This window comes from Lynx rufus, unplaced genomic scaffold (genome assembly GCF_022079265.1).
Source record: "Lynx rufus isolate CCGP_SWC_20201006 ecotype Redwood Valley unplaced genomic scaffold, mLynRuf1.p SCAF_1, whole genome shotgun sequence".
NCBI classification, from domain to species: Eukaryota; Metazoa; Chordata; class Mammalia; order Carnivora; family Felidae; genus Lynx; species Lynx rufus.
The window spans coordinates 205,064,640-205,352,997 of NW_025814823.1; the positions used below are offsets into that span (position 1 = coordinate 205,064,640).

The window sequence follows — 288,358 nt, forward strand, 5'->3', positions numbered from 1 at the left end:
CTAAGAATGTGACTTTCTTAATTTCTTAAGTTGATTTGTATATTGAGATCCACAAAATGGAGACTGCCCTAGTGGCCCAGCCCATGTCACAAATCTAAACCTAAGTCAGCCTGCTCTTACAAGAAGTATCTGTCAAGGAAATCTAACCACAGGTCTCCAACTCAGCTTTAGCTAGCTTACCTTACTCTAGAAAATGGGACCTGCTGGTCTTCAAAAGGAAATCCCTGACCTAGCCAATCCTGCTTTGCTTCCCTGTTGCTTTTTCTAAGCTCTATAAAACTTGAGCTTGCCTAAAATCCCTTGGGAAAAGTGCTTCACTGCTTAGGAGACATTGTATTCCCCCAATCCATGGCTTTTTTTTTTTTTTAAATGAAGGACATCAAGGTCATTAATAAATTGGTTTTGTTTTGTCACTTGACACTTCTTCACTTTTTACTGTGTGTGTGAAGGCTCATCACATAGCATGGTAGATTAAAAATGGCCAAAGATTCACTATAGCTCCTGCCCTCAGAGGGGGTTCTGTTTCTTCATCCCTTTTAATTTAGATTGGCCTTGTGACATTCCCGAAGAAGGGATGTTGTGAGATTTTGAGCCTAGTCCTCAGGAGGCTTTGCACATGAATCACCCTGTTTTAGAGGCCATATGGAAGAGCCTCTCTAGTGGATAGCTCACCCAATGCCCAACAGGTGTGTCCACCCTAGACCATCCAGCCTCAGCCAAGCCATCAGCCGACAATTGAGTGAATGAGCTTGGCTGAGATAAGCAGAAAAATTGTCCAGCTGGGCCCAGCCCCAGTGGCCAACACACCAACTTGCAAGCTAATAAATTATCGTTGTTTTAAGCCACTAAGTTTTGGAGTGGTATTTAAGGCATCAAAGGCTGAGGATATTGCTCTTACTTGAAACGTGAGAGAGTGTAACATATCTGCAATTGAGAGTGCAATTGAGAGTGTAACAAATCTGGCAATTGTTTTTCATTTACTGCCATTTTCCAGAAATGACCATTTTCAAATTAGATGAAAGGTAGCTTTCCTAATCTGATGCAAACTGGCAGACAATTTAGGAGATTAACGCATGAGATAATCAGAGCCTGGACCAAGGTAGTGGAAGTGAGGATACTAATAAGAGGATGCATTAATGGGTATTTCAGAGACTTTCAAGTCACATTCCTGAGCAGGGCTATGGATGACATTTTCATTTTACAAATATTTCCTCTGTCATGAATAATTATAGATTTGTGTGCCAATGATTGTCCTGAGCAATCCCAATAATTGAAATTGCTGGAAAAATCCTAAGTTCTGCAATAATTTGGGTTTTCCCCTTCAAAGCACTGGTCATATGAGTGAAGACAATATTTCAAATAGGTCTGTGCATATAAAATTTCAAAGAAAGTTAAAATAATAGGAACAACAAAATATGAAAACCTCATTTGAGAAAAAAACCACAGACTAGAACTCTTAAGTTCATTTCTCTGCATTTTGACTTTTGAGAGAAAGAGGTATATGGTAGGAATTTCAGTAGAAAATTGAAAACATGTTATATATTATTTTATGACCCTAAAATAATAAATATTAATTATAGACAATGCAGGAAATTATATTGAAGTAAAAACAAGAAAAATTTAAACACCCATCTTCCTACTTGCCAGAGATAACCATTATTAACATTTTGATGTATATACCATAAATCTTCCATCTAACATATACATACATACAAGTACTTGTGTACATGTATATGTGCATATTATATCAAATTTAGACCATACTGATTATATTGCTTTATATCCTCCATTATTCTCTTATTATGAACATTTCTTATCCCTTAAGAATATGAATTTTAGTAGTTGGGTATATTAAAATATATCTAAGTAATGTTGGGTAATAATGTTCTAACTTTTACAAAATACATGTGATAGACTTTTAGGTTCATCATTCTTTGTAGACTCTTTAAGACTAATTTTTCTGATTAGTCTTATAATTAAATTCGTAGAAGTGCAAATACTGGGTAAAGTTTACGAATGTTGTCAAGGTTCAAGATACATATTGCCAAACACCTATCTAGAAAAGTTGCACCAATTTGGACTTGCACCATAGCCACTAAGTATTGTCATAAATGACAATAATTTATAAGACTTTCAGGATACATATGATCAGTAGATCACTTACATCTATATACATAGGGCAACATAATTTGAATTGAAATCCAGGGTAATGACCTTGATACTTAAAAAAATTTTTTTAACATTTGTTTATTTTTGAGAGACAGAGAATGAGCAGGGGAAGAACAGAGTGAGGGAGACACAGAATCTGAAGCAGGCTCCAGGATCAGAGCTGTAAGCACCGAGTCCAATGCGGGGCTCAAACCCACGAACCGTGAGATCATGACCTGAGCCTGAGCTGAAGTCAGTTGCTTAACCAACTGAGCCACCCAGGCGCCCCTAATGACCTTGATACTTTATGAGAGACTAGAGAAGTGGACTCAGATACTTAGTAACATTTGACAGAAAGTATAATGAAGCATTCTTCAAATTGGGCATTCTAGTTAACCAAGGGTTTACCCTTCTGCCATCTCATTTTTATAGTAAAACTGAAATCATCTAGGGACTGGTGTTCTGGTAACTATAAGCGTCTTTCACCACTCTGAATATAGGCAGAATGAAGACAAGGAAAATAAAGTGTCTCTCTTGGTGAAAAAGAAACTTAGAGCAGAGAACAATCATGAAAACACCCAAGAGCCAGAGGTAGCTTTCCTGACAATTACATACCATACCTCTGATCAGTTATGTCCTGAACAGAAGGAACCCTACTGGTCTGACTCTGTCTTTAAAGTTCAGATTTTTTGAATGAGATTCAAGGCTGCTGTAGAATAAGCAAAGAAAGAGAAAAAATAGGAGTAGATGTAAAGTAGAGGGAAGACAAGTTTAAAACTGCTTGGGTGATCCTGGCTTCAAGGATATAGAGGAGAAAAGAAGTAGGAATATAAATGTCATATCAACGGTGTGGTAGCAGTCAAACCACAGAGGGAGGAGGAGGGGAGAGAGATAATGTTAATAGGCTTGCTCTTTTTATAGAGAGAAGGAAAAGTGGAAGGGATGGGGTCAAAAAGACCCTGGATAGAAGTTTGGGTTGAATAAAGCGATAGGAATTGTTTGTAATTTTGAAGTCAGAGTCACGTTTTCAGCACTTTCAGTTCTTTTCATTGATTCATTTCTATCTTTTCTCAAAAATAGCTGGTAATGCATTCCCGGGGAACACGTATCTGACCAGGATTCCTGAAAATAACTTATTTCATTTTTTTAACAGTTTTACTGAAATATAACTGACATATAAAAATTATATATATTTAAGACATAGTACTTGATGTTTTAATATAGTATACCTTGTGGAATGATCACCACAATCAAGCTACTTAACATATCTATTAGCTCTGAATAGTTACCATTTTGTATGTGGGAGTGGGAGGGTAGAGATTTAATTCAGGATATATCCTCTTAGCAAATGACAAGTATACAATACAGTATTATTAACTATTATCACTATGTGGTACATTAGACCTCCAGAAAGTATTCCTCTTACAAAACTGAACCTTTGTACCCTTTGACCTATATCACCCTGTTTCTCCCTCTCCCTAACCTCTTAGCCTCTGTGCTTTTGTGAGTTTGACTATTTTAGATTGCATATATAAGTGAGATCATGCAGTAGTTCTCTTTCTGTGTCTTATTTTGCTTAGTGTAATTTCTTCTAGCTCTATCCATGTTGATACAAATAGCAGGTTTTCTTTGTTTTTAAGGCTGAACAATATTCCTCTGTGTGTGTGTGCACGCGTGTGTGTGTCTGACATTTTCTTTAGCCATTCATCCATCAGCGGACACTTTGGTTGTTTTCCTATCTTGGTTACTGTGAATAATGCTGCGATGAACATGGGAGTGCTGGTCTCTCCCTGTGATCCTGTTTTCATCTTTTCAATTCTAGAAGTGGAACTGCTGGATCATACGGCAGTTCTATTTTTTTTTTAAGTTTATTTATTTTGGGAGACATCATGAGTGGGGGAGGGGCAGAGAAAGAGGGAGAGAGAGAATCCCAGGCAGACTCCGTGCTGTCAGCTGGAACTCATGAACCGTGAGATCATGACCTGAGCCGAAACCAAGAGTCAGAGGCTAACCAACCGAGCCACCCAGGTGCCCCGGCAGTTCTATTTTTAATATTGTTTTCCATAGTGGCTGCATCAATTTACATTCCCACCAACAAAGAACAAAGGTTTCTTTTCTCCACAACACTTGTCCTTTGTCTAATCGCCATCCTAGCAGGCAATAATCGCCATCCTAGCAGGTATGAGGTGGTATCTCATTGTGGTTTTGATTTTCATTTCCCTGATTATGGGATGATGAGAGTTTTTGTAAATACCTGTTAGCTATTTGAATTTCTTCTTTTGAGAAGTATCTATTTAGGATTTTTGCTCATGTTTTTCTCCCACCAAATTTAGTAAGTGTTTGTATGGGGAATCCACATAGTGGATGAAATTCCCCCTTTACCAATGTTTTAATTGGGTTATTAGTATTTTTGTTATTGAGTTGTATGAGTTCCTTATATATTTAGAGTATTAACTCCTTATTGGCTATATGGGTTGCAAATATTTATTCCCATTCTATAGGTTGCCCTTTCATTTTGTTGATCTTTTTCTTTGCTGTGCAGAAGCTTTTAATTTTGATACAATCCCATTTGTCTATTTCTGCTTTTGTTGCATGTGCTTTTGGTGTCCTACTCAAAAAATTATTGCCAAGACCAATGTCAGGAAGGTTTTTCTTATGTTTTCTTCCAGGAGTCTTAATGATTAGAGTTTTAATAATTAAAATTGTTATAAAACCCAGAATGAATATTTGAAATGGGCAGTAAAATAGATAAACATCTGATGAGTTCAATGATGAAAAAGGAGAAAGAAAACACAAATATCAAATAAATAAGAAAGTATATATAACTGTAGCTGAATAAATTTGATAAAATTCATGACCAATTTCAAGATTTAGATAAAGTGCTGGAAAAGCATAGACAATAGACATTGACTAAGAGTTCAACAAAGTACAAGAAATTGAAAAATTTGTTAGCAATCTATTTCCATAAGTGCAATAGATCAAGGTCTATCAAAACTTTAAAGAAGTCCTTTGTTATTTAAATTATTCCAGAGAATAAAATAAAATTTCCCAATTTATTTTATCGATCAGCGTTATTTTAGGAACAGCATTCCTAAGATGTAGAATATTCTGCTTAGAAAGAAAAGCAATGAAGACCTATATATTTTATTCCTCCAGCTGAAACCAGAACAGAGATCAAACGTTCCAGACAATGTTATCATGCTTATATTTAGACTGATGCTTTTTAATATACATAACTGTAATTCAATTAATATAGGTTGGTATCTCTTTTTGAAATTAATAATTCATTTAGAAATTTCATATTTTTGTGTATACATTCACATTTGATTATTGTTATTGATAGGATAGTTGTAATTTTTCCAGTCTCAGTCTGAACAAATCCATACAATTTATTTAATTTTTAAAAATTTTTAGGTTTTATTTATTTATTTTGAGAGAGAGAGAGAGAGAGAGAGAGCGAGCATGAGCAGGGGAGGGGCAGAGAGAGAGAATCCCAAGCAGGCTCCTTGCTATCACTGTGGAGCCCGATGCAGGGCTTGAACTCACGAACCATGAGATCATGGCCTGAGATGAAATCAAGAGTTGGATGCTTAACTGACGGAGCCACCCAGGCACCCGAAGTCCACACAGTTTAAATGAGGAAAGAACACAGAACATTTAGTGCAAAGGCATGGATACAGTATCAGACACTCTGGTTATGTGGCTCTAGGCAAGTTCATTAATTCTCTGTCTCAACTCCGATAGGAGTGTAATTCCTCTTTTATCTACCTCATAAGCAAGTAGAGAATTAACTTTGTGTGAAGACACTTGGCTAAAGTGAGTAAACAAGTGCAATTAATGTCTATGTGTAAGGTGCTGTCATCTTAGCTTTGCCTTAATATTTGGTTGTTTTAAAAATTTACACTTTTAGTCTATAAAATCCTGTATACTTTTAGGACTATAACATTCAGTCATCTTGAAATCACTTGAAATATTCAAGTTAGTAATTACAAGACATGTATTGATCTATGCTGTCATCTCATTGCAATAAGAACTTACAAGTATAAAAATACAGGCAAAATATCATAAAAATATTCCCATTTACTGTAGTCCAGGAGTTCTTGCCTCTAGCACTGAATTACCTGGGATCAGCCATTGCTTTGGGTATTCACAGATACAAACTGTCCAGATTTGGCAGTGTGGCCAAGATATGTTGGTCATTCCATGGGCCAGATTAAGCTTTTCATCCTCCTCATCTATGATTACATCTTACCTCTCAAATATATCAACGATGAAATGACAGAAAGCATTTGAAATTCAAAAGCATCAAAAGCATTTGAAAAGAATCAAAAGCATTTGATTCAAAAGCATCCAAATTCCCTCACATACACCCAAACTATCAAAATATTTATTTTCTTCACAATATTTAGCTGGGTCACCAACTTTTCTTTGATTTTTGTCACAAGCTGATTTCGTAAGAGTTATAATTCCTTCTGAAACTCTTTCTTCTTGCTAAGTAGTGATGTGGGACACTTGGTAGGTGAAGAATTTACTGTGGTAAATTCAACCACATAAATTAAGATTATTCTTAAGAATTTAACTTCTGGAAAGTTAATCAGAAGAAACATTTTATCATGTGCTTCAGTCAACTAAAATTGAACAGATGTAAACAACAAAAATACTCTTTGATCAATGCCCTTTGGCTGCCACCACCAGAGAAAACTGGCTGGATTCTGTTTTCTTCTAGACTGGTGGTCCGGGACCAGTAGCCCAAACTTGGCAAGTGGCGAATTCCTCTTTCCATATGTTGACCCTAGTAATCATTTGCTCTTCCAAAAATGAATTCCTTCTGTAAATTTCAAAAGGTCAATTCAGAATGTAGTAAACTTTAAAGAAGTTGGGCATAGATGTTTGTTTAATACCAAAAGGCAATGAGGAAAATAAAGAAAAAACTGAAAATCTAGAATGAAAGATTCCCTTTTTCACTGAGGGAAAAGAATTCTAGTAGATAGTTTTGTCAAATGTCAACCCAGCCTATTTTCTCTGGAAATTTCAGCATCCCTGATTATGAAAAAAAACGAACCCTACACATTAACACAGGGATGAATATGGAGATCTCACCCAGACTGGGCCAAGTTCATTTTCTTCCTGATACTTAAAATGGAAATTCAAACGTCATCAGTTATTCTTTTGAGTGGTTGGAAATGTGCTATCAGCTGCGGAGCTGTGTGGAGGCTGCCTTCTTCTAATTGCATTGGGGAACAGAAAATCAAGTTTTCAGGGGAGTGGGGAGAGAGAGACAGAGAGCGAGCGAGCGCTGAGACTGAAACCAAAGGGTGGAACGAAGTTTCTTTCAGGACATTGACACCTTTCCAATTTCTCATTTCGATTCATCATGAGGCTCTTCATTCCTGTGCTTGGCTTTTATGAGACACCACTATGACTTCAGAGAGAAATCTTTTTAGCCAGCCTTTTAAGTTTATTTATTTATTTTTGAGAGAGAGAGAGAGAAAGCATACGCTTGCATGCACAGGGTGGGGGAGAGGCAGAGAGCAAGGGAGAGAGAGAGAATATCCCAGGCAAACTCCATGCTGTCAGCCAAGAGCCCAACGTGAGGCTCAAACTCATGAAACATGAGATCATGACCCAAGCCAAAACTAACAGTTGGAAGCTTAATGGACAGAGCCACCCGGGCATTCCTGATTTCTGTTACTTGTAGCCAAGAGTCTTAACTACAACAAAGGACCAATGAGGTAAGATAAGCGGCAAGGAAGTAAAAGATAATATGAAGACATCAAATATTAATTCGTGGCGTCAAGAAGGCAGAGAACAGTCTCAGGACTAAAATGTGTGTTAGAAAAAGGCCCTTTGCTTCTTCCCTGCTCCACATCACTCTGTGTTGTTCTTTAGCCTGGATGGTCTAAGAATATAAGAGATGGTTGATTTTGGGGGTTCAGTGGTCTGCGATATGTCCAACTATCCCTTTCAAAATTTAAAACTAGCTATTGCACCTTGAACCGTGACCACTAAAAATGCTTGATGGGATTCTTTGGATTTTGGAGACAACATACATTACGTTTGAGTGTGCTCTTCTGAAACATTTATTTAGTACCCCAGAAGGCTGCTGGGTTTCAGTGGGCCCAGAGTAAGAAAAGGCACTTCAGCAATTCCAGGATGTAGTACAAACAGCCCTCCCACTGGGAGTTATGAGACAGCAAATGCAACAACACTCAAAGTTTCTGTGGCAAATGGAGATGCTGAATGAAGTTTCTGAATAGTGCCAATAGGAGAAGCACTGATTAGATCTTTAGGGTTTGGGGGTAAACTGTGTCCTCCGTTGTCCTCTATTTTTTGAGAAATAGTTCCTGGTTTGATACTGGATCTCGGCAGAGTCTGAATCCTGACTATGGGACAACAAATGGCTGTGGAACTAGACTGCCAGTCACGAACCAGGTGTTAACTAGCTCATCATGTTTTAAGGTTGGGAGTGTGTGGGGGGGTGCCTGGATGCCTCAGTTGGTTAGGCATCTGACTCGATTTCAGCTCAGGTCATGATCTCACAGTGGTGAGATCGAGCCCTGCATCAGGCTCTGTGTTGAGTGTGGAGCCTGCTTAAGATTGTCTCTCTCCCTCTGTATCTGCCCCTCCTCCACTCTTGTAACCTCTCTCTCAAAAATAAAAATGGTTTGGGGGTGTGCAGCAGCAATCCATCATCAAGTGGAAGTGGTCTAAAAGAGACTGGGTTCAGGCAGGCAAGTAATTTGGTTCAAACTTGTACAACTTCTCTTCCTGCATGCTTCCTGTCTCTCAGGCTCTCAGACTTCACGCACACTCTACTCTCATGGCAATTTCTTATAGCCAGTTGACAAAGGAGGGGAGAATTCAGGTTTGGTGCAAATGGTTTTGCATGATATGCTAGCACTAACCACATTTATAGTCATAATCTGGAACGTCCTAGGAAGACAATACTGGAGGAAAAATCCTTCCAATAGGCAGAAATGTGAGCAGTACATATGGCTGCCCTGTGTTTTCTTGAGCCTACACCAAAAACTTCTTCAAATTCCCCAGGCAGATTATTTCCTTCCTTGTGCTTTCGTTATGTTCTCTGTATAGCACTAATACTGATTTATCACTGTGTCACAGCCATCTATCTGTTTGACCCCCATCTCAAGTATGATCTTGAGGGCAGAACCTGTTTGCACTTATATCCTCTTCATCTAGAAAATCCTTGGTGCACCGTAGGTGCTCAGTAACTTTCCTCAAAACCTCTTTATGGTGTTGGCTCCTCGATGATTATCTGTGGCTATGCTTGTTCCTGGGGTCAGGGAGGCCTGACAGAAGCATTGTGGTTTAGTGAGAAGGCTGGCTCCGGAGACAGAGGGGCCGTCCTTCTTCTGCCTCTCACTGGCACTGTGACCTTTCGCACACCGAGGAAGCTCCTGAAGCTCAATGTCTTTACCTTTCAACTATGAAGGAAGATAACACTGACCCTGCACGGCCTCAGGAATTATTAGGGGTGGAGGTGGGGGTATGAGACAAACCAACCTTTGTGGTAGTAGGGCAAGGATTTTCTAAAAAAGGGAGATAATCACCCTTCGATGGTTTGAAGAAGGTTGGTTTGGAGGTTCCTTAGGAAGGAAGAGGTTGGGGATGTTCACGAGAGGTACCCTATTAAGTAACATGAGAGTAACCCTGTTTACTGTTTTCACATGTGTTCACACGCGCCATAAAATAAAATTTTCTTGGTAATGTTATAATTCTGTCTAGTTAATCACAACCTTTAACATTTTTTAATACTATATTTTATTTCCCCCAGTATATCTAAAATATTATCATCTCAACATGTAATCAAAATATAAATTTATTAATGAGATATTTTAAGTTCTTCCTTATGTGGCTGTTTGTACTAAGTCTTAGAAATGCAGTGTGTATTTTATACTTCTAAGACACACGTGGCTACTATACTAAACAGCACACCTCTGGATTATCTTCCCAGAACATTCGTTTAACAAACGGGAAAAGCAAGGTTCAGAGGGGGCAATGACGGGCTCCAGGGAATGCAGGCTGTTGTCTTTATCCCACATTACTCTGCTGTGTAAAGTGTCCTCGGTCCTGTGCCACCTGCGGTGACTCCCAGAATGGCGCCAAACCCCGGCCTCCTAAGGAGAGGTGTTGCCCACACGTGGATCGGGCTTGAGGTGCACAGCCTCTTATTTAACCCACCAGCTTGTGATCATCTTCTGAGGGACTGTCAGCTGGAAGCACTGAGCTCACGGGCAGGGAGGGAATGCCTGGGGTCCGCTTCTTCTCTCACTCCCCCGCATTCGGTGACTGAAAGGGAACCATGAATCACACCTTTCTGCACAGCCTAGTTTGGGAGTGCTTTTGGTAAATAAAGGGAGCAGAGAGTTTCAAGAAATTTGACCTTCCCCAATTCACTGCATCACTAGTACAAGGAAGGTCTATGGTCTGGTTCTGTTCAGTGGCCAGCAGCAAACTTGGAGCAAAGGGGAACGGCACAAGATGAAGTCACCATGGTCATACAGAAGACTCAGAAGCAGCATTTGCCAATCTCTGTTTTTCCCAGATATGAATCTAGATGATTATCCCTGAGGGCCCGGGAGGACGATGCTGTGTTATGTAAAGATTAGCAATACTGAATGTGAACTATTTGCTTGGATTCTCAAGTGCTCAGTAGTTGGCTGACTTTTGTTTCATTATGTACATCCAATCTGGACACAATTAGCATCTGGAAATTGGCGGGCACTGAATTTAGAGCATAGGCTCTGGAGCTAGAGTGCATGTGTTTGCATCCTGGTTCTAATATTTCTTAATTTTGTGACTTAGGTCAAATTCATTAAACTATGTCTGCCTCAGTTTCTACATCAGTACACTGGGAATAACAGAATTTACCTCATTGGATTGTTGTAAGGATTAAACTAAATTCATGGATGTAAAGTGCTTAGAACGGTGCCTGGCACATGATAAGTGCTTAATGATTGTTAGCTAGAAATGTGGTCTACTCATTATTAAAACTGTCATCCATTAGATGGAATTAATTATAAAATTGTGTGGACTCAGTGGCCTACTGGAGCCAGTTCACGCAGTCTCATGAGAGCCTATTGTACAACCTCTTCCCAATTTTGTGTTCAGTGATGAAACTGATAGCTTAAAATCAGCCACATTGGGAGTATTTACACAATGGAAACTGGCAAATGTTACACCTCTGACCTCCCCTCTCTCCCCCAGAGGGATTGTTAAACATTTATTAACATGCTGCTGGTTATGGTTATCAGAAAAAGAACATTTTATCTTTAGCAGGTGGTTCTTTGGATCCATGGAGATTATAAAACTATTTTCCATTTTCTCCAGACTATGAATAGGATCAGAAACTCCCTCATCCCTCATCAAGAAATGTTATCACCTCCCCTTTTTTAGAATACTGCACTAGTCAGAAGTTCTGTATTTTTGTCCTGGCTCTATCTCTTAGTAGTTAGTTAACTCTGGGAAAATCTATTAGGTTTTCTGAGCCTTGGTCTTCTCTCCTGCAAAATGTTAAAAGTAATGTTTTGGGTTGTCTGCAACACATATTTGTTATGTTTAAATGAAATATTACATATGGAAGTGCTTTATGAAATAAAAATCCTATGCAAATAATTTTTATCATTTGGTACCATTTAAAAAAAAAAGCTAACAATACAAATCTTTCTACTTTGGCTTTCCCAATGGTGCTATAATAAAAAATCCAAAGTGCATGCAAGTTCCTGACAAATTATTTCATGCTTACAGAAAATATTGGTAAAATCTCTTAATGCCCACAGAACAATCATGTATAGATTCTTTTAAAAAAATCAATAGAAAATTGCTTTTCTATATACCCTGCAAAGACTGTTTCCTGGGCCTATTGTGCAAAAGTTTATTATGTTTGAAGTTCCATCTGGGTATTTTTTTCAAAACTCAGCAGATGGCAGTAAGGAATGAATTATTTTTGTTCAGGTAGTAACAGATACATATTGTTCTGGAGCTTTACAGAAGCAAAATATGCTCCTTTTCATGAAGAGTGATATAAGCATTTCTGTGTTATAAACCTTAGTTGAGAGAAAACGAGGTGCACTGAGACTAAGAGTTTTGTTGATGTTGGTAAGTCTCACGTGTTAAGCATTCTCCTCCAGTCTTCCAGCCGAAGAGGTAGGAAATTCAATGTCTGTTTCCTCAAGGAGATAGAAAGTCCTTGGTACAGAGAGGACAACAAATGCTCTAAGACCTCCAAGCTCTTAGAAAATGTCATTCCATATATGAAAACAAGTAATGTATCTGAATTGTGAAAAATCTGTGGTTATTTTTTTTTTTTTCATTTTTTTTTCAACGTTTATTTTTTTTGGGACAGAGAGAGACAGAGCATGAACGGGTGAGGGGCAGAGAGAGAGGGAGACACAGAATCGGAAACAGGCTCCAGGCTCTGAGCCATCAGCCCAGAGCCTGACGCGGGGCTCGAACTCACGGACCGCGAGATCGCGACCTGGCTGAAGTCGGACGCTTAACCGACTGCGCCACCCAGGCGCCCCAAATCTGTGGTTATTTTAAAGGTGTAGCTGCTTTGCCTTTTATATGAGAAGTGTTGCTGAGAAAGCAAGCTTAATGGCATCACATAAAGATGCTTTGTTCAGATTCACATTCATCTGAAATTTATTATAACTTCATTTTGTGTTAGGCCTGTGAATTCTCAGAGCAGCTCTTCCCAAGTGTTAATAGATATAATAATGGGTGCTCTTTCGCCATTATATTTTTGGCTGTTAAATAAAGTAGGAAATGATGTGTTGAGTTTAAACAGGTGCGTGTGTGTGCATGCAAGGTGTTTTGTAGAAGCTTTAAAATGTCAATAGGCACACTGGCTCTCCCAGAGGGAAGTGTAGTGTGAAGTGTTTTCCAAACTTATGTGACCACAGAAGTACTCATTTAAGAACATTGTAGAGAACATTTATGCTCCAGGATACATGTTGGTACACCACCCATCTTACATGGTTGTTAGGGGACCTAACAACCAGAGTGTTATAAACGCCATTAAAAATGGTTTCAAGAGGGGAATGATCACTTAATGTGACGGGAACTGGGGACTGCAAGAAGGAGGCATTTGAGTGGGGCCATGAGGGATCAGGGAAATTCCAACAGGTAGGTTTAGTAATTGGGAGGTTTTCGGGTGCAGGAAGAGGAATAGGCAAGGACATAGAGATGCTAATTGCCTAAGTTAATATAGTTGGCATAATACCCTTATTAGATTTCCAAAAGAACAGAGCTTGAATCTTAACCAAAGGTCACATTCTCATTCAGAAGCTGTACCCTTCATGCATAGCCTTCACATATTAAGCTAGCAAAGGAGACTGGGCAAATTGTGTAGATCTTGGATTCTAAACTAAAGCATTTGGATTTAAGTAATGTGCAATTTCCCCCCTATTTCTTACCCTAAGCAGAGAACACGAACATTTAGTATTTTAGTGTAAAACTGTGTAAATATGTAACGGGAGCAGACTTCAGTGTTAGTAGGTCTGAGTAGAACCAATGAGAAGATTAAATACAGAAAAACACATGTGTGGCCATCTTCAACAGGACATTAATGTTCTGTCATAGAAAGGGTTGTGCTCTTCCAACGCAAGGAGGTAAAGAGGTCTTCTTTTCCCTTCACCCCCGATACCTCGAAGCACCCCATAAGACTGAGAAGCCTGTAATACCACAAGGCTGAGTTTTCTACAGCATCTGTAAGAAATAAATATTTCATGCTTAAAGTGGTGAGGTTTTATTTGGTTTGTAATGTTAAGGCAGTGTGTATTCCAATATCTTAGTGACAGAAGAGACGTGATTTTCTAAACCATATTTGCAAAGGAAGGAGTAGGGAAACCCTGAGGCTTCACCCATAGTTCTTTCAGGTAATAGCTGCTCAAAGGGCAGAGGCAGCAGGTAGAGAATTATTTCTGGATTGAACGCAAACCCTCTCGTGTAACGAAAAGTTGTGGCGGTTTGCACTCCACTTGCTGCGGCAATAAATCATTGCTCCGTGGGCTTCACACCATCACTCCATCCTCACTTTTCATGGACCCGGTGCCTGCACAAGAGACTGTGATTTATTAGTTAACCCACCTGAGCCTGTCTCCTGAGGAGGAATCTGCGCTTCGTGTCTTTATTGCTCCTTCAGGCTCCGACACAACCTACCTACCGGGCATCCCCATGCGGGCCTGACTTATGTCCTTCCCGTGATGACAAGTAGCTAGTGTGACAGACTGACTTGTGCCAGTGTGTGCGTGGGACAGAGGGCCTGCCTTCCCTCCTCCTGGGCAACGTGCTCCAGCTAGAAGTGTAGCTTCAAGGCAATGCTCAAGTATGAGAGGGAAAAGCTAGGACAAAATAGGCAGAGAGGGAGAGGTTAGGACCTGAGGTCTCCGAGTGGGGAAAAAACCACATATTTAGGAACAATGCTGGGAGCGTCTGACCACAGCAAAGCCCCTTGGGCTTAAGGTTCCTCTTAAGAATGTAACAGACACCCACTACTCTCCCTGGGGTTCCCCTCAGGAATTTGACAAAAGACCTGACTAAACATAAGTAGACCATAAAACACATGACCCAGACCCAAGGAACAGTATGGCCATAGACCATCCCTCATACAATGATTGAGCCAATCAGGAATGGACAACCCAGCACCTAGAGTTATCAGTCAGTAAGGGTAGGACCTGAGAAGGAACAAGGGGGAAGGGAGAGGGGTGCTGACAGGAACCTTCTAAAACAAAGACCCTTGCCTATCGTCCGTGGGCATTCACTTTCGAATGTCCCCTCTCTACAGAGAGAGCTTTGCTACTATTTCTACCTTCTGGTCTTAGACTCTAATAAACTTTTACCCGTTGCTCATTTTATTTTGTGTCATTCTTCAAAGCGGCGAGACAACGGACCCGGGTATGGAGGTAAAATAACAAATCCTGCAACACAAGCACCACTTTCTCCTCCTCACTCTCCCGACTCCTCATGTCACACATGCTATGTTGCATCCAAAACATGGCTCTAAGAGCCTCTGCCCACGAGGTGTTACAGCCAAGGAGAAGGCACAGTCCAGGCAAGCTGGAATAGTAATTTTGAGCTGGGCTCCTGCTTCCTCAAAAAGAGAGGGAGGGAGCTGCCAGCACATAACAAAAATCTCCACATCCATTGCCAATGTGTTTAAACTAATTGTGCTCAGCTCCCCTTCCAATGAGAAGAACTGAAGAGCATGCGGTCTGGTGTAGGGTGCCTTTCATGTGGGTGTTTGACAATAGAAGCATGCCACCACGGGTCCAAGAAAATAAATTTATTAAACTTTGAAGGAAAAAAATCCACAGACATGAGGAGAGTTAAATATAAACTGCAGGACACAACTAGTCATACTAGTGAATAATGGCTTGTGTGGCCAGCAAAGTACCAGAATGACATTCTGAGACTGATTGAGGTATTTAGCTATTTTTGGCTATAGAAATTGTTGTCAGCCTATGGTGAAATAGTAAGATAGTTTTCCCAAGCACACAGTTTTAAGTTGAATTAGGTTCTACACTGGTGAAATTGTATATGAAACTAAATTATGTAGCTCTTAGAGAAAACTATAGCAGCAAGGTAGCAGAAAAGATCTATTAAACACCTATTACAAAGTAACATGTTGAACTTGGAACACCCAGTTCTAGCTTTTCACTGTCCTTCCTGCAAGAAAGAGGGAATTTAAAATCACCAACCATTAAGCCTGTTTCCTAAAAAGGTCTGAGCTAAATGGCAAATACTATTTAAGTTAAAGCTAACTTTAAAGTTTCATTAAATGTAAAAAAAAAAAAAAAACAACAACCAAAACTTAAAGTGAGAAGCATTTTTCAGTGAGATGAGATTCTTCTCTTTGGACAAACCTTTTGGGGAATAATCCCAACGCTCCCAAGAATGATGTTGAACGATAATTTCAACATTACTTCAGGACGCTTCTTTCTCTTCTGACTGCCCTCTTGGAGGCCAATCCACTCAGAGGGGAAATAAAAAATGAGGACACTTCTTTGCTACTTGCAATAAACCCTAGAAAGAGTTCGGTGAGGAAGAAAGTTTCCCCATTGGTTTAAGAACATTTTGACTTATCTGAGGGGATTGGAAATCTTGTTTCTTCTGTTTCTTGTTACAATGAATAGTGGGTATATTTCTTGATCTTTTGGTTCCATTATCTGGTTAACTTCATTTTCAATTTGCTTCGACTTACAAAATGCTTCTTGTACTTTATTCCCTTCTTAGGTCACTGTGCAATAGAATCACATTGTGTTAGAAGAGATACTACTACAAAGGTTCTGGGGCCATCGCTCATGATCTGCCTGCCTAAACACTCACTCCGTGTGCAACAATAGCCCCTGAGCAGCCTGTCAGTAAGGACCAGCTAATACCCTCTCCTTCTCTTAGTAGGGAGCTCTCTGACCTGAGCCGAAATTTGGGTAAGAAAGAGTCTTTTGTTTGTTTTGGTTTGGTTCACGATGAGTAGACCTGTGCATACATCTTAAAAGTTGTCTCAATTAACAAATATTTCTTTAAAAATTTAAATTAAGACAAGCATGTGCCAATAATGCAGGTAACAACAATCATTTCAGAATTGCTTAAGGAGTTTTGGGAGGTACAAAAAGGGCCGCGTAAAAAACTAACTTGCTTATTTGTTTTTCTTTAGGTGGACCGACCAAAGCATTAAACCGGCTTTAGAGTGCGGTTGCTACATTCTCCAGATGGGTCTGCATGAACTACGGTACACAGCGTGTAGTGTAATATAAAATAGCCATGCTTGTAGTGTAAATTCTTAAAAATACCTTTATAAATTTTATGTCAAAATAAATGTTTTACATATCCAAACTATTTCTTGCCTTCTTACCTATAATTTTAGTTCCGGATTATCTAAAAAACATTGGCCTGTGCTCTGATTTGCATTCGATTTTCCTGAACTGCAAAAGCCACCTGATTTTTTGCTTTTTCAAAAAGCTTGATTTACTATACATTAGAGACAGCCATTCAATGCTTAGTATCACAAAATTAACACCCACATTAACAAGACAATCACTGCCACTAACAGTCTTTGAGACGATTCTTTAAAATATTTACAGTTCACAATAGGAATATCTATCTGATCAGGCGTTCTTGTTTCTTTTTTAATATTATCTTTCAACACTTCAGGAAAAAGGCATTTAGAATCCGCTCCCCCCATCCCCCCCAAAAGTTTAAACATTGTTTTGGTGTAAGCACTCATGCCCTAGCCAGCTCCTCACCATTCAATATGTAGCTTGTGGGAAATCAAAGAAAGGCTACGGCATGATTTTGTTCAGTTGGTCTGTGCTCACGTAGCCACACGATGAGAGAAACTCTTTGTCAGGCAAGGGCAAGGCTGTGGCATTGAGCACGAGGCCCTGCGGAGACTGTACTATGTGAATGGAGGTATAGTCTGGGACAGGCATCTCAGAACCCGGAGCCCGTTCTGCTGTCCCAGACTGGCCAGCGGTAGTGGTAAGGCTTTCTGTGGTGATGTAAATGTCTTCCTGGTTAAAGCTTGGCTCCACACGTGATTCAGCCTCGACGTGAGGGGCCACAGCGATGCACTTTTTGGCGTCTGCCTCGCAGAAGTAGGCGTTGTCCATGATGAAGTTTGCTTGGCAGAGTGAGACCGCTTCTGGATGCATGTCACACGGGGATATCCCTGCCTTATTCTTTTGGCCTGGGGAAAGGACCACACTCCCTGCTGGAGTAATGTCGCTTACTTGGGCATAAAAGTCGATGTTTGCCAGTGAACTCGGATTGCCCAGCTGAGTATGGGCAGCTTGATGAGTTGACTCAGTTCCACTAATAAGAAGCGGTCTTGGTTTGTTTTCCTTTGCTAGGATAACACTGGGCTGCTGAGTGGTAGGGGTAGCATCAGTAGAAGGTGAGTTATTTTGATTCTTCTGGTCAAGGCACAAGAGATCTACTTCCCCTTTTAACCTCTGTGGCTGAGCAACCTCTGAGGTACCATCACACATGTCACTGGCATTGAAATCAGTCTCCAAAATGTCAGGTTCGTAACAGCTGGTACGTCCAGAGTCATCATCCTTTGCTCCAAGGATGTTAAGTGATTTCTCATGGTCATTGCTTAGAAGTCTGTCTGTGTCGGAGCCTTCGGTCTTTTCATCGGGGTCATCAATATCCAGCTCCATGAATTCAACCCAAGAGTCATCGTTGTAGGATTCGGGTTTATAGTTGTCATGAATGGCTAAGATTGTGTTCACCTCTTCTAATTTGCCTTCCTAGGAAACAGAAAGAAAATGAAACCTATCAAAAGGAACTCATAATGATTAAATGTTTTCACAAATAACATTCAGAGACTAAAATTATGGTCACAAGAAAAGCGATAGCAACAAAGCCATATAATAAACACACTAGTGTAGAACTTTCAAATACATCATAAGACATTCTCACAATTTTAAGAGATACATTATTATTTTGAAACATTTTTCTCCAGAGGGGTTAAAAATGGAATGGGATACACATAGCTTGCCAAAGCTCTCAACATAGGACAGTATGCTTCAGGCGGTATTTAATTAGTGTTATCTAGGCCTTAGATAATTTATTGAGTACCTTGAGGAGATCTGGATCAATTCCTTTAATCTTTGGAACTGGAACTGGGGGAAGAATCAGCATCTTAATCCTTGAAAACAAATAAAATTTTGGTTTGACGTATCTGCAAAGTTATACATTCTCGTGTTTCAAAAGATAGGAATAAAACATTAATAGAACTATTACTTATTCCAAATATTCTGGTAGTCCATATAAGTGGAGTATGAGAAAGAAAATAGTAAGCAGTAAATGATGAGGAAGAACTACAGAAGAAGAAAAAAGCAACAAAAATCAACAAAAAGCCCTCATGTGAAGTCAATTTAAATAAAACATAATAGGTTGATGGGGGGGTGGGAGGGTGGGTGATGGGTATTGAAGAGGGCATCTTTTGGGATGAGCACTGGGTGTTGTATGGAAATCAATTTGACAATAAATTTCATATATTAAAAAAATAAATAAAACATAATCTTTTTTTCCTTATGTCTTTATTGACAGCCAGCAGCAGTATTTGGGAATGAGAAATCTGACTCTATCTGAAGCCAATTTCCATTTCATCTATAAGGATGGCAATTTTAACGTACATCTCATCAGTAGTTTGCAGAAAAGAGGAAGGAAGAAAGAAAAAAGAAAGAAAGAAAGAAGAGCTGATTCACTTGAAGCCAAAATTATTTGCACCCTCAAAAATGGGATGAATTGAGATAAGTTTGTACCACACAGCTCACATTAATCATAAAATTACCTAAGATGATCTCATAAACCAAGGTGTCATTGCAGGCTTCATTTCAGTTGGGAAAGGCTACACTTGAGCTATCTCTAACTGATCAATATGGATTTATATACCCAATTCTATGATGTGCTTGAATTTTCTGTTCCCAATATTTAAATTATTTCTTTTTTTTTTATTTTTTTTTAAATTTTTTTTTTCAACATTTATTTATTTTTGGGACAGAGAGAGACAGAGCATGAACGGGGGAGGGGCAGAAAGAGAGGGAGACACAGAATCGGAAACAGGCTCCAGGCTCTGAGCAGTCAGCACAGAGCCCGACGCGGGGCTCGAACTCACGGACCGCGAGATCGTGACCTGGCTGAAGTCGGACGCTTAACCGACTGTGCCACCCAGGCGCCCCTAAATTATTTCTTTTTTTTTTTTTTTTTTTTTTTTAATTTTTTTTTTTTTTTTCAACGTTTATTTATTTTTGGGACAGAGAGAGACAGAGCATGAACGGGGGAGGGGCAGAGAGAGAGGGAGACACAGAATCGGAAACAGGCTCCAGGCTCTGAGCCATCAGCCCAGAGCCTGACGCGGGGCTCGAACTCCCGGACCGCGAGATCGTGACCTGGCTGAAGTCGGACGCTTAACCGACTGCGCCACCCAGGCGCCCCCTAAATTATTTCTTGATCATGATTCATTTCAATGTCTCTTCTGCCTGTCTTGCAGTTTATTGTATCCCTAGCACTTAGAACAATTCCTGGCACATAAAAGGTACTCAATAAACACTTCTTGAATAAACTTGAATACCTCATATATCTATTTTGTTAATAGCATAACTAGAATTTGTGTCTTAAAATTAACATTGCAGCTCTGGAATAAAGCTCAGAGATTAGCTATTCTAGTCAGTTCATTTATTGTTTTAAAACAACAAGAGTCAGAGGCACCACTGTTAGGCAGGGATGATAAACTGCTTTTTGGATATTAGTTGATATTCCACTTAATGTGAATGGATCGTCTAGTCTATTCAATAGGGAACCCATCTTCTGAATATTTCCATTTGCCTTTTTACCTAACCAAGGAATAAGCCAAATTTCACTTTTTAAATTGCTGTAAGTAGCCTCCACTAGGTTTACTTAGCGGAGCAAGTGTTAAAACAGATTTTTACTGATGAATAGAAGATACAGAAAAAATATAAATTATTAATACTTGCTACCATTTTTTTGGAATGCCTCTGATAAAACAGACACCATAAGATATATTTCACACTAACCTATGGGCTAGTAAATGATGGTCTGAGGGCCAAATCTGGTCTGTTCTCTGCTTTTGTAAATAACGTTTTATTGAAACACAGTCATGTTCATTAGTTTAGATATTGTTATGACTGTTTTCATGCCATGGTGGCAGAGTTGAGTAGTTGTGACAAAGATTTCATGGCTCCAGAAGCCTAAAAATTTACTATCTGGGCCTTTAGAAAACAAGTTTGTCAACCAGACACTAAACATTTTATTTGTTCTTATAACTCCCAGGGAGGCAGATATTATCTGTGGAAAGATTTAGAGATTTAAGGAAGGTACTCAAATCATACACTAATACTTGGCACAGCTGGGGCTCAAATCCAAAGTACCTAACCCCCAAACCCAGGCCTTTTGCCTTCTGTCATGCTGCTGTGTTATTTGGTCCTACATCTCTAAATGAATATTTCAAATGTCAAAAACATAGAAAAATGCAACACAATTGTAATTGCAGGAAACAAAGATTCCTAAATGTCTAATGCTTGACTTTGTTATGTTTGCCTCTTGATTTGCAGAGTACATGTTAGCTTTCTCGGACTTGTAGTTGACTTCCCGCCAGGGTAACAGAGCCTGCAGCCTATAGGGCTCAAGCAGGTGATGCAAATGCACGAAGCAGGCCTGTTGCAATGTCAAAGGGAGGGATGGGAATGGTCACAGAGAACACATATCCTTCCCAAATGGAACAGCTGGTCCTCTGCTTCAACACATGTTGCCATGCAGGAATATCAACTGAATGTCACGAGATCTTTCAGATTTTAAACATGACCTGGAAATCTGGGTTTTTGTGTGGAAATTCCCTAGTTTGTAAACATCTTGTAGCAAAATTTTTACTCCAAAATCAAATACATAAAATAACAAAACATAAGATCTGCAGGCTGAGCTTGGCTTTCAGATTGCCAGTTTGCCACTCCTGTCTGATGCTGATTCAGTTTCTTTCCCCGTTAGTAATAGCTCAGAGGCTGGGATGAGTGTATGGTGAGAATGACTGAATACAGAGTAAAGATAACCTGGCCTGAAGCTATGTTTGTGACTTTGCCATCATTTTATTCAAATCCAAATCACATTATAAATACGGAAAGGGAAAAGTGGCATGGACTCAAAACTTCATACAAAATGTAGAACCTGAGCCCTTTAGAGCCCTAACATTCTGGGGAAAGCTGACATAAGAACCTTATTCTTTGGAGGATCATTTTATTTATTTATTTAAAAATTTGTTTAATGTTTTATTTATATTTAAGAGAGACAGAGAGAGAGACAGAGAGAGACAGAGTGCGAGTGGGGAAGGGGCAGAGAGAGATGGAGACAGAATCTGAAACAGGCTCCAGGCGCTGAGCTGTCAGCACAGAGCCTGATGCGGGGCTCAAACTCACGAACCAGGAGGTCACGGCCTGAGCTGAAGTCAGACACTCAACCAACTGAGTCACCCAGGTGCCCCTGGAGGATCATTTTAATCGTTAGAACTTCATGTTCTTTCCACACCTGTTGACAACTGTTTTCTCCTGTTTCCTACTTTCGTTGGAACATGGAAATTTAGACCATGACAAGGGTTTTTATGGGCAAATGAAAGAACAAAACTAATTCTTTTCTATAAAGAACTTATTTAGTACAGGAAATGTGAGAGTACAGTAAAGATTTCAGAACAATTTTATAATTTGGTAATTCTGACTAAGCATTGAAGTTAAGAGCTTCATTATTCATAGAAAACTCTTTTATACAAAGATTAATATATTTTCTTTAACATCCTATTTGTTGAGAGAATTATTTTTTCTTTGAAATATTGGTAGCTAATATAATTAACCAATATAACAAATTTACATGGCCTTCACAAAGACTCAAAATTGACAGCTTATGTTAAGAGTGAATTACTTTATATACATAGTGGGTATGTCTACTGTACTTATATATAAATTAGTCCATCAACTATATAGATCAATGAATTCAAATTAATCAACAGAATTATTTGACTCTTCTGTTGTTGGCATTATTTAAATATATAAATTGCTTAAAATTCTATAAATTTATTTACATTTCCTATTTCCCCCCAACAAATGAAAACCATATTGTCATGCTTTATAACACTCATGCTTGTAAAAGAAACGCTGTTAAAAAGTTAGATAAAAATGAAATTCTGCAGAATGACTTCTGCTTTCCCATTGGTTTACAGTATGAAACTGGAGATGCTACTCTAATTAAAAAGCTTGTGCAATGTGTTCACATAGACCCTATTTTGATTTGTAGATGTCTCTAGGCTTCAGCTGAAGAACATGTCTTTAGTTCTAGGAAATATGGCCAACCACCTTGGTTTGTCTGGAACTGAGGGGTTTCCCAGGACACGGGACTTTTGGTGTTCAAACTCCCAGGAAAACCGGGAGTGTTAGTCACCCTAGTCTAGGAGAAGGGGCAGGATTAACCCAGGGGACTTAAAAAAATACTCTAAAAGTAAGAAAATTTGCAATCAGTACCAATAACATTTCCTATATTCCTATTTCCAGTCTGTACGGAATTTCTTTCAGGGAGAAAAACAGAGAGTGATAGCTCATACAGCTCAAGGGACATTTAAGCCTCATTATAATCCAACATCCTCATATTATTGATGAGAACATGCAGCCTGGAGAAATTAAGGGGATAATCAAACAGCAGTAGCAGAATAATAGCTGGAACCAAGTCTTCAACACCAATACAGAATAGAATCTCCTCAAACTTAGAAAGCATTGTAGCTGTATTTACAAATTCAGGTACTTTGTAACATTGAAATAAAATTTAACAATTTAAAGAAAACCCAGATTTACTTGAAATCGCCATCATACGAAGTCTAAAATGGTTATATTAGATTGAATTATCTAGGTGGCTTTAGTTCGCCTTTTAAATTTGCTTCTATTTTAGGCCTGTGTCAAACTCAGCCAAAGGTTCTGTGCCACCTTGTCATCCTAGAGTGGATGGGCCTGTTCGTTCAGGACTCTGAAGAGGTCAAGGGGCAGCTCAGAGGTAATGATTTTGTGAAGGAGGTTCATATCACAAGGTGTGCAGTCGCTAGCCTCAGCGTCCTGTGTCCTATACAACTTCCCAGTTAGAAAAGACACCTGTGAATTCTCTATGATGAACACAACAACGTGGTAAATGTATACCTAGGGATAATATTTTACTGCATTAATTAAATTTTTCACTCATGATTTGCAAAAGAAAATATCAAGTAACAAATGGAAACACATATGGAAATCTAAACACTGGAAAAAACATATAAATATTAGACCATTTCCCACCTACCTTTGCTGTTTAGAAAATACGAATAAAAATAGTATCATCGTTAGCCCAAATATTCCAAAGATAGTAATTAAGAACCATGGAAACTGGAAATCTGAAACACACAAGAATAGCATCTCACTCATAGGGTTAGGAATAGTTGAAGTTTACATTTCACTTTCCTTTTTCACATAAAAAGATTTCTTAATTTGTATTCATCTAGTAAAGTCACCGATTTTTCCTGCTAATCACTAAAACAGAATGCAATGATTTGGAGTATTTTCTTTTCCAAGAACATTTCTGTCCACTGCTTCAAATCCTTTCACATATGAAAAAAAAATCGAAATGAAGAAACAGCAAACAATTTAAGCACAATCCATGTTTGCATTAAAAAAACCCTGCAGCAACCCCTTTAATTAAGCACCTTATGTGTTCAGGGTGCATCATTAGTGGCTTCAGCTCTAGAAAAAAGTGCTGTTTGTTAACATACTACTTTACCTAAATAATGTCCACTTGGTTCTTTCTTTTTTTCTTTTTTTTTTTAAGTGTGGTAATATTTTTTTTTAATCCTCCAGACTGAGGCTATATCAAAAAGATGGAGGCAGAGTTTCTATTTTTGAATCATGACTGAAACTTCTTAGACATGAAGACCATATATTTTACAGCTTAAAAAATATCCTGTGATAGAAGATCACTACTGGGGCTCCCATTTTCAGATTTTAGTATACGTGTTAACAGACTTGGGGGAATCTGTTTGTAAAACTTCCGTTTCATTTCTTTTTGAAAATTAAAAATTTTTTCCTTTTTTAACCTTTTTTCCCCAAAGTTTATTATTTATTTTGAGAGAGCAAGCGAGAACAAATGCATGCCAGCAGGGGAGGGGCAGAGAGAGGGAGAGAGAATCCCAAGCAGGCTTCATGCTGTCAGTTCAGAGCCCGAAGTGGGGCCTGATCGCATGAACCATGAGACTGTGACCTGAGCCAGGATCAAAAGTTGGACACTTAACCGACTGAGCCACCCAGGTGCCCCACTTCTATCTCATTTCTTAAGACCAAGTGCCTACCAGCTGCTTGCAGTAGGTCCCCAGTGTTCTTACCACTTACCAAGAGGTTACCCACTTTTTAATTGAAATATAGTTGACATATAATCTTATTTGGGCTTCAAGTGTACAACATAGTGATTCAACAGTTCCAAACATTACTCAGTTCTCACCATGATAACTGTCGTTACCACCTGTCACCATACAATGCTATTACAATATTATTGACTACATTCCCTATCCTGTACTTTTCATCCCTGTGATTATTTATTTTATAACTGCAAGTCTGTATCGCTTAATCCCCTTTACCTATTTCACCCATCCTCCCTGTGCTCTCCCATCTAGCAACCACCAGTTTGCTTTCCGTTTTTATGAGTCTGTTTCCATCTTGCTTTGTTGTTCTTTTTTTTTTTTTTTTAGATCACACATATAAGTGAAATCACAGGGTATTTGTCACTTAGAATTATACCCTTTAGCTTCATCTATGTTGTGAATAGCAAGAGTTCATTCTTGTTATGGCCAAATAATATTCCACTGTGTGTGTGTGTGTGTGTGTGTGTGTGTGTGTGTGTGTATAAATCACATCTTTTTATCCATTCACCTATTGATGGACATTTAGGTTACTTCTATATCTTGGCTGATGCAAATAATGTTGCAATGAACATGGGGATGTATATATATATATATACGCACTTGAATTAGTATTTTCATTTTTGTTGTATAAATACCCAATAGTAGAGTTACTAGATTGTATGGTATTTCTATTTTTAATACTCCATACTTTAATACTCTATTTTTAATATTCCATACTGTTTTCCATAGTGGCTGCTCCAATTTACTTTCTCACTAACAGTGCAGGAAGGTTCCCTTTTTTCCACATCCTCATCAAGTTTATCCACTTTACACAAAAAAGACAGGTGGAGTTTACCTTAATGTTGCTTTATTAAAAGTAAGATTTTGTGCTGTAATGTTCCTTTCTTATTTTTATTTTCTTATTCAGTTATTAAAATCTCCAAAGGAGATATTATGTATAGCATAAAGAATTAATGGAGGAGAGAATACCATTTTATATCTTGTGGTATCTGTAACTTTGTATCAATTGCAGAGTATCAATGACAGTTCCCGTATGTATTCAGGAACATAACAAAGCTAGAACTTCAGGTTTTTTTTTTAAGGAAAACATTTTTTGGAAGGAAAAATCAGTTAAAAAAATCTATGCTAACTGAATTAAATGGCATCACAAGAAGCTTAAAGGGTGTGTGGCAAATTTACTTTCGAAACCAGAATTTCAGTATGTCAAATATTATACAAAATAATAAGCCTGTTAACTAGAACTTAGAAAAAAAACCAGTGCTACAGGCATTTTCATTTAAGTGCTATTTAGTATCATGGATTTTACTTGTACCATCAATGCAAAAAAATAAATTTAATTTCTCTATTGCTTGTGATTGCTTCATTAACAAACTTCACATCCTCATACATAGCCCTGCGAACCCTCTGTGTTTAATTGTAGATGCACTATAGCTAATTCCCATGTGGGAGTGATAACTTTATATACTTATTGTTCATTATTAGGCAGACTTCTTTATGTCTGTATCAAAAGTTTTAATTCTTTTATTTTGAATTCATAGATCTCATTTCTCTGAACTTGCATTATCTTTGTATTTTTCTTATATAAGATCTTCAAATGTTCCATGTTATCCTTGCACATAACTAGCATGCTACTTATTAAGGCTTTCTCCCGGTGAAAACCATACCTAAGCTTTCTAAAACCACTAAGCAGCTGCCACTGACAACCTATGCTGACACAATAGTAGGCTTTTAGATGCCACATATCCATCCATCCATCCATTTCTTCACTATGTATTTGAAATACACAGTATTTCTTCACGATGTATTTGAAAAACATTTTTCTGATTATAAATGCAAAACAAACTCATAGAAAATTTTAGAAGTATGGAAACATATAAATAAAAGAATCATCTGAAATTCTGATATCCAGAGATATCCCCCATTAATATCTTAGTACATCTTCTCCTCTCTAACTTACACCTCCCCCAGGACATTTCCTGAATTAAATAATTCAAAAACTAAGTTCTCCTTCCCCTTCTGTAATGAATAATATCTGTTATAGACTGTGAACTTGAGGTCTCTCACCCCAACATCTGAAGCTAATGGATCGTGATCTGAACAATGTTACGACATTGACAAAAGCCACGTTGGCTGCCATTTTAAATCTTTTACCTTCTTCACATGCAAATGGGCTCATTTGAGGAAGTGTTACATAGAGCACCTCACTGAACTCGCCATATTTTTCAGAGTTTCGTTGTCTGGATCTCACACGCACTTCATATTCTTTATCTAGTCTCAGTGAATAAACTGGAACTGATGTTGACAATACAGGGTCCATCTTTCAAGACAAAATATAAAACTTACTGGTTAGCGAGACAACAACTCAATGCAATAAACTCTATAAAGTGTTTCTGCGTCTGTACTCAAAATGAATTCTGTGAAATAGCATAGGGGGAGTTTGCCACTTAAAGGAAGATCAAAGCAAATAACTTTGTTAAGAAACATTTTGTTACATGGATCACAGTTCTCCAAGCTATTCTGGAATAAACCCAAAGAAATAATAGGCTTGTTTATAGAATTGCAACTCCATTTTTGTACTAGGCCGTCAGATATTCTATACAATCAAAGCATAATAGAATTACTATGGAGAATGGTGGAACTATAAAGAAAACTACAGATATGTTTTCTACCCTTTGGGATATTACAGTTTTGCATGAAGACGTAAGAACAGAAAAAAAAACCCAACATTATTTCTACACCAAAACAAATTATAGTCAAACACACACACACACACACACACACACACACACACACAGAGTTTGTTCTTTGGAAATTCTGGGTAGTCACTCATAAGATCACAGAACTGGAAATGGTCCTAGAAAAATCACAGTTGTCTAAATTATTCTGTTAGAAGAAACTACATACCTATTCTGCTTCTTCTAGAAGGCTTAAAAGTACTTCAAATGGTTTGCTATTCAAAATTTGCAAAGACATGCCGCTAGAGTCCTTGGTAACAAAAATCAAGGTCCCACAACCCTTCTTTTACCTTCCTGGGGAAGGGTAATAAGGCTATTAGACTTTTAAGACATAAGGCCATCAAAGAAATAGACCCAAGTAATAATGGTGTTTTCCTTCAAGTTAAATTCTCAAAGTAGGTATTCAATATGTGCTTTTCATGTGTTTTCAGATAGAACACCTCGTTACCATTTATAGAAAATTAGGAACACTTACATTTTCAACAGCATGGATTTTTCCATTAAAAAGATTCTCATAATTTGTCTTATTGAGTCAGAGGCTGGGCCTGCAGCTTCTACAATAAATTTCCTTTCACCTCAGTAAGTTTCTACTCACAAAGTCCCTATTTTTTCCCCATGTGTACATGGGATGGTTAGTTTGTATCTTTTTTGAAGCTTTTTAATATATGATATATTTGCATGCCTAAAGTGCATTTTTATTTATTTATTTAAAATTTTTTTTATTATGTTTATTTTGAGAGAGAGACAGAGTGCGAGTGGGGGAGGGGCAGAGAGAGAGGGAGACACAGAATCCGAAGTAGGCTCCAGGCTCTGGGCTGTCGGCACAGAGCCTGATGCGGGGCTAGAACCCATGAGGGTGAGATCATGACCTGAGTCGAAGTTGGACGCTCAACCGACTGAGTCACCCAGGGCTCCCCACCTAAAGTGCATTTTTAAAGGCAAGCTTCGAATTTTAAACTTACCTTATTGGTTTCCTTAAATATTTTTTAAACTGTATGTGTCTAGTTTTGAAGCCCTAATTTCTGTTCTTGTAACTAATATTATTAGAGTACAGATTTCACTAATAACAAAACTAAAAAGAGGCCGTCAGTGATTTGACCGATGGTCCTCTCTTTATCTTCTCCCAACCCTCTAAAGAAGCCACACCCCACTCGATTTGGCTCCCACAGCCTGCACTGAACCCTGCCACCTGCCTTTGAGGGAAGGCCTACACTCTGCCAATCCTCAATGCAAGTATTGCTGATATCCTAGGAAGTCTTTCTTGGCCCTTTTTCCTACTCCATCCTGACAGATAATCAGTATTAAGAAGATATTACTTCTTATATTTCACTGCTTATATTTCTATATTACACTGCAGATTCCCTGGAGCAAACAAGGTCTTCATTACCTTTGCATTTCCAAAGCCCAGTTCAATACCAGGTACACAGTGGGTGCTCAAGAGAAGGCCCATATAACTGTGGATAATTCTATGCCACACATTAAGTCTTAAAAAAACCCCATAAATTCCTTTTTTAAATTTTATTTATTTGAGAGTGGGAGAGCAAGCAGGGGAGAGGGGCAGAGGGAGAGACAGAGAGAATCTTAAGCAGCCTCCACGCTGAGCTCCATCCCATGACACTGGGATTATGACCCGAGTGGAAACCCAGAGCCTGACGTTCAATTGACTGAGCCACCCAGGCACCCCCAAAAACCCATAAATTCTTAACTTGATTTGGCAGGTAAACAAATTGCAAATAACTACATGGTCATGACTATTACTTTCATATTCAAAATGTATTTAGTTTTAAAAAAAGGCAAAATTCAATATTGTCATTGGCAACCTGAATTCCTGATATAAGCAGCAAACACTAGCTTCCAGCCTCCTCTCCACCTTACAAACCTCACTTTTTTTTTTTAATATTTTAATATTTATTTTTGAGAGAGAGAGAGATAAAGCACTAGCGGGGGGAGGGGGGACAAAAAGAGGGGGAAACACAGAATCCGAAGCAGGCTTCAGGCTCTGAGCTGTCAGCACAGAGCCCGACACGGGGCTTGAACCCACAGACCACCAGACCATGACCTGAGCCAAAGTCGGTCGCTTAACCGACTGAGCCACCCAGGCACTTCCAAACCTCACTTGTTTTATGGTTATGGCATTTGTGCTCATAACCAATTAGATGGTGTGTTTCTTTAGCAGAGGTCAATTTTTTTAAACATTTATTTATCTTGAGAGAGAGAAAGAGAGAGTGGGGGAGGGGCAGAGAGAGAGGGAGAGAGAGAGAATCCCAAGCAGGCTCCATGCTGTCAGCCTAGAGCCTGATGCGGGGCTCAATCCCATGAACCGTGATATCATAACCTGAGCAGAAAACAAGAGTCAGATGCTTAACTGACTGAGTCACCCACTCAGTCATGAAAACCCTTGGTGTTCATGACAACTCTGTCTGAGACCCTTGTAAAAAATACCATGAGTATATAACTTCACTTATAAAAGGTAAGTGAAGTAAAAGTTAACTGACCCCTTTGGACTATCTTATGAGATTGAGCAGAGATGCAATTAAAAGTGAAACAAAGCCAAGCTGGGATGCAGCCCTGAATGGTCAATTGACTGAGTCCCAAGCTCCCATGCACCTTCCTCAGGGTGTGAGTTTCATATCTGTGCATCAGCTGATACACAACTATATGCACTGGGCTTTCAGGGTTGAAACTATGATTCGTAAATCTAAGAATGCTAATGTTTGGATTCACACCTTTGCTTTTTCTAGATAGTCAACCTTTTTGTTTCAGGACTTCTTTATACTCCTAAAAATTACTGAGAATCCTAAAGGTTTTGGTTTACTTGGGTTATGCTTATTGCTATTTACTGTATTAGAAGTTGAAACTGAGAAATTTTAAAAATGGTATTAAATTGATTTTTATAAAAATTATACTTTGCAAGACAACAGAATTATAGTGAGAAGAATTACTTTGTTTTACATTTTTGCAAAATCTCTTTAATGGATTTCTTAATACAAGATGGTGGTATTTTTACATCCACTTCTATATATATATTTTTTCCAAACAAAAGGTCTCATGTATTACCAGCCAATCTACTGGTGCAGAAGCATAGTAACAGAGAAAAATCATTCCCCTGATAAAGCATGTCTATTGTTCAGGTAGTGGTGATGTTTACAGAGTAATAGGATAGGAACACATGACCTTCATGCAACATAAATATGTGTATCATCTCATGTGCAATCCCTTGTGAGAAGACGTGGTAAGGAACAGTGAACCGCACACACCATGATGGCGGAGAAAAGGAGCTACATCTGCTTCTGTATTACATTTGCATTAAATCTGAAGTCACCCACTTCAGATTGGGTGAATCTGGTTGAAGTACATGAATAAAATCTGGTCTCACACAGACATATAGTGAGGAAAAGGAGGGATATTTTAATAGCCTTTTCAGATAACATGGATATTCTTTTTAAAAGATTTTAAAGTAATCTGCATACCTAATGTGGGGCTTAAACTTACAACCCTGAGATCAAGAGTCGTCGATGGAGTCAGCCAGTCCATGTGGATTTTCTTCAACACTAATACCAAAACTCAACAAGTGGTAGTTTTTTTTTTAAGTTTCTAAGAAATGTTAATTTTGAAAAAGTGCCCATTGGCACATCTTAGCCTATGGTATTAAATATGATTGCCTGCAGAAAAATCAATACTGGGGATAGTTCAGAGTAATTGTGGCCTTCTGTTGGATAAAGAAAGTAGCAAAATATTCACTTACAGACATGTCTATGGATAGACATCTAAGAAATCTTGTTATTTAATAAAGAAATCTATGGATTTTGCAAAGATCACTCTGAGCCATGGAAAGTGATTTAGTGTGGGGGAAGGAGTGGGCAAAGAGTAATACACAGGAGCTGATAATAACACCAGTTCATGATATAACTTGAGCATGAATCAATAGGAATTGGTAATTATTTGGATATAAGGAATAAGATTAAGATACAGATAGATGTCAGAATAATATTCTGGTTTAAATTTGAACAACTTTATCGACATGTTGTCATTTACTGAGGGGGGAAATTGGGGAGATAGGAGGAAGTTTGAACATGCTGTTTTTTTGAGATGCCAATGAGGCATCCCAGTGGATATGTTCAGGAGGCATTTGGATGCAGAAGTGTGGAACACAGAAATGAGGTCCGGGCAGAACCAATGTGCTAAGTGCCCTCATGTGTTGACATTAATCTGGAACTTTCTATTTTTCAACTAGCTTCCACCAAATGGATTTTTTTTAAATACTCACAACCATCATGTGAAATAAAGTGAACATGACCAGTTTTATAGTACACTGAAATACTCCCAGCAATAAAAAGGAATGTTACACTCAGCAATATGAATGAATCTCATATGCATTACGAGGAGTGAAAGAAGCCAGAATCCAAAGGTTACTTATTATATCACTCCATTTGTATGACTTCCCGGAAAAGGCAAAACTACAGAGATGAGCAGATCAGTAGTTGCCAAGGATTAGGGTTTTGGGAGGATTTGACTTCAAAGGGACAGCATGAGGAAATTTTTTGAAGGTTATGATAAGTTGTTCTGTATCCTGATTCTGGTGGTAGCAACAAAGCTCTATGGATTTTTCAAAACTCACAGAATCATACAAGTAAAAAGTGGATTTTAATATGTGCATTTTTTGAGTTTTTATTAAAAGAATGTTAAGCGAGAGAGTGTTTTAGAATGATCACTCTGGCTCCAGTGTGAAGAATGGATGAGACGCATCAAATACCAGAGGCATAAGATCTGCTTGGGGGATGTTACATGAATGCAGTCAGATAGGACTGCAAGTAGGAAATAACACATGGTAATTCCTTAAAGGTTATTTGCAATGTGGAATCTGAAACTGTATCAATGAATCTTGCCTACCTTACTACATGAAAATACACCTTTCCATCTAGCACTTTGAATGGATCATCTCCCTATGCATGATTTTGGTTACATCATGTATTTGGCATTTGGAAAATACTCGTGCACTGAGTTATGCAAATTTTCTAAATGTTCACACATTTTATTATACAATATAAAAAATCACTTTGGCTAATATCACCATTGCATCAGGAAAATCTTCAAAGATTGGGAAAGCTACCAGGCTCACTGCTGCAGAGGCAAGTTTCCCAAAACTCTGATTTTCCTTTGAAGGTTCAAATATCATTGGTAACAACTATTGTCCATTGTTTTTCTTGAACTGATAAGCACACTTCATTCTTTTCCAAGAAACGTTTGCCAAATACTTGCCAACGCCGCTACGAGAAACCATCTATGGGGTTATCAGTTGTTCTTTCAAGCAAAAATGGCGTTCCACGTGAAAAGCAGCTGATCCGGCTGGCAACTTGGCTTTATTAAGACAACCGTGGGGGACTCAGTGTACAGCAGACATATGCTATGTGTCCTTGGCATGTGTCATCAAGAATATTAAAAAGCTATGTCATCAGGGGCGCTGGGGTGGCTCAATCGGTCGAGTATTAACTTTGGCTCAGGTCGTGATCTTGCGGTTCGTGAGTTCAAACCCTGCATTGGGCTCTGTGCTGACAGCTCTCTCTCTGCCGCCCCCCTGCTCGTACTCTGTCTCTCTTTCTCAAAAATAAATAAAATCTTAAAAAAATTTTTAAAAAAGCTATGTTGTCAAAGGTTGAGATTCAATAAAGTAAATAAAACATGCAGCTGCATCAAGGACATTGCTCAGTGAAGCTGGCTCTCGCTCTCATTGACTGTGAGCGCATGGTGACCCTGCCAGTGCGGTTTGCAATGACCACCTTGACTTTTCCTCAGGTGACAGTGGGTTTGCCGCCATTGCTTTTGTACCATTGCCGCAAATCTCAACATGGTGAAAAAAGGCGATAGCATTTTAGTATGAGTAGGAAAACAGTCTTGACCTTGTGGATTCCCTGCCAGGCTCTCAGGACCCCTCGGGGGTTCACAGTTCACACTCAGAGAAGTACGCAGTGCAGTGCCTCGTGTGGGGTAGTCCTTTCACTATCTGGCTGTGGAATAAATGTTTGACCGAAACCTGAATTTAGAAAGTCTTATTTGACTCTGCATCCAACCAGGGATTTTTGCACCAAGTTAGTGGAACAGACATCTAAATTAAAACGATTCTGGAAACTGTACCGCAAAGTCCAGTATTTAACTGTTCACAGCCGCTCCAAAATTAACTTTAATGACAAAATTGGCTTCTTTTTCAGCAGAACATGGAATGGACCGGCCTGGTGTCTCAAAATTTTGGGAGTGAATCTGTCAGGGCACTGGGCACGACCTGATGACTGGCCAGAATCCACTGGGCTTGGCCAGGGCTTGGCTATGGTTAGACTGATTTAGAATTAGTTATACAGGGAGCAGCAAGATAATCCTGTTTTTCTTCTTGTTGTGTGCCATGTGGAATTTATCTAAGTGCCCAGTTCCCATGAACTTGTCAAGGAGGTAAGGAGTTCAGAGGTCAACCACATCCTTGCTGCTTGCCTACACAAAAACTTCTCAGCTTGATTCTCCCCTGAGGTATGGAACAAAACATCCTCCTGAAACCTCTAGGGGACAAATTCCCTTCCTCTGTTTCCCTCCTGGAGTCACTTAAGCACTTAATTTAATGGGGGTCTTGTGAGCAGTAGCGACTAAGATCATGGGAGAATATTTAGCCATAGCTCACTATTGGCCTCGATCATAACTCTTCTCATGTTTAGCCACATCCCCAAAGACAGCTTAAGTGCTAGAGTACACGATTTTGTTCTAATGTTAAACTGGACACTGAGGATGACTGGGGAAATAGTTTTCCTTCCTTTCCATAGGCTTCTGTATAAGCTCCCTGTCAGCACCTGCTGTGGGACAGAATTCCAAGATGATATTTTACTGATCATATCCGTTTCCCTCAAATAAGAAAATATGGAGTATACAGCACGGGCATGTGGTATTAAGTCAAAAGGAAGTCCAATGATAAATGAGAGAGGTGTTGCTGAGATAAAAAGAAGAAAAGCCAAAGCATTTTTAAGTGTGATATGTAATGATATCTTACCGTTTTCCACTGGGACTCATTTACTTCTTTGTATTGCAGTTCATACTCCAGGACTATCCATCCCTTCTGAACGTCTGCATTGGGCGGTGGTTCCCACCTCACCTGGATATCTGCATGAATCCCTGTTAAACTGATGTTCAGTAGAGTCCAGTTGAGGCCAATGGGTGGATCTGGTTGCACTGTGCGTTTTGACAGAGAGTTAGTGCACAGAGAGACAGACAGGTACAGCTTGGTATTAATGGAGTGCTTTCTTCTGAAGAGACCAATTACTTCATGCATTTTTATTGTTTACGCTCCTAATTCTTCCAATATCCTTATTATACACTCATTTTATAAGAGGGTACCATTTTTTTTGACTTGAGTACGATCTGTTTTTAACTTTGAAGAAAACCCCTACAAAAAATTCCTTTTCAAGTCCACAACCTGACCTAAAACTTTTCTTGAGGATCTGCCATGTCTTACAATTCTTTTAGCCCCCAAAGAATTAATGCTTTGGGATTTTGGCAAAGGAATTCATTTTAACTCAAAACTGAAGGAACAGAGTCAGAAAGACCTACAGCATTTAAACATGTGGCTGTTTTGGAACCAGGGATCGAAAAATCTTTTTTATTCCAAATTGCTTATTACCTGAGCCAAGGATCTTATATTAACTTCTGTACAGCTACCAGAACAATCCTTCCAAACACAGCACAGGCTCCTTAGCTTGTTGTCCTCCAGTCACATGTCATGATTTTTTTTAGACATAAGAAGGATGGGCATTGCACTCTACTCTCAAATGGTGAGGAGTCAGGGTTTTCTGCCTTTTACTTAACTGCATGTGAACAATCTGAAACAGTGTTTTGCTTGGTTTCTATTGACATATTGTACATTCTCTGGTAAGTTGGCTGTATTCTGCTTATTAGGACCGCAAAGACCACAATTTCCCAAAGGTTGATGCAGAGAAATACGGATTCCAAAGCTAGGAACATATCTAAATTTACGTTCTAGATAGTTCCCAATAAATTGTTGCACTTCATGTCTCAGTAGAGGTTTTCAAAAATCACTTGCAGATACAGAGTAAAATGTACTTTCTTTTCTACTGTTTGTAGAAGGGTACCCAGAGTGCTGCAAAGTCTGGATCCCCAGAGTTGACCACAGATAAGCCTACAAATATATGCTCTGAGGAGCCATAATTGGCTATTAAAATCTGGTGGTCAAAAGGGGAAGCTCTTGCATTTAACCAGAGTTAAAACAGACTTCACTGTGAAGGAGCATGATAGTGCCCCCCCCTTCCCCCCCCACCCCGTAGAGTGGACACAACTTAAAAAATTAGGAAATCCAAATTTAATAATGAACACATTTCAGAAGTTAAATTGGAGGGATTTGCAACACAGCTGAGCCACAGTATGGCTACAATAATGACAGTAATGCTTCACTCTTCTGAATTTGTTGGGGACTGAGTAATTCTGAGAGCCGAAACTTAACACTTTAAGAGACCAAATGTTTTTTTATGGAAAAATTTCAACTTATTACTCATGTTTCATCTTAAAAACTCCCCTTTAAATAGAAGATATGGAACATGGTCTTTTTCTTTTCACTTTTTAAATGTTTATTTATTTATTGAGAGAGAGAGAGAGAGAGAGAGAGAGAATGAGTGGGGGAGGGGCAGAGAGAGAGAGAGAGAGAGACAGACAGACAGACAGACTCTGAAGCAGGCTCCAGGCTCTGAGCTGTCAGCACAGAGCCCAACATCGAGATCGAACTCAGTAACTGTGAGATCATGACCTGAGCCAAAGTCAGAGGCTTAACCTACCGAGCCACCCAGGCGCCCTGAACATGGTGTTTTTTGAGTGGACTCATATCACCGTTACAAGCATAATAATAACCTCTCCCTTTCCTCCGTACATACTGCCACATGCTGTACTTGACAGGTCCTCCAAGATGTTGGAAAAGCACCTGAGACTGAATACATCCCCAGGCAGCCCTGGTCCTCTCCCCAGAATATGCTCCCTCCCCTGTCACTTTCCCTCTCTCTGTTGCTGGTGCCTCCATTCCTCCAGTCGTTCAGGGTGAAGTTAGTGAGCTCTTCCGGGACTCATCCCTCTCTTACCACCCCCACAGTCTGTCAGTTGTACTTTGTCAGTTGTCACTTGTACTGACAAGACAGTCTCCGAGCCCAGCCACTGCCCACTGCTGCACCTCTCAACCCAGGCCTGCTGTTAGGGTTTTTTTTACCCATGTTGCTGCATTAGCCTCCTAAATGGTCTCCTCCTGTTGTTATTGTCCTCATTTTTTTAATTTACTTATTTTTGAGAGAGAGCGAGCGAGCAGGAGAGCAGAGAGAGAGAGGGAGAGAGAGAGAATCCCAACCAGGTTCCATGCAGTCAGCACAGAGCCTGACATGGGGCTCCATCTCACAAACTGTTCGCTCATTACCTGAGCTGAAATCAGGAGTCAGACGCTTAACTGACTAAGCCACCAAGGCACCCTGGTCTTGATCCTCCTTCAGGCTATTCTCAACACAGTCCTCAATACATTTGTCACAGTGGTTACTTTCACACTTGATTTAGAGCATATCACTCATATAAAACCCTCCACAGCCTTCCTATCCCACTCCAAGTGGAAGCCAAAGTCATTCGATGGCTTCAGGTATACTGGAGCTTTGCCTCTCAGCTCTCTCAGATGTGGCCTGTTCCAGGCCCCTCCTGGCTCACCCTGCGGCAGGTGCTCCCCAACCACGCTGTTCCTCAAGTGAGCAAAGGCAATCTCCCACCACAGGAGCTTTACCCTAGCTGTGCCCTCTTGTTGACGTGATCTTTACCTCAGATGGATACAATGTTCTCTCATTTTTTTTCTCTCCCAGCAAAGCCAGCTCTGATAACTCTATTAAAATTGCAACCTCTCCTGCATGCCTCTTCTCCTTCCCTATGTTAGTTTTCTTCATAGCCTTGTCTCTCTCCACCCCTATTGGGATAAGATCCCACGAGGGCAGACGTTTTCTTCTCCTGGCACCTAGAGATGTACTTGGCCCGAGGAAAAGACTCAATCGAAATTTGCTGAATGAATGAATAACAAATGTCTAATAATACAGTGCTTTAAATCCAAAGACAAGCCCTGTAAGGTAGTAGAATACTCTCGTAATACATGAGGACGCTGAGGCCCATGGTTGTCATCTTCAGATCTATCAGGCTTACCTTGTTCCTTGCTGTCTCCCCCTCTCAGCTCCCTCCCTCCCTGCTATGGTTGTAACATCTGTCATCATCTTTTGTCTTGGTTATCACAAAGCCTTCTAACCTCTATCTTTGCTCCGTGCTACTCCAATCTACTCTCTCCACTGCAGGACGGATTTTCCTGAGACATTAGTAATGCGACCGTACAACTTTGAGATTAGGAACATGGACTCTGGAGTTACGCTGCATAGGTTCAAATCTCAGCTCTGCCTACTAGCTGTTTGACCTTGAGTTAGCCTTTAAATGCTCCGAGCCTCAGTTTCATCATCTGTAAAATGGGGATTATAATAGAATCTATCTCACATGGTTATTATACCCGACCCATAGGTAAGGGCTTTGTAAGTGTTAGTTAGCTATTACTATCTCCACGTCATTTTCCTTCTTAAATACCTTTAAATGCACCTCTTGGCAGTAAGATATAGTCTTATCTTACTGGATACACTTATGATTTCACATAGGAACACTTACGATTTCTCTTGGCTGATCAGTCAGGCCTGCCTAACCGAGGCAGTTAGGTCTCCTGAGTCCTTCAACATTCTGTGCTGTTTGTCACTTCCGGAACTTAGTAGTTGTTGGAAGACACAGGCCAGCCTGTATACTTGGCAGCTCCCACTGATGCTTTCAGAAGGAAGTGAACTGCCACAATTTCTGGGCACCCCTTTCTCATCCCCCAGGCCCAGTCAATCATCTGTATCTTTGGCCACTACCTCAGCTTACTACGTATTACACACACCTTGAGTCCAGCACCTAAGACACGGTACTGCGGTTATTTAACACATTGGACTCCCCTACTTGACCATATCTTACTCATTCTGTAGCCGCCATACCCAGCACAGTGCTCAGGGCATGGCAGGCCCTCAGTGAAGGCCAGTCACAGAAATGAGTGGGGCTAGCTATTGGCAGGGTCAGGATTAGAACATGGGTCTTGACCCGATATTCTTATTACTACCTATTCAGCCATTCAAAAGCTACATCTATTGATATTGGGGCATACACTGAATAGTCTCTCCAAGTTAAGCAGTCGGGTTCTCTTTTCTGCTTGTTCTTCTCCCTGACAGGCTATCAGATTTACTTGTTTCTGCCTGCAGCTTCTAGCCACATTCGCTCAGCCTCTTCTAGTCTGCTGATGCCTGGGAAACCACACACAAGCTTGTAAGAACAGCACGTCTCAGAGGAACTTCAAGGAACTTCTATCTATAACAAATGAGCCTTTGTGGATAGAGTCTGAGGCACCAATGTCATCTACTCAAAGTCCTTCTTTGGTTCTCTATATTTTGCTGTTTACACTATTCTAGTATAAACATAAAAATTCCAATTACAGTTGTCTGTTTTGTTTTGTTTCATTTCCCCTTGTGTCTGCATGATGGGCAAGGGATAATCTGTCTAGATCTTTCATTTAGTTCACTGAGCTGATTATCTCCAATGTTTGTCTTGAGGTCTTATAAACATGTTTTTAAACCGATTTGGGGTTATTTTGTAACTATAAAGTTCCAGAATTATTATGCCTTGTGATAAAGAAAATCTAGGCTTTGGTTATAGCAATGATAGGGATCAAAGGTCAACATATGTCAGATCTGAATATAATAATCATATTGAATAATTAGGAATGAAGGAATCGTGGGAGTACGCTGAGTTTGTCTCTTGTGGTGGCACCCAAGAACACAATTCAGCTTTCAAGATCTCCTCAAGGAAAAGACTCTGGAAGGCTCCCATTCTTTTCTCGACAACATTTACTGCCATTTATGTTAGAGCCGACTTAAGTCCCCCGTGCCTTCTCTCTCTTGTTCGCTGGCTGATCTCATGCCCTATAGAGCAGACTTCCATTCACCTAGATTACAATGACCAAGGCTTCCTACTTGAACACACTTGGACACTGAGGCTTCCCTGCTTACTTAATCTAAAGCCATGTCAAATAAAACACAAACCTGTGATTTACCTATTTCCTCAACAGAGAAACACTTTTGATCCACTGTACCACCATTGCTGGTTAGCTTGATACAGTAGGGTATCCAAATGGAGGTATAAGATGAATTAAAGTAACAGCTGTTTTCTCCAGCAGAGACATAATCGGGGCATTCTTTCCATTCTTGAGTCCACTCTTGAGTGCTCCTGAAATGGAGGGTAAAAGAGCATGAATTGTTCCAAGCATCATGCCATAGTTTAAGTCAAAGCGAAGAGCCTGACAGTCAGATTCAATAAACTGGAACACAAATATTTTACAAGCAAGTATTTTAGCAGCACCATTTCCAAGAAGTACCCCATCTGTGGACATCATCCATAGTGTCTGCAGACCGAGAGGAGGCCATTTGGGACATGGACTATAGCAAAAGCATCTGTTCGTTAACTGCATACGAAGTGCCAGCTCCTAGATTAAGTCATCTGTGGTTAGGTACTTTATTGTCCACATTTTACAGATGAGGGTTCTGAGGCTTAAGGAGGTCTAAAATGTTCCTTTATTAAAACACTCCAGAGGGTCATCTCCCAAACTGTAAAGATTCCCAAAATACAATGGCTCTTTGGACTGGGTGTTTCCTCAGCTCATGGTGGAACATACTAGGGAGGCATGTTCTCCAGGAGGAGGGACACTGAGAATTGGGTTGCTTTGAGGTGGAAAATTACCACACTACTCGGAATCACTATCATCTTCCCAAGGCTGTCTTATGCTTGGGCGAGTTATCCTGATGTCTTGAACTCGTTCCCATACTCCTGGTTTTTTCCTTAAGTGTATGAAGAGCCTTGGGAACACTGTAAACATGCTAGACATCCAGGTGACATTTATGAAGCATGGGAATCCCAGCCTTTTTCTCCCCACCTGTAAACGAGACAAAAGGCCATGAACCCAGAAGTTAAAAAAATTTTTCCAAGCCTAGAAAGCAATTTTTTTTCTATTTTGTAATTAGAGTGGATGTTTACTTATAATATAAAAAATGGAAACAAAATGGGCTCCACTGAATCCATGTGTTTGCCTATCTGTTCCTTTTTGTACTTTCTCTAAGAAAACAAATTCATATTTTCCTATATCTTGGATCTGATAAAAACACACAAACACAACAAATCATGGAGGAAAGATGGCCACATGGAGGATACCGAAGGAATCAGAGAAGCCACATCTCTGTAATTACACTCTGCCATACATTTATTCACTTCCGTCCTACTCTACAGAAAGCATCATTTACCCAGATGACCTAAAACACTGGCAGGGTGTGTGAGCTGGATGGAAAAGAGATGCTGGGAAGTTCACTGTGGAAGGAAGCAGAGGTTTGGGAAAGGAAATTCCCTGGTCAGCTGCCATGGGGACCTGAACAAAAATGCAGAGCAACCAAGGATTGCCCAGACTCAAGTCCACCACGGCAAGAACAGAGCAAACATGTGCTAGGATGTGACACAGCTCTCCAGAGTCCCATCCCTCTGGCTGACTGAATGAATGAGTTCAGCAAGCCATCTTTGGGGGGCCTACTATACAAGTACTACAGAAGCATTACATCTGGCACTAGCACTGTGTGGATACAATGGTGAATAAGATTTCATTCCTACCTTCAGGCTAGAAGAAGACGCAGAAATTACACCTGAGTACTTTTTATTTTTTTCTGTCTCCTGTATTCATTGCATTCATATTTAATAAGCACTGATTATATATCAAATACTGTGCTGGACATTAAGGGGATGCACGTGTGTCTAAGGAATGACTCCTGCCTCAGAGGGATGACTAAAAAGCTGTATTACAAAGCATCATGAGTTTGTGCTCACAAATAGTGCTAAAAGTTCAGAAGAAGGAATGATTGCTCTGTTCATGGAAGGCTTCAAGGTGGAGGTGGTGTTTCCAGCAAATACATGGCAACAGGGAAAGGAAGGAGGGAACAGAGTAGACAAAGGCATTGAGGTATGCAAGTATGGGCACGAGTGTGGTGAGGGAAATAGGAGACAATGGAATAAATGGGACAACTTTTCTTAAACTAGAATTGCTACTTGGGTGGAGTAATTCATTATTTGCTTATTATTCATGAGGTATCAGCTGAGAAAAAGGCTTGTAAGTCAAGGAGACATAAAGCCAGGGAGTCTGTGATTGAATGAGAAGAAGGTGGGAATGACCTTGTATAGGCTGAGGTGCTTGGGGCTGGTAGGCCAGACAGTGGGGGGTCTGTGAGACTCCTTCCCAGGGAGGGGTGCTGGGTAGCAGCGAGCGACAAGGCTGTGGGGAAGGCAGGGACCGGAAGGAAGGGACGAGGGAGATAACACACACTTCCTTCTTTACAGCTGTTTCTCAGGCTGGTCTATTGGCACTAGGGGGAAACTTGTGCAGTATGAGGGGGTCCTTGAGACAGGTGCTCATCAGCTGTTGGAAAGAACTTGGGATTAACATGGCCAGTGAATTGTTTCTTAAACTCTGGTTGAGATTCTCAAAAGTTGCATACCCTTGGATGAGAGGGAGATCCATCCCTGATGGGAAGTGTGAGTGGTGTGTGTATACATGCATGTACGTGTGTGTATGTGTATGTGTGTGTACGTGTGTATATGTATGTATGTGCATGTATACATTTGTGTGTATATGTGGACATGTGTGCGTGCGTGTGTGTGTGTTAAGAATAATAGGAAAAGGATTTAAAACGTTAGGGCTAGGTGGGTCATTGACATATAGTATGGTTTATTTTATCTTGACTGTCAAGCTAAATAAAAGTGTATTCGGGAGAATGGTTTAGCAAGATTGTCCAGAGAAATGAGCCTCTTATTTAATAGCATAGATACAAAATGTATTTAGCATAGTTGATAGTATAAAAGTTAGCATTAAAATGTAAAGATGTAGAACAGTGCCTGGCAGGTCTGGACTGTAATAGGGAGTTTAGCTCTGTGTGTTTTACGGTTTCTCAACTTGTGACATCCCCATGGGGATGGGGACTGTATGAAAAATCTTGTTTAGATTATTCCAAATCCATGAGTTCCACAGAGCAAACAACTTAAGCACTTATCTTAAGCACGATGGGTTGAGAACAGTTAGTTCAAAACATGACTCCCAATGCCCTCCCCATCTTTAACCAAAGTTGAACTTTATTTTAAATAAATATTTAAAACTTCTTTTTAAACTCTTAAATTTAGACAGAAAAAACCCCCAAGAAACAAATGGACTCACAAAACAGAGACTCTGTTGCCTGCTTTCCCCGGTTGAATTTGTATGCAGGCAAGCAAAGCCATATGGAAACTACTCTCCCTTTGTCATGCCGCTAAGAGTTAAGTGCACTACGTTTGTTCCTAGTCTATCTTGTGAAATAGAAGGAAAGCTGTACAATGGGACAGACCATCAGTAAAAATCAGAATAAAGAGCAGAAGAAATGCTTTCTATCCAAATGCTGTTCCATCTAGCAACTGGAAGAAAAATCCTAAAAGTAAAACATCACTTATGTTCCAAGGACGACTATTTTCATTACATACAGATCATGTGTTTCAGGCTTAAAATTCAACATTTTCATTGGGAAAAAAAAAAGTAATAGTGCCCTTTCTCCCTTCTAATCTCCCCTACAACCTTGCATGGAAGATCAACTTCCCTTTAAAAGGCTAGGATATATATATATATTGTAAGCATTTGTATTGAAAATGTCCCATGGGGCGCCTGGGTGGCTCAGTCGGTTGAGCATCCGACTTCGGCTCAAGTCATGATCTCGTGGTCTGTGAGTTCGAGCCCCACGTCAGGCTCTGTGCTCACAGCTCAGAGCCTGGAGCCTGTTTCAGATTCTGTGTCTCCCTCTCTCTCTGACCCTCCACCGTTCATGCTCTGTCTCTCTCTGTCTCAAAAATAAATAAACGTTAAAAAAAAATTAAAAAAAAATGTCCCAAATTTCTAAATGAAACTTACTGATAAAAACTGAAAAAAAAAAAAAAAAGGCTAGGATAATTGGTTGAGGGGAGTGAGCACGGGGGAGGGCAGAGGCGTGGGATACAGCCTCAGGGACTGAGCCTTCCCACATCCGCCCACTTTCTTCAAAACTAAGGCGTCTGCAGGCAAGGAGCTGAGAGCACAGCAACTCTGACAGGTTTCCCTGGAGCCTCCTGTTGGGGTGCCTGTGGTTTGCATTCAGGTGGGGTCCTCTCCCAGCTCGGAGATGAGACCTGGCACCACCTCCATCCCAGGGGGGCAGAGACCACTCCGCATCAGCTGCCCCTCCCTCCAGCTCACCTGGCTGGGAGCAGGGCCAGCCAAGCGTGTGGCTGCCTCTGGGCCCATCCTGTCGACGGCCTGACATGTTTAGGCTCCTCTGTGCTTTAGTTACCAAGGCCAGGCTGGTAAGCGGAAAGCCCAGTGGCCCGGGCCCCTTCTGTGCCCCTCCCTGTCCCCTCTGCTTCAGTTCTGGATGACATCCTGTCACAGTGTTGTATGTCAGGGAAGAGGGGTCATGGTTCTATACTTCCAGAAGTTGCCTGGGAACTGAATTCTAAGAAACAACGACAAGGGTCAGAAAGTGCATTTGTAGAGTCCTCTCTGTGCAAGGGGGCCAATGGGAAGTGTAACACATTTGTGTACTAGATGCTGTGGTCTGGGCCTGACACTCCAGGCCCTTTGATTCTGCCCTTCCTAGATAAACCGGGTGGGGGCTTATGCTATTTTGGCTAAATCTTCAAAATAATTACAATTTTGTAGAGAAAACAGAAAATACTGGTTTTGCAAGTTTAGGTTGGCTCTGATCACGAGGTTGAAGATGTGACAATTTTTTTCCCCTGGGATCCCAAACTCCATAGGGCAACAGTTAACGACATCCTTCCGAATATGTTCTGGTTTCCCTGCCACCAGGTCACACTTTCCGTGGCATCTCTGTTAGCACAGAGCCAGGGTTTGGAACCGGGGTGCTGAGAGGCCGAGGGTGGGCAGAGGAGGCCTGGAGGCAAAGGTCTGTGACCCTGACAGAAGAGGGTAAGGAACAGATACATATTTGTGAGGGCTTTCTACCTTTCGGGTTATCTTTTTGCTCACGTTCAGATTTGGAGACTATTGGGGTGGTAATAACCCGTTTTCATAAAATGGGCCCGACTCTGCTATTTCTTTATCCCGTTTAGCTCATTGTACCTGCACAAATAACTTGTTTTGTTTCCACTGAGTTGGCTCTCTGTTGCTGAGGCAAAAACAGAAGAACTGTACCTCCAAAATCTCTCTTCACTCAACAGTCAATTCAACAGGCATTCAAGAGAGTTACCAAACATATACGCTTCCTGTCTGACTGTATTCACACAATCCAGCTTAGCCTCTTGGCCCCTACCTCTCTGTAGGGTCAGCCATAACAGAGAAAAAGTGCATTTGGTGCCCAACCTTGTCACCTCCGTGGGTACATCCAGGAGACTGCTCTCACACCCGGGAAGTGGGGAAGGCCAGTAGGGGTTGCTAACTCAAACTATTTATTTGTAAATTGAATACCCAGTTTTGCACTAAAAATGGTCTTAGAGCACACCAATAATCACTAATAGTAAAGAATCAAAAGTCAATTTGGTAAGCTCAGGCATTGGATTTCTGTATCATTATTATTTTAAAGGATTACTATATTATAAACAATAATAGCAGCTACCACTTGCTGAGTACGTACAATGTGCCAAGCACTGTGGTAAGCGTGTTTCATGTATTATCTAAAACATCCTCACAAGACGTCATGAGACCAGGTCTATGATCTCCGTTTTGCAAATGAGGTGACTGAGTTGTGAACAAACTACTTTGCCTGGTGTATGCAGTGAGTGCCAGCCAGGCTGAGATGTGGCTTTGTTGGCCCTGAGCCCATGTCCTGAACTGCTCACCGCATCTTCACTCCCTTTCCCCACTCCTCAGTGGGGGTAGATGGCATCCTCCTTGGACTGATAAACACCCCCACCCTGGGGTAAAGGGTCCTGGCTAACCTTACCTCTCGGCTTAGGCCTTCCCTGGGAGTTGGGTGGAAAAGGGGAAATGATAAAGTGTTTGAACCTAAAAATTTTAAAAAAGCAAAAAGGGACAACATAAGAGTGAACAGAAAGGGAAATAATTCTAGGGGAGAAGTCAGAAATAAACTACTTGGGTGGTGATGATACCGAGAGACTCTGTTTCACTCTTCCTCTGTCATTTTGCAAGACAACCAGTCAAAATGGAACTGAAAAGTATTACAGTTCCTTACTGAGTATAACTAATTTAACAGGAGCATTGTCCATTTTTTACATAGAAACCAAGCTGAGTCTTTCAAAACATACATCTCTTCTAAAAGCCCACCACAGATAAAGTCAGATTCAAAGCCCAGCCGTGACCAGCAAGGCTTGGCACAGTCTGGCTCTGGCTAACCTTCTGACGTCTTCAAACATCGCATCCCTACGTCTAGGCTTGTGCCATTCTTGCTGGCCTCCTGCTTTCCTCCAGCAGCTCAGCCTCAGGAGCTTTGCACTTGCAATATCCTCTGCCTGAACAGTTCCTCCCCCCGCCCCTGCAGATATTCATGTGGCCTCTCTCACTTCACTTATGTCTCTGCTATAATACAACACGCCAGCAAGGCCCACTGTGACCTCCTCATCTAAAGTATCACCAAGCTCCCTACACACACACACACACACATACACACACATACACTCACACTTATCCGCACTTTCACATACTATCTCACATACGTTTACACATTCACACATTTTTGCACATCCACATACCCACTTTCACACATTCTCACATGCACATACTATTCACCCTCTTGCACACACACTTGTACACACTCCACACACACTCATGCATATTCACACTTGCACCTACACTTTCACGCACTCACACATATGCTCACTCACTTTCACACACTCGCCCTCAGACACTCTCATGCACATGCATGTACTCACATACAGTGTGGACACTTTTTATCCTCTTTCTGGCTTTTACTTTTCTTAATAACCCATATTACCAGCTGACATTTATTTTTAAATTTTTTATTGTCTGTCTTCCCCAATTGGAAACGAAGCCCATGAGTCTAGGGCCTTTACTTTTTTTTGTAATCAATGCCATATCTCCAGTGCCTAAATAGTACTAAACACGTAGAAAGGGCTTAATTAATAATTTTTGACTAAATGAATACATTTAAGTCATCAAAATAAATTATTTCCATCTCCACCACTGCATGCAGTTCAGTACACTTTCATCAGAAAATCCATGGAGGAAAAAGTCAGAAAGGCACGAAGGCTGCACCTTCTAATATAGAACAGCTGTGTGGATCCTGGGCTCTTGAAGCCACGACGAACCCCATCTGTCCAGTGGCACGAAAAAGTCTCTAGTTCAGGTGAACGGCACTTGGTGAACTTAGGCTTCCCAGAAGAATCTGCAGAGTAAGCAGAAAAGGCAAAGCATGAAATCAGGAGGGTAATGTATGGTCCTAATAAAACACCTATTTAAAGTGGTAAAGAAGAACCACTTTTTCTAGACACAGTCTTTTCCTGGGTCACAGTTTCAGAGCTTGTTGCCTGCCAGTTATTTCTCTGTCATCTCTTGATTCCAGGAGCAAACTGTTTTGTCTTCATTGCAAACATTATTTTTTAGGGCCTATTTAAGAAGCCAGAGCTAGAGAGAAGGTTTATTTGGAAGGTGACCCCAGGGACAGGAAGTAAGGGCAAGGAGGAGTGGGAAGGGGAGAGTTACCGTAGTGGCCAGCTAGGGCCCAACTCCACAGCGGACCCTCTGAAAAGCTATAGAGTGTGTCCTAGAGAAGGATGGGAGGCTGGGCTGTTTATCCACCAACTCCCATCACCCATTGCTTGAAGGCTACCCTGGGGGTGTTCATGCACCTGCACATGGGCTGAAGGTCCTGCCTGACTTGGGAGAGGCCTGGGCAGGCACCTGAAATGTCCCGGCAAGGTTCATGATGGCGACTGTCCACCACAGATGCATGCACTGACATCAGGTGGGACAAAGGATGTGGCGTGGGATCACAGCTTCCACTATAGGGCCCTTCCTCCCTTTATGGATTGTTTGATAAAAAGCCACTTAGGTTTGCATTCTTTTAAAAGATTCAGCCATTACATGCATTAAATAGATGATGACTAAAAAATTCATGCATACGTATGTGTCAACTCTAGTTTGGGAAGTGATGACTGCCCCTAAGTGTTAGGATATTAGCCCAAACTCCTCTGCATCTATGAAATCTGCAGCAGACAAGTCTGAGGCAAAACCGATTTTTGTATATCAATTCTCATTGTTCTCTGACTTCCATGGCCTTTTTTGGAGATAGCCAAGTTTCTTTTTTCTTTTTTTCCTCTCCTTATCTGATTCTACTTCAATTATACTGTAAACTTAATACATTTGTTCTCTGATCTAAAGCTCTCATCCCTGAGCAACAGGGAGACTCTCAATTTTAAAGTACCTTTGTAAATACTTTAAAATATACTTTAAAAATAAATAGCATGCAACCAAACACATAAAAATTCCTGATTCCAAGTTCCAGGTTCACATCTGGTGTTCTGAACCAAAACATGCCTCCTTTTTTTCCTTTGTCAACCTCGTAATGAATGGGATGTTATAAACCTTCTCAATAAATCCATCATTCAACCATCCGCTCGACAAACACTTACTAAACATCTACTTAGTGCCAGGTTCTCTTCCAAGAGTAGAGCAGGAAACAAAACTGCTAACATTCTGGTCCTTATGGAATTTCCCTTCTGGTGGGGGCTGGGGGAGCGGGAGTCCCATGTAGAAAAATGAGCAGGGTAAGGACATGATGGGCTGGGAAATAGAGGCCCCATCCTCCTTCCAATAACACCCATATTAATGCAGCAAAGAAGCTCAGGCTGGGGAAATGTGTCCTTGTTTCTGAACACCTGCTGCCCCAAATAGTCTGGCCACAAGAAAAGGAATCTTCAGGAAATCCCGAGTTGCAGATAGGTCCTGCAACCTATCTGCAGATAGGGGTGGCAGAATGTCTTTATTAATAAAATTCCATGGTCATATTGTTGGAAGAAATATTCCTTTTCCTGTATTAGCTAAGGGATTCACAGAGTTTTGGGGAATGGATAGGATCTGCTCGGTACCAAGGGCAGATGGTCAGCCCTCTCTAGGTGGTCAGCATTTAAGAACCCCCTGAGAGCACTGAAGTGTAGGAGTCTGTGTGAGCTGCTACAAGTGAATATAGTGAACAGGGTGTGTGTTTTGTTAGGTAAGCAACTATTATACGGTAGAGTATCTGGAAAAGTTCCTTTTTCTATCAGCTGAAGCACTGAAAAGGGTATTTTCAGATCCTTCCAGAAAATAAGTAATTAATAAAACATATTTAAGCCACCACTACTTTTAATTCCTGCAGGTGTGAGGAGAGTCTTGCATATTGTGACTACTCCTCTGCATACAAGGCAAGAAGAGGAAATGTGCCGGGTTGCAAAGTGAGAGATCTGTGTTCTAGTCCTGGCTCTGATACTATTTAGCCCTGTTCTTCCCAAGCTGTTTGGGCCTCAGGCTCCTCAATAGAGAGGCTGGGAGAGATGAGATCCAAGGTACTTTACAACTTCATTTTTACAATGAAATGACATATACCACCACTAATAACAACGTACACAACCAAAACGTAATTTTGGCATTTGAAACAACCAGAGAGCACCAAAAGGAAACACTACTCAGTTTCTTCTATTCTCTGTGCCACAAGCCTGCCACATCATGGCAAGAATAGTAAACCCAACTCAAAAACTTGAAACAGAAAGGAAAAAAAACCCAAAACTCTGTTAGCTGGGGAGAAAAAAACTTAAAAAATTTAATTTAAAACACATTTTTCTTACTTAAACATAGTACTCTTGTTTATTCTGTTTCCTTTTAACTCCAGATGTATAGAAAGCCCTGTATTATCTTCTCATTATACATAAGAAATAGGAGATTTCTGGTTGTGGTGCTAATGTGATGAAGTGTGTGCCTACACAGGCATTCAGATACAGACCTAGTGCAGCAAAGCTATTTTTAACTTGTCTTTTTTTGGTGTGTATTTTCACGGTCCACCCTCCTTTCCCTACCTTCCTCCTTTCTTTTCCTCTTTCTTTCTTTCCCTTCCTTCCTTCCTTCCTTCCTTCCTTCCTTCCTTCCTTCCACATGGGTATGTCCTGCTAAGTGCTGTAGACAGGACTAATTCTCAATGGCCCCAATGATCCCTGCTTCCTATCATTTATAAGCTTATGTATTTAATCTCCTTGAATAACTTGCTAATCTAATCTACAGAATGTGGAAGCATTGAGGGGATGTTGTATCTGTGATTAGACTATGAAAACTGTGGCTTCCACCTCAGCAGACTTTCATTCTTCTTGGTTTTGATGAAGAAAGCTGCTGTGTTGGTGAGAACCACATGAGAAGGGACTGAGAGTGGCCTTTGGCCAATAACTAGCAAGAAAATGAGGCCCTTAGTCTAACAACCCTTGAAGAACTGAATCCTGCCAGCAACCACACAAGCAAGGATGGAAGCTGATCCTTCCCCAGTCTGGCCTCAGATGAGACCAAGCCCCAGCTGGCACTTTGCAGCCTTCTGAGAGTCTGAGTAGCAGAAGTCCCAACTGATGGGTTAATTTGGAGGAAGGGTAGGGAATAATATTAGCTGAATTCTATTTATACTGAATAAATGAATCCAATATATTAGAACTTGAAAGTGGTGTTCAACAATGGCATAAGCCACTTTTCTTAGCAAATAGAATGCCTCACGGTGCGTGTGGGGAAGTATGTAACTTCTCTGTTGGAGGCAAGAAGAACTGTAGTGTAGCTGGCTGCTTAGCTCCTTCTCTGTTGCTTCCTGCTTCAGCTGTTACTACTGTGGCTGAAGATAGCTGGCATTTCTAATGTTCAGCTCCTTAGAGTCATGCTGAGGTTTTTCCAAGTCTAAGAGGTACTGGCCTAAACTTAAAATGAGCACCTCTCTGATTATCTCTGAAAATCCTAGTAGAAGCTTGCTTTTTTTTTTTTTAAGTTTATTTATATTGAGACAGATAGAGAGCAAGAGAGAGAGAGAGAGAGCGAGCAAGAAAGTGCACATGCATGCACGCAGGGCAGGGGCAGAGAGAGACAGGGAGAGAGAGAGAATCCCAAACAGGCTCTGCACTGTCAGCATGGAGCTGGAGTGAGTCTCAAACTCATGAACAGTGAGATCATGACCCAAGTGGAAATCAAGAATCGGATGCAACTGACTGAGCCACCCAGGCCCCCCAGAAGCTTGTTTTACATTTCATTATAAAGACAACAAATGGCTATTATACATTCTCAGGTCCTCTCTGATGAGCCACAAACAATAATTTTGAACTAGTATAATTCCTGCTTTTTCATGTTTTTTTTTTTTTTGGCCTAAATCTAGAGACAATGTAGCTCAATATCCATTTATAGTATCTCTGTAAAGAATGTTGCACTTCACAAGAGAGCCTACCTTCGGCCCTTACTAGAAGAATTGAGTATTCTAACTCGAGTGGTCCCACATTTTGAAGAAATGTTAGTATTCACTGATCAGCACTCAAAATCTTGAGAACAGATTTGGTATTTATTTTTATTTTCTCTTTGGAGCCTTTATTTTGAAAATGTGGATTTTGACTTGCAACTCTATATTTATTTTAGTTATAATTACCATGTTACATACATCACCTTCCATCTTATATCATGTTGAATACTTTACATATATTGTCTCCTTTAATACTAACAATGATTACAGAAGGTGGGCATTATATCCACCTAGAGATGGGTGAAAAACTGGAGTTTAGAGAAGTGAGTTGCCCATGTTTATACTGCTGTAGGAAGCAGAGGTGAGACTGAAATACAGGTGGTGTGTGATTTTAGGTCTAAAGTCAGAACTAGCAAAAAAACAGTAGCTTTTTTGTTAGACAATTTTCTCTGGCTTCTCAAAAAATTCCCAGAAGGGAAAAATGACAAGCTCAGATGTGCTCTTGATTCAATTCTCAGAAATCAGTAACCTGGCAAGCCCTAAGAGCAGCATTTCCTAATTGTAATTGCACAGTGGAATCAACAGGGGAGCTTTAAAAAATACTGATGCCTTGGCCTACTCCCAGAGACTTGAGTCAATTTGTCTGGGGTGCAGCCAGGTTATCACTATTTAAAATTTTTTTTTCAATGTTTATTAATTTTTGAGAGACAGAGACAGAGAGAGAGGGAGGGAGACAGAGAATCCAAAGCAGGCTCCAGGTTCTGAGCTGTCAGCACAGAGCCCAACACAGGGCTTGAACCCACGAACACTGAGATCATGATCTGAGCTGAAGTCAGACGCTTAACTGACTGAGCTACCCAGGCACCCCGGGTTATCACAATTTTTAAAAGGTCCCCATGTGTTTGCAATGTGTTTGCAATGGCACAGGCTGAGAGCCATGTAGAGAAATAAAGTTATAAGTAAGCACTGAAAAGTTGGCTTTATACATTATTAGGTTCTCTGATCAGTTCTAGCAGAGCTTCATATCAAGAGTAATTCTTGGTTTGAGCACCTGGCTGGCTCAGTTGGTAGAGCATGCAGCTCTTCATCTTGGGGTCGTGAGTTCAAGCCCCACACTGAGCGCAGAGCTTAAAAATAAAAAAAAGAGTGACACCTGGTGTAAACTCCCATGAGCTTCATACAGGAGCGTGTGGGAAAGATATGAATATTAACTTTCACCTCAAAAGAGTAAAATAGGGGTGCCTGGGTGGCGCAGTCGGTTAAGCGTCCGACTTCAGCCAGGTCGCGATCTTGCGGTCCGTGAGTTCGAGCCCCGCGTCAGGCTCTGGGCTGATGGCTCGGAGCCTGGAGCCTGTTTCCGATTCTGTGTCTCCCTCTCTCTCTGCCCCTACCCCGTTCGTGCTCTGTCTCTCTCTGTCCCAAAAATAAAAATAAAAACGTTGGAAAAAAAAATTAAAAAAAAAAAAGAGTAAAATAATGCTTCATGACAAGCACTGGAGAACGAAGAGATATTTTAAACAGGTGCGCAAATGGTACATGTCTCAATGCTAATCCTGCCTAAACTTCTGATAAGACTATAAAATGGTAATGGAAATTATTAAGAAGTTAAACTGGTATTCCTACGGCAGTTATCATTTAGAAAGCTTGAAGAGGGTTTTACCAAATTCACGTCTTTAAATGATGATCGAATGACAATGTGTTCAAACTGCAATGATAGAAGAACGGTGTCAGAGGGGGCTGGAGGTCCCTCTGGTTGCAACACGTCACCGTTGACAGTGACCATGGCTGATTCTGCCAGTCAGACCAGCTGGGGTGGCCAAGGTCGGCTCCCCTCTTCACTGGCCAGTGGCTCTCCCCTTGGGGGGAGATGATCTTCCTGACAGTATGCAGAGCGAGAATGTCAAGTAGCAGTTACACACTGAAGAAGTCTTGTGTTCTTACTCTCCCTCACCAGACATGCTTTTCTATCCTCTACTCATGACCAAGAAAAAACAAAAACAAAGGAAATCACACGCCAGTTCCCAAAGTCGGCTTGGTGCTGGGTGTTAGGGGAAAGGGAAGAAGAGGAGGGGAAGGTTGGCGGGAAAGGACAACCTTCTTCAGAGAGCTCTGGGTTGTGGACTGGAAGGCACTCAGCAGTCACCTGCCCCGAAATGTGGAACATCCACTGGACCACATCATGAAAGAGGAAATATTACAATGAGAGAGAAGCATGACACACATTGGACCAGATGCCTTTTGGGTCCTTTTTGGTAGATCTGAGCTCTGCTACGAGTAATCATCATGTAAGTGTTTGCTGTGGTTATTATTTCCATCCTCGCAGTCAGCTGGGACTGCCAATTTATGGTTTGTTAACTGTTGCTACCTACGAAGAGCAAATGCTGAGCACGCTGCTAGATCTGAAATTTATCCTGCATTTTACATGTAATTATAAGTCCACTAGTGCTAGTTAACCCACATGAAGTGTATGTGGTCATATCGTGACAGCTATTTCCCTCACAGTTTAGAGGTGATTTTCTGTGGTTATCTTCTAGATAGTCACAACTACTGAAGTCTGAGTTCTAGATAACTAGAAGATGTTGCTATATTATTATATATTAGTATTGAAATAAAAAAAATCCAAGCACAGCCTTTCTCTGTGTTTTCTTGAGAAGCAGTTAAAAAAGAATGCTGTAAGTCTATGAAGAAGCAGCAGGAAGGAAAATTAGGGGCACCTCAGGCAGGCACTGTGGGGCTGGCCCAAGAGGATCTCTGGAACACTGAGAATGCTACGTGATGCTTTTCTCTAGTGACCTGGGTACCTGTGGCACAAGTGTTATCAGCTTCTTGGCAATGATCTTTTCAGAAAAAGCCCATTAAAACAGAAGAGGGCTGAATTGGAATTTGGAGAGTTCTGGTTCTGTCATGAAGAGTCCCTCCAACTATTTCAACTCTCTGAGCCAAAGCCACCCTGAATGGAATGGGCTGGGTGGTTGAATCATATTTTTAAGGTTTTCCATTTCATTTATTTGTAGAGGAATCCAGCCTGTAAGTATTTGCTGGGGCTTCCTGGGGATGGGGTTCTGTACTGAGGGGTCCTGGGTTTTACACAGTACTTGTAAACAGATTCAGAGGACTAAGCCTCCCCGCCCCACTTGTGGGGGTCCTCCCTTTTGAAGCTCTGCTTTGAGGCCACATATCTTTCTCCAAAGTACTTCTGTCATTTACAAAGTGCTCTTCTATCTGAAGAGCTTCAGGAAATCAGTGATTCCTCCTTATACACACTCCCTTTCACTGAAGGTCACGTCCTTGATGGATGCTGATCAAAACATGGTAAAAGAAATCTGTAAACTTCCTGGTTGATCACTATTGTCAAAAGTCACTGAACTACTTTATAGGTAACATAATGTTAAAGAGCACATTAAAGAAAACTGGTAGGCTTTTGTTTTTAACCTATGCCATTGCCAAGTAGTTATGAAACCACAAACACTGAGTTTGCGTAGGCTATTGGCACAAAAGGCTTTGAATTAATGGTAGAAATTGGCAAAAAAATTTAATACAGTATTTCATGTTGGACAATACTGAATGTAAGGAATTCACCTTCATAGTTGCTTTCCTTTATGGGTCTCCGAGGCACTGAGGAAAGCACAGCTGTAAAATCTTCTGCTTAGGTACTTACTGTTTCAGAGTTGAGAACAAGGGTTCCCAAGTTCTTTCCTGAAATGTTCATCTTTTTCTTTCTATTTCAAATTAAACTCTAGTACGCTTTTAAATGGATTCTTGGTGCATTAAAAAAATTGTAGGGCTGACTAAAATAAAGGCTTGGTGATCATGTCCAGGTACTTTAGGATGAATGTCAAGTCAACTGAACTGAATGGCAAGTCGTTAGTATCTTGGAGAAGTGTTTTTGGCACACGCCGTCTTCCAGGACATTGACCTGAACGGAGTCTACAGGCAGCTCAGGTGGATGGCAATGTCAGAAAACAGAGTGCCACCTACTACTACCAGCACTTAAGCATTTATCTTTTTACCAAAACTTACTTTCTGTTGCTTTATTTGGTTTTCATGGAATACTTTATAACATGTACTGAATTTACTTCCCTTCTTAGGTACTTACGATTGAACATGATTAATCCTGGTTTTCAACACTCAGGGGGGTTAATCAATCACCTTTCTCCTCTTTCCTTTCTTGTCAATAGCATGTAGCTGGTGCATTTAGCTTACTTAGTGTTTTCACATTATTTCATTTAATTGTCCTGGACAGAGTGATCATATACTTCTCTAGCTAATTAAAAATTTTCTCTCTTCTCCCTAGATTTCATCAATTCTCTTAAGACTCACAGGGCTTCTTGGTGGAATGACAGGGACACTATTTTCCTTGGTGTTTTTTCCTCTGGCTAGAGAGGGAGACGTGCCAAGGCAGCTATAAGCAGCCCCAAGTTCCAACAGTGTAGCCTGCTGGAAGGCAGAAACAGGAACATCACTTCAAAGATACACATTTACTGCCCTGCAGAACTGACCTAGGACAAAGAATTGCCATGGTTTCATTATTTAAAAAAAAAAAAAAGATTCCATATAGCATGGTTTTGAGATGTCCAAGTAACAATTAGCCCTACATTTAATAAAATTTATTTTCTGTTTGGTTAAGGTAAGGGACATCCTAGATAAATATCAAATAATTATATAATCAAATATGTTGGATTATATATATTACAAATATATTTATAATAGAAATTATACATTATATTTATAATAGAAATTACATGTTATAAAAATATGACACAACATAATCAAATATTAAAGATAATATAGTCAAATAATTAAAATATAAAGCAGGAGGATTAACTAACTGGAGTAGTTGGGAGCTTCTGGACAGCATGTAAAATAGTACGGCCACCACAGAAATACAGTTAGGAGTTCTTCAAAAAGTTAAACAGAGTTACCTTATGACCCAGCAATTCTACTTCCAGATATATGTATACCCAACAGAAATGAAAACATACGTTCACAGAAAAACTTGCACAAGTATGTTCATAGTAGCATTAGTCTTAATAATGAAAAGTAGAAGCAACCCAATGTCTGTCAGCTGATGAGCAGACAAACAAAATGGCATAAACATATCATAGAATATCATTTAGCCATAAAAAGGCATAAAGTACTGATAACGTGCTACGCCATGGATCCAGCTGGAAAACGTTTTGTTACACGAATGAAGCCAGACACAAAAGGGTACATATTAATTACATTACTCCATTTATAGAAAATGTCCAGAATAGGCAAATTCATAGAGACAGAGAGCAGATTAGTAGTTGCCAGGAAATGAGGGGAAGGGAAATCGGAAGTGACTACTAATGGGTACAGGGTTTCACGCCAAAGTTGAATTGATGGTGGTGATGGCTACACAACACTGTGAATACACCAAAACCTACTTTTAAATGGTTAAAATGGCAATTTCTTTTTTTTTTTTCATTTTTTTTTCAACATTTATTTATTTTTTGGGACAGAGAGAGACAGAGCATGAACGGGGGAGGGGCAGAGAGAGAGGGAGACACAGAATCGGAAACAGGCTCCAGGCTCTGAGCCATCAGCCCAGAGCCCGACGGGGGGCTCGAACTCACCGACCGCGAGATAGTGACCTGGCTGAAGTCGGACGCTTAACTGACTGCGCCACCCAGGCGCCCCAAAATGGCAATTTCTTAACGTGAATTTTATCTCAATAAGAAAATCTATCTAAACTTTTTAAAGCCAGAAGTTACACTTACTCTAAGATTTATTACATATAATTTAATTTTTATGTTTTCTAAGCCTTACCTTTTCGATTTGAAAATCACTTTTCATTAATTTTAATGAATTTTAACTTTAATGTTGCTGTGACACAAGAGGGATTGCCAAATCACTGAACAGAACACACCACTGAATCCTTCGGTCCTATGAAAATATCCTGCATGAAATTTAGTTAAAGTAATTGCGAATGGGACTGTCAGGTTCTTTTTTTTTTTTTTAAGTTTATTAATTTATTTTCAGAGAGACAGGGCGTATGCCATGCATGTGAGTGGGGGAGGGGCAGAGAGGGAGAGAGAGAATCCCAAGTAGGCTCCGCGCTGTCAGCGCAAAGCCTCACACAGGGCTTGATTCCATGAACCATGAGATCATGACCTGAGCTGAAATCAAGAGTCAGGGCCTGACTGAGCCACCTAGGCACCCCAACTTTTTAATGAGATTATTCCAATTCCTGAAAAACAGTAGCTGAAGAGTCTATAGGCAGAGTTAACATGTTACATGCTGGAATCCCCTGGGGTTTAAAAAAATGCCGATGTTTGAATTCCAGGCTTCAACTGGAAGGTAATTTATAGAATTACCAATTTAATTATCTGGTCTTTGGATCTTTAAAAGCTCCCCAGTGATTTTATTATTTATTATTACTATTATTTTTTAAATTTTATTTATTTATTTTGAGAGACAGAGACAGCATGAGCAGGGGAGGAGGAGAGAGAGAGAGAGAGAGAGAGAGAGAGAGAGACAGAGAGAGAGAGACAGAGAGAGACAGAGAGAGACAGAGAGAGACAGAGAATCCCAAGCAGGCTCTGTGCTCTCAGCACAGAGCCTGACTTGGGACTTGAACCCATGAAACTGTGAGATCATGACCTGAGCTAAAACCAAGAGTTGGACCCTTAACCAACTGAGTCACCTAGGTGTCCCAAAAGCTCCCTAGTGATTTTAAAGTGTAGCCGAATTTAAGAACTGCTGACTTACATCTTTTTCCTTGAGCCCAGAAGGCACTGTGCTTGTTTTTCACTGCTGGAGCCTCTTGTCTGGTTCTCATATGCAAGTTCTTGGCCAGGAACAGGAGGAAAAAGTAAGTGTGGGGACATTCTAATCCAAGCCTAAAAGTATGGCAGTGCTTTGCCAACATCAAATCTCTGTCACTGAAAAATATGAACCTCCCGAAGTTTAAGGGAAGCCTTCTACTGCCAGAAGAAACCAACTGACAAATGAGACTTTATTTTCCCCATCTTGTAATTTTGCTGAGGTCACTTCATCCTCGCTGATAATGATATATTCTATCACGTAATTTCATTTCCAAAGTTTGGAGTTTCAAATGCAATCAAACATGGTCTTTTGTAGTGAGCACACCAAAGTTTTTTGGTTGTAGGATTAACCGCTACATTCACCACTCAGTTATTGATGCGTTCATTTATTCAACAAACAAATCAATGAACACCTGCTTATAAATCAGGCTTCAGATTAACACGTTCACTTGCTGGAATAGTGTATTTGGTCCAAGGATCATGGCACACAAGACAGACCATTTTATTTAAACAGGCTGGCCCCAATCCCCGAGAAAGAGAATCAGCCCAGTCATTCTTCCCTAACTTTTGCTCTGTGTACATTTTCTGGCTTGGTGGAATTGCTATTACCACTTTTGAATTCCCAAGTCTATATTCAGATTGAAAACCTGTTCCATGTATATATTTCTATTTCCACAAAAGAATGGCCAATATGATAAATACAAGGATAAATATGGTGGATGTGGACATGGTCTCCACAATGCAGAAGCAGAGAACATTTTTTCTATAAATACTTACACAGGAACACAGCTTGTCATTCTTTTGTGCGCATGTTTTAATTTTTAAGGTATTTATTGCTACAGTAAAGCAGCTGTGTCACACTGCATTCTCCTAAACCAAGTGTCCTCAACCAGGGACGAGCTTCCTTCCCAGGAGACATTTGGCAGCGTCTGAGACATTTTTGATGGTCACGACTGGTGGAGGGAGTGATACCGGCATTTAGTAGGGAGAGGCCAGGGGTACCGTGAAACACTCTCTACTGCACAGGACGGTCCCTACAACAAAGAGTTATCTGGTCCAATATGCCAATAGTGCCATGCTCCAAACAAATAAAACCACTAACTTACAAAGTAGTTCTCCAAAATTCACATATGTACTCACAGTGAAAAAAGCTAACATAAAAATCTACATCTCCAATCTCCTCTACCCCTTTACCTCTCTAAACTCTTTTTCTGCTCAACAAAGAAAAAACACCTTGCATTTTTAAGTCCTTCAGATTCTGTTTTATTTTATTTTGTTTTCTTTGGATTTTTAAAACAGACTTCCACACAGACATTCCAAATTTCAGTTATTCAAGAAGCACGTATACACCATCTATCATGTGTAAGGCACTCCCTAGGTGCAATGGGAATTTTAAAAAGAACATGACAAATGGATTCTGCCTTTGAAGAGCTATATAAGCTAGTACAGGAAATAATACATGTACATATGAGAAGTAGCTAACAATAAAAGGCAGTTAAAGATAATAATTGCTTTAAGAAACCAGAAAAAGTAGTGAATAATAAGAGCTGAGGGTGGAGGGACAGAGGAAGGTTCCAAAGAGGACCAAGGAGAGGGTGATGAACTCATCCCAGTTTGCCAACATGGAAAAGTGCTGACGGGTGATCACCAACCAAATGCCACTAGGGACACATCTGTACACAAAGTTAGTGTTATTTACCCTCCTACGTACTGAGTCAGAATCTGCATTCTCACAAGATCCCACGTCATCTCTATGTACAGTAAAGACTAAGAAACATTGACTTAAGGCAACTGACTGCCAGCCAAGGGCTCTAACTGGATCAGTGGTTCTCAACTCTGGCTGCACATTAGACTGATGTGGGGATCTCTAACAAAATACCTTCTAGAGATCTAATTTAATTAGATTGGATGATGCCTTATACAACATTATATGTCAATTTTATCTAAAAAAAAATAACGCTATTTCAACATATTGAGTAAAAAGATTGGTGTGATGCCCGGACATTGGTATTTTTTCTAAGTGCCCCACATGACATGTGACTCTAGGGTGCAACCAAGGTTGAGGACCACTGAATTAGAACAATGAGCTTCTATGTTAGATTAAAAGGTCCCTCAAATACCAAGTCCTGTGTGGAACAAACCAAACAAGAATTAGCAAGGTGAAACAGCATGCATTGAATCTCGGGGGGAACTGGACAAGGCCCTGTATACAATAAGGATCTGATGTTGAGTGTGTCTGTGTTGGCTCAGAGGGAAAGGCAGTGTGGTAAGAGCACAAGCCTCTCTTGTGGGTGACCTTGCTGGGGTCTCCCAGTAAGGTCCAGCCTTAAATTCCACTTGTGTGGAGCAGAAACATATGCTTACAGCTGTGTTTCAAGGGTTCTAAAGTTGCAGTTTCAAGTATATATGGCAGTGAGAGTGCAGCTGCCTTAATTGTGGGAGTCATGGAAGTTAGTGTTAGATTCTTTGCCATAATCCTGGGAGCAGAGCCAACCCTAGGCTCCAAGATGGCCCCGTGTCAGTCCACACAGGAGAACAGCCATAGCCGGCTTTGTGGGAAACTTGTAACTTCTCAACAGAACACGTTATGCCAATCCCTGGCATCAATCGACTGCAACAAATTTCCTAAGCCTTCATAGTTCTTCATTCATTGGCTCTTTCTGGAGTTCTTTGTTGCAGAAATCTGTGTTTTTTAGAAAGACGCTTCTCAAACTTTAGTGTGTAAAGGCATCACCTAGGGGTTTCGTTAAAATGCAGTAAGTAAAATTCAGTTAAGTGAGGACTGAGATTTTGCAACTTTTGTTAAGTTCTCATATGCTGCCGACACTGCTTCTGGTGACCACATTCTGAGGAGCAAGAAGTTAGATCTGTGCTGTGCAATATGGTAGCTTCTAGCCACATGTGGCTATTGAGCATTTGAGATGGGGCCACTGTGACCAAGGAATTGGATTTTTAATTTTATTAAATTTTAAGTAGTTTACATTCAAATTGAAAAGTGAAAATGGTACAGAGTGTTTTTTTGTATTAAATATAACTTCACTGTTTCAGTAGGACTACATTTCACTTTACTGAAAATTTAGTGTCCCAATTGAGATGTGCTGTAAAACACACTGGATTATGAAGAATTATTAGGCTAAAATGATGTAAAAATTCTTAATAATGTTTTTATCAGACTGATTACATGTTGGAATGATAATACTTTGAGTATATTGGACTAAGATATATTATCGAAATTACTTTTAGCTGTGTTTCACTTTTTTAATGAGGCTACTAGGAAATTTGAAATTGCATATGTAGCTCCCATTATATTTGGTTTCGATGTAGAACTGCTTTCAAAGGAAAACCATATTTAATTAAAAAGGAAGAATTCAGAAAATATATCGCATCGGGCTTAAACATGAAATACCTTTTAAATGTTGCTAAATTGGCAAACTGTAGATTATGGTGTAGCTCTAACCCCCACTTCAAAGCATCTATCTCCTCTGGTCCACTCTCCTGAGACAGTCAGAGTTTTCATCTAGTTCATAGATGTTCAAGGGCTCCTCAGCAGAGCCCCTAAAACTTCTTTAATTTTCTTTCCTACCTTTTTTTCTTTAAAACACACCCGCCCCCATTTCTGATCTTGGATCCTTGCTAAGTAGGGCTAATATGGAATAGTAGAAAGAGCACAGGCTTGGAGGCCAGCGGGATTTAGGTTTGAATCCCAGATGTGCGACTTACTAGAAATATTATATAAATTTTGTAAGCCCCAGCTTCCTCAGGTATAAAATGAGAGCAAAATATCTACACAGCTGATGAAATTAAATCAGATTATTTACAAAAGTACCTGTCAGATGGTTGGTTTTCAACAAAGAACCACCACCATTGCTAAGAGAACAAATTCAGCGTTTCTTGTGGATCCTGACTCTGTCTATTGATATTTTTGAAATAGATCAGGTCATTATGCATTGCAAGGACTTAGCCTAGAAGTATACCTCATAATGAGAATCCAAAGCACTGGAATAGTTCACTTAGAAAGTCATTTAAGACAAGGCAAATCTCTTCATAATCCATGAAAATGGAAGCTACCTTCTTATCCGTGCACCTACTTGGTCTTAAATGTAAAACAAACTTAGCTCAGAAGTAAGGGACTCCCGAGGTTCAATGGCATGATTTCTCAAAACGACACTACTGGTATTCTGGACCAGATAATTCTTTTTTGCAGGGGGTTGTCCTGTGCACTAAATATCCTGCATAGGATATTCAGCATCATTCCTAGCCTCAACCCACTAGATGCCAGTATCACTCCCCTCTCCCCCAGTTATGACTAACAAAATGTCTAGAGAGACATTGCCAAATGTCCTCGGGGGCCAAAAATCACCTCTGGTGAGAACCACTGCTCTATGGGAATGTATCACCCACTTTATAACCCTGATTATATTAAACTCTGATTATATTAAAATTTTTAAAAAATCTTTTAATTGTTTTAATGTTTATTTTTGAGAGAGAGAGAGAGAGAGACAGGGGGTGAGCAGGGGAGCGGCAGAGAGAGAGGGAGACACAGAATTTGAAGCATGCTCCAGGCTCTGAGCTGTCAGCAGGGAGCCTGACACAGGCCTCGAACTCACAAACTGTGAGATCATGACCTGAGCCGAAGTCAGACACAACTGACTGAGCTACTCAGGTGCCCGTAAAAAAATTTTGTTTTAAGTTTATTATTTATTTTGAGAGAGAGATAGAGATAGTGAGTGGGGGACGGGCAGAGAGAGCTGGAGAGAGAGAGAGAGAGAGAGAGAGAGAGAGAGAGAGAGAATCCCAAGCAGGTTCTGCACTGTCAGCATGAAGCCTGATGCAGGGCTTGAACTCATGAACATGAGATCATGACCTGAGCTGAAGTCAAGAATCAGACGCTCAACCACCTGAGCCACTCAGTTGCCCTGAATATAATTAAATTGTAAAATTGCATTTAAATAGAATAATTTTTATTGTATAGAAGTAAAATCATTTTACTTAAACGATAGTTCTTTTTAATTTTCATTGATTGAGTTCCTACTATGTGCTAAGTTCTTGCCATTTGCTTTCTCGTTTCATCCTTAAAACTCTTCTGTGAGGAATGTTGTGCAAAAGGATTATAATCTTCATTCTATAGGTAAAGAAGCTCAGCTTCAGAAAAGGTAAATACTATTTAGTCAAAAACCAAACTAACAAGTAACAAAGCTGGGATCTGAATCCAGATTTTTCTCACTTCAAAGGTTTTTTTTCCCTCATATGCGGCACTGCCTCCTTCCGTTTTATTTGGGCTTTCTCTTTATCGTAAGGTTACTTTTTTGGCATTAGTCTCAGAGTTATTGGCTTTTATGAACTTGTAGAGACTAGAGCTTAAAGGTTAACTGTCCTATACTTGATTTGAGAAGATCTTATACTTCATCTTTTACCCTCATTCTATGAAGCACATAGGAAAATCATCCTTATTATCAGACCCATATATATTTCCTAGAGAGCAATGCCAGATCCCCTCATGGAAATAAGAAATAGTCCCTGCATCTGCAAAGTTTTCAGTCTGGTGGGAAAATAAGATTTACAGGTATGAAACAATGTGAAAATAAACATTTTAGGATATATTGGAATAGAAAATGAAATATTTCAGGATATAGCTATATAGAACTTTATAAAGAAAGGAAAGACCAGTATGAGTTATAATAGACCTAGAACCTTTAATAGAGAAGTTCTGGTGGGAAATAGACAGAAAAATGGCGATCAAGTTTAGGAAGCAGATCATTTATAACAGGCATTATAATTCCAAATTTGCCATTGTGAGTTAAAGGAAGAGGTTAGATGCATATTGCTGAGTATCTAGTTAACTGTTGGTTGGACAACTCTTAAGAATCATGGTCCACATTTGCCTCTTTCTCTTCCAAGTCAGGCTTTCTGCTAACTTCTAACCAAAAGATGGATAAACACATAGAAGAGTCAGAGAAGCAACGTTTACTTCAGACATAAAAGAGGATTCTGGGAAAATGGCTTTGACAGCTTCAAAAAGAAAACAGTTTATATGTAGTCACACAGTCTTAGAGCTAGTCAATAAGGCCACCATTTCATTTTACAGATGAAGAAAATGATGTTCAAAAAAAGAGGAGTGAATTGGCCAAAGTGGCACAGCTGGTAAGAAGATTTTACTTCCCTCCCTGAAGAGAAATCATGGTTGCTAATTGTGGTCATTATTATTTACTTTGGATCTACCAACCTCTAAGGCCCTACCAAATTTCCAACTGTCACGTTTACAGAGAGCAAATCCTGAGCCTTACACTCCACGACAATATTTTTTTTAAACTTTATTTTTACTTATTTTGAGAGAGAGAGAGCAAGTAGGATAGAGACAGAGAGAGAGAAGGAGATACAACCCCAAACTGCTGCTGATAGCAGCACAGAGCCTGATACGGGGCTCGAACTCATGAATCGCGAGATCATGACCTGAGCTGAAATCAAGAGTCGGACACTTAACCAACTGAGCCACCCATGTGCCCCGACTCCCCAACAATATTAAGACCATGTTCAGGGTTCCAGTGATCAGAAAAATAGGTATCTGAGTAGGCATGTTGAAAGCTTGTAAGAAACTAAACTAAAGCATTATTTTAAGTACTAACGGTCAACCATGTAATGAGTTCAGAATTCCATGCATAATCAACCTATTTTATTACACTAGATGGCAGCAAATAGGTATCTAGGTGTATAGTCAGTAAACCAGGAAATTGAAAACAAAATGAAACCACACAAAGACTGAGTCTAAATTTGCCTAAATCAAGTAAAAGTTTCCACAATTATCAAGCTCTTGCATGCTCTTGAACATTCCTAAAGAAGTTGTCGTTCTTCTTACATGTTTTTCTATGGAGGTTCCTCCTTACACATAGTAGGGTGCTAAAAATTGTGATGAACCGTTTCAACGTTGAATTGTGTAATCACTGATGCTTGAATAGGTAGGGCAATATTTTATATATTTCCAGAATCCTTGTCCTGGCTGTCAGAGGCAGAGCAGTAATCAGTGAGTGGGGGATAGGAAGTAGTGAGAAGAGGACTTGGATAAGATGTTGCAGGATAGGACATCAGGATGCATAAGACAGAAAAAGCATAAAAGAAGGCTGTGAATGCTGGCAACAGAGGTATTTAAAATTAGAAAAAGTAGGTTAGATAATCACTAGTGGGACTGAAAGATTTTCTAGGTTATTCTAGCTTATTGTCTTCAAAGTGGACCATGCAAGCTGATCTATTGGGGAGTGAAAAGAAAACACTAAAACTTTTATTTCTAGGTTTGGTATATCTCAAGTAGGACGGAAATTAAGGTTTAATAACACTGAACATTTAGAGTCACACGGAGCCTTCACTCAGCCTGTGTGTCAGGGTCACAGTCATATTTGGTAAGAGAGAAACCCTCAGAAAGAGTGGGAGAGCCACCGGTGGTTTAGAGGATGAGTTCGCAGTACCTTTACTTGTCTCTTCATGTTAGAGTTATTTTTCATGTGGAGTTATTCTACATGGCTGATTTAATGGATAAACACATTATACTGATATACATTCTGGTGGTTGATCATGAGGTAACAAACAAGTGGCTTGAAAGGATTCACGTAAAGAAATCTCATATAAAAAGTAATTCTAATGGTGCCGGCCCATGTCAACAAGAAGGAAATGAGCTGACACTGTTCTTACTGTAGAACAGTCTCCAACCAAATCTGACGGGAAGTTCACTTCCCAAATGGGAAATTATCCTAAAGACCATTTGAAATACAGATTGACATCTACTACAACTAGTGTTCATTTTTTGAACCTCTAACTTGCTGTACCTTGTGCCCCTTTTCAGGTAGGAGATAGTAATGAAAAGCAAATGCTGAAGTAAATGTAACCTTCAAATTGTGTATGAACTATTAAATGAGGACTCCCCCTGCAAAAGAAGTAAACTTCAAACACACTGAAGGAAGTATTTTGTTCTATTAAAGTTAAAATGTTTTATAATATTGCTTGGTTCAACTTTATCAACACTTTAAAATTTATATGTTTATATACATCGTACAATGAACAAAATGTATACGATTCACAAATACGTGAGCAATGTATATTGTGAGCATGTGTTTAAAAATTGCTTTACTAATGGCATATAGAATCCAAGTTTCAGTAACCGATAACTTTTGCAGATAAATGAATAAAAAACGAGGCAAGAGGCTTAGGCACTACCAATGTCCCAACATAGCACAGATTCCCAAATTCTTAGTATTCAAACTCTTTCCATTTTATTCTACTCTGCTTTCATTCCCTCCTCAGGTTTGACTTATAGGGTACACATTTAGGTACACAGATCCAGGGCACAGACCTGGGCTCCTCCTCCTTTTACAACTCTCCACATGCCTTCATCCTTAAAGGATTGCTCTCTGGGAAGCACAAACAAAGGTAAAAGTAATATTAAAATGGAAGCATCTGCCCATCAGATAAAATGCAACTATGTGCAAAAGACAGACTCAGATATTAGAGCAGAAAGACACTGCAGTATAAGCCAAGTGCTTATTCCTATAATTAAATCTTTTCACATGAGCCCTCATAAACAAGAAAATTACTAAAAATGTATTCTCCTTTTTACACTGTACAGGAGAATGAGGAATGGCTTAAAAATAAAAGGTTGACATGGGTTTGGAGTAAATAGTCTGATATTCTGGGGCAAACACAAGGGGAGTTTCCTTCACAGATGAGGGGTTTCCATGGCCCTGATGGGTTTTCTTCTACGTTGGCTCCCTTTTCTTTGTAGAGTTTGGCTGAGAGGCCATAATCAATGGTCTGTGTAAACTGTGCTACAGAAGGCATGAACCCTTCCTATAGGCCAGTGCTTCCAAAGTGTGGACCTACGAGTCTGATCTACCTCCACCAGGACCACTTGAATAAGCATCCAGATTCCTGGGCTCCACCTGAGATCTACTGAATCAAATTCTCAAGAAGGGGCTATTTTTGATTTCCCTTGTTGATTTGTACACTTTTGACTTTCGATTCTCAGGCAAAATGTGCTGTCTGGTAACCGGAAAAGGAGAAAAGATCAGAGGTTCCCCGACTGGCCCAAGATCATTAGAGGCTCATCTTTGAAAGACTGTATATTCATGTTATGGGCTTCTGTAAGATGGAAAACTTCTGGCTCATCAAGAAAATTAAACACTAGAATTAAACACATTTAAGGAGAGATTGTAAATCTTCATTTTGAAAAGGACTTGTTTAAGCTCTTCTAAGATGTACCTTTGCCTAGGTGGTGGGTAGGGCACTGAGACAGATCCAGCTAATACTACACACAACTGTGTTCCAGAAACACATACATTTAATGCTCAAGATAACCACAGATGGCAGTTTATAGATGGGAAATGTAAATGTCCTCCTAAATTCATTCAGCTGGTAAGAGGCAGAGGTGAGATTTGTACCCAATCTCTGAAATTCACAACCAGTGCATTTTCAACTGCCTTTGTGTTGCTACCTTTCTAGTTCTAAAATTCAGGGTACCACTGGCAAACAGATGAGAAAAAAGGTAAGCTATAGAGGAAATAGAAAAAAAGAAGGAAAGGCTAGCATATTTGACAAAAGAAAAAAGGCAGGCATTCCTTTTGACTATTTTATAGAACTATAGTAACTTACAACAGAGGGGAGTAAAGGAATCTTTCTAGACAGATGACTTAGCACCCTTGAAGTTGTAGGTCAACAAACAGGAAATATTCACTTGGTTTGAACTAGAACACAGAGTTCCTGTCTTAGAAATTTTATAGGACTGTCAACAGTGACAAGTGGTTGGGTCAGCTGTTGAGTTTCACGTCTTCCATGGACAGAACAGGCTTAATAACCCTGGAGCATGGTTCAGTACTGATTTAAGAAGCAATAGCTTTCAATTAGGAGCTACAGCTGCCACTTCCTACATCCACCAAGATTTCTTGGGTGGTCTTTCACCACGCTGCAATTATCAATGCAACTTTATTTATGGGCTCAGACAGGTCTTAGGACAGAGCAGGATAGTTGTTATGCACTGAGTCAATACAGCTGCTTTGTTAACTTGCCCTACGGTGCAATTTCACAAGCTTGACATTACTTTTTCTCGTGTATTTTGTACTTGTGTTTTTTGATCAATGAATCGGAACTAGCTGAACAAACCTGAGCTTTAGAACAAGGCAAGGGTGATAGAAGGAGCTAAGGCTTTGGGACCAGTGTGCCCTGAGTCTGAACCCTTGATTATTTGATTTTAGGAAAATAGTATCTTTTCTTGTAGTCTGAGTTTCCTCAAATTCATTGAACTGGGAATAGTAAAAGTAATCTTACTGAATTATTATGAGATTGAACTCTAAGAAATGCCTGCTTAATAAATGTTTATCATCTTTTGCCCAGGATATTTGGGTGATTCATATTTCATATACTGAAGTTGATTTAAATATATTTGTTATAACAAGAGCTAACATTTATTTGGTACGGCCATCTGTCAGACCCTATGTTCAGAGATTTTGATGTATTATCTCATTCAATCCTTTTAACTGTGGTATGAGATGGGGACTGATGGTACCCATGGATGGGAAGTACCACGCCCAGGAGGTCTCATTTCAAATCCCATGCTCTCAACCTCTATATCACCACTTCCTATTATTCTAGAAGAGTTCTACATCAAGAAGACATAAGGAAGTCGCATAGCACAATGGTAATGAGTAAGAGTGCATGAGTAGGATGCCTAGGTTTGACTCATGGTTCTGAACTTCTCAGCTATGTGGGCAAGTCACTTATTCTCCCTGAGCCTCTATCTCCTCATTTGTTAAATAAGGATAACAGTAGGATCGTTAGGATGACTCTTAATGATTTAAAATACATAAAGTGCTTAGAACAGCACGTGGTAATTGTAAGCACTACTGTAGATCTTCAACACGAACTAAAAACAATTTTTTTCTTGCTCCTTTCAATGATTACAAACTTTCCTTATAATTCTGCATCAGCTAATAACTTTGCTAGTGCTTTATAAAAAACAAGATCTCAATTTCCTTTTAACACAATAATCCATTCTGGCCTCTTTGTGTTGTGAACAGTACTAAAACCCACTTAGGTCAGTGAAATCATAGGGCAAGAAAAAGAGAGAAAATAAAAGCATGGTCTTGAAAAGCAGGCACTCATCAGACCAGAGACCCATCCGACACTGTAGCCACACCCATCACATGCAATCTGTGATTTTGAAAACTCACACTTTTGGGGTGCCTGGGTGGCTCAGTCGGTTGAGCGTCCGACTTCGGCTCAGGTCACGATCTCGCGGTCTGTGAGTTTGAGCCCTGCATCGGGCTCTGCGCTGACAGCTCAGAGCCTGGAGCCTGCTTTGTATTCTGTGTCTCCCTCTCTCTCTGCCCCTCCCCCACTCATGCTCTGTCTCTCTCTGTCTCAGAAATAAATAAACATTAAAAAAAATTAAAAAAAAAAAGAAAACTCACACTTCAGCACTGTCACACTTTTAAAGACATTTTATTTTTCAAGGTCAAAAACTCAAGTTTAGGATTACATTTGAAAGTTCAGAATTCCCTTTGTCACAAGTACCTGTGATACAAAATCCAGTACTTTCATTTCACTTGTTTGGTATAAGGAGTGGGAAGTGTGCAACATTTTCCCTAATTTTTGCAGCAGGGGGTTTACCACATTCTAATTCTGAATTTTCCTTTGGCCCCACAATTCTTGGTTTATGATTTGTAATTTGAAAGCTATGCATCAGCACAGCTATACAATATAGTAGCACCTGCACATTTCCTTTTTTGAATGATCCTAAATAAACACAATTCAATAATGCCCCCAATAGTTTAATATATAGCTCATTTTATAGAATTTCAAACAATGCCCTTTTCCTTTTGTACTTTTTTGACTAATTTTTTTAGCCTGGAGTTTAATTCAAGGGTGAAGCAACTATACCATCAGGTTTAAAATCACTGTAAAAAATTTTTTTTAGGGGCACCTGGCTGGCTCAGTCTGTTGGGCATCCGACTTCAACTCAGGTCATGATCTCATGGTTTGTGAGTTCGAGCCCCACGTTGGGCTCTGTGCTGACAGCTCGGAGCCTGGAGCCTGCTTCAGATTCTGTGTCTCCCTCTCTCTCTCTGCCCCTCCCCCACTTGTGCTCTGTCTCTGTCTCTCAAAAATAAATAAATGTAAAAAAAATTAAAAAAATTTTTACTGTTTATTTTTTAGACAGAGAGAAAGAGAGAGAGAGCACGAGTGGAGGAGGGGCGGAGACAGAGAGAGAGAGACACACAGACAATCTGAAACAGGCTCTAGGCTCTGAGCTATCAGCATAGAGCCCAATGCGGGGCTCGAACTCTGAACGCCAAGATCATGACCTGAGCCTAAGTCAGACGTTTAACCGACTGGGCCACCCAGGCACTCCTAAAATCACATTTAGAAAATATTTGTACTGGGTGGTTGTATGCAAGTGATGAATCACTAAATTCTACACCTGAAACTGATATTACACTGTATTTTAACTAACTGGAATTTCAATAAAAACTTGAAACTACAAAAAAAAATTGTACTGGGACATAATGCTGAGGTTGAGAATATAGCAGAAGACTTACTAAATAAAATCAGTACAACTTTCCCTTTTAATAAAAAACTACCACCCATCTTTTGGATTGATAATATCAGTCTGGAAAATATTTTTGAATTAGCAAATTAACTGCACAGATATGACTGGGAGAATAGGTGGAAATGGAGGAGCAGAGAGAAATAGCTGGAAACAGTTCAGCCAGTCACTCTAAGAAGTATGTCTCCCGTTTCTCACTGCTCCAGGAGACACTATGGGCCAGCTGCAAGAGAAGCCCATCTCTTGGTCCATGTGTGTCTACTAACCTTAGGCCCCCGGCCTCTTCTTCTCAACATCTTTCTTACTGATAAATGGCTGCCACACACCAAGGTTTCTGTTTCATTCTCGACACTCAACCAGGGTATCCACTGAAAACCTGGTCCAGCCTCGAGAATCTGGAGTTTCTCTAACCCCTTTGAGATGTGCAAGATGTTGGGAAGGAGACAGAAAGATTACAGAGGTGCCTGGGTGGAGACTGAAGATTTCTTGGGAGCAAACCTCTCAGATGTGAACCAGATACACCTGAAGGGAACATGTGAGCAGTGTGGCTTCTTTGGCATCCTATCATAGGAAGCCCAAGCCTTGTCAGCATTTATGAAAGCTCTCAGATTCATTGTAGAGGTCCTTAATACCCAAGTGGGGGCCCTTTTTACCAAGGATGGAGAAACCGGGCAAACCCTATTTCCAGGATCTCTTCCCCCTACTTGACAATTCCATTTTTTCCCCAGCAAAGTCCCCAAGGAGCAGACTAGATGAAGTCCAACTTATGCTAATGAAGGCCTATAATGATATAAAATCACCTTAGAGTTTCTATGTGTAAACTGACAGTGGTTACTTGCACTCATGAATTTACGATGCTTGGAAATGTGTTCAAGATAAAGGCTATGTCACCTACTTAATTGGGGAATTTGGTTCAGAATCCCCAAAAGACAACCACAATTCTGGTACGAAGAATTGCTTCATAAAGACTTCCACATGCTGGATATATTTTTATTGTATTCACTACTCTCACAGATTTTATTTCAACTAATTAGTACTTGATGTGATTACAAAGTGATAAAACATATCATTTTAATCATTATGCCAGCACTCATATATTTAAAAACATTATCTTTAAAACTGAGTGGATTGGGAAGTTTTAAATAAATCCCAATGAGGTTGTTACCACTCAAAGGATTTTTAAAACTCTTCCTTGGGAATTATCTTTTGAGTTAAATGAATTCATGTGCCACATAAGAAAATCAGTCTTACTACTTTTTAGTCCCAACCAATCTAATTTAATAATACCGTGAAAGTGTTGGAGCAAAAAATTTCATTATGTGCAACTGGCTGGTACTGGCATTTTCCTGTCCCTACTTGCAATTTCCCCAGGCAACTGTGGATAACTGGGGTAGTAAACATAATGGAAGCATTTAAGTGTTACTGTTGCTCTCTATAATATTATCTCCAGTAAATTCATACCCTCGTGTATGACTTCGAATAACATCATGGTGTAAGGAAAATTGGGACAAAGAGGCTTCAATAAGTTGTAAACACTTCAGGTGTTAAGTTCTTCTTTCTTTCTAGCCCCTGGCTCCCGTCCGTCTACTTCCTGGATCCCTTAAGATAATTTTATGTTTGCAATAGTGCTCAGTAAATACTCCCAATTCACTAGTAGTGGGTTGAAGGTTGAAATCTACCTTTCTAATTTATTCTTCCAACTGAAATCTATGTTTCTTAAAGGAAAGGACTCTGGTTCTCCCCTGGATGGCTGGCTTACCCCCCAAATAAACAGGATTTTCAGAACATTCTGTTTTCTCAACCTGTCACACTGCTTTATAGCAGTCAAACAAAATCCTTGTATTGGGCTACTTTATTTTCAAAAAGACTGCAGAAATTACCCTACTCCATGTCCAGGATCATGCTTTTCAGATTTAATTATTTTAACTAGTTCTGATAAATCATTTCATCTCCTTTACTTACTCTGGCTGTTCTTTTTGTGCTTCAGAAGGTTGCTTATCCAGAGTAGGAAATAAGGTCCAGGGAGTAGACCATAATTTTCCAGATGTCTGTTTTCAAGAGCTCTTCAAAAAGAACCAGACTTTTTGGCTTTGTCTCCTCTTAAATGGGGTTTTATGGCTCTGTATTACTTTGCAAATATCAAGGGCCCTGTACCTTATTAGTTTGATAATTTCCTCTTTTGCTGAATATTAAACTTCAGTTTATTCTCCCCAGGTTCACTAATTAAGGTATTTTGTTTGTTTATTTTAAATTAGTTATTATTATTTTACAAACAGTCCTTATTCCATTTAGAAAATTCCAAATTCCAAATCCCTTTTAAAAAGTATCCTGTAGGACCTCAGATCTTGGGGTTGATACATTTATATACTTTTCACTTGTGTTAATGAAATGTTAATGGCTTCCTGCACCACTGCATTTTCAGAGCTGGAGAGCAAAAAGGAAGGAAACTAACATCGGCTCAGTGGAAACTTTCATGCATGCTTACGAAGTTGGTTGTATTTATCCTTGTTTACAGATCAGCAGTTTGAGGCTCAGAGGTTAAGTGACTCGTCCAAAATCCCACAGCTAAGTGACCAGCAACGTCATGATTCAAGCCATGCCTGTCTGAGTGCTTCGGCAAGACTTCTAAGAGGGCTGTGCCTTTGAGTTTCATTTTTCAAATACTCTCATCTGAAGGAAGTTTTAGGAAAATCACTTGTGCTTTCTGAACCTCTCAGATGAGAGAGATTATCATTACTGATTCCAGGAACAACAAATATTGGTCAGTTTTAAGAGGCAAGATCTCGAGAGCTACAGGTACTGCAGTTTGTCACGGTTTATTGAGGACACTACCAAGTAAGCTAAGTGCAACAACCCAAATCTGCAGGCAGCCGTGCACAGGAAATATTTCCATTTATTTTGATTTCTTTTCCTTATTGTTATTGTTATTGTTAGACATGTAGAACATTCATAGACCAAGGGAGTAGGGTAAGAGAAGGCCAAATGAAATCTCAGCTTTCTGATGTTTATGAACCAAGGAGGGTGAGGAGTCCCTGTTTCCAGGCTTGGGGCAAAGAGAGGAATAAGACTCTAGGAAAAGCCAGGAGTAGAGATGAAGCCAGGAAGACAAATTATTTTCCCTTTCATCCTCCAACACACACACACACACACACACACACACACACACACACACACACAACTTGCACTGCCAGCCATGTCCCCCTTCACCAGAAAAAATAACCAGACCTAGTCACATGACAGAGATTCTTTGCCACCCTGTTTCACTATTTGGAGCAACCCATAATTTCCTCTCCTTTGAGAGGAAACCTGAGAACTCCTTATGAGTTACAGAGTCCCAGAACACTTGGAAGCAATGTGCACATCATTGTCATACCTGATCCTTGTGAAGGTGAGAGTGTAAATATAAATATTTGCATTTTGGGGGTGCCTGGGTGTCCCAGTCAGTTAAGCATCCGACTCTTGGTTTTTGACTCAGGTCATGATCTCAGTGTTCGTGAGTTTGACCCCCGCATCGGGCTCTGTGCTGACAGCATGGAGACTGCTTGGGATTCTGTCTCCCTCTCTCTCTGCCCCTCCGCTCCTTGCTCTTTGTATCTCTTTCAAAATAAATAAAAATAAACTTTAAAAATAAATACATATATATATTTCTATTTTTGAAAAGAAAGACATAGGCTTCAAGAGGTCCATGACTTTTATATGGTGGAGCAGGTACACCAGGCCAGGTTTTCTAACTATGCTCTTTCTACTTATTCTTGTTGCTGGAAATCTCTGGTCTTTAAAAACTTAAAAACGCTTTTTAAATCAAGGTACTTTACACATAGTGCAAAGCATAAATTTAAGTTTACATTTCAATGACTCGACAAAAACACGCAGTGTCATCCATATCCAAACCAAGATACAGAACACTTTTTTAAAAAGTTATGGTAGCATAAAATCTTGGACCATTGGGTAAGTCTATTCAAGAGGGGGAAAAAGCCATATTCAGGGAAATAAAACTTTAGGCACTTGATATACTTGTGTAAGATCCTTTTGCCTGGAGGGGAGAGGGGAGAAGCCAGCTAGAGTGCTGATTTTTCTAAGCTATCCCCTTGTTATTTCACTCATGCGTCCTGAAAGTTGGTAAGCCCCTCCACTCTTCTTTATTTTTTTTTTCCACTCTTCTTTATACTTTCATATAAGATCTTCTAAGAACATGTGAAAGTTAAAGAAAAGCATCAGGTTTTCCCGTCATTTTTACTTAGGCTTTTAATTTTCTTATAGTATTAATATCATACCACAAAGCTCTTGGTTGCAGTTGGCTAATTAGTCTCACTCATAATGAAAAAAAGGACCCAAATCCCGTCTTAAACCTTACACAGTGCAGCTCAGTGTTTTCTAGTCAGATGGTTCTCAACCGTAATGTTATAATTACACCATTTTCTCAGCAGCACCATCCACTATAATTACAGTCAAAGCTAAGACTACGTTTATAGAGTACTAAAGAGGATGGAATTGCTTCATTTTAAGTGATTCAGTTACCTCCTCTGTTGGTAACAGAAATGTGTGGTAATGGAAGAGTCATGGTCTGAATATACTTCTCCAAACAACAATTTTGGATACCTAGAAGTCAAAAAAGAAAATAAAAACCCCAAACCCCAATATGAGAATTCCTGGTCTGGCTGCCACAATGACTCCTAATTTGAAAATCTAGGATGGGTAAGGTGATGGAGACCAACATGCTGGTGGCCCCTGTGGGGCCTAGAGGATGTCCTCACTTGATTTGCTTTGCTGCACATCATGCCCAAGCACTCCAAGTCCGTCTGCAGGATCAACATCGTGGCAGTATGTTCTATCTAGGCTCTGAAGCTACATGATGATGACTCATCCAAACACAGAAAACTTCTGTCCTGCGGGACATTCATTCCTCTAAGATATATTTCATTCATTGCCATATGGGCCAGTTCTGGGTACCAAGTACATAGCAAGGAACAAGGCAAAAATCTCTGTCCTCGTGGAACTTAACTATAATCTATTTTAAACTTGTCTTTTGACTATTTACCTGGATGAATAAAAAGAAAGCTTTTGCTTTTACTAGGAGGGACTGGAGACTTATCCGTATTAGCTGGCATGTCCAACCCTCAGTCGGGTGTAGACTGAAAGCTACCATTTTCTTACTATATGGGTACGGACTCAGTCTGGCAAAGAGAGAAATGGGAAGTGAGTGGAACATGCTGGGATTATGTTTGCTGGGTCCGTTGGTAGTCAGCTAGGAGACAGCACCTGTCAATTCTGTGACACTGAGAGAGGCCGAGACAGATACTGCATTTTCAGTGCACCTCTCACTTGCTTGTCCAAAGCCTCTGTTTTAAAATGTTTCATAAAACCTTGACGCTCTTTGCCTCGTCCTGCTCCGTGGAACCTTAAGTGTAGGAAGAACAGGAGACAACACTGTGGTCAACCGTAAAGGATGACTTGGTGGGAAGACATATCTAGGTACATGTCTTGTGACTGTATTTTAGGGATTATTTCCCAAGTATATGGGGTTTTGTTCTTTTTATTAGAATAGGTGTAGGCCAGGTTATGAATAAATTTTGAAAGCTTTTAGGCCAATAAGCAAATGCATATTGTATAAATGATCCTCTCCTTGGTTCTGAGACATCTAAGAGCTGAGCCTAGGGCTCCTAGAAATCAGTCAGCAACATTAAGCTAACTGAAGAGTCCTGGAAATGAAATTCTATTATTTTTGGTTATCATTTGGATTCCTTCTTATTTATGTGAACTTGAATGACTATGTTACCTGCACTGCTTTCAGCCTCTAGGCTCCCGACTTGGGACATTGTGCAGAGATGACTGGGGAGAAAGCAGGCCATGTGGCATGGACAAGGGCAGGGGTGGCTGGCCATATTCCAAATGTTCTCTGTAGGCTTGTAAATGGCAAGCCTTCAAGCTGTGGCTTTAAGAGAAAATAGCTAGAAAGTAGAAATGAGAAAAAGACTCCATTTAGAAAATTGCAACTAACTCGTTCTCTCTTCTTTCTCTTTCTTTTTGATTTGTGACTTAATCAAAAGCCTGTTGGTTATCTTTCCTATTTCTTGTTTTATGAATGGTGAGAGGCTAACCCACGGGGGCAGAATGTAAATGCTCTGTGGCCATATCGTCTCAGAATCTCTACTTGTATACAGCAGTGTTTACTATAATGTGACTTCAGCTTAGGAAAATGTTTGCACCAGTGTCAGACCTAGAGCAGAGCTGGTGTGCAAGCAAATAACATCACACTAGGTAATAGCAGCAATGAAATCTTCCAAACTTGAGCTCAAATACGACTTAGAACCACAGCCTTAAATTTTAGCCAAGTCGTTTATATTTTTCCTTGCCAACTGAAACCAAGGACACCTTTCAACATCAACCCTCATGATTACACCGTGCAGAGTAACACATTAATGTCTAGTTAGCCAGAATGCAAACATTTTCTGGTTTTTCCTACAGCAGTTCTCTCAACTGATGTGTTCTTATGAGGGTCTTTCCTACTTTTCAGAGAGATAACACTCTGGTCACTAGTAAGGCTAATTTCATGGGTCTCACTGGGAATATGCATTGTCTTTACTAGGGGATGGGGGTTGAGATTGTTTATGAGGTATTACTCTATTTTTATTATGGAAATACACACAAACAGATAAAAACATGCACATACACACAAAAATAGAGAGCCTGGCTTAGTGAACCATGTTAAATAATAATAAGAGTAACACTAGTAAAACCATGTATATTATTATTAATAATAACAACAATAAAACATATATTCATCACCCAGCTTGACATATTATTAGCATTTTACCAGTCCTGTTTTGTGTAGTTTATCTATTTTTTGGTCATCTGCTTTTAGCCATAACTACATGGCTATCTCTAAAAGCTAATAAAGACACTCCTGTTAAAAAATTAATGGGGCGCCTGGGTGGCTCAGTCGGTTAAGCATCTGACTTTGGCTCAGGTCATGATCTCACAGTCCGTGAGTTCAAGCCCCGCATCGGGCTCTGTGCTGGCAGCTTGGAGCCTGGAGCCTGCTTCTGATTCTGTGTCTCCCTCTCTCTGACCCTCCCCTGTTCATGCTCTGTCTCTCTCTGTCTCAAAAATAAATAAACATTAAAAAAAAAATAGAAAATAAAAAATTAATATGAATATTATACCTAACAAATTAATAATGATCCCTCAATACCACTAAATGCCCAGTCTGTGCTCAAATTTCTAAAAAATATTTTTAAAAATGTCTTTTGACAATTCATTTGTTTGAATCAGGATGCAAACTAGGCCCACACAATGTCTTGCCTGTTCAAATCCATGATATTTCTTCTCTCTTCTTTTTATTCTGTGATTTTTTTTGGTTGAGGATATTTTCCTTCAGCTTATTGCATCTTAGAGTCATTTACAATGTTCCTCTATGCCTCTTATTTCCTATAAACAGGCAGTAAGACCTAGAGGCTTAATGTAATTCAGCTTAACACTCACAGAAGGAGTCTATCATGGGTGGTGTGGCAAACCCCTGTGTCAGGGACATATGATATCAGATGTTGGTAAGATTGACCTGGGTTCAAAGTGTTGTCAGCCTGAATCACCCAGAACAGAGTTCACCGAAGTATTTTATCATTCACGGACAACCTTGCCTAAATCTATAATTTCATTAGGGGTTCTAAACTGGTGATTTCTAATCCTACCATTTCATCTATACATACATATTCATACACATATTCATATTTATATACACATACACATGCTAGCTAATGTATATTAGCAAGAGAGAGACACAAGAAGAAAACATTTCTTCACCAACGATTCAGTTACCCTGAAATGCAATTCATACAAAAAATTCAAAGAAATAGCGTATTTCCCTTGATGTATCAATTTTTAGACTAATGAGTACATACCCTTGTAACCTCCAAAGGTGACCATTTAAAACAATATATTGCTATGAACTTACTGATGAATCACATTTTGATGCCATTGTTCACAGACTGGAATTACAGGAATAAAAATGATGAAGTCATTTCTCCTTTTTCGGCTATTCTGGGCATTTTGGAGAAAAAAAAATGCACATTGTGTAATGTTGGCTACCTTTCCTTTTCCATTCCCCCTTTCTCCACTCTATCATCACAATCCCTCCGAAAATAGCAGAAGGCAAGACCAGAGACTAGATGACATCTAAAAATCCACACACATACACAAACTTTCCAGACAACCCCGGTGGATATTTACTGAAGGATGCACTCATACTCAGAGAGGGATCAGTACACCCTAAATGTCTGAACACTCACATGCTAGACCCGCAGCATGCCCAAATCACTGACCAGAGCTGTGAAAGTGCCAGTTACCTGCAGCCTGTGCTCCCCTGAGCACCGGTGGCCACTGAAGCAGTAATAGATAATCCCTTGAAAAGAAGTTCCCCAATCAACTATTTTCAGGAAGTGCCATTTTTTTTTCTTTTTCTGGGACAATCATAATGCACCCAAGCAGATTAGAGAATCTGAGTAGTTCTGCAGTAAAGAAGCCTGTTTAACTCTGCATGGCCTAGTATTTCCTAAGCACTGGGGAAATGGTGGGCTAATACATGAAGGACAGAGTTCTTTGCAGGAGTGTGCAGAGTATCATTTTTGGAGGGGATTTTTTTTTCATATATATGTGTAGTGGGTTAAATTGTATCCTTCAAACATATGTCAAAATCCTAATCCCTAGTACCTGTGAAATGTGATCTTTGTTTGAAAAAGGGTCTTTGCTGATATAATTAAGGTAAGGATCTCAGAATGAGATTATCCTAGGTTACAGCTCCAAATTCAATGATGGGTATCCTTATAAGAGACAGAAAAGGAGAACAGACACAGAGACCGGGGAGAGGCCTGTGAAGATGGAGACAGAGAATGAAGTGATACATCTACGAACCAAGGACCATCAAGGATTGGCAGCAGTTTCTAGAACCGAGGAGAGAGAGGCATGGAACAGATTCTCCCTCAGGGCCTCCAGAGAGAATAAACAGTGATGACACCTTGATATTTGACTTGTTGCCTCCATAACTGTGAGAGAATAAATTTCTGTTGTTTTAAGCCACCAGGGTTATGGTACTTTGTTACAGCAGTCTCAGGAAACTAATACAATACCTATGAGCTCCATCAATGCAGGTCTGAGACCTCTGGCATTTGTATTTATTGAAAATGTCCACAGGTGATTCTGATGGAGACACTCACCAAGAACCAGCATTTTAGGATCTTGGGGGTTGAAGGGTTAGTCACCTGCTTATATTGACATCCTGTTAGGATTTTAGTCTGTGGCTGTGGCTCTGGATGCACCAACCAAGCCTCCAGCCCTTTATCTCCAGGTCTCTGTTTTTCAAAGAAAGTAGTCCAGAAAAAAATATTTATGGGCCATCCCTTAAGAGGTACGTTAGAACTGTTACAGGTGGTGACAGTGGTCAAGGCTGTGTGAGTAGAGGAAAGGATTTACGGGCTCAAACAGGGGAGGGAGACCAGCTTTTGTCCGATGAATCATATGATCTCACTTGAAGGGAATTCTCATTTTGCAGCCCAAATAAAGCTGAGCTTCCCTTTTTTTGGTAGTTGGGAAATCTTGGTCTCCTAAGACTTCTAATCCTTCTGGACTCAGTTTGCTTCTTTCACTCAGCTGCCTGAAAAGGCTGCTTCTTTCATCCCAGACTCTGTCCATATGAAAATATTTTATTTCTTTTCTTAGTTGTTCTCTTTCTTAGCAGCCTAGCTTCCCCAGGTATCTTTTTGATATACTTATCTCCCAGGCTTTGGGTATCTCCAAAAGGAGCTGGAGGCTCCTCTCTTGTCCTGGCAATAATTGATGACTAATAACAAGGTACCTGCTTTTATAAAAACCTCAACAGGGGGAGGTATGCAGGGCAGGAAGGAGTTGGCATGTGTTATTCTGGTTTGAAAACTCACATCGAGGCTGACTATACCCTAAGAGATTATTTAGTCATGGTTTAGCCAAGATTGTTCAGTCACAAACTAAATTTGGGGGAAGGCACCAAAGAAAAATTTCATCTAATTCACAATTTTTGCCTTCATCCAAGAAAGTCAGGGTATTTAGAGTAGGGCATAGGGGGAGACAGTGGGTAGGGATAGTGAGGTGTCATGAAGTAGGGTGGAAATTATCCCCCCTCTTTCTGTTCCATTGAGCTCCTGCTCCAATGCTCCGGCACAGCCACAGTTCACCTGTAGCGTGAGTCGAATGGGCTGTCATAGGTGCTGGCCTGAGTATGTCACCACTAGTTAATGTATTATTTGTTGCGGCTGTGAAATTTGATCCAGGAAGCCTCCTTAGAGCTGAACTCCTGAAGCAAAAACAAATTTTAAGTTAGTGACTCCATATAAGAGAATCCTAACAATAAAACAGCACACGATTATTGTCAAATGAATCATCCTGATAGTAAATGTTCCTTGGGACTGAGTTTAGTCTAGTAGGGGGTAAAGATGCTTTTTGGAAAAGTAGACAGTTTGCTTCGATGACACACACTTTGGTGATCTGTACAGCCTCATCTCTTGTCTATGCCTAAGGACAGTCTTTCAGGGAAAAGAGGAAGGAAAGGCAGTAACATTTCACTAGGTGCCAAACATTTTACCTAATCCTGCCTGCGAAGCAAGTAGGCTGGGCTTCAGGCTGCCCTTTTGCTCTCTTCCCCAGCACCCTCTTCCTTAGGAAGAGGCTCTTGCCCGGAGCCCACGTCTTGTCCTCTGGTGTCTAGAGTGTGGCAAACCCCTCAGGCTTCCCTTCCAATGCCCCCTGCTTCCCTGGCTTAAACAGGCAGTCCAGATGGCGGTGCTTGTGGCAGGACCCAAAAGCAGGGCTTCTGGGACGAGGGCCTCTCAGGCCATGAAATTAAGTTTTGCACTTTTTTAAGAGATTAAAGCAGAATGAAAAAGACAGGTCCATAACATTAAAATTTATTTGTTAAATCAATTTTTCTCAAACTGGGCGATACAAACATTCCCCTTATACTTATATAGTATATCTCAGGTGTGAGATATACTATATAAGATCAAGCCTCTTTCCTACTGCCCCCCACCCCCAGTAGAAATGAACTTAAATTGGAGATAAGCTTTGGTGAGTGGGGTCAGGAGGGGGGGAGGGTACTTCCGGGGGCCCAGGCCACTACCGCTCTTTCTACCACTCTGCAGTGACAGCAGTAGTAAAGATCATAAAATAGCTAACAAGTATTCCATACCTATTTTGTGCCAGGAATTTTTCTATGTACCTATTTGCTCCTCACAATGACCCTTAAAGACAGCTGTTGACACCTTCGTTTATAGCTGGGTAAGTTGGAGCTCGTGGCATATTGGCAGGATGCTGGGGGCATACACAGAAGGCAACCTGTGGTCTCCACTCCCAAACCCTAAAGTCCTCCTCAGATAGCCTATGACATCAACTGGAACTAATAAGAGTTTGCCAAAACCAATACTGTCTGATAAGAGCAAATATTTCCAAGGCTTCCGTAGGACCTTCTTCTCTTCCCCATGAGAAAGAAAAATGGCAGAAGAGGAAAATGTATCTATTGCTCTCAAGTTTGAGGAAACAGTTATGTTACTCATCTGCGTGTGTGTGTGTGTGTGTGTGTGCGTGTGTGTGTGTGTGTGTGTGTGTAGGGGGAATTGGGATGCTAAACTCAAATATCATGATAATCTTCACTAACACCTCTCCCTCCACTTCCCTTCTAGAAGCAGTTGCTCTCAGGTAATTCCTGGAACTCCCACATGATATCAGTCTGACAAATATTAAGCTCCCATTTTGTGCAAGGCCCTGTTTAAATTGTGAAGGAAAGGACAGAGCATATAAAGATGAGGAAGACTATGTCCTTGCTCTCAAAATAACTTACAATCTAGAAGGGAAGACACCAGGTGTACACAAGCCACTTGAGTTTAATGCAAAAGATGGGCAACTTCAAATGCTTTTGGAATTCAGAAACAGAAAAGCTTCACTAGCGGAAAGGATGCTATCCAGGTGCTTCTCCCTTTCTTTGGGGTTTGCCTGGCAGGAGCTTCACAGCGACAGGTGCACATAGCCACGTGTGCCGACAGCACAGACCACAGATGGGCTCGCCTGCAAATATTTGCTTTCCCATTAATTCAAATTTGGAGTTTGAAAATTCTTATTTATTAAAGAATTTTAAGAGAGAATAAAGAAGTGTTCAAGGCTGCTTTTCCATAAAACATGAAAAATCAGAAGTTAGCCTGTAGGAGTAAACACACGATTGCTACTTGAGAATACCTCGAGGACTCATGAAGGCTATTCATCCGAATCCTAACATCGATGGTGATGCTGTGAGGTTTCAGGTTTAGGAGTCTCTTCCATTACACGATTTCCTAACAAGAGAGTCTTCTGTCTTTATTCTTTGGCTGGAATTCAGTGGCAGCAGTCAGTTTATAAAAGATTTACAGACCTGCAAAGTCAGGTTTGCCCTCACACTAGAGCCCTGTGATATACTGACTATAATTCTTCAGAAGATACGTATTATGTGAAAATGATGATGTATGCAGACAGTTGAGTTGCAAATTATTGCCTGTTTCATCCATCACCGAGCATTTACAGATGCTTTCATCTGACAGAGTACCAATAACAATGCCACCACTGCCACCACCAATAATAATAATAATTAAATCCACATGTCCATATTGATTAGAAGATACTTTTAATCTACTTTACAATATAGTGTATTTCAGAAGAATTGACTGTGAAGTAAATTCATATAGTGAATCTAGTATCCTGATTAATGTCAGTTATCAAATTGAAAATAATTTTCTATAGGAGACTAAGAGACAGCAACCAATACAAACATGATGACTAGTCTATCCTCAGAGCAGCCATAGACAATCTGAAGCAAACAGACACGTTTATTTACAAAAGCAAGCATCTAGTCTGGGGACTATAGTTTGCCAACCTGTAGTTTAAATAATTGTTGACCTTAAAAGAAAATAGCTTATTTTGTATCACAGATTGCAAATTACATGCAAATCAATTTCTTATAAATCATACTTTTGAGAGAGAGAGAGAGAGAGAGTGAGAGACAGAGAGAGAGACAGAATGCAAGCTGGGAGAGGGACAGAAGGGGTGAGAGAGAATCTTAAGCAGGCTCCACACGCAATGCACAGCCCAAAGCAGGGCTTGATTCCATGACCCTCAGATCATGACCTCAACTGAAATCAAGAGTCAGATACTCAACTGACTGAGCCACCCAGGTCCCCCTAAATCATACCTTTTTTTTCTTTTTTTTGGAGTATTGGCATTTTCTTTTTTAAAACTTTTTTTTATTTCAGAGGGGTGGGTCAAGGAGGGACAGAGGGAGAGAGAGAGAAAGAATCTTAAGCAGGGTCCATGTTTAGCACAGAGCCTGATGCGGGGCTCGATCCCATGACCCTGGGATCATGACATGAGCCAAAATTAAGAGTCAGACACTCAACTGACTGAGCCACTCAGGTGCCCGAAATCATATATTTTAAGAAGCCCTTTGAAAGTTGTATAACATCTTTTCTAAGTGATATATTTTTTATTTAGTAATTAATCACCTGAGTTATTTCTTACTTAAATATGTTACTTCATATTGCATATATTTGCCATGAGGCATACTCTTATTTGAACTACTATTTAATGGCATGTGTGTTTGAGTTCCATGAATCTTTATAAATGTGGTGTAGTATCGTCTAAGTGTATAGATTACTTTGTATTAAAATCAGTGCACATCTACGTAACAAATTCAAATTTTTTCCCCCAATGTACACGTGTATATTATCTGAAGAAACTGTTCATCACAACTAGAAGCTGGTGTGGTCAAAGGCTCTTCTGGAATGACAGATTCAGGGGTTCTGTCCCTAGAGAGGCTCCTGTGTGCAGAAGCCAGAGCTCTCTTGAGAGCGGTAATTACAGAGTTGGTTTTGAAGAACTCAGCAGTGAATCAGAAGGCTGCAGGCTAGAAGAACTCCAAGGTCACAACCAACATTGGGAGGCTTTAGCTTTCTAGAGTCTAAAAAGTGTTCACCACCCACTGAGGTCACCCAGGGTGAAAGAACGTTTATCTTGGATTTCATCCTTGAAAAATGTGTGTTATGCTTTGGAAGAGAAACCAAACTAGAAATTGGTGTATAGAGCACACAAAGGGCCCACTGGGATTTTTAGGGAGTTGCTTAGTCATCCTTTGCAGGCTTAAAAAAAAAATCAGTCACTTCTAAGATTCAAGGCTTTTAGAGGCCTATGTCCACAGATTTCTAAATACTTTCTTATTGTTTGGGTTCCAGAAGAAAGAAAAGACCTTGATAAATGTTTATAACCAGTAAGGAGCTGCGAGTACTTGAGGAGGCTGGCCTTGAGCTGCAGGCTTACTTCCCACTCCCACAGTGCCGCTAACACTGGCTGATGCATCTGCACAGAGAACAGCTCTCTTGTAGATGAAGTAGTAAATGTCTACCTACCCCCGACTGTGGCTCAGCAAATTGGTAGGAATTGAGGAAGGATAAAAAAGTTAAGACCTAGTATTTATCTTACAAAGAATCTTTATCTCCCAACAATTACATGTGAAAACAGGACGGTGTATGATAAAACACGGACAGCTGGGGAGTAACGGCAGGCTGGGTGTTTGGGGCTGGAAAAAAGTCACTGCCAAGGCCATATTTTGCCTTGTAATTGAACACTGTTATTTGAATTATCAATAATATGCATTGTCTACACTTTATTTTGCATATCCTGGGAGAGATACAAAGTACTTTCACTGACGGTATCTTCTTTACTCTCTTGTTGGTCTTGTTGGTCTAGGAACGTCTTTTCTCTGCACCTCCATTTCATCTTGTGTAAAGTACATAATTCTGTCTGTCTTCCTCGTACTTCAGAGAAGCAAGGAAGGGGGGGGTGTAACTAGTACCTGTAGGATGCTTGGCGTTACCTGGAGATTAGTGCTATGAGTCAGGAAGGGCTACCACTAGTCTGGGTGCAAGAGAGAGCCAACATAAACACTGTTTCCTTAAAAGGGATCATAATAATCTGTGTTTACTTACTGAATCATTTACTGACTTATTTATAAACAGTAGCCTGTCAAGAATTCAATGTCAGCTTTAATTTCAGAACCCATTGTCAGAACTGCTCTCTAAAGCATGTCTGAAGCTCAAGTTCTTTGTTAGAAGTAAATCCTGCAGATTCTCAGATACCATCCCTGCTCTGACACACGCCCCTGTGTTGTGCTTATTTTAGCCCTATTGTCAGCTAGTAAGCCCATAAAGTTGAAAATATCTGATGAAAAAGAATGCTCAAAGCTGAGAGGGTCATTCAGCTTGGATGGGGGCAATGATGGGTCACAGGCAGGAGTGGGGCTATGCTTCCCTCAGCGGCTGAAGTGCCAACAGAATACCACAGTGATGACATAGAGGTCCTGTGACATACCCCAAGACTAGACCATGACACCAGTCCCATGACCTGAAGTTAAGGTTCTGTGGAAGGCTTTTGGGAAAGACTATACGTTTTTATAGCAATGGACAAGAGAAATTTTTCTTCCTGTATATATTTGTCCCTCTCCTTTCATAAATGCCTGCTGGAGGGCATAGAGGTGCTCTGTGCTAGCCAAAGAGTAATTATGCTATCAGGGAAAACCTGGATTTTTTTTACATGTGTGCGTGTGCGTGTGTTCAAAATCCAGAAACTACTCATTAAGCACTTGGCATGTGTCAGGCACTGTGGGAGACAAGGACATATACAATAGGGCCTCTACCCTTGAGGATAGTATAGTCTATTACAAGGGAATAGAAAGCATACACAAGAATCCATTAGGTTGAAACAAATGACATGATATTAAGGTCCAAAATAAAGCTGAGTATAGGACATTTCATCCAGTTCAATCCTAATACCTGTTGGAATAAAATAAGGGCCACGAGAGAACACAATAAACACCATGGGGCCAGATACTATTCTAACTCTTTTAAATATATCAACACTTATAATTCTCACAACAGCTATGAGGTAGGTACTATTAGCACCCCTATTTTAGAGACAAACAAACGAACAAACAAACAAACAAACACAAAACAAACAGCCAAGGTACAGAGAGCTTATGAAACTTAGGAAAGATCACTCAGGAAGTACGTGGTAGATCTGGGATGTAAACAGTCTGTCTTGCTATCTTGCTCCACAGGCTGAGTTTTGAAAAGTACTGTGTTATATACTCTTTCCTTAAGAGAAAGCAAGGAAGGCCTACACAGATTCCAAGATGGAAGTACTCATCCTCTTGGGGGATAAAGTGATATTTGAAATATGCCTGAAAGAGAACAATCCATGAAGGATGTTCCTGACTCAGAGGAAAGAAGAGGGAAGTTCTGGTGAAGGGGTTATTAGGAATAGATACAATGAAGCAGGAAAAGCAGAGACACGAACGTGGGTATCCATAGCATACAAGGGCGATAAGGCTAGAAAAGCACTTAGGATCCACATGATGGACCTTCTTGAATGCCAAGGAGATGAGCTTCTTCATAAGGTAGAAAATAGTGGGGGGCTACTGAAGGTGTTCAGGCATAAGAATCACTGCATGAGACGTAGGCAGGAAGAATGAACATGGGAGCAGAGAGCAGGATGGCTTGGAATAGGGAAAAGCAGGAGGTAACAGAGAGAAATTAGCAGACGAGGACAGGAGTCTGGCTAAGACCATAAGATAAGGACATGTAAAGGTGACGATGACTGTATCAAACTTCTGTCTCATAATCATGTTTCTATTGAAAAGTAACTTATGATGTGAAGGAAGTTGTTTGTGAACTTATAAAACTGTAAGCAATTCATTTGTTGTGCCCATCTAAGATGATAATCTTTTGGAATCCTTTCAAAACTTAACTCTGACCTCGGTCATTATGTTTATGTTCAGAATGCCCATTTTCATAAAATCTTGGACTCATTTATGCTCCAAATGCCAGTCAATGAAACTTCAATACTTTCCTCCGGTTGGATATTCATTTTAATTTCAGGTGGAAATGCCACTGATCACAAAATTTACACCCTCACAGCAATATGCAGTAAATTCAGTGAAAAGGAATGGCTTTTAAAAGTGAGAGAACAAAATCTCTTTCAGAAAGATGTGCAGGATATATAAGTCTGTCAATGCTGCTTAGCAATGTAATTTGGTGTACAATCCGCACCTAAAGTGGAACCTGGGGACTGATGGTGAAGGGCGTCCAAACAGTTAGAATGTGCCTACATCACTAGCTTACTATAGAAAACCCATCATGAGAAGACTTTGGGCTTCCTGGTACAGAGGTGTTTGGCAGGCACTTAGGCAGTGATTCTAAATCTGGAGACAAAGAACATCTGTGTTTCACAGAGGGGACAAAAAGGCCCACACTTGGGTCAGACCCTGACCAATGCATACCCTTCTTCTACTGTTACCATATCGTAGCCTTTGCCTGTAAGGAAGCTGTCCTCGGAGTATAAACCATTTGATTCCTAGGAGTCCTTTCCACAATGGAACAGGGTAATTAATGTGTAATTAACACAAGTGGGGAGATCTGATCCTCCATGAGGGTTCCAGCCAGCCCAGAGGCCCCATAACAAGGGGTGCTTGTGGGAATTGTTAAATGTGGAGAAGGATGGGTAACCAGGGAGCTATGAAGGGTGCTTCCATTTAATTAATTCACATGCAAGGTACCGTTCAAGGTACCATGTTCAAGGTACAGTTTTAGGCCTGGTGAATTACACAACTCTGAATAAGATCCAGCTGTTCACAATCCCGATGGGGAGATAAGAGAAATACGCAAATAGCTCTACTGCAAAGCAGCATTTGATATATTCCTTAAAAGTGGTATAAAATAGCATGATCTCCCTCGAAGACGAACATGGAGAAGGGAAGTACTGCTTTGGGCCAAGCACTGTGTTCTGGCTGAGCCTTAAACACGGGCAGGATTTATATTTACGGGCAGGGTGAGGTGGAAGGAGGATTGTTCCAGAAGACGGGCTGAAATGAACAAGTCCCAGGGGAGGGAAAGCACAGTGTTGTTGGGGAGTACTAAGTAGTGTAGACTTATAAGCGGGGATGAGGGATGTTGGATTTCAGTGGCTTGGGGTAGGTTTGAAGTTTGAAATTTGAGTTGTTTAGAGCAGAGTGATATGTTGGGTTCTTAAAATTGTCATTGGCAGAGGAAGGTGGATACAAGAAGGGAGAGATGAGTAGGGGGGAGAAGGGGAGAGGAGGGAGACTGCTACTCAGGGGTTACTACAATAGCCCCAGAATAAACTACAGGTGGCCTGGCGGGGTGTGGTGGCATCTATGTATGTTAGGTCAGTTCTGCCTGGAATTTGCCCTGAGGGGGTGTAATTTGTTTTTCCTCCATGGGGGTTTTGCTTTGAATCTGAGAATTTAGAAAAATGCACATAGGAAATGTATGAATTATAACTGCGTAATGATCAGACAGTTCACATTGAACACTAGCTTCGTGTGTGAAGTTATCTCCTGAGTGAGAATATGAGATTGCTGATGTTAGGACAATATCTTACTCATGTCTTTCTTCCCCAGGGTGCAGAGTTAGGGCTGGGTGCCTAGCAAAGAATTAAACGCTTGGGATACAGTGACAGGGAGGTGATAAGAGCACCAGGGTCTGTCGCATCTCAATGAGATGCTTGGATGATAAAGGTGGCCCTGTGTCCAAGCATGTGCACTGTGGAAAAGTGTGCACTGGTAGCCACATCCACGGACGGGAGTAACTTTATCCAATCAGTCCTGGGATGGAGGGGAGCTAACTTTTGAAAAGGAGAAGCTAGAAGGATAGTATTCTGCCTTGTGTGGGCAGGTCAGTATCTCTGTGATATATCACAGAGAAAGGGTAATTGGTATTCTTGCTTATCACAAAGACAGAAAATCAACATATGCCAAATGACTTGGCAGGACTTTCTTCAACACATCTGCCATACCCAGAGGTTGTATTGCAACCAGGCCCAGCGTGACTTTACAAAGAAAATGGGAAAAATTGTACGACCCCTCCAGGGAAAGTGAGGAGCAGAGTCCTACGTGTGTGGAGGAGAGACCAATGCAGGGCGGAGCATGCACATCAGTAAAACATTCTCCTTTCTGAAGTTTTTAATTTTAATTCCAGTATAGTTAGCATACAGTATTATATTAGTTTCAGGTGCACAATACAGTGACCCCACCATTCTATACATAGGAAGACATTCTTAACTGATTCCTTTTCATTTCCTTGCAGAAAGTAGCAATAAGTTACATTATCTGCTGCGTGAAGGCTTTGAAAAATACTGGCTGGGAGAACCCAAACATCACTAAAAAGCCACCCCTTTTCTAACCCCTCATATTAGGGGGTTATTAGGGAACAGACGAACATGGTAGAGGCTTCTAAAACAGGAGGGTTTGAGTTCTGCGCACAGGACCAGCATATACGCTCAGACACCATGAAGTGGATCTCTAATGGAGCAGTGGACAAAGTTCCTTGGGAGCACAGAGGCAGAGCAAGTCTTTGGTTCTAGCCGATGTAGACAAGCGTCACCACAGAGCTGATGTCTGAGTTCAGTCTTGGGGATGAAGGGGAAATTGTCAGAGGACAAGAGGGTGATGTGCAAAGGCGTTTTAAGAAGAGCTCCCTTGAAGGCAGAATTTTGGATCATAAGACGATATGGTTGAAGGAAAAGCTTTACTGTCAATGAGAGCACTAGGTAAATAAACATCTCAAAATCATACTGACAACATAATACACGATTTGTAAAAGGAGGCAGTTCCTAAATTCAATAAATGAATTGTTGGTCCACAATTATTTTATCTTTTTTTGCCCTTCACATTAATTTGGCTTTACTTAACCTCTAAAGACAAGCAAATTAGAGAGATGAAAAAGCCCTCTTGTAGAGAAGCTGAAAAAGACATCCTTTAAAAGTATATATATTTTTGCTTATTTATGCAAATTCAATCAGTCATTTATCCAGGTACCAAATCTCAAATAAGGCAGAGAAAAAAATAGTAGCTTGAATACGGTAAAGCATGGACAATATCACTGATGACAGAAAAAGGACTGAAATTCTTACTTGTCCCTAGGCCTGGATTAACTCTTTGCAGACTCTGGGATGCTCTGCCAAGGATAGCTGGTGTGGCTGGAACAGAAAGAGAAGAAAACCATTAGTCATCCCCGTAAAAATGGTCTGATGTGACTCTGTTACAATTTCACTTTCAAGTGACAAAATGTGACCTGGCTCAACCTCACAATAATCCTCTCTTGTTTTCTTTTTCTTTTTAAAATTAAAAGTGTACCTACCCTCTAAAAAGAACTCATAAATATCAGAGCACATGGAAACCCTGGTGTTAGTCACCTCTGGTCTCATGGCTAGACATGGTCAGAAACAATGGAAAATTGCCTTCCTATAACATCTGAGTCCAAGCTTGAGCCTTGCTTGTGAAAATGCAGAGGGACATAAATTCTCGTTTCACAACAATATTAAAAACAGTTCAGTCAAACAAGTTTATTCTTGGAAATAAACATGTGAGCAATCTTGGGGGTGGGGAAGGGATGAAGGGAACTGAAAAGTTGCACAGGAGGGACACAGGATTTGTGACGTGTGGCATGCAATGAGTCATCTATTCTAAAAGTGGCTATAATTCTATGGGTACCACTATTAGGTTGCATTAAAAACAGGAAAAATGGAAAATGATCGATGCAGTTGTCTTTGAACCTCTGAACCAGGTTGTTTTGCTACAACTGTTGCTACTACGCAACTGTTATCTGGGTGGACAAGGGGATTTCTCTAGGATTCTGCACCTCCGTAGAGGGGCAACGTGGTCCGGGCTCACAATAAACTCTGGGAATCATGTGGAAGCGGGAAGCTGCTGATGCTTTTGGGGCCTCCGTAGAGGTCTGCAGAAACAATGCTAAGAAATCTCTCTCTGATTATGAACAAAGGGCAAGGAGCAAAACAAAGATGCATTGGGCAGCGAGCCGACTCACTCCTGTCTCCCTGAATTTCAGAGTCAGGCAGGTCCTGCCCACCAGCCCCGGTCCACTCTTCAATGTGCTTTTTCACGAACTGCTCCCACTGAGTTACCAGGAGGAAGCAGCTGTCGGGTGTGGTGTTCATAATATAGAACCCAGCAGATGAAGTCAGGATCCTCTCACTAAACCCTGCAGGATTCTAACCTTTGTAAGATTTTTTTCATTCTGGGCATATCAGTGAGAGCATTTTTCCAAGTGAAGTTAGGCTTTGGGGGTTTTGGTGAGTTAGTATTTTAAATTCTGTGCAACTATGACTTCTGAACTATGAGTTCTTTTTATTCTCTCTCTAAATGTTAATATTAGAAGCTCATTTGCTGCCAAATGCAATAAAGAATTATGACAGAAAGCAAAGAGAATACACATTTGCCCAGAATAGATAACGTATTACACATTGATTTTAACGTGACCAGAAGGAAAATTGCATTTTATGAAAATACCCTTAAGTCTACTTGACCAGAGGCCTTGATATCCTCAGTCTTTATTATTACCATTATCTAGAACATGCTCCCCTCCAATTCCTTACCACACATCAGAGAATGCTTTGTTTTATGACCCCTTGCCTTAAGTTGGGCATTAAAACATTATTTCAGTTGGTAAGTTTACATAATTTCTGACTGTAAATGACCTGTTCCACTGACAACTGTATGCACCTTAAGAAACTCGTGACAGCTCAGAGAAAGAGTAAAATTAAATCAATCACAGGACAGCATACAATCCTACGTGTTATTTTGGTCAAAATTATCCAGCAAATGTGTCTCAGCTTAAAACTGGGAACACTAATGGACACCAGTTTCCAGGCACAGATCAGCAGTAAAGCTGACAAATTTCTCCAGAATGATGACTGAGATGGAATGTGGGGGTCAATTATGAGGCCCCAAGGGAGCATGCAGAGCCAAACCCCAGGCCCGGAAATGCCTGGGGAGCCCTGGCTACCCCTGACTCGTCACAAACGAGGATTTTGCTTTCTTTGCAGACAGACATCTGGTGCTTTCCTCTTTATGGTATCAGCATTTGGTAACATTTTCATAAAGCAAATGTGCTCCTCAGCTAACACTCTCCACAATATGTGATGAGTCAAGACATAAAAGGAACAAATGGCGTCCTCAAGGAAAGGCCACAGATTTGCACCAGGCCCAAAAGGCTGCTGGTTACAAAAGCAAAACACAATGAATAAAACTGTCTTCTTAGCAAACAGAGGTGTCATGCTAAGTTGCTAATTTTAATTAGTGTCAAAGCTGTCCTTAATGTCTATAAGTGCTGAGCAGTGAGGGAAAAACGAACGCATGCGACAATAAGCAGATAATGAACACTCTGACATATTTACATAGGAGCTTTTAAATGCTGCTGTTACAAAATGGTCAGCTGCAGCCCCTGGCCTCAGCGAGCCCACAGTCTTCTGGGTAGGAATCTGTAAAGGAGCAGTGGGATGGCCCTTAGCAAGTCTGGACAAGCTTCCTGGGGAAGGGACTCTTTGAGATGGGTGCCGACCTTGGGATGAACAGGCAATGGAGAGAAAGGGAAAGGCAGCTGGGGCCAGGAGAACCACTGCACAAAAGTGAGACACAGGCTGGGTAGGTAAAGAGCCTCAATCTCTCTGTTGGGAGTGGGTGGAGCAAAGCTGAGCTGGGGTGTGTTGAGTTGGGGGGGATGTCAGGGTGCATGGGGGATGGTCATTCCAAACAACTTAATTTTGATCCTGCAAATGTTGGAGAATTCCTGCTTTGCAGTATCCTGAGTAGAGCTCCTCAGGGTGGACCTGCCCAAGAACAGGACCCCAAGACTAGAACTAGCTGCAATCAGATCTTTCCTACTTATGTGCAACCTTGTACTCAACTTTTAACTATGGCATATATCTGCCCCTGGTTTCTCCATCTATAAAATGGGGACAGTGACAAGTATCTATACATGCAAGGTTTAAATCAGTTAGTACACGCAATATACTAAATATACAATATAAGTGCTTAGTAAATGTTAGATATTCTTATTATAGCTATTATTATTTTTCAGTTATTATTGCTAGCCATTACCCTGAAAGCAAGGGCCCATCTTTTCTCATGAAGAATGTGACAGTGTTTTTCACGAGGCTGTGTGAGCTTAGGGCTTTGGATTTAGGAGGACAGGATGTTGCCCTAAGCCCAGTGAGACCCTCCACTATTTACATCCTCCTGTGCAGGCTGAATGTAGACAGTGGGACTCTGGGGAGGTGATTTTGGTCAAAGACTCAGGCTGGGACTAAATGCAGTCAATTCTAGTTTTTGTAAGTTAGTGAAATCTCTACTGTACCAGGAAGGGAGCTAGAGGGGAAGAATCAATGTTCTGGGGAGTATCGTAATTTACCAGTTGTGCAGCAATGGCATTTGGACCCAGCTCCGAATAGACCGTGCAAACACAAGTCAATAAACAAAAGTAATGCATGTGGCAGTCATTTTACACATGACGAGAGGTAACGTAAAGGGCCTCACATGGAATCTGCCATAAATTAAGCATTGATTAATGTTAGCAGTTGTTATCCTTATGAGTTTAGGATTATGATAACGATGATGTAACTGTCATGAAATCTTTATCTCAAGACTGCCTCTGACTGTGATAATTATTTTGCAATACCTACATCTGTCAAGTTATTACATTGTACACCTTAAACTTACACAATGATTTATGTCAATTTTGTCTCAATACAATTGGGAAAAAAACCTTCTGAGAGGTTTTGCTTTCTCCTTCAGGAAGGTTAGTTGTTCTCCATCCGACAGTCCTGGATACTGCTTTTACCCCCCTTGCTGTCACTGTTCATTTGCCTGTGCCCTTTGACACGCAGCCAGCTTCCTGGGGTGGGTATTTCATCTTTGTAACCTCTGTTAGGACAACAGGGCATGACACTTTTTAGAATCATGATGCCTGCTACATAAATGAGGCAAATGATGATGACTTATAAATGCTCTATACTTTGGCTTTGAGGCTAAAAGGGAATCAAACAAAAATAATTTATTCTCAGCAAATTGTGTCTCTCCTTGGAAACCTCACATTTGATTGACTACTGCCTGTCTTTCTGAGGTCTGTTTATCCTTGACCGTATAGCAGAAATCTTCTCTCCTTGGGTTTCAATGGCTACAGCTCTTTCCAGACCCACCTGTTGCCTTTCTGCCCTTCTTTTCTGTCAAACTGTGATCAAACTCACTAAAAAGTATTTAGTTTAAAGTCCTTATCTCCCTTCAACCTGCCCTTGCAGGTTCAAGGTCAAGCTCGGTATCTGGTCACACTGATGCCACACCCCAAACTATCCTGCTGTCTGAAGGCGCTGGCTGATGGCAATGTTAAAAAATGTGAGGTGCTTATGTCTCACATTGCTTATGTGCTTAAAAATGCACCAGGCACTACGCTAAGCACATTTTATAGATTTTCCCATTTTACCTTCACAACAACCCTCTGAAGTATTATTAGTTATGTTTTATGGATGGGGGGGGGTCAGAGGCCCAAACCAACTAGCTAACTTGTCTTAGGCTACCCAGCAATTACATGGTAGAATCCGAATTTGAACTGGAGCCAGATTCCGAATCCACCCCCTCTCCACTGTTTCCCAAACTTGCCTGACCATCAAGATCCACTGCGACATTTGTTAAACATACGGATTTCAAGGTCCTGTCTCAGATCTATAGAATCTGAATTTCCAGGGCCCTGGTCAATCTGTGTATTGGCAAGGTCCCCAGAATCTATTAGTTTATCTTCTATGCCCCATTCCCCAGCCAGGTGACTGTTATGACAAGGTGTATTTGCTCTGGTTGGAGTCCCTGTGTCCTCTTTGGGGCTCTACTGTGAGGACTTCCCACACACAGGTGATGCTCATGAGGGCATACTTGTGCTATAGAGCACAGGATGATTTGTCTGAATACTGCAGACATTCTGTCAAGATATATTGATGGCGCCAGGTTGCTGGGGCTTTGAGCAGAAATACCCTTCAGGGGTCGATTCATGAGAGACCAGGTAAGACGCATGACAGTGATGTTACACAGCAGGTCCTGGAACTGCACTGTCTTCTTGGCCATGGCTACCCTTGGGCACAGCAAATCCTGGGCCTGACTGCAGGGATACTTCTAAGCTGGAACTTCCTTTCCTTTGTGGCTCACTGGATTAACTGAATCCCCATCCATAGTTTCTCCTGAATTAAAGCATATTATCTCGTACATATTATGACTCTTGGCAGCTCTAAAGAAGCCTGTGTAATCTGAACAGGAAATCTTTGGACCTTTGGAACAGACAATATTACCTCCCCAGAGCTCAATGAGGGAGTGTGTTTCTTTTATACTGGAACAGTAAATCACAGAGCACATCACGTGAGATAATCGAAACAAGCAAAAAGAACCATGAAATGATGCAGATGGTTTCAAGCACTTTTTAATGCTAAAAAAGTTTCTTTATGAAACAATATATAACAATTTGGAAGAGAAACTATCATCAGGAAAAGCGCATGCTGAAATAAATCCGCAGTGGCCATATTTTGCTTTAAATGTATTTTGAGAGTAGCTGGGCCTCAAGGTAAGAATCCATGTGCAGCGAGAGATCTTAGAGACCTCCTTTTCTCACAGGCCAGCCCCTTGCTTAGTGGGCCCAATGGGGGAAGTTTCCTAATAATAACTTTAAGTTTCACATATTCCTTTCCTGTCTGGCAGCGGTCTCCTTGGTGAATTTTTTTTAAAAAAAACATCCTCCTGACACAAGCTTATGCACGTACTGAGGACATCTGCTTGCAATTAAAGACAGATACTGGGGCCTGGCATTTCAAATGTAACCCTTTGGGTGATAAAACCAGTTAAAGGTGCAGTGGCTGAAGGAGAACACATTGGCGGTGCGGCTTTTGTTGTCGTGGTTGTTGTTTTTAAGGAGAACTAAAAGGAGCAATTAATATGAATTCCCGGTCTCAGCTGGCTTGCATCTTCCTTCAGCAAAGCTTCCCAGCAATTTCTCTGGCTTTCCCTTCCAACTGCTACAAGAACAGTTAAACACCCTGCCCAGCTAGCCAGCCGCTCCTAGAGCTGCTTTTCATTATGGAGACAGCAGGGGTGTCAACACCGGCAATGGGCAGGAAGCCAGTCCCTGTGCCGTGCGATAGCCGGCCCGAGCATTCATAGACAACGCTAAGAAGAGCAACCAGAATCACAGGTTGGCACTTGGCCAAGATCAATACTAGGTAGGCCAGTCGGGGACATAGGGCTGAGAACAGAAGGACAGACAAAGAGTATTAAAAGGTCAGACTGAAGCGGAGGGAGAAGGGCAGAAGTGTCTCTTCCCTTATAATGTTGTTTTAGAGGTTTTTAAGACCTGTGAATCCACTCATTAAAGCAGGAGGGTCAGACTGATTTAATAAGGTCCAAAGCTCAGATGGTGACTCATAGATGGTGTGCTGGGGCTGGCTCTTCTTCCCAACTTTGTATTCAGTGGCATCACGTCATCGGCTTGAGATCAGCCAAACTGGGAATATTTACACAATAAAAGTCGGCAAATGCTACACATCAAGGCCCTCTGCCATCTAATCCTATGGAAATTCTGTCCACCTTTCAAGAGCAGTTTGAGTGTATTCTCTTCCATGAAGTGTCTTATTTTCTCCCACTTGGACTCCATCCCTCCATCCTTTGTGTTTTTACACTTAAAAAAATACCTGGACTGGGGCACTTATTATTTCCTGTTACCATCTTAGTTATCTGATGTGCCCAATGAGTGAGAAATTCTTTGAAGCTTGAAGGCAAGAACCATGTCTCATTCTCCTTTGGGTTCACCATCCCATTAGCATAGTTTGTTAAACATAGTGAGTGCCCCATACATATTCATGAGATTACGGAATACTTCACCACGAACTCTTCCAACAAGGAAAGTTGGGAGGCCTCACGACCTTACTTATATTATTACTTTGAATTTATCAGACATCCTGTGGCCTCTGGAGTCTGAATTTGCACAAAAGAAGACTCTCAAACACGTTATTCGGTCCTATGATAAATGCCCTCCAGGAACCATGAATGCTCAAACCGGAGGCAAAGTCAGCATATTTTAACCCATTTTCATGGTGTCTAGCTCCTTAATAGTGTTCAGTGAGGGAAAGAAATAATGAAAATAAGATTGTTTAATTTTCTCACTTCCCTTCCTGTCACCTGGGTGGTTCACTTGCCTGGCTTTGCTTACAGCAGTGAGCCAGTCTTTTGATATCATGGCATACGGTTCCCCGTGTCCGTTTACGAGGCTGAGACTGGTAGCAGTGACTCTTACGTCCTGGGAATTGGTTGTTTTGGCAAATTTATGGATCTTGTTTAGCCAAGGCGCCATTTCAGAAGCACAGCATGCTAAAGGTGTCCTAAGAAAGCATGTACTTTGCCAGAGGTTTTAAGGTGTATTTTCCCCTTTCTGGGCAAAGGCATTTTTTATAAACAGGTTGGTCTGGCTCCTGCCACTCTGTCTCTTGTTTCCAAGCTCTACTCATCAATTTCCACATAACAGTTCTTGAACAGAATCTTGTTCCTTTGGGAAGTAGGTAGTTGAGAGCTAGGGAGCATTATCTCCAGTCAGAATTGCTGTGTGTGAGGGGGGCCTGGGTGGCTCAGTTGGTTAAACGTCTGACTTCGGCTCAGGTCATGATCTCGCGGTTCATGAGTTCGAGCCCCGCGTCGGGCTCTGTGCTGGCAGCTCAGAGCCTGGACCCTGCTTCAGATTCTGTGTGTGTCTCTCTCTCTCTCTGCCCTTCCTCCACTCCCTCTCTCTCAAAAATAAATAAACATTAAGAAAAAAAAAATTGCTGTGTGTGAGTACTTAATGGCATGCCAGGTGTGATCCTAGATGCTGAGGATACAATGGTGAAGAGAACAGATGGAATTCTGCCTTTCTGGGCCCATGTTCTAGTGTGTGTAGGGGAAGACAGCAGACAGATAAACAGATAGTGCCAGGGGGCAGGGCAGGGTAGCCAGATGTGGCGAGAGTGGCTATTACAGACCTGAAAAGCAGGGTGGAGGAATTTGGGCTCTGAGATTGGTTTGAGGGATAGCAAGGAGGCCCCGGTGGCAGTAGAGGGAGGGGAAGAGGGGGGAGAAGAAGGATTTGAGGTTGCAGAGGTGTCCAGAGTCAGATATCGTACAGTCTTGCAGGCCAGAGTGAGGACTTGTGAACTGCTCACCAGGTCAGTTTCCGTGACAGGAACCCCAGCGAGTTGCAGCTGCTGTTGCTGTCAGACCTGTCCCACTATGGTGTATCTTTCCCACTTGAATCCCTTACTGTAATTGGGGGACTGGGAGGTATTGGCATTGGGTTCTGAGACTATTTGGTATATGGCTCTAATTCACTTATTACTCTTATCTCACTGTACTTGATCTGGGTTATAGACACAAACCAGAGGGCTGTTTTGTTTTGTTTTGTTTTTGGTTCATGATATATTTATTGAGCAACTGTTTTGTGCAAGGCATTATGCTAGGCATTGGGATATGGTGGTGAACACACTAACACAGGCCTCAAGGTTCATTTCTTTCTATCCCCTAAATGGGTCTTTAGCCTCCGATCAATGTATCTGCTTGCCATCTGGCATATTCCTGATTCTAGATCTTTGTCTCATTCTTCTTTCTTTCTTCAGAATGGGGAGAAGATCAGAGGTAATTCCCATTTTTAGAGTGAGGATAGTACTTCAGGAAATGAAATAATGTACATAAACTACTTAACAGAATGTCTGGCACATAGTAAGTATTAGTAATTATTTATATACTAGTACGTATTTATTACAATTAACTCTCAATTAATGACATTTATTATTTTTGCTACTTATCTGATAGTTACTTGTGCCCTATACTGTATGTTGCACTATTTAGTTTGCATGTGTTTCCATTCTTGCCCCCTCAATTAGATTGCAAGTCCTTTGAAAGTAGAAACCACACGTTATCCTTTCTAACCCTGCATACACAGGCCCTCAGTAAATATCTGTAATATGATGCCTCTCTGACTTTTTATTCTAACAACCCCTCTTTTGATGTGTACCTGTCTGATTATAGGTATGTTCATTAACAGAGCGTCTTGGTGGTAGGTCACGTACATCCTATAGATCTATTTGTCGCATTTAGATACAATAAAAACAACAACAACAATAACAACAACAGAAAACTTTGACACAGCTTCGCTCAGATACCTGATTCAAAAGGTTTAAATTCATTTTCTGAAGGCCAGCTTTGGAAAGAAATTGTTGGAGCTCTGCTCTGTGGCTAACACGGGACCAGCTCCAAGAATTATTTCGCAGTGGAAAATGGAAGCTCTACCCAACAGTGAATGGAGACGGGTAAGGTGACAATCCATCACAGACACGTACCTTGGCAGCAAGGTACCTGACGCTTGTTTTTTTGCACTTTGTCCTTTTCCTCATGCCTTCTGTAGTTCTTGGCTCCAGTGAGAAGCAACCTTTATGGGTGCCGAAGCTCACTTCTAAATCTAACTTCAGTTAGAGTTTCCAAAATGGACAATTTACAAGCAGAGTCAAAACAGTCAATCAAGTCACATAACATCCACTTAAAGGGGAAAATTATACTGGGTGTAAAAAAAAAACTTATGACATTTTTCTGGAAGGAACATGCTGAAACTGAAAAGTAGGTACATTTCTTTGTAGCTCTAGGGCAGGCAAAGTCTTACAGTGTAGAATCTAAGTTTTGTTTCCTTGCTCGAATTATGTTTAATGTGATGATGACATGACATAAGGAAAAATCAAAAGCCTTATTGATAGTCCACATGTGGCCCCTGCTCTGGCCATAGACACTTTGCACAGTGAGTCTTTGTGGCGGCCTGAAGGGGCACCCTGCCCATAGGTTTTCTGGCGGGACAGGGACACTGTATGGCTTTAAGTGTTCCCTGATCGAATGTGGGAAAAGAAGCAGCTAGCCAAATTCTGAACAGAGTTTTTATTGTGCTGTGGCCAGGAGGTGAGGGGGAGGGAGAAGGACAGGAGCCCCACACAACTTCTGCCCTGCTCTACTTTCTGGTGGATGTAAGTTAAAGGGACTGAAAGGGACACCTTTGGGTAGACGGGGCAAAGGAAAATCAGGGACCTTATAGAGTTCAAGTTTAGGATCTGTAGCAAATGCAACAAGTATACATATATTTATATTATTTAATTCACATCTATATTTAGTTTACATTTACATTTAATTTACATTTATATTTAATGAATGTCCTAGCAGGAGCTGGTGCAAGTGGAAGAGCAACTGAGATCCCAAAGGAATCTTATCAGCCCCCTGCCCTAAATTGCAAAATCTCAATTGCCTAATTTCCTTTTAATAGAAGGACTATGTAGGGAAAAGGAATCTATAGAAGCTAGAAATGGTGGGGCCACCAACCTCATTTCAAATGAAGACCCCAACAGGACATTTCTCTTTCCAAAGAATACCATCAGGGGCACCCGCCTGGGTGGCTCAGATGGTGAGGCGTTCCGACTCTTGATTTTGGCTCAGGTCATAGCTCATGGTTTGTGAGCTCGAGCCCCGCATTAGGCTCTGTGCTGGCAGAACCTGCTTGGGATTCTCTCTCTCCCTCTCTCTCTGCCCTTCCACCCCCCCACCTCTCAAAATAAATAAACTTAAAAAAAGAAAAAAAAAAAGAATAACATAAAAAAAAAACTCCTCTGGAAATTATACTCTAGTTTTGGGTTCTTAGGAGTTGTCATCCCAGAATCTTCTTTTATTCCTGCATCTTTTAAGCCCTGCCTGAATGACTGATTCCACTTGTAGTTTCTTCTCTTTTGAATCCACTTCAGCTATACTTCTGACCCTTTCCTTCCACTAAACCTGTTCTTATCAAACCCAAAGCTCTCTTCTTAGTTCTTAGATTTCTCAACTTTTCAGATGCATTTGATTTAGTGGTACCATTGCCTTTTAAAGACATGTTCTTTTGCCTAGTTTCATGATGCCAAATTTGCTTGTTTTCCTTTTTATTTCACTGGCTGCTCTTTCTTGGTCCCCTTTCTTGGCTTCTCTTTCTCCTTACTGTGTTGCAGACTCTGCTTCCAGAGCCTTCCCCCTCCCACCACCCCTCAAGGCATATCTCATCAAGTCTCACGGTTTTAAACATCATCTATATACTGATGGTTCCGTAATGGTTTCTATCTTCAGCCTGAGCCTCTCCACTGAACTCCAGACTCTACTCGGCCTCTTTTGGCACCTTCACTAGATAGTCAATATTCAATATTCTCAATCAAAACACAGAACTCTTGATAATTCCTAACAAAACCTGATCCTTCTCAACTTACCATTATCTCTGTAAACTATTTTACCATCTAACCTGGTACTTAAGCCAAAAACCTGGAAGCCATTTTTGTTTCTTCATTTTCCCTAACTCCTACCCCCCAGTTCAACCCATCAACAAGTTATGTCAATTCCATCTCAATTCAATTCTCTCCATCTCCTTTGCTATTTTTTATAGTTCAAGCTCCCAACATCTCTTTCCTGGACTATCAGCTTCCCACCCAGTCTTCCCACCTCCCCTCTGTTACCTTTCAATTAACCACTAAAACATTTCACAGAGTGACCATTTATTTATTTATTTATTTATTATTTTTATTTTTTTAGACAGAGAGAGAGAGAGAGCGAGCCGGGGAGAGGGAGAGAATCTTAAGTGGGCTCCTGGCCTGATGCAAGGCTCAATCTCAGGACCCCAGAATCATGACCTGAGCAAAAATCAAGAGCTGGACACTCAATCGACGGAGCCACGCTCCCACAGGGTGACCTTTTAAAACCATAAATCAGATCATGCTACTTCACTGTCTAAAATTCTTCAATGGCTTGGTGTGTATACAGAGTAAGTCCAAACTCTTTATAATGGCCACTAAGATCCCTTACGTAGTAAATATGGCTGGTTGCCTTTCCAGACTGCCTTTCTCCTTCTTCTTTCCTAACAGAGTCTTAATTTTATTCAGGAGCCCTTCCTCCCCAAGCAGCTCATGTACCTCAAGGGAAGCTGACCCAACCCCTGCACTCTAAGCAGGTGTAAGAGGGTGGAGGGTCACTCCCAGATGCTTCAGAAGTCAAGAAAGAGGATGTGGCCCAAAGGGAATCTTACTGAGGGGATTAAAGAAAATTTAAGGGAAAAAATGTTACAGTATGCCATAATCTCCTTGCTTTATCTACTTCAACCCAAGCCCAAAGATGAAGTTGATACACCGAAGACAGCAAAGACAAAACTCTTGGAAAAGAAATTTGGAGTCACTGGATTTAGTCAATCTACCTCTGGTTTTCTAGTTATATGTATGAGTTTTCTTGTTCTTTAAATCCGTTTGAATTATGCTTCCTGTCACCTGCTCCTGATCCTAATAAATTCCAAGAGAAGCTCCTGCTTTCCACTTTTACTTCTTATACCAATGTCTTCTTATCATTATACTCCAGCTCTGAAACTTGCTCAACTAATTCAGTCCCAGTTCTTGCTGTTCCTTGCACCTAAATGACCTGTGCGTGATTGAGGCCTCAGCTCAAATGGTATCTTCCCAGGGATGCTTCCTCTGATCAAATAATTTGAAAGAGGTATCTGCAGTCACTTGTGGGACAACACAATGTTTTATTTTCTTCAGAGCCCTTATTTATCTTTGTGTTATTTTATTCATTTAGTTGTATTCTTGATTGTTTTCCTATTTTTTTCCCCATGAGAATATAAGGCCTGAAAAAGCAAGAATCTACTTTCCTGGCACAAAATAAGCATTCTATAAATATTTGCTGAATGGATAAATACATGAATGAAGCCCTTGGCCCTGTAATAGTTGGAACTTTACCTACTTCCTGTTTGTTACCTTATCTGCAACAAATTTAAATTTTTTTTTTTTTAACGTTTATTTATTTTTGGGACAGAGAGAGACAGAGCATGAACGGGGGAGGGGCAGAGAGAGAAGGAGACACAGAATCGGAAACAGGCTCCAGGCTCTGAGCCATCAGCCCAGAGCCTGACGCGGAGCTCGAACTCACAGACCGCGAGATCGTGACCTGGCTGAAGTCGGACGCTTAACCGACTGCGCCACCCAGGCGCCCCTGCAACAAATTTAAAAGTTGTAGGCTATGTGTTCTACAGATGCACCTGTAAGTATTTTCCTGGAAACTTGATGACAATTCCTTAAAATCAGCAACAGATAAGTGGTTGCTAATTTGCTTAGCTGGGCATAAAGGGCTGTAAAGCAGGAAGAAGCTTTGAATGCAAATAGTTGGTCATCTAAAGAGTAGCTACTATCTTTTCCCCATCTCCAGCAATGGCATCATCACTGTTTTCTTAGACTCTTAGGCTTAAAATTTTGGACTTGTCTACAACTCCTCCTTTTCCTGCTAGTTGTCAGAACATGATGTTGGTTCTTTCTTTCCTTTATGGATTTCCTAGGCTCTTCCCTTCCTCTCCTTCCCTCTTAACACTTCCCTAATGAGGCCTCATTTCTTCACTCATGCCTTACTCCAAAGTCTTGTGTTATCTCTGTCTGGATCAAGGATTCCAGTCCATTCTTTGTATGCTTGCTGGATTAATCTTCCTAAAATACCATTTGCATTCTGCTATGTCCCTGCTTATGAACTCAACTGGCACCCTAAGTCCAAATTCTTCAGTCCAGCATTTAAAGCATTTCTTCAGGGGTGCCTGGGTGGCTCAGTTGGTTAAGCATCTAACTTTTAAGCTCAGGTCAGGATCTCATGGTTCATGGGTTCGAGCCCTGTGTCAGGCTCTGTGCTGTCAGTGAGGAGCCTGCTTGGGATTCTCTGTCACCCCCTCTCTCTGCCCCTGTCCCACGGGCATGTGTACTCTCTCAAAATAAATAAATAAGCTTAAAAGATATTTTAAAAAATAAAGCATTTCTTTAGAAGGCTCTGCTCTACTCCTCCAACTCCTGTCTCACAACTTGTGAATGCAAACAGATGCCTCAGACAAGACAGTGTCCTTATGATCATTAGCCTGTGTTCTCTCTTCTATCTTCTTAACTTTTTTCTCTTTATCTTTTCCTGCTGAACGTTTCCATCTTTCCCTTCCTAGGCAAAATCTCCAACTCCTTGCAATACACCCCTCCTTTCTAAAACCTCTCATAATTGGCTTTATTCCAACAACTGTTGACATTTCATCCTTCCCCTTGAACTGGCCACTGAAGTTCTCCATCAGTAATTTTTCTTGAAAAGATTGCTGAGGAGGAACATGGAATGCAAACTATTTGTATACAGTTACTATCATTAGGATGATCTCTCCAAACAGGAAAATGTGACCCAAGTGTATGCTATAAATGAGTAGCATAACAGTGTTAGAGGACACAGAGACTTCCAAAAAAGTTCTTGAAGTCACATTGGAATGTGGACTATTTGGAATACTTATTTCCAATAAATAGAATCTATCCAAAGCTTCTAGGAAATAATTTACATTGTTTTCCCTCCTTGGACATCTTCCTACCATAGACTGGCACAAATCAGTATATTTTAGAAATACGCCAATTTATAGCCACATAATTTCCTTTAATTAAAACCAAGTAAGTGTATTTTTTTTTCAAATTTCTACTTCTGTAGTGTGGTTTTAGTAGGTAACTTCCTGTTTCTTCAGCTTAACCACAATACCCATGTATATTCATGACCAGTGGCACGCATGAAGGTAAATGAATGGTATGTCCATATTTCTGAAAATGTCTTCTCTACACCCATTTCTTGATGATCACAAATATTGGGATGACAAACTGATTACATATAATCATTTCAGTCAAGGCATTGCCTAAATGCCTCGCTCTTTGCTAGGTTCTGTGGGCTCAGGAAAAGTGTTGAAGACATGATTCCTGGGCTTAGAAATTACAATCTAGTCGGGGAGCAAAACTAACAGAGCAGATGCTACCAGAGGTTCCTAAGGCCTAAAATGTTTAGAAGTCATTGATGAACAAGGAGTTTGAGAAGTAGGAGAGCAGCACAATCAGGAGAAACTTGATAATTTTTAGTGTAAGTAATGGGACTAAAATTGATTGTGAAAGCTTGGAGAATGGAGGATGCAGATAGATGGCCAAATGAGGGAAATAACATGCCTCAGGGAAATGATAAAAGGGCAAGACTGGCTTGTAGCTGCATTGCTAGGGACAGGTACGGCCATGATGAGAGGGGGTGTGTCTGGGAGGAGAAGGAGGAAAAGCTGGATATTCAGTATGGAGCCAGATGGCCTCAAAACACAGACTTGAAGCATCTGGCAACGGGGAAGCCACAAAGATTCTTGACCTAGAGTATGGTGGGACAAAAGGGCTGTTTTAGGAAGTGGCACTCTTCAGCTGCATGCCTGAGGAATTGAGGAATCTAAGGGACTCTTACAGTGGCCCAGGAATAACCTCTGGAAGTACTAAGGTCATATCCATTATTCTCTGTTGTTCCTACTTGTTCAGAAGACCTTGACAAAATAAGGCTTTCCACATGACTTAACTTCTATGTGAAAGTTTCCTTTTCCATATCTCCTGCCAAGTCTCCTAAGAGCCATCCCCCTAGCTTGCCTCCTTCAGTGGATGATGACTTCCTCTTCAGTACCCCTCTCACCCTCATGACCATTAAGTGCTAAAACATATAAGTGATCCTAAATTTGTGCTTGCTAAAACATCAAACCCAGCAGTGTCCAAAAATTAATAAAAATGTTCATTTCTTGTTGAGAAATAAAAGTAAAATGTTATAAATTTCTATCAAATGTTCCCCACCTCCCTGCAGTGTAGGCTATGTCAAATTCCCCCTTTCTCTTGAGTTGGGGCTCCTGCAATGCCATGTTGGGAAGGTTCTAGAAAATTTCAACAGTTCCACTTAATGGAATAATCTCATTCTGATATTAAAGACTCCATCTGTTCATTTTAAGATAGGGCTTCTCTGGCAGAAGAGGGAGTAGAAGGCCCAGGTCGGCCCTCTAAATACATTTATTTGCTTCCTCTCTGCAGAAGGCTGTGGGAAAAGCCTAAAAATTAAAAAATAAAACGAAATACCTGATTCAAATCATAATATTTCAGAGGTTATCTGTACAAATACTTGAAAATTTATGAGGTACTCGTAACAACAGAATAAAGCACTGTTTCTACTCATTCATTAAATCGACCCATGATGCCTGGTAACTTACTCTACCTAGCATGTGACTAGTATGACTGAAATATCCCTGCCCTCATGAAGGTTATATTCTATGGCTACCCTGTCAACAATACCAACCTGGTTAAAAACGCTCAAGACAATATCTGTCTTGTGACTTCTTGAAAATAATCTAATTTCTTTAATGAGCAGAGAAATGAGACTGTGATGATGAAGCTAGAGAATGAATTTGGAAAATAACTAAAATCTTAAACATCCTTTAGTTATCTAACTCAGTATTTAACCAACACAGCCATAAGTTGTATATAAAAATGGTTTCTGGAGTGGGGCGCCTGGGTGGCTCAGTTGGTTAAGTGTCCAACTTCAGCTCAGGTCATGATCTTGCGGCTTGTGAGTTCGTGCCCCGTGTCAGGCTCTGTGTTGATAGCTCAGAGCCTGGAGCCTACTTCTGATTGTGTCTCCCTATCTCTCTGTTCCTCCCCTGTTCACTCTCCCTCTCTCTCTTTCTCTCCCTCTCAAAAATCAATAAATATTAAAAAAATGGTTTCTGGAGAATATGCAACGTATTAACCTAAGTAAATGTCCAGCATTATGTACTGAATGCATATTTCTAACAAAGGTTCAAGTCTATATGGTGGGTTATTTATGCCTCTTCTACTTCTCTCTCAGTTAACAGCAGCACATCAGTGTATGTGCCCCAAAATATCCTTATTTTCACTGTAGCATTTTTTGCTGTGGAGGTTAAAAAATCTTTGAGACACAGTCTAGTAAACTGGCCAGGTATAGAGTTCGTGTGAAGCAGGTATGAATTTTCTGCAAAGTCATCAGCATGTGAAGAATGCCACATTATTATACTTCTCTAAAACTGATTTGAGCGTGACTCTGACATCCCCAACTCTTACCAAGTTGGTGGGATATTCAATTCAATTCCCTCTCCTGAGTTGAGAAAGGTCTTTGGCAATCTTATTCAGAGATAAATATTTACAAAAACAAAATCCATTGTCTTTCTCTTTCTTCCCTTCAGGTCCCAACTCTCCTTAACTCCAAAGATGCTCACCTCTCTCCCCAGTATTTATAAACAAACCTAGGAAGAAAAGTCCTGTTCTAGACCTGCAAATCCCCGGGAGCCAAGAGAATGTGAAGACTTGGCTGTCTTTCGGAATGGGAGCTGGAACAAAACACAAATTAATGCATCAATAAATGCTCCTGTCACATTTGAAATGTTAAGTGGCCAGTGTTAACCTTTCATTCTTACAAAATGACTCAGAAGTGTTGAAAGGCAGCAATTTTGAGTCATTAATTCCTTGGAATTGTAACCTAGACTAGAGTAGCAATTTGTGTTCATGCAAAACTGTTCTCTATGTCTTCGAGAGCTTGATACTCTGGGTTCTGTGCTCTTTGGACCAGCAGCGTCAGCATCACATGGGTGGGGGCTTGTGAGAAGGGCAGAAACAACGGCCCCACCCCAGCCTTCAAAATAAGAATCTGCATTTTAACAAGTTTCCCAGGTGATTCATATGCACATGAAAGTTTTAGAAGCACTTCTTTAAGTGTTTTTCCTCCTGTTTTTTCTTTTCTACTTCTCAAACACTAGGCATAATCTTTGCATTTCTTAGGGACCCCCCCAAAATCTTCCAAATGGGTAATGAAAATTAAGCTTTTGAAAGGCGCTTCCTTCTGTTCTGCAACCCTTGGATGAAAACTGTGTCCGAACATCTGGGATTAGGTAATTGATAGACTTTCAATGGAAAGTCCATTCCAATTTTCTTCTAGATGGGACAAGGCATAGTTACACTCTGGTTCTGTTCACGCTGCTAATTCTACTAAATTGTGTATGGAGGGACTTCCAAGCTGGGATCTCTAAACTGTAATTTGAGAAATGAAAGACCAGCATTTGGTCCGGGTTCCAAACACAGCTTACTGACTGCTTACTACAGAGGGCAAGAAAAATGCCCTTTGAGCCAGGGTACAAGTAGTTTTCAAAAGTCATTTGACTTGCAAAAATTCTATTTGGCCTATAAAATTTACACTTGGCTTAACCATTTACACTGTGCAATGCCAGCTTATTTTCCAACCAGATATCCCCTTCTCTGAATGTCCCTAACTTTAATATGCCAAGGATCAAGAACCAGTTTGTCCCTGCTCCCCACCCCCAGTGGAAATTAGACAAGGAAAACATATTAGATTAACATTTCTTTTTTTTTCTTTTTTCTTTTTTCTTTTTTTTTTGTCATTTCCACATTTCATGACATTTAGGTACATCAGTCACTCACTCATTCGTTCATTTACATTTTTGTCCACTTTCAAGTAGCTGTTTTTAAGGCAATTTTATGTCTTCAAGACAATGTCAAAATCAAATACCTGAAATAATTTACACATGTTTTTGAATGATACTCTCCAAATTACACAGCTTCCTATAATGATGCCTGGTAGAAAATGCCACCAAGAAATACTTGGCTCACTCATTTCTTAAATGTATTTATCAGGTGGTAGTTATCTGCCCAATCAGTTATCAAACAAGAATAAACAACATGAGGCAAGGGTCATGGAAAGCAAATAGTATAAGACAAATCCCCATGTTCGAGTAGATTACAGCTTCATTGGAGAAGCTTCACTGTCTCACACAGTGAGACAACTGCAAAGATGAGCCAGAATTAACAAAGCATTACTGGAGGGACTTCCAAAAACGCTGCCTGATAAGTCACTAACTAGGTCAGTGGTGTGGTCTGAAAGTTGGAGCAGTCTGGGAAACCTACATGGGTAAAGTAGGACTTGAAGCAGAGCCTGGGCGATGGCTAAGGTAGGAGTTACAGGAAAAGAAATGCCAAGAGAGCACAGTCATAGATAATGTTATACACTTATTTTGACTTTGAAACAGCTTTATCTGAAATAACTATAAAAAATATAATTTCTCCTCTGGAAGAGCAATTTGGAAGCAAGGCTTGATTTGTAGAAGGTTCTCTCTGGATCTCAACATTATACAGACAGTAGAGGAGACTTAGAGGGCCACACTGCATGCTGGGTAGGCTGAGAATTTCAGACCAGGAACCATTACAGCAATATTTGCGAGGCTTGGGACCCTGGAATCGGATGGCAATCTCTGGAAGGTGCAGCTCTTCCTCTGAGAGCAGGTGCAGTTCTAATCTAAACCAGGAAGGATAAACAGCCTCCTAAATCTTCATCCAAGCAAATATCTTGAGGTAAAATTAAATAGCCAAAAGTTTTATGATATCAAAAATCTAAAACAAATAATAACACATTAGAAAAATACTTGAGCAACAGTTACACAACCTCAGAGACGTTCTGGTCTAGAATGTGGTTACCAAATACATCCTCGGTATGGTCTTTCCATTCTTCCCATTATTATTCCTCATCAGTTAATACTGCCTGATGGAGTCACCATTTGACACGGCACTAGTAAGGCAAAGTCACTGCAAATTCTTGGCCTCTATCCAAGGAATGCTCAAAAAGTTGTTAAAAATCGAAGTGCCAGAAAATAGTTTTATCTTTATCTATGGGGCTGTGACTTGTGAAGGAACTAAAGAACAGTCAAGAGTTGTGGTGAGTTGCCAATACTAATCCTCCATGTGTGGCAAATCACCTATTATTGTGAAAATTATTAATATGTCAAAATTAAATGGCTTTCCTAGCAGGCTCACTGGCAAAACATTTCCAAGAAATGTTATGCCTATAACTTTAGGTCAAATAAATGAGACAGCTCATCTTTCCAGAGACTTAAGTGAAATGCCTACTTTTTTTGAGTTTCCGTAAGTCATAATACATTAGAAAGGCCAAATTGATGTCTTTGCTCCAAAACTATTTTTACAATGGGGCTAGAGTCGTTCATTCATCATTGAGGCAGAAGAGCTAATTCCGTGTGTTTGTGTTACAGACTTTCTTTTTGGAAATTAAATACCTAAATTTGGTGATTTTTCAGTCAGCCTACTCTAAGGGAAGCAGGTAAACAACCATTTCTCTGGCATTTCACAAATAGCCATATTAAAACCAATACACCAAGAATCTACAGGCATATTGCTGCTATTTGTGAACTTTAGTAAAGACATTCATGTTTTCATTGCATGTTTTACCATATCTGTTGCCTCCTTTACCATTCTTATCTCTACTTTACCTCTAGCTTTTTGGCTCTTCATCATTCAGGATAATAATTTCTCATCTAAGTACAAAATTTCCTTCACCAAAAAAAAAAATCAAAATAATAAAAATAAATGTCTTTGTTGTATTTCATGTATCACCTCCCTAGATTAGAACTTGGGCATTTTCAAAATTTTTAATTCACAACAGGCAGAAATGAGGACGTTATGTGGCAACACTCTGCACAGTGCCTGGACACATAGATATTTAACATGGAATAATAATATTATGTTATTTAATAACCACTTTCCATGGGCCAAACACCATGTTAAGCATGTTCTCATTCAGTTTGTGAGAAAAATCTCATGACACTATTATGCAAGTACTCTTATCACCATCATTTTAAAGACATGACTAGTGAGGTACAGGGAAGGTAAGTAACTCACCCCAAGTCACAAGGTGCTAAGTAACGGAAGTGAGATTTTAAGCCAGGCAGAGGGTCTAGAGTCACATGAGTAAACCCTACAGTCTAGTTGATATTTCTTCGGGTGTTTCTATGTATGGAAACTTTCACTTGGGTCATCATTGGAATCCAACAGCAACAAACAAAATGGACATGAAAGCAACAAACAAAACAGATCATTGAGGGCTAGGGTTTGAGTGGACCTAATTGTTAAATGGGCCACAATTTTATAAACAAAATACTTGGGTCCCAGAGTGGTTAAGGGACTGATCAAAACCAGACAACTAATTAGTTGAACTGAAAATATAATCTAGGTCTCCAGCCTTGTCTGTAAGGTCTCCTTCTACTGTGCCATGCACTCTTTCCCCTTTCTTCTTTTCCTCCCTGCCTCCTTATCATTCCTCTGCCATTTTATTCCTCTACTCTAGGCAAGGCTCAGGGCATGAAGATGTTCAAAATCATAAAGACAGAGTATGAGTTATAAATTAAATAATAGTGCAGAATTAAGCTGGCATATACTTTATATAGTCCTTTTGATGGCTTTATCTCTACTGAAAAAGTATCAGTTAACAGGTTTTTTTTTTTTCTATGATAGATAACATTTTAATGAGAAGTAAAAAATGTAGAAACATATTAAAAGATATATCTGTATTGGACTAATTGGTTACATGAGATTTTTTTCACTGTTCCGATATAGCCTTAATTTGGGCAATGTGAATTGCAAGTGTGTGGGGGGAGCACAGAGGTTAAGAGGATGAGAGACAGTGGTATAATAGGGACGGGAATAAACTTCCAAAAAAAAAAAGGAATGATTTCAGTTGTTAAAAAGATACTGGCAACAAGTACCTCTTGCCCAGCAAATGAGCGAAACGGTAAACTGGGTAGAATTTCTAGTACTTGCTATTGAATGGAGACTTACATATATAAGGTCAAATTTTATAATATTTAAAAAATCTAGCAGATGTTAAAAGGCATGTTAGTGTTTACAGGCAAAAAAAGTTAATTTGACGTTGATTCATTTCAAATGAATTATGTCCTAAACACTTATTTCTGGGAAATATTTAGGTTACAAAAACCAGTACAGAAGTTGGGTAAGTATCTTTCTTATTTACTTGTTCTTTTAAAATACTGTGTATGGTCTCTTTCGTTCTAGGTGAAGGCTGGCGTAAATCTTTTCAATCTTTCTACTGTAAGCAACCTTTGAGGAAGTAAAATTAGGTATAATAACACTGGATTTAGGATGAGGAACATTCCCATACTGGAGAGTCAAGGCACTACAATGTGCAAATCGCAGTTTTGTCTTAATGAAACTGCCTATCGTGGGGTTTCCTCTAGGAAAAGAAATGATATCATTAAAATAGTCCTCATTGAGGAGAAAAGTCTATTTTAAATAAAAGTGCTTCTGTGAATAAGCTCTGAAGTGAAGATCTGACATTGTAGCCTATCAATAATACATCATGTTCCTTCTCTTTGTAACCCCTTGTTTCTGAGAAGACAGGGAAAAAGACAACAAAAAGTAACAACTGTAAAAATCTGTATATTGCTACATACCGAGCTGTAGGTCATGTGTAAGGTGAGGTTGTGTTTGAACACACATGGTAATTTGATACAGTAAAACAACATTTTAAATTCTAGCTGCCAGTGGTAACTACCTACTGAAGAGCTGTTTCAAAATAGTAACTGACTTACTACTTGGCCAGGTGTTCTTAAAACTTGTTACCTGTAATACCTGATTTTCAAATAAATGATAAACGTACAATATCCTATCCTGAAGGGAACCTACAGTGCATTCCCTCAACAGAAATGATCTCATCTGCTTAGATTTTCCTCTGGTTGAAGTTCAGAACTCTTTGGCTAAGTGAATGGTATTTTCCAACTATGATATGAAGTCTCCATTTTCTTCTACAATTCTGATAAATGTCAGAAAGGGCAAACTTGCAGAGAGCGTGACATTGTTCATGTATTCAACAAGTGTTTGTTGGATGCAACCAGAGGGTGCTATCCTAAATACCATGCTAGATACAGAGAGATGAATGAGACATGATTTATCAAAACTTCAGCTTATAGTCTGATAGGAAATATGAAATACACAAGAATATACTATAACTTACAACATTTTATGTATAAACATGTATTATGTATGAAGGATATACATAACACGGGACTCAAATGGTTGAGAATCTGATGACGCAAAGACTCTACGAATGCCATGGCAGTATCTTGCAAATGGTGAAATTTGTACCTGCAGAGCCTAAGCTCTTTATGTGACTATACCTCCGTCCTCATTCAAGTTTCACGTTAAGTGCCATCTATTCTGTGACCGCTCTATCTAAAAGAGAGCCCTCCTCAATTCTGTCAGAACATCTTGTTCTTTGACTTCTGATGCTCACACATGATTTGTAGACATGTATTTGTCTATTGACCTATTTAGTGTCTGTTGCTTCTCCACTAGATTCAAAGCTTCAAGAGGACATAAACTACATTTGTTTTGTTCCCTCATATATACCTAGTTTTAACTACAGGGCTCAGGCTATGGGAGGGGAACAGTAAACATATGTAATGAATGAATTATAGCTGAAAAGAATAGGATGAACAAAGAGACAGCAGTGGATAAACAAGAATCGTTTAGGAAATGGCAACTATTTCAAACGCCTAAAATACGATAAGTGGTGACTAGGGTTGGAAGGTGGGCTGGGACTAGACTGTGGGAGACTGAACTCCAAGCTAAGAAAATTTGGACTTTATTATTTGGATGCCATAGCCATATTTTTTCCAGCCTAAATTTAGATATATTGTGTGCTCGTGGGCCAGTGGGCCATCTGAAAAAGTAGTGTTTCACAAAACCTGGGGTATAAGATCACACAAGTAAAGTCAAGGAGAAAGAACTAAAAATTCTTTGATGGGAGGAATGAGATGATAGCTGGGATGTGAAAAATGAATCCAATTGTTAATAAAGGGTCTTCATCAATGTATTTCTTCATCTGAAAAATAAGACATCTCCAAATTTTGCCTGTATAACCCATTGCTCCCCAAAGGTTTTGGGGTTGTGGTGGTCTGAAAAGGCGTCTCTCAGATCTCCTACCGCAAAAGCATCCCTGGCCTATGCCCGCAGTTGCTGTGTTCTGAAATCCATCCAGCCAATGACTTAGCATGGCAAGGACACCAAGGCAGGTCCATTCCTGGGAGACGGGGGATTCCTCTGTCAGTTGACTTTGGCTTGAAGAGTTCCCACTGGCTGCCCAAACTTTCCTAACATAGTACTGCAATCTAAGATCTTTCCCCTCTTCCTCTTTATTTCTTTCTTTTTTAATGTTTCTTTATTTTTGAGAGAGAGAAAGAGCGAGCAAGCAGGGGAGGGGCAGATAGAGAGGGAGACACAGAATCCGAAGCAGGCTCCAGGCTCTGGGCTTCAGCACAGAGCCCAATGCAGGGCTCGAACTCACAGACTGCGAGATCATGACCTAAGCCAAAGTTGGATGCTTAACCAACTGAGCCACCTAAGTGCCCCTTCCTCTTTCCTATCTTTTTTCCTTCTCTCCTTCCTTCCCATATTTCATTCCTTCTTTCATTTCTTTTCTTCTTCACAGGGGTTGGTCCTGAATTGTAGTCTGACAGCTTGCCCAGTCTCAAATTTCTTCCCCAGTTTTCTTCACAGGCATTTCCTCTAAAATAAATCTCTTGTACCTCTTATCTCCCAGTAAATCTCTTGCAGGACTGCATCTCAGAAAACCAAGACTAATATAGCAGCCAAACCTTGCATTCCCAGAATCTCAAAGACTTGAAAAAAATAAATGATTTCAACTGGTCAGCCAGTAGCAAGCCACTGTGGAGACCCCAAAACACCATACCATGAACTTATGAGCCACTTTTCTTTGCTGCTTCTCCTAAGAATGAAGTGTGAGCCAGGTAAAATGGCTGCCAAGCTTTGAAATTTTAAAAAAGTCTCAACGGATTAGAGGGGTTCAGATTCAGGTTAGATTCACTGCCAAAGGTATGCTTGCCAAGGAGGACCCAGAGGCTGGAAGAACATGGCTAATCTCAGCATCTAGGACCTTCTCTCTTACTTTTCATTTCCCCCTTGAACATGCTATCCTCACATTTCCTCCATATTCTTGTGATTTCTGTCTGGTCTTCTTCCTTTAGAAATTCCCTTTCCATTCTTTGACACTTGAATAAGAAAAGAAGAGTAACTCCTGTCACCCACTTATAAAATTTTGCCTCCTACCATTCAAGGGCCTCCTAAGAGCCTTGGCTGTCAAGAGCCTTTCATGATTCCTGATTTACTATTTAAAGTCATGTTCATATTTTAGTGACAGTCACTAAGGCCACCTCATCTTCCAAGGTTTTTCTTAGTTACTGGACCATTACTTCCCCCACTCCAGCATGGTACCAAGTGATAGAAAACGTAGTCATTAAGGTTGAAAAGGAGGTTGAAATTTCAAATGACACCTGAAAAAGATTAATCTTTCAGAAGCAAAAGATTACTGTAACAAGAATTACCAGAAATGAATCTGGCCACTTTGGGCCTTCCTACCTCCCTTCTAACTAACTTCCTTCCTTCTTTGAACCTGTGACCTAGAACTTGTGTCTATGAAATCGGTCAGGGCACTGGACTTTACCCTAGTTCTTCTAAGAAGTTCCTGTGGGCAGGCACCATTAGTTGGTTACCAAAGTCCTCTATACATGTGCCCTGAATTGGGATTAGCCTAAACTAGTTCAGGCATCCCATTCACCTTCACCAGATGCTGGCCCTTCTGACAGCCTTTGTAACTGGAGGTAGCAAGAGACAGAGTTCTGACTAAAGAAATTTAAGTGGAAATTGGCTGAGGACTTCTGGAAAGGTTTCAGATGCCTTACAAAATGGACAGGCACAGGCAAAGAGCTTGAGGACATCATTCTCTTAATCTTCAGGCCCTGAATATGTGTATGATGTCTGGAGTTACAGCTACCATCCATTCATCATGCAGAGACAATCATGAAACCCAAAAGCTGACTGAGGGGTAGAGCAGAAAGCCAGGCAAAGCCAGAGATCTTGATGAGATCTCAGCAGCTTAAGCTGCTCAAGCAAATCGGAGATCACTTACTTCTAAACTTATTTTCAGTACGCGGTAAATGTCCATATAGCTTGAGCCACCGTTGGTGGGATATTTTGTTACTTGCGCCAAAAATAATTTAAAGCCCCCTCCCCGCTTCTCTCTGTTCTGTGGCAGAGACTGTGTTCCGCTGTACGGTTCTGGTCATGGGGTTCTTCTCCCACTGCTCCAGTTAAGCTCTTTCCTCCCTGGACCGAAACTGATAAAATGGATTTGTATACACACTGAGCTTTATGTTTTGATTCCACAATCCTGAGAGTTTTCAAAAACTATAAAAAGTAGGGTAAGATGAGGTTCTAAGCTTACAGATTTTAATGGAAACAAACAAACCCTGTGCTTTCTACACCATATAGTAGAATGGGAGACACAACTGGAATTTTAACAACAGACATAAGAACGAAATGCCACAAATGTAGTTCAAAGGCCTATTTCATCATAATGTCACTTTCTTTACATAGTATAACTCATCTTTGAAACTTATCTTTTTGGTTAGTTTAACTTGAGGGTTCAAAAATGAGAACTGAACATTTTTCACTTTCAGTACTATACTATTAAGCAGTGCCTTTCAATCTTCTTTGACAGTCCACAAAAAGCAATATATTTTACATTTGACCCATAGGTCCATCACTTATGTCTTCGTGCGTCACTAAACAATACTTAACATTATGATGAATGGTATAACCTTCCATGTTAAAGAATACAAGATGTGTCTTACTCTTCTGTTCTTGCTACCTCATTAAAAAGTATTAATTGATTACTGTTAATATATATTAAATATTAATTAATATACATTAATATATAATCAATAAATCAATTGATTGAAATATTAATGATTACTAAATAAATCTCATGGCGGTCTGATGGTTGCTACTTGTAGTGCAAAAGCCATTGCTGAATACAGGTAACTTTTTAGTGAAAATGAATCTTTCCAGTGAAGGTTTTTAGTGAAAAGAATCTAAATCCATGACATAAAAGTACGGTCAGGCAGAGAGGGTAACAAAAATATAATAGTTAAAAAATTTTTTTCCCACATTTAGTAATATAATTTAACAGCCACAATAACCCAGGAAGATAGATAAGACTGTCATTTACATTCCTAGATGGGAAAACCAGGGCTTAACAGAGATTAAATGATTTGCTCACATCCACACTGCCAAACAGTGCAGAAATTTCCATCTTGGACGCCTAACTCTTGCTTCTTCTAGGTTACCGGTAGGGAATCAGAATCAGTCCAAATTGTATTTGAGCAAGTCAATAATCTCAGTTGTAAATCAATAAGAAATACCTTCTTCTTTCACTTTGCCAGGAAATCTTGAAAGTAGATTCAGGTGCTGGATGTTTTCAACACTCAGAATTCTTAGGAGAAGTTAGTAGTAAGTTCTCACCAACATCAACCCTCTGCTGTTCTCATCTTTATAAATCTCGGTACCTCTACCATCCTTGTTACACAGGAAGGAGCCTCTTCCTTTTATCTCTCCAAGTCCCACCCCCTTCCTTGATACGCAAGTTAGGCTCCTTCTCTTCCCTGCCGTCTTCCCGACCCATCCCCCATCTATCTTGTCCCCTTGCAGTTTTCTGAATTCTACCATCATTTATAAACTATCACAACATTTAGCAATTGATTCTGGTGCCTTGTTATTTTGCTTTTATCTTTTATGTCTCAGTCTTTGCTCCCTGATTAGACTGTAAGCTGTCTCAGAGTAAGGATGACAAAGCCTTTGATGGCTGTATCTTTCTCAACCTTTAGCACAATATGGAACGCCTAGTTAGTGTGTTTAAGAAATTAGTTAACTATTAAAAACTGCCAGACTTATTTTTATACTGTTTCCTTCCCTCTTTCTTTTTCTAGTTTTCACATTTCCAGACAAGAGATAGAGTTTTGAGCTATAAATCCTATTAAAAACAACTTTGACACACAGTAGGTTTTCATTAAATGTTTAGGGATGAATAAAAAGCTGAGTAAGAGGCAGGAAAGATAAGATCCAGCACAACTGAATTAGAAACGGCTTCTTTAGTATTTGACAGCTAAGGGCAATTACCTTACATATATTTAATACAGTATGAAATTATAATAAATCAGATTAGATTTTAGCAATTAATGACATTAATCCTGTCAGGGATGGGAGAGAGAGGAGAGTAGTAGGAAAATTACATTTGCATTAAGGCTTTACTGAGATTTTAGAAAATAACAAACCTATGATGTGTTTGGGACTGTAATTTCTTATTTGGGCAAACTGTTTCAGAACCACTTAGAGAAATGTATCTATTACTGGGTCAGGTCCCCCCACATCCCTCTTGCAATGCAGTGAGATTTTTTTCAAATGCCTGTGGCAGTAATCTTCATGAATAGATTAAAACAAAATAAATAAAAGTAAAAAGTTGCACCAGCAATTATACAAACCACAGTTGAAGACACCTGATCACTCATTTGGTGGTTAACACAGCAGAGTTATAGGTTTGGGGGAAGAAAAGGGAAAGAAGATTCTGGTCCTTTTCAAAAAGCATTCTTTTCTGAAGTTAGAATAAGATATAGTAAGAATTGATTCAGATTTCTGGACACAGAGTGGTAACAGTTTGCTGATCTAATATTATGTGAAGATGAAAACTATTTCTGCAGTGACTGAATAAGTCAGTAAATGGGGTAGAGAGTATCATGGCACCATACTGCTCTCTTTAGGGCCAGGACTTGATTCCGAATCAGTCTGAAGAATTTAGGCACAGCCTTGGGTAACCTGTAGGACAGGGTCACACTCTGTACCTAGAGGCAGAATTGATATTCATCTGTTCTCACTGGCACAGCTCTGGTTGTGATGGGCTCTCCAGACCCCTTCAGTGAAGGACTTGTTACTCCAGATGCTGGAGGTGCCCTAGGCCAATAGCCTTCAGGTTCTCAGCCCCTTTGAAGGATTGCCTCAGCAGTAGAGGGCTGCCTCAACTGAGGGCAAGACCCTTGCAACCCTCAGTGAGTGATGTGTACTGGGGCAGAATGGCCTGACCATCTTAGTCCCATCAGAAACAATTATGAAGGGCCATTCTGGCTCCAGAGTTCCTCATGGAGTTAGCTGAGGTTGCCACGAGCCTGTTTTGCAGCTTGACTTCCCCTCTGCCCACTTCTGCTCCCTTTCTCTCTCTTCCACAGGTATTAATTGATTAAGTGGTGTCCTTAATAAACATCCTGTATGCCAATCTCCATTTCAGAGTCTGCTTCTTGGAGAACCCTACCTATGACATAGATTTTTAACATTTTGAAAATACTTCCATGCTACCTGGTAAAAAGCTATTAGCCCAAGCCCCTGAGGGCCCCACAGCCCTCAGGCTGTGCCTCCTCAGCCCTTCCCTGGGATTTTCTGGTTGTTTCCATGATCCAGTGACTAAAGGGACAATGCCCAGCCTAGCAAAGTCACGTTTTAGGACTCTGTCCTGGTGCCTAGGCCCGGTTTCTTCTGCCTGTATTTGACTGCCTGTGTGATACCTGCTATTCAGTCTTTTAAATATGACCGTGGCCTATTGAAACCAGTGGGTAGCAAAAATGTCTGAAGCCACCATGAAGGGGAACAGTAAAAGAGTGGAGAATGTTTGCTCCATCTAAAAGGGGCAGAAGCTACTTAGATCCAGCCAATGGTCTTAAGAATTCTGGACCAGGCTTGTCTAATTAGTCAAAGAAAAGCCAGAAATAAGAGTATGTTTTTGTTAAATCATTCAAATTTTAAGTGATACTAATCAATTTGACTTTATAAAAATGCTGCCTGGGTAAAACAAAACATGTCCATGAACTAGATATGGCCCACAGACATAAGTTTATGAGCTCTGTGATTCAAGATCTCTCTGGTTCACATGGCACTAGGAGGCTAATTCCGGTAGGATTTTTCTCCCTGATCTGGAATCCATGGAAATGTGGAAATACCTGCAACTTATGCAAGTCAGAAGACCAGGCTAGGGGTAAGGATGCCAAAATCTACCTCAGATGGTCTTGATTGACTTTCTTTCTTTTCTTCCTTCCTTATTTCAATTTTATTTATTAAAATTTTTTTTAATGTTCATTTTTGAGAGAGAGAGAGAGAGAGAGAGAGAGCGAGCACACGAGCGAGCGAGGGAGGGGCAGAGAGAGTGGGAGACAGAATCGGAAGCAGGCTCCAAGCTCTGAGCATAGAGCCTGATGCACGGGGCTCGAACTCATGAACAGTAAGATCATGACCTGAGCTGAAGTTGGATGCTTAACTGACTGAGCCACCCAGGTGCCCCGTATTTTTAAGTAATCTCTACATCCAACATGGGGCTTGAACTTACAACCCCAATCAAGAGTCAGATGTTTCATAACTGAGCCTGCCAGTGCCCTGGTCATGACTTTCAATGAGGTATGTGATACTGACCAAACTTTCACTAAAGCTATTGGTATCATACAGGATAGCTTTGTCCGCTGCCCCTGGAAGTGGTCACAGAGAGAGACTCAATAACTAAAATTTATACTTTCTGGACTACAAAACTGAATGACCCAGAGCTCTGAAATTATGCCAAATAATCTGAGTGTAAATGAAGTAGCACTCTCTTGAGAAGCTCCTGTCTATGGATACCCTTCATAGTTTACATTCATATCTGTACTCTCAAGTGACATATCTATTTTCTTAAGTTTTTCCTTTTAAGATGATCTCAAGTAATTGGTCCTTAATTTTTTAAAGGTTTTAAGAGGCTTTGGCTATGTGTATTTTCCCAAATTCTCAATACAGATTTATAGAAACATACTTCCTGAAAATGACAGGACACAAAGTTCTATAACTACAGGCAGAAGATGAGTCTGACAAGTGCAAGATGAAAGCATAATGAGTTCTGGGGGTTCACAGCCATTTATGTGCAGAAGATCAGTGGACAGTTACTTAAATGATGAAAGATTAACTGTCTTGATTAAAGGTATATTGCTTTTCTAATTTACCTTGTGGAAAGGAGTAGAATAACTTGAAATATGAAGACTACTGTTTTGGCATTGAGCAAACACTCCCTTTAAGAACAAGTTGGGGCCAACCCCTAAAAGGCCCCGGTGTTGAAATAGCAGGCAAGAAGAAAGCCTCAAGCGGTACCCAGCAGCCTGTGTACTGACTTGGGAAATTTTACCATAATCCCCAGGTGATGGAGTGGTGCCCAAGCATTTTTTTTTTTAATTCTTACAAAAACAAACCTGATTCTTTCAGTCCCTGCATATTCTAACATCTTTCTGTTACTGAAAGGAAAAAATCAGAAACTCCTTACTATGGCATAAAATGCCCTTGACAACCTGGCCCTGAATCTCATCTTCCACTTTTATCTTTCCTTGCACTCTGGGCTAGAGAGCATTAGAGGGCCTCTTTTACAAGGGCACTAATCCCTCCACGGGCGCTCTATTCTCATGACCTAATCACCTCCCAAGGCGTGCCCCTAATATCATCACCTTGGGGATTGGGATTTCAACATATGAACTTTGCTATTCAGACCATAGCAGCCCACTACCCAGGTACCCAAGTGGTTACCTGGACAATACTGAAACGCCCTATGCTCCTTCACACTCCTACACTTTGTCTACCGTGTTTCTTCCACCAAGGATAACCAGTCTCTCATCCTTCCCTCCCAGTGTCAGTGATGAGTCTTCTCTACTCATCATTAAAGACCCAATTCAATGATAGCTTCCTTCCTTCACTTTCCTTTGAACCATTTCAGAACCATAATTACTTCTTCATTTCTGCCTATTGACTATCCTACATTCGAATCCCTCTAAAAAAAAATGTTCCTGAGACTGTCTCAAATTCCTTGGTGGAGTTCTCACCAAATACATCACTGGGTTTCCTACTTGGTACTAGATGTGGCAGGGTGAGAGCTAGCAATCATTCCAGTGTCTCCTAACAATATCACTCTGCTCTCAGGGCCTCCCAGTCTCCTGGCAAAGCTCATGGAGTAGCTCTACACAGTACTTTGCAAATGGAACAGTCAACCATAGATACAGGACCTGAAGCTAGGTAGGCCATTGAGGACGACTCACTCTCCTTTGAGAATGACAGTTTCCTGGCTGTTGGAAGAGACCTGGGAACAATACTGTAGCATCTAATTGGTCTTGCCTCAACCCCAGAACCACGGACAGTTGGAGCATTGGAACCATGGATGCCAGTGTTGGCACCTTTCTCGGGAAGGACAAAGTACTTCTTCCAGTTGTTCTTACCTAGTGGTATGTTGGAATGAGCTCTTACCAGCTCATGGAAGTGAGCTGGTTGCCAAATTTTAAGGAATTTTGTGAGCTGGTTATTAAACACAGTCACTATTAAAAATTAAAACATATCAAGTTAAATAAAACATTAAAAATAAATGTAATAAATACTTAAAACCCATCAGTTCATAATTATTTTACCAAATTTAATTATTATCTATGACCTTGAAATTATTGATGTCTGTTGTATCTGTATGATAGAAATACTATATAATGGTGGATGGCTGTGCCTCTTCCCAATGCCTTTTTCAATCATACTGGTGGCTGGAAGTTGGCCATGGTGGGTGTATTTATACCATGGAAATCAGCGAATGCTACAAATCGCTGCTTCTCCTTAACCTGCTCCTGCCCCACCGCCAAGAGCAGTTGGTGAACATTTACCAGCATACCACTGCAAATGGTCCTTGCCAATTTACCTTGAGTGCACACAACCTGCATCCAGCCTGTTCTAATCATTTTTCATTGTGTCCTGTGGGGATGTCAGGGACTGGCCTCACAAGTCTTATAGGTTGAAATGCAATAGGTTACTAGCAAAGCAGAGTGCAGTGCTTATAGGCCACCCTCTCACTTAGGCTGGTGAGTTGAGTTAAGAACTAATCTGCTCAAGACTGATCTCCCTACAAGCTGGCCTCCAAGAACAGGAAGCGGATTCCTGCAATGCTCTGTGGAAGAGTTCTGGTCCAAGGCTGAAGCCAATCAATTCTATTCAACCTGAAGGCTTGGACCTCAGACACTTGATCGTGCCAGGCAAGAGGCTGGTACTACCTGTAAGCACAAACACTAAGCTGGTGGGATTGAGCCAAAGTTCTCACATACACTTCAATTGTATCCTGGCTCTTGATCATACCAGGGAAGAAGCTGATGTTTTCCTCATCAGGTGACTTAAAAATCCCACAGTCAAGGGCCCTGACCCTGCAAGACTGTTGATGTGCTACCCCTGCTTTTGGGAAAAGGCAAAGCGGGGTTATCCACCTGCTTCTGCCACCTGTCGTCTCTATGGGTTTCCCTGGCTGACTGTAGCTGCATGCTTTCTGCTTGTCCTTGTTCATAAGACCCTCCGAAAGCAATCGATGCATGGTTCGTTTTATCTACTGATTTACCTATCTACTTCTCTTCGTCTTCCTTGGAGGCAGGGACACATTTCATTCACCCTAACACAACACTTCTGAAGCACCCACTATGTGCTCCCTGCTGGGGTAGGCTCTGCATGCAGTAAGGGATAAAGCAGACCTGGCAGAAAGTCAATAGTGAACTGATTTTAATGCTGGTCAGCGACAAAACCTGGCTGCAATTCACTGATTCTTCTCCATACTCTCACGTGCTTCTCCCTACTTGTGTTTCGACAGGACTTTCTTCCATATATACCATCAGAATTTTCTCCTAATTGGCCTCTCAGTCTTTAATTCTCTACCTTCTCATTTATTTTAGAAACCAAAGTGAAAATCCTTCTTTATTAGGAAACTGACTCCACCTTTCCTTAGCTCCCATCCTCAGCTGCCTCTTCGATCCAATAAAAACATAAAAAGGCAGTCAGCTCCAATCCCACAGTCAGACAGATCCCCTTACTGCCCTCAGAACATCACTCACTCAGTCCACAGCTGCACCTTTGTTAGAGCCAATCGCTCACTTGAAACACCCCTTGCCTTCAGCAGCCTGCTTCCTTTTCCTCCTAAGCTCCACTTAAGATCCATTTCATCCATGAAACCTTATACAGCAAACTCTCCTTGGTCTGCACCACTCCCGGTACTCCACTGATCCCTCTAAACTGGATCACATATCTTCTTCATTCATTCATTCATTCATTCATTCATTCATTCCCCCTGGAGATTAAATCCACCACAAGACATAATAAAAAAATATATGCAAAGAAAAATCAGAACAAAGGAAAAACAAGATCCAAAGGAATAAGATAATTCCTGGGAAATTTTCATACAGAAGCAGTGACGTTGGGCTCTGAATGTTAAATGAATAGAAGTTGGGTTTTCAGCTCTAAAGCAGACCACAAAGCACAGTTACAAGGTTGACAGTGGCCATGAGATAAAAACACAGTACGTTCTGAGGAGAAGCAGAATTTTTACTATGGCGTTTGGCATTTCTCCCACAGGTCGTTATACCATTTCTCCCATGGGTCATTACAAAAGGGAACCGTGTGCTCTACATCATTGCTAAGGTTATGGGAAAAATTTCAGAGGGCTGCTTCTCATAAAATGAAAATCAGTTGAAGCAATTCTGCGAGGTAGGTAATAACAGAGTAGTCAATACCAAGTGGCTAATGAATATATGCTGGCTTCTATCTATATTTTTAGGATTATTGCAGGAAGCATCATTAAATCAGAATTGAAATGGGATCACATCATTTATTAGTATTAATCTTCAGCCTTGGATTGTAAGTTTCTAGATGTTATGGAATGTGCCATGAATATGTTCTATGTTGGTGGGTCCACAAGTAAAAACTATTATTATAACACTACATCATTTATGTCTTTCACAAGTGTAGTTTTCCAGAAGCTAGAGGACATGATGAAGTTATCACTCTAATGGCTATGTTCTAACATTTCTCAGTTTTAATTTCAAATACAGTAAATACCAATATAACTCCTATAAATAAAAGCTCTTTGGTGTCTTCAATAATTTGGAAGAATATATAAAGGGGCCCTCTGACACAAAAGTGGGACCTCCTGTTCCACTACATTGGTTACTAAGTATGTATAGAAAAATGTTAAAAAATTACAGTATGTGTGCTTTATTGTTACTAAAGTGAGCATTCTAAAGGGATTCTACAGTTGGCATTGCTACCTCTGAGGCTAGGAGGAAAATGGCAGCTTTATCTAAACTCAGCCCTGGTCATGACATTATTTTTGCTTCTTTTCCTCTTTTTCTATTTTAAAGTTTTTGTTTAATTCCAGTAATTCATACATCACCCAGTGCTCATCCATCACGACAAGTGCCCTCATTAATCCCCATCACCTATCTCACCCATCCCCTATCCACCTCTCCTCTGATAACCATCAATTTGTTCTCTACAGTTAAAAGTCTGTTTCTTGGTTTGTCTTTTTCCCTTTGTTTGCTTGTTTTGTTTATTAAATTCCACATATGAGTGAAATTATGGAATTTGTCTCTGGCTTACTTTGCTTAGCATTATACTCTTTAGCTCCTAGCTCCCTAGCTCCATCCATGTCACTGCAAATGGCAAGATTTCATTCTTTTTTTTTAAGTCTGTTTATTTATTTTGGCAGAAAGAAACAGAAAGAGAGAGGGGAGGGACGGAGAGAGAGAGACAGTGCACAAGCAGGGGAGGGGCAGAGAGAGAATTTCAAGCAGGCTCTGCACTGTCAACATGAAGCCCAATGCAGGGCTCCAGCTCATGAGCCCTGAGATCATGCCCGAGCCAAAATCAAGAGTCAGATGCTTAACTGACTGAACCACCCAGGTATCCCAAGATTTCATTCTTTTTTATGGTTGAGTAATATTCAATTGTAATATATATACATATACACCACACTGTCCTTATCCATTCATCAATCAGTGGATCCTTGAGCTGCTTCTATATCTTGGCTGATGTAAATAATGTTGCTATACATATAGGGGTACATGTATCCCTTTGAATTAGCATTTTTGTGTTCTTTGGGTAAATACCCAGTAGTGCGATTGCTGGATCATAGGGTAGTTCTCTTTTTAACCGAGGGACCTCCATCCTGTTTTCCACAGTGGCTGCACCAGTTTGCATTCCTACCAACAGTATAGGAGGGTTCCCCCTTTTCCACATCCTCACCAATACATGTAGTTTCTTGTGTTGTTGATTTTAACCATCCTGGCAGGTATGAGGTGTTATCTCAGTGTAATTTTGATTCACATTTCCCTGATGATAAGTCATGATGAACATTTTTTCATGTGTCTGCTGGCCATCTGTATGTCTTCTTTGGAGAAATGTCTGTTCATGTGACCATGACATTATTCTAATGACATATAAAATGCAGTCTTAAGATTTTCAGGAAAATGAAAATAAGCATGTAAGAACTATAAAAAATGATGAAAGGTTTAGGGTTATTTAATCCCAAACTGATTCCTCTCAGCTCAGGACTGCATTCATCTATGTGGGAGAGAGGAAACCCAGAGAAGGGAGCTATTTGGATCCACAAATCCACATCACTTTCAAGGACCGTCTAGCAATTCAGTAAATAAAGATACAACCATGACAAAGAAGAGCTATAGAAGTTGGCAGTAAATGGGGATCACATTTGAAAGTTTGGGAACTTCTGATTTAGAAGACAGGCAGGCTAATGTGATAGCATACACAAAGATATAAGATATTTTCATGAGCAAATGCTGACAAAATTCTGGCAATGCAAATACGTTCCCCATTCACAAAGAACCATTTAGGTTAAATACAGAGTAAAACTCTGATGGCAAGGGTTTCCAATAGAAATAGTGCATTGGGGATTGTAAGGGATTTTTTTTTAATGTTCTAAGGATGATTCAGGTACAATCTCGGATGGTGACTGGGAGGAGGGAAGCTGAATTAGACTATTCTAAGTATGTTTATTGCCCTGTGCCCTTTTCAACCTTCAACTTCAAAATACTCTGCCTAAGAAACCAGCAGCTGAATTCCCAATTAGGAAGATCCGTCACTATTTCAAAGCCTCAAGAATGGTTAATAGCCTATTCAATTCAAAAGAGGAAACAGGGTTTGGATCAAGTATCTGAACTCACTGGCTATTTCCAGCGAAGGGGATTCCCCCACAAGTGGAAAATGTGTATGATGTGCTCTTGGAGCCTCACTTCAAATTCCAGGCCCAGGCACTACATTCCAGAGCATTGCCTTCAGAGATACCTTCAGCAGGGCCACTCGTTTCGTGGCCCACTAAATACAAATGGTAGCAGTGTAAAGTCTGGGATCCAGTTAGGGAAGCAAGAGTGAAGTGACGATGCCTCACACTTCTTCAGCTGCCCAGTGCTATATGTACATATATGTATATAGATCTAGAATGTTCACCAACTCAGCTGAACGTTTTTGCAAAAATAGTTTGTTTATGCAAAAATAGTTACTTTGACATCCATATTCATATATGAGAGCTTCTAAGAGACAGCTTCCGTTGGCTTAATCTCCCATATCCCAAGGAAAACATTGAAAGCACAATAAAACAAAAATTAAACTACACTGACTCATTAAATAAGCATTTGTTAATTGTCTACTTTACACAAAACATTTTGCTAGATGCTGTGTAGACCTATGAGATATGGTACCTGACACAAGGCATTCGTATCCAAGGAAACGATAACAGGGAATTACACAGCTGACAATTTAAATCCAATATTGATTTCTATAAATGCTTTTTACAGTGTCTACTGTTTTGTAATAATGAACAATGCTTGCACAATTAACTAGCATTTTATTTTTATTTATTTATTTATTTATTTATTTTTTTTATTAAATTTTTTTTTTTTTCTTCAACGTTTATTTATTTTTGGGACAGAGAGAGACAGAGCATGAACGGGGGAGGGGCAGAGAGAGAGGGAGACACAGAATCGGAAACAGGCTCCAGGCTCTGAGCCATCAGCCCAGAGCCTGACGCGGGGCTCGAACTCACGGACCGTGAGATTGTGACCTGGCTGAAGTCGGACGTTTAACCGACTGCGCCACCCAGGCGCCCCTTAACTAGCATTTTAATAAGAATGATGCTCTGAACTACATGCTTCTAAATGACAAATTTATAACAGAACTTTGAGGGTAGAGGCCAGGTTTTCCACTGCAAACTGCTTGGCCTTCATGGAAAATTTTAAATCATTTCCCTCTTATCATTGCCTTCTAGAGGGCAACTACTACCCTTATTAACCAGACTAAGGTATCTATCTCCCTTTATAAGTTGGCATTACTTTGAATCTGATTAACAGAAACTTTCTGAAGTTTTAGCAATCTATAGGTAAGGCTGTCAAAGAGCATCTTCAATTCAGCTGGAGACTTGGTTTAACAACCTGAATTAAAATGGTAGCCCCTCCTCCCCCAAAAGCCTTCTCTTTTATTTTCACTGACCTCAATGAATTTTGGCAAAGGTGTGGAGATAAATGTTTTCTAAGACATGACTGAACTCTACATCTTAAAAAAAGAAAATAATGGGAAGTTGGATTAGGCATTTACCCAGAGAGTACAACCTGAGCAGCTAAGGAAAGAATCCCTTGGCTCCCCAAACTGTCCATACCAACTGGTGCAGGAAAACAGAAACTTCAACATTAGAGATTTATTCATTTGGATGAATCATGGTCCCCTATCAAAATGCTCATACCCCTTGGTTATCACATTCAGAATACTTGGTAAGTTATACCTCAGCATAAATCATTTTATCTGGTTCTTTCCACGGGCCATCAGTCTGGGGCACAGGTAAATAGGTTTGGAGGTAAGGCTAAGGTCTGGACCTCTTTCAGGAGGGCAGGCCTGGTTAGGGATGGCAAAGGAATGCCTTGGCAGCAAAGGGCAGTGGGAGGGTGCTGAGTCGAGCAGGCACGGGGAGGATAGGAGACAGGAGAGAGGGAGTCTCAGAGAGAGAGGTGTGAAGGCCTTTAGATGATGAAAACCGCTGTGCCAATGGCACAATTCTCCCTGGCTGGCAAGGTTCGGTGCAACAGTCCTTGAGGTGATTTGCCCACCCCTGGGGAAGATGGTGGACACCGAGGGATAGCAGGAAATACCAGGTCTCATTCCTCATCTTCCCTCCCTTCAGCTGCAGCTATGAAAACGTCTAACTCGCAGTAAAAGTGAAGCAGTTCAAAAAGCAAAGATCCTACCCTCTGGTTCTGAACGAGAAGACTAGCCTGAGAAATGACAGAACGAGGGCCCGGAGAGCCGTTTGCCTCACATGGGGTCAAAAGTTCACTTCACGAACCAGGCCGCTGCCACTGCTTTGACCTAATGTGGAAAGCGTCTGCCCTGTTTCTGGGCCTTCTAAGTGCTGTCAACAGCCCGCACAGCTCCTACAGACAGCCCCTGACAGTGTTACAGCTGTTTCCTCGCCTGCCAAAACCACTTCAACTTGCAGGGCTCCCTGCATTCTTTTAAATCAGGGCTGGAAGCTATAGCTAACGGTAGATGATTCAGCTCAAGTGTTTTTCATTTTGATGGCAGAACTGTATATTTGCCTAACGTGGAATGCTTCGACACAGAGTCCCCTTTGAGCCGCTGTGAGGTGGGTGGCCAACAGGGAGTTCTCTTCTGCGCAGCTTTTACTGTGCTGAACTGAAAAACAAGTTGCTAGGCTTACATCAGGGAAATCAACCATGGTCCCGGCAATGCACGCACGCGCGCGCGCGCGCGCGCGCGCGCATACACACACACACACACACACACACACACACACACAGCCGTATTAAGAAATCCAACATGGAAGGCCAGGAGTCTTTCACTGCTGTACAACTCGTGAGCAGCTCTGTGAGTTCTACGTACACTCGTACTATGTTTCTGATGCTGCAAATCTGTAAGTTACCCGTTGGAATGTCAGTAACATGCGCTTACTGTCATGAGTAACAGCTTCTTAATATCAAAATTGCCTGTTTTAGATGCTGGTTTATAGTCACATTTCCCACAGTAGAATTCAAGCAGCAAAAATCCAGGGATAATTCTATAACAGAAACTTTTTAACATTCTGTAGTCGGTTTGCAATCCAAGCATGTGGCAAAACCTGATGAACTGTGGTTGCTTTTAGGGAGACAGTAGCTCTTGAATACTGAATGGGTTCGTGTTTCCATTTCCTTTACCACATCGCTAGGATGCTGCCAACACAGCAGTCCTCCTATACTAAACACTAGCCTTATTAACTTTCCCCACAAAAATGCTTCTTCCTTTCTGATTTTCATTTTATGTCTCTTTAAATAGTTACAGATAGACTCTTCTGGAATCTGTCTTTTTATTATTTTGAAACATTATATGTCGAAGTAGAAGCTGGCTACAGCTTATTTCTTTGGTTGGTTGTGTGTTCGGGACAGAAAAGCATATCGATATGTGGACTGGTCCAGCTGTTGTGGAGGGTGGAGAGTGATTCCTAACTCATTTTCACTTCTCATTTTGTCTCCCTCATCATCCTAGTTTCACTGAAAAGGATGTCAGGCGTGCAGGATGCTCACAATAAATATTTATGAATGAATGAATGAAAGAAAGAAAGAAGAAAGAAAGAATAATTGGTCAGTGTTGCCTTTCCCTTCCCCATCTTCCCAATGACCTCCTGTTGACTCCGAAGGTCCCAGAGCCATTCACACATGTTTTCCCCTCTAGCTGTTCCTCTCTGGCTCTGATTTTCTCACAACCATTCCTCTCTACCTAAACTTAATGGTCTTGAGTTTTACTGGGTCTTGCCAAGTAATGGCACCAAATCTGATGATTTGCCATATTTAGTTTGTAATTTTGAAACTTGTAACTTATTCCAAGAATAGTAACTCAAAGCAATTGTCTCCACCTTAAATTAAACCTCATGCATGGGTAGCTTCTCAGTTCTCTCACATGTAGCACAAGTGACCTTTAAATATTCAGGATGCACTGAAAGAATGAAAAAAAAACCTATACAAGCACATGTAGGTGCAAGTGAGAGCGCACGCGCGCACGCACACACACACACACACACACACACACACACAAAGAAGAAAGATATACTACAGACTACTCTTTTAGGATGATGCAATAATCAATAGTTCCAAACTTTTACACTTAAATGCTAAAATTATACGCTGAGATACATTTTGCCTCATCTCACAAAACTAAATATGAAAAAGAATAGACAACTCTGAGAAGAAAGGGAAGGCAAAGGGAAACTGTTAAAGAGTTTTCTTCTTAGTCAAGGGTAATAACAGGAAGACTGGAGTACAGAATAAATATGGTTAACAAAACTGAAGTCTAAAGTCAATGGACAATAAACACGATCTCAAACTAATAATGAATTCAAACATTTGAGATCAGTTGAGACCTACCCAAGATCCAGGAAATATTAAATGGATCAGTAAACTACTCGTTATTGCTGAGGATTTTTGGAGGACAAAAACAGGAGATATCACAATGTATGATTAGGTTTAAAAGGTTGATTCTTAAAGCTATACCTTTAATCTCAATCTCCCCCAACCTTCTAGAATGAATTTTTAGTTGGTTTCTGAGTACCGAGAAAAGAAACAATAGGTCACTTGATGTCAAGATGGATTCACCAAGAACAAATCATTATAGGAAATGTACGTCATTTCCTTTCATGGAAAGAATTATCTGACTGTTGTTGGGCGAGTGTTGCTCATCTAATGTTTCTCAATTTCAGTGAGACAGGTGGTGTCGTCTCTCATATGTTGTGAGTGAAATATATTACTGTGACCTGAATAACTATAAAGATAAGTGAATTCACTGGTAGTTAAAGAAAAGACCCAAGAAAGTTCATTAGAGAATCCTGAACAGCCTGGGGCACAATCCTCAAGGGCAGGTTACAATGTTTTGAATTTGGTTTTGTATAAAATCTTTGGTAGAGGACCAAAAGAAAAAAAGGAACGCTTATGGATTTATCAAATCCAAGGATGAAAGAAAACTGGTAATGTTGTCATGGAGGAAAAAGATCTCATTAGATTCCGCTAATGGACTAAAGTGAACTAAAATTCTCCAAAATTAATTTGGAGATGTAAAGTCCTGAGCCTGAATTTGAAATTCTCCTGCAAAAGTAGAGGGCACTCTTTACCACCATGTACCACGGCCTGCCCTCCAGCTGGCAGTCTGTGTTATCAGAGAAGCTTCCCTGACACCCCCAGACACTGCATCAATATGATCAGACACTGGGCATCATTTTGATTTTGAAGTTGAGATTCAAGGAAGACCGGAAATTATTATAATGTTAAACAATGCACACTTGAACTCTGACAATCTTAGTCTCCCTGACTCACACCTCTCTGGCAACGATAGAAATCCTGGCAAGGATAAAAGACAAGTTCAGTCCCTTCTCAGAAGATTGGCCCTGAGCCCATGGATTGCTCTTCCTGGGAGATTATAACTCACAGTCAGGGGCAGGTGGGTAACCACAAAGTGTGATGGATATGGATGTGGGGTAGGGTGGGAAAAAGAGGCAATGGGAGACAACTCCAGGGGAGGGCATGCTGCCCCATTTGTCTAAGCTCATGATCTTGTTCTTTAGTTAGTTGTGGTTTCTGTGTGCCACGGAAGAAGTCTGTGAGAGCAAGTCAAGTCTCTGTTTCTTTAAAAGAAACAGCAGCAAAAGCTATCCCCCAAAGTTCATATTCCCATCTGAAAGAGAAGGGAGCCAAACTTTTGCCACTAAACAGGAAGACCAGGCAGTTGTGTTTGCACAAGGTTCCCAGGGAGGAAGGAGGAGGGATCTGGACTAGTGATAAGATCACAGCTCCCAGCCTGAGTGGCTTTCCCTGACCCTTTCTTTGGTCTTGGGAGTTCTGGACCAGAATTCAGATCCCTTCTGGCTTTGACAAGGGAAAAATAAAACCAAAAAAAGAAAGGGGGAAAAGAAAAAGAAAACTTTCCCAAGTTAACGATCTCCTTTCCCCGTCATTCCTTCTGTCTTTAGTCCATCCATCCCCTGCCATGATTTGGAGGAGAAAAAACTATTTCAGTAAGATCCCTAAATACTCCCACCTCTGCAGCATCCCAGCCTTACAGACCATCCTCAGGAAAGCACAACACCTTCATGGGGTTTGTTTCTGGCTTTTGTTTTGTATTCATTTGTTCTCAAATTACACATGTTTTCCAATGTATTCCAAATAAAAGAAATCTTGTTTAAAAATTTGGCTTACTAGACTTAAAAATAAGCCCAGGCAGAGTTCATTTCATCCACAAGATCCATTTTTTTAATGTGCACTCACCTTGAGGTTCGGTGTTAGAGATGGTGAGACTGACCTCAAGTATCAGACAACGGCTCAATATTTTGCCCCTCTACCCTTTTCCCTTTCCATGTTATTTATAAACCATTTCTCCAACAAACTGATCTGCTGTACCCAGTGCCACGTGTTTGGGCTTTTTTTAGTCATACATTTTGCACCTTCATTCAGCTTTGGCCGTAGTCCCAGGCCTCTGGCTCAGACGTGCTTCATGGCCTGGCAAGAAGGGCCCTTTGAGGTCAGTGAGGCCTTGGTAAGGAGGGGTGAAGATCAGCGAGTCTGGAAAGACACACTAAAGACACTGAAGGCCAGAGGGACAAGTTGCTCTTAGATTTTGACTTCCGTTATGTTTCCATGCAAACTGCAGCAACTCAGGCCAAAGGTTGGTGAAGACAAGGGAGCTTTGCATAGTAAATTCTCCTAAAAGCACATAGGACATTCTTTTCACCTTCATCCTGTAGATCCCTGAGTCCAACTGTCCTCCTGTGTCACTGAGGCAACTTCCATGTACCCATATGAAGAGGCCCAGCCATCAAAAAGTTAAGCCCATTTCTTAAGAAGTAAGCTTTCTGATGTCACAAAGCCCATCACTACTGGACACAGCCCCTTCGGCCAACAGGTATACTTGCCTATCAGAAAGCCTGGCACCCTCCAAAGTTTGCACCTCTTCTTTTCTTTTAAGCATTTTGCCAAAAATTCTTAAGTTGTGTGGAAGAGAGATAGGAGGCAGAGGTGGATTGGGAGGAAAGCCAAGTGGGAGCAGAGAAGGCAAAGGGGGAGGAAGAAAGGATCCCACCAGACTGAATGACTTCTGGGCTCTCTTTCTTTAGTTTTATAACAATAATAGCTTTTATCTATTGAACGTTTATGTGCCAGGTAGGCTTGAAAGTTCTTTACGTGTATCAACTTATTTACTCCTCGTAATAACCCTGTATGCTAGGTGCTATTATCCCCTTTTACATGAGGTAACTGAGGCACAAAGAGGTGAAGTGGTAGAAACAGGATTCAAATCCAGTCTGTTCTCTGCATCACTCTGCTTTATCGCCTCCATGTTACATGGACGCCTGTAATACTGGGCAGGTGAACATTCCAGGTTTAGACAACGTTCTCTCTCTTTCAGCCTTACTAACTCTGCCCCTCCTTTTTTTTTTTCCAAGTTTGTTACAAAGATTACACTGGTACATTTATTTAGTATTTTATTCATCAGAAAAATGAAGAGATGGTTATTTCTTGGAATCCTGAAACTTCAAATGGTCAAAATTTGGGGGAAAGAGTTTTTTAAATTTTGATTTTAAACAGGTAAGCTGTGAGAACAGTAATAAACTGGAAAAGGGTGCAGCAAAAGGGGGCAGGAGGGTGCGTGGCTATAATTCTTATACACTGCAAGCTTGCCAGTGCTTAGCCGTAGGAAGGAAGCACAGGAAGTTGTAAGGAACATTCCAGGATTGGGGTTGGATAATGACAGACTTCCAGGAACTCAGCCTTCATCTATCAAGTCAGATGTACCCTGCACCCGAAAACGTGAGATCACACACACATAAAATGAAATTAAAAACAAGATGTCATTCTTTACATAGACATTTTTGTTTTATGAAAGGTGTAATCTAGGATTTCTTTTAACTATGCTATGCCAGGGTAGTGCTTATCTGTAGGCTGTTTAGGAACCAGAAGAATCATGAGAGAAAACCAGATTGAAGGAATTCTCTCATTGGAGTACCTGTCAGAAAGGAAGGCAAGCATCATTCATGCAAGCCAATGGAAAAACAAGATCCAACCAACAGAGACTTAATTTTGATTAACATGATTTTCACGTAACTATTCAGTGGCTTCAACTGTTGTACAAATCAAGGTACAACTCACAGGCCAGAGAAGCCAAAGGAATCTTTTGGATAAGACTATTTAATTGAGCCATATATGTAATGTTGTCCTGGGTTTACAAGAGCAACTGAGGCTCACATTTTATTTACCTCACCAAGGTAGCAAAGTTTAAAAATGGCAGGAGGGTGGTACCTGGGTGGCTCAATCAGTTAAGTGTCTGACTCTAGATTTTGGCTCAGGTCATGATCTCACAGTCATGAGATCAAGCCCCGAGTCAGGCTCTGCACTGAGTGTGGAGACTACTTGGGATTCTCCCTCTCCCTCTCTCTCTGCCCCTCCCCTGCTTGCTCATTTTCTCTCTCTCTCTGTCTGTCTCCCCCCCCCCACCCCGCCTCAAAAATAAATAAACAAACGTTTAAGAATGATAGGAGGTCAGGAACTGGAATCCAGATCCTAAGTACTATTGTTTCCAGTGGGTCTAGAATTCACAACAAATTCTCTTATGCACATAGATATGTATTGTATTTTCTATCATTACAGGGAAAAAAGGCATCCAGGTGAGTGTGTGTGTGTGTGTTTGTGTGTTTGCATGTGTGTATGTGTATACACATCCCAGTAAAGAAATTAAATAGGCACATCCCAGTAAAGAAATTAAATATTTCAATAATAATGATCACATATAATGGTAAGAAAAACATCAGCCAAATGAAATCTTGTATTGTTTACGTTCCTTAAGAAAAAAATTATATGGCTAAAAAAATCACTTACCAAGATATTAACAATCAAGGATAAAAGAAGAATGAAAAACCACAAAAGGGGTAAACTCATGCTGGTATATCAGTCATGAAGGATCTTGTGGGGGATGAGATACACACACACACACACACACACACACACACACACACACACACACGCACAGTTTATATCAGTGAGTGCTTGGCCTAGGAGTTCCGATCTATCTGCTGGTTAATACAGATAACTACTTAGTTTCATCAAAGCTTGCAGGATATGTGGCCTCTACCCTGTGATAGCCAGTCTCAGCTTTGCATCGGCACTGTGGCTTCTGCTGTTCTCGCCTCCTACCCAAACTTCCCCACCTGTTCCTCTGCTAAACAATTCTGGATGCAAGAGTATTAAAAGTGAGGTATGGGGATTGTGCGGAGATAGGCTGATGATTAAACATTCATTAAAGTAAAGTTGAATGATTTTACTATGAGTATAGTACCAGGAGACTTAATTTCATTTCCCATGAAGTTATAATTTATTACTCAGAAGACTAAACAATCACTGCATGGGGGTAGCATAGCACATTAAAGGAACCCACAAGGGCTTGCCGTCAGCCACACCTGAGTTCTAGTTCTGGCTTTGCCCCTTGCTGAGTGACGTACCACAGTCTTCTCAAACTCTCTTGACCTCAGTGCCTCGTGGGTAAAAGAGAGCTACTTCAGGTATCTCACAGGATCTCAAAGGGATGCAAGGTGAACACATTGCTGCCTAAGTGTCCATTACACTGTTAATGCTGAATTCGCATCAGTACCTCTCATCTGGTGACTGGAGGCTTCTAAACTGTAAGGATTAAAAAAAGTACTTTCTTTCCTTGCAAGATTTGAGAAACCCAAAGATTAGGGGAGGTAGGGATGAACCACCTTCTTTGGCAAGAGGTGGAATTTGGATAAATGATAGAAGAAAGAACTGGGGAGAAAGAGGCAAAAATATCCCAAGGATAATCTTTTCCTGGTAGATTTCTGAAACCTGGAAAAAACCCATAGAGAGATGCAGGGGTCTTCATAAAGCTCTGCTCTCAATGTAAGTTGTGTGTCAACAGTGTCCAAACAGCTTGAGGCTATCCTAATGATTTCTCTCATAGCTGTGGTCTGTGGACACCCCTGTGGGGACTGCGTTGACTCCTTGTGAGCTCACCTGTTTAGACTGGTCAACCCCTGGTGCTCGCATTTAAATATTTTGCTGCTTGTCAGCACCTCCACTAGAGGGCAGCAGGTGGAAAGAAGAGGATGTCAACATGGATTATTAATGTAGACACTTGGCAATAATAGCTGTCAAGGTGGGGTGCCAAGCACTAGGGGTACAAGGGGACAAGTTAATGGAGTGGAAAAGATGAGAGCCTGAGTAATTATTGGTTTTCCGTTTCTAAGTGAAGCCACGGGTAGCAGGAGAAGGAGTTCGGCATTAGTAGGAAGTTGGAGCAAGGTTTCCCAAACCCGTAATTTTTAGATTCATGTTCAAAGTTTTCCTAGAACAAACACAAACATATAACATTAAAATAAATTTCAAATCACTCTAGATCTTCTGCATTAGAATCTCTAGGTATAAAGTTTATGAATCTGTATTTTTCAAAAACTTCCCAGCTTATTCTGAGTAATAGCCACGATCGGTTCCCTAAGGATGTCGGAGGTCCCTTCCAACTCTCAGAAGACTAATTTCACTAACAACAAATATGCCTAAAGCAACCTTGAAAATAATGGTAACTTGTGTATCCCTCTAGTATCCTGTTTTTAGAGACAAAAGGGGCAGAAGTAACTGAAATTGCTAGTGTGGACCACCATTTACAGTTTTCAGAGTGCTATTACAGACACATTCTTCCTCAACCTTTTAATCCTCACAACAAGACTGTAAATAAAAAGATTTTAAAACCCCGCTTACAGTTAGGGAAACCAAGTTCTAGCTAGGCTGCCTTATGGTGGTAAGTCTAGAAACAGTGCCTGTTGACTACAGTTCATTCTGTTCCATCAGAGTGCTGTGCCTTTTCAGTTCTGTTCTTGACCTGGATTTACCATCTTTTCATCAAATGATTTAGTGGAACTCTAAGAATGATGGCCAAGTCTAAGTTTATTCAGAAGAGAAATGGAGACAGTCTTAAGAGAAAGCTGGGATGGCAAGGCCAATAGACCATCTCTAACTGTGTCTTCTGGAGCTCTAGGAAACAGAAAGAAGTGAACGGTGACAATATGTGAGCGAGAAAGATGGATGAGGGTACATGAATCAGAGCCCATGCTTCTGTGGTTGGCCTGCCACATGAAAGAGCAGAGTGATTTCATAGAGGCCTTATCTCAATCTAATTCATACGTTTCAAAATCTTTCTGCTACTGACCTTTCTGTCAAGAGGATGCCATTCTGCATGCACCTAAAGACATTTCCAAATTTTCAATGTTTCAAAATAGATTTTCAAGTGGATTCCACCAACTAGGTCACTTGCTCTCAAAGCGATCTATGGAAGAATGCACAATGGAGCAGGAGTTTGCATGTTGGCCCCACTCCTGCCAGTAACTTCTGGAATCTTGGGGAAGTCACTTAACCCTTTTGGGCCTGGGCTTCCTCTCCAATAACCAGAGAGAAGGCTGGTGCTGCAGATTCCAGACAGCCCATGAGAATAAGTTTAGTGTCAAATGATTTTAGATTGGTGTCTAACATTTAAAACCAAGGAGATTCATATAAAATATTGATGGCCAACCTTGGGGAACACTCCAACAAGGAACAAATGAAATGGTTTCCTATGGCCCCTTCCAACATATTAGACAATTATTTTTTATTATTACAGTCTTTCATCTGCCTCACCCACCCACATACCCTCTGCAAACACCTCCTCCCCCCGCCTCCCCCCCCCCCCACACACACCTCCTGTGAAGGAAAGCCCCAGGACAGTAGGATTTTTTATCTTTCTTGTTCACTGAGGCACTCCAATGGTGCCTGGCACCTAGCTGGTGCTCAAAAAATATTTGTTGAATGAATTCATGGTAACTTTGTGAAAAGTATAGTTTTTGTTTTCAAATGAGGGAAGCTAAAGACAATCCACTCAATCCAGAAGTAAGACACGAATATATCTAATAAATTCCTGATTTATCACAATACAGACTTTGTTTTCATGGGCCGCTAAATAAGGACTATCAGTATATATTTATTTATGCCTATATGGTGTGTTTCTCATACATATAGTCAAATTGAGACTAAAAAATAACAATGGTGAAGTCACAAGGATTCTGAATGTACTATAAGATCCACCTGTCAGCTGTTTGTTTCACTTGTAATGCTTAAAGAAGCAGCATGGCATGGTTATTCTAAAGGCATGTGACAGTTCAGTATGTGGAATGTTCCATATTAGTGTAAACTTAAATATGAAGATTGATTTCTCTGGTGGTAAAAGGCAGGTCTTAAGACTGATGAAATTTAATCTCACACCAATTATATTAATTTCAACAGCTGGCTTTGCAGTTACCATACTCTCCCATGCTTCTTTTAATAAATGCTCATGGATGTCTTCCTGTTCGCTCCACCAGCCTTTAATTCTCAGAGCGGTAGAGGGAGAAGTGACAGGAAGCATTTGCTGGAAGCAGTCAGATGTGACTGTGCATTCATGAGGATTTGTTAGCTGATGTTTAAGTCACTGCGCTCCTCATAAACAAGCATGAGTGACAGGCTTTAAGGGTAATCTTCCAAAACAAATGTGACTCATAACCGTTAGTGCAGCACATGCTACAGTTAACAACTCTTGTTCTATCTAACCTATGAGTACCTCTGGAGCATGGAATAGGCAGAATCACAGGAAAAGTTTAAAGGGGGAAAGAAGTTGCAGCCTTTAATGCAAATGTGGCTACACCAGGCACACCAGCCCTTAGATGGACTTTCCCCGTCAGTGACGATTTTATTTAGAACACCGTAGAAATTTGGAAATTCTGGTACTTTCATGATGGTTAATCCAATCTCCTTGGTACAGAATTATTTCTGTCGAAATATACAATGTCAGATTTAGCGTTTCAAACAGGTGTTTATGTTGCTAAGAATGTTTGTTTTTGAATCAATAGACCTAAAATTATAAGCTTCTTGGTGTTCCTTGCGAGTGTTTCTGACATCTGTGCCCTCCTTAAGGAAACCTGGGTTGGAGTTTGGGGCTTTATAATTTTTATTTGATTGTTTCATATGGTTTGCTATCATTTAGCAAGTATGGAAAAAAAAAGATGGGAAAATAACAGGTGTCTGTAACCATTTCAATTCTTAAGTTGTTCATTAAGATTTCATATCACTTTATAAGTAGCCCTAAAAATGATAATACCTTAATCTGTGTTGCATACTGACTGTTGGCAGGCACCTTAAATACTTCTAGCAACACTGCACAAATTTATGACATTGTATGAAAAAGAATTAGTCCATCTGTAATTACTATCACAGAGCTTCAGCTGTAGAGTCCAACTAGTTTTCTATGGTTTGGGTCAAAGGCAGGCCTTTCTTTCCTGGGACTCCCACAATATTTTGTGCACGTTATATATACACATTCATTTTGGAGGTCTCCATGATCTTTTTCTTCTAACCTCTTTGTTTACTTGGCAAACCCTAAAGCCTCTAAGTTTATTTATTGGTTTCCAGCACCTGCCCACCCCCCAAATCTTAGATGAATGAACGTATGAATCAGTGAAAAGGTAAGAGATGTACTGTAACCAAACATGTAAATATTTTATTTTTAAAAGTACTTAAACACGCTTTCTGTAATTTGACTCCCACAACAATCCTGGCACTATCCGTTCAACAAGCAATCACCAGATCTGGAACAGTGGTTCTCAATGGGTGTCCATTTGCCCACCCCCAGGGAATGCTTAGCAATGTCTGGAAATGTTTTGGTTGTTACAACTGAGGGTAGGAATGCAGCTCCTACCACCTACTGGGCAGAGGTCAAGAACGCTGCTAAACATGCTACAATGCATAGGACACCTCCCACCACAAAAAAAATCACCTGGCTTACAATATCAATAGGCCAAGTTTGAGAAACCCTCATCTAGGCCCTCCATCTCTGAAAACTAGTATAACTCTATGTTCTGTGAGCTCCTGTCCAACAATATTTTTCTGATTAAGTCTATCCTGTAAGAAATTACTCAGTATTATCATATCAAACGACCTCTTGCACTCAATCATCTTCCTCAAAACATAGAAACAACTAACCTTGCATGGGAATAGCAAGTTCATGGTTAGATTCCTAATTGCTGGGTCAGGATGGATGTTTGGTTTGCTAACTCTGTTCTTTTAGAAAAGACAGTTGGGTGTAGTTAGTACCTGGATACCTCCATGCATCTCAATAGGAATGAATTCAGAACATTCACCAGTTCAGCTGTTTCTTATGATCAGAGCTCCTAGGAGGATAGCTAGAGAGGCCTAGGTGGATTTAAATATCAGCTGTTAAAAAAAACTTCAGAGTCAAAATGCTGGCAAGTGAATTCCATGTTTTGCATTTGAGAAAACCATACCTGAGTGAATGGGAGGGAGCAGGAAGTGATGGAGCTATAGAGAACTAGAGAGAGAGTGAGAAAGCCCTTTTGTTTGTCACAACTGAATATCTTTCTATAACTTCCAAGAATGATTCCCTGACTTAGTGGGTGTAGTGAACAACATATCTGGATCCTTTATAACGCAATCTCCAGCAATAAATTATAGTTTTAGTAAGCATCAATTCCAGCAATGCAGAAGAGCATAAATCAGGGAGAACAGAGGAGTCTTAGAGATCACATTACTCAGATTTTCTGCCTATTTTTAATTTTCTGAATTACTTATTCACACAAAACATACCTGGAAACCTACTCTGTAAAATCAAAGTGTTATTATATGAAGCTGTGTTTGAACAAGAATAGGGCACCAGAGTCCTTGGCAAGTTAGCTCCATACTCCCATATCTTAACCCCAGCCCTCTCTGACCTATTAATTCATCCTACTTTGGGATAATTATAATTGGCATAGAGTACTTTTTGTTTGAATGTTTATTTTTGAAAGAGACAGAGAGAGAGAGAGAGAGAGAGAGAGAGAGAGAGAGAGAGAGAGAGATTGGTAGACAGAGAAGGAGACAGAGGATTCAATGCAGGCTCTGCACTGACAGCAGAGAGCCCAATACAGGCCTTGAACTCAAGGACCGTGAGATCATGACCTGAGCCAAAGTAAGACACGTACCTAACTGAGCCACCCAGGCGCCCTGGCATGGAGTATCAACCTAATTGCCCCCGTTCTCCTGTTTAAAAAAAGTTTGTTTATTGAACATGAGTCGGGGAGAGGCAGAGAGAGACAGAGAGAGAGAATCCCTAGCAGGTTCCACATTGTCAGCATTGAGACCAATGCGGGGCTCAAACCCAAGAACCAGAGATCGTGACCTGAGCTGAAGCCAAGAGTCAGACATTTAACCAAATGAGCCACCCAGGTGCCCCTGTTCTCCTTTGGAACTAAAGAGGAGATTAGCCTTTATGGAAAACCTAACTCTTCCAGGTAACTACGCCACCTACTGAACATGCTATCTCATTTAATTCTCATGGATAATTTTATGAGCAAGGATTATTATCTTTATGTTTTAAGATGAGAAATGAAGTGCTGAGAAGGTCATTTGCTTAGATTGGCAGAATTGATACAGGTTGAGCTGAAATTCATACATGCATATGTTTGGTTCCCAAAGTCTATTTTTATGGTATAATATTTTACCACACTATATAAACAGATTTGGTTACAGCCCTCCTCAAGATGATACACTTTAAAAGCAAATATCTTGTCACTGCCCCTTCATTACCCTCAGACTAAACATCACTAGTTCCTTCCACATGATTTCAAGGATCTTCACCAATAAGTCTGTTTTGTACTGGTTTGTCAATATCCTTCTTAAATCTTGATGTCTGCAGCTCACCAGATTATTCTAGATATGTTGTGGCCATTGCAGAGTCAAGACTGGTAATTTCCTTGTTCTGGACTCTCTATTTCTAATTAAAGCAGCTCCTTGGCAGCCACATCATAACAGGTTAGTTACACTGTACTTGCAATGAACTCAATAACCAAGTCTTTCACAAAGGACTTGCTGTAAGCCAAGAATCTCACTGCCTTTATTTGTGAAGTTAATTTTTTTAAACCTGGACAAAGGACTTTACATTTATCCCCATCAAAGTTTATCTTGGTAGTTTTTGCTCCCAACTGTAGGCTGTTGAGATACTCTGGATCCTATGTCTGTCCTACAGCACGTTAGTTATCTTTATTTAGCTTTGCATCATCTGCAGATTTGATTAGCCTGTCTTCCTTGTCTGCACTCTAGGACACTTATTTAAAAAAAAAGCCCAGAAGAAGAAGGCCTATCACAAAGGACCTAAGATAGGGCTTGGCAGGAGGGAATCTGTTCCACAGTACCACATCCATATCTGAGAAATTATAGAAAAAATAGTTTTCGAGTTGAAAGGGACAGATTAGGCATTTTTTCTCTGAAAGTTCTATTAATAGACAGGCAACTGAATTTAGAGAAATTAAGAACTTTTGCACATAACCATAGTGCTGATTACTGATGGAACTAGATTCATAAGCAGGGTTGCTGATTGTTAACTTTTTTTTCCCCTATCACACCATTAGATGGGATCACTAATGGCCAAGAAGACATCTCAAATTTGTTTCAAATAGTTTCTTGACACAATTTTCTTTTCGGACAACTTGCCCCTTTCTCCTAAAACAGCAACACAAAAAGAAATTCCAGTGAACTGAAGACTCTTGTTCTTATAAGCTTGGTTTCACTTTCACTGACTTATATGGACAAATCCTATCAGAAAAAAAAATGGCATAAGAACAACGCTCACCTGACATAAGTCCTATATGCAAAATAGGGTCTATTAATCCTATGAAAGGTAAAACTTTGGGTAAGGAAGTGTAGATTTAGAAGCAGGCAAAAGAATATGGCATAAAAGTGTCTGTTGTGTGTAGCATAACTCTATAGACCTGTTAGGAGAGAGAGGAGACTGCTTCCCTTTACTTTGATAGCTTCTGGATTCATAAAAAATACGTGAATGATACAGAAGAGAAAACCCAGAGTTGATTTCATAAGCAGTCCTTGTACCTCCCTACAACAATGGGTGTAGAGCCTTGTGGGTAAGGGACTAGACAGCAGGAGACAGCTGTTCAGTGACCCAGGAGGTACTTTTCATGGAGTTTTTTTCCAAAGGGTAAGAGGTGGTTCCTGTCCCCATAAACTTTGGCTATTGATTTAGCTTCAGGAGGAGATGCCCAGCTGCTTTGAGAAAATTACCCATACCTCATCAGAAGCTTTATATATATATCTGATAATTTATATGTATAACTTATACCAGAAGTTATATATTATATTAATTATATTATATTAACTATATTATATATCATATATATCATATCAGAAATGAGGTCCAACAGTGAAAGTCTAAGTACTACATTAAATGTAATTAACCTGAATCTAAAGGATTTACTGAAGTAGCTCATGGAATCACCTCCTGTCTTTTTGACGTAATATAACCATGGCTCTTTCCTAGGCTGATCAGGTAAACCAGCAACTTCCAGGAATCAGATGAGATCCCTACAGAGGCATTATAGTTAGATAGTCACCAAGAGAATCCTAGGACACGACAGGCAGTGTAGTATGCACTCTGGCTTGGACTCTCACTTTTGCCCTCATTAGCTTTGTAAACTAGGTATGAAATTATTCTTGGTGTTCTTCCCTAAGGGTAATATGGAAACTTCTTCTTAGCATTGCTGTGCAGATTAACTGAGGTAGTAATATAAGGGACTTACCACTGGAACCACTAACAAGCTTCTATATAATTATTGCAATAAATTTGTTTTAATTCTGTCTTTCCACATCCCTAATTCACCTAAGTGACTAACCTGGGGACCTGGCCTCATTCCTCTTGACATTGTGTCTGCCACACAGCAAGTGCTCAATAAACGCTCACTGAACTGAATTGACTTGCCCAGTATTAACTACCAGCAGCAGATTCAACTCATGCCAGACCCCTTTGCTGACTTGGTCAGATTTAATTTAATTAAAAATACAAGAACTAGAGCACTAAGGTTCTTATCAAACTTACCCTCTGAAGATTCATTACAAAAACTGTAAACAGAATAGTGTCTCATTTAGTAAAAGCTTATGCTGTAATGTCAATTCTATTGTTGAAAACACCTTAAATATTAGAATGCTCTTATCGACAGTGTTCTGAAGGCATTATTACAATTATCTTTAGCTTTCAAAACTTCCTTGTGCAATTGAAATGCTTCTTTTAGGCATATATTGTTACAAATCAAATTCTGCACATATCTGTTTGTTTATTTAGGCCTCAAGGTTTGCAGTCACTCACTTCAAAGCCAATAATAGTTACCTTATTGAATATCTGTTTTTCCCATGGAATCTCAACAGGTGGTCTATTTGTGTTACTTCCCCAATGATTTTAAACAAGTTATTTTCCTTCTATTTAACAGATGAAAAAACTGAGGCTCAGAAGCTGTAATAATCTACAAAAGGCTTTGTAGCAGATGTTGTCAGTCCTTTGCTGATGTAGATCCCTTAACCATTTTTTACAAATGTTTATTTATTTATTTTGAGAGAGAGAGAAAGCCCACGTGTGGGGAAGGGGCAGAGAGAGGGGGAGAGAGAGAGAGAGAATCCCAAGCAGGCTCCGTGATTGGTGCAGAACCCTACGCAGGGCTCTATCCCACAAACCGTGAGCTGAAAACAAGAGCCAGATGCTTAACCAACTGAGCCACCCAGGCTCTCCCTTAACTAGTTTTGTGCACACAGATTCCCTGTGTGCCTTCACTCTGGACACCCAGCACCTGTGTCTTTGCAGCCCTCAGGCTGCTGGAGCCATCTTGATCTGCCTTGGAGAACTGATAGTGTCTAGGAACTTACATCCACCTGGGTCAGCCCTTAACCACCAAATGAGGGCTGATCTGGACAACTTGAAACACTGCTTCCGGACGGGAATGTACCAGATACCACCCTAAACAGTCACCTCACAGTACTTGATATTGATTTTTTTTTTTTAATTTCTCTATCTTATTTCCCTACTTCCCTGTCAGCTTCTTCCTGGAACATTTTCTAACAATTCACTTTCATTTAAATCTTTGTCTCAACTTCTGGCTTCTGGGAAACTCAATATTTTTTTTTAAGTTTATTTTTTGAGAGAGAGAGAGAGAGAGAGAGAGAGAGAGAATCCCAAGCAGGCTCCATGCTGTCAGTGCAGAGCCTGATGAGGGGCTCTGTCTCACAAACCGTGAGACCATGACCTGAGCTGAAATCAACAGCTGAACATTTAACTGACTGAGCCATGCAGGCAACCCTGAAGAATTCAATCTTAAAAAAAAAAAAAAAAAATCACGTGACTCATAAATGGCAGAGCTGCATTTCAAACCCAATTCTGACAAAGTTCAAGATCTGAAATCCCTACCTTAAACCACTTCTCCTCACAATGAGAGAAGAAACAGGAGTCTGATACGATTGGTACAGAGATTTGCTTGCTGATCCTTTCCCCCAAGCACCTCTGCATGTTCTCTGAGTACCAGCCAAGTCACATGACCAGCCTCTTCTCTTCTTGGCAAGTTCCTCCACAGTCTCCCTCAGCCTCTGACAGTGTAAGCCTCTGGCTGATGGCTGCTGCCCCAAGGAAGTGATAGCCATGGGCAGGACCACAGCACCAGAGGGACACCTTGCATAACCAAATCAAATGAAAATCAAACTGGGCTCCTGTCAACTAACTGCAGAAATCAATCAGTGGTCTATGCAGTATCTACTGAATGCCACTGTGGGCTCAGTGGCAGCCAGTCTCTCATTACAGCCTGGAATTTCAGTCCTTTCCTTCTATCTTCCGGTTTAAGGCATCAGTTGACTCTCCCTATATCAGAGGCTCTGACTTTGGGTTCATAGCAATCCACTCCCAACCAACATGTTGGAAAAATCACCCCCTAAATTCCACAGGGAAGAGTTCTATTTTAGATACATCTCATGTTAATGAAAGTGTTTAATATTCTTATTTTTCATGAAGTTAAATTTTTTAGACCTAGGAATACAGGTTTTTAGCACCCATTCATGGAAATAAGACAGGTCACACCGGGAGTAACTACACTTTTGCCTTTCACACCCACAATGGCTACAATAAACATGAGTTTGACATACAGATATAGCCAAGGTACGCACAGAAATTAATCCAGCTCTTTTATTCCTCGATCAGAGCTTTCCAGGAAGTCAGGCTTAATGATAGCTGCGAAGAGTGAGAATGTTAGTCAGCCGTGCTTATGAAGTTCAGAGCAAACATCCAGAGAATATGGTGCTGGCATGGTTCACACAGGCAGCTGGGCACAGACATACACAAGCCAGGCCTGTCAGAGCATGGCCCCTTGGGGACTTCGCTGCATTCTACTCCTTGCTACATCTGACCAAACCGCCTGATGTGGAGCAGGGCTCTCTGATGGACTCCTGTCCATTTCCCTATTCCCTTGCTATCAGCACAACACATTCTTCCATCACCAGCTATTGTTCAGAACAGCATAGTGCCTCTTGCTCCAACCAAGGAAGCAGCTGGGTCAATGGCTGAGCAGAGGAGAAGGGAGGGTAGGTCCTAAATGTTAAGAAGCCACAAAATGGTCCTTTCCTTTAAAAATGACCTCTTGTTAGATGCTGGCAAGGATGTGGAGAAACAGGAGCCCTCTTGTGCTGTTGGTGGAAATGCAAACTGGTGCCCCTCTGGAAATCAGTGTGGAGGTTCCTAAAAAAAATTAAAAATAGTACTACCCTATGACCCACCAATAGCACAATGAGGAATTTATCCAAAGGATACAGGAGTGCTGATGCACAGGGGCACAAGTACCCCAATGTTTATAGCAGCACTTTCAACCAATAGCCAAATTATGGAAAGAGCCTAAATGTCCATCAACTGATGAATGGATAAAGAAGATGTGGTTTATATATACAATGGAATACTACTTGGCAATGAGAAAGAACAAAATCATGCCATTTGCAACAACATGGATGGAACTGGAGGGTATTATGCTAAGTGAAATAAGTCAGGCAGAGAAAGATATCATATATTTTCACTCATATGTGGAACTTGAGAAACTTAACAGAAGACTGTGGGGGAAGAGAAGGGGAAAGAAAATAGTTTCAAACAGAGAGGGACGCAAAACATAAGAGACTCTTAAAAACAGAGAACAAACTGATGGTTGATGGAGGGGCAGGGGAGAGGGGAAAATGGGTGATGGGCATTGAGGAGAGCACTTGTTGGGATGAACACTGGGTGTTGTATGTAAGCAATGAATCATGGGAATCTACCCCCAAAACCAAGAGGACACTGTATGTTAGCCAACTTGACAATAAATTATATTTTTAAAAAATATAAAAAAAAAACGAAAAAAAATGACCTCTTATTTTGGGGGAGGCCAAGGCTCTCCAAAATATAGTGGTCAACATCACCAATTCAATCTCCGATGATGTGAATCTGGTAATTCTTACACATAGCATGTGGCTATCAAGAAGTCAAATGCTCTAAACATTATTTCTCATTCCACAAATTTGCAAAGTTTTACCAAATGATTAGACAATACAGAAAATACCAGTTTTTATTCATATTCAGAGACTAAGAAACTAAGGACTTAAGCAGTATAACTTTGAATTTTAATTTTGAGAGTTTCATACTTTAAGATGGGTTCTCACTGGAAAATTGGAAAGACCTGATATTTAAGGAAAGGAGCTGGGAAAAGTGATCTAGCTATGCATATAATCACTAGTCAGAGTTTTCGTAATCTAAAGTTCAATGTCCAAAGGGGCAGAGAAAACTTGGATTTGGGATCTGCAGTCCTCATCATACCTCTCTATGTCTGTCAATATTTGAAATGATTTAATCAGGTAGGTGGGGCACAGATAAACGTGGTGTCTATCTGTGGGGGTTGGTGCTGGGTGACTGGTTCTTTCAATGCAGGATGGTAGGCAGTGGCTGGTGCATGGGGTACAGAGTTCAGTCACTTGGAAAAAGGTTGACAAGACTTAGGAAGGGCATCAGCCTCTTAGACATTGGTGTGTAGGACAGATTTCTGACCTTGATGGCATCTGAAGTATATAGCAGAATGAGATCATTCCATCCACAGAGAAAGCCCATAAATCAGGGCTTAGAGTAGGACACACGGATGCTCAGGGCTTCTTTGAAGCCACTGGGTTCTAGCTTCTATAGCTGCACAGCTATTTCCCACTGGAAGGGGGTCCTAATTCAGCCCCCAGTCTGGTTAAAACAAGATAACAGATCCCTAGTGACAATTGTGGGATATGACTAGAGAAGTCCGAGGTCAGGATTTACATTCTGGTTCATTCATTCACTCAAGAAATAAATGAAGATCTACTGTGTGTAGGGGAGGGGGATATAGGGAAGAGCAAAACATCCTTCATCGATTTTAAGGTTTGGTGAGTTTTAAATCCATGACACTTTATTACACAGGTACATGGGGGTCATTTTGTTAATCATTTACTTGAAAACAATTAGGTTGCCTAGTTCAAGCCCAATCCAGACTTTGTCACATAATTTAAAACACAGATGTCATTACAACCTCATTGAGAACTGGGACACACAACAAATGTTACTTTTCCTATACCCTGATCCTACCTCCCCTTCCCATCCCCTTGTCCAGCCTTTTGGTGAGAGATTCTATTAACAACATCCTAAAACATTTCCTTCATGCTTGGGACATGATCCACCATGATTTGATACGTGCAAACCTGCCAAAAAAATGTAATGAAGACACTGTAATGAGTTAAGGTTAAGGCTTAAGGCCAGTAAGTTGTTGTATAAACAGAAGCAGAGATTCCTGATAGATGTATCTGGTGAAATACTGTGGATTCATTTGAACAGATTTGAGAAATATGAGCCAGAGAAAACTCTGATTTGCAGCTGAGGCTGAAGAAGGGCTCCAGGTCCCCGGCCCTTGTGGTCTGTACAGTTACCACCAGCCAGGCCACCACAGAATCCTAGCTTTGTATGGTCAGATGCATCAGATTTCAAAGTGTGTTTATGTTACACATCATTACCGCCTTTACGCTGCTAACTACAGATCATGAGGAAGCTTCTCTTTGGGTTTGAGAATGACACTGTTGACAGCATTACTTCAACACCCATACAAGTGTTGGAAAAGCCAAAACAGGAAGGTGATGCCTGCTGCTTGTGAAAGATGAGGGTCGTGGCTGCCGGGGACTGCCTGATGACAAGTTAGAAGCACAGGCTATGGATAAGCTGGCAGTTAAAAGGAGCAGGGGCTAGGTCTTCAAAAATGCCTTTGTTGCTGGCTCTGAAATGCTTAAAATTCTATATCATATAGAGATTAAAATTAAGGTTTAAACTGAATTAACCCTGGGGAAATAACTCACTGACTTAAATTCACACTGAGGAGAAAACCATCAACCACAGGTTCTTCCCAAGAGGGTTTTCTAGGGAAAAGGTGCTGGGTGGTTGAGGAATGCTGGGTCCCATGTCGTGGAGGGCTGGCTGGGCTGGTCCAAGCTGGTGCGGACTTCTGCATAGCCAAACGTGGGTTAGCCTCCAACCAGAGGCAGGAAGCCCAGTGTGCCCATGAATAGAGGCTCTGGCCACATATCAAATCTATTATATCAGCCTCGCTCCTGTCTACCCCATAACCAGAGCCCCAGTTTAGACTACCGAACCAAAGTGGTGGGGATACATTTTGCATACCAGGATTGGCTCATCCCGAAAGAGTTGGAGTCTGAGGTGGAAGACTAGAAGCACAGTCTGTCACTGGCATGCGTGAATTGAATGTTCCAGGTTCAGACTATTCCTGGGCGGTCCCAGCCCTTTCATTTACTAATTAGCTGAGGCACAAACCTAATCACCCACACTGCCAGTTGCTTTGTAGGGGTGAGTCACTTAGCTATGTGTAAGCCTGACCGACCTCCCAGATTGTGCCCGGCGCAGGGCTTTGCTGCTGTCAACTTATCCCGCATATATTTCATTGTGCTCCATGAGGTAGGTACATACTCTGGTGATGATATAATATCTGGGGGTATGTCCAGGTCTCAGGATATAGTCATGAATGTCCGGAGACTACATGGGGAGACAGCCAGGCCTTTGTTCCATGGCAAACCCTCAGTGCACAGTAGCCTGAGCCATACCACAGCCACATGGCAGAGGCGGGAAGCTAGCTGTGCAGCCCAAGCTGGGCATGGGCAAGAGTTCTGGAAAACGGTACAAAAGGAAGGAAGCTTAGATGCCCTGTTATATCAGTGTGAGTATGTCTCCTCCCTTACAGAGCAGCTCCATGCAAGTACCACTTCACTGCTAACAGTCCAAGCTGTGTTCTGGGACTTCCCCGTATTCACAGTGAGTCATTGCTGATGCTGATAACCTTAACTAAAAATATGAGAACTTAGAGATGGATGGAGGAAGAAAGGTCTGGCAGTTCCTGAAGTCAAAAATGCACACATAATTGGGCTCCAAGTACCGACGATTCTGTCTCCTTAACATCTCTGTGATCCATCTATTTTTTTTTATCACAACCATCACATTTATATCTTCTCTCTCCTGACCTATTACAATCATCTTCCTCTACATTCATCTCTCTCAAATTCACTTCCATCCTATTACCAGTAGTATTTCCAAAGTGAAAACCTAGCAGTGTTATTACCCTGTTTAAAACTCTTTTAGTAACATAAGGGGATCACAATTAAATAATGTTTACTTGTCTGTCTTCTCTTCTATAAACCATGGGCAATCTAAAGGCAGGAACATAAATTTAAAATTCATCCTTGGATCCATAAACCGGCCAGGAGGAGGTCAAACTTTCACTCCTCACAGATGACATGATACTCTATATGGAAAACCCAAAAGATTCCACTAAAAAACTGCTAGAATTGATTCATGAATTCAGCAAAGTTGCAGGATATAAAATCAATGCACAGAAATCGGTTGCATTCCTATACACCAACAATGAAGTGACAGAAAGAGAAATCAAGGAATCAATCCCATTTACAGTTGCACGAAAAAAACCATAAAATACCTAGGAATAAATCTAACCAAAGAGGTGAAAAATCTATACACTGAAAACCATAGAAAGCTTATGAAAGAAATGGAAGAAGACACAAACAAATGGAAAAAGATTCCATGCTCCTGGATAGGAAGAACAAATGTTGTTAAAATGTCGATACTACCCAAAGCAATCTACATATTCAATGCAATCCCTATCAAAGTAACACCAGCATTCTTCACAGAGCTAGAACAAATAATCCTAAAATTTGTATGGAAGCAGAAAAGACCCTGAATAGCCAAAGCAATCTTGAAAAAGAAAACCAAAGCAGGAGGCATCACAATCCCAGACTTCCAGCTATACTACAAAGGTGTAATCATCAAGACAGTATGGTACTGGCACAAGAACAGACACTCAGATCAATGGAACAGAATAGAGAACCCAGAAACGGACCCACAAACGTATGGCCAACTCATCTTTGACAAAGCAGGAATGAATATCCAATGGAATAAAGACAGTCTCTTCAGCAAGTGGTGCTGGGAAAACTGGACAGTGACATGCAAAAGAATGAACCTGGACCACTTTCTTTCACCACACACAAAAATAAACCCAAAATGGATGAAAGACCTCAGTGTAAGACAGGAAGCCATCAAAATCCTTGAGGAGAAAGCAGGCAAAAACCTCTTTGATCTTGCCCACCGCAACTTCTTACTCAACATGTCTCCAGAGGCAAGGGAAACAAAAGCAAAAATGAACTACTGGGACCTCATCAAAATAAAAAGCTTCTGCACAGCAAAGGAAACAATCAGCAAAACTAAAAGGCAACCGATAGAATGGGAGAAGATACTTGCAAACAACATGTCAGATAAAGGGTTAGTATCCAAAATCTATAAAGAACTTATCAACTCAACACCCAAAAAACAATTAATCCAGTGAAGAAATGGGCTAAAGACATGAATAGACACTTCTCCAAGGAAGACATCCAGATGGCCAACCGACACATGACAAATGCTCAACATCACTCATCATCAGGGAAATACAAATCAATACCACAATGAGACACCACCTTACACCTGCCAGAATGGCTAACATTAACAACTCGGGCAACAACAGATGTTGGCGAGGATGAGGAGAAAGAGGATCTCTTTTGCATTGTTGGTGGGAATGCAAGCTGGTGTAGCCACTCTGGGAAACAGTATGGAGTTTCCTCAAAAAACTAAAAATAGAACTACTATACAACCCAGCAATTGCACTACTAGGCATTTATCCAAGGGGTACAGGTGTGCTGTTTCGAAGGGACACATGCACCCCCCATGTTTATAGCAGCACTATCAACGACAGCCAAAGTATGGAACGAGCCCAAATGTCCATCAATGGATGAATGGATAAAGAAGATGTTATATATATATATATATATATATATATATATATATATATACACACACACACACACACACATACATACACACACAATGGAGGATTACTCGGCAATCAGAAAGACTGAAATCTTGCCATTTGCAACTACGTGGATGGAACTGGAGGGTATTATGCTAAGTGAAATTAGTCAGTCAGAGAAAGACAAAAATCATATGACTTCACTCATATGAGGACTTTAAGAGACAAAACAGATGAACATAAGGGAAGGGAAACAAAAAGAATATAAAAACAGGGAGGGGGACAAAACACAAGAGACTCATAAATATGGAGAACAAACTGAGGGTTACGGGAGGGTTTGTGGGAGGGGGGATGGGCTAAATGGGTAGGGGGCATTAAGGAATCTACTCCTGAAATCATTGTTTCACTATATGCTAATTTGGATGTAAATTAAAAAAAATAAAAAATAACATTAAAAAATTCATCCTCGGATCCATAAAAGTGCTTGATTAAAACTTGATGAAAGACTGTTTTGTGTCATCATCTGCAGAGGTCCGTGCTCACATCTTCCACTGGCACCCTTTAAATTGTTGAGGCCAGGAGCTCCTCAGCCTGGTCTGCTACGTCCTGCTGAGCTCCAGTGTGGAAGCGGTTTGTGATATCAAGAGGACCAGGTGACACAGGGTTGCTGATGTACATGGATGCAGGCTATGGCATGACAGCAGAATGAAACATTTCTTCTTGCCTCCTGGTGACAGTGAAGACAGCAGCAATCTAGAGCTCTGTGGAGGTTATCTTCACTTTCAGTATGCATGGAAAGCCTAGAACTTCTTGAAATCATTTGATAGGCACACCATTTACTGGTTCCCAACTATAACCATGACTCTAATCCTTGTTTGATATATATCCTACAGGTCTTGGCAACTTCTCAGGGCCCTGTGGGGCCTCACTGTCGGGGTGGGGGGGAGGAGTTATTAAAAAAATACAATGTTCCTTACACTGGGTCATTATTTCCTTTTTGTTAGCAATGAGAAGAGAGGTGTCTTTTTTTTTCCTACATAAGTGCTGTGTCAGTTTGCGTAAGTTTATAAAAAATGTTCAAATATATGCAGAAAATATTATTTTGAGGATCCTGATTCCTTTAGGATGCAGCATCTCACTCCTAGTGCACATTTCTTACCTTGACTGATACAGAATGATGTAGCACCTTTTAATCTGCCGATAAAATACTAATTATGTGCTTTGCCTGCAATCCATGCCACATCCACACACATATATATAATGTACATTATACATAAATATTATAGATGCAATTTACACATATTAGACACACACACACACACACACACACACACACACACACACACACACATAATGTCCCATCATTAGGACTTATGCATGGCCTACAGCTTTGAGAAGAACTATGACTTGCAGGATATGCTTTACATTCTGTCTCTTCTCTTTCTCTCCAAATACCATCTTCACTCCTCAACACCCAGCAAGACCTGCCTTTTCCACAAAGCTTTTGCTATTGCTAAGCCTTCTATAATTTAACTCCAATCTATTGACCTAAGTTTACTTCCGAAGTGAATAATTACAAATGGAGTGCTCATGTATAGCACACTCTGGCCAAATGAATCATATGCCTTCTGCAAAGTAAGTGCTCAAAAAATAGCTGTTGAATACCAAATGTGTAAAATAGAACCACTCATTGCCTGATACAGTGTCTGTACATGGGAAAAACTCAGTAGCTGAATGAGTTGTTCTCCATGTACACCTTCTACCTACACCTGTGAGCTTCCGTTTATGTTGTTCCTCTATCACATCGGCTATTCCGAGAGTCTCCTCCTGCTCTTCTCAGCCTTTTAAAGTCTTAAACAAGTATTGTAGTTCTGCTGAATAACACCGACCTCCTTCATGAAGTTCTAATTCACTACAGCAGGAGGTGACCCTCCACACTTCACTCCTCCTAAGGAGTGTAGTTCGGGGCCACTATTTCAATTGTTAATAGACATGGTCTTACACGGCAATTCTTTGTGCAGGTTCCTGATCTCTTAACTCATGGTAACTTCCTTGAGAGAAGAATCACTATATTCCTCATAGCCCTAAGTTGAATCTTTGAAAAAAGAAAGCTCTAAAAAAATATCTATACATTAAACTTGAAGTAACTATTCCAGTCCATCTTCATTTACTCTTTTTCAGAACATCTTGACCATATGTATTCATTACACAATTTAGACCTTAAAGCTATACAGTTTCTCATTAATTTCTAGAAGTTCCTTATGTCCCAACTAGACTGAAATTCTTCAGGGCAGGGGCTAATATGCTCCCATGTTTGGTTGCTGAGGTCAAAGAGGATCCTCAGTTGTGGACTGACTGAAGTAGCAGAGATGTGATCTAATTTATAACAGGCACTCCTTTGAAGAATATTTCAAAATCTTTATACACATTTCTCATTAAAAATCATCATCCCAGGAGCATCAGTTCTGATGCAGCCAGTTGACAGTTTAACCTGTGAAGCCCCTTTGAAAATAAGGCACTGCTGGTCATTCCTGATTTTGGGGTAAGAAATTGTCCCGGAGACTATGTAACTGGTTATGAGAAGCAGATGTAGAGACTAATATAAGGATGAAAGACAATGAGAGGGCACCTATTACAACATCGGAGCTAACACAATGGTGCACTGTTCCATGTTTAGCTCTCATTAAATTTCTCACAGGGCAATTAGACATAATGAAAAATCCTCTCAGGGCCGGTATATTTCTAACCACTCATCTGCCCAAGCAAGAAAAACCCTGCTCCAGGCTTCAAGTGCCAACCTTCCCTAGGCATAGAGATGTGTCATCTTTTACCAGCTCCTAGGTAACTTTTCTCCAAGTAACACTTGCCACATGCCTTCCTCAGCAGTGTCACATCTTTCCCTGACCAAACTGATTTCAAATGAATGGTTTCACGGTGAAACTACAGTGGTAGCAGGTTTTTGTTTTTTTTTTAAATTCTTACCTGTATGTTTAGTCTACCTCATATAATAGGAGACAACATAAGAACAATTTGGCTACAATCTGGACCTGGCAGAAGAAGGACCACATGGCCTCCGAATGTCATCTGAGATTCAATCCACGTTGTCACGTGACCACTCTGGCAGAACTCATCAGATAGATGGCCAGAACTGGTAAACACACTCATGTGCGTGCATGCTCATGTTCGAACATGTTCATCTACACCTTCTTATGTAGACATCATACTCATCCATAACAATCCCCAGGCCATTTTAAGGTAGAACCCTGGAGTAGCCACATATTCCAAAAGAATTTTGGTTAGCCCACTAAATTAAAAAAAAAAAAATTTTTTTTAATTTAAAAAAAATTTAAAAAAAAATTTAAAAAAATTAAAAAAAATTAAAAAAAAATAGAAGAAAAAAGAAATTTTTTCCTTTGCTAAATTACTTATTATGTGTAAGTACTGGTAGGCTACATGATTTGTTTACAATAAGCCAATTCATTTTCTTATCTCTGTTACCCCCAAACAGAGCAAACAAAAAACTATCAAAAAGCAAACATAAAACCAGTTAATGGCGGTGTTTTCTCCACTCTCCTTATGAAGTTAAAGGTTTATGTCAAAGCTAAAATGTCAAAGCAGCTGAAATAGATGCTCTTTGCAGCCTCTCTAGGTCTAAAATGTAACTTGAGCTCTACTCTTTCAGCTGGGGCTACGTTTTTAATTTTCTTTAAAGATCTCCTTTGCCATACTTTTCATTTCACAGGTTTTTTTTTTTTTTTTTAAATTCCTCAAGCCTTGCCTAGTGGAGTGAAAGCTACCTTAATGAAGAAAGTAGAGATTAAACTACCATGACTTTGGAACAGCAGAGGCTCTCAGCTGTAATTCTTTGGCTCAGAACCAGGGTCTAAAACCAGCCATGGGAAAAGCTGCTGACATGGAGCCTGCAGTTCTCTCCATGTTTGACTTGCATAATGTTGACATTATAACACCAGAGAGACCCAAAAATATTTCAAACAATTATGACTTCTTTTCTATAAATATTTTAAAATTGCTTTACAAGATAAAATAACATATTTTACCCTTCTTGTTTTTTTTTACTTTGGTGGCCCTCAGCAGCTCACTACTACAGATTTATTTTTGGCTCAAAGGTCAGGGAGGACATCTTAAGGCACTACCTCTGTTGTTAAACTGTGTTTTCCAACATGAGTTGCCCAGTGAGTAGTGGAGTCAGCTACTCTTTTTTTTTTTTTTTAATATGAAATTTATTGACAAATTGGTTTCCATACAACACCCAGTGCTCATCCCAAAAGGTGCCCTCCTCAATACCCATCACCCACCCTCCCCTCCCTCCCACCCCCCATCAACCCTCAGTTTGTTCTCAGTTTTTAAGAGTCTCTTATGCTTTGGCTCTCTCCCACTCTAACCTCTCTTTTTTTTTTTTTTCCTTCCCCTCCCCCATGGGTTCCTGTTAAGTTTCTCAGGATCCACATAAGAGTGAAACCATATGGTATCTGTCTTTCTCTGTATGGCTTATTTCACTTAGCATCACACTCTCCAGTTCCATCCACGTTGCTACAAAAGGCCATATTTCATTTTTTCTCATTGCCACGTAGTATTCCATTGTGTATATAAACCACAATTTCTTTATCCATTCATCAGTTGATGGACATTTAGGCTCTTTCCATAATTTGGCTATTGTTGACAGTGCTGCTATGAACATTGGGGTACAAGTGCCCCTATGCATCAGTACTCCTGTATCCCTTGGATAAATTCCTAGCAGTGCTATTGCTGGGTCATAGGGTAGGTCTATTTTTAATTTTCTGAGGAACCTCCACACTGCGGAGTGGAGTCAGCTACTCTTAAAGCAACAACTGAATGCAGTGTCAGAGCATAGGAGAAATAGACTTTATTTCTTATGTTGGACACTCAAGCAAGGAAAAAAAATCACGCACTCAAGACAATCTTTTAAAAAGTCTCGTACCCCTTTATAAGCAGAGTTTACTTTCTGGACAGAAACATCCTTCTTCTCATTCCCTTTCATTACTCATTCTCGCTCCAGTTATTTCTGCTATGAGACATACGTTTGAATGTACTGGGACTTCACTAGGAAGAGTGTATAAAAAAGGAAGGAGACTTATAGAGATGGCCAAGGAAATCATGAGTTCTGAGTACATTATTCAACTCTTTTCATTTGTGTCTTCCTTCACACTTTGCCAAATGGTAACCATCCAGAGTGTGAGAGGTGAAATTTATTTGAAACCTGCAATTTCCGTTCTCAGAGAATATGATTCAGAGACCTTAATTCTGAGCTCTGGAAATAGGCGATGATATCCTTAGTCACGGATGAACAGAGTGATCAGTAGGTTAATAACCAACCTTCCAGTGCAATTTCAATATCTCTCCCAGGACCAAGAGACCTGGCTTGCTTTCAATATAAATGTCCTCAGCATGATTTGCAGCATTTATTTTTGATGTGAAAAGATGAGATGCCAAAACTGTATTCCTCCTAAAACATCCACAGAAAAGTCCACCCAGTTTATGATTTTAAAGCTAAGACCAGTTTCCCATTTGCTGCTACTTAAAACTTACCTCTTCTAATTAAAGCATCCAAAGAACTTATATTTAACAAATAAAGTTCAGTGTTATTTCAAAACACTGGGGGTGGGAATGGGAAAGTAGAACTCACCTTCACTCCCAGAAAAAGCACTGCTTGATCCTGCCACTGCCAAGGTCAACAGCAGCTGCCAGAGATCCATACCTGTAGGACCTGCAATCATACAAAAAGGAGTAATCATACAAAAAACAGTAAGATAAAAGCAGACCATTATCATTACACACTGTTTATAAGCTGGCTAAACCATGAATGAGCTGACATGCATGTCAGTTCCAGAAGGAATCCCAGTAAATCTTTCATTGCCCCAGAGTCTCATATTATTATACTTTTCATAAGGGCAAACAGTAGGTTTGTAATAAATTCTATTTCCCATGTGTGCTTGCCTCAGGAAATAACATGGACACTAGAGAGTTTCCCATCTTGGCCAACAGCCCTAGAAACACTTTACAACAAAGGACCCCCTCCTCCTCCCCTCCCCCCCCCCCCCCCCACTGCTTCAATAATAGGGCCAGTGTGGTTTCACGTTAATTTGATCTGGAAATAGAAAAACTTGTCAGCAGTATCACCAAGCATAGGGCCTTGAGCTGGACAGGCCATAAAAGGAAAAACACAACAAACCACTTGTAATAGTAAAACTCCTCCAGTGTTTCTCACTGAATAAAGGAGCTCAACTAATACTTAGAAACCCATGCTGATGAGCCATCATGAGGAGGTGTAGCTAGAAGGGAGCAGAAAGGAGAAGGTGAGAAGCACAAGAAAACAAAACACCTGTGCTTCCTAGGTGGCCTGCCTAGGATACCCTGCCTGTCGTGGGTTGTTTTCTGTTTTAGAAAGAATGTGGTCTCTGAAAGGCCCAGGAATGTGAACACCACCCCCCCCCCCCCCCCACTCAAAGAAAGGTCAGTTGGAGGCCTTGCTAGCTATCTGGGTGTGGCCACGCCTTAATCCCTTCAGTTTGATGAATAGGGGAGCAGATCATGCCTCAGCCAGCCCACACTTTTACCTGGGGGAAATAAGCTTCTTTGGAATAAATAAGCCAGGTGTCCACTTCTAGGACCTCTGAAGAGACAAGTTTGGGCTGGTTTAAAATGAACTCAGCACACTGTCCTTTGGAGAGCTGTTGCTACATCTGACAACTAATGCCAACTACTTTAAAGCTTAGCGGCAATATTTTCATAAAATTACATTACTTACACATCACTCAGGCATACCTGATCATCACATTGGGAGCTCCACCGGGGCCTCTATTGGCCTCATTTTCTCTATGGTACATTCTTGACAATAATGAAATAGCCTTTCTCATTACCCCTAATCAGGCTGAAATGATGAACAAGAACATTTGTTCTCATGGGTAATGGAATGGTGTGGTTCCCAGTAATGGCTGTGTAATTCTGAATAGGTATAAAGTGTGATATTTCAAACTTTCATTTCTAGATAGTGGATGGCCCATCATTTTTTTGTTGTTGTTCCATATGATTTCACATTCTTAAGAAGTTCTAAGAAAACACATCTCTACATAAACTGAATATCTTCCTGGGTCTGAACACCCATGTATATGCCTATCGTATAAAGAATGCCCTCAAACATTGCCTCGCGGAGTCACTGACAGAACTGAGTGACACTGCATGTGCACACACTGCCAATTACAGGATTGCACACAAATGTGAGTTGCAGTTATTGTAGCATCCATGTTTTAGGTTCCTCACCTGGAAGGCTCTGGGCTAACGGCCTTTGCATCGTCCTCATCTGCTTTGCAAATGCGAACCACTGAGCGGCTCTCTTTACTGCTAGGTGAATAGGCTATGTGATCCTAGCTGGAAGCCGCCAGCAGAAATGTGTAAAAAGGGCAAAAATAAATATGTGAAAGGCTGAAAATGCCATCCTTTTGTTAACTGGATATTTCCTTTTAAAATTTATTTTTAAGGTTGTTTTGTTTTGTTTTGTGTGTGTGTGTGTGTGTGTGTGTGTGTGTGTGTGTGTTTGTAAGGAGGAAAAGCATCGAGGAACTGGGCTCTGAACAGTGTTAGTTTTCCTAGCAATCCCCCAATGCACTTAGTGTCAGGTAGAGACACCTCCTCTGGCACTCGCTCTCTCGATATCAGGTTGTAACAGGGAGTTCCAGTTCTAGGCAGGGTTTTTTGCTTCCCAACTGAATCAAGATATGAATAGGTCTGCCTTTCTCAGAAGGCTGCTTTCTCTGGTTTGGAAGTCACATCTTCAAATATTTCAAAGACACTTGGCAGATGCCAGAAACAAGCGAGTTTTGCTTCAGATGAATTGTAGTTGACTCCCTCTCGTCCCCAAACTTTTGAAAGCTGCTGCCTGCAAATGAACTTCACCTCTTTCAAATTTTCACAACATATCTCCATAGAACGCATTCTATCTCATAAAGAAACAAACAAATCAGAGTCCTTAGAGCAAAATTAGCCATACATCTGTTTGCACAGCCCTACAGAAAAGGAGGTATTTAAAACTGCTATTTTATCCCTAGGAGATAAGAACAGGTCACTGCACTGAGAGCATTGCATAGGGCCCCAAGTCTCGCTCCAACTAGGGAGCAGAGAAGAGGATGGAGAAGTGTGGCTGGATTCAGGAACAGCTAACTGCTTCATCCAAAGACTAAAACTCTCCTTCCACTGTTGCTGGCTCAGTGGGGCTGACTCTGAAAGTAGTTCCTTACTGAGCGGTCCCCAGAGCCAGCATGTGGCTGGGCTCATGGACATTCTGTTCAATTTGACTAGAGGCTGCTCCCTTCAGTTTTGCAGAACTCCATGTGGCAGCTTCTAGGTGAGAGGAGCCTTCTTTATTAGGTTTAAGCTGAGAGAAAAATGTTCCTAGGAGAGGACAAAGTGTCAACACACAAAGTCTGAAACTTTAATGTAGTTCATCAGTGATGTGCCCATGTGAGAAGGAGAAAGTACCATTATTCCCCTTCCCCACCATAAGTCTCTATGTAGAGGCAGGTACTGCAGAGGAATCTACCAAATTGTACCTTAGCCTACTGGGTTCTTATTTTGCAATGTAAGTTTGTAATATTTTTCTAGGGAAAATACCTCTGTAAATTTCTACTGATATTTATGCATTCTTTGGCTATAGCCTCACAGCAAGATTTTCATTTGGGGTGGGGCGGTGGTTGGGCGGGGGAGACAAGTTTCTATTCTTGCATAATGGAACTCACACCATTTCCACTTTCAAAGCCTGAGGCATTTTGCCTGCCCATGCCCCCAACCCCCACTTCCACAAGGGAGAGCTAGCTGAAAAGCAGTGTAATCCAGCTGGTGTGAGTTTTCATTCTATAAACTGCCCAGCAGAGGAGACTTCCAAATTACAGTTAGGCCTGTGATATACTGACTTTTATTCCTTGGCTATAAGTCGGTACATAAACACATGAGAAGAGATGGAGATTAAACATGATATTTTTTCCCAATATGTTATAACCAATTCCAGGCCAAGAAAGGAATCACTTCCATTTTTTTTTTTTAATCTTAAAATGAGCAAGTAGTTGTTGAATTCTTAGTTCTAGAATTGTGCAGGGCACAATGGAGAATACAAAAGCAATCACAATCATGGTTCTCTACCCCAAGAATTAGGCAAGACAGGCACGTGAAATTATGAAAAGAGGAAGTGTACCTAAAAATGCAAGAAAGATCAGAGTGGGGAAATAACCAGCGACTGAATGACAGAGAAGATTGTGCTAGGTAAGGAATAGTGGGGGTAGGATGTGAACATGCATTATGGGTAAGAGCTCAGATGGTACAAATATCCTGGGTATGGCTTTGGATCTGATTAGCTCAGGGCAGTAGTTAGAATGAGCTGGTGAGATAGAGAACAGGTTTGAAACTATGAATAAAGGGGAATAAAACTGGACCGGCAAAGGAGGACTAGCCCGAAATAGCATTTCAACTCATATTAATCAGAAAGTCACTAGAAGTTCTGGGATAGGCAAAGCATGTGTAAAATGGATTATTCTTGGGCTAAATCTGCCCCTCATACTTTCCTCATTAAGTATCACTGAGAAATACTGACAAGATATGGTGATGACTGGATATAGAAGATGATAAAACATGTCTATTGTAAATGGCTGACTATATGTGTGGAGGAAAGATGGCGCTATTGATAGAAATCGGAACTTTGGGATCAGAGCTGTTTAGAAAGGGTAAGATCACATGACTGTCTTGGGATATTTGGTATTAAAGTGATTTAACAGTGATTGAAAGACTTGTGGAAATGTTAGAAATGTCTGGTAGGAAGATGAAGGTAGGAGACCAAAGACTGGGAGAGAGAATGAGGTCATTACTGGATTTTAGAGATATTTACATAGAGAGGATGAGTACCGGATGAATTTAATGTGAAGACTAGACTATTTCATGAAGAACCCCCATATCAACTTTATTAAAAGTAATCTTAAAAACCATGTTAAGCCATATAGGGGAACATGTGTTCATATCTGGTTTGTAATTTGGCAGGGACAAAATGAACCACCACCCACAGCTACCTACACCCTCTGATTTGTATCAAGTATTTAAAAGGAAAGAGGTCAACAGCATCCCTAGAAGAATGATGTTAGCATATTTACATATAGGAGGAATAGTATGAAAGATTAAGGAACTTGTAGCCCTGTTAAGGCAAAATACCAGAGTGGCAGCTGAATTGATAGAAATAATATATCCCCAAATTTTCATTTTACTGAACTAGCTATTCTGATACCAAAAAAGTAAGAGCTGATTAAAAAATCCCTACAGAAGCAGAGGTGTTTATATTGCAAAACCAAGACTCTAGTTAGATAACCTAATAAATGTGTACTTTCTGATGCAGGTGTTGATTAGTAATGAAATATTGCAAAACTGAATCGAGTTGATTTTCTGGTGAAGCTGTGCTAAGAACTCAATGCTGAAAAAGAGGCTAATCCAAAAGAGTATTTGTAACAACCCATTGTAATTAGTACTGGGCACTTATTTGAATAGTTTACATTTGTTCGTGTCATTACCCACTTTTTATAGTGGTGGTCACTTGAAAATTGTTCAGACCTAAAATGCCTAAGGTCATTTTATTTCTTTCCTGTTAGTGAGACAGAAAAAGTTCACAAACATTACTGACCTCACTAGTTTTGCTGAGATTTCTCTCTTCTCAGAATCTAATGGGGAATACAGGATAGGAAATTATTTTAAATGTGTAATGTGTGAGGGAAAAAGGCCTTTTGGAATATTATATATACTAAGTCTCCTTTTTTATAAAACATTTAAAGCATAGATCATATGTACCTGCATTAACCAATTCAGTTACCAATTCAGTGTCCGTGGTGCATTGGAAACAGGGTTAATGTAACTGAGGAAATAAGTATGCAAAATTTTTACAAAATTTCAATTAGATAGTTTAAGCATTTAATTAAGTATATTTGGGACAGGTTGAGACGTGAATCTAGTGAATCTAGATTTTTATGAAATCTAAATAGAGATCAGTATTTCTGATGAAATGTTAGCATTCAAATTAAGATGTGCTATAAGTGTAAAATATACACGGATTTTAAAGGCTTGGTACAAAAAAGGGATACAGAATATTTTGACAAGGCCTATGCTTACCATATGTTAAACCCATATTTTGGATTGCTGGGTTAAATAAAATATATTATTGAAAACTAATATTCCTTGTTTCTTTTTATTTTTTAAATATGATCAGTAGAAAATTTAAAATCACATAAGTGGCTTTCATTATATTTTATATTTCTCTTTGACAACACTAACATATACATATTATGGTTTGTATGCTTGTACTTGCATTCAGAAACATTAAACTGTTAAAGTGGGCATATATGGTTTTGTAACAAACAATAATAAAAAATTATATTTCTAATGATGTATCAAATCCTGTGGTTATATTTTAAGAGGTCGTCCCAAATGCAGAATGATGGGGACTGAAGATTCACTGAAGAATTAGACATGATTATTTTTGTACGCTTTTTTTTTTTAGGGTACTCAGTATGCCTTAGTTTACCTTTAGAAGGGTGACAATTCACACTGTATCTCTCTTTGAGTCATAGACAGTGGTGCACTGATAAATGTGTAACAACTGTCTCTCTGGAATTTAAAGAGAGAGAGAGAGAGAGAGAGAGAGAGAGAGAGAGAGAGAGAAAGAAGGACCATGATTGGTAGCATTTACCACTTTCTTTGGTGTAAATACCTTCACCAAGACTGATTTTAAGTTATCAAGTCACTGAACCTGGATTGCCTGAAGTCACTGAACGTGGACCCACAAGCTAGTACAAACGGGACCCAGCACACCATCAGCTCAGGAAATGAATGATGTTATCTAGGCTCCATGCAGGTGACAGGTACAAAGATTAATCTGCTGACATTGATAGAAGATGTAAGAGACAGGACTGCTGAGTGGACCCTGGACACAATTTCATTTGATGCCATCTGTTTTACTGTTTGCTGAGCATATTTAGTTAATAATCATTGACAGATATTTTCCCAAGTCTTTAGAAATTAACATCAGCCTCTACCATAAATGCCATCTTTGATCATCATTTACAGAGAGGGTGAGCTTGGGGCTAAGTGCATGTGTTCTGGAGTCAGAGAGAGCTAGGTTCAAATCCTAGCTTTACCAAACCTGTTTACTAGTCTCTAATATAAGGATGATAATCTTATTACCTTTTTCATAGGAAAATCAGGAGGAGATTAAATGAGATGTTCTATTCAAAGCATTTTACATGTATCCAATAAATAAGTTCTTTGTTAGACTCTTTCTGATACTAGTAATAAATAGATTATGTTTTGTAATGCTTCCATTGGGTGGATTGGGGTTGGGGCCCTCATCTATATATCATGAAATAGAAGCCTAGGGAGGTGGTAAAGCAGTCAGTAAATATGTTCTCAGGTAGCCACAACATGTACGACTCCCTTCTTCAATCGTGCACTTACATCACATAAGGGTCCGAGGAAAATGAAGAGTCATCATAATGTAATGTGTGCATCTTCTAGTATAAAGCAGGAATGCTGCTCATTTTTGCTTGGGTGTATAGGCAATTGTACACCTTTGACATGGATGCCCAGTTGTGGGAAAAAATCTAGAGGCTGATTTCACCCGTAATTACTATCTCAGCTGTTGTAAAAGAAAAAAAAAAAAAAAAAGTCTATGCTGTTGTTAACTGGGTCCAGATCATTTGTCTTGTGAATCATGCATTTCTAGAGATGAGAACTGGGTAGATGAATTCCAATGATAAGAGGCTTGACTTCAAGCTAGGACTTTCCCTGTGAGAATACAAAAGGCAGCTGGGTTATAGGAATTTTGGTATTAAACTCTTCCTTTCTGGAGAAGTGAAAAAATACAGGCCTTTTCAGAACTAAATACTTAGTGCTGCCCCTATCTTGGTCTGCATGGGCATTCTGCTAGGAGTGGACCTTTATTGGTGCATGGGGCAACCTGTTTGAGTTTATTAGTAAGATCCGGTGGCACTTTGCAGTACCTTGACATAACAACTACCCTTGTGGATGGTGGCCAAACTCACCCAGCTTGACTCACTTGGTGCATCCACTGATTCACAATGTGGGTGTATCTCTCACATGAAAGAGAAAATCAATTGCATAGGTACGTATTTGAACAGTGTGTTCCTTTTTATATCATACTTTATACCACTGCACCTACAGAGTCATTTTTGTTTTTCCAAAACAGAATTTGAAAAAGCAAATCTCTTACTGGATTTCTGCTGTGTCTCTCTCTTTTCACAAGTGGCTTTTTTTTAAACCATTTATTTTTTTAGTGTGATACATCATATAGAACATGGAGAATATACTTTAAACAAAGTTGAAGATGTTGGAATTTCTTTCAAACTCTCAGATAGAAATTGGTTTTGTTTTACCTAATTTAACAGGAAATGGATAGGCTGTTGAAGACATGATCACAGTGAGTGAAGTCTTCAAGCAAAAACATTCGTTATCTTGATGAAATGATAATCTGACAATGATTAGTAAAGTAAGTCAGTGCACTAAAAGGACTTACTAACAACAGACCCAGATAACATATAGAGCAAACATCTGGAGAAACTCTTCTTTCCTTTCATCAGGTCCAAAATGAACTTGTTCTTTTAAGGCAAACAAGTTGAGAAACCAAGAGTGAGGCAATATGATCTTCTGGAAAAAGCATTTCCAGAGAAGGTGTCAGCAATCCCAAGCCTTGGTGCCAGCCCGACACTGCCTGACCTGGTAACTCAGGCACTCATTTAATCATTGTGGGTCTCAGTTCCCTTGTCGGCACGCCATCCGTGATTTTGTGGTAAGCCAAATCCCAGGCTGCGCAATGTAATGAAAGCTGCCATTCTTTGAGGACTGCTTGTCCCGACGCTGCCAGGCTCCTTGTCCTTCTCTTCTTTTAGCTGTGAGTAACTGGGGGCAGGAGGTCTGCCTCACGTACACGTTGTGTCCCCAACAACTAGCCTTGGGCCTGACATAGAGTAGATGCCTCCCCTAAAAACTGCCTTATTATTTCATTCAACTTTTACAAAGACTCTGTGAAAGACAGCCTCATTTTAACGTTGAGAATACAAAAGTTTAGAGGAACTTTGAGAGGTTCCATGAATCCCCCAACAGAACCATGCCCAGAGTCTCCAAGGCCTGTCTTCACCTTCCCATGCTGCACCGTAAATATGAAACTAGGCCAACCGAGCACATGAGCAGAGTACCAGTGAGGCAGGAAAGCTACAGAGGGCAAGAAAAAAAGAAAGAGGAAAAGTTTGGATTCGAATTATGGACAGGGTCAGACCACAATATTCTCAGTGCTCCGGCCTGTCAAGGGCGGTAATAATTCATAAATGCTGACACAGTAGGTTCTTTAGGAGTATTGCTCAAGGGATATAATATTCATCTCTAGGCCTTACAGCCTCCAAGAGCACCTGGCCTACTTGCGGGTACGTTACTTAAGAGCTATAAAGTGTGCGCTTTCCATGACATGGGGCATCCCCCACCTCCTTTAAGCCTATATATATAAATAGAAAGGAGTCTACTTGGCCAGACTGACTGGCTGCCAGATAGATGGCAGACACGGGGCAGATCAATGTCAAGTCTCAGCTCCAGGAAGTTTATAATATACCACTTCACTCTTCGAGATCATAGGACGTGTAACAGTTTGGACTTGGACCACTCATTGTTAATAGCTTTAATAGAAGATGTCCTCTAGAACAGTGCTGGGTCACAGAAATATAATGTGAGACACAAGTGCCAGCCACATACATACTTTCGAATTTCCGAGGAAGCACGTTAAAAAAGAAATACATAAAATTTTAATTTTTTAATATTTTCATAAGATATCTTATTTACCCCAATATATCTAATATATTATTTCATCATATAGTAAATATGAAAAGCATTGAGGTGTTTTTCATATGGAATCTTTGAATCTAGTGTGTATTTCACGCAGCCCATCACAAGTGGCGCAAGCCAGATTTCAAGTGTTCCACAGTCACATGCAGTTAAGTGGCTACCATGTGAAAGTGTGCAGCTCAGGGACACAGAGACTGTGGGTGTCCATGTGGCCAGCTCCCTGGCTACCGCAGAATGTATGTGCGCTCATTACTGCTCATGAGCAGAATAAGCTGCTGAGAAGGGACCTTGAAACAGTCATTTTTCAAGATGTAATAGTTTCTTAAAGTCCTGGAAAGAAGTAAGTCTTGCTACGAAACCAAGAGGCAGGATGCTCCAGTCCTTCCTAACATCCATTTTACATACAATTACCGAGCACTGAAATCTACGTACAGTTAAATCATAAACACTTTGTTTGTGGCACAGAACTGGCACAGAGCACCAGATCTGTCACTGGTTATGGGACTTTCAGCAAATCATTTCTCACCCTCAGCCTCAGCTTCCTTATCTTCAAAACAGAATGTCTGGAGCATATCAATAGTTCTCAGCCTTGACTGCAAATTAGAACCATGTGGGAAACAAACAAACAAAAAAATGCCCTGCCTTTACCATATATACAACAGCATCTCTGTGGTGGGGCCTGAGTATTAACACTTTAACATTTGTTATGTGATTCTAAAGTGCAGCTAGGGTTAAGAATCACTGACTTAGTCCAAACCAAATGTGCTATGATGTTTCAGTTTGTGCAAATGGAGCTCATATGCCCCAGGGAGCCTTCCTCAGCTGAGTGGAGGGAGAGAAAACAAAACAAAACAAAACAAAACAAAACATCAATCTTTCCCATCCAGTCAACCAGTAAATGTAATTTTTGCAATAGAAAGCCTTCTATGCCAACTGGGGTTGAAATACTAAATATAAAGGTAGGAAAAGAAAATATTATCCCATGAAATGGCAAGATAAAAAGAATACATGTAATGGATGAAATCATTCATAGATAAGATCACTCAAGGAATGATGAAACATTATTTCAAAGTGTTGCTGATGAGGTCCCCTCAAGATGACCATCTCTGGGTTTTCAATCAAACGCTAATTTAGGTACTTCCCTGAGGGAATTCTACAGATGTAATTAAGGTTACTAATCAACTGATTTTAAAATAGGGAGATTATCTTAGATCACTGAGGTGAGTCCATGTAATTATCCTATAAAACAGAAGTAATCAATGAGATGTGGCGGAAGAGGAAGCCTGAGAGGTGAGAAATGTGAGAGGGATTTGATGTGCTGTTGCTGGAGGGGACGGCATAGAAAACATGAGATGCAATGCAGGCAGACGAAAACAGGAGCGAAAACTGGCACCTAGCTGACAGCCATCAAGGGAGCAGAGAAGACAGTCCTACAATGACAAGGAATTAAATTGGGTTAGCAATCTTAAGCAGTGTGGAAGCAAATTCATCCCCAGAGCCTCCAGAAGGTAACAGAGCCCTAAAAAGTTTTTTTTTTTTTATTTCAGCATTCTTTAAGCAGAGAATTCAGTTGAGCCATGCTGTGTCCAGACTTCTGACCTACAGAATTGTGAAGTATTAAATGGGCATTGTTATAAACCAATACATTTATGATGATTGCTTATGGAAGCAATAGAAACTAACACAGTCTCTAAAAGTCCATTAGAGAGTCCTAGGTTGATTTCCTAAACATCAATCAGGAAGATAATTATCCAGTCACCTTTGAAACATGTCCAAGTGAGTAAGGGCCTTTTTCCAGAGCACAGAAACTTGTGACTTGAGAGGCAATCTAGTTCAATCAATTAATGATGGATAAGGAATGCTAAAAAAAAACTTAGATACCAAATAATCTGTGGCTTTGTCTCCTCCAACTATCCTTGGCCAAGAGCACTTTAATCAGCCAACAAGAATGTGCCAATATGGAAACAGGTACAATAATCTCTCAGAGCTAGGTGATGCTCTCACCTGAAGTCATTCAGTTCCCTCTGTTCCAACTCTACGATTGCCAAATAAACTTCTGATTCTTATCTTACTTTCTGGGTTTCTTCTCTTTCTGGATAACTAACACAATAAATAGCTGAAATGAAATTGCTTGACAGATGAAATGGAGCATAAATGAATGAACTGGCATTCTGGTATACTGGTCCATCTCTTGAGCTTGGCTAGTAGAAATTGAATTCCTAGAGTCTAAACACCTCTGGGTCATTTGATGGAATTTATTTTTTGAACACATAGATCTGGACATGAGATGATCCCAGGGAAAGTGAGAAACACTGCGAGCACTTGTCTGAATTAGTTTGTTGGCCTTGCTTCCCATCTTAACCCCAGGTCTAGCCAGGGAATTAAAAAACAGATGATGTGTCAATGGGAAGGTAAATCAAAACAAAGGTCAAGGTCTATGACAGAATAGGGTAGGGGGAAGACAAGGATAAGCAGCATTTATTTTATGGAAAAGGTGGTTTGGAAGGGGGAAGTACAGGCTATCTTTGCAACATGTCCTTGTAAATTTAACATCTTGGCTCAGGAGAGCCTGTTTTTAGTCCTTTGCATTAAACATTTAATTCCCAGGAGCCTTGTGTTTACCACCCCATGAGACCACAACGTAACTCAGGAAATGGAAATTCAATGAGCTGGCCATGTTTCTCCTAAATCAGTTGGCTGGTGGATGATGACTGGAACAAGCAGGCTGAGCCAAACCCTGACCCACTCACTAATGAATCACAGAGACTGTCCACCTACCAAGAAGTCAAAGAAACAAACACTTCAGTGCTTTTCCATTGTAATCTCTTTGGGTGATTTTAGTTTCATATCTTGTAGAACAGTAATACAACATTTATCTTCTAACCTGAAAACTGATTCAAATGAATTTTTTTTATACCCAACCTCTTGTGATCATGTTACCAACTAAAACTTTACTTCCAAATGAGGAAGAAAAGCTACAGGGAATCCCCAGGGTGGCAGTTTATATAAAGCCTCATGTAAATACTGCAGAACTAGAGAGCAGGTTCCCCAGACATAGGGACTAATACCCATAAGCATCTGAAATAACTCCTGCCCAAATTGAACTCAGCACCTCCTACCTGTCCCCAATCTCATTCCTCATATTCCCTGTCTTCATTGATGAGATTAGGGTTCTGCAGCTACCTGAACTAGATACCTTGGTTACCCCATCCCTTTTCACAGGTAACGTGATGCTATAAGAGAGTGATTCTACCTCAGAATTCTCTAGGAAATGTAACTCCTCCTCTCCCAATCCTAGCCCCACTGCCTCTTTCCTGCCTTTTTTACACTTGATGCAGCCTTCCTCGTGGTCTATCTTCCTTTACTTTTAAGGCTGCTGCCAGACAAATCACAAACCTATTTATGCTTCCATGAAGCCTTCTACACTCCCCGTGAAACATAAGTGTTAACTCTTCTGTGCCTCCACACGGACTTTTTTTAACCTCTGCTATACACAATGCCACAGTCAGAAGATGATGAACCCGTTTGTGGAATAAATGAGTTCTCAGTGCCTGTGTTACTATCTAACGCTCTGCAGGGCAGAAAAAGTCCCACTTCGGCTATTTATTACTCTACCCCACCACCAAAGTACTTTGCAGGATTTGATGAGTGGACAGATATGTGGGTTGGTTTTGCTGGCGAGTATTGCTGGATATAAGGTGGGCCAGAAGCACTAGAAGTTCTCCCCTCCACCCAAGAACATCCACAGTATCATCTACCTATAGTTTCTGGATCTTTAGAAGTTAGTTTGGGTAAAAGAGAGCACAGCGCAATTTTGGGGTTAGAAGATGGGCCCAGGACTGAACTTTGGGCAGCCAGAATACAGTCTGAGGGTGCCAGGTATAGGTACGAGAGAATTTCACAAAGGGACAGAGGGTCACAGGTCAAAATTCTGCCTAGGACCCACCTGAATGGCTGCGAATGCTGACTAAAGGCTGCACTTGTTTGGAATATGGCAGAACGCAGCTTCCACAGGTCAGCCTCCCCATGAGTAACCTCACCCTCAGTCCCTTCAGATTCCCCATTCAATTTCCTCTCTACCTTTGCAGGAGGGGCAAGCAGGAAAAGTCAAGAGAAAAAAAGAAGATGTATCCAGGTGGCTTTCTGCTTTCCTTTTATCATCAGCACAGCACAGAGCATGCAGTGTAATTATTTTCCCGCAAGTTATTTGCCACGATCACCAGGTTACGTTCTTTAAACTACAACTGGTTTAAACATAAGTGGTTTTGCTAGTTTTTCTCTTAATCAGAATGTCTGGAAGTCCGAGGTTAGTGCTGATGGAGGGAAGGAGAGCCAATGTGGAAGCCAGAAGCCCAGTGAGAATCCGAGAGTTGGAGGGAGCTCTGAGGACCATGTTAGTCTAAACGTTTCACTTCACAGCCGAGGTAAGCGAAGTGCAGTGAGACACCACTGCTGGTTACAGCCGAGCTGGGAGCAGCACCGAGGTCTCCTGCCCCTCCTCCAATGGTGTTTTTTTTCCTTTTTTACAACTCCACATTGTTGTGGAGCAATCACCTGTTGCTGTGATTTCAAGAAGCAAAAAGCCACACTTACCCTCAGCTCACATGTGCTGTCAGACGCAATATCATTTATCATTAGACATTCAGGACAAGCAAATCATAACACGTATGGGCATACAGCCACCCATTTCTTCTGGCAGCCACAGAGGGCTGGCCACTACCCACCCTCAACAGGAGCTGAGCGCCCCCTGCCAGCTTCTTTAGGGTAGGAAAAGAGGTCTTGAGTCATTGAGAAAAGGAGTTTACTCATAACCAGCCCTAAAGTCTGGACCAAACCGAACTGAAATTTCTGAAAATAATCCCGGATAGAACCTTGCAAAAATCTATCCTCTACACGGATGCCACAGTGATTTTCCTAAATTGCTGATCAACAGCCTCTGATTCAGACTCCTCATTATCAAATGATAAACTCCTAGAAAGGTACATCCAGCCCTGGGTAGTCTCACCTGGCCTCTTTTCTTTCTTTTTTTAACGAGACAGAGCATGAGCAGGGGAGGGGCACGGAGGGGCAGGGAGGGGCAGAATCAGAAGCAGGCTCCAGGCTCTGAGCTGTCGGCACAGAGCCCAACGTGGGGCTTGAACCCACAAACCGCAAGAGCCTGACCTGAGCTGAAGTTGGACACTTAACTGACTGGGTCACCCAGCACCCCTGACCTGGCCTCTCTCTACCCTTCCATTCCTATCTTTCACTAATTTCCCAAACCGCCCCTTTCCTCTGTCCACGAGAGGGGACTTCTCTGAAGTTTCCAGACTCTACACCTCTTTGGCCCCTCTGCCACCTGTCTTCTTCCGACTTCACCCATCTCTGTTACTCATCCCCCCAACCCTCAGATCAAGGTCACTTCAACTTAGATGCATTTCTTCACTTACCAGATAAAATTAGGAGCCCCTCCTCTCTACTTCCATACAGCCTTGACAAACCCTTATCAGAGCAATGTAAGATAGCCATGATTTTCCCATCTCTCTCCTGAGATGCTATTTCACACGTGCCTAGCACACTCCGTTTAAAATGAATTTTGAAGGAATGAACACAGACACCTGACACTGTTTTAAAAATGGGTATTTTAAGGGGTGGGAGCATGTCCTTCTGTGGAAAGTTCATCTGAGTGCATTTTAATGAGATAAAGCGGCATTTCCATCATATCAGGCATGGTGGGATAGCTTGATTCAGGCATGCAGTAAGGAACCCAAAGCATAGAGAGCACAAAAGCATAGAGAGCACAAAGCATAGCTAGGCTAGAAGCACAAAAAACCAAAGTAATGTTTTCTTTTTCTTTAAAGTGTATCTTTTCTCCTTACACCTGTCAGAATGGCTAGAATAAGACAGACAGGAAATAATAGGTGTTGGCAAAGATATGAGGAAAAAGGAACCCTCATGCACTTTTGGTGGGAATGCAAATTGGTGCAGCCACTGTAGAAAACAGTATGGAGGTTACTTGAAATATTAAAAAAAAATAGAATTACCATATGATCCAGTAATTCTACTAATGGGTATTTACCCAAGGAAAGTAAAAAAAAAAAAACTAATTCAAAAAGATATATGCACCCCTAGGTTTATTGCATTATTAACAAGAGCCAAAACAAAACAAAACAAAACAAAACAAAACAAAACAAAAAACAAGAGCCAAGATATGGAAGCAACCCAAGTGTCCATCAACAAATGAATGGATAAGGAAGATGTGGTATATATATATATACATACACACCACATACCATGGATGGTATACCATGGATGGATCTATAAGGTATTATATTAAGTGAAATAAATCAGAGAGATAAATATCATATGTAGAATTTAAGAAACACAACACAGAAAAAAAAGACACAAAAATTCATACTCTTAAATACAGAGAACAAACTGGTAGTTACCAGAAAGGACGTGGGGTGGATAGGTAAAATAGATAAAGAGATTAAGAGTACACTTATCATAATGAGCACTGAATAATGTATAGAAATGTTCAATCATTATATTGTACACATGACACTAATATAACACTGTATGCTAATCATATAAATATAAACATATACACAAAAAAGTGTTGACCTTTTCTAAGACTTCAGAAAACCTAGAAGAAAATGAAAAGCACACATGGACAAGAATCAAAACTATGAAGTGTTTCTTGAACGCAAATTATAATCTCCATTGACATTCTCAAAATGTATGAGTCCCTTAAATAATCAGAAAACTAGCCTTTCATTCAAAGAACAAAGTTTGGAAACCCAAATTATATCTCACATGTTCAGCTAAGGAGTATGCCTTCAGTACACTAACATTCATATGTTCAGTTTTGTTTTGTTTTGTTTTGGCAGTTGACAAGAAGTTAATTTGCTTAAGGAAAATCCCTCAGTCAAGCCTTTCTAGCTTTTCCTTGCCGTTTTAATGTGGTACATGCTATAGCCCCACAAACGTGTTACTCCAGTATAATCTGCAGTGTCCTAACTAAAGTTACTGACCGGATCTTATCTGCACAGTTTTTGTGTCCTGTTTGCTTCTTGAATCTGATTAACCAGAATATTTCTCTTACCTCTTTTTAATATGTGAAGTCACTTGACCTAATTTATGTGTAGAAGCACTACACCATTGGTTTCAATCTTTATATTCTGTGTAAAAACAAAATCCAATTTATATAATAAAATCATTTCTCTAAAAATTTAAGTCATTTTCAGATAAAAAATAAACATGCATTTCTGATACGCAAAAAAATCTTTTTTCTGATAATATTTTATGAACTCCAGCACAAGGAAAGGGGGTTTTGTTTAGAGTAGAAAGGAGAAGGATGAAGAAGTAGAGGAAAGAGGGAGCAAGGGAAATTAGGGCAGTTAGGGGAAAGAATGAGGTGGGAGAAGAAAGAAAGCAACTGGCTGAGCCATCAGAGATTTACATCAAAAAAAAAAAAAAAAAAAAAAGAGACCTGACAGCCTCTTAATCAAAGTTAAAAAGAAGGGCACGCTAACAAATAGTCCGGCAGACGTTCCTGAAGTAGAAGCTGGATTTTCATAGGGTTTCCTCTGGGCTTTAGGGCAAGAGGTTTTTAGATGCCCTTTTTCATTCAGTCATGTGTGCAAGCAGACCATATTATACAAACTTGGTTAAAATCTGTCAGAAAGAGGAGGCATGAAGGTGGAATATGGTGAATTTCTTGGTCACTGCTTGGCATGTCTTAATCACTAGTTTCTCGGACTTGCTGCTTTCACTTATATATGGCAGCAAAATCCTCCCCAATCAATTATATTCCCTCTCGTGAGCCCCGCCCCCCTCACATGCGCGCGCGCGCGCGCGCGCGCGCGCGCGCGCACACACACACACACACACACACACACACACACACACACACACGCCTCTGGTACCAGAAGAGTAGATGAAAGCACACGACCATTGCCTCATATAACAACCTCCCCCCACCCCCCGACCTTTGCCCAGAACGTCTTTGGGTTCTGCCAACTGAAGTGAAGGCCAGGCCTGGGCTGGAGCCTCGTGAGACCCATCACAACATCACAGTAGAGCCAGCCAGGCCAGAGGAGAAGGCAGCCAAGTGTTAAAATTCAACAAAGAGTATGAGCTGGACAGGCTGACGACAGTGATAGGCGTAACTAACTCTAATCCCGTGGTCTAAGGAGCGCAAAAATGAAAGCTCTCAGAGGGCAGAGGTGTCCATCTGCTATATTCACTGGTGTTTCACTGATGTATACCAAGTGCCCAGAGTGTAACACTTTGAATATTTGTTAAATGAAGGATAAACGAATGACTTCCAAAGCATTAGTGCCCACTGGAAATTTTAACACACTTAACTGTTAAATGTTTAACCATAGTATCAACGATGCAAAGTAGTGGACTAGAAAATTATTAGTACTACCTACATATTAACTGGATATTTATCCCACTAATAGGATATTTGGGTTGACTGGCAGGAGGACATAGTACTGAGATTACGCGGGTTTCTCTTTTGAATTAACTTGTAATAAAGAGAAGTAGGTCTCTCTATGAAAAAAATCACAAGTCAGCAAAAGGTGCTACACACTCAACATTTAGTGAATTAGGTCCACAAGCGGCACAAGAGACAAAATAACTGCTTTCTAGCTCTGGAGTTTCACCATCTTTCTTGTTGTTCCTCACATGGTTGGAACAGTCATGATGATTTCCATCACCGAGTGCGGGCTGAGTTGTTATAAATGCAAGGCTATGTTACTAACATTCCTGTGTATGATCAACACTCCCGTCCATACTATTAGTACAAGAAGACTGCTCATGATTTGTGACCACAGCCGGAATTAGCAAGGCCTGTTGTTGGTGAAAACTCCTTTCTGCCTACTTGGCTTTCCTAAGTTTGTATGCAAGAAACCATTCTATGACATCATCCACACAAAGTCCTATAATATAAGAAAACCTCACAAGGGAACATTCACTTGACTAGGTTAATTAACAATGACTAGATAGGAGTCTCATTAATTGTGAATTGGAAGTTAATTTATTACGAACTCATATTTTGGATGTGTAGAGGCAGCCTTCCTGACGGAGGCCTCTAAAGCACAACTCTGAAGTTGAATTCAGGGGTCCAGAAACACTTCCTCCCTCAACTTGGTGTTCCTGCAGTATTTGTAGCACAAGCCAGAAACAGAGGAGTTACCCGGCCATCTTCTCTACCTCCTCTGTCCCCATTTCCTCTGTCAACATCACCTCTTCAGCATCTTGAATTCGTTTCATGCCCTTATCTTCTGTATTGCTATCACCAAGTCCCAGCCACTCTGTCTCACTTGGGCTTCAGGAATGCCCTCTTAACATCCAATAAGACTCCCTCCAATCCATTTTTTACACAAAAATTATGTTTTGAAACACAATTGTGATTATGACACCCTTCTGAATAAGACATTCACATGACTTTCCTTCTCCACAGTACTCATACCACAATCCATTAAGGTGGTCTCATATTTACCAGTTGTGCTTAATAGTCACTCACTCTACTTTCAACTAGTAATGGAATCCAGTGCAAGAAGACATTTCCCAGCCAACCTTGCAGCAAACTGTGTCACGTGACTCAGTACTGGGTAGGAGGATGTGAGCAGAAGTGGCAAGTGCATCTTTCAGGGAAATGCACATCTCCTCTACTTCCCCTTCTCCACTCCCGTTGGCTTGGATGTTGATGTGCTTGGTCACCAAACACATGGATAAGAGCTATCTAGATCTGGGGAACACTTCTGGAAGTCACTCTGCAGAAGAATCACAGAAAATGTGGGTTTGAACACCGGCAAAGGACCGAGGGGCCAATGGTTTTTTGACCAGCCAGCATAGATCTTTCTAGCTTATCCTTGAAAGAAGAAGGTCATTTTCACCTAATTTTTAGGCTCAACTGTAAGGGTAGTTGGAAAGAGTAATTACACAGGACTTGCACAAAAACATAGGCTGAAATTTTATCCTTAATACCTATTTTTTTTCTTTCTTTTCTTTTTTGAAGAAAGAAAATGTACCTGAATGTATAATGTGACAGGGCTTTTTTTGAGTCCTTTATTTTTTTTTACAAGAGTTATGAATCCTATTAGTGTGCTACAACCAGAAGTATTTTTTACTTTAGAACCTGTGAATTGTTTTATTGGGGGAATTATTAAGGCCACAGAAATGACCACCATAGTCAGACAGAAATATTTTGGTCTAATAAGAAAATGGGACAATCTATCTCACCCTATCCCAAACCAAATTTCCAAACCTCAAGTTAGTAAAAACAGTTAATAAACACTGGTTATACAAAGAAGAGTAGGGAAGTATAGGAAATTAGGAAAAGGAGCCTGTCCTATTAGTGTCGTGGGTTATATTTTTCCAGGTTTGGGCACCCAGCTTCTCAAAACCAAACTGTATACTGAGCAATGTATTTTGAAATGGTGCCAGTGGGACAAGCATGAGGCTCTCTGCTTCAAACAGCATTTTATTCACAGATGCTTCATATTTGTACCAAGGAGATGAGCTAAATCAAGAGTAGGAGTATGTGATGCTGGTTTGCAAAATGATTGTTTTTCCTAAAGCCAATCTTTATTTTATTTTTCTGATAATAAATGCACAATACTTATGTAGAAGTTTGGTATTAATACAATGTAAAACAAATTATGAATTCCCTTTCTGTCATTCTCTTTCCAATAAAATTTCTAAAGAAAGCTGAAAACAGACCCTATACAAAAGCTGTCTCATGTTTTTTCTTTTTCTTTTTCCATCTAACATTAGTGTCTCTTCAGTACCTGCAATTAGATTGCCACTTTATCTAGGAAATGCAGCTTTTAGCAATTCTTTGTTGATTCCAATGAAATCAACCTGACTCAGCTAATATGAACTGATTAGACTGAGAATGAAGTCCTAATACCAACTGCTGTCCAATAGTAATTACTTGACATTAAATTTTGGGTGACCCAAGCAAATTCTATAAGCTTAGAGAAGTTTCAAGTAAGAGGATAGGGAGCTTGAAGACATTATAAAAAAAATCCATGAAGGACCCAAGATGTACCGAGAGAGGGATACATGAGAATGGCTATGCACAGCAGCAGAGATCTGATGTCATTATAGTAAATCCCCATTACATGGAATTATATGGCAGTATCCTTTTCCTTGCTGGCTAAAAAAGCACAATACCCTCCTGCCCAACCACCACCACCCCAAAATACAAAAACTGCATATAAAATTTAATGGCTGCACTAATTAATATTCCCCCATATTCTTGTTTTTCTAACTGTGAGTCACAGCCTATTATACTGTAGGGTCAGTCTAGTGGGCCAAACCCGGCTTTGTTTGCTGGCCTATTTACACAAATAAAATGGTGCTATAAGGCTAAATTTTCATACTCCCTGCCCCAATTCATATATTGAAACTTTATCCTCAATGTGATATTTGGAGGTGGGGCCTCTTAGGAGGTGATTAGGTGATTAGTGCCCTTATAAAAGTGGTCCCAGAGAACTCCCTGTACTCTTCCACCATCTGGGGATATAGTGAAAACAGCTGTCTATGACCCAGGAAGTAGGCCTTCACCAAACATGGCATCTGCCAGCACCTTGGTCGTAGACTTCTCAGCCTCCAGAATTGCAAGAAATAAATTTCTGTTGTGTATAAGCCACTCAGTCTATGGTATTTCTGTTACAGAGCCAGAACAGATGAAGACAAATGGAGAGGAGAAGGGAGGAGAATAAGATAGTTTCTTCACATGAACCTTTGTGCTGGCCAACATGGCACTGCAAGTTTACACTTTGAACTTCCTCCTCTGTGCCAACTACTGCAATGGTAGGTTTATTTATTTATTTATTTATTTATTTATTTATTTATTAATAACTAAGACAGTAGTACTGGAAAATTGTTAAAGAGCAATTACAAGCCATGGAAGGCAGATTGAGGAGCTCCAACCCACATATGGTGGGAGTTCCAGGAGAGAATTTAATTCAACTGCAAGAATCATTTTTGGAAAAGGTTATTATTAATTTTATAAAATCAAAAGAATGGAATGAGTTTTCAGATTAAAAACCCACAATACTCACCGAGGATTATAAATAAAAAGTAAATTCACAATAGGGCATCATGATAAAGAAAAACTCTTTAAAGGGATTTCAAGTAAGAGGCCGCTTATCCACTAATGAATTCAAACATACCAGTAGAAGATTTTTCCTCAGCAACAACAAATGTCAAAACACAAATGAAAACCTTTAAGTGTCAGAGAAATAACCATCCATTTAGAATTTGATACCTAGCTAAACTGTCACTAAGTCTTGTGGTGAGCAGGTGGTGGAGGGCATATGAAAACAGTTTTCTACCTAAAGATTCTAATTTAAATAATTATTAAAAGAACTATTTTTGCAAGAAGACATCAATCATTTAAAAAATATACTGAAAGTCTTTTTTAAAATGTTCTATCCCAACTATTCCAGTTATTATACCTATATTTGTTGACCCATTTCTCTGCCCCCCATTTAAAGCCAAACTTCTCAAAGGAATTACATTAGACTCTTATTCTCAATTCCTCTTTGTCCACCTTCCTAAACCCATTAAAGTTAGGCCTTAACCTCCACCACTCCAATGACATAGATTTGTCCTTGCCACTAATGACCTCTACATTGCTAAATCTAGTGGTTAGTTCTTAATCATCTCATTTGATTTATTAGCATCCAACATAATGGATCACTCTTTGAAACACTATCATAATTTGGTATTTCGACACTATTCTCCATTGATTCTACTACCTCACTGGATACTTCATCTTGGTCTACTTTGCTGTGTCATCTTCATTTCCCAGCCATGTGACATTGGAATACCCTTAGTCCTTATCATCCACTCTTCTCTACCTACACTTATTCCTAGGTGATTCCATTTGTAATATGTCATTAATGTCATCTATATGATTATGTTCTCCAAATATATAACTTTAATTCAAAACTCAAACTATAGGCTTATACATCCAATTGACTAATAATCCCCTTGGGTGCTTGATAGGAATCTCAAACTTATAAATCTATAAACAAACTTTTGATTTTACCCTCTTAACCTTTTCATTCCACAGTGTTGGTCATTTCATTAAATATCACCTTAATCCTTCCAGATTCTCAGGCCTTTCAGTCATACCTTGAAAACCAATCCATCAACTAATTCTCTCAGATATGCCTTCAAATTACATCCAGAATGTGATAATTTCTTTCTATCTTTATCTCCCTCACCCAAGTCACCAATATTTCTTATCTGGATTATTATAAAAATTTCTTAATTAGTCTACATGCTTCTGGTCTTGAAAACCCTTATCCCCAAATATATAAGTCACCCATCAAGATCTTGCTAAAACAAGAAAATGTCAGTTTTTTGTTCAAGACCCTCAGATGGCATACCATCTCACTTAGAGTAAATGCCAACGTGCTTACAGTGGTCTAAAAGTCTTACTTGGTCTCCTTTGACCCTCTCCCCCCACCATTAATCACTATCTCTGCCTTCATCTACCACACTTTTCCTGCCCATTCTTCTCCAACCACACTGGACTCTTTGATGTTTCTTGAAGACCCCATGCAGCATATGCTATTCCCTCTGGGATATTTTTCTCCCAGATTTTCACCAAATAGCCATTAAAATATCACTTCATCTTTGAGCTCTTCCCTGAAAACCCAGATTAATAATAACTCTTATATCTTATTCTTCTCCATAGCGCTTATTTTTATTTATTTTCTGATTTTTATTTATCTCCTCTTACTAGAATGTCAACTATATGAGTTCAGGGATTTTATCTGTTCTGTTCACTGCTATATTTCCAAGCACCTATAACCACAGCAGGCCAATAGAAGACATACAATAAGGATTTATTAGATGACTAAATAAATGGTGAGGAAAAACAAAGGTAAAACATGATAGCCAACTCAAACAAATATTGTTTGTAAAAACAATATAGGCCACATTTTCTACTGATCAAAAACGGTGAAAGAAAATTTTAGATGAGGAAAATAGGTGAGTTTATCTCAAAGAACAATTAAAATGTGTTAGATTTTCTACTTTGGGAGAAGGATAGATAATCTGTGTGAAATGGGAACACTAATGTTGCTTGATGTGGGAGTGAGCGGCCCAGCTGAGGGGTGCATGTGTACATGGGTGTAAGGTCAGCACTGATGATGTGGCTGTCGCAGGCCTCTGCTGCCTTAAGAATCAGCACAGTTGTTAGGGGACCCACATCAGGGAAGACTGAGAAGGTCATACCCCACCCAGACTCTAAGAAGGGAAAGAGAAGGTGAGCATAATCATGGTCTTGGGAAAGTGGCAGGCCTCACATAGTTTAGGAATAGAAAGAGGAGATGTTATAGACTCATGTTCTGTGGATGTTTTTTCTCAGTAGGCAGAAATGAGAATCATTATTGCCAGGAAATAACTATACGTATTTGAAAAAAAATGAAAGAAAAACCTTTGCATTTTTAGCTTTGCAAAGAAACATTTCTGAAGAGTGATTATTTAAATCAATACCTAAAAAAAAGAAAGTCTACCAAAATATGCTTCAAGACATTCTGGGGGGAAAAAAAGCCCCAAAAGATAATACAATAGAAACATCCTGTACAAGTAACATTTATACCAGGAATGCAAGGACAGTTCAATATCAGAAAGATTTAGCAATATAATCTATTGCATTAATAATTTTAAAGAGGTAATCAAATGGTTATTCTACCATGCAGAAAACCAGTGTTTATAATTTAACATTTATGATAAACTCTTAATAAACTAGAAATCCAGAGTTTTCTGAATCTGACAAAAATATGTCACCCAAAAACCTGTACCTAACAGCATACTTAAAATGAAACTTTTCAAGCGTTCTCACAATTATGTGGCACAAGAAAAAAATGCCTATTATAAAGGCATACTATTTACATGGCATGGTACCTTATAAGGATAGGAAAGTTGAGATCAACAGGGAAAAAAAGCCTAGAAAAGTTTAAATCATATATATGATCTTAGAACACAACAGAAAAGGCACTGCAAATAATGGATAAAGAATAGAGCTCAGTAAATGGTATTGAGACAACTGGTTTTTCATATGGAATAAAAATAGTCCATGCTTTACACCACATATACAAATTAGCTCCATGTAAATTCATTGTTTACACATGTAAAACAAAACTTTGAGAAGTAAATTAAAGCAATTGAGAGTACAGGAGAGATTTAAATATAATATACTCATGGAGGAGAAAGTGACTGCTTAAGCAAGGCACAAAATGCAAAATAATAAAAGAAATTTAACTATATCAAAATTTAAAGATTGTGTTAAAAGAGGTCATGAAAAAAATTAAAATGCCATCAACAGACAGGAGGCAAAATTTTCAACAATATATTTTTCAATGTATGAAATATAAACACATATATTAAAATACATATACATTAGGATCATACACACTTACACGTTTTTGTAAATCAATAAAGAGAACAGACAATAAAAGAGTAAATAAAGAGTAGAAATAGATAATTCACAGAGGAGGAAATCCTAATGGCCCTATAAAAATGATGTTCAATTTTACGAATAATCAGAGTAATGAAAATTAAAACAATGAGATACTGATTCATATCTACCAACCCACACATAATTAAGTCTGATAATAAGTGTGAGCAAGGACCTGGTGGGAGTGTAAATTGGTAAGAGAGCACTATGGAGAGCAATTTGTTAGTGTCTACCAAACACGAAAATGCACATACCCTATGATGTGGTAAGCCCACTGATATATACTCCAGAAAAACTCTATTACATGTATCCTAAAGGAAATGTCTAAGGGTATTGATTTCAGTACAACTTATTTTTGTAAAACAATTGAATCATTTTAAATTTTCAGTAGTATGGGAATGGATAAGTTGTAATATTTTCATGAGATGGAGTAATATACAGAAATTTTTAAAAGAATGAGCAAGGGGAATATAAAAACATAAATTCTGAAAACAGAATGTTTGATAGTAAAAGTAGTGATTGCCAGAATACCACAGTCCATATTTGAAGTAAAACATATGGGGGTACCTGGGTGCTCAACTCAGTCAGTTGAGTGTCAGACTTTGGCTCAGGTCATGATCTCCTGGTTCGTGAGTTTAAGCTCCACATCGGGCTCACCACTGTCTGCCTGTCAGTGCAGAGCCTGCTTCAGATCCTCTGTCCCCCTCTCTCTGTCCCTCCCCCCACTTGCGCGCTCCTAAAAATAAATATTTAAGAAATAATAAAGCGAAATATATGAAAATTTTATTTATTTTTTTTTTGAGAGAGAAAGTGTGCAAATACATGTGCATGAGACAGAGAGGGAGAGAGAGAAGCCCAAGCAGTCTCAATGCCCAGTGCACAGCCTGACATGGGGCTCAATCTCATGACTGTGAGATCGTGACCCGAGCTGAAATCAAGAGTCAGACGCTTAACTGGCTGAGCCATCCAGGCATCCCATGAGTATTTAAAATACACAAATAATTTGTATTTCACGCATACAATAATCATGTTTTATATATGTAGCAAAATTTAAATGTATAAAAACGGGACTGTACAAACGTCAACACATGGCAGTTGTTCTGGGGTAGCAGAGAGTAGGGTGATGCTGAGAAAGGCAAAACAGGGAACCTCAAATTCACCTGTGTACTTTGTTTCTTTACAAATAGAAGCTAGGCAGCACACATGGGAAAAATATTTACTTTTGATGTATTCATCTGGGTGGCAGGTACATGGACACTTATTTTAGGGTCCTGAGTATATTAAAAAAAATAAGAGTATTAGAGAGCTCTAAATCTATATCCCTGCCCAGGGTCAAAAATAACAAGCCCGCACAAATTTATGCAGATAGAAAGATAAAAAGAGGTTCTGATAAAGAGGAGTTTGTGTAGGGCACCCACTCCTGGACAACACTGACAGAGGAGGGTTGGAATGGTTACTCAGGTGAGTTCCGGTCACTGAATCCATGACTGTCACCCCCATATCCACCCTACCCACCCTCATGGCTCAGCAGTTGGCCCTCCCCAGACACAGTGTTATATGACAAGGAAAGGGAGCTTTCTCAATACCTGTTTCTAGGCTAGGCTGAGGAACATTTTCTTCATAGATTCCAGAGAAAAGCCACAGAGTGGACCTTCCAGGAAGAACGGCAAATCACATGTGAGATTGCACAGGCTAGGTCCTGTCACAAGGCTTCCCAGAGTTCTGGTGCCAGCCGTGTCTGATTAGTGCAAAAAGAAAAAAAAAAAAAGAAAAAAAGCACATTTTTTACTAGCTTCAAAAAAGTTAATTTAAGCACTTCACTCCAGTGAAAAACTGATTTGGGGCACAATGATTAACAAATGGTTCTCAATCTCTGTCCCTGGAAGTCACAAACACATGCACAAGCCCTAGGTAAGCTGGACCTGGGGATCTTATTTAGTCATGTAAGTCACAACAAATGGGTATGCCAAAGCTGGTTCATCTTACTCACGTAGACCACCGTGGAACCTTCCAGCAAACACTTATTAAAACAAGAACCAAAACATTTCACAGACTATAGCATGTTTCAGTTGGTTGAGAGCCATCATAATTAATAATACAGTAACAATAAAATGACAGCACAGGCAGAAGCCCTGTAGTGTAATGATCCAGAGTGAGCTTCACACATCTGTGGTTATGTCAGTTCCTGAGTGCAAAAGCACCAGAATGCCACATTCATGGTCTCAAATGATGGCAGAAAGTATCTGGAGAAAGGCCATAATTCATCTTTTTTTCTTGTCACCGGAACCACTGAGGATAAACTCAGAAGCTCCTACTGAGAATTCCTTAGAAAGAGAATCAGTGGCTTAAATAAAAGGATTTTACTCTTAAAAAAAGATATTCCAAATAGGCTTCCTTTTATATTTCATGTGTGCAGAAGTATTTTCCTTATATATTTATTCTGCATGTCATATAATAGTATCCTTCACAAACATTTCCCATAGAGTTGACCAGCAGCTTCAACTGCTTCCCTAGAAAACACTCCAGCTATTCCTCTCATTAAAAGAGACGAAAAGCCAAGAGGATAGGTGACTGACTTAGTTTGTGCCAACAATCTATCTCTGAATATGACAGAGCTTGTGCAAAACAGGCACTCCTTATATGTTAATAAAAGATTGGGCACTGGTAGTCATTTCTAAAGCCCCAATTGAGTTGCATCAGTATTTAGAAAATTTAAAAGTCTGTGATTTGACATCTAATTATTTCCCAGTCTGAAAAGATTTTATTTTTCATGTTCCAATGTGGTCCCCGCTTTACAGCAAAAAGGCAAAGTATGCAATAGATAACACCGTATGTGCCACTCTGAGTTCTATCATGGCTCTCTGTCTTGCCCCTTCAACTAAACTGGCAACATCTGTTATTCTCTAAGACAGTGTGGACATTTCCTTCCATGTCAGTCATTTCAGAGGTAAGTGCCCCCACTCATTCACAAATGTTTGACTGTCTGAGTCTTCCTCATTATCATTTCTAAAACTGAACATCCACATGACAATTTCTCCTCTTTGATCACAATTTTAATTGTGTTGTAAGTTGTAGCCTGTTTAGTGCTAATGTTACATTTAACTTGTTGCAGGTGAGGAAGGGGGGCGCGCGCGTCATAGGGAAGGTGGGCTAAAGAGTCCCTCCATTTGTTCACTTTTCTTTTGGTCCTGAGAATGAAGTTTGGCTCCATTTTTAGTTAATAATGGGATATTTTTAAATCATAGATCCCCCGCCAAAAAATCATAGATCTTATATCTCAAAGATGAAGGGATGACAAGAGTGAATGTATTTCATTAACTCAGCGTAGGCAAGGAGGGTATTTCCACTATGGATCTGAAACCAGCTGAGACCTCAAATGGAGCAGGAACTGAGTGACCTACCATGAGTTAGGCAGTGTCTGTGACATGGGCTTCAGTTAAACACAGTGTGGAACACTCACTCTCATGAAGGCTGTCAAGTTCAAAACTTGCCAGACAGATTCACTTTCAGGACTCAGACATCTTGTAGTTGTAGGGAATGAGCTGCCTTAACTGTTGGCAAAGACAAACAGCCTTCCAATCTTCAGCATTGCAGATAGTAAGAAGATGGCCAGAATTTTAACAAGTAAAGAGAAATGTGTACTGATGTATATACTTGAATATACATGTCCTACAGGGTTTATCAGCTCACTGTGATCTGCATCATCATGAGATATTGTTCCTAATTCCACAGCTGGATCACCAAACTAAATCCCATTACAATGAAACTCCACTGAATTGTTCCACTTAATTTGTGCTCTAAACAGATACTACTCCTTTGAAATACACTAATCTGTGAAGAGGTCTTACTGTAATCACATACAAAAGTGGATCTATTCCCTTTGTTCATTTTGGGGACTATTACCACACAGTCCCTGTTGTCCAACTCTTCTGTCTCCAATTCATCATTTAATTTTCCGCCAGGAATTGAAAGTCTATCTCCAAACATGAAATTTTCTTGTTTAATATTCTTTAATGACTTCCCTAAGGACCCTGAATCCTTAGCTGACAATCAAGGCCCCAAACAACTTGTCCTGGTCTATTTTTAAGCTATATTCCCCTCTATACTCAACTCCTTTAACTTTGCTGTATGGACTGGCCCAAACTCTTAGTCAATAATGTACAATACTACTTGGCATACCCAGCTATTTCTCTCGACACTTTAGCTCTTTTCATCTTGTAAGATCTACCAAGCTTTCTAGGCCTACCCCGCCTGTCATGAAAGTTGTCCTCAGCTACCAAATCAGGAGGGATTTTTCTTGCTCTGTAGTTCCAATGTATTTTCTTTGTCACCTGAGCTCACTCAGGTTACCACAGCCTGTCTACGACAGTGAGATGTACACTGTCTTCTCTTTACCAAACTATCAATATCCTTTGGACAGGAGAGACTTACTGAATATATTTGCTGTTAAACTGACACTGCTTCATATTGGAAAAGGTGCCTGATAAATGTGATCATGTGGGTCACAAAAAAAAAATCTACTTAAAAATGATCTAGAGCTTTTCAGTTCTTCCCCTTCATTCCTCAGTGCCCAAAGGGAAAGAGATCTGACATTTGGAAGCAAGACCTCATCTCTGCCTCCTCCATTATCTTGCATAATGTCCAGAAAGTTATGAGCCCTGATAAAATGTTATTTTTCTCCTCCAGTAAAGGAGGCTTGGTTGAACGGAAACAGAGCCAATCTCACTACAAGGAGGCACATCTTTGGGTTTTGATCCTCTTTCTTATGAAGGGACAAATAACCTTGTGAGTGAGAAAAGTTGCCCAGCCAGCAGCTGCAATGACAACCCACCTTGGCAGCAGAAAAGAGTGATAATTAGACACCAATTTCTTTTGTAGGATGAGTAGTGGGTGGGTTTTTTTTTTTTGACTTGTTATTTCAAGATCAAAGAAAAAAAATTTTTAAATGTTTATTTATTCTTGAGAGAGACAGACAAAGCACGAGCAGGGGAAGGACAGAGAGAGAGGGAGACACAGAATCTGAAGCAGGCTCCAGGCTCTGAGCTGGAAGCACAGAGCCCTACACGGGGCTCAGACTCATGAAGTGCAAGATCAAGACCTGAACCAAAGTGGACGCTTAAACAACTGGGCCACCTAGATGCTTCCTGAGAAAAATGTTTTTATATTTAGCAGTTTTATTTTGATCACCATAGTTAATATTATTGCCAGAGTGAAAACGTGGTAAAAAGATGCTAAGACTGAATTTATCTGTATTTACATTGTCACTTTTAAGCTTCAAATAGGAAATGCCTTTGATCAAGATTTTTCAACAGATTGCTGAAAACAGAAAGTTTCTTCTGCTAAGTACTAGCATGCATAAATTTCTTACATAATACATGAGAAAAAAATTTTTTTGATATATGGATGTTTTTTTCTTGTGTTGACAGAAATTTGGCAGTTACTGTGCACCACCCTTCACACAAAAAGTGGCTCAATCAACCACTGGCCTTTTCTTATAAATCTGGTAATCTGTGTCCCCTTAATAGAATAATTATAGGGATGTTTTCCTATTTGCAATACAAAACTATGGAACAATGGAGTGTTTATTTTGGCCCAATGACTTTGTACAAAGGTCCCATCTATGATCCCCCTTCAAAATCCTGCTTATAAATTCCTAACACCCAACAAGTCAACCTGAGAAAAACCACGACTTTAGCATTTCCTTTTGGCCAAAATCTTTAATTTGGAGAATGCAAATAAGACTTTCAAAATTATTTTTGAGCAGTTGAGAGAACCCATGAATATGCCAAAACCTTTCAACCCAAACTATTTCCAAAAATTATCTGCTTGTCCCATTTTTGATTCAGTTAAGAATTAGAGAAGTACATTTTATGTAACTACAACTCTCCGCCCAAGTAACATCTTCACTTTTAAAAAGAGAAGTCAGTTTTTTCTCTTCCTTTATTACAGGTTTTCCCAGCAAAGCAAAACAAAACAAAACAAAATTAAAACAAAATTAACTTAAGTAATATGAAATATATGTGCCAAAAGTGTCTTCAGTGATCTGCTTTTTAAATAGACAAGCTCTCTGGCAGATGAAAATCATTAGCAAGCAAAACTGTAGAGCTTTTAAAATGTGCTGGAAAAGTTTCAGAGAAGATATACAGCATAAACAGCTTTATAAACCCGAAGCAAAATTCTAAATCACACCTGGTATATCAGTTGTGTGAAAGGCTCAGGTTAAGAAACATGAATTAAATCTTGAGAGATACTGGCCTCAACAACATTACAGCCTAAAGGGAACCTGTATCCAAGATGCCATCCTTTAATCGAAAAACATCGATATGTGTGTTCCTAGTGCCCACTGTTGCACATGTAGAGAGGTATGGGCTGGAGCTAAGGCAAAGGCACCTCAAGCTAAGGCAAAGGCACCTGATATTCTTGCAAGAAGTTTTCTTCAGGCAAAGAGCGCAATAGGACTGCAGACCATTTCCCTCAGCACCTAGCCACTCACACATTCAATTTATCATTCAATAAACATGTGGGAGTGCCTATCATATGCCACACAATTTCCAGGGCCCTCCAAACCGGTGATAAAGGTCTCCTATTTCATGGAAGTGACATTCTAGTGAAAGAAAATTGACAATAAAAAATAAACAAGTAAGTGAGAAAAGAACTATTAGATGGAATAAATGCTATAAAGAAACCATAACAGGGTGATGGAAATGGGGGTGGGGGACTTACTCATCTAACTGGGATCACAGAAGATCTTTCAGTTGAGTTGAGACTGGATGACAAGAGGAGTCAGCTATGCCAAAATCTGAGCACAAAGCATTCCAGGCAAGGGAAGAGCCTGGTGGATGAGGTAACAGAAGGAAAATCAGTGTGGCTGGAGCTTAGTCCTCAATTCAATCACCTATAATTGTGCACGCTTATGTCACTGTAACATGTTCTTCAAACCTGGGGCAAAACAAGGAAACCTACAGACAAAAACATACTCATGCCTGTAAAACATGAAGAGGTCTTAGGGTCTTCTGGACACAACAACAACCCTAAGAACCTTCATGTCAAGAGCTTGAGCTTCATTCCAGTTTGTTTTCCAGTACTGATATATTTGACCAGTTTCTCATGGTTGAAGGCACAGAGAGAGCATGCAAGGCTAGTAGGACTGAGAAGTGTAGGATGTGGCTTTGAAAGGAACCATAACTGCTTATTTCCTGGGACCTCTGACCAAAAAGGAAACACTTTTCTTGATTCGTCAGATTTGCATAAGATCACAAGATATCTTGTGGTACAGTAATCTCAGTCTTGCTTTTGACTCTTTATTATGTTCTCCCTTGTATAATAGTTATTTTAGTATTGTCTTCTTGCCATTGTTAACCTGTAAGTGACTTCCTGTCAGAGACGGTCTTACTGATTGTTCTCTTTTCAGTACCGAATACAGTGCCAGGCATATAGGGATGCTCAATAAATGATAAATTCCCCGGGGTTGGCTTTGGCTTTTTTAGTCCAATATTCCAATTATAGGTACAGTAATGGTATCCAAATAATGTAATTGTTTTTGTTTTGCTGCATATGTAATAAATCCTTAAGAACTTCTGTGCTATCTGACATAGTACAGATGGATTCCCAGTAATGCTTTGGCACAAAGTAGATAATGTTGCTTGTTGAATGTATGCATGCATGTCTGAGTGGGCAAATCTATGAACAAATTCCAGCAAGAACAACTGCACCCAAGGCCATTTTATTCAATCAGCAATGGGTTCTACTGTATGTTCAGCAGTAAGCTAAGTGCTGTAGAGACAATGGTGAGTAAAACAGATGGTCCTGCCCTAATGGAGCTATTGGTATGGTAGGGAAACATACTGAAGATATCACGCATGTATGCAAATATAAGTGCTGTGAAAGGATGATGATCAGAGAAGCGTTCTTTGAAGGCTACCTGAAAGACATGGTCAAGTTTATTCAAAATTCAATGCCATAATCATGAAGTCTTTTTAGGAACCAGGCCTGTAGACATAGAGCAAGTGGTCAAGAAAGATGACAACTGATGGTAGCTCAAGTTGCCTCTGGTAACCAGGGATGGGTTACTGAGAAAATATTTGGAATCTTCCATTTTGGCCATCTTTAAAATTAAACTCAAACTTTTTATGTGTCCTGATTGTGTGTGGTCTTGTTTAAAGACAGAATATACCAAGCAACCTAAAACTGTCTTCTGCGGGCATTCTTTACTGTACCATGATTCCTTTACTAAATGCTTTAAATATAGCAGCTCAGCTATTTTTCTGAGGTAGACCAGGAAAAATTGAAATTTATTTTATGAGCAAAAAAACAATGCAGTGCCCTTGTTCTCCCATCATTCAGGAAAAATAGCTAAGAGAAATTCTGGTCAAACTTTCCAAAAAGCTTTGGGCTGAGGACAAGCATGGAAAAATTCAAGCCCAAAGGAGAAATTTCCAGAAATTTAGAAGCAAGTGAAAACAGGGGGTTATAACAGTTCAGTACTTGCTGCCAGGAACAAAGTATATACGATATTATTTATTGCTGAAAGCTTTTCAGAGAGGCAGCATCTGGTTTCAGTGAGGTCTTGCTTTTTCATTCCATCCAGCAGCTGGACTGAGCACTATGGCACAAGGAGATCAACCAATTGGCCAAGGTGACGCAGCGAGTCAGTGACTCTTTCCAGATTAGACCACAAGAGCCTCTGGCTTCTTGAATGCCAAGAGTAAGTCACATGACAAATGGAGAGTTTAACACTTTTTATTGACTCCAAGTGGATTCTTCAGCTTTAATTTTCTATTTGTGTTTACATTTTCAGAGTCCCAAAGAATAATTCTTTCTCCCTTTTCTCCAGTGGACACATCAGGTATCAACTTGGTTCTCTGTGAATGCCAAAATTCCCCACCCCCCTCAACTAGGAATTTTTCATCTAGGCTGAGTGTGCTAATGGCAGGAAAAGTCAGAAATGGTCATGCAATGTTCCACTCGCACTGGAAAGAGGAAGATGGGGATCGAAAGGCTGGCTAACTCTGAGCAAAGAAGCTGGGCACTCTGCTTTGGTCATTCCAAATGTGCCTCTCTGAGGCAGGGGAAACACTGAAGAAGGTAAGGTTAATCTTCCAGGAGAAAGTGTCATAAGCTTTTACTTCTCTGTGAGTCTTTTTCTCTACCAGTGTTATTTCTCACAGAGCCCTGGCAAGAGAAAACACATCCCTTCATTCCTTCTGCATATGTCTTCCATACCAACAGGAGAAAAGGAGGCTCTGTTCCTAAGCATATGTGTTTCTCACATCCCAAGAAGACTGTAAGGGAACAAACAAGCAACAACATGCACACACACAAAATACATTTAATAAGAAATTTCAGCATTAATATAATCGCCAGTGTAGTACTTAATTATTCTAAGAAGCAACTTCAGCTACCATCAGTTGTCATCTCTCTTGACCACTTGCTCTATGTCTACAGGCTTGGTTCGAAACAACGGCACACACATCCCCTAATAGTATCAGTACAATAGTATCAGTACAATTAATTAATGATTAATATTATTACTAGTTTCATGAAATCAAAAAAAAAACATTTTTAGGGAAAGAAAGGGAGGGGAGGGTGGCGAAGGGAAAGGATTTTCACCATTTTTTTTTTTAATGTCTAAACTTTTAGATGTAATCGGAGAAGACTAGAGAACTGAGCCAGTTAGTTGTGTGCATGAACTTGATGTATTGTGAAATGATCAAAAGAATATCAGGGAGGGAATAAGCCTAATCTGGTTATCAGACTCTGCAATAGCAATAGGGCACAGCATCAAGAGAAACCTTGCAAGCTTTTGGAGTACCCAGCGATGCCCAGAAGGCATGCCATTTTAATAACGTAAAACATATGTCTACTCTATGGCAGCAACCTAATTTCACTTCAAATTGGAACGAACAATACCACTAAGAAACATCTGACAATTTCAACACAATAGGAGTTGGGGAATTTTTACTCCAAACTTAATGCAGATGTCAAACACAATATGAATAGAACATCTCACTTTGTTTCCTTAACCTCACAATTTTCTCTTAATTGGAACAGACGAAGTAATTTCTGACCAGAAAGACATGATGACATTTCAAGCATAAGGACTTCAGTTTTGGCTTACAGACATCTTCTATCCCCCTTTGGCTTATTATTACTCGAAGGGACAGCCACAATACTATAAATATTGTACTCATTCATTCGGCATTTATTGCGTGTCTATGACCTGGGTACTAATCGAGGCCCAAAGGTTAGAGTCATAAACAACACAGACACATCCCTGCCCTCCTGGAGCTTCTAACCTGGCAGTTCGCTCTTATTTCAAAGTTCAGTTATTGTTTCGATAAAGCTCAGTTCAGGTTTTAAAAAGGAAACCTTCATCTAAAGACAATTCTTAAGTTATCACTGTCTTTCCAAAACATATTTTTTCAACCCTCCAATTAGTCCATTGATATTAAACTCCCAGTTATGGTCATTCTTAGAAGAAAGAACTAGGACATGATTAAGGGTTCTTTTTCTTTTGAGAAGATGAGCTCCTAAATTATAGATGTCTAATGAGTTAACCAGTAGGTTCAACTGCTACATGTCAAACTAAGAGCTGTCACAAAAGCCTGGACAGGTTGCCTGAAAAAGATGCCTCCAAATAGTAAATGTAATCCTTTCTGGGCCAAAAACCCTGAATGGATTCCTTAGCAAGCGCCGGTGAGTAATTACACATTTTGGCAATCCAGTGCAAACAGCCCCATTAAGTTTGTCCCAATCCTGTCCCCGAGATCCTTTGTTCCAGCAGGGCTCAATCTGACCAAAGGGATGCCCAGGCAAATGGCTAGGATGTAGGTCACTCTGCTTCAGCATGAGTTTCCACCTTTTGCTGATGAGTGCTAAGGTGTTTCAAAGCTACGTGAGCACACCTATATGTCTCTTCTTAGAAAACAACACAAAACAAAAAAATAGCCATTTTATACTGGAGATTTCTTCTACCTTACCTTTTTTAGCTTTCTCTCTCACTGCCCCTGCCCCTCAGCCTTGCCTCCTTTCCCCCTATCATTTCTCTCCTACTTCCCAGGCAACAGGGTGAAACACTATTAGAAGCTCATTACATTTTGTGAAGCTCTACAAACATTGTATGTTGCCGGAGAGGACCCTGAAGCCCAAGGTCACACAGTGGGGAAGTAGCCGAACCAGGATTCCAAGTAGCCCATCTGATTTCAGAGTCCTCAATTCCTGGACCATACTGCCTCTTTAGGAATTTTTGGCTTTAAGTCTTTATGATAAAGATGGACTGTTTCTAGGCATTAAGAGTAGCAGTGAAACATAAGAAATTAATGTTAATCTCTGCTACACTTGAGAAAAATCTAACAAATTCACTGAAGTGCTTTAAAGGAAGTAATTAAGGGGACAATTTATTAAGGTTTTACATCTCAATTGCACCAGTCTCAGGTCTTTTTTTCCTCCAGTTTTATTGAGAAATAATTGATGTACAACACTGTATAAGCTTAAAGCACACAGCATGATGGCTTGGTTTATAGATACTGTGAAGTGATGACCATAAGGGGTTCCATTAACAGCCATCTTCTCATATGGATACAATTAAAAAAAATGTTCCCCTTATGATGAGAACTTTTGGATTTACACTCTTAATAACTTTCCTGTGGATCAAACAGTAGTGTTAGTTTATATTCATTATGTTGTGCATTATATCTGTGGTACGTATTTATTTTATAACTGCAAGTTTGTACTCTCTACCACCTTCCCCCTTCCCCCTCCCCTATCCCCCACCTCTTCTTTCTATGAGTGTTGTTCTTTTGCTTGTTTTAGATTCCAAATATAAGTGAAATCATACATACCTACAGGACAAATACTGTATGACTTCTCTGACTTCTCTCACTTAGCATCATGCCTTCAAGTTCCAAGCATATTGTCCCAAATGGTAGGATTTTTTTTTTTTAATGGCTGAATAATGTTCTATTGCATATCCTAATTTCTTTATCCATTCATCCATTGCTGGACACTTAGATAGCTTCTAGGTCTTGGCTATTGTAAATAATGTTGCTGTAAACACGGCAGTGTACATATCTTCTCCTATTAGTATTTTTGTTTCTTTTGGATACATTCCCAGAAATGGAATTACTGGATCATATGGTAGTTCTATTTTTAATTTTTTGAGAAACCTCCATCCTGTTTTCCAGACTGGCTGCACCAATTTACAATCCCACCTACCTACAGTGTAGTGGGCCCCCGCCCCCCCCTTCCTCCGCACCCCTGCCAGCATGTGTTATCTCTTTTTTGATAATGACTATCCTAACAGGCATGAGGTGATATCGCATTGTGGTTTAATTTGCATTTTCCTAACAACTAGTGATGTTGAACATCATTTCATGTACCTGTTGGCCTTTGGGCATCTTCTATGGATTCAGGTTCTTTGTTCATTTTTTAATTGGGTTGTTTGTTTATGCTATTGACTTATAGGAGTATTTTATATATTTTGAATATTAACCCCTTATCAGGTATATGGTTTACAAATAATTTTTTCTCATTCTGTAAGTTGTTGTTTCACTTTGCTGAGGGTTTCTTTGGCTGTGCAAAAGCTTTTAGTTTGATGTAGTCCCATTTGTTTAGTTTTGCTTTTGTTGCTTATGTTTTAGGTTTCATGTCTAAAAAATCATTACCAAGACCCATGTCGAAGGCCTTTATTCCTATGCTTTCTTCTAAAGTTTCATGAGGTTTCAAGTCTTACATTTAAGTTTATGCATTTTGAGTTAATTTTTGTGAGTGGCATTAAAATATGGGTCCCATTTTCAGGGCAACTTTGGCTCAGGTCATGATCTCATGGTTCATGGGTTCAAGTCCTGCATTGGACTCTATGCTGACAGCTCAGAGCCTAGAGCCTGCTTTGGATTCTGTGTCTCCCTCTATCTCTGCCCCTCCCTGGCTCATGCTCTGTCTCTCTCTGTCTCTAAAAAATGAATAAACATTAAATTTTTTTTTTAAATATGGGTCCCATTTCATTCCTTTCCATGTGAATATCCAATTATCCCAGCATCATTTATTGAAAAGGTTATCTTCTCCATTGAGTGTTCTTGGCTTCCTTGTCAAATATTAGTTCACCGTATATGCTTGGGTTTATTTCTGAGCTCTCAATTCTGTTCCATTGGTCTATTTGTCTGTTTTTATGCCAGTACCATACTGTTTTGATTACTATAGTTTTATAGCATACCTTGAAATCAGGAGGTGTGATGCCTCCTGCTTTATTGTCCTTTCTCAGGATTTCTTTGGCTTTCATGGTTCCATATAAATTTTAAGAGTGTTTTTTTTTCTAGTTTTGTAAAGAAAATGACATTGGAATCTTATTTGGGATTGCATTACATCTATAGATGGCTTTTAGCAGTATTGACATTTTAATAATATTAATTTTTCCAGTCTATGAACACAGGATATATTTCCATTTATTTGTACTTCTTTGATTTCTTTTATCAATGTCTTGTTTTCTGAGTAGAGTTCTTTCACCTCCTTAGTTAAATTTATCCCCAAGTATTTTATTATTTTTATACTATTATAAATGGGATTTATTTCTTTTTCAGAAAATTCATTATTAGTGTATAGAAATGCTACTGATTTTTATATATTAATTTTGGGTCCTGAAACTACTGAATTTATTGATTAGATCCAACAGTTTAATTTAATCTTTAAGATTTTCTCTATATAAAATCCTTCATCTTCAATCAGAGATAATTTTACTTCTTCCTTTCCAATTCTGATCCTTGCTTCCTCCCTTTCTTCCTTCGTTGCTTCCTTCCTTCGTTGCTTCCTTCCTTCCTTCCTTCTTCCTCCCCCCCCCCCCCCCCAATTGCTTTAGCTAGGACTTCTAGTACTATGTTAAGTAGGAGTGGTGACAGTGGACACCTTGTCTTATTCCCGATTTTAAAGAAAAAGCTTTCAACCTTTCACCATTGAGTATGATGTTAGTTGTGGGCTTGTCCTATATGGCCTTTATAACGTTGAGATACATTCCTTCTATGCCTAAGTTGTTATGAATTTTTATCACAAATGGATGTCGAATTTTGTGAAATGTTTGTTTTTCTGCATCTATTATCATATGATTCTTTTCTTTCATCCTATTAATGTGATGTATGACATTGATTTATTTGTGTATGTTGTACCATTCTTGCATCTCAGGGATAAATTCCACTTGATCATGGTAAGTAATCCTTTTGCTTTGCTGCTGATTTGGTTTACTAGTATTTTATTGAGAATTTTTGCATCTATATTCATCAGAAATAATGGCCTGTAGTTTTCTTTTCCAGTAGTGTCTTTTTCTGGGTTTGGTATCAGGATAATGTTGGCCTTGAAAATAGGTTTGGGAGTGTCTTCTCTCTATTTTTTTTGAAGATTTTGAGAAAGATTGGTGTTAATTCTTTTTTTAAAGTTTACTTATTTATTTTGAGAAATAGAAAGAGAACATGAGCAGAGGAGGGGGGGGGTTGGAGAAGGAGAGAGAGAATTCCAAGCAGGCTCCATGTTGTCACTGCGTAGCCCAACGGAGGGCTCCATCTCACAAACCGTGAGATCATGACCTGAGCCAAAATCAAGAGTCAGATGCTTAACTGACTGAGCCACCCAGGTGCCCCAGGTGTTAATTCTTCTTTGAATTTTTAGTAAAATTGCCAATGAAGTCATCTGGTCCTGAGATTTTATTTGTTGGGAGATTTTTGATTACTGATTCAATTTCCTTAACTAGTAATTGGTCTCCTCAGATTTTCTATATCTTCCTGACTCAGCCTTGGTATGTTGTATGTTCCTAAGAATCTTTCTATTTCTTCTAGGTTGTCCAATTTGTTGACATACAGTTATTCATAGTAGCCTCCTACAATCCTTCGAATGTTTTATTGTCAGATGTAATGTCTCTTTTCTCATTTATAATTTCATTGATTTGGGTTTTCTTTTTTTCTTGGATAGTCTATCTAGGGGTTTGTCAATTTTGTTTATCTTTTCAAAGAACCAACTCTTAGTTGGGTTAATCTTTTCTACTGGTTTTCTCCTATTTCTGCTCTAATCTTTATTATTTCCTTTCTTCTGCTAATTTTGGGCTTGGTTGCTCTTCTCTTTTCTAGTTCCTTAGGGCATAGAGTTAGGTAGTTTATTTGGGATCTTTCTTGCTTCTTAATCTAGGCATTTATTGCTATGAACCTTCCTCTTAGAACTGTTTTGCTGCATCCTACACTGTGGTAGGCTGTGTTTGTATTTTCATTTATATCAAGAAGCTATTTTATTTCTCCTTTAATTTCTTCTTTGGTCCACTGATTGTGGAGCAGACTGCTGTTTAATTTCCATGTGTTCATGAATTTTTCAGTCATCCTCTCATTATTGATTTCTAATTTCATGTCATTGTGCTTACAGGAGATACTCAGTATGATTTCAATCTTCTTGAATTGGCTAAGGTTGTTTTGTGGCCTACCAAATGTTCTATCCAAGAAAATGTTCCATGTGTGCTTGAGAAGAATGTGCATTCTGCTGTTGTTGGATTGAATGCTCTGTATACGTCTGTTAGGTCCATTTGGTCTATAGTGGTGCTCAAATCTGTTTCCTTATTGATTCTCTGTCTAGATGATCTATCCACTGCCGAGAATGGGGAATTAAAATACCCAGCTATTATTATATTACTCCTTCTGGCTCTGTTAGTTTTTGTTTTACATATTTAGGTGCCTTAATGTTGGGTGCACAAGTCTTTACAATTGTTATATCTTCTTGATGTGTTGCCCTCTTTATCATTACATTATGACCTTTTTTGTATCATTTTCACATTTTTGATTTAAAGTCTGATATATGGATAGCTACCCCTGCTTTTTATTTTTTGTGTTTTTTTCTTCTTTTTCCTTTTTTATTTTTTTATTTTTTTTGGTTACCATTTGTTTAAAATGTATTTTTCCATCCCTTCACTCTCAGTCCATGTGTGTCTTCTCTAAAGCTAAAGTGAGTCTCTTGAAGCCAACACATTGTTAGATCTTGTTGTTGTTGTTGTTTTAATCAATTCAACAATTATATGTTTTCTAATTGGAAACCCTAATTCATTTATGTTTAAAGTAATTACTGATAGGTAAGAACTTACTTTCGCTATTTTGCTATTTTCTGGTTGTTTGTAGATTCATTGTTCCATGTTTCTTATCATGCTGTTTTTGTGTGTTTTGATGTCTTTTGTTATCAGTACACTTTGACTTCTTTATCATGTCCTATTATATAACTACCATAGGATTTTCCTTTGTGGTTATCATTAGGCTTACATAAATTTATAATACCCTATTTTGAACTGATAACAGTTTCAATAAAATGCATAAACTTTATAATTTTACTTCTCTTCCTGGTCACATTTTAAGTTTTTGCTTTTAAAATCTACATGTTATTTTATTGTAACATGAATTTTATAACAGAATATTGTAGTTATAAGTTATTTTTACTACATTTGATTTTAACTTTTAAACTAGAGTTTTAAGTGAATTATGCCCCACTATTACCATATTGTAGAACAAAACTATGACTATACATTTCCCATTACCAGAAGGATTTACTCTATCTTTTTATGATGTTAATTAGCATTATTTTAATTTTCAAAGAACTCCTTTTAACATTTCTTTTAGGGCAGGTCTTGTGGTAATAAATACCCACAGCTTTTGTTTGTTTGGGAAAGTCTTCATTCCTTATTTATTTCTGAAAAACAGCTCTACTGGGTATAGAATTCCTGATTTTCAGTTATTTTCTTACAACATCCTGAATATGTCATCCCATTCTCTCCTAGCCTGAGAAACCTGCCAGTAGTCTGATGGGGGTTCCCTTGTTTGGAACTTCTCTCTTCTCTCTTGCTGCTCTTAAAATTCTTTGACTTTTGATGATTTAATTATAATGTGTCTTGGTATAGTCCTACTTGGGTTCAATCTTTTTGGAATTCTTTGGGCTTTATGGATCTGGATAACCATTCCTCTCTCCAGGTTTGAGAAGTTTTCAGCCATTATTGCTTTAAATATACTTTCTGTCCCTTTCTCTTCTCCTGGATTTCCCATAATGCAAATATTCCTTTTCATTGTGTTCCATAATACCCATAGGCTTTCCTTACTCTTTCATTCTTTTTCCTTCTCTGACTGGGTAATTTCTAGTGTCCTATCCTCCAGGTCACTGATTCTTCTGTATGGCCAAGTCTACTTTTGAAACTCTGTACTAAACTCTTCAGTTCAGTTATTGTATTTTTCAACTCTAGGATTTCTATTTGTTTTTTTGATGGCTGCTATCTTTTTGTCAAACTTCTTGTTTGTTCATGCATTGTTTTCCCAATGTTATTTAGTTGTCTGTGTTTTCTTGTAGCTCATTAAAATTCTTTAAGAGAATTATTATTAATTCTTTGTCTGACAGTTCATAGATCTCCATTTTATTAGTGTCCTATTATTGGAGCTTTATTATTTTCCTCTGGCAGTGTCATATTTACCTTTTTATGATCCTTGACTCCTTACATTGCTGTCTCCTCATTTGAGTAATCAGGCTCCTCTCCCAGACCTTACAGGTCTCTGCTTTGGCAGAGACAGTTTTTCACCAGTCCGCTCACTTTGGGTTTCTGTGTGTGCTTGCTGGTAATGTCCTTGGGCAGGTGGCACCTGCTTTTATGATCTATTTTTGAGCAAAGCAATTGCCAAGCTCAGAGGATGGGGATGGTGGTAGGAGTGGTTTGCCACTGGCTGAGAACAGTTGGATAGGACTGCTGGCTTTGTTTCCTACTTAAGTGAAGCTGTAGGATGAGATCCACAGTTGCCTAGATTCTTAGGTCAGGCTTACTAGATGGTTGGGACTGGGTACTATATTCAGTAGTAGATGGGGCTATGAATTAGCTTCCCTGCCCTATCAAGACAGACCTATACAACCTGTTGTTTGAGGACCCAAATCAGTCCAGACTGTGCATTCAATTTCCTGGTCAGGTGAGACCACAGACAAAGCCAAGGGTTGTGCTCTCTGTTCAAGTGCCACTATATGTAGGGCTGCTGAATGGGCTCTACAGCTTCCTATGTGCCCGGGTCTGGTTCCCTGGTTCAACAGGCTGAAATCTATATTCAGCAATGGGTGGGGCTATGAATTAGCTTCTCTGCCTGGGCACAGCAGGAGAAGTAGTTCTAGAGTTGGTAAAGCATGCTAGTGGCTATCCTACTCAAGCCAACCTGCATCCCAAGTTCCCTGACCAAACAGGGCCACTGGCTTTGCTCTGCGAAGTACCAGCTCTGCCAACCTCTTGGTTCAAGTGTCACTGGACTGCACAGCTTCCAGTAGTTATCTCCAGCTCTTCTGGTCAGATGGGGCTGGAAGATACTCTCCATGGTAGGTGGAGCTGTCTCAGCTCTCACGCCTGGGCATGAGCGTAGGGGCTGCTCCAGACTGCTCTCAGTTTCCCAAACAGGCTCTCTGATTGGGAGGAGCTGGGAGCTACCCTCAGCCTTGGCTGTGAATTCATCTCCCTGCCTCTGCATACATTGGGAATGTTCCATGCCTGGTACTGGCTTTGCTCTGGGGATGATCAACTCTGCCTGCTCGCCTCTCAGCTCAAGTGCTGCTAGGCCACACTGCTTTTAGGAGTTGTTACCAGGCCTTCTGGTCAGATGGGGCCAGAAGGCATTCCCCATGGTGAGTCGGACTATGGTTCAGCTCCTTGTTTAGGGCTAGCAAAACTCCTCATTTGAGGACCCAAATCAGGCAGACTTGCACTCCATGGAGTTCCCTCGTCCGAGTATACCCTGATTTGGTTCTACAGATGAGCAAATCTTCTGGCTGGGTTTACTACGAGGACACAGCAGGCGTGAACCTGGTCTGCCAAGATCCATGTGCTGCTTGTTGCAAGTCCCTCTCATTTTCTCCATCATAGTCAGATTCCCAGTGGCTGAGATTCCCTGAAATCCCCATGGTGCAAGATTAGAGTGGGGGCTCCTGAAAAGAAACCTACAATGCTGGGGGTGGTGCTAACTGTCCCCCTGGGGTTCTCTTCCCAATGTAGGAACTGGAGGCTCAAGGGAGACCTCTGCCTTTGGTGCTGGCCTTGTGGAGGGGCAATGTGGTCAGTGTGTAGCTGCTTCTTTTACTCTTGCAATCTGTCTTAGCCTCTGTGGTGTAGGGTGGTTCTTCAGCTGCAGCCTCTGTTTTAGGATTCTCTCAGTGGTGCCCTATTCTTGAATAGTTGTTATTTGTTTTTCTTATGAGGGGGAAAACCTATGTTACCTTGGTGATGTTAATCCCAACTTCAAGCCTTTTGCCTGTCCCATGTGGGAGCACGTTGACAAAAGTCAGGAACAAATACCAATTAGAGGTTACAATGACCCACATGAACACATAAGTAAATAACAAAAATCTACTCTATAATATCACAGTTATGCTCTGTAACTCGCTCCAAAAGTAAGCCAAATGAAGCCTTTGTTTCTATTAGCATTTACTATTGTTACTCATTTCATGGGTCCAGAAGAGCCTTTGGTGGGCATAGTTCTTAGATTTATACTAAGCAACTCGATGGAGAGAAAGCTGAAATAATGGCTCCCACAAGACCAACGTACCTAATGAACTCATTTACAGGCCTGTAAAACAGACGACATGGAAGGATTCCTACTGGCCTCCTTACCAAAGCTTTTACAGCCCAACTCCCTTCTTACTGGTTATGAAGCCTGGACCACCCACTAAATTTTCTCCAGCTAAATAAACAGTTATAGTTGAGAGAAGTGCAAACTTCTGGGCTTACTGTTTTTAGATCCACCCAGTGTTCACTCAAGTCTGAGTTCCAGCAGGTAATAGACAAATCCCAACAGAATGAAACTGGGATCTTAATTAAGCCTTACCGCCAAATGCATGAAATCATTAGGTTGGTCCTCAACCTGTGTCTACCATCACTCTTCTTTCCATTGAACAACTGCCTGACTCAGAATAGCCAATGCTTTTTAGATGAAACAGATCATTATAACACTGATTCCATGGAAAAAAGAAAAATGGAGCAGCTTATAAAGGAAGTTCCATTAGTAAACTGACAGCATTTAACAACAGAGAGACCATATACCGGGAGATGAAGAAGGAAAAATATGACAACAACAGTTGTAAACAGTAGCTGTCTGCATGAGAGAGACACTAGCCTCTGCCAAAATAAACTATGAGGAGAAGAAAACTGTTTACCAGTAAGGCAAAACTGGTTTCTGGGTTTGTAATCATTTCCCCTTAGAGTCGTTCTTTGGTTTTCTGAAAGGCACCACGTTGAAGGTCTATACAGAATTCTGATGAGATCGGGGGAAAAATAGCAGCTAGTATGTATTTAGCAAACATACATTAAATGCCCACTGTGTGTAAAGACGTCGCATTTTGGTAAAGCCTGCATCATGCTTTATGACCTTGTGGCATAAGCACTCTTTGCACTTTCAGTCGGTGTTCTTGATAAAAGATGACTGCCCCCTCCTGGCCACCTTTTATGAGATTGTTTTAAGAATTTGTTGTTCCCATCACCTGTCCTCATTGCTCTTCCTTCTCTGAGATGTCACAAACTTCCAGTGAAATGGAGTGTCCCATTGGTCTTTAAAGGGCTAATCTACTTTCAGATGACAGAGACTAAACACAGGAAATCTTACAGAGCTCCTTTATCCAATAGGGCTGGGATCATATTACTTAGAGGGACCCTCCACTGCCCCTCCCACAATCTTTTCTTTCCATCTTCGTCTGTCATTGTGTAATGACTACAAACCTTCACCAGTGTTCTCACCATGGCAGAGTTCCAGAGACAGGCCTGGGTATTACCTCACCAGAGATCCCAGTCTATTTACTGCCCTAGCTGCTTCTCTTACTTAGGCCCTGCTCCAATTTTCCATTTCTATTTCTCAAACCCACACCTGGTTCTGCTAACTCTGTACCCTGAGACTCTGTAATTGGTCTCAGGGTATCTTTACATTTCTTTCTTCCTGCATCTAGAACCATTTATGTCCAGGATCAGAGCTAGGTGGGAGTTTGCATAAACCCAGATAAAACTTGCTTTTTGAGGATAAGTTTTAACAGGAAGTAAGAGAGGTCTGGTTTTTAGAGAAGCAAGGCTAGAAATCCTACCACGTAGTACAGTGAATTTATCTTCTCAATGCAGAATCTCTGGACCTTCCTCTCCAAGGAGGGGACCTGGCTCATGGTGGATTTGCAGAACAAATCTGGACTGGGGACCTGTACCCAGAAGCCACTTGCAAGCAGTCAAATTCCCACCTGCAGAATCCAAAGCATAGGTGTTAAGATGGATCCACTGACTTTAGTAAATCTTTTATTATAATTAGCCACTCGTCGTCAAGACCAGCTGAAGAACTTCCCAATGTTGACTAGGAAAAATAAGATCCAGAGCATAGTAGGTTTTATTTCATTTTGATTTTCCTGTAAGTGATAACATAATTTTTTCAAAGACCTATAGGATCATAAAGAATTTTCATACTGGCCTCATTAATGTTGGTAACCAACTCACACTTAACCACCAGAAAAAAGGAGGCAGAGAAAGGAGGAAGGTAACGTACATAAGTTAAAGTCACAGACAATCCCCAGACCTCTTCAATCCAGTTTTAACCTCATCCTGCTAAGGCTTTTATCAGAGTTGCTCAGAAATAACCAATGTGACATATTTAAGCTTCATCTCATCTATTTCCTCTCCCAGGCTTCTACTTGGGCTGCTAATGAGCTGTGAAGTGGCTAAAGACAGCTGGCCTCCACACGGGAGGGAGAAGACTACAAGCTGGATAATCCACAAAGTCACGTGGATACCACGCAAGAAGGCATACTCTTGTTACTCCAGCTCCGGTAGATAGGAATGCAGAGTCTAAACAGGACTTTTTCTTCCAAATAACTGTCCCTACGCAGTTGAAATCTCACAAAAGAGGTACTTTTGTTGTTGTTTAAAGCATTGGGTCTCTAGCAATCATCTGATTATCAAATTTGGCTACATTAGCCTACTGAGATGCGGAAATGTACAATAGTTGGTAGTGAAACACAACCTGCCAATGGCAGAGCCGAGAAACGGCTTACAGCAGGGCACCGTTTTCCTCAGGAACCTCACTAAGGATCTCTCTAATTCAACCTTATTTCCTTGATTATTGAAAAAAAAAGTTTTCTCCCAGAGCCATGAATCCAGGATATCAAAGTAAGAACCTTAAGGTGTTAAAAAATGTTTAGGGTTGGTGAGCTGGGGGTGGGGAGCAGTGACAGCACCACAAGCCGAGAGGTGAATCAGAAGTGGCAGAGAGACCTGGGGAAGAGGATGTGTCAAAGCTTTTAATTCAAGTCAAAAACAGTTATGGGCAGTTTACTTGTTCCGTTACCTTTATTAATTAATAGTCTTAGCTAGTTGCCAATGGGCAGCTCACGTTCAAGTATAGGGCCCTAAAGGATTTAGATACAGAGTAATTTTTGCTGTAGAAAAACATGCAGAAATGAATATTGCTATGGATATATATCCGCACATACATATATATGTACTTATATACCCACACATACATATACACACATGTAAATGAACACATAGAAGTACAAATATAAACATATATTCATGAAATATCTTTACAAACAAAAACAAAATCAGAAAAGGTAGAAAGGCAGATGGACTATTTTCTAGGTAAGAAGGAAATGCAGGTGAATTCTAAAGGAATTTGAATTTCATTAATTCAACAAAGATTTATGAAATGCCTTCCACATGCTGGGCCATGCTCTAGGCACTGAAGATACAGCACAGAAAAGCAAGGGAAGCAAAGGAAACAAAAACGACACAATTCTTGCCTTCACAGAGCTTATATACTCATGGATGCAGGTCAGGCAATAAATGAGTAATATCTATCAGGTGATGAGTACTATGGAGAAAAATAAACAATGGCATCCAGGGAAGAATGTCTGGAGGGGGTGAGAGCGTGGAACTTTTAAATGAGCTGTCAGGGAAGCTGACGCTATGAAGGACAAAAATCTGAACAGAGATCTGCAAGAGATGAAGAAATCCAGGAGGACTCCTGGAGGGACAGAACTCCAGGTGGGGAGAGCAAGTGCAAAAGCCTCAAGGAGATGCTTGCTTGACACATCTGAGAAAGAGACACGATGACAGTAGGTGAGAACAGGCCGTTCTGTTACAACATGTGTTTCTGTAACAGCAATTAGCTCATAGAGTATTGGTTAATACTAGGATAACGTTGGTATAAGATGGCAACAAGATTTTCCTTAGGCAGAAAGAGCCAGAATAGGAGCAGAATTCTAATCTTAGCAGGAAAGGGGAAAGCCCTCAGCTTGGCTACTGCACAGGCTGGAGTGTCTTCAGCTCCATTTAAGAGAATTAAAAAGGAGCACCTGCACCAGAGGTATCTCCCCAGAAATGTGTCCCCTCTCACCTGAACAGCTTTTCCAAGTTATCCTTTATTGCTTTCATTAGTGCTGAGGTTTTAAATCATATAAGACAGGAGAGGTCTGCTCCAATCCAAATTTTCCCAGAAGCCTTGTTATTTTTAGAGTAGGTTTTGCAGAGCACAAAGTTTTTCAGAACACATAGAGTACTACAGTAGAAACATCTGCTCAAGTGAAGCCAAGGATTACAGAGAACCGGACCACAGTGGGCCTTATTGGCCACTGTGAAATGGGGAGGCACTGGAGAGCTTTGAGCAGAGGCATGCGATGATGTCATGTGCTGAACACAAACTGGTGGGGGGAGGGGATCAGAGGAGAGAGGCTAAGCAAGTACAGAAGCAGGCAGACCAGATAGGAGCCTTTACAATAATGCAGGTGAGAAAGGATGGTGGCTTGGACCAGGAAGATAGGAGTGGAAATGGCGTGAAATGGTTCGCAAGACTCCAATATGGTTCGGCCTAAGCAACTCAAGGATGGAGGTGTCACCAGCTGAGATGGGGATGGTTAAAGGATGACATAATTAAGGGTGATCAGTTCAGTTTTGGTAAAGTCAATGTTATGTGCCTATAAAGCATTCAAGTGGAGATTTCAACATGTCCAGAGCCCAGGGGAGATTAATTTGGAGCTTTTCAGTGTATGGGTATTATTTTAAGCAACAAGAGTAAACATATTCCAATTCCTATCAAAAACTGACTTCCCAGCAGCCTACTGGCAGCTAGACATGCTAATATCTACAAAGCCAATGGACTTAATTTTATTTCTCAGCACAACAGTCTAGATGTCTGGAACAGGAGCAGGAAGTGTTTATGGTGGCAGAGGAGTACCCACCCCTCCCCCAAAAGAAAAGGGTCTAAGGCTTGGTTCCTGGGTCATTCTAACAGAGGTTGGGGTAATGAGCAAAAGCAGCAAAGAAAGCTTAGAAGGAAGACCTGTGAGATGTGAAGAGTATCAGGAGAGTGTCTTGTGTCCTGGACACCAAGTAAAGAAGGAGGGGGTTGGTGATCAAACAAGTCAAAGAAGAGGAAGACTAAGGAATTGCTACTGAACTGAGCAACCAGGATATGGTGAGCAAAGGTCCCAGTGGCCAAGCACAGTTTCAGTTTCCATCTGCCATCCCACCATGATCAGTGTAGTATAGACAACTCTCCCAGGGAGTTTTGCTGAAAAGAGGGATAAAAAAAAAATGGAGCAATGGCTAAATACACAGGATCGACAGCCATGTTTACTTTTTAATAGTACTGGGACATTACAGCATGTTTTTATGGTGACTGGAATGATCCAGTGAAGAGAGAAAATATATAATACAAGAAAGAAAGGGGAGAATTTCTGGGGTAATATCCCTGAGTAGAAGTCCTAGAAGGCCAGGGGGAAAGCAAGCGTCAAGTGGAGAGGTCCGTCTTAGCTCTTTGTTAATGGGAGGTAGGCAGAGCATATGGGCACCGATTCTGAGACACAGTGGATGTGGTGGTGGGAGCTTGTAGATTCTCTTCTGATTGCCTCTGGGTTTTGTTTTGTTTTGTTTTGCAGTAAAATAGGAATACCAGTTATCTGCCAAGAGGTAGGACGTGGGAAGTAAGTGTTAGAGGCTTGATGATAAATGAGAAAGTATGAAATAGTTGTCTAGAAGAGTAGAAAAGAAAATGGACTAGGGAAATAAGGACACTTCCAGACATTACTAAGGACTCTATGAGGGTAGTGGCTGTGCATTTAAAGAGAAACCAAGTCAGCATGGTGTGTATTTTCTCCAGTGTTACTGAGCTCTCAGGTACACGCATGGTATAGGGAGAGCTGGATATAATCTAGGGTGGAATTTTGCCAGAGAGTATGATGAAGCAAGAGAAGTGCAAAAGATTATGATAATGAACTTCTATCTATGGTTTGAATGTTTGTGTCTCCTCCAAAATTCATATGTTGAAATCCTAACGCCCAAAGGTGATGGTATTAGTAGGTGGGGCCTTTGGGAGATAATTAGATCATGAGCATAGAGCTGTCATGAATGAGATTAGTGCTCTTATAAGAGATCCACAGAGCTCCCTTCCACCACATGAGGACACAAGAAGTCTGTGACCTGGAAGATGGTCCTCATGTGACCATGCTGATGCTCTGATCTCAGATTTCCAGCCTCCAGGACTATAGAAATAAATTTCTGTTGCTTTTAAGCTACCCAGTCTCTGGTATGTTGCTACGGCAGCCTGAATGGACTAAGACATGAACCATGGAATATGGTTGTGGTAAGGATGTTTATTTCTTGTCAGCTGCAAGTGGACAGTTAGCCCGTGTAGGCTTTAAGCAGTTGTCATAGAGCAAGTGACCATCCACAGATACACATTTCATCATATAGTGATATCTTTTCCTCCTTACTTTTAAAATGTTCCTTTTCCCCTTCAAGCTGGTGGAACAACAGTAACCTCAGACACTAACTTCCTGTTGGGAGATGGGTAAGATGTGTAATATCTCCACTCATACCATGAGTACACATCTCTTGAGGTTCACTACTTATAATAAAGAGTCTACCAACCGTGCCCTCAAATGAGGGCTCTAGAAGATAGTGGAGGGGACAAGTAGCAGGAGTGTGGGACAGAACATTACCATATTGCTGTGAACTCATTTGCAAGTCACTTTCGTGCACATGCCTCCTCCAGGCTTCCCTACTGCTCTTATTCCATCCCTAATTATAACACTTCTGGGGAGATTCTCAATGTCTTTTCTATTTTTTTCCCTTTTGACCTTCACCCATCAGTGAGCTATAGAATGAGCCCTCTCAGTTCCACAACCACATACAGTCTTGAGTGAGGAGACTGAGCCAGGCAGAACTGACCAGTGACTCTGGCTGCTGTGAGGCATTTATAAGTGTCTTTGCAAGAAAGTACCAGAAAGTGGATGCTACCCCAAGATCAAATGAGGGCAGGACCCTGAATTATTTAAATATACTATTCTTTTTTGGCAGCTTGTGGACTCTAAAATAGCATTTCACATCTGGGCTGGTTATTCTATTTGGCTCTGCTCCCCTAGCAGATCCATTCTAGGTCTTTCTCTCCTCCTCCACCTCAGGAGGCTTGCCTGCTATGGGCTGCCATCACCACCCTCGCTTGCTGGCTGACTTCCTACTGGGTTTGAACAATTTGGATTTGAAAGAGAGGTCAGAGAGGACTTCCCCACAACTCCTTAGAATCCTAAGTCCTGACAGGATTCTAGCTTCTGTCACCTGTCCCTCCTCTGTGGCACCTGCTTTTCCAGAACTAGAGTAACACCATTTCCTCCCACTGCTGCTTCACATATAGGGGTGGTAACAGCCCCCACCTCGTGGCGAGGGTCTGAGTGCCTCAACACACCTTGTTGGTGACTTCAACCCTACCCACACTTCTGTCCATCTCCCCTTCATTAAAGTCTCTTGAAATTTCTAAGTTAGACTGTTTCTTGACAGGACCTGGACTGATACAGCATTTCAAATTCTACCATGTGTAATTTTACAACTGCATGTCAGTCCTGAAGCTGCTAGAACAAAGGAAGGAAAAGCAAATCTCAAACATGTGTAATATATTCATTCATTCAGTCAGTCAGTCAGTGAGTCTAGGTGAATATGCTAACACCTATGTCCCATTAAAAGTAGAGACAGAATACTTTTTTTAAATTAATTAATTAATTTTATTTATTTTTTTAAATATATGAAATTTATTGTCAAATTTGTTTCCATACAACACCCAGTGCTCATCCCAAAAGATGCCCTCTTCAATACCCATCACCCACCCTCCCTTCCCTCCCACCCCCCATCAGCCCTCAGTTTGTTCTCATTTTTTTTAAGCTAAGTCGTTTGACATTTTTTTTCATTTTTATTTTTATTTATTTATTTATTATTTATGTATTATTTATTTATTTATTTATTTATTTATTTATTTATTTATTTATTTTAATATATGAAATTTATTGTCCGACTGGTTTCCATACAACACCCAGTGCTCATCCCAAAAGATGCCCTCTTCAATGCCCATCACCTACCCTCCCCTCCCTCCTACCCCCCATCAACCCTCAGTTTGTTCTCATTTTTTAAGAGTCTCTTATGCTTTGGCTCTCTCCCACTCTAACCTCTCTCTCTTTTTTTTTTTCCTTCTCCTCCCCCATGGGTTCCTGTTAAGTTTCTCAGGATCCACATAAGAGTGAAAACATACGGTATGAAGACAGAATACTTTAAGAACTTCAGAATCATTTAACAGGGAACCAGCTCTACATATCCCTTTTTTTTCTAATCGAAGTTTCACTTCCTGAATTAAAGGACACTTACAAAGGCTAGTGGTCACCTTTGTTAAAATCTTTTTCTATTAACTTTGAAACTATAATAATTTTGACAACAGAGCTTATTTAATACCATAGACAGCTGGTTATTAGATTATTTGAGAGGTTCTCCTAATAAAAGCCCCTAAGTTTCTGTTTCAGAGAAAGAAACACAGGGAATAAAAATTTTAATTTACCTCAGGGCACAGGGGTGGCCCAGTCGGTTAAGAATTGACTCTTGATTTTGGCTCAGAACATGATCTCAGGGTTGGTGAATTTGAGCCCTGTGATGACAGTGTGGAAACTGGGATTCTCTCACCCTCTCTCTCTGCCCCCCCCCTGCCCCCACACGCATTCACTTTCTCTATCTCTCCTTCAAAGTAAATAAATGAACTTAAAAAAAGAATTTTAATATACTTCAAAAAAAGTCTTCAGTAGTAACAACTGGCCCATTGGATAGCTAATTTGTGCTAAATGTCAACAGATTAGTAACACAGTCTTATATGTATCCAAGATTAGCAGTTTGGCTGTAAAGACTAAGGTCAAAGAATACTTCTGTTAATTTTCAATGATTTTGCTTAATAATCAACTGTTAATGACTACATCCTTATTTCCTCGTAAGGACCTAGGTTCCTGAAAGTCTAGGGAAAAATTTGCTATTACTCAGCTGAACTCAGGTCAGGGTGAAATTTCTAAAGGAGATCTATGAGTCTAGTGGTTTCTTATCTTAAGGAAAATAACTTTTCAGATTGACCAATGTCACCAGTGATGTCAACATCAAATACATGTGAACATTTCATTGTGCAGGATATATAGTCTATAAAGTCTGGCTAGGAAGACTAAAAATGTACTTCTTTTAAGAATTAATAAATAGGAAACCTACAGTTCAACCTAGCGATGGATCAAAACTGTTTTGCTATGGAAAAGGAAGTGAACAAAGATGATACATTGGCAACTTTTTATAACTTTGTTACTAAAAAGTGTGGTAAATGAGCAAAACCAGACAAATCTCAGTTCAAATACTGGCTTTGCCTTTGTTACTTCATTAATCTTGGGCATGTAAATTTACACCGCCAAGACCCAGCTTTACCACCCAAAATACAGGAAAAAAAACATTAGTTTCCTTTGCTTCATAGATACCATTAATTATGAGATGTCCTATCTCACTTAGAAATGGCTTTTGGGGGAAAAATTACCACATTAAACATACTTATTATATAATGAACCCTGACTTAAGAAATATTCAACTGGATAAAATACTGCTTAGAAGATAGGAAACAGGACAAGATTATCCATTTTATTGAGTGTGTCACATGGAATGAATCACAAAGAAAGTAAAGAACCCATATGGCTCCTGGCTCCAGAGTAAGTCCTCAGTAAATACTGATGATTTATCGTTAGCATTAGTATTCCAAAGGAGAAGCATCCACTTAGATTTTTGCTCAATACATTTCAGTCCAAAATAACGTGGAATTTTAGAAGTAAAACACATTGTCCAGAGATTTTTTTTTCCTTTCACTTTATAGATGATCTACACATGTGGTAGGATAAAGTGACTTATCGAAGTTATCTAATAATTGCAGAATCAAAACTAGAACCCAGGTCTCCTATTTGTCTAATCAAGTAACAGTAGTAAGTGCTTCTCATGTGCCAGCCTTCTAATTGCTTTGTGTATAATATTATTGAGTCACCAAAGCAATCCAATGTGACAATGTAATAGATATTATCATCCTAGTTTACAGAAGAAAAAAGCTGAGGCCCACATAGGATAAGTGAATCTCACCAGGCATGCTCTTGGTCAGAGTCAAAGCACTGATCCAAATCCAGGTCTACCCGATTCCAAAGCCTGGACTCTTTCTGCTGAGCTAATGCCTCCTGCTTGGCTTCTCACTTGCTCCTTCTTGGAATTCTTTTTTTTTTTTTTTTTTTTTTTTTTTTTTTTTTTTTTTTGCTGCTGCAAGTCTTATATCTTTTTAACAAAACTAACTCTACAAGTTCAAGGACAATGTTATCTAAGTCTTTTGGACATGTATGGCATAGGACTGGACTCTGGGTAGGTGCTCAGGAAAGGTTTTCTGAGTGCAAAGAAAAAGAATTTTTTTTAAATTATGACTTGTAAAAGCAAAAAACCATAAACACTGAAGCACTTGAAACTTGCAAACTATGGACAAAATTGGTCAAGTAATGACTTGTGTCTGGATGCCATCCCTTTTCAGGAAGTACTTCCTTGCTTCTTTAATCACTCTTGATTCATCAGTCCCAGGATTGGGCTTGAACAGAAATTCTCCTCAGCTCTAAGAAGTAGAATGCCAGCATATTCTCTTGTTGGTCCTATGCCAGTCCTGCTTTCTTTTAACAGTCAACAACTCTCAACACGCATGCTCAACAACCCCGAAGGCAAGGCAATCCTGAGAGGCACAGAGGTGAAATCTGACTGTCCTTGAGAACAGGGAAACCACTTCCAACGAGCACATGTGACCCCATTCGATGTTAGGCATTAAAAAACCTAGAGCAATTCCTAGCTGCAAAGGGCAGCTGATGCCTCTTTTCTTTACATGTTTAAGAAGAATAAAGCCCCTCTTGAGCTAATAAGGAGATGCAGAATAGAAGGTAAGAATTTCCTGAAAGACTCTTGGAAAGGTTCTATGACTGAAGTCCTCAGCATCCTTCCCCTGGCCTGGAGAACATGTCATACCCTTTAGAAGAACATTTCGCTCATATGAGACCAGACTAGAGGGACATGAAGGCAATGTGAAGCCAAGTAACATGGGATCTTTACCTATACTCTTCTGTTTTTCCTCCTTGAAACTGCCCTGCCCAGCAAGCTCTCTTCCCATTAAAATCTGGTCAAATGGACTAGGGCCCACAGTGAGGCCCAATCTGGTTGTTTTACTTCCCGGCCCAGATGAATAACATCCTCTAACCTGGGCAATGTTGATGAACTGTTGTTTTTTGAGTTAGCCTAAGCTTTGCAGGACAGCTCAAAAAGACAATCCCATCTTCATTATAACTCAGTTTATACAAAAGACAGAGCTATGGGTCTCATATTTAAAAACCATGTAAAAGATTGGCAAACACATAATTCAATTTTACGGTTTGTCTAATCAGTGTATAAATTCAGTGAACACATTCAATGTGTCTCTATTGCTTTCCCTAAGCTCCCCCTTTTATCTTTCCCTCTTTCATCTAAGCACAGATAGGCCTGCTATTCTGAGTCCTAATAAATTTTCTGTTGGAACATTTATAATGGTTTCTAATATCTTCCCACAGATATCCATAAGACTCTCCGTTTTATTTCCTTCAGTTCTCTGAGCAAATGTCACCTTACTAGAGGCATTCCTTGATGATCCCATATAAAATACTAAGTTCTTGGTCAATCTGCTTCACCTATCCTCTTACCCTGTTTTGGTGTTCCCCATATCACTTATCTCTATGTGACATATCATATATTTGTTTATTGACCGTCTCCCTTCATTAAATGTAAGCACGATTTTGTTTTGTTCACTGTGTAATCTCTACCACCTATAGCAGTGACGAGCTCATAACAGGCTCTCAGTGTTCGTTAAATGCATTAACAATCTTCAAAGGGATTCTTCATTTCACATCATTGCCAAAAGGTGACAGCACAGTCCTAGGTAAAAATACCGTATCTCTTCAACCACCTCTCTCTTTAAAATCTGGAATAGATTGTATCTCCACTCCTCCAAGAAGCATTATTTTTTAAAGTGAATCATGTGCTTATTTTACTAGCACATTTTGTATTTTGACACCATACCTATTTCTGAATAAGATCATCCTTGAGATCCAAAAAAGGTCGAAGGCATTTCCTGAAGTCTTTTGACAACCTTTATACCGCATTATAAGAGGAAGCTTTCTTTTTATTGCTTGGGCACAGGAAGATATTTGGAGCACAGGAGAAAAGTTGGATCCACACCTGACCTTGGAGAATTGTTTCAGAGACCCTGGTAATCATAAACTAAAGTTAGACAGAGCCTGGGGCACCACACCAGGCAGCAAGAGTACACCTTGTAATCAAAACTTGCACATACCAGGACATGTTGTACCTTTCCTTTGGTGATGTTCTCATATTCCATTTGAACACCATCTGAATCTGATCATCTTCCTGCCTTACTCTTTTTCCTCTGGATCAGGAGCTGACCACATGGAGAAAACATGAATACTACATATTCTCCATATAATACTGTATATTCCTCCAATTCGTTAAAGAAATTTGGATACAGGGATGGGTATCCTGTACCAATGTGATGAATTCATTCACATCACCTTATTTTAGAATTATAATCTGGGTGAAGTTGATAATGCTGCATGGAGGTGGGAAGAGAAAGGGTGAGAATATTTGGTCTGTCTTAAGGACAAATTTTAAACCATAGTTCCTTTCAAGTTCCAAATAATTCATTTAGTGGGCATAATTCATAAGTATGATAAGGCACATTAATGGAAATCTACCCTTTCCAATCAGTTGATACTATGCAATCATGTGTTATAAAGAGAAAATAATTATAAATTTTGGGATCCTGAAGCAAAAGGTACACTGATAGTATTTTTAATTTTTTGAATTTGAAAAACATTTTTAATTTTGTCTCTGGTTTCTCTTAATTCCTAAAACTTTGAAAATTGACTTGAGTATATTTTTAACATTTTACTCAGTAATTCTGTGCCTATACTGTTCTATACCTGTATTGCTGAAAATTTCAGGCTAGTGTCTGAATCACCAAAGTTTACCATAATAAATTATGTTGCAAACTATTGTCTGGACCTCAGTGCTTTGTCCTATAAACCGTAAGAAGTGGATTTGATCTCTGAGGTCCCTCTTACTCTTACTCTTACTCCCGATGAGTTTACACCTGAAGAGCTTTTGATGCAAGCGCCAATGGACAAGCAACGCTCCTGTTTACAAGTCTGGATAAATACTTTAAGGGTGATATGGATGATTTGGATGACGACTCATCCTTCTAGACTGGTTAGCAATTTATCTAGTGTGATAGCAATTAACACAACACATGGAAAAGCTGCCATGAAGCTTAGCAAAATCACCCATCTGCCAAACATGGCCCTTACAGGATTTTTCTCTAAGCATTTTGGACACAGTTTGCAGATCAGCTTATTTTCAAAACTTTTCCAACTCTAGGGCCTTTTGGTCACACACACACACACACACACACACACACACACCCCAAAACCTGTTGTGTTTACAAATCTCAACACTTTTAGCCAAGAGCAGTTGTTCTCAACCAGGAAGATCTCCTCAAGGTGGCATCTGGTGATGTCAGGGACTTTTTTTATTGTCACAAGTTGGGGGGGAGGGCCCTACTGGCAGCCAGCAAGAACAGATAAAGGATGCTGCTGAATATCCTACGGTGTGCAGCACAGCCTCACAATAGAGAATTACCTACCCAAGATGTCAACAGTGGCAAGACTGAAAAATCCAGGTGTAGAGAGCACAGCTTTGGATTTATGGTAGCCCAACCAAGTCTATGTGAAGGAAATAAGAATTCCTGGGGCGATCCTTGTCTTCCCAAGTCTCACCGAGAGTCTTCGTATTTTTTTAGGACTTACTGAGTACTTAGGGGAAGCCTAGATATTAACGAAGTGAGAGAAAAGTTAATTGGATGTAGGTAGAACTAAATACATTGTTTCTTGGATGCCCTTTCCTGGTCATGTTATGGAATAGGTTGACAGGCTGCCTTTTCTTTAAAGAACATTATTGAACACTTTGATAGGATTGGACCTCCCAGAGCAACACTTTGCCTCATTTCAACCCAAATCCTTGCAGAATCAGTCCTGGATCATCACTCTTCTCAGTAGAGTCTCACTGACGGGAGTTGAGCTTGCGTAGAGCCTTGATGCACGTTGGATGCAAAGAACTATGATGGTTTTTAACAATAGAGTTATCTACTCTCTGCCCCCCACTCCAAGAGAAGAAGCCAGTTTAGAAAATGAACTCAAATAATTGAGCCCGAGTGTCCTGAAACTCCAACCCTTTTAAATTGTAAATTATTCTAAAACGTATCTCACACACCCTGCCTTTTGCAACAGATGATACTAACTTTAATCTTTTCCTAATGATTTTAAGGCATCATGTTACGGATGTCAGCTGTGAACCCCTGTAACTGCTTTATGCAGGGAGACAGAGACAGTGGTCCAAACGTTTACTTCACGAAGGTTTTTATGGCCCTGGTAGGCCCATTGGTAAGTAATGCTAGTTTGAGCTCCCTACCCTCACAAAGTTACCAGAGGCAGAGTGTAAGCATTTTCTGTATAAATAGGAAGAAATCCTGAAGGTCTGAAATGTACTTTCTCATCCATTTCAGATGCTGTGAATTCTCCAACAAAACTTGACTTGCAAGGATAGGCCAATGAATGTGCAAAGTCTGTTTTTTACATGATTTTGATATTAACTAACACTTATCAATGCTATTAGCCATACTCTGAATGGCTAAGTGCATTTCATCCATTATTTAATCTCAACCTCGTAATAACTCTGGGAGGTAGGTCCAAGTATTTATACCCATTTTACAGATACTGGAGGTGGGAGCAGAGAAAAACTGAATAATATGCCTAAATACTAAATAGATTTGAAGCTGGGTAGTCTGATGCTGAAGCTTTGTTTAAACCACAACCCCAGGGGCTGCAAAATGATAGTCTGTGGGCTAAGTGTGGACCACAATATCAACGTTATGTGAGCCAAACAAACGTAACTTTTGGGGCCATGTCTCAAAATGGGCAGCTGGTGGGGTGCCCAGCTGGCTCAGTTGGTAGAGCATGCAGCTCTTGGTCTCAGGGTTGTGAGTTCAAATCACATGTTGGGGTAGAGTTTACTTACAAAAATAATAAAATAAAATAAAATCTTAAAGTTGGGCAGCTTGTGTCTGGCACAAAGGCTCTGCCACGGGGCAGGCAAGGATTGATATTCAGCCCGCACTTGACTTGCACAGCCATGGGTCCATGTATGAAGAAAGGGGTGCCATTTCCTAATCTGTACAAAGGAGTCAGATGAGCTAGCAGCAAGCCTGGCCGGCAACACTAACAAATTGGACTATGACACAAAACTCCACATTTATGGCTTCTCAGGGAAGGGAAGGGGAAGGAAGGAAAACCGAAAGGAAGGAGGGAATCAGGACTAGCATTCCCCTGTAGCAACCAGTTCTACAGAAGGGACACATGCTTGCCTGTGTGCAACTGGCTCATTTCACACCTTTGTGTTACTTGCCGAGACGCTCCAAGCTTTCCGAGTTTGTAACCTCTGTACTACATTGCACTTCTGGCATTTTGTTTTAAAATCCCCTTCCTTCTCCTTCTGAACAAGGGTCCAGTCACAGTGCCTCAACTGTTTTGGCCCCCTCTGCAGAGTACCATAAAAGTCCAGCTCTCCTGAGCTGACTGACTCCTGCAGGTGACCAGGCAGGGTGGATTCTGTTTTCCTTTGCAGGCTGAAATTCTTGTTTTTGGGACACACTGTTCTCTTCAGGCTCTATGACTGATGGAAAAAAAAAAAAAAACCCACCCCCCAAAAACATGGAAAAGAACTTTGTTGTGGGTAGCCACGAATGGGGGAAAGACCCACGTATTTGATAACTGTTCCCCTTAAAGCACTTCCTTATGAACGTGCACGTGAAAACTACCCATGTGAGTGTTTACATTTTGGAGGCATCACTATTTCTTCTCCTTAGACCACAGCAGGTCTCAGCCAGGTTCGGGGCATGTGAGCAATCAACAAAGAGCCACAGGGGATTGGCGACTGGAAGATGAAAGTTAGCTGCTGACTGAACAGTAGTCACTTGGAGGGTGCCAGATATTTTCCTAGCCCGCTAGAGCTCCAGTAGGGGCCACATTTGTCTCTGCAAGCTGATGCGGTCCAGCAGCTCCAAGCGGCCTCCCCATGCCCTCACCAAAGGGACTGTTGGCTGGTCCACAGAGACACCTGTTGTTAATACACAGCTAGAGGACTTGGAACGTCATCACACCTCCCCACATTTGGCTGAGGACATCAAGCAGTCACCACTCCTCACTGGCATGTGTCTTGTTTTGGTATGGAAGCCAGAAGGAATTAATTCTATCTGCTGGATCTCTGCCCTGTACCAGGAGATTAGAGAGGGATAATAACCTTTATTCTATCAAATTCATTTGAACTGAGGAAAAGCAAGATCCATGAGAGTTTAGATCAGAAATGTTTAATCAGTCCATGTATCAGAAGGACCTCTTGAAGAAAAGATTGTAAATGGCCTATTGAAAAACATTTCTCCACCACTGCTGTACCTGCAGAACATATTTTTATGGGAGTGGTAATGTGTGCAGCTTAAGACAAACAAAACAAACTGCATATTTTCAGGTTTCCCTGCAGAAGAGGATGCCCTATGATGGTGACTAATGAGATGTAAGTTGAAGTCACCAAGTAGGACATCGAGGAAAGGACAGATGTGGCTAGCTTGTCTGTTTACCTTCTGTCCTTTATCCTTAACCTTCTTCTTGCTTAGAAACACGGTGCTTAAATCTCTAGCAGCCATTTCATGAGCATGAGAAAGGGGCCAACAAGGTAAGGATTATGGAACAGAAAGCTAGAAGAGGCTCGTGGCATTGGCTGACAGAAACTATCATGGGAACTGGGCAATTTACTTAGTTTTTCTCAGTGTCAGTTTCCTGAAGTGTATTACCTCCCTTGCAGGGTTTTTTATGAGTATCTAAATGAGATAATATGTGTCACACTGCCTCACAATGACTGATATAAAAGTCAGTCCAATCAACAAATCACTCCTTTCCCCTTCCCATCAGATCTCCAGAGTCAAGGAAAAGTTAAACCCGACTTACTTGCTACTAGCTGACATTTTGAAAGTAGGCCTCTGTATAAAGTGGTTTTTTTGACTTGCTGTCAACTGGCGCAGATACTACGGAGCAAACAAGTCCGGAGGCAAGTGAAAGACATTCCCTTCAAGGTGAGCAGTAGGAACCCAAGGTAAGTGGCAGATTGGGCCTTGCCAGACTGGAGCGGAGAGAACCTAAGAATATCTGAGACAAAGCAACCATCAGGAAGTATCCAAATCCCCTTATGGTCCAACGCATTCATCCCTCAGGGAAATTACGGCAAAATGGAAGAGTAAAGAGGGAGAGCAATCCTCTGCATGACCTCCAGCCTGGAGACCTCCACACAAAGAGAAGGACTGTCATTCTTTCCCCCAAGTACAAGCGTGCACAGTGTCTTGATACCTAAATGCATGCAGGTCACCCGTGAACAAGCGACTTTTCCAATGTGTTCCATTTTTTAAAAGAAAATCTAGAACTCTACAATTTCTCTTTTCTAGCCAGCAGTTCTTTGGCACCATATAAATCTGATAACCCTTTCTCTTCAAAGCAGCCATAAGCAAACCTTTACTGTAAAGGACCAGAGGGTAAATATTTTAGGCTTTGTGGTCCATAGGGCCTCTGTTGCAACTATTCTCATCTCTGCCGTTCCGTGAGACCGCAAACACTGGTAACACATGCAGGAATGGATATGGCTGTGTTCCAGTTAAGTCCCATTTACAAAAACAGGTGGCCTATAGCTTGGCAGTCTCTGCTTTAAAGGACACTGAAACCATGCAAAACTAAACAAGAAACGTTCAATAATAGAAAAGACTCTCTCACCAATAATCATTACCATGAGAGTTTGAAGTAGAGGAAGGAAATGAAATGCGGAGAATCAGGCATTCCTACATTAGAAACAGCGCCTTTCACGCAAAGCCAAAGACTCAAATGTTCCAAGATTATTGCAGATTGTGATAAGGAAGGGCAGTGAAGGCAACCTGACTGCAGAAATAGGTTAAGATAAATATTCAAGTGAATAAAACAATCTGTGAACTACGGCATGGGGGTTCCACGCGAAGGAATGAATGAATGGGAAACACCATTAAGAGTTCTAGCCTTTGACTCTTGAAGCACAAAAGTAGGGCACGAGTAGTAAGTGTGTGAGGTAAGGGCTAGAGGCAGTAGCAGAACATAGGGCCCAAACAGGTATCCTTCAAACATCTGAGGCCCCCGGGTTCCTGGCCCCAACACCACTCAGCACTGGTGACACCGCTTTGCTTTCTTTTCTACTCACACACAAAATGTTCATATAATGAAAATAACTTACATGGAATGGAACGTGGAGAGAGATGGGAAACAATTCCATGAAAAAACTTAGAGGAGGATCATCTGGCACAGCTTTCAGGAAGGCTGGTCTTTTGGCTGTTCTATGGCCACATACTTCTTTTTTTTAATATTTATTTATTTATTTTGAAAGAGAGAGAGAGAGAGAGAGAGAGAGAGAGAGAGAGAGAGAGAAACAAGTGGGGGAGGGACAGAGAGAAAGAAAGAGAGAGGCAGGGGAGAGAGAGAATCCCAAGCAGGTTCCGTGCTGTCAACGCAGAGCCCAATGTGGGGACTGATCTCACGAGCCGTAAGATCATGACCTGAGCTGAAATCAAGAGTTGAATGCTTAACCAACTGAGCCACTCAGGCACCCCTGGCCATACACTTTTGTTTCTACTGTTCTTCTTTCCCTGAGCTCCCCTTTGCCTTCTCTCATAAATATAGTAAAGTGCTAACGCCATGCCAATGTTCTAATGTATGCCACATTACATGCACACATGTCGATCCTCCTGATCCTTATAACCCTGTACGTAGGTGTTATTATTGTTCTCACTGAACAGACGAGACAACTGAAGCACAGAGAGGTCAAGGAATTTCCCCAGGGCTATCCAGCTAAGAAGTGACAAAACTGAAACTGGAACCCAGACAGTCTGGCTCCAAAGTCCATGCTTCCAACTGCCACTTTACCCCAAGTTCACGGTCTTCCTCCTCCACATTCCAAAAGCCAGCCCTGACTGGGCACCTCATACCAATGACTCCACTTTACCCTCCAGTGTTCATCAGTGCTTAACGTTTTCATTTTCTCGAGACAGTAATTTAACACAACTTTCAGGTACAATTACCAACGTATAGACTATAGGGAGGACAGAAAAAACATGGCAAAGGATACCACGGGGAAATAATCAGCAAAATGCAGACCGTAGCAAACTCTCCCAACAGCTCAGTTTCTTCAACAAATAAATTGCAGATAGAAAGAAAGATTCTGAACCTATAGATTAAAAGGAACTTACAGACTTAAAACCAATTACAGTATATGGAAATTATTTGGAGCCTGATTCAGACTCTGAAAAACAAATTATGACATTTGAAACAACTGTAATTTGAACACTACATGTATATTCAATTATTTAAAAATGTTTATCTCTTGGGGCGCCTGGGTGGCTCAGTTGATTAAGTGTCTGACTTCAGCTCAGGTCATGAACTCACAGTCCACAAGTTCGAACCCCACGTCGGGCTCTGTGCTGACAGCTCAGAGCCTGGAGCCTGCTCTGCATTCTGTGTCTCCCTCTCTCTCTCTGCCTCTCCCCTGCTCGCGTGCTGTCTCCCTCTCTCTCTCAAAAATAATAAACCTTAAAAAAATGTTTTAAATATAACAAAAATGCTTATCTTTTCATAAGTGGGGTGATGGATATGTTAATTAGCCAGATAGGGGAATCCCTTCACAATGTACACGTATATCACATCATCAGAAAGTACACTTTAAATATCTTATAATTTTATGTATCAGTTATATTACAATAAAGCTGGGGAAAAAGAAGAAAAAATGCTCATCTTTTGGAGATTGATTCTGAAATGCTAATGAATAAAATGGAATGTTGTCTGGGATTTGCTTTCAAATAATACAGGAGGGGGGAAATTGTGTGGGCAGAGATGAAGTGAGTCTGCCCTGAGTTGCTAACGACTGAAGCTGGGTAACAGATATTTGAGGATTCGTTATACTATTCTGCCTACTTTTACAAACCTTGAAAGTTTTATATAATAAGAGCTTTATAAAAGCTTGAAGGAAAGACACACTAAGGTTTATAATTAAACTTTAGTCAGGGAGAAGATTCTTGATTTATTGGTATTTCATCTGTATGCCCATGCATAGCTTTGTTTGTTTGTTTGTTTGTTTTCTCTCAATGGGTATTTTAAAGATTAAAGGGAGAGTTAGAGGAAATACAAGCGTGGGAGTAAACCGTTCTTATTCCTGAAAGATAGGCCTTGGAGATGCCGGGATAACCTGCAACTTAATTTCTTAATGAATGAATTTTCTTGAATGGCACTAAAGTACTCTCACAGCAATGAAACATAACCCTCTGTAATCCCCTGGCCAACACTTCATCCTGTGGCTGACAAGCTCAAGGCAGAAAGTACGAGGAGGAAGAAAATCACACCCAGAGGTTTTAGGATTGGCGGATGAAAAGGAAACACTGAGTGGAGAAGATTATGGAACATCTACACATTTGACAGAGTGAAAGGTCATTGGGGTCTTGTTCAAAGCACCATCCCAAGAGCCCTAGGTTTCTATTCCGGCCCTGCAACCAATTGGCTGAGTAATCTTAGATGATCACTCTACCACTGTGGTCCTCAACTGTTTTATTTAGAAACTGAAGAATCTGGACTAAAATTCACAGAAAGATCCATAATTTAAAAGATAAAAAAAAAAAACCCTCAGGATTTATGCTCCTGCAAGCCAGCCAGAAAACACTAGCCCCTGCCACATTGCCTACTGCTAGTCTAGTGAGCTGCTCTGAAATGTTACCACTGAGCCACAGAGCCCCGGGTTTTTGGCAAGACAAAGAAACAAGGTAAAATTAGTAAAGTTAGGAAGAGACCATACCGGAGTAAAATGGAATGTGAAAACTAATATGCCCTACATTGGGGTCAGTGTTTCAACTAAAGGGATAAATTATGAATGCAAATGACTAATGAGAGCAAAGGAGTTTTCTGTTAGCTGTGAACTCTGGGTATTCAACCACCCATGGGTGCCAACTGTCCTGAAGGCAATCTGTCCTTCAACAGCTGCAGTCGATATGCTGTTGGACAAGGCATACCTGACACAAGCTTCACAGGCCAAAGAATACTGGCTTAGCTTCCAGAAACTAGGCTCCCACAACACAGCACATGGATTTCCACTCGGTGCCTCAAGATCAGGCACAGTTCCAGATCTGCATCTCGACATAGATGCATCCAACATATCCGGCCTTAAACTCTCTGCATGCCATTAGCTCTGAAACAAGATTTTTTAAGAAAATACTCAGACCAGGGGCGCCTGGGTGGCGCAGTCGGTTAAGCGTCCGACTTCAGCCAGGTCACGATCTCGCGGTCCGTGAGTTCGAGCCCCGCGTCGGGCTCTGGGCTGATGGCTCAGAGCCTGGAGCCTGTTTCCGATTCTGTGTCTCCCTCTGTCTCTGCCCCTCCCCCGTTCATGCTCTGTCTCTCTCTGTCCCAAAAATAAATAAATGTTGAAAAAAAAAATTTAAAAAAAAAAAAAAAAAAAAAAAAAAAAAAAAAGAAAATACTCAGACCAGTTTGCCCAATGACCTTCAAAGAGAGAAAGAGTCATTGGAAACGATGAGGAAGCCTGGCATATTGAATTAACTGACGATACTTTTGGACCTTAAATTGCAGGAACTGCTCACTAATCAAGAACTAATTCCCTCTACTCAGAAAGCCTAATTATTTTTGTGCTTATGCTTCCCCTTCTGACATAAAGTACCTCTTCACAAAGCAGGGAAGTTCCTGACTGCGTTGCCTCAACTGGTCCTGACAAAAGAAGAGCTGAATCACCGGAGCAGCCTGGCACCATCTCAACTTGTAATAACTCTTTACCAAGGGCTAAATCATAGCTGGCCGGACACGGGGAGCTCTTCCTTTCTCCCTCCTTTCTCTCCTTCCTTCCTTTAATAAAAAGAGGGGCATTCACCAAGGATCACTCCTACTTGACATAATTAGTAGAATCACTGGTGAATTAGTGGACAGAACTGCTGTCAAGAGAGGATCTATGTATATAGTAAAGGCAAGGACAGACAGGTTGACTTGATCTTCAGGAAAGCTTGTTGATGGCCCCCCAAACTAATCTGTAGCAAGAGATGGAGAAGTCAACATAATCTCCTATATAAAGATGACAGAGAGAGAGAGAGAGAGAGAGAGAGAGAGAGCTAATTACCTCTGAGATTTCTGAGCATCACCTCCATTAGACCACTACAAGCCAAGGCTCTCAGGCTTCCTCTACTGCAAATGTTTCTTCTTATGATTTGAAGATATATATACAAGCTTCAGTTATCTGCATGAACAACTCTCCTCCAACCCAAATGAACCTACTACCCCATATGTCTGGGTTGGGCTAACTTTGAAGCCTGTGCATTTTTTCCTGATCTCATAGGAATGGGGCAGTAACAAAAAGCTGTCCAGAAGAAAAATATGGGATGGTAATGGGTGTGTGTGTGTGTGTGTGTGTGTGTGTAATACAAACAGGATGAATAGCCTACATAAGGAAAATATGCAAATAAATAGAGTAACCAATATTAATAATCTACCAGGCTGGCAAGCAACAGGTGAGATGATTGTAATCTTGGTGGAAAAATTAGCTAATAAATAATTCATAAGTCTCTGGGGGGGTGAACAGGGAAAAAATTATATTTACTCTGTAGCCATACCATGTCACTCTCTAAGGAGCCCACTGCTGTATTCTTTTTCTGTGTGTGAATCTCCAAGTACACACAAGGTGACTTAGACTGTCCCTAAGTACTTATTAGACAGATGGAGTGACCTGAATGTGACATGGGAATACCTTCCTTCTACCCATTATTTTCTCTTCTCTTTTTTTCCTTGCCTATAAAAGTAGCCAGTACCCTTAAACAACACCTGCACCTTATAAATGTAATCTATCCTCCTCCTTAGATAGATAGATAGATAGATAGATAGATAGATAGATAGATAGGAATTGGGAGATATGTCATCTAGTTCCATACAATAAGTGTAGATGTTGGCATATTGTCTCAGTGAGGCAAGATTCAGAAATTCAGAGATTCAGAAATACCAAGAAACACTCAGAAACAGCAAGATGTAGGAGCTTCCATCACCTATCTAAAGGGGGTTCTGCTGACAACTTAATTCCAACCATTTACAAGTTTGGCTCTGATAGTCAAGCACTACAAAAGAACTAATCCATTTATATAGCACCAGGTTATACCTTCTTTGCAGTTCATCTATCTATGAAAGACAATGTTCAGAAATAAACACCTAATATGTCAAGAAGACTCTCTATTGGACTTTTAAATTCTGGCTAAGGATGTTATCCATCTGTCTAAGGATCAGTTTGCTTTACATAAGTTGTATTTAAGGTAGTATGTTTTCTCTCTTATCCTCGTATTCATGCTAGGCTATGCTTAAAGGTACACAGAAATGCCCGACTTCCTCATGGCAAATTTCCAGAAGAAAGAGTGTTGAATGAATGCTTAGGTTTGTAGGATTAGTTATGTGTCTCCTGGATACTGCCACTTTCATATATATCCATCCATGCTTGATGATGCTTGGGAATTTAAGACAGAAGACAACATCTGGCTCTTTTATTCCGCACCCCTCCCCAACAAGTCTTAAATAATCAGAGTCGGTTTCTAAATATTAGAAATTTAAATAGGGCTCCAACATACCTATGTTACTAGTATCCAGGAATGAAGATAAAAATGACCCCTAAAAATGACCATCCCACCACTTCAATCAGCCAGGATACGGTTGCCAATACTTCCAGCAGGAAGAGAAGTGTTAGGTCAGCCACAGAGAGTTAAGGTCCAGTCTTGGTGATGATGTTCCCTTTAGTTTCTGTTGTTCCTTTTGAGTTCCTAAAAATAGGTCAGCAATAGAGCTTATGGAGAGTTTGGTCATGAGAGGTAGAATAAAATATATGCTGCACTATGGAACTTATATTCTCAAGCAGTTTCTGGGCACCCGTTTAGAACACCTATTTTCTGCTGCAGTGAGTAATATTCCCAAGAAACTGTAAGATTCACGTTCTGTCCTCCAAGTGCTCGCTGTCAGTGTCTTAAAAGGCTTCTCTGTGCTGATTATGTAAAACCATGTTAGTTGACCTCTAGATATCTAGACCTACAACAAAACCACGATGGAGGGTTTGCAGCATGACCATAATGTAGGCAAGATAAGGAAAACTAAATCCACCTGCCTGTATCTTACTAATAGATAGTCTGTCCTGGCAAATGAAAGCTGGAAGAAATAGTTCAAACCTAATACCTGTGTAAAATGTATATGAAACTGGTAATCGGGTATATGGATACAAAAGCAGTACTTCTAAAAAGATTTCTTTTGCTCTAAATTTATAAGCATTAACAGACTGAAAAGTTTACTTTCTTTTCTGCTATCCCATTAATTCTGCTATCCCATTTCCCACGAATAAGAAACAGACAATGCATGATCCTTCTAAATTATGTGTTAGATACCTCCACAACAATCATTTATAATTGGATACCAAGGTCCTCTCAGAAAGTCACATACATAGGTCTGAGACTATGTATCCTGTATGTTCATGTAACTGCAAAAAATAATTTTTAGGTTCACAACCCTCCACTGAAACAGATTTCTCTTCCTTTTCTTTTCTTTTTTTTTTACTTGAAGCCTGGAAGTGTTTAGGTATTTAGGGAGTTTGAAAAAATAGACTTGATAACTTAATAATATTTTTAAAATCCAGCATTAAAAGAACATTTTCCCTGATAGGATATACCAAATTCCTTCTCCTTTCTAAGGAAAGGCTGGCTTTATTCAAAGCAACAGCTTTCATTAAACACACTTTAAGTCCTCTATCTCCCCACCTCCAGAAACACATTTGGCACCAAAAGCTGTTTTCCCTACAAAATTATTAAAACTGGAAAACGCCCCAATCACTCATAGGGAGAGGGAAGCATTAGCCCTTTGAAAACACAATTTCCATTTTATCTTAAATGTACCAAATAATGGAGTTTCTACATACTAATAAGACTTTCCTGACAGCATGGATTCCAATTTCCTGTTACATTCCATTATTTTATTTGTGGTGATCTAAACTGCTTCTGACATTCTTTGATGCCTCCACCCTTTACACACTTGCAGGCTTATCTGTGTTTTAAGTCAACTTTGCCCGCTGTTTGCCAAATTCCCATTTAACTCTCAAAATCTTTACCCAGGCAACACGGTTTTTGGTTCCCTTGCCTTGAATTTGAATGCACAGAAAATATGTCCTTTCAGGATGGCCCATTTGTAAAAGCTCTCTCTTAGGAGTACCTTTAAGCTGTGATACCAAAGTGTGCTCCATCAAAAATATTTAAACATTCTAAATATATTTCTCCGCAGATTTGTTTTCCAAGTCCGCAGCAAAAAGAAAATCTGGATTATAACCAACATTTGCAAGTGTTAGTTTATGAGTTAGCATTAGTTCATTATATTTAAAAATCACTCTTTCCTCTCTATATAAACAAAACCTTAAGCCAAGTGGAACCACAGCCGTCTCCACCTCCCTGGGTCACCTCAACTACTTCTGCCTACGGAGGAAAAACTCTTCAGCATCTTCCTGAACATGCCTCCCCCTTCTCAAACCAACGACAAGAACAAACTCCAGTTTTTAGCTCCACATATCAGAGACATTGTTCCATCAATCAATTTCTATATGGCTTCAACCTGAATCGTTAAGTAGTCCCTTCCCCACATTTCACTTCACTTCTTACTTATTCCCACTATATTTTACTTTTCTCTATCCTAATCCTCATATTCAGCATTAGCCACTCATTGTTTTTCCCACCACTGTCCACTATATGGATTTGCTAGTTTTATAAACTCAACCAGCCTTTTGCCTCATCATTAGAGTCACCATCTAGTAGTTTGCAGAGCTTCACAGGGACCATACAAGTGGACATACAAGTGCAGACAAAAAGGGATCCCTTCCTGCAGGTTTGACTTCTTAAAATTGCTTAAGGAATTGCACAGGAACAGACAGCAAGGAAAAGTTGGAATTGGTGAATATGACACAGGCAAGAGGGGAAGTAGAAGGGGAAAGGAGGCCTGTGATTTTTCTTTTACTCCAGCTAGTAGTCACTCTTCCATGAACTCCCAGTCTGCTTGCTGTTCAAGATCTTTACATCCAGGCTTATCTAAAACTTCCTAATCTTTTGCCCTGTAAATGCCACATGCATTCCTGCCTTCATGCCTTGGCGGGACCCACACCTGCTGTCAAGAATGCCCTCTCCCTCCACCTGCTTAATGGTGTCCCACCCACATGTCTGTTCTCAGTTCCAGCTGACCCTTTGGACAGCAGACCCCCTCATTCACACCTCCTGCCTCCTTGAGCAGGAGGAAAGGAAAACTGAGAAAAGGAATTGAGCCTTAGAAAATTTAAGTGATGAGTCCAGGGCCATACCTGCCTCTGAAACCCTTGTCTGTTTCATTATGCTAATTGCCTCTAAAATGCTTTAACACCAGACCTGTGTCTCACATCTCTCAGTGTCCTCAGCTTGTAGGCTGTGAGCACTTAATGAATATTCATGGGAGCTTATATTCAAACGAGGTCATATTTCCCCAGTATACCACTATAGAGGGAGAGAGCCAAGAGGCAGAGGAGAACAAGTGCTGGATTAAAATTTCCGTAGATAATCCACCAAGTGAATGATCCACAGGCATGATAATCCAGTGTTGGCTAGATACCCAATTCCACAGAGGTCTCCTGCTTCATGTCACAATGTCAGAGCATAAGCACCAGCCTGTGCTTCCATGGCCGTTTCTGCTCATCCAATGAACTTGCTGGGCCTGGAATTAATCCTCGGTGGATGTTAGAAATATTATGACAACAGCTGGCACTGTCATTTGCAGTGTCCAAAATGGAACTTCCATTTCTTTTTTTCCCCAAGGAAGATTTATATGTTTCTCTTCAAGTACCAGGCTTACTTCAAAATTAAAATATTCAATTTCTCTTCAACAGTTGGATTTTCTGATGATTTAAAACAAAGAAAAATGGCTTTCTAACATCAAACTAGCCCCTGTGTTATACAGGCTGTGATATATTCATGTTTTACATTCAAGGTAGTGTTTCTTAGAAACATGTTTTTGATGATGATTTTCGAATCTGTGCAAGTAAAAGGTGTGATACAATGGATGCCACCATAGTGCTTTTCGTAGGGGATGGAGAGTAGTTTTTATTAAAAAAAGAAAGAAGGAAAGGAAAAAAAAGAAAAATGCCTCAATTTTTGTTTGTTTGTTTTTCTTTCTGAAACTTGGTCATGGAAACGTCAATCCAGAAAGACCAGGCAGGATATTGGGGGCCAGGCTAAGGCTGAAGCCCTGTTTACTAGGGCAGCCATGTCTATGGCATTAACAGCCTGGGCACAGCAAAGTGGCATATGCCAACGAAGGCTATCCCAGCTGTCACAAATGCAGTATAATCAGGCAAATTTGACAACACAGCTCTGCCAAGATAATTCATATTCCTGGGTCAGGGTTATAATCAGTTTGTGCAATTTTCAGATATTTTTGTGATCCTTCTATGCAATGGTACGCAGTATTCATAATATAATTCATGTGGTGATCCCATTACTGATAATAAATGTGGTTTTAGGCAGCACAGAGCCTAATCTTTCTGTAAGAATTAAGGTAGAAGCCACAGGGGATCCTATAAGCCATTCTAGTGTTTCAATGAGTAAAACTGGATCTCCGGGAACATTTCAATAATCAAAACTTCTCCACACCATTCCACAAGCTCAGAAGTTCATTCCATGGTTCTTCTTCCAAGTTCTACTGGTCAGCTTTAAGTACTTGCCCAATTTTTGTACTTTTCCATGTGGGAATCTCTCTTACCAAAATGTTCTTACTATATTTTTCTTTAGAATCTACTGTAATTGTTAGGCTTTTTTTTTTTTTTTTTGGCTTCTCTTCTTTAGAGAAAAAAAGTGGGGGAGGGTGTTTAAATGAGATTTAGAGTTCAAAGCTAAATAGAAGGGCAGTTTGTTTAGCTGGGCATATCCAACGCTGTTTCTTAAATGTTTATTTTATGGCTTTGTCCTACTTTAAAAGTCTTATTTAAAAGATGAATGACCATGACTTCAGAATTTGGACAGAAAAACAAAATGCCTAAGCCCAGACATCCAAATGAGACTCCAGTGGTAATTCATATCAGTGTATAATGATCTCCAAAGTAACTCTCTAGACAATAGAACACAAGAAGGAAGGCCATGTGATGAGCCTATCTATGCTTCTGTACGATAACTTGAATTATTTTGTGGTTGTTGCTGCATTGCTAAAAATATGCTGCCCAATAAAATGGCCATCAATGCATAAAACAATTTTGTGCGTGTTTAAATAGTGCTTTATTTGGATACTTAGAAACCAGGGAGTTCACGACATTATAGTCACTCATCATTTATGTTTCTAATAGAAAAAGTAAAGAAATTCTTTATTTCAATTCTACATTCTACTTCTGTTTTCACCTAGCTAATTATTATCTTATATGGTAATAATTAGAAATTGCCAAGGAAGTTAGAGGGTCCATTGTTAGGCGTGAAGGTGTTTTGTTTTAAGATTAAAAGGTTAAAAAAGTGAAAAGGGGGCCAGGCAAATGAGGTGGGAGGGCACTGGGAAGGTGGGAGTGGACCAAAAGAGGACAAAGTTAAGAAAGAGGAAGATGGAGAAGATTGAGTGGGAAGGAAAGAATAGGTAGGGAGGGAAGTGAGAAGTAGAGAGAACAGATGGTAAAGAATGGAAGGAACAGACAGTAGGTAGAACCCTAGATCCCACTGACGGAAACATGGGGGTAGTTAAGCATGTGGAATCAGTGTTGGATAGACTCAAGCTCTACCATGTAGTAACTGGATGAACTTGGGCAAGTCTCTTAACCTTGAGGATAGCAATATAATCCACTTGACAGGGTTATTGTGAGGATTAATTGAAATAATCCACGCAAACGTCTGGTACATGGTAAACACTGCCTAGATGTCAGCTGTGCTGATGAAGATGAGGTAGACTATTGGGGGTCAGGAATGTATGTGTTTGGCTCAGTGGAGAGTCCCTAAATGAGCAACTTACAATTACTCTCCACCAGAAACTTACATTAGAAAGGAAGATAAACATGTAGACAAAAGAATCACTATTATGTAAAATAAGAAATAGTTGGTGGGTCTTCAATATTAACACATGCACAAAATGAATACACTGAAACCCTTCCAAGTGAAAAAAAAATGGGAAGTTAAAATAGAGAGCAGGTGAGATGTGAATAAGGTTTTGTATCATAGTTAGCAAAAAGGGATATGGCGACTGTGTACATAGTAGTTAAAAGAGTGGGCTTTAGAACTCCATGCACCTGGGTCTAGCTCACTCATTTACTAACTTTGAACATGTTACTTGTTCTGGACCTCTGTTTATGCATCTATAAAAGGAGAATATAAATCCCCATCTTGCAAGATTGTTATGTGGATTAAATGACGAAATATACAAATTTAGCAGTGTTGTGATAAAGGTGATGTCATTATTACTTTATTAGAGTTTAGTACTATAGTTAGAGTTCATCACAGATTTAGAGAATACTTTATATGAGAAAAACAAATACAGCTAGGCTCACTAAGCTTACAGAAAAGATGACAGGAGCCAGAATACAGGGCACAGGGAGTAGACAGAGTAGGTATGTTGTGGTGGGCAGTGAGAGGCAGAAGTGTAAGCACATTAAGGGCCGTATCAAGAAAGATAAGCAGCTGTTCTCATTTTCTGATGTGGCCAAGATAAGCCAGAAAAAGTGTTTTTTTTTTATTTTTTTTTAACGTTTATTTATTTTTGAGACAGAGAGAGACAGAGCATGAACGGGGGAGGGTCAGAGACAGAGGGAGACACAGAATCGGAAACAGGCTCCAGGCTCTGAGCGGTCAGCACAGAGCCCCACGCAGGGCTTGAACTCACGGACCGCGAGATCATAACCTGAGCCGAAGTCGGACGCTTAACCGACTGAGCCACCCAGGCGCCCCTCAGAAAAAGTTTTAAGTTAAATGTTGGCAGAAAAAAAAAAAAAATGTTGGCAGAAAAGTTCACAATACCCAAATGTTCAGAGCCATGACAAAGATCCTCAACAGTATAATCTTCCTTTGGAGGATTTTTTTAAAAAATTTATTTATTTTTGAGAGAGAGAGACTGAGTCAGGGAGGGGCAGAGAGACAAAGGATCCAAAGCGGGCTCTGCACTGCGTGCTTGAACTCACAAACCATGAGACTATGACCTGAGCCCAAGTCGGACACTTAACTGACTGAGCCACCCAGGCACCCTTTCCTTTGGAGGGTTTTTAAGATATATAGGAAGCAATCTTTACTAGTGTTTTTAAAAACAAGTCTGCTTGCAGTCTGATGGATGGAGTAAATAACTCTCTTAGTCGGGTCTTCTACTCTAGAGGACAAATGGCATTTGCCTCTTAGTTGAAATATAGTTTCTTTCTTCCTGGAAGAAGAAAGAGGAACAAAGAAGGCCCACTATCTTGAGAAACTACATCTAAGAGTCTGGCATTATGGTAGATCACCTGTGTTGGATTTGTAGCAATTCTGCAATCTGTTCCACAGTGATCTTTTTATTATGTTGTATTTCATGATCTCTATTCATTTTAATCCTACTGATGAACAATATTGTAGTATAATCTTTATTTAGCAAACTTGGAGACTGAGGCACAAGGAAATTAAATTAGTGCCCAAAATAACCATGGAAGATAGAGTTTTTCAGCCTAAGTCTATTTGTCAAAGCTTATGTTAAAAATGGCAGTGAATTGCCAATGTGTTATTAGACAAAGAAAAATGTTTCCCATACCAAAAATTGATACACTAAAAAATATTCATGATAATATTCTATTTGATAAAACTGCTCTAACTAGGAGAAAACCTTTCCATAGCTTAGGATCCAGAACCACTTTGGCCCCTTAATGTGAGGAGGGTTCAATCATCAGAGTTGGACTGAGATTCACCATGAAAAATTATGGTCAAATTGTATGAAATTTTCTAAAAAAAAATCAACGTCATAATAGTAACAGCATGTTAAAAGAAGAAGAAAAAAATGAACCCTGAAATACTGAGCCTGTTAAGGATATAATTATGTAGAAGACTGTTATCTACAAATTTGAAAAAGTGATGATTTGGAACCCATCTTCTGGATTAAAAATAAAAAAAACTATTAAATAATGATAACCAGGTATTTTTATAAATCATGCAGAGAGAGGACAAGAGGGAAATTCTGAACCATTTCACAGCATTAAACATTTATTGAAAGAGCATCATTTGAATTCAAACAAATGAGACTTTTAAAGGATAAAGTTAGAGGCTTACACTCTTTCACTCATGACTACCACTCATTCATTCAATTGGTACTGATTAAGCTCAGAGCCCTCTATCAGAATGTTATTAAGGGTTGAAAAGGAATAAAAGATATGGTCTTTGATCTCACAGAATACACACCTTAGATAGGAGATAATGTTTCATTAGGTTTCCTCTGGATAATTTAAAATCTAGAGTTATATATGAATAAAAATAAAGTTGCATGTGTTATAGGAATATAACCAATTTTTAGAAAATGAGTAAAGCAGGGAAGTTTCCATTTCTTTTATATGTCTTGCCTACATGTTTTATCTAATTCCTATGTATTTTAAAGAATACCAGTATTAAATTAGGAAAAGCATTAATAGTAAGAACACAGGTAGGAATGATTGCAAAGTATGTTTGGATAAGATTATGATTCATTATAAGTAATCAAGATTAATGAAGCAAGGTGAATGCAAATGAGAAGGGTAAGTGACCATCAGAAAAACAGACAAAGCATCCTTATGCAGCAAAGTCCTTAAGGAAGGAGAATAATCATTAGAATGCAAAGGAGTTCATTGTGAAATGTTTCAAAGTACATTTGCCCTCCCCTCTCCCACCTCCAACTGCTTAATGTAAGGCTGGCGGCAGTCCTACGATGCCCTAGAGGGCAACAAATTCAGGTCAGTGAACCAAATCTGCTATTCCAATATGGTTCCTAGAGGAACCATCCTTATTAGAATATAGAAATGTACAAGATAACTCTTTAGTGATGTGTCATCAGTCTCTTCCATCCACCTCCATAAAAAAAAAAAAATAATAACATGGCTTAATTCTGCTGTCTTCAAGCCAATCCCCAGATTACAGTATCTCAGTTCCTAACCAATGGAAATGAATTTGAAATTGTCATGTATTCTTACAGAAATCATTTTGTTTACGATCATTAGATGTGCCAATGTATCTTAAATGCTACCCCTGAGAGAAGAAATTAAAGCAGTTTTGTTAGTAAGAGAGAAATAAAGGCAATAGAATGGGTGATATAAAAGCTGCAGAGGGACCGATGGGCTACAAGACCCTGAACCAGACAAAACGAGCTGGGATAAAAACTGCGGGTAAAAGGGTTTGGCTTTGGAAGAGATTAGGCTTGTCTGAATTGTCACTCACAGACAGAAAGGAAGGCTAACAGTGGAGAGAAGTTTTGTATCGGAGGAGACAGCCATCACACAGAATGGACTAAATCAGTGGCTCTTGAAGTGTGGTCCTCGGGAGAGCTGCACTGGCATCCTCTGCGAGCACCACCCCCGAATCAGATGTAGCGAATCAGATCCCTGAGGATGAGGCCCAGGGAACTGTGCTACAACAAGCCTGTCATGTGATTTGTATACGCACTAAAGTTTCAGAACCAGGGACCTAAATCATCTCGGTTAAAGCAGATCCTCCGCTGAGAACAAGAGGGTGGGGTCCGGACTTCAGGGTGGAGATTTAGAACAGCTGCAGGGAGGAATGTAGGATGGAGGTGAGAGATGAATTAAAGGCCTGTATGAGGCTAGGAAGCATATCCCTCGGAACTGAAAAATCTTGTCAGATGGCTTCTGGGTCTGTCTTCTGAGCACAATAATATTGAGTCTACGTAAAACTGCATTCAGATTATCACATAACTGACTACGAATCTGGAAAGACAGCTTGATTATGATTTAGGGACTGCTATATATGGCACATATATATGTAATCCACATATGGTGTGTGTGTGTGTGTGTGTGTGTGTGTGTGTGTGTGTGTACAGAATGGGTCAAATGGAGCAAAAAAGAAGAAAATCTTCAGATGCCTAGCAGAGAAAACACACTGGCACAACAGACTCAGAATGAAGTCCATAACTCTTCTGTGTGGCCCTGGGAAAATCATTAAACTTCTTCATAGCTCATTTTCTCATCTGTAAAGTTGAATCCAGTATTCATTTATTCAAACAAAGCGGGGGTGAGGGGGAGTAGACAAGTCCATTAATAACTACAGCACAGAGAAAGGCTACGATAGGGGTATTTATGGATATTTACAGAATGCTTAGAGAACAGTAAGGAATTACAATCAATTCTAAATAAGGAAAACAAGGAGGCCTTCACCCTGAAGAGGCCACGGAGCTGGACCACAAAGAATGAGAGAAAATTCAACAGATGTTAGACCATACAGGTAGAGCGTAAGAGAATGAAGGGCAATCAGAGGGAACAGAAATAGGCCAGCACGGATTTGTAGGCAAGAGACTATTCTGAGGGAGGGAGAAGGTCTCTTCTAGCTCCACAGCTGGTTTTTCAAACATCTTTCAGCAGCCTGAAAATAATGGGCAAATTTGATAGTGTACTTTTATCCACCAAGCCAGTGCTAGGGCACTTTTTTCATTTTTGAACAGTTCATAAATATTGAGCTTTGGGTAAAAGCCTCTCAGAATTCTTCCCGGCTGGTTTTAATGTAAAAGAACCAGGAGTGTAAACTGTCGAAGGATGCCTAGCCCTTCCATTTTCCATACTCCTGGCATGGGGATCACAGGTATTCTGGGGGCCACTTGGCAGAAGGGTTTCTTGCCTCTATGAAAAATATTGCTGCTCAGAGGCCAGAATTTAAATTGATTCCATCGTAGGAAAAGGAAGAACACGCTGCAATGAACTTTTGATTACCCTTTTATAAGTGGGCCAACTTTTTATTCTTGTAGTAAAATTCATATATTGAATCTCTGGCAAAGAGCCCTTGCTAAGCACCCTTTTCTTGTCTTGGGTCAAGCCTCAGGGGACCTGAATGAGCAGGAAGCAGTTGTCCTCTTGAATTTAAAAGCAGTTCTGAGCTCTCCTCAGGGTAGCTCAGTTACACTTAAGACAAAGGAGTAGCAGACTGAATTTCTGGAAGAGAACACACATAAGAAGAGCACCTTTTTCAGTTTGATCAGATTCCACGATTCCAGGACAAAGCAACAGGCTGATCAATCACAGTATCATACCTCCCTCTTCTGGAAAATGTTTCTGATCAGTCACTTTTTACAACTTCTGAAAACCTTCCCAGCTGCCAGCCTGAAAGGGCATCCTCACAGGGGACACCTATGGTTCTACTTGAAAAAATGAATCATTTTTTCAGGTAATGAATTATATACCAGGCACATGAGCCTCAAAAGTTTAGTCCAAAGAACATTATTTCACTAAGTTCTAGGTTTACATGGAATAAATCACACGCCTATCTATTAAGATGATTTCTCTGGGCTTTTTAAGGCTTCCCACAGTGTGGAACCTCCAAAGAGAAACCATCTCCCCAGAGCAAAGCGTTCAGGATGCGCACTCACACCATTATCGGGCTGCGTGATGACCAGCAAGCATTATGAAGCATCTACTCTGTGCTGAGCAGAGACTACAGTGGTTGGTTCGAAACACAAAAAATCTGAGTCAAATCCTGTCCCGGAAATATAGCCCAGAATGTTACAGTTGTTGGTTTTTAATCCTTCTCTGACCGTGTTCTGACAGAATGACAGTGAATTTTGAGACTTCAGATCTGGGTGAATTGGTCAGCTACCCTTTCCCCGTCTTTATGTTAATGATAATGTTTTGAACATGGGCCAAACCTTCACTGTGTAAGTTTTTCTCAGCTCTTGCTACATCACTTGGCCTCATGAAATGGGTATCACTTTTAGATTTGATTCCCTCCCCTAACATGTTAACTAGGTATCATTCAGGAAATAGTTGATATCATGAATGATCACCCCTTTCCTCGATAACCCTTATCATCAATAAAAGGTTTTGGATACTGTAAAGAAACAGGTTTTTGTTTTGTTTTCACGTATCCAAATCAAATGAACCTTGGAGATCTCACAGAATCCTAAACTGACAGATGAGGCTAACAGGAAACTTTCTCCAACAAGCACAGGCTCTTTGGGCAGATTTCTCATTTGCAAGCCAGGCATAATGCCAATTAAAAGACAGGCAGTGTGAATGCCAACAAGAACCCCAAGTGTGTGTGTGTGAGGGGAGACGGGGTGGAGGACACAGAAGACAAACCACTGCCTTGACAGGATTTCACTGAAAGCCCAGCAGAGGCAGTGATACCCGGAAGCACTGTAATTGTTAGAACCTCAGAAGTCTCCAATTTCTGCTGAATTTCTGTTGGCCATTATTTCTCCCTCAGAAGGGAAGTCTGAGAAAAGGCATTATCATTATGTAAAGTGCCAAAGAAAAGGGAAATACAGTTTTCAAACAATTTTTCTCTTCAGTCAGTTTTCTCACTATCACTTTCACAATTAACTCAATTTGTATTATTTTCAAAAATTCATGACTTTAAACATTATTTAATCTGATGTATTTTTCTTAACCATGACATGCAACCATTCCATGCAACGGGTAGTCTGTTCAAAACAGACCCCAAAGACCAGGATAAAAAGCCCGATTTCCCTACTGGCAAATGCTGGTTGGGACATGGATTCCCATTTGCCCTCCCTTATGGCATCTCCCCGCTTTTATTTCTGACTCTGACATTTTGGCTCTGATTCATAGGCAATTTCTGATTCATAGGCAATTTCTGATTCATTAGCTATTCCATTCCTATGCCCAGGGGAAGATCCCTCTTTATAGTGCTTGAAACTCCTGCAATTTGAGGGATCCTTTTTAAGAAAAGGATACCACATAACAAATACAAAATGCCGATGATAACTTGAAAGTCACCCATGTGAAGGGGAAGCACAAAGGAGGGAAGTTGAATTGGAAAGTGACAGTGATTTTAACACTTACCATTGAAATACATTGTGTTTAGAGTTTTTACAAAAAACCACCATGACAATACATTACTAGAGCCCTTTCCAGAATGCTGGAAGGGGCCTGTGCAAGTGAGGAGCTTCTACAGTTTCATGACAACAATCCTGCCTCTGCTCTTGCGCAAATCTCCACTGCCACCTTTACAGCCAAACCAAGGGGGAGCTCCAGCCCAAGAATAAGTCTAACCCCCTTTACTGGTTTCCCTGAATCCAGAGAAAGATCAAGCTCTCAAAAGAGACATAGTTCAAATTAGTGTTTTCATTTTCCTTAGGTAAATACCCAGAAGTAGAATTACTAGGTCATAGGGTACTTCTATTTTTAGTTTTTTAAGATACCTCCATATTGTTTTCCATAGTGGCTGCACCAATTTACATCCCTACCTAAAGGGCACAAGGGTTTCCTTTTTCCACATCCTTGCCAACACCTGCTATTTCTTGTCTTTTTGATACTAGCCATTCTGACTGGTCCACTGACAGATGCGTAGATAAAGATGTGGTGTGTGGATATATACGTGTATATATATACATATGTATGTATACACGTATATACATGTATACATACGTGTATATATACATATGTGTATATATACACATATGTATGTATACACGTATATATGTGTGTATATATATGTACACAATGGAATATTACTCAGCCATAAAAAGAATGAGATTTCAGCATCTGTGAAACACGGATGTACCTAGAGTATATTATGCTAAGTGAAATAAGATAGACAAAGACCAATACCAAATGATTTCACTTGTATATGGAAATTACAAAAAACAACAAAACAAACAACAAAAAAGAAAACAGACTCCTAAATATAGAGAATAAACTTGTGGTTGCCAGGGCAGGAGGTGGGGAGTGGGGGGGGCGGGGCAGTGGAAGGATAGGCAAAACAGGTGAAGGGGATTAAGAGGTACATCCTTCCAGTTAAAAATAAGCCACAGGATGAAAAGTACAGCATGGGAAATATAGTCAATAATCTTATAACTTTGTGTAGTGACAGATGGTAACTAAACTTATCATGGTGAGCATATAGGATGTGTATATAATTGCCAAATCAGTGCTGAACACCTGAGACTAATTAAACATTTCTTTTAGTTTAAAAAGTTAAAGAATTAAAGGTAAAAAAGTGAAAAAATATTGTAGAAAATTAAAGTATTGCTCCTAACTATACAGGTTTCTGATCCTCAAAATACTACCCAATACCTCCTTGATCATCTCATCTGAGCATCCAGTTTTCTTTTTTTTTTTTTCAATTTTTTTTAACGTTTATTTATTTTTGAGACAGAGAGAGACAGAGCATGAATAGGGGAGGAGCAGAGAGAGAGGGAGACACAGAATCCGAAACAGGCTCCAGGCTCTGAGCTGTGAGCACAGAGCCTGACGCGGGGCTCGAACTCACGGACCGTGAGATCATGACCTGAGCCGAAGTCGGACGCTTAACTGATGGAGCCACCCAGGCGCCCCTGAGCATCCAGTTTTCATAGGATGCACATTACCATAATGTTCCTCCTCATGGAATGTTGTATTTAGTGATCAAAATTTACTTCTCTCTTAGATTCCATGCCCCCCTCCCTTTTTTTCTTTAAAGTTCAAACAGGATCTTCCATTGTGGTTCCGGACTCAGGTCAGAGAGACATACGTTATTCACAAATAATTTGCCAAAGACTTCTACAGGCTTCTAGAGCTATTTTTGATGACTCTCACAGAAGGGGTTTTATTTAACAGTCTAGTCCCCACTGTGTTCCATCAAGTGACTGGCTCCCCAGGCAGCCGCTAGAGCTCACGGCCATCCTGAACCAGGCACTGCCACAGTAGCAGAGGGGCCACTCAGAAGCACGTTGGCAGACAAAAACATTGCCATAGACCATTCTAATTCACTCACCAGGATTCACCTAATTATGTTCTGGTTATGACCTACTATGTATCCAACACAGACCCAGAGAATAAATTCTTTCTAGCCACAGAGAAATCTTATTCTGGAGCCATTCATATCTCTCCCACTTAGACCAGCTTCATTCTGAGCCTCAGCTGCTTATATGGCAAAAGCCATGCTGATGGCCGCATACCAATTCACCCAATCTTTAGTCATACACCTTTTTTTTTTCTTCAGTTTCGTTATTTACTTTTTTGTTAAAGTATAATCAACATACAGTGTTACATTAGTTTCAGGTGTACAGTATAATGTTTCAACAATTTTATACATTGCTCATTGCTCATCAAGGTAAGTGGACTCTTGGGGCACCTGGGTGGCTCAGTCAGTTAAGCGTCCGGCTTCAGCTCAGATCATGATCTCGCAGTTTATGAGTTCAAGTCCCACATCGGGCCCTGTGCTGACAGCTCAGAGCCTGGAGCCCGCTTCAGATTCTGTGTCTCCCTCTGTCTCTGCCCCTCCCCCACGTGTGCTCTGTCTCTCTCTCTCTCTCTCTCTCTCTCAAAAATAAATAAAAACATTAAAAAACTTAAAAAAAAGAGTCTCGAAAAAAGATAAGTGGACTCTTTTTTTTTAAATATGAAATTTATTGTCAAATTGGTTTCCATACAACACCCAGTGCTCATCCCAAAAGGTGCCCTCCTCAATACCCATCACCTACTCTCCCCTCCCTCCCACCCCCCACCAACCCTCAGTTTATTCTCAGTTTTTAAGAGTCTCTTATGGTTTGCCTCCTTCCCTCTCTGTAACTGTTTTTTCCCCTTCCCCTCCCCCATGGTCTTCTGTTAAGTTTCTCAGGATCCACATAAGAGTGGAAACATATGGTATCTGTCTTTCTCTGTATGACTTATTTCACTTAGCATAATACCCTCCAGTTCCATCCACGTTGCTACAAATGGCCAGATTTCATTCTTTCTTATTGCCAAGTAGTATTCCATTGTATATATAAACCACATCTTTTTTATTCATTCATCAGTTGATAGACATCTAGGCTCTTTCCATAATTTGGCTATTGTTGAAAGTGCTGCTATAAACATTGGGGTACAAGTGCCCCTGTGCATCAGCACTCCTGTAACTCTTGGGTAAATTCTTTGCAGTGCATTGCTGGGTCACAGGGTAGGTCTATTTTTAATTTTTTGAGGAACCTCCACACTGTTTTCCAGAGTGGCTACACCAGTTTGCATTCCCACCAACAGTACAAGAGGGTTCCCGTTTCTCCACATCCTCTCCTGCATCTATAGTCTCCTGATTTGTTCATTTTAGCCACTCTGACTGGTGTGAGGTGATATCTCAGTGTGGTTTTGATTTGTATTTCCCTGATGAGGAGTTGAGCATATTTTCATGTGCCTGTTGGCTATCTGGATATCTTCTTTAGAGAAGCGGACTCTTGGGGCGCCTGGGTGGCGCAGTCGGTTAAGCGTCCGACTTCAGCCAGGTCACGATCTCGCGGTCTGTGAGTTCGAGCCCCGCGTCAGGCTCTGGGCTGATGGCTCGGAGCCTGGAGCCTGCTTCCGATTCTGTGTCTCCCTCTCTCTCTGCCCCTCCCCCATTCATGCTCTGTCTCTCTCTGTCCCAAAAATAAATAAACGTTGAAAAAAAAAAAATAGAGAAGCGGACTCTTAATCCCCTTTATCTATTTCACCCATCCCCCACCCTAAGCATCCCCTCTGGCAACCACAATTTCTTCTCTGTATTTAAGAGTCTGTTTGATTGTTTGTTTTATGTTTTTTTCTTTGCTTATTTTTTCTTAAATTCCACACATGAGTGAAATCATATGCTGTTTCATATTTGTCTTTCTCTTGTCTGACTTACTTTACTTAGCAATATACCCTTCAGGTTCATCACGACCCAAAGCAATCTACAGATGTAAATGCAATCCCTATCAGAGTACCAACATTTTTCACAGATAATATTAAAATTTGTATGGAACCACAAAAGACCCCAAATAGCCAAAGCGATCTTGAAAAAGAACAAAACTGGAGGTATCACAATTCCCTAATTCAAGACATACTACAAATCTGTAGTAATCAAAAGAGTATGATAATGGCACAAAAAGAGACACATAGATCAATGGAACAGAAGAGACATCCCAGAAATAAACCCACATTTATATGGTCAATTAATCTACAACAAAGGAGGCAAGAATACACAATGGGGAAGACAACCTCTTTAACAGATGGTGCTGGGAAAGCTGGACAAGCCACACACAGAATGAAACTGGACCACTTTCTTACACCATACACAAAAATAAACTCAAAATGGATGGAAGACCATTACATAGGAGACTTGAAACCATAAAACTCCTAGAAGGAAACCTAGGCAGTCATGTTTTTGACACTGGCCATAGAAACATTTTTCTACAAATGTCTCATCAGGCAAGGGAAACAAAGGCAAAAATACACTATTGGAACTACATCAAAATAAAAATCTTTTGCACAGTGAAGGAAACCTTCAATAAAATGACAAAGCAACCTACTGAATGGTAGAAGATATTTGCAAATAGTTAATATCTTAAAATCATAAAAAATGTCTACAACTTAACACCAAAAACAAATAATCCGATTAAAAAAGTGGGCAGAAGACCTGAATAGTCATTTTTCCAAAGAAGACACACAAATGGTCAAAACACATGAGAAGATGTTCATCATCACTCCTCATCAGGGAAATGCAGAGCAAAACCACATTGAGAGATCACCTTACATCTGTCAGAATGGCTAGAATCAAAAAGACAAGAAATAATAAGTCTTGGCAAGGATGTGGAAAAAAGCGGACCTTCATGCACTATGGGTGGGAATGCACACTGGTACAGCCATTACAAAACAGCATGAGGTTTCTTTAAAAAATTAAAAATAGAATTACTATATGATCCAGTAATTCCACTACCGGGTATTTACCCAAAGAAAATGAAAATACTAATTTGAAAAGATATATGCACCTATACATTTATTGCAGCATTGTTTATAATAGCTGAGATATGGAAACAACCCAAGTTTCCATCAATAGATCAATGGATAAGGAGGAGATGTGGGGGGGGGGGGGAGAGAGAAAAGAATGTGATCTTGCCATTTGCAACACCGACTTAATATTAGACTAGCTAGCATAACAGCAGCATTGGAGCTAACATCCAAGTCATGAAATCACAGAGTAATGGATTTTTAGAATACAAGGAGCATCCAAAGTGATCTGGTTGAACGTCCCATCTAGCAGAAGGAGTCTAGTCCCTAGAGCTCAGAAGCTTGTCCATCTGGCTGCAACTGCATAGATCCACTCACACAGAGCTCCTCCTCTTATACGGCAGGCCATTTCCTTGGAAATTGATTTTAATGTTTAGAAACTCTTCCTTCTATTTGCTCATTTCTAGGCCATGGTCCCCCATCTACCATTCCTATTCTGGGAGCATTCGAGAATAATCCTCTTCTTACTCTACCAATGACAGACCTTTTAGCTCTTATGAACAATATACTGAGTTCTACTTAGGCATCTAATTCTTTTTCTACTATTAACCATTTGGCATGGTTTATTACCCTTTCACTATTCTGGCACCTGCTTCTAGGTGTTCTCTAATTTGTCATATTCCTCTTAAAACATCTCACCTACACCTGAAATTACTAACCTAAGTGTGGTCTATACATATTTATAGTAGATACTTCTATTTTTGTGGAATAGCATTCAAAGAATACACAACTGAATTAATTTTGGGAGTCAATTGTGTGAAACCCTTGGCTACAATTAAGCTCATAACCAATTAGATTAAAAACAAGAATGTTCTCTAAACTAGATTCTCTAAGAATAGAATATTATGTCTCTAGAAGGATTTAAAACTGTCTTATAATGATCATCTTCCAATTGATATTAAAAGAATGGAACTCCATAATAACCATCCCCCATCCAACTGTGTTGACCTGCTGTAGAGTTGGTAACCTAAGGTCTTCAAACTCATCCTCAAATTCTGCCAAGTGTCTACATGGTACCATGCTATATACATAAAAGTTGTCTTGCAGTTTATGACTACAGTCTTCAGTGGAATGGTCACCAGTCCTAAAAAAAAGTCATCTAGCCTAACCCACGTTAGGTAAATGCTCTATAAATTTCTTATATTTTTATACTTGTCTTCACATTGTTGATATCATTCCAAGGCCTATAGTAAGCATTATATCAATACTTACTAAGCCATCAGATAAATGAATGATGAGTTCCCTTGCTCTCACCCTCTCTTTAATAATGTTGTTTGGTTTTCCCAGCCCTTCAAGAAATTGTAAGGGGGACTTTCTGAGGGGAGAAAAGATATATATTTATATAAAAGATATATATTTATATAAGAGATATATATTTATATAAATATATACATATCTCAAAAGCAACAAAATATTAGAAAGGACCAGAGAACACCATCAGAAACTCCAACTTTACAAGCATCATAGTGGCAATAAATTCATATCTTTCAGTACTCACTCTAAACGTCAATGGACTCAATGCTCCAATCAAAAGACATAGGGTAACAGAATGGATAAGAAAACAAGATCCATCTATATGCTGTTTATAGGAGACACACTTTAGACTTAAAGACACTTTAAGATTGAAAGTAAGGGGATGGAGAACCATCTATCATGCTAATGGCCAACAAAAGAAACCCAGAGTGGCCATACTTATATCAGACAACCTAGACTTTAAAATAAAGACTGTATCAAGAGATGCAGAAGGGCATTATATCATAACCAAGGGGTCTATAGACCAAGAAGACCTAACAATTGTAAACATTTATGGGCCAAATGTGGGAGCATCCAAATATATAAATCAACTAAGCACAAACATAAAGAAACTCATCGATCGTAATACCATAATAGTAGGAGACTTCGACACCCTACTCACAGCAATGGACAGATCATCTAATCAAAAAATCAACAAGGAAACAATGGCTTTGAATGACACACTGGACCAGATGGACTTAACAGATATATTCAGAACATTTCATCCTAAAGCAGCAGAATATACATTCTTCTCCAGTGCACATGGGACGTTCTCCAGAATAGACCATATACTGGGACACAAATCAGCCCTAAGCAAGTACAAAAATATCGAGATCCTACCATGCATATTTTCAGACCACAATGCTATGAAACTCGAAATCAGCCATAAGAAAAAATTTGGAAAGGTAACAAATACTTGGAGACTGAAGAACATCCTACTAAAGAATGAATGGGCTAACCAAGCAGTTAAAGAGGAAATTAAAAAGTATATGGAAGTCAACGAAAATGATAACACCACAACCCAAAATCTCTGGGACACAGCAAAGGCGGTCATAAGAGGAACGTACATAGCAATCCAGGCCTTCCAAAAGAAGGAAGAAAGATCTCAGATACACAACCTAACCTTATGCCTTAAGGAGCTGGAAAAAGAACAGCAAATAAAACCCAAAACCAGCAGAAGACAGGAGATAATAAAGATTAGAGCAGAAATTAATTCTATCAAAACCAAAAAAAACCAAAAAAACAAAACAAAACAAAAAAAAAAACCAGTAGAACAGATCAGTGAAACCAGAAGCTGGTTCTTTGAAAGAATTAACAAAATTGATAAACCACTAGCCGGTTTGATCAAGAAGAAAAAGGAAAGGACCCAAATAAATAAATCAAGAATGAAAGAGGAGAGATCACAACCAACACAACAGAAATAAAAACAATAATAGGAGAATATTATGAGCAATTATATGCCAATAAAATGGGCAATCTGGAAGAAATGAACAAATTCCTAGAAACATGTACACTATCAAAACTGAAACAGGAAGAAATAGAAAATTTGAACAGACCCATAACCAGTAAGGAACTCGAATTAGGAATCAAAAATCGGCCAAAAAACAAAGTCCAGGGCCAGGTGGCTTTCCAGGGGAATCCTACCAAGGATTTAAGGAAGAGTTAACACCTATTCTCTTGAAACTGTTCCAAAAAACAGAAATGGAAGGAAAACTTCCAAACTCTTTCTATGAAGCCAGCATTACCTTGATTCCAAAACCAGACAGAGACTCCACTAAAAAGGAGAACTATAGACCAATTTCCCTGATGAACATGGGTACAAAAATCCTCAACAAGATATTAGCCAACCTGATCCATCCATACATTAAAAAAATTATTCACCACGACCAAGTGGGATTTATACCTGGGATAAAGGGCTGGTTCAATATCCACAAAACAATTAACATGATTCATCACATCAATAAAAGAAAGGACAAGAACCATATGATCCTCTCAATAGATGCAGAAAAAGCATTTGACAAAATACAGCATCCTTTCTTGATAGAAACCCTCAAGAAAGTAGAGATAGAACGACCATACCTTGAGATCATAAAAGCCATATATGAACGACCCAACGCTAATGTCATCCTCAATGGGGAAAAACTGAGAGCTTTCCGCCTAAGGTCAGGAACAAGACAGGGATGTCCACTCTCACCACTGTTATTCAACATAGTATTGGAAGTCTTAGCCTCTGCAATCAGACAACACAAAGAAATAAAAGGCATCCAAATCAACCAGGAGGAGGTCAAACTTTCACTCTTCACAGATGACATGATACTCTATATGGAAAACCCAAAAGATTCCACTAAAAAACTGCTAGAATGGATTCATGAATTCAGCAAAGTTGCAGGATATAAAATCAATGCACAGAAATTGGTGGCATTCCTATACACCAACAATGAAGCAACAGAAAGAGAAATCAAGGAATCGATCCCATTTACAGTTGCGCAAAAAAACCATAAAATACCTAGGAATAAATCTAACCAAAGAGGTGAAAAATCTATAAACTGAAAATTATAGAAAGCTTATGAAAGAAATGGAAGAAGACACAAAAAAATGGAAAAAGATTCCATGCTCCCGGATACGAAGAGAAAATATTGTTAAAATGTCGATACTACCCAAAGTAATCTACATATTCAATGCAATCCCTATCAAAGTAACACCAGCATTCTTCACAGAGCTAGAACAAATAATCCTAAAATTTGTACGGAAGCAGAAAGGACCCCGAATAGCCAAATTAATCTTGAAAAAGAAAACCAAAGCAGGAGGCATCAAATCCCAGACTTCCAGCTATACTACAAAGCTGTAATCATCAAGACAGTATGGTACTGGCACAAGAACAGACACTCAGATCAATGGAACAGAATAGAGAACCCAGAAACGGACCCACAAACGTATGGCCAACTCATCTTTGACAAAACAGGAAAGAATATCCAATGGAATAAAGACAGTCTCTTCAGCAAGTGGTGCTGGGAAAACTGGACAGTGACATGCAGAAGAATGAACCTGGACCACTTGCTTACACCATAAACAAAAATAAACTCAAAATGGATGAAAGACCTCAATGTAAGACAGGAAGCCATCAAAATCCTTGAGGAGAAAGCAGGCAAAAACCTCTTTGATCTTGCCCACAGCAACTTCTTTCTCAACACGTCTCTGGAGGCAAGGGAAACAAAAGCAAAAATGAACTACTGGGACCTCATCAAAATAAAAAGCTTCTGCACAGCGAAGGAAACAATCAGCAAAACTAAAAGGCAACCGACAGAATGGAAGAAGTTATTTTCAAACAACATATCAGATAAAGTGTTAGAATCCAAAATCTATAAAGAACTTATCAAACTCAACACCCAAAAAACAAATAATCCAGTGAAGAAATGGGCAAAAGACATGAATAGACACTTCTCCAAGGAAGACATCCAGATGACCAACTGACACATGAAAAAATGCTCAACATCACTCATCATCAGGGAAATACAAATCAAAACCACAATGAGACACCACCTTACACCTGCCAGAATGGCTAACATTAACAACTCAGGCAACAACAGATGTTGGCAAGGATGCGGAGAAAGAGGATCTCTTTTGCATTGTTGGCGGCAATGCAAGCTGGTGCAGCCACTCTGGAAAACAGTATGGAGTTTCCTCAAAAAACTAAAAATAGAACTACCCTGTGACCCAGCAATTACACTACTAGGCATTTATCTACGGGATACAGGTGTGCTGTTTCAAAGGGACACATGCACCCTCATGTTTATAGCAGACTATCAACAACAGCCCAAGTATGGAAAGAGCCCAAATGTCCATCAATGGATGAATGGATAAAGAAGATGTGGTATATATATATTACAATGGAGTATTACTCAGAAATCAAAAAGAATGCAATGTTGCCATTTGCAACCACGTGGATGGAACTGGAGGGTATTATGCTAAGTGAAATTAGTCAGAGAAAGACAAAAATCATATGACTTCATTCATATGAGGACTTCAAGCGACAAAACAGATGAACATAAGGGTAGGGAAACAAAAATAATATTAAAAAAAAAGGGAGGGGGACAAAACAGAAGAGACTCATAAATATGGAGAACAAACTGAGAGTTGCTAGAGGGGTTGTGGGAGGAGGGATGGGCTAAATGGGTAAAGGGGTATTAAGGAATCTACTCCTGAAATCACTGTTTCACTCTATGCTAATTTGGATATAAATTTTAAAAAATAAAATTAAACAAAAACAATAAAAAAATAATAATGTTGATTGGTTTTCAATGTATTTCATTCCCCATATCCTTCTTAGGAACTATGGTTCTCCACTAGGGCACTAAGCAGTGATACTATTCTTGCCTCTGCCATTGAGTGATTGTGTTACTTTGGAAATATGTGTAAGCCTCTAAGGATCCTTATTTCCCCATGTGAACAACATTTCATGTATTTTTTTTAATTTTTTTTTAACATTTATTTATTTTTGAGACAGAGAGAGACAGAGCATGAACGGGGGAGGGGCAGAGAGAGAGGGACACACAGAATCCAAAGCAGGCTCCAGGCTCTGAGCCATCAGCCCAGAGCCTGATGTGGGGCTCGAACTCATGGACCGTGAGATCGTGACCTGAGCTGAAGTCGGACGCTCAACCGACTGAGCCACCCAGGCGCCCCAACATTTCATGTATTTAAACAAAGACACAATAATACTTCATTTAATTTTCAGGCAAATCAGAATGAAGGACAGAAAGGTTAACTAATTTTGCCAGGGTCATTTTGCTAGCAGGTGGTGGAGATGGGATCTAAATCCCGGCAGTCTGGCTTCTGCATGTGTGTGCTCAATCCCTGTGCCATACCATCTCTCCATGTCTTCTGAGGGCATAATGTTTGGGAAATAAGGAAGAACTTTGTCTTCTCTTCCTTGGGTAGTATGGAAGATCACTGATCACACTGCTTACATAATAAGTGAATCTCTCAATATATAAAAAACTGATAGGGGGCGTCAGCTGTGGTGACAGCTCAGAGCCTGGAGCCTGCTTCAGATTCTGTGTCTCCCTCTCTCTCTCTGTCCCTCCTCCACTTGCACTCTCTCTCTCTCTCTCTCTCTCTCTCTCAAAGATAAATAATAAACATTAAAAAATTAAAACAAATAAATAAAAATAAAAAACTGATTGATTTTTCATTAGTTCCTCAGAGAATAGCCTCTTCTGAATCATATTTTTTAAAGTTACCAACCAATGGAAAAATCACTCAAAATACAGTGCCTTGAACACAGAATGGATGCAAATGCCTTGGACTGATTTGGATTCCTTCCAGTCACAACTGTTGGAAGTATTTACCCGAAATGTTAAGAACCATGAGAGTCAGTTGACCTATTGCCAGAACACCAGCAAATCAAAAAAGTGCTACACCAGGCACCAGGAATCCGAGGGAAAAGGAAAAACGCATTTCCTCAGAAAAACATCAAGGTACAGACTATTCCAGAGCTGAGCACTGGAGCACTGGCCCAGTTGAAGGTAAGAACAGAAAGGTACTCAGATACTTGCAGGCAGTTTACAGTAGCATAAATAGTTACTTATGACCTCACAAATGAGAAAATTCTCAGGATTTATTACCTTGCTCTAGGCTTGTCCACACACATGCCCCCAGTCAGTGAGTTCGCTTGAGTTCAGTATTTCCTGGGTGCCCACTACTCTCAGGGCTCTTATCCCAATGGGTTCAGTGCAATGTCTTTTTACAAAATAATTAAAGCCAGTTCCCAAAAGCTATAAACAAACAAACTCCTCAAGAATGTGGTGATAGGGAGAAAAGGAAAAGTTGGAAGGCAAACTGGTCACAGAAGCAGTTCCACTGAGTGGCATTTTTTTACTCCAAATTTAGATTCAAACTGAATCCAGTATTCCTTCAGCTGAATAAGAAGTACTCTAGCACCGCACAGAGCAGAACCCTAAGGGGGAGGTTTCCATTTCACAGTGGGCTTCACAGAAGGCAAGATCTTTCAATGTAAGGTTAGCATCTGTGGCAAAGTAGTCTCTAAGTTCAGAATTTCTCTCCAGAAAGGTTATTTCTGAAGGGAGTTTATGATGATTAACTCTAATCATCAGAAAGATAGACATTGATGGTCTTCTGAATGACTAAAAGTCACACTTCATTTAAATTAAGCAGCAGGACACAGCAATAGAACATCTGCATTCAACTAATGTTAGAGATAAAATGATCCACCAAGATTCTGGAGGGAAGCTTTTGGGAATGCAAATATGAATCTGGACTTTTACCTTTGGCTAATTGAAATACTCTTCTGACATATTAGATGAAAGGAATAAAGAGCAAGAAATTGCAAGACAATTTAAGAAGATAATGCAATATATATGTATACTCGTTTGCACACACACACACACACACACACACACACACACACACACACACCCCTTCATTCCTTCCACCCTCTTTAGGGGGTAAAACTGTTAGGTTGTTGACATAGGCTAATTCTTGACATGTTTTTCTGAAAGATAAAATGAATATTTGCCCCCAGTGAGTAAGTATTCCTGGGAGCTTTCCAGAAAGAAACTATTAAAATGTGAAAACCAGTAAACAGAAAAAGAAGCAATAGCCCAGGTAAAGTCCAAACTTAAGAACTCAAACACACCTTACACTTATTCTGGCACCAAGGGCTCCATTTCCCAGTTGAGGAGGTGACCCAAATACCATGAGAACAGAGTCCAGGAATGCCCTGGGTCTGTAGGTCTGAGGAGGCTGCTCTCTTCTCAAGTCTTCCCTGGGCACTGGTCTGATTGTACTGGGAATTAAGTTTCTGGAAGATGCCTGAATACTGGCAAGAGAGGAAAATCTCATGAGACTCTAAGGCAAGGTGCTTAGACATGTCTTGCAGAGGCAAAGATGGGCAGTAGCAATGGCAAGGAGAAAGCAGACCTTTTTCCTGCCACCATGAGACTCTTTTTTCTCCTTGATCTCTTCGGCATCTCCTCTAATATAGACTGAGGCAGATAATGGATTGTCAAAGTGGAATACTAGATGTGAACAGGTCTAAGTCTCAATCTCTTGATCTGTAAAGTGGGGATAACTATACTGTCTTCCCTATCTCAAAAGCTTGCCATGTAAAATCCCAGTGTGTATGATCCACCTGCTATAGACTGAATATTTTGTGTTCCCCAAAATTCCTATGCTGAAACCTGACACCCAATATAAAGGTATTAAGAGGTGAGGCCTTTGGGAGGTGATAAGTCATGCAAGTAAAGGCCTCATGGATAGGATGAGTACACTGAAAAGAGACCCTCCTTAGTCACTTCAGCCACATGGGGACAAAGTGAAAACATGGATGTCTACAACCCAAGAAGCAGACCCTCAGCAGAGACTGATTTTGCTGGTGCTTTGAGGTTGAACTTCTCGGACTCCAGAACTAGGAGAAATTTCTGTTGTTTATAAGCCACCTACTCTTCTGTTATAGGAGCCCAAATGGATTAAGACACTATCCTAGTATTATATTTCTTCCTTTATCAACAACTTCTAGACTATAGAAATATAAGGAATAATTTTCCTTCTTTTCTCACTTCCCATGAGGCTATCATAAGTTCCCTGGACCTACCTCTCCCAATAAAAAGTGGGAAAATGCAGTTTGTTAACAGAAGTAATAAAATGACAATATCTGTCTTGTCTCAACCTCCCAAATTGCCTCTTTCCCAAGACAAGAGAACTTCTTCCCAGAATAAAGTTATTTGGAACTACCATTTATCATAAACTCATAATTAAATATGACTCCATTTTATGGACTTCAAAATGCCATACTGAAATTTACCTTGCCTGACATGTACAGACATATTTAAAACAAACTTGTTCTTTAAAATCATCATATTCCAGGGGCGCCTGGGTGGCGCAGTCGGTTAAGGTCGGACTTCAGCCAGGTCACGATCTCGCGGTCCGTGAGTTCGAGCCCCGCGTCAGGCTCTGGGCTGATGGCTCAGAGCCTGGAGCCTGTTTCCGATTCTGTGTCTCCCTCTCTCTCTGCCCCTCCCCCGTTCATGCTCTGTCTCTCTCTGTCCCAAAAATAAATAAACGTTGAAGGAAAAAAAAAATTTAAAAAATAAAATAAAATCATCATATTCCATAAAAGAAAAACAATCTCCATCCAAAGTTACAGTTCTGGCTTTGTCAACCTGATGGCAGCCTCTGGGCCTAGTTATTCTGTTTTCTTCTTGATTCAGATGCTCATTATTTTTTTAATGTTTCATTTATTTATTTTGAGAGAGAGAGAGAGAGTCATGAGCAAGCAAGGGAGGGGCAGAGGGAGAGGGAGAGAGAGAGAGACTCTCAAGCAGGCTCCACGCTCAGTGGGAAGCATGATGCAGGTCTTGGGCTCACAATTGTGAGCTCATGACCTGAGCTGAAATCAAGAGTCAGACACTTAACTGACTGAGCCACTCAGGTGCCTCCAGATGCTCATTATTAACCAGTGTATCCCACTGCTTTTCATTATATCTTAGACTAAAAGGAACCGGGGTCTGTGTCACACGGTACCTATGGTGGAAGCACCTTTAACAGAATGATCATTCTCTATGTTGAAGGCCACAGAGTTGGTCAATCGGCAACAGGAAACGATTATTCCACAGAGGAGAATCTTCTCCTAATGTATTTCTTCATTATTTTCATGGAAATAAACATATTCCAGCCATATGAAAATCCTGGTTTTTCAGTCAGTTTAATTCACTCACTAGGTTCACTACAGCCTGGTAATTTCTAATCCGAAAAGAATCTGATTCTCTTCCTTTATCTGTGAAGACAGAAGACACTTGCTCATAATGACAGACTTTAGCCAGTACATTTTGTGTGTGTGCATGAGTCAGTGCAGACATTCATAATTGAGAATACAGACTCTGCTAAGGACTCCAGGAGGCCCCCTGCCTCAACCCTCTTTGATCCCCATTATAACCTGACAAAACTGAGATAACATGGCTGAGACTTCCCTGGTTCTGTTTCTTCTTCCAGTCCATTAGCCCACATATGCAGAATGGATTCATGACCTTCCTACCTTTCCTCTCCTTCCCACTTGGCTCTTTCTCTGTCTTTTCTCTCAACCAGGTCCACTTTGTTCAGCCTGCACACCTTTCCATCAGCTGCCACCTTCCAGAGACCTCATTCACACAGTGCATCTGAGTTTTTCATGGAGGTGTTTCAGATGACATGTCCCCACTGCCAATTCTTTCAAAAATGCAAACGTATCAATAAACTTAAAACTGAATGCTGCAGATCAAGCCTCAAAAGGGCAGTTTCAATCGGAACAAGAAGAGAGAAAACTAACTTTTGAGCCAGAATGCAAGCTCCCATTCACCGTTGACATTATATCCTCGGCATCTAAAGCAGTGCTCAATAAATACACACGTAAGTGCTCAATAAATAAATAAATACAAATGTAAGTGCTCAATAAATACACACGTAGATTACTGTGGAGCTCCAAGGACCAGTCATTAGCAGATAGAAGATCGTAAAGCTAGAGCATTAGAAGTCAGAAGCCCTGGAACCCAGTACTGGCTCTGAAAAAAATAAATTTTGTGACTATGAGCAAATTTTCTCCTTGGTAAAAATCAATGGATTACCACTAAATTATTTCTAAGGTAGCTCCTATTTTAAAAATTCTATAATGATAAAATACATGAATCACAGCTAAAGGTTGAAAGGTCTCTGAAGATGTATATGGTCAAGCCACCCACCTCTCGCCTTTTTTTTTAATATTTCCAGAAAGATGACTGACTATCCTATTTGGAAAATTTCCAGGAAAATATCTGAATTTCCTATTGTCATCTATGCTGAGATTTTAGTTCAAAAAAGTCATTCTCAGATTTAACCTAAAATCCATTTCTATGCTGTTTCTACTGCTGTTAATCAATTTAGGGCATAACTATCCAATTATAAAATTCCACAATCCTCATAATCTTGGAATGTAATTTTATTTCCAATTCAAGTATTAAAAGATATGGCCAATAAGGCATAAAAACATTTTCCCTGAAGTCGTATCATTGACTAAATCATTAAGCTTGTCTACTGTGCTTCTCTGTAAATATACATTTGTAGCAGGACTTGATTAGTTTTCTACCAAGAAATACATGTTTATTAAATTATATCTCATGCACCAGGGCTCCTTATTTATCTTAGTAATTTTTAATGGAAAAGTAAATGAAACATTATTACATAAATGCTTAGAGAGATGACAGTAATTTTATTCTAAATTAAATAAAGAAAAGGTTAAATAAATGTTACAATCTTTCAGGAATTACAGTATAAGCCTTAAAATCATAAATCTCCCACTTGCTTTTTTATAACTTATTCTTAAAATATTTATCAGCATAATATTGAAACTAAGTTCTTGTTAATTATTTTCTGGCAATTTCCTGGTTTTTCAAAAGTTTCAGTTAGATGATGTGCCAATTCCCATTCAGAACTTAAATATTACATTTTTAAACACATTCTAGTTTTCCAGTTTAGTAATGCATTTTTGTGCAATAGGAAATGCTGACATTTCAACCTTCTATCATAATCTCTGGATTTTAGGGTGTGTGTGTATATATCTATATATCTATATCTATATCTATATCTATATCTATATCTATATACACACACACACATTCTCAAACACACAAAACATTTTGTTGTCAAATATCTAAAACAAAGTACTCAGTCTCATAACCATAATAAACCAGAAACAGAGGAAGAAACCTGCTTTCAGTAATAAGGAATGGCAAATATCTGGATAATCTCATTATCTATTTGAAAGTACATCTCCTTCATGAAGAAATAATAAATTACACATTATGACAAAGTGGTTAAATCTACATCTGGATTAATAAAATCATTAAAATCTAAAGTTCCTCCCCCCACCCCAAATCTTGCATCTTTTTTGGGTGCAAAATTAAAAAAAAAAGTTCTAAACAAGTACTATTAAATTTAATTTAGCTTCATTTTTAATAAGAAGTGACCTCATAATTCCCATAGACATGTTGAAAAATAAAACCTATCTCTGACTCGGAGAGTCTGAGTTGAGAACCATCAAAATAACTCTAAGGGCAGAAACACAGCCATGACCTGTTACAGACGACAAGAGAAAACCAATAATTGAAATAAGTCCTAAACAGAGTAATTCCCAGTTTTGTGTTCAACTCAGTGTCTGTATCTGGGCTGGAAATGTGAACATTAGATTTGACACTCATTTTTTTATTTTTTATTTTTTTTTTAATTTTTTTTTTCCTTTTCCAAACGTTTTATTTATTTTTGGGACAGAGAGAGACAGAGCATGAACGGGGGAGGGGCAGAGAGAGAGGGAGACACAGAATCGGAACAGGCTCCAGGCTCTGAGCCATCAGCCCAGAGCCCGACGCAGGGCTCGAACTCACGGACCGCGAGATCGTGACCTGGCTGAAGTCGGACGCTTAACCGACTGCGCCACCCAGGCGCCCCATCATTTTTCAGACCTTACTTCCAAAAATGTGACCCTGAACAACTTCATCAGAATTCACTTCTTATGAGGCAGTCCTTGGTCCCTGGGTACCAACCTCTCTGATAGGAAGAAGAAACCACATACTCGAGGGGTTATGTCTATAAGCTTTTAGGTATGGGACTTGGAGGTGGTCGCCAGAGGTGAAACTGCAGACAGTAACACTCATTCTCTATGCTCTTCATGCTCCACGCTCCTTAACTAGTTTCCACCAGCCTCTTCTGCTAGCACCCTGCTTCCCGAAGGTCCCATCTCACTCTCCCTAGATAAATCTTCATGCATTTCTTTTCCTCTTTTCATGTTCCCTTCTATAAATACTGAAAGACTTCTGGTGTTGAACCCAGCGCCAAGGAAGGGAGGGCTTAGGGGTAGAGTTGGAACCAAAGTCACGCACAGTCCCATCCTCATGATGCTGACAGACTACCAGGAAAAGATGACCACAAATCAAATAATCACACGGATAAACATACAGCCAGTCAAGGTGGTTGCATCTCTAGTTTCTTTGCCTCCTTAAGGAAATGACAACTGAGCAGATCGTCATTATGTAAGGGGGACACAGTGGGGGAACAAAGAGTCTCATGACCTGAAAGATGATAAATGTGGCCACTGCCAAAAAGGAGGATTGTGACAGAAAGCTGGAGAGGTAGTCAGGTGCCAGACCATGTGGCTTTTCAAGGAAAAAAGTGAAGATTTACTCTAACAGCACTGAGGAACAACTGAATAAGTGTACACAGATAACGAATGAAATAATGAGGTCTGAGTTTAGGAAAAGGTCATTCTGACCAAATGTGGTGGACAACAGAGTGGGAAGAGGACAAAATCTAGCCAGCCTGACTGCCCAGCAAGTTCACTTGCCTCCTTCTCCCCTCTGCACTTAAGAGGGACAGTTGTGTCCTCTATGGTCAGGACCTGCCCTTCATTGAAGTGGGCTCCTCTTAAAATCATCTATGTCACTTTGTTTTCCTTATCGGCAAAGAAGGAAAATGCCCACCCCAGGATTGGAAGCAGATCCTAGATATGAAATACTCAAGGGATCTCCCACTCCTCAGCCACAAAGCACGATTAACGGCGGGCTGCTAGGCTGCTGCACACCTTAGGATATATTCAGGAACGTGGGAGCTTTCTCATGTCTCTCAAATGATACTGAATAAGGTCCTAGAAGTCCATCTGAAGAAAACGCACTAGAACTCTAACTTTGCTTCATTGATTAAAAATGAAAGACAATTATTTCCTTACTGACAGGCATTCAGATGAGCATTATTAATATAGCTTTCATTATTACATGTTTGGTTTCTTTCAGATTCCCTATTAGCCCACCAACTATTAAGAAACATTTATATTGCTTTTGGGTTGAGCACTGGTATACGCAGATTTAACACCCTGCAGATAAAAATGTAAGTTTAACATGAAAAAAATTATTGCAATCAGTCACCAGACTATTCCAACAGAAGGTGAACCCTTTGCAGAGGAATAAGCACTCCCCAAGGCAAATATTTGCATAATTAAAGATCCTTTCCAAACTTCCTGGAAATGAAACCAACTTTAAGAGCCTACTACGGGTCCGCATTATGAAAAGCAAGGTACATAAGGTACATATGCGACTTCATTTAAAACTCAGACAAAACCATTTTGCAGGTTGAGGAAAAAGAAATGGGCCTATATGCCTAGTAAATGCTAGAAGCAGGATGTGAAATTTTAAGTAACTTACTCACCTATGAAGTAAATTCAAGTAACCTGCTTCCATGATAAATTAGTCTGCTCGGGCTGTCATAACAAAATACCACAGGCTAGGAGGCTTAAACAACAGAAAGTTTTTTCTCACAGTTCTGAAGGCTGGAAGTCCAACATCAAGATGTCAGTCAACCTGGTTCCTGGTGAGAGCCCTCTTCTTGCCTGGCAGGTGGAAGTCACAGCCGTCTAGCTGTGTCCTCACATGGCAGAGAGAAGGCTCCAGGGTCTTGTTCTCTTCTTTAAGGCCACTAGCCCTATTGGATTAGGGCCCCACCCGTATGACCTCAAGTAACTTCTATCTATCACCTCCTCACAAGCCCTGTCTCCAAGTGTAGTCACACAGGGGGATAGGGCTTCAAACATAAGAATTTGGGGAGACACAAATAGTCAGTCCACATATAACACGTGGCTAGAAAATGATAAGAGCAGGACTTGAATAGAGGCCTCAAACACCCACGATCAGTCTACTTCTCCTGCTGTCCCTCTTGGGGTGAGAGATGTAGAAGTTTAAGCTTCAAAAAGCTAGAACATCATTAGTGTATCAGGACAGTGGGACTTCTTGATCAAGTCTCTAGCCTGCTAGCAACACAAAGAAGTAACTCATTCATCTCACTGCCCTCACGTCACACTCCTTAGTCTTTCAATTTCTTCTTTACCTTGTTCACAGGCTCTTTATAAATGAAACTGATTAAACATTTTCACAACTATACTACAAATCCACCCTGTCAAGCATTTCGCCCCAGGGAACAAAGTTTAGTAAAAACCTTTGACTGAAACACAGGGTAACAACAACGGGCATTTAGCCTTTGAAACTGAAGTATAAACAAGCAGATAATTCATTATGTTGAACATAGTCAAAGGACTAATTTATTAGTGCCAGAAAACAGGTATTCGATGGTGTGATTTATACAGCTTCTCTAGTTTGGCATCATTCTCTTTCAAGTTAGACATTACTCACGAGGTTGGAAATAAAAATCCTCTCCTTTAAGCAGAAATTCACATTAACTGAGTTTGAGCAAATAAGAGTTATAACTTGTATTAATAAGTAGCTCTTAAAAGACTTCAAGTTATCTTGAAACCAAATAAAACCTCAAAATATATTCTAATTACTAAATTAAAACTCCTAAACTTCTTTTTAATAAATCTTTAGAGGAGAGATTAGAGAGCTCAGAACATTTATCTTTCACTACCTTTAGAAGATTACTCTAAGAATTAACAAATATTGGTTTTTATGTGCCAGAGAACTTTATGAGAAAGTTGTTTTAAAATAAATATTTATCTTATCCCACAATATGAAAAATGGAGTTTCTCAGGTGGCTAGAGCATTTACTAGGGAAGGTTATGTTTCCTGGCCTTTTTCTAACTGCTGTCATTGTTGAATTCATTGCAGTGATTAGATGTAGTATTAATTATAGTAAGTATGCACACGTTCTGCCTATATATGTAAATTCATATCTATATATACATGTCTAGGTGTGCACACACATACCTATATATATATATATACACGCACATAGCCACTGGGACCTGAGAAGAATATGGATCCCTGTTTTTAGTTTTTTACTTTTTTAAAGGCTATCTGTACCATAAAGTAAAAATTAATGATGACAAGCACACAACCACACGTGACACAATGAATGAAAGGGTCAACTCATAATTTAAAATACTTAGCAGATGGGAGAAATTGTGCCCCCACCCCACCCCTATTCCCAGCAAATCTTTTCCTGACAAGTTAGCATGAGCTATACAAGGAGAGAGATTCACTTCGTGTGTCGACTTATGACAAGGTTGAACACACACATAAGCAACCTTTCAGGACAAAGAGTAGACATGGCTTCAACAGGAAAAAACAATCCATCACATCATCCATTTGCACTGAGAACAGCTTGCCAGCTGATGCCTCGAACAGGTATGGAAGGAGACTGTTCTGGGAACAAGTGTAAGAATGAAATCAACTTGCAGCCTGAGCTTCAGAGACAAAAATTCCTCTTGTCTGATCAATCCACATACCTCGAAAGGGATTAAATCTCTAAAATGGAAAAATCGCCATGGATTATTGTCCCTAAGCACAAGTATGTTTACCTCATATTCTACATCATAATGAATACATCAGTATCTAAGATAAACATGGACATCTTCTAGGGTTGATGAAATACATTTTCATTCATTAACGCACTCGATCCTAGAAACATCCCTGTGGGCTGAGGTTAGGTATATATTGTCATTTCTATTTTCCCAACAAGGAAACCCAGGGTCATGTGGTTAATAAGTAATTTGCTTGGGTTACAAGTGCCTTTTTTTTTTTAAGTTAAAGGTAGGAAATACAGGTGATAAGCTTATACTCAAGATTTCTGAGGTTACTGAGAATTCTGTAATCTAGCACGAGTGAACAATATCAACAGACCATAAAAATATAATCCAGTGAAGTAACTGGAGGAACTAGGGGGAAAAATAACAATTAATCTGCAACAATGTACCTTGTCTTTGTCAAAAACAATACCAAAAAACTGCTAACAGAGGTCTGGTTATCCAGGTAAATGGGTCTCACCCGGGCTTTGAGGCTTAGTATTCCTCATCTATAACACAGGGATAATAATAATACCTATTTTATAGGTTAGTTGTGGCGAATAAATTAGATATACATGTAAAGCAGTTGTAACATTGCTGGCACATAAAATGCTCATTAACTGTTATTTTTATTATTGTCATCATATATAATATATCATAAAATACTGTTTTCTTAATAGAACACGGCAGAGAGGATTATTCACTTTGGGTAAGAAGTCCTGCACAAACCAAATGCATCTTTTCAACCTGTAAAAATCCTATCAATTCAAATATACCCACTTAGATCTCACTCCAGGCGGCTGCCAATTAACCACACAAATCAGTCCTCTCTCCCACCTAGGTATTTGCTCTCAGGCAGACACAGCAGGAAGCCACAAAGAAGCTGAAGGAGGGCAAGAACCTCAAGAACCTTCCACAACCAAGCACAGGAAGAAGAGAGCAAAATCTCTGATAATTGCCTCTTTGCTCCCTAGGGAAAGCCAGTCACATCCCAACTAATGATCCCACTCCTAAACAGGAAAGAATGAAAAAGAGGAGGAGAGGAAGCTTCATTAAAAGTCACCGGAAAATGAATTAATCCTCTGCTGCCCCCCCTCCCAAGCAGGTGTTCTCTATACAGCAGTATGCGGAGTTCTGCTGGTAACAAGACACATTTCCCCTTCCTCTGGACCCTGGGATTTTTCCATCTTCAAAGATTGAGTTCCCTTTGATTTCATATAACGACTAGCTTATAGATAAAGGTGTCATTTGTTTGCCATCACTTTTCTGGTTTTGGAAACAAACGATTCAAAGAATTTGAGACTTTAAGAAAATCTAGTTCAGTTTCACAAATGGAAATGCTTTCAAGAGCCGGGAAAGTAACACAAATGGATGAAGTGGGCCCAGCAGAAACTGTGGTTTACTTTGTGGAATTTATGCCACTCAAAAATATACACTTAATTGTTGCCCAATCTTTCCCTTTTTTTTCAAGAGAAACTGGACCTTTCTTTTGAAATGTTAACAACAAATTTAAAAAATAATTAAGCTCTATTCCCACATTCAGAGAAAATTCCCCTGTAGATTTCCAGTAGGGACCTCCAACCTAGTGCAGCTTCCAAAACAACAACAAACAACAGAATCACTGGGACCTGTAAAAATATGCATGCCTTCTCCTCCAATGGCAATTCTGATTTAATTGGTCAAGGGTAAGTGTTCAGGTGATTGTAATGGACAACCAACGTAGAAAACCCCTACTCTGGTCTAACCTACGGATTCTACAGATGAGGAAACAATGGTCCAAAGATGAACACAACCCACAGCGAGCAAGAGAGCAAGAATAGGACCTCTCATTCCATTATGCTGTTAGCAAAACCCTAACACAAATGCTACTTTCTTGCCCATGAATGGGAGTTTGGGCTTCAAACCTTTGCCAATACCAATAGCCATACTTAACTATCCTGTCTGGTTTCCGGCCTGCCTGTGACAGAGAACTCTGTGTGGCATGCCCTCATCTGACTGCACGTGATGTGCTCTTCACACACTATGTCCTCGAAAATGGAATACAGCCTTGTGTTAGAGTTACATCGCAAAAGATTTGGTGACGAATACCAGGCTTCCTTTCATCTTACGAAGATGCTGGCAAAATCCTACTCATTGTGCAAGAGTAAGACAAGTTATTGCTCATTCGGTTTATTATTGAAAAATACACCTCCGCCCTACCTGTCAGTCAACACGATGCAAGCGTCTCACTCCTTCACATTGAGCTATCTTTCTAAAATAACAAATCTGATCATGTCACTTACCTACAGAAGATATTCTGGTACAGCTACCTACAGTGCCCCAGAAAAAGTCCAAGATCCCGGACACAGCTCATGGACTCTATCTCCTTTTCTAGCCTCATCTCCTTTCAGCTCCCTCAAACATCCTCCGGTTCAGCCACCTCAAACCTTATCTCTCCCTGACACACCATATTCTTTTATATTTCCATGCTTCTGGGTTGTCTCTTTAAATAACACCTTTCCCCTTTTCTCAGCCTAGTGGCCTCTTCTAGAACACTCAAGAATCACCTCAAATGGCACATTTTCTGGGAAGCCTTCCATGACTCCTCCAGGAGTAATGAGTCCCTACTCCCCATCTCTGCAGCCTCCCATTGGGCTCGCGGTGAGTGTGGCAGTGCGATGCCTCAAGGCTGTGTCCCCCAAAGCCCAGGTCTGCGCTTTATCACACCCCTGGTGCCTGACTCATGCAGGCACTTGGTCTGGAACATGGGTTTACTGAGTGCACACTGATGCCCACTGCCCCACCTGTGGGGGTAAAGCAGACAAAGGTGGGTTTCCTGGGCAGCTCTGCCTTCTACGGCAACTATGGCTTCTATCCACAGTGAGCCTTGTTAGTATTTGTGGCTGTTTTGCTTTGGCTTCAATTAGGAATCTCATAAATTGTTTGACCCCATTTTTAAGTCTGTCTTGTGAAAGAAAAAAAAATGCAATATCTCACTTATATGTGCAACATGAAAAAGCCCAACTCATAGAAACAGAGAACAAATTGGTAGTTACCAGGGGCTGGAAGGTGGGTGATATGAGGAGATACTCGTCAAAGGGTATAAAATTTCCATCATAAGATGAATAAGTCCTAGAGACCTAATGTACAACATGGTGACATAGTTAACAAAACTGTATTACATACTTGAAATTTGCCAATAGAGTAGATCATAAATGTTCTCACAACACATACACATACACACACACACACACACACACACACACATACACACACGAAGGTAACTATATGAGGGGATGGATATATTAACTAACCTTCTAACCTTAATATAGTTATTATACATATGTGTCTTATATATATGTGTGATATATCTATCTATCTATCTATCTATCTATCTATCTATCTATCTATCTCAGGGGACCTCAGTGCATGTCTTAAGCTTATACAATGTTGTTTGTCAACTGCATCTCAATAAAAACCTTAAAATACATTAAAACAAACTAATAAACAAAAATTTGCCCTCTTCTGTGAATCACACTGAGCTTAAGTCAGACTCTCCTTACTCAGCATTGCGTATGACATATGAGCAAATGTTGAACTGAAGTACATTTTTCAAATCAGAAGACAGATACCATAGGCAGTCTCTATTGATATTTATCCAAGTCTCTTTTGCTGTGATTTAAATCAGGAAACATCAGGAACATTTTCACAAAACTCACCACCAGAGATTGGAGGAAACAGAAAAGCACACTCATGCCCAGTTTATAAATAAAAAAAACATTTTCTTTTAATCACAGGGATTGCTGGACTACCGAATCTCTTCCCCAGCAGAACATGCTCAAACTGCTCTTTTAGTACATAAAGTTGGCTATGGGTGCTCTCAGAGTGGGGTATTTTCTGGAGACATCACCACCAATACATTAGAGTTTGACGGTAACACAATTCCACCGATGAATCTGACTCATGACTGATTCATTTTTCTCTTTCCTGGGCTTTAAAAGATACCATAGTTTCCTCCCATGTGCCTCAGGAACAATGCTGCCTTTCGAGACTTGTATCATCAGACCAAGCCTCCTTTAGCCTGAAAGCACCCAACAAACTTTATCAAATAGAGAATAAATCCATCAATTGCTGATTAGTGAATGCCCACTGTGGGCCCACTGCCTAGAATATCACTAAAGTACTGTGGAGGATGCACAAAAAAGTCAACAACAAAAAAATCTTTCCTTGGATGAAACTGATAAATCATACGAGGCTTCACCCATCGGGTCCCTCACTTTAATCTTCTCGGCAAGAACACAGGAAGAGCACATCACGTGCAAGGTACTGCAAGGAGACTACTAGGGAGTCCGCAGACATCGATCGTGGCAGCGGGCCACACAAGGTGAGCCAATGCCCACGACAAACTCACGAGTGAATCTACGCAAATGTGCCAATATTTACTTAGGAAAGAATAAAGGAGCTTGTAGCTGGAAAGATGGCAGGTGGGGCAGGGGAAGGATCAGAGCTGACACTATGGAGCTGTGTTTCGTGGCGTTTGAGCTCAGCCTCAGGGTAGCAGAATGAGACACAGAAGGGCCAAGGCGGAGGGCACAACATGCACTGAAGCTGTTGGGCAGACACACACGAGATATTTTGAGGGCCAAGGAGTAGTTCAGTTTGAAGCTCAGCAGAAAATACAGATAGATAGGTAGGCTGGGGTAATATCACAGGGCTGTGAACACCAGGCTTAGGAAATCTGAAAGTCAATCCATAAGCTGGAAGATGGTTTTTGAGAAAGTGAGTGGCCAGAACAGCATTTCAGATGCTTTGGCGGCAGTGAGAGAGAATTAAAGGAGGCTAAATCAGGACTGCTGTGGCTGTTTATTCTGCTCCAATCCAGGTGTGCGAGCTGAAAACAACAGGGAACCTTCTGGTTAATGTTTACAGCCACTGCCAAATTGAAATCTATTAACTGCTGTGGTGTCTTGTTTCACAAAGCTTTGGCTTTAAACACAAGTGTGTGAAGTCACTTGTCACTGGCACTGAGCACTGTGTGTGCTGTGTGCACAGAGCCACCGGAAATGTTATAAGACAATGCCAAAAGACATATATAAAATACCCCAAAGAAGACCAAACTTGTAGTATAATGTCTATATTCCACATAGCCCCTGACATACGTTAAGCACCCTACAAATAACCCATTGGACTGAATTCAATCTTGTTGAATCCAGAGAAGACAGCATCATAACTTCCCTTGGTGTGATGGTTAATTTTATGTGTTAACCTTCCTGGGCCACGGTGCCCAGATAGAAGCATCCCCCACTTTTCAAAAGTTCATGTTACACCACTTCACTTTTATGAAAGACCTACATTAGTACTTGTTTTCGCCAACGGACAGAAATCCAAAGAAGACTTTTGCTCTTAGGAAAACGGAAAAAGTGAAAATAGAGCTCAGCAAGCCATTATAGAGGCAGCACCCACCCCAAACAGTAAGAGTGGCACCACCCAGCTCCTTTGCTGGGAATTACACTCAGCATCTCAACATTAAACCACCACAGCTTTGAACTGTGTCTGTGAACATCTGTGCTTTATCTTGATTTATTTTGTGTATCTATTAGCAAGATACATCCTAACGTATCACAAAAGCCTAAGAGAGGTTATTCTGGGGATCTGGGACCACTCAGAAAGTTTTCCATATAAATTAATAGTAACCGCTTCTTTGCTTTATGCCATTTTAGTTTACAAAAGTGTTCACAGGAATGCTCCACTTTCAGATATTGGGGGAAACCTATATGTGGTCAAACATAATTATGTTTCTGTGAGGTGATTTTGGATAAGATTAATATTTAAATCAGTAGACCCTAAGTGAAGCAGATTACTCTCCATAATGTGGTGGGCCTTATTTCATCAGTTGATGGCCTGAATAGAAGAAAAGACTCACCTGCTCTGAGCAAGAGGGAATTTTGCAACAGACAGCCTTGAGACCTGAACTGCAGCATTGGTTCTTCTCTGGGTCTCCAGCCTGCCTGCCCACCCCGCAAATTTTGGACTTGCTAGCTTCTATAATTTCTGTGAGCTAAGTCTTTAAAATAAATCTCTTTCTATACACACACACAAACACACACACATCCTATTGGTTCTGTTTCTCTGGAGAACCCTGACCAATATACTAGTAAAACATGCTAATATTTTCACAATGTGCTCTATGTCTACCTGAATCTTTTTATGATGGTCTTCTCTAGAAAATGTCCTTGATCTATACAGTGGACTTCTATTTAACATGGAAAGAACAGAGATAAGTTTCCTTAACTGAAAGAGCTGGCAGTGATGACCCTTGTCACTGAATTCCAGATAAAACCTTAACAAACCCTCATATGTGATTTCAATGAATAGAATTTTGCCACTATTTCAAGATGAGTGGACTGTAATACAGCCGCCAAGTCCAAGGATCTGGGCTGAGGGCTGACCATGCCCCATATAGGGACCTGAGCCACACACGCAGACCTCTGCAGCCAGTCTGATACCATCCCATGACAAGTGAGCCAAGCATTGTCCCTCCAAAGAGACTGTATAGTTACCATGCTTCTAATTCCAGTTTCCATTAGTCAAATACCTAAGCATCTAGCCCCCAGGTAAGTCATCCTGAATTACACCATCTTCCTCATAATAATCTTTAATTCTTTGCCTTGGACATCTAATAGCAGAGAGAATAAAAAGAAGGCAAGGCTTATGACTTCAATTTGTAAAGAAGAAAATGTGTGGTTTCTGTCTTTTTATTTTTGATTACTTTTTTTTTTTTATTTTAGAGAGAGAGTGCACACATGTGCACACAAGTGGGGGAGAGGCAGGGGAAGAGAGAAAGAGAATTCCAAGGAGGTTCCAAACTGTCAGTGCTGAGCCCGACATGGGTCTCGATCCCACAACACTGGGATCATGACCTGAGCCGAAATAGAGTCGAAAGCTTAACCAACTGAGCCACCCAGGCACACCTATTTTATTTTAAAGGCACAATTCTTTGCTTTCTCTTTTTGTCTCTTCAACTTGATTTCACATTACTAGTATCTTTTGCCATCATGGGCTTAATAACAATGACATTGGCATTATATTCCTTTTTTAAAAAGCACTGGACTTGCCTGAGGACCTTTAAATAATTGCTAGGCCCCGCCCCTGAGATTTGGATTTAATTGGTGTGGTATGCACCAACCTGTTCTCATCACTGACTTCTGTTCTCCCATCACCTTTAATCAGCTTCTCTGACTACAACCTTCACACAGACCTCTACTCCCTCCCTCTCCTGTCTACTTTATGCTTAACCAGCTTTGGCTTTGACTTTGACTCCTGGTTTGTCATTTTCATGGCTCCCGTGCTGCTGTCATCTTTCCATCATACCTCTCAGACAAAGCCCTAGGTCTAGATGATTCCACTTTCTCTGTACCTGGTGAACTGTGGAACACCTCCAGAAAGGGTCACATATTTTGTAATACTTTTAACAGTGGCACTACCATGAATTTGTGATCATCAACCCCAGTCCGGTCTTCAAGTAATGACTAGCAATCCTACTAAGCTTTACTAATTTATTCCCTTTTATGTTCTAGCTTTCTCTCTCCTCCTCAAACACCTGAAATTATCTCCTTTCTTTTCCAGTATGCCACCTCCTTCCTGTTTCACACTGACCTTCCAAAGCAGATAGAGGCCATAGAACACATAGAGACCACGGAATAGAAATGTCTTTAACTTTCAGCTACCACACCTCAACATCTGCACACATTCCTCCTCCTTCCTTCCCTGGACAGAAGGGCTAGCACCCTTTCTCCTCTCCAGTTACTCCCAAGCGCTCTGGATCTAACCACTCCTATCTTCTCAGGAACCTTACGTGATTAGGGTTCCACCCAACTGGCCTTCCCTATCAACGTTTAAACATACTCAAATCGCCCACCTTTATCAAACCCTCCCATAACTGTTTCCTTCTCCAGCTAAAGCTCTATCCTTTTGATTCCCTTGACAATCAAATGTCTTGAGTTACCTTTATCCACTGTCTCCTTCCCTTCCCACCCACTCACCAAGACACTTCATTCTGGCCTCTGCCCCCATCACTACACCCATGTACCTCTCCTTAAAGTCCTATAACATCCACTTTACTAATCTAAAGGACATATGCAGGACTTTCACTTTTCCCTTTATCAGCATTTAAACTGTTTTCTGTCCTTGGCCTCTGAGAGCCAGGTAATCTCCTTAAAATGCAGACCTGATGGTGTCACACACCACCACCCCCCCATGCTTCAAAACCTTCTATGGTTTTCTATTGCTTTTACGATAAAGACTATAACACAGTCTGCAACACCATGTAAGATATAGTCCCTTCTTTGGCCCCTTCTTACATCATACTCCTTCCCTGCTCTGAACTCTGGGCACCCTGACTGTTTTCAGTTCTCGAAAGTACCAGGTATCTTCTTGACTCCTGTTCCCTTTGCCCAGATTGCTCTTCCGTCTTCCTCTTACTTCTACTCCTTTAGATTTTAAATATTTTCTTTTGAAAACCTTCCTCAACCACCAATCCCCAAACAGATCAAATCCCCTTATACTTTTACTTCATATTACTTACAACAGGTTTTTTAAAAATGTTTGTTTATTTATTTTGAGGAAGAGAGTGAGCACAAGTGAGGAAGGGGAAGAGAGAGAGAATCCCAAACAGGCTTCACGCTCAGCACAGACCCTGACACAAGGCTCGATCCCATGACCATGAGATCATGACTTGAGACAAAATCAAGAGTCAGACACTGAATCAACTGAAACACCCAGGTGCCCCACACCAGTTTTTAATTTTTTAATTATACTTGTTTAATGTTTTTCTCCATCTTAGACCATGAACTCTAATAGAAAAGAGACTATTTCTGGGTTGCTTATTAAAGTATTCTAGCACCTAGTCCACTATTCTGGGCAAAGTGTAGATTAAATTAGTGAGTTTGTGAGTAGGTGAGCATATGAATGAATGTGTACTGGATTTTTACACTCAGGCTATCAGTATTCCTCTTTATCTCCCTCTGCAGCACAAACCCATGAATCAAGGTCAAGTATATACTATCAAGTCCAGTTGAATATAAAAAATGGTTTTGAGAACTCACGGTGCAAGCTGCATGGAGGAAAACACATTGAAAGGGAAAGACTAGGAGAGTCTGATCTATGTTTTCCAGCTTAGGCAAGGAAAAGGTAGCAGCTCTACCTTACTTTCATTCTGATTACCAAACAAGAACTAGCCGTATCTATTTCATGATGAATTCCTTAACTCACTTAAATTGCTTTGTAAATATGCAAGAAAAAAATCACTTTCACATAATTTTTAAAGGCAAATCAAGTGGGATCTTTTGTAAGGACTTATAAAGCTTCAAGTTCAGGGGGCACCTGGGTGGCTCAGTTGGTTAAGCGTCCGACTTTGGCTCAGGTCATGATCTTGCATAAGTTTGAGCCCCACATTGGGCTCGCTACTATGAGCACAGAGCCTGCTTTGGATTCTCTGTCCTCCTCTCTCTGCCCCTCCCCTGCTCGTGCTCTGTCTCTCAAAAATAAACATAAAAAACCCCTCCAAATTCAGTACCTATGCATGTACTAAAACCAACACCAATGCACCTCCTTCCAGCTTTCAGAGTCCATCTTTAAATAAGTTTATAGGACTATATCCCAAAGTCTTATACGAATTCTTAATCTCAAGCTAAAAGATATTAATCAAAGTCCAAGTCATTTATTAAACTGCAAGTGGCCATAAAGCAGAATTCATGCAATTTGTCAGGCAGAGCAAATCAAGAAACTGCTTGACCTATGAGCTTTTAGGACCCTCTTTGAAAAGCTGGGTAAAATCACCAGGGAAGAGGTTAAAATTCAACTTTGCTTTATGTCCCTCTTTAAATCACATAAAGTGCAAGCATGCTCCTGACAACTTAAGATTATGAGTGATAACTTATCAAACAGAACACTTCCTGAGTTTTCCCATGAGGATTTTTTGAAAGTTCAAAATGCTATCTTCAGCAATGTGGTTATTATTAATATCCTTCCTCTTTAAATCACGGATTTTTAAAGCAGTTGTCATTTTGATTATAAAATCCCAAATCCCAGAGAAGTCATCGTAACTATTATGTTAATTGGGGTATTAATATTCTACTAGTTACATTGAGTAGCATGTTTTTTCTGGAAAACTCCTCCTTGCTGTGTCAGTATTTCAAAATTTAAGATTCAATGAAATTAAGACAATTTCTTTTTAAAAAAAAAATAAGGCAATGTTAGGCTGCCTTAGTTATTCTATTGCCACATAGCAAATTAACCCAAAGCTTAGCAACTTAAAACAGCAAACATTTATTATCTTGTAGTCTCAGGGCAGGGACCTGGAAGAGGTTTGGCTAGGTTGTTCTGCCTCAAAGACATTCATGAGGTTGCAGTCAAGCTGTTGAGGGGAGGGGGCTACAGTCATTCTGTAGCTGGACTGGGTCTGAAGGCTCTACCTCCAAGGTCATTCCCATGGTGGTGGTCATCAAGATGCTTCAGTTTCATACTGGCTATCGGACTGGGGGTCTGAGCTCTTCAGTCCCCACTGGTTATGGGACTCCCTTACTGCCCTTCCATCTGGGTGTACCCATACGGCAGCTCAAAACATGGCAACAGGTTCCCCCAGAGAGAATGATCCAAAAGACAGAGCAACTAAGACAGAAGCCACAATGTCTTTGAATGATCCAGTCTCTAAAGCTGCACATCTTCACTTCCATTCTATTTGTTAGAAATTAGTCATTGAGTCTAGCCCACATTCAAGGAGAGGAAACCTGGACTCCACCTCTAGAAATATCAAAAAATGTGTGAACGTTGTATTAAAACCATCACATAGTGGTGGCTAAAATGGTTGGAAGCACGGGAGTTAGAGTCAGAATTAGGAAGATCTGTTTGATTCTTGACTGTGCCACTTGCCAATGGTGAGTCCTTGCACAAATTACTTAACCTCCTAATGCCACAGTTCCACTAAATGTAGAATTCAGTGGATCATGGGGGTTTTGCATGGGATTAAACAATACAACATGAAAAAGAACTTTATAGAGCCCTGGGTCATAGTAACCACTTCCTTAATGCTGCCCACACAACAGTAACTGGTGAAGCCAACTGTTGTGTGCCCACTAAGTAGAGATTATGCAGTCCTTTACCCTACAGGATCTTAGAGTTGAGGAGTTGGAAAGTAAATCTGAATGTGGACATAGAAAAGCTAATGTGATTTTTCATCTAGAAACCAAGGGACTGCCTACCAAGAGATAGGAAAGCAGTCTGTTCCGCATAAGGAACTCTACAATGGGATTTTAAAACCTTTTTGTTTGCTTGCTTTTTTTAAAGAGAGAGGCAGTTTCTTCAACTTAAAATTTCTGAGACGCACTATGTGTAAAACAGATGGGCACACGGCCTCTTGCTCGGTTTGGAGGCCTGCAATGCAGCCAGCCTGGCCCTCTCTTCTGGAGCCCCCAGGGCCCCTAAGGGAGCTTGCTACAGCACAGTTTGCAAATCTGCACAAACAGATTTTGCCAGTAATTGCCCATACAAAGGATCGAAGGTCATGGTTTAAAACCATGCCAATTTAAAGTAGCCATTTAAGTAAAGAAAACAGTTTTGAGCATAGGTTCTGAAAGGTAATGGTTTTTCTCCTTTAAAAATGTCTAATGCTCTAAACATTAGAGTCTGAAACGATTACCTTTCAGTCAACCCCTGTTTATTCCTTCTTCAAAAAAAAAAAGTCCATTTTCACATGTTTGTCCCTTTGTATCTTCTTGGAAGTTAGATTTCATAGCGAGCCAATAATTTGTGTTTTACATAGATTGTGTTATTAGATTCTAACTCTAGGCTTCCAAAACTTGTAATCAAAGTAAAAATAAATAAAAAACCTTAAAGCCTATTCTTTTCTGAATTTAGAATTAGAGGTTAGAGGAATCTCAGCATTGGTTAGTCTAGATATTCATGTTGTTTATTTTCCCAGAGTCAAAGCCCAAATAATTTATAGGAATTTTTCCTTCTGAATTTCATGTCCTGCACTCTAAGGCAACCAAGGCAAATTTTCGGTTGGGCCACTGCAAGTATAAAGATTAATCAAAGATTTCATTGAATGCTTCATATCCCTGAGGTAACACTTAAAAAAAAAAAAAAACTATGAAAAGACTGAAAAATGGAGGTCAGCAACCCAAACTCAAATGCATTATAAAACAGTAAAATATTTTAATTATTACACAACATCAATGCCCTGCTCTTTAGAGATGCTTGCTTCTAAGACTGTTATTAGCCCTGTATCAAAACTTTATCATTGATGTATGGGTGTCTTTCTGAAGAGCTCTGTGGTCAATGTATGTGTATACCAAGATGACAGGTTTTACAAATGTTAGGTGGGCTTTGAAAAAATTCACAGATTTCAGGTTGGCGCTTAACCCAGCTCACTTAGAAATATACCATGCATCCACATCCACTGCAGTTTAGTAATAACAGACTTGTTAAAGAGCACATGCCTAGCAAAAAGTCACCACAATGAAGTGTTGGGCAAGCAGAGAAAAATGGGGATAACTGAGTATAGTAGTAAGAGTGTAGGAGCCAAGGCAGGAGACGTTTTTCATCTCAGTAGTGTCATTTACCATTTCTGAAGAGCCCTGAGCAAGTAAGCCTAACAGTCTCAAGGCTATGCGACTCACAGCAGAATTAAGTGCAACACGCACATACAATGCTAGGCACATTGGAAGGACTCAGTCATGTCTGATTTAGGGGGTCCTGCTTCATATTTGATGATCAGGACACATGTGCAGAATCAAATTTCTTCCAAGTCGTCACACTGTTATGAGTACCTCCTAGCTAACTGATGGAGGCTCAGTTACACATATGTCTATTGAGTAGACTTTTGCTCTTATTGTTGTTTTGATGTATTTGTTTTGTTTTCAAAACATAGCCTTGTCTCACAATGATGCTGGATGTCAACATCATTGTATTTTCACTCAGAGAAAGTGAGTAACCACCTAGTTACAAAGACTAGTTAATCACGAGAAGGCTCAGATAAAACAGTGTATGCACAGTATTTAAAAATTGTAAAATTGCAATGTGATATTATAAATTGAATCCTACAATACAAAAAGGCCATTAGCTGAAACAGAGAAAATACAAATAAAGTCTGGAGTTTAGTTAATAGCATTGTACTAATATTTGTTTCTTAGTTTTGATAGCTAGACCATGATTATGGATGCCAACATGAGGGAAAACTGGACAAGGAATATATAGGAACTCTAATATTTTTCTTCACAGGTTTCTGTTAATCTGAAACTAGTCCAAACAAGAAGTGTATTTAAGGGGCGCCTGGGTGGCGCAGTCGGTTAAGCGTCCGACTTCAGCCAGGTCACGATCTCGCCGTCCGTGAGTTCGAGCCCCGCGTCAGGCTCTGGGCTGATGGCTCGGAGCCTGGAGCCTGTTTCCGATTCTGTGTCTCCCTCTCTATCTGCCCCTCCCCCGTTCATGCTCTGTCTCTCTCTGTCCTAAAAATTAAAAAAAAAAAAAGTGTATTTAAAAAAACACATGGTCTTATTCGGGGCAAGTTGCCTGTCCCTTCCCCAGCCAGATCCCCTCACCTCTACTACTTCCCACTGCCTAATGCCTAACTGCTGGCACCTGCATTTCTTCTCCTAAGGGTTCGCTTTTGCATCCGGAGACTGCTTTGTCCTCCCCAGAATTACTGATCAGGAACTAAGCCTGATGAAAGCTGGCTGGGGAATATTCAAACCTTTCACTGAGAGGGACTCTGAGATGTGTATTTTGCCTGGGCTCCCAGAATCTCTCTGGGAAGATCAAAAACTCCAGGGGCTGAAGGTATCTTGTTTCCTAATGCACCCTTTATTGGCTCCTTTCCCCTCCTTACTTCACTTTTCTAAATAAACTTTTACCTGAATCTTTATCTCATCGTCTGCTTCTGGGAGAAATCCAAACCAAGACATTATTCCTAACTGTATTTGCTGATAAAGTGGCTACTACATGTATCGGTTCAAGGTAATTTACAGGGAGGTATTCTAGCTGTCCTGGATTATTTTTGGTCCCTGGAAGGCGCTCCTCACTCCATACCATGAGGAAAATCACCAAATTATAAACATGCTAGGAACTGGCACATGAAAACTATACATTTTTGGATGTGTGAAAGAGATTTAAATATCTGGAAGAATGCTAACAAAAACTTCTCTTAACTACTAAAAGGCATTCATTTATTTATTCAACAAAAACTTCCGGAGGATTTTCTATAGGATATAAAGTGAACAAGACAAAAAAAGTTCCTACTATTAAGGAGTTTACATTTTTGTCAGTGGAAATGGACAAACAACAGGAAATCTAATAAACAAGATAGTATCAATAGTGATAAGTAATGTCAACACTAAACAAGGGCATATGATAGAATGACCTAGCTGGGGGAAGGTTACTCTATTAGATTGGGGTCAACGAGGTCCTGTCCTTTCTGAAAAGGTGACATTTGAGCTGGGGCCTGAATGACAAGAGAAAACCATTGTGAAGATAGATACACACACATACACATACACATACACACACACACACACACACACACACACACACTGATTTTACTTTGTTGAAATGACCCCTTAACATATCACAAAATCAGGCCTGAAGAGTATAATGTCCCCTCCAAGTATATCTCTCTATCCCCATAAAATATAGACTGTGTGGTTACTAAAAAATAGGAAACTTACTTGTTAGACATGCATGTTAAAGTATTTACATGTACAAATGAAAAAACACAAGATGTCTGGGGATTGCTTTAAAATAGTCAGGACCATGGTGGAAAGATGCAACAAGATGAGCAAAATACTGATGACTCTGGAAGCTGAGGAATGGGTACCTGAGGCTCAAAATACTATTCTCTTTATTTTGTAGGTACTTAAAATTTCCCATAATCAAAAGTTTTTAAAACTAAAGCATATATTTGGGAAAGATGGAGAATTCCAAAGGTTATAGGAATCCCACTTCCCCAAATTTTCATCAGCAAATTAGGAGTTCAAGCCAATGGAATCATAAAGGTGTAAGGAAAACTTTTGACTTTGAAACGAGCAAGGAGATTACTGGATATCCTTTCAATGGAATGCTGAGGCCCCCAGGGATTAGCTGATCCTATGGAGATCAGAGCCTTTGTCTTTGACTATGCTGTTTTTCAGCTCTGAGGAGACAGAAGTTAACCTGTAGAAATCAGTCATAAAAATAATTTTTGTCCATACAGTGCAAGTCAGCTGTGTCCAGCGGAATGTAATTGATTACCGTCCTGTGGATAGATTGGATTTTGCAAATTCTCTTCAACATTCCTTTATATACATTTGTGGTTCTTTGAGTTCTCCTCTAAAATGGCTACACAATTATCTTTTTAAATTACTTCATTAACTAATATCTGTATCATTTTCCATCTGTTCACTTTATATCTGTATCATTTTACCCTTTTAGAGAATTAGCTTTTAACAAAGAAAAACAATTTTAAAGTGTTCCCATAATGGGAAAGTGTGTACCTATGTGTCAAAGTCTGCATATTTCCTCAAAGTAAAGGACTGAAACACTCTTAGGCTTTTGTGTGCATTCCTCCAGGCTCTTGTATCTTTCAGTGGACCACCATAGGCTGTTCTTTACCCAGAAAGGCCTTTTACCACAACACTACCACCCCAACTGGCCAACTTTCAATTGCCCCTGAACTTACAGACAGTATCACCTTGCCTGAGGAGGGTCTCCCAACACTGGCAGAGATCTCTCTGACAAACATATACATCCAGGAATAACTTTTAATATTGATTTTTAAAATCCAAATTTTATAAGCCACCAATGGATCTGGATATAGGTTTTGTTTCTGTTGTACAGTAACAGTATAGGCACACTGACAGTGCAGTCATGAGCAACTAACCTCTGGCCAGTAGTGCTCTTCCGAAGGAGAGACGTTTCAATAGTTTAAACAAAAGAAACACTTCAAGAACTCATTAAAGCCCTAAATTTGGTGGAATGGGGAAAGGCAGAGGAAGCAAAAAAAAAAAAAAAAAAAAAGCAGATACCAAGTGATCTTTATGGGTGAAGGTAGGAAGTCTCCTCTCTCCAAGTCTCTCAAAAGGGTGCTGCAGGGAATCTTCTCTTTCTGCAGTGTCCAATATGAGTCGGGCATTGTTTTGACTCCTATAAACTACAACAGCTTCGTAAAGTAAGAATCACTATCCCCACTTTGCAGATAAAGCTGAGAGAGAGTTTAATGAACTTGCTGAGAGTTGCAAAGGTAGTAAATGGCAAAGCTGGATTCAGATCTCATCAGACAAGCCAGATTTATGGGATTCCAAAGCCTACTCCATGACCTTTCCAGAATTCCAACCTACCTTCAGGCTTTCACAGTGGTTGGCCCCTCAGAGGGCATCTGCCAGCCCTAATTTACAGTGAAAAGAACTGCTGGTCAGGTGTCATTTGCCTCAGTTCACAACCCCCCCACTCAGGTGGTTAACACAGCTTAACTATCATCCTCACATATGAATGACAGAGGTAAACAACACCCTATTCCATGGGTAAAGTCCACGTTTATGGGTGGGAATGTGGTATAGCAGAAAAAACCCTTGAAAGAATGCTAGAACTGGGTTATAAACCTGTCACTATCACAGTGGAGTTTTAATCCTAGAGAAGTCTTGTCACTTCTCAGGGACTCCCACTTCCTCACCTATAAATAAAGTGAGGATGTTGCACTCAGTTTTCAACAGCGGTCTACTGGCATTTGAGGACATATAATTCTTCCCGGGGTATAAGGCTACCCCGGGCATTACAGAAATTTAGTGTCCTGACTCTGGGCACTAAAAAAAGCCTATAACTCTTTTTTAAGTTTTTATTTAAATTTCAGTTAACATACAGTGTAATAGTAGTTTCAGATGTACAATGTAGTGTTTCACCACTTCCATAAAACACCCGGTGCACAAGTGCCCTCTTTAATCCCCATCGCCTATTTAGCCCATTCCCCCTGCCCGCCTCCCCTCTGGTGACCATCAGTTTGTTCATAGTTAAGAGTCAGTTTCTTGGTTTGTCTCGCTCTCTTTTTCTCTCTCTATATATATATCATAGTTTAAGTACTAATTCAGAAGCCACTTTGCCCATAAGTGCTTGCCCCAAATACTTCAGGCCAAACAAATCTCCTTTGTCTCAAAATAAATATAGCATTTATATCCTGTAACACAATTTTTCATTAAATTGTATAATTGTCTACTTAATCACACAACAGACATTATTAGTGTTGCCTTCCTAGCTTGAATGATAGGCCCCAGAGTCAAGGGTCATGTCTTATACTACTTTTATATTCCCCAGAGTGTCTAGCACATTCCTGGGAACACAGTAATGGCTCAATAAATATATGTCCTGTCTTTGATTTTTCAGTGATCCCAAAAATACCACTAGCTTGGCCAAACTTACATCCTGCAGGCTAATAAAAAAAATTATTTATTCAGCATCTTTTTCCCAAGTAGTTTTCAAAGTATTTTTCAGATGACATTCCTAATTCTCACATACCCTACATGTACTATAAGGAATAAATAAAAGCAATGAAGTTTCAGGACAAAAGCAAAGAGAATTAAAATTTCATGCTCTTTGATGAGAGGCATTCTGAGAGCTGGCAAACTGTATATGTCTCCCAAGTCCTATTGATTCGCACAGAAAAACTCCAACACATCTCCATCTTGCTTCAAATATTAAAAACTTCTCGACATTGCCAAGGTCCTGAACAGGATCCGCCTGGGAAAGCTGGTCATCAAGTATGGGTGTTATCATTAACCTAAACAGAATAATACCAAATTTGCATTATGAGCTTAGATTCTAGTCATCACCTGACCTGTTCAATATCCCTTTGCCCCCAGCTCTCCACATCCTTCTTATCAACACTTCCATTTCTCTGGTTTACTACAAACTAAGGTCATCAAAAAATATTTATTAAACAACTGTTCTATGACAAGCAGAGCACGGTTTTGCCAATGTCTCTAAAGGAAATAAGATGTTATGCTGACTGCGAATATGAAAGAAATCATTCGCCTTTATTCCTGCTCCTCTTTCTTCAATCTTTCTGACATGCTAGGTATCAACGTGCTATGTTTTCTTCATTCCTCATCATCTTGCACAGGGACTCTGGTGTCCTCCTCTACCCCTAGGGGAAGAAGCCATGCAGAGGCTCTGTCTTCAGTATTCTTTCCATAATTCATCATTCACATATGTTGTGCCAGACTGTTTTTCACTCTGCTTTGCCAAATTGGGGTTTTCCAGAATAACAATAACATAGCTTGAAAGTGTCTAAAGAAGCCACAGAGACGGTGAATTAGAATCATATGCCATCATCCTGACCAAGGACAAAGGCTGCTTAACCAATGGCAATCAGAATTGGAAGTCTGACTAAAGTTTGTCACCTGCCATCACCAAACTTGATGTGAGCTGTTTACTGCATCACTTAGCACCTTTTGTTTCAATAAGCATCCCGGGGGAGAGCTACGGATGTCTATTTTGTACTAGTTACACTCTACTTTTTTCTGACATGGCAACTCAAAGCAAAAAAAGATAGATATGATATTTGTTATGATAAAGTACACTTTTTAAGCAAGAAAAAAAAGAATTTCTCTTTTGACCAATGACTTTATGATATATCTAATATATTCTAAAGGAACAGAGAGGGATACCTCTCCAAAGTTTTTAAAAAATATATTTTCAGTGTTTTATTTTATAAACAACTGAAGAAACAATCAAGGAGGAGTCACTATAGCAGATGTCTAGCATAGCAGGCTGTCCACCACAGGTAATTACAGAAAAGAACCTATTCAACTTGCAAAATCTTTTGATGTTCTAATACCGAATAAGGGCTTTATCAGGGTATTCTCTATCATCTGCCTCAAATCCCCATGAAATGAGCATCTTCACCAGGAAACACTTTTCACTCAGAAGCCCAGCCAGCTGGAGATAGATTTGTTTATGTTTACACAAATTCACAATCTAGGAAGTGTAATTCATTGGGATTATAACGATATTATTCTAAAGAAAACTGACTGAAGTCTTGTCAATACCAAAAGAAGCAAGGCCTAATCAAAGCAGTAAACACATCTGGAAGTTTTAAGGACTCTGTAGAAGAAATTATCTATGATTTTGAAATGGAGTATTTGAAGGTGGGTTTAGATGCTAATTAAAAAGACACAGCCCAACAATTTCTGACAAAATCACAGACTTCTTATAAATCATTATTAAGTAAAATTGGTACCTGACCTAAGGCTTCATTGCCTATATTAAAAGGCAGCGAGAGGCGCCGAAGAAAGATGTTGAAACTAAACCATGACTGTTTCTGTCACCCTTCTTTTTCTTTCTTTTTAAAAAAATATATTGGTGACATTTTACTTTTTTAAGAGAGAGCATGAGTGGGTGAGGGGTAGGAAGGGAGAGGGAAATGCAGAGGGAGAGGGAGGGAGGGAGAGAAGGAGAGAGAGGGAGAGAGAGGGAGAAGGAGAGGGGGACAGAGAGAGGGAGAGAGAGAGAGAGAGAGAGAGAGAATATCTTAAGCAGGCTCCACGCACAGAACCCCACTCAGGGCTTGATCCCATAACTGTGAGATCAGGACTTGAGTCGAAATCAAGAGTTGGACACTTAACCCACTGAGCCACCCAGGCACCCCATCATCCTTCTTTTGAGATTCTGGTACTCCTCATGGCAACAACAAACAAACAACAAAAGAACACAGTTTCAGAAAGATTTTCTGCATCAGACCTTGGTGAGCTGCTATGGCTCCAGAAAGCATAGCGTGATTATATTTTTATCTGTTTCCCTTAATTGATTAAAAATATTAATGGTGAAGGAATAAAATAAGCAAACGCTATTTCTCGATGCTTATATTGAAAATTATTGAGGCACCTAAGTGGCTCAGTCAGTTGAGCATCTGACTCTTGATTTCAGCTCAGGTCATGATCCCAGGGTCATGGGATCAAGCCCATGTTGGGCTCCACATTAAGCATGGAGCCTCCTTAGGATTCTCTCTCACCCTCCCTCTCCCCATGTCCCCTACTTGTGCTCTCTCTCTCTGAAAATAAAAAAAAATTTAATGAAAATTGTATCTTAAATAAGTGATATGAATTATAGCTCAACTATCCAAAGCATTCCACGTTAATTACACTAACGCTCTTTCCACAGCTGCTGTGTTTACAAGCATTCAGCAAAGAACGGAAAAATATAAAAATGAATAAAATTTATTTCCTGTTTCGAGGAACCCTTCCTAGCAAGGAAGACAGATAATGAAAAAGTAGACCACGAAACTGAAAGCGAATGAAATAGGTGTTCTTAAAGAGTTTCAAGCAAAGTCCCAAAGGAGCTGAGAGAAAAGAGAAATTCAGTAATCAAATGAATTCAAATCATAGCCCTGTAAAGAATCCTAAGAAGGCATCTTGTTTATTCCTCATTTTTGTTGCTGTTGTCTGTTATTAATGTGTAAGAAATATGAAGCCCAGGAAAGTTCAATAGTTTGCAAAAATCACATTGCCCGTTTGAGGAACAGCTTGAAGGCACACAAGTTCCCTGACATCGAGTTTACTATTGTTTCATATTATGCCATCCTAAGCTGAGGGTTTCTTATACCAAAGTAGAACTTTGGGTTGGAAACTGCGTGTCTAAGAACTTGTTGGGGATGTACTGCAATTTTTTGTTTGTTTGTTCATTTTTGCAGGAGGTTGGGGCTAAATAGGAGGTGGAGAGTTGTGAAATAAATTTTTGAGCTTTAAAAAAAATATGTACTTTATCATTGGTTATTTCCTCCCTTTATAGGAGAACAAAATAAAGCAAAGAAGAAAATGTAATATAGATGGAGATCATAATTCAAGGGGCTTAGTGAGCAATCTCACTGCAAACACACACACACACACACACACACACACACACACACGAGGGGGACAGCATGAACAATTTTATTAAAGAGAACAAGGCTGCATTGGCCCCTTGTTCTGACAAAAGGTCAATGCACAAAGTAGGAGCTTCTGATAGGCCCAGATGTCAGCCAAATCACAGGTTGGTTTTCTCTCTTTGCCAAGAAAAATGGTTATTTTGTTCACACTCAGACTTGCTGAGAAAAACAACATTGTCATCATCATCAACCATAAACATTTCTTGCAAGAGGACAGAAGATTCTCAGCTGAGGCAGATTCTCAGCTGGTAGCAGGGGAAACATAACTTCCTTGGGAAGCCCCAGACAGATACATAAAAGGGAAATCAATCATGCCAGGCAGGTGTCTAATGTGCAGTGCAATGCCATAAATGCTACAGAGGTTGTGTGGAAATACCTCAGCCCAGGATGGTAAGCATCGTAATTTTCACAGAGGAGAAGAGTGAGTCTCAGAGGAGCTAATCCGCACATTGGTGGTAAAGCTCAGATTCAAACTAGGGTCCAATGGGCCTCAAAGTACTTGCCTTTGAACCAGACCCTCTCCCCCTGTATATACCAGCTTTGCTTCCTTCCCCCAAGAAGGTTAGAACTTGGTAAGTGAAGACCATCAGAGCCTTTGTCTAACTTGGATGCAGACACACAGCAGGAGGGAGGAACCTTCCTTAGAACCGATGCAGTGATATACCTGCTTTGGACTTCTCTGCCACATCACAAGCCATTTACCTCCAGGGGAAGAAGAGGTTGCTGACTCAGTCATGTCCTGTATGTACATCTTAAATCCCAGTTGCCGAAGGAAGCATTTCTGTCGTTGTACTTTTACCTCATTTAGGGCCAGATGGCATACGGTCTGACTTGGACAGAATGAGCCATCAGTAAATGCCTGATTACTAGTACTGACTCATGCTTGTGGAAGCAGACACAATAAGGTCCAGGAAAATAATACCTCGTAGTCCCTACCTGTCCATGATATGCAACTTCAATCTGCTTGTCTCCAGAACATTCTACGTCTATTTTTTTTTGTTTTTTTTTTTTTGGCTTGGTGTTCCTTGACAGGGAGAAATTAAGCAGCCATTTTCATTGCATGTAGAATTCTATACACCTGCACAGTAAGACACTTTCCATAGATTTATAGGAAGTTCAGGCATGAAAAGAAAATTTTTTTATTATTGAAGTACAGTTTAAAAATATTTTGAAACAATTATAATGTTTCGACTATGGATGACTAATAATCTGAAAAGACTAAATTGTTATCTTGTTTACAGGTTTGAAATTAGTGAACAGTGTAATGAGATGGCTAAAATAGTACATGAAGATTAACCTGCCTTCATGGATACAGAAAGTCTAGAACTAAGGATTTCATATCTGTGTTTGAGATGACAACCATGATGAGGGGCAGCATAAATGCGGACTCTAGGGCATATTGGTCAGGGCAGGGAAGGGTGGGACCCCACTGTGGGTGAGAATAGCTGCAAGAATAAGCAAAAAAAAAAAAAAGGTATTCAGGAAGAAGGGGCATAATGTTTGTTTTCAAACACAGCACTTAAAAGGAAGAGAGATTAGATTCATTGTGTGTTGCTCCAGCAACTGAACAGTAGGTCAATAGGTAGAAGAAAATGTTGATTTAGTGCAAAGCAGAACTTTCTAAAAATGAATCTCTCCTAGAATAGACAGGCCAGTGGACAGAAGCAAGATTCCCCCCTCTGATTATTTTCAAGAAGAGGTGGGCTGGCCCACTTATAGAAAGGGCTACTGAAGTGGAAGTTCATCCCTATGATAGGTACCTCTGAAGTTGGCTCATACTCACCAACCATTTTATTGGGCACATCATTGATATTATATTGCCCAAGGTCCAAAAAAAAAATGACTTGCCAAGAAGACATCCTACATTGTTTTGTTTACACAATGAACAGAGGGCTAACTCCAAAGCCTTACCAAACTTCAACTCATTTTTTTCCGTTTATTTACTTTTGAGAGAGAGCGTGCGTGCGCATGAGCGGGGGCAGGGAAGATAGAGAGGGAGACAGAGGATCCAAAGTGGGCTCTGTACTGACAGCAGAGAACCTGAGGTGGGCTCAAACCCACTCTGGGAAATCATGACCTGAGCAGAGAGCTGAAGTCAAACACTTAACCGGCTGAGGCATCCAAGCACCCCAAACTTCAATTCTTATCTATTCAATATTCAGAAAGTGATTAGATGATTTGAAATCTCATATTATTTAAATAACTACCATAGAGATTATAGAGTTTTCTCTTTTTTTAAAAAAAAAAAAGGGAGGGTTTTTATGGACGTATGTAAACACACTAAGTTATTTTCATTACTGACATGTTTTTAATTGTTCTCTAAAACTAAACCAAGTCTCCATAATTGTGCAATTTATTAGCAGAATGACCAGAGAAGCTTAATCTTCAGGATAGCAGATTTAATCAATATAACCCATGCCTGTTTTTCTAAGTTAAGCAATTTGCTGTGCCACATTCTCACTGTATCACTCAGATTTATCTTTACATTAACAATGCTTACCAGCAGATAGCCAAAAAAGACTTGCCAAGTTGGACCAACTTCAAGGTTTGTTTCCATGCTGGGGTGTTTCATGCACTTGGCAGAAGCAGGCTGCAACTGGGGCTCCATTTATTACATTCTGCTATAAACATTATGTCCTGACCTAACAAGACACTGCACATGACAATCCCATAGGTTACCAAGCACCGTAAACATCTGTTAGCACAAGCACCAGAGATAGCATGGAGAAGATGTCTAGTATCCATTCTAAGTGGTTTATGATGTGGAGTCTGCTGTTTACACACAAATAATCAAAAACACAACCCCAAATTCTGCCCAGAACAAATATTTGCAAGACAAAGTTATGCTCGGTTTGAAAAAAAAATACACTGGAGTCATCACTTTGTCACTGCATTTACAGACTTTTCACACCTTTGCCTATTAAGTGTTGGCTTTCCATGACATTCAGTAGACCTAAACTATAATTTCACTGTGATATATTTACTCCAAATGAAAAGCTGAATGTTGACTTACCAACTTTCCTTAGACTTATGTGAATCAAAAGTTTACAAGTGTGGAAGGAGATAAGGGATGGGTGGTGCTTAAACTCAAACGATGTTTTTTCCAAGGGTGTCTGGGTGAAAACACATCCTTCCAGCTCCATCTAAAGTCCATCTGAAGAGAAACCAGAGACCCCCTTGAAATCTAACCTGGGAACACCAACTTTAAATCTAACCTGGGAACACCAAGCTTTGCTTTTCTCAAAAGGAAACAAATCCCCAATCACAGAAAAGATGGAACCAACAGTCCTGTCTACTAAATTATTTTATTTTGTTTCTATCCAGCGTCTTAATTTCTGGAAAATGTTTCCTACTAGTTACCTCCAAGGTCTATATACCTTGGCACTCCAGAGAAAAGGATTTGCAGGGTGACCCAGGTGGAAACTAGCCTAGAACACCAATCGCTTAGGGCACAGCTGCCACAACATGTCTGAGGAGAGACGGGTGCCTTCCCAGGCACACATGCCAGGGATTCTAAAGGTAAACATCACGGAGACCATGTAGTCTCTGGACTGTGCACAGCAGCACCCCGGGAATCTCAGATCCACAGCTTCAAGTTGGGTCTGGGCCTCCAGGGTTCTGTGCCTACACATACACACGTCTTCGAACCCTTGTCCTCCTCTGCAAGTCTCCTGGGAGCTTCAGGAACCTTCACCTCTAGCCCTCAGCTCCTCAAAGGCAACGGGTTTAGTTAGTGTTTTAAAGTCCGTGGTATTTAAATCCTACGCAGGGTTGCGACTTCCCAACCCTCTGGCCTCCCGTTACCTTTCCCTGTCCCTTCCAAGGTCTCCTGGCTGCACAAACGGGCGGGCGGCACCTCTCTGGCCTCCTCCTCCCACCCTGCACACCCTACTGGCTCAGGCGCCGACACGCCTCCCCAGGCGCACACACACGCGCGCGCACACACAGTGCTCACGTACACCCATTCAGCACACGAACCCGGAGCCAAGTTACCAACTCCCGCAGCCCGGCCCGAGAAGGCGTCCCCCACTCCGGTTATATATAAAGCACTCGCCCCAAATTAGACTCCCCCACGCGCCCGGGAGTGGTGACCCTGTCCGGCACCCTGCACGCGCGGCCAGCACCCTCTCCCCTGACACGCCGCTACCCCACTCACCCGCAGCTCTCAAGATCCGGGCAGTTCTGTCAAAACTTTGAGCCTGGTTGATTTCATAACCACTAGTGTGTCCGGGGCTGGGGGTGCTCGGCTCGCCACGGTTTCCACCCACTCCAGCTCATGGGGACTGGTGGCAGTGACTCTACTGACCCCAGCTCCGCGGGTGCCAAAGCGTGGCTGCAGCCTGCACAAAGGCGCAGAGGGCGGTGCGCTTTGGGGAGGAGCGCACGGTGTCGACGAGCACAGCCCGACGACCTCCCCTCTCCTCCGGTCGCGCCGCCAGGGACCTCTCTCCCCGCTCAGCAGCGGCAGCCTCAGCAGTTCCTGCCCCAGCACCGCTGATGATGTCAAATAGAAACACTCGCAAAACTTTTACGACTTCAACAAAACTGGCTTCGGAGGCAGCCCCTCCAGACACCGCAAACATCGGTCACAGCAGGCGCCAGCGTGGGATGGTTCGCCTGTGGCCCCCAATTCCCTGACGCCCCCCACCAACGTGCACACACACGCGCGCGCGCGCGCGCACACACACACACACACACACACACACACAAACACACACACACACACACAGCGTGGATCGGGTTACGACAACCCACCAGCAGAAAACAACTTCGCGAGGAGGAGGGGAGCACAGCCAACCCCCAAGTCACCCGGAAAAAAATTACTCGTGTAAATACATAATCCAGACCCCCACTTTCATAAACAACTGGTGCCCCAGGGTCCACTCCCAGGTCCCCTGGCACAAAAGGGGGGAAAGAAGAGCCCGACTCCCTCAGCCCCCCTCCAGTACCTCCGAGCCTCGCCTCCGGATAGAGGGCGCGGGTCGCTTCCGTGCTGGGGCCGAGGGCGCGGGGGCCTCCGGCCTGCGTGGCCCCAGCCCGGGGTCCCCGCCGCCGCTTCGGCTCAGCAGCAGCCGCCGCCGCCGCCGCCGCCGCTCCAGCAGCCGCCGCTGCCGCCGCCGCCGCTCCCTAGACCGCCTCCTCTTCCCATGGCTGCGCCCTGCTTGGCAGCTCGCGGGCTGTCAGGCTTGGGGAGGAGGAGGGGGCGGGGTGAAACGGGAAGGGAGGACGGGAGGGGATGGGTGGGAAACGGCGGCCGCCGCTCACCAGGGGTCACTCCTGGCCGGGCCTGCCGCCCCCGCGACCCGGGCTGCCGCCGCGAGGTGAAGCGGGAGTTCGGGGCGACCGGTTCGAGACCCGCTGCGGAGGCGCGGAGCGCCGTCCGGGCCAAGCATTCCGAGCAGCTGGGATGAAGCGTTCCCCGGCGAGGAGTTGGAGTTGGTGCGTGTCACTCTCTTCTGGGCTGCGCGGCTCCTCCTAGAGGAAAATATTGGTAGTTGCAGGACACTTCCTTCCTCTCCGCCCACCCCTGTTCCCAAAAAGAAGGCAGGACCTAAAAGAGCATGAAGTGCAGTCAACAAATTGAAAAGAACACTTACAGAAGTTAGCTATCTGCAGGAATGGGAAAAAGACAAAGCAGGATAGCTCGGAAAGCGTGATGAGCCAACCAAACATCGCCTCTCTCCACCTGCAACCAATTTCCAAACTCTTGCTTCCTGGGTTAAAAGATAGTTAAAAGTAGACAGGATCTTATTTTAGAGGTTAGAAAACAGAGACAGAGAGATGAAGTAATTTGCCAAAAACACAAGGCTTGTTAGGAGAGACGTCTGTCCCGAAGCCAGAGCACGGGGCTACAGGGTGTCCGGACACAGGCCTCAGCCGGAGGACTGTCCTTGTGTATGACTAAGGGAACGCAGTTTAACTGCCCTGCGCAGAACACAGTTCATCTGTCAAATACGAGCCTGTCCACCACTTTTCACCGTGGGAAAACAAAGTGACAGGAGAAGTTGTCAAAGTGCTTCAGAAAGTTAATATCGTTGTGCATGAGCATGTCGTTTTGTAAAGCATCAAACTCCCAGTCACCACCACATGCTTTTCTCAGCAGAAAGTACAAAAGTCCAGTTCTAGGTTGTCTGAGATCTGAGGGAGCAGCCAGTCATGCTACCTTTTTACTATTTACTTTACTACTGACAGCCAGTTATAATGTCGTTTATCTAACAGCTTCTAAACAGCTTGGGCTTACAAAATGACTTTTTTTTTTTTTTTCTTTTACAGGGCTCCAAACACAAAGCCGAGTTTATAACCAGAGAGAAATGTTGAAACAACAATCTAAAGAAACCAAGCTTCTTAGCACTGGAATAAAAGATTCCTGGGGTGTGGAGAGCAGCACATGGTGAGTGGTACATGGCAAGTAGTACAGAGAAGGCA

The 288,358-nt window shown here is 40.3% G+C and overlaps 1 protein-coding gene across 1 annotated transcript; it reads right to left on the minus strand.

The window, feature by feature from the left end:
* Window positions 1–15,486: 15,486 nt before the first annotated feature.
* On the minus strand, window positions 15,487–159,260 carry GHR (growth hormone receptor). The gene is made up of 9 exons (XM_047073776.1): window positions 159,191–159,260; window positions 90,828–90,893; window positions 47,240–47,369; window positions 40,016–40,188; window positions 34,871–35,049; window positions 27,260–27,425; window positions 24,001–24,091; window positions 18,754–18,823; window positions 15,487–18,422 (listed from the first exon to the last, which is right to left on the minus strand). The coding sequence occupies exons 1-9, from the start codon at window positions 159,258–159,260 to the stop codon at window positions 17,451–17,453; spliced, it is 1,917 nt and encodes a 638-aa protein (XP_046929732.1). The 3' UTR covers window positions 15,487–17,450.
* Window positions 159,261–288,358: the final 129,098 nt, after the last annotated feature.

What these genes read in the sequence shown, in the direction of transcription:
- GHR (XM_047073776.1), bottom strand. Translation starts at nt 159,260, where the DNA reads ATGGATCTCTGGCAGCTGCTGTTGACCTTGGCAGTGGCAGGATCAAGC. An exon ending in TTTCTCTGTTGAGGAAATAG is followed by an intron (nt 35,050 to 40,015) that starts GTAAATCACAGG and finishes CAAAACGCACAG; the next exon opens with TGCAACCAGATCCACCCATT. An exon ending in GTATTTTCTAAACAGCAAAG is followed by an intron (nt 18,824 to 24,000) that starts GTAGGTGGGAAA and finishes TTTGTTTTCAAG; the next exon opens with GATTAAGATGCTGATTCTTC.